General features: G+C 38.3%; 2 protein-coding genes and 1 long non-coding RNA gene across 6 annotated transcripts in view; 1 reads left to right on the plus strand and 2 right to left on the minus strand.

The window, feature by feature from the left end:
* Positions 1–31,178: 31,178 nt before the first annotated feature.
* LOC108504101 lies at positions 31,179–38,690 on the minus strand. Of its 2 annotated transcripts, none has more exons than XR_001876995.1 (5): positions 38,482–38,690; positions 37,730–37,836; positions 36,036–36,151; positions 35,213–35,313; positions 31,179–32,951 (listed from the first exon to the last, which is right to left on the minus strand). It is a non-coding gene; the product is annotated as an uncharacterized LOC108504101 (long non-coding RNA). The 2 variants fall into 2 exon arrangements; XR_001876996.1 differs by having other exon boundaries at positions 37,730–37,875.
* Positions 38,691–92,103: 53,413 nt separating this feature from the next.
* Positions 92,104–216,260, plus strand: EXOC2 (exocyst complex component 2). 3 transcript variants are annotated; one of them, XM_017828762.1, is made up of 29 exons: positions 92,184–92,217; positions 103,106–103,235; positions 105,984–106,139; positions 110,716–110,892; positions 112,305–112,431; positions 121,263–121,376; positions 125,852–125,976; positions 136,078–136,158; positions 139,996–140,141; positions 140,239–140,320; positions 140,824–140,926; positions 143,942–144,060; positions 155,613–155,738; positions 159,253–159,377; positions 162,604–162,672; positions 162,941–163,098; positions 166,230–166,351; positions 169,931–169,992; positions 172,625–172,705; positions 173,632–173,691; positions 174,542–174,603; positions 175,298–175,364; positions 177,450–177,566; positions 180,338–180,479; positions 204,977–205,032; positions 208,129–208,251; positions 210,488–210,549; positions 212,376–212,435; positions 214,663–216,260. In XM_017828762.1, the coding sequence occupies exons 3-29, from the start codon at positions 106,022–106,024 to the stop codon at positions 214,754–214,756; spliced, it is 2,778 nt and encodes a 925-aa protein (XP_017684251.1). In that variant the 5' UTR covers positions 92,184–92,217; positions 103,106–103,235; positions 105,984–106,021; the 3' UTR covers positions 214,757–216,260. The 3 variants fall into 3 exon arrangements, with proteins under 3 accessions (XP_017684250.1, XP_017684251.1, XP_017684252.1); XM_017828761.1 differs by lacking the exon at positions 103,106–103,235 and having other exon boundaries at positions 92,104–92,217; XM_017828763.1 differs by lacking the exons at positions 92,184–92,217; positions 103,106–103,235 and adding an exon at positions 92,865–93,035.
* Positions 216,261–244,540: 28,280 nt separating this feature from the next.
* The window catches only part of IRF4 (interferon regulatory factor 4), a 14,730-nt gene continuing 5,281 nt past the window's right edge, over positions 244,541–253,989 (minus strand). Inside the window, exons 6-9 of the mRNA XM_017828764.1 lie at positions 253,214–253,321; positions 251,523–251,876; positions 247,520–247,632; positions 244,541–245,554 (exon numbers count right to left, since the gene is read on the minus strand). Of these exons, the coding sequence (XP_017684253.1) occupies positions 245,411–245,554; positions 247,520–247,632; positions 251,523–251,876; positions 253,214–253,321 (719 nt within the window). The 3' untranslated portion in view covers positions 244,541–245,410. The remainder of the gene's footprint in view (positions 245,555–247,519; positions 247,633–251,522; positions 251,877–253,213; positions 253,322–253,989) is intronic.

Here is a 253,989-nt window from a genome sequence, read left to right on the forward strand (position 1 = left end):
GTATTCTTCTGTCTGTGTTCATTTTAATAAGAGCTTGCTGCTGCATTCTCAATGAATATTATGCAGATCATTGCTGTGGGAGCTTGGTTCAGCTCTTTAGATGATAAAGTAACCACCCATTCAACGTGTTGTGGAATAATAATCCAGAAGATGGGAGCATGTGCTTACAATTTCTGGTACTAATTCTTGATTACAGCCCTCCTCCTACTGAAAGCACTATAGCTAATATACAGCATTAATTTTTTCATAGGAAATGAGGAATGGGTGCATTTAATGAAAATAAATTAATTTACTGGCTAAGGTTATCTTCCTAATTTAACTGGTGCGAAGTAACCCTGGAAAGTTTGTTACCAGAGGAGCTTTTCCTTATGATATGACTACAGTAGCAAAGTGGCATTTTTATTTGTATCATTTACTTTTTCTCCTGTTTCCTTTCATAAATTAAAAGAAAGCAACTCTCTCAATTTGCAAATAAAGCTGCCTCTGTATCACAAAGGCAATATCACAGTTCTCTTTGTCATTGGTTGTACCCGTTCACAACCCTTGTTGTTACCAGGATGTCAGCTAATCTTGTCATATAACACTGGTCTGAATCAAGAAAAATCATGATGTGGAGATAAAAAGGACTGCAAGGAAGGAGGAAAAGGATATGGTTTCCACAAGCTCTTATTCAATTCTCCTATTTAATTTTAAAATTGTTTTTCCTGAGATTTAAAAAAAAAAAAAAAAGTCAACATTGATTTTTTTTTTCACCCCATTTGGTTTGGTTAAGGTGAGGGGGAAAAAAATAGTTGGAAAGTAAAATTATAAATATTATTTAAAATATAAAGAATTGCGATAAAACAGGCAATGCACATTAATCTATACTGTGGAAGTTACATATGTACACTGTTGTAGGATCTACCCATCTTATACAATTTGTAGAGCTGTGGATGGAGAGGGGGAGCTGCAGGGGAGAGTTCATATGAGAAAGAAAGGAGACAGAAACAATGTCTCATGCCATGATAGTGCATTGCAGCTGTTGTTCTGATCTGAGAGTCAGAAGTGACTCACTTTCATGAGCAATTCTGTATTTTTATGAAATATTTTGAAGAAAAATATTCTTATGTCAAAATATATTTCAAAAACTAAAGAAAATAAAAGTCACTCTTTGAATAGCAAGGAAACTTGCGTCTTCTGGAGTTTAAACAGCTGTGAAGAACCAGGCATACGAGCCACAGCTTAAGAAAGGGAGCAAAACTTCAGTAAAAAGATTGCAGTTGGCCGAAAAAAGATATTCTTCTGATCCTTATATGTGGCATGTCTGTTTGCTTTTTAAGTCCATTTTGGGCTGATGTTGTGAACTGTTGTGGATGAGTGGAATGCATGTGTACTACTTGCTTCCCCAATAGATCTGGTCTGTTGCATTCATAACATCCATCTGTTCGTAGACTCTGTGCCCAGAGGTCCAGTTCCTGCCAGCAAAACCCTCTACTAGAGTGTTCATTTCAAATACACATCAAATACACAAAAATTATTTAAAAGTTAGAAGCATATATACAGAAACTAGTAGTACCTCATCCAGAAGTAGTAAGGAAGTATTAAATAATGAGAAGTCATTATACAGTACATTGGAATGAGGAGTATTTTGAATTTTGCAACATGAACTGCAGTGAATAAGTATGTTTACAAGCTGAATGTGGCTGATATGACATATATGATCATCAGTTTGAATACAATTTGGAACTTTGCCAGTTACACTTTTGATGAAACTCTTGATTCTGATGATGTTCTTATGCTGTACAAATATATCCCCTATGATATGATATAAACTATTCATTGCTATAGCTCACATTCCAAGAACGTGTCTCATATTCCAATAATTACTTTAAATCATCATGAGAGTTCTATGTTTCCTTTGGAAGTTGGTGTTTGAGTAGTAATTTTCTCACATGTAATTAAAAAAATATTCTCCTGAAATATTTTTGTCTGTATGGTGTTAGAATTTCTGAAAAAACTTTGCATTTTCAGTGGGAAAAGTATATTAATCTTCCAATTTAAAAAAAAAAAGAAAACAAGTGACAGAAATGTTTCAATGAAATTATCAGTGAGCAGGGAAAAAAGTGGGTGGTCACCTCCCCCAAAATACCGAACTGATGTGTCTGTAGCAGACGTATACAAGCAGCATGCCACTAGTCACATTCAGGCACCAAATCACTGGTTTTGTACACAGACTTTTCATGTTTCTGGGCTATTTCTCACTTCATCAGTTAACTGTACCCACTACTGTATAATGCTCTGACTTAATATAATGAGGAGTTGTTTCTTTAAGCAAAATTATTAAATATCTGAAAGTATCATTGATCTCTGATGTAGAGAACATCTTCATGTCCTTTGATTCCCAGTGATTTTCTGCTTCTAGTACTTCTGGCATACACATCCGAGGGTTATTTGCCCCTGTAAGGATCCTTTTCTGTTTCATGTGATCTGTTGAGTACACACGCATATGCTCAGCTAATATTAATTCCATAGAATAGGAAAATCACTCTTTGGATGTCTAATAAAGCTGTTCCACCCCGTACCCAATTTCTATATTAAGATATTTTGTAGGGTTGTTGTTCTCTAAGATACTTTGCTGTGTTGCTACTCCAGTTCTTGAAAATCTCTGTCAAGATGCTTTCTCTCTCTCACAAAGGGCAACACCTGGCACCTCACTGGCAACCAACATGAAGTACTATTTTTCTTTCAATATAGTTTCCCATCTCAGTGTTTCCTCTCAACCTCACAGAAGTCTCAACTGTGGTATTTTCATTGTGCACTCCATTTTATTTCTGGGTTTGTTTTTTATTTTGTTTTACTTTATTTCCTGGAGTATTTTAACAAGTTCCTATGAGTTTTCTCTGCTTCAGCCATTGGCATAGCAGAGCACTGCCTTGACAATGTGTCCACAGTCATTTCCTGTTCCAAGTACTGCCATATCTCATATTATATCGCTGTGCATAACTCTTGCCAAGAAAAAAAGAGTCTCAAATTGATTTTTCACAGAAAAACACAGATATATTTATTTGGTTTGCTACTACAAATATTCTTTCCCTAGGTTGTGACCGGGTGAATTCCAGGCCCATTGAGGCCAATGGAAATCTGTCACTTGGCTTCAGTGGAGACAGGATTTCCACCCAAATTTTTGCGTGTTTGGAGAATTAGAACTGACAGTGATTGTTGACAAAAACCCTGGAACAACACAGCACTGTAAAAAAGTAATAATAACAAGATTCCGTCACTTCTGCTACTATCAAATCATGATGTTTTCAGCACTGTGTGAAAGCCATTACAACAACTAAGCCTTATGTTTTTCCTTGGCTTTTTTTTAAATCATTACCTGTTGTTATTTGTGTGATGATAGGATCAGGGAGACCTACCCACAGATAAGAACCTCGGTGTTATATAAAGAGAGAAAGAAAACATAGCCTCCTTCAGGCTTGCCAAATAAGTGCTTAGCAAGAGATGAGGGAACATGGGAAAACACTACAGTTACACTGATCATTATTGTTCATTAGGCTGTGCAACAGTGCCCTGGGAGCCTCTTCTCAGGTTTTTCTAGATGTGATGGCAGAGGAGAGCTTTAGGAGGCATTTTGAAGAATATAGAGAAGCTCTGTACGGCAATGACAGATATTTCTTTCAAAACATGAAGAAAAGAGAAAGATGTGTGAAACACCTAGAAATCTGGTAGGGGAGCCTGGGATTATGAGCTGCTGCCTTTGAGAAGAACAGAGGTGAGGGAAAAGCAAGGCTAGGCAGTGCAGGTAAGCATTTGTGAAGCAGTAAGGGCAGCAACAGCAGGACCAGAGAGGCTGGATGACCTTTCCTCAGGAGAGGAAGCTGTCTCAATTCACCTCTCCTTTCTATTATTGTCCTCAATGTGGCTTCTTAACACATCTCTCTGCTGTTTCTAGTGTTGACTGTATTCACAATCCAAATCACATAAATATCTGGATGCTTTTCTCCCATCATCAGCAAGTACTTTTGGAATTGGATGCAGCCCAGCTGGAAATAAGATGAGGACAGATTTTCTTGAAAGATTTCTCCTACAGACAGCTTTTGCCTGGGTTGGAGACATTTCAAAAGAAGTAATTTTTTATTGTATTTCAGCATTTCTTCATCCAGTTAAAGCCAGGAAGTGCAGGGATAATAATTTTAAAAGAGAAAGAGACTGAAACCTAATTCCTAAACTACAGTAACTGACACAATAGATAGGAATGAGGTAAGTAGATTTTTTTTTGGAAAAGTGTAATGGGTGTTTCAGACAATCTATAACATGAATGAAGACTCAGGCAGGCCACTCCTTTGCAACCCATGGCTCATCTTCATTTAATATACATGGCTCCAAAACAGGTCCCTGCCCCCAAGTATTTTTAAGCTTTAAGGCTGTTTGGAATCTGCATCTGTGTTATATTTACCATATAATGAGAGTATACAGCTCATCTGAAGTCAATTCTAACTAAGAGTACATCAGAATTTGGAGGCACAGAAGTACCCTAGAAGGGCGACACAGGAGAGCATCTTCGTGGTGAAACCAGGGCTCAGAGACTGCCTGAATTTAGATACAGTTATGCTGCCCTCAGCCACCATGCATATAGTCTAGCCTCTGCCTTTACAACTGCTGAGTGGAACCTGTAGTTCAGTGTAGGTGTCTGAAACATGGATTTTAATCTTGGGGCTTGTACCCCTCTCTGTTTGACTGTCATGAGGTAGATGTCTCTTTCTTTTTCATTTCAAGCTCACTTTCTTCACTTGAATTATGGTACTACATGTCTCTGCTCCTTCAGATTTTGACTTCCTGCCACACTTTTTCTAATCCCTTCCTCTATAAGCACTTCGGTAATGAAAACACTTTATTGGACCCTATATTTTTCTGACAGTGGTGGGAATAGGAGATAAATATTGTTCTTGTGTGTGAACTCGGGTAAGTGTTATCGTGTGTGTTCTTTTGACTGCTAAACCGTATTTCCTGCTGGCTTTGTTACCCACAGCAGTATGTAACTTTCCTTCCTTTGACCAATTCAAACTCTTAAAAAAAGGAATCCATTCAGAAAGCAGTTATGGGTTCACAATTTCTAAATTTTCTACTTTCCTTCTTTTTCCTTACCTCATTAGTAGATTCTTTAACTTTATGAGAATAAGCAATTACTTATTTGTGCGATTCCACAGATGCTCAACACACATCTTCAGTTTCCCAATACGAATATTCATGCTCTTTCTGACCACAGCATATTAAGAGTTAAAAAGTGGTGGTTCTGTGCTTCTGCAGCAGCTTGCTTGATATTACCATGGCTAGAACTGGACCAAAAAGAGCTTTTCTGTCCCACAGGTTGGGTTTTAAACCATGGCTTTCGTCCCAGTTGCAATCAGTTGGAAATCTTTCCCTTGGCCTGTGGACTTACTTTTCCACTATAACTAACAGGTAGCTAGGAAGATTTTTTTCAAGCAAAAGTAACTTTGAACTGAAAGTCGTACCTTTATTTAAATACAACAAAATATTTTTTTGCTCTGGAAACATTTTTGTTAATATTTTCTAAATTATAAAATTTATCTAAACTGCTGGTTTCCTGAAAAAAAACAAAGCAACAAACAGACCAACAAATGATTTATCTTTGACAAATCAGTGTTTTCTGACTGGGAAAGCTGTATGAAGAAATTCCCAAGTGGCTACTTTACAAGCCTATCAGTTTAGAATAGTGACACATTAGAGAGCTGTTTAAAAACCTTTAATTTCACTACTCAGTCAGTAGTAATACAGGTTTTATTTAAAGCCTGATCCAAAACTTATTGTAGTCAGCCACTCTGCATTTAGTGGACCTCACACCTGAAAAAAACAGAGTCATTGACAGCTATTAGTAGCTTCATGTGGCATCTCTGTGGAGCTCAATGAACTTTCTCAGTTTTCCAAATGTTGAACCTGAAGCATACAAAAGATGGATAGACTTTCTCAAGGACATGCTGTGTGTCAGTAGTGAGATTCTGAACAGTAACAGCATCTCATCAGTAGACTTAGGCCTTCAGAGTGTAAGACAGAAAATACAGACCAGGACAGTAGTAATTCTCTTAATGTTCTAGGTTTTCATTCATTTATGATTTTTTTTTTTTTTTGGAACATTGAGTGCAAGTTTAGAAGTGCAAATGGATTAAAAATTCCTGTGCAATGTTTACTACTGCTGCAGTTAGTGGGGAACAACGCAGTTGGACAGTAAAGGACAACTTTGGAGGGAGTAGCATGGCCTTAGGGATCACCCACTGCTCTGAAAGCATTTATAAAAGAACTACTTATTCCCATATGCATTTTCAGCTGGCTGTGCCTGATGTTGACAACAGCTTCAGAGTCATAACCCAGACTCAGAGACTCTGTCTGAGTAGCTTAAGCCTTTAAAGCACAGTTCTCAGTACCATAATTTCTTTTCAATGGAGAAATAGCACTTAAAACTCCAGCAACCCAATAGCTGTAACACAAACTAAAGGCTGTTACACTCTCTCTGTGGGGTCACATCCTGAGCAGTTGTTCCAGCAAGAACATATTTTATGGTCTGAATTTTATCTAGACAAGGCTTTTAAAATTAGATTGGCTCCTACCAAATTTAGTTTGTTATCCTAGACTTTCCTTGAAGGCTGAAATGCATATGCCTGCACTATCAGCCTCACTTAAATTTGCCTTACCAACCATATGTTTGGTAGGTGGGAAAAAATAAATACAGTTGTGTTTTTTTCAAAATGCTTATCAGACCATTTCGGGCACAGTAAAGAGTTTACAGTCACTTTGAAGTTAATAAGGTTCCTATCAGTAAAGATATTGATCCCTAATTAACCCTAATTTCAAGCCAATGCCTTAAAATTACAGCTGTCTTCCTTCACTGATAGAACTCCTGATGTCTCAAGCCATCAGTTGTCAGTTATGATTGTATTTTCCTGCCAGAACTTGAACTGAAGACTTCCTTGAAAAATTTAAATGTTGTGCTTTCGGAGATATAAACAGTTCAGGGACATCTTTAATTCTTCCAGTGCTTCAACTTTTTACATTGTCTCTGCTCCATCAGACCAATGAGCCACAAATTTCCCAATATGTATTTTGGTATTCTAAGCAGTATTTTTATGTCTCCTTTGTCTATCAGAGGCAGAACTCAACTGAAGCCTCCCTTGATATGTTACCTCTTTTCACCATAGAAGCTGCCCCCCCTCCCCCAACCCTTATACAAACTCTTGTTATTGTCAGTCTAACACCTCTGTGTTTTTTCCAAGGTTTCCTCAAGGCTCAAATCATGTTCTTCCACTGGTTTACCCATAGTCAAAAAATGCTGCCTCTGTTGAACTTCATGTCTATTGTAGGTCTAGGCAATCTATACTCTTGCATGTTCTGATCTCATTCTTGTGTACTGAAATTAACCCAAATGTAGCTTAAGGAAATCCTGTCCTATGAAGTGCTGTATAGCCCCAGACTTGTTGGGCAGGATCATGGTAAGCACTAGCTGGCATAGTGCCACAAGTTACAGGGGTCATCTCTTCCTGAGTTCCAACTTATATGGCCTTACTGCCTTTTGCCCCCACTCTTTTGTCATCTATCAGTTTTCTCAGGTAGGTCCATGGGGTTCTCTTAGTTGAGTAAATCTGAGCACATTTTCAAGGTCTGTTTATGTGTCTTCCAGTGTTCTGCCCCAGGATACCCATGACCCAGGTTCAGTTGCAGACAGGCATTATTTTTTTTTCTTCTATTTGTATTCTCTGTTCAAGAATTGCTGTCTTCATATTTTTGCAATGTGATTTCACTTCTTGATATTTAGATTAATTGAAGACTCTAAAAACCTACCAGCCACTTCAGAACCCACCATTGTCAGAAAAAGAAGAGATTCTGATTACTTTTTTCCTCTCAGACTCAAACAAGTTTTTATACCTTTTCCTCTTGAGCATAATCTCAGAGAGACTCAGCCCTGGCAGAGCCTCTGGGTGTGCCTTTTTCCTACCAGCAAACTGTCTTCTCTCTTTCATATATGTAGCACTCAAAGTCCTGTGAACATAGGGTGCTTAAATTAGGACATGGAAGAGATGACCCCTTTATTCTCTGTCTGGTTCCATCTGGCTCCTTGTAACAGGATTTTGACAGATGCCTAAAGAGACCCTCTTGGAAAACTAAAGGCACAAAGACAAAAGCCCTGGTAGGAACAGGAATGATTTAAGCGCCACTCACTGGAGGAACGGAAATCAGTCCAACCATTGATGGAGTAGAAGTAATTTGGAGATGTCACAAAAACCCCACAGTGGTGAGCCAGGAAGATGTGCAGTTAGGTAGGATGTATGGTATTTCGGTTATGACGAAGGCATGCTTTAAGAAAATGTATTTAACTGTCTCACTCCCATGACTGCTTCCAGTCTGTGTGGGGGACACTCTGTAAGAAGTATCCTTTGGAATTTACTGCAGAAGCCTAAGCCACAGAAGAACAGGAAGGACTGACTTGTTACAGCCTATGGACAGCCCAGTATTTATGTGACCCAGCACTGTGTTGTCTTTGTTGCATCTTGAGACTCTTAAATCCAATCCACAAAACCCTCACCCTGTAAATCGTGTATCCTGCATAATCCTGAGGCACTGAGGAGGAGAGTTTTTCTTTGCCTCTTTCCACCTCTGCACTTCTGTTGCTGTGGCTGTTTAACAAGAACATGCGAGTTGCTGCTTTGCATCCCTGCTCCTGAATTTTGGACATGGCTGGCTGCAGCCAGGAGTGCATTATGGAAGAGGGGGAAGGCAGACAAGCAAAAGAGGGCAAAAAAGCACCATAACTCGGCCCATTGTGTGTGAAAGGGAGATCTAATACACCTAAAGGGACAACCTCTTTTGAACAACCTCTGGGGTAAGAGCAGCAATATGCTAGCCATCAGATAAGAGATGCAGCAGTCAGATACCTGCTCCTCCACCAGTGTCAGCCTCCCAGAAGTCACATGACATCTCCTACTGGAATTTTTGCACATGTGCCCAAAAGAAACTGAAGATGATATGCACAAACTCTGTTGATTACCACAATTAATATAGCCATGACAGCAAACAAAACCTGCTAACAGGTGGGTTGTATTCACAATCTCCCTGGTTTGGAAGACCAAGAGACTGTGACAATAAGGGCTTGGGGAAAGCAGCTTTAAGGAGTTACTCTTTATGTAACACATCACACAGTTGTTCATTTCTTCACATGCATACACTTCGACATTAACTTCATTGTCATGTGCACACCTGCCTTGCAGGTGTCTTACCCATGTCTAATTTCTAATACCAAAACTGCTCTGGGACTTAGTTCAACACATCACAGTGTAACAGCCCATCATGTCCCTCCTGGGATGGAAAAAGCGAATTGCTACACAAATTCTTCTCTCATTCATTTGCTCTATGCATATTGCAAAAATCCTACCATTTACATCTCCTGGGGCAGATACTTTTATTTTACTTCACTGATGTGTTTCTAAAAGCCCAGTGTTGAGAACACTACGGCAGGGACAATATTCATGAGATTCAGGCATGCCCACTGTCTCCCAGAATTTCATGTTGTTCCAGATCTGGAGAGGAATAGGGTGTGACAAGTAGAAAGGCCAGATCTCAAAAAAATAGTAAGTGACAAAAGCCCAAGAATGAACATTTGGGAAAATGATTCATTGATAAGTGTATAAATGCTCTAGGTTTTATTCCTTAGTTTATATAACTATTTCTACGCCATCTGTTAAGTGGTTTGTAATTGGCCAATAAAAATCAGCAGAATGAATATGTTAACCGCCTGCATGAGTCTGGAATATGGGCAGCTTTGGAACCCGAGTAAGAAGTGGATGTAGGTTTCCGCAGGATGTTACATTTATTGTGCCACCAGCCTTCCTCGCCTGCAGAGCAAAACACAAACTTTCAATCAAGTTAATGAAGAAATGGCATGATTAAAAGCCTGCTTACTTGTTTTTATTTTTTTTGTTTTGTAACTGAACTTCATTCCTGCTTCTCTTTTAATCTGTTAATTTGATCTGTGTTTTGGTGGAGGATGCACCATACGTGCTCTTCTGACTGTAGGCACCTCATAGGCACTCCAGCTAGCACGTGGCAGTCATCTGAATATGATGTTTAAGACTGAGAGCAGAGTGCTGTGGGGCACGAACAAAGCTTTTCCCTGAGGCTGATGCAAGGCCCACCCTTGGCTTCTGCTGGAACGCTGTAATCCTTCTGGAAAGAAGAGCAAAGAAGATCAAAGGCAAAATAGTGCCAAAGAACAAAACTTGAGAAAGATTCCTCACCCTGCCTAATTATCACATCACACTTTGAGTCAATATCCAAGGTGCTGGTGCCAGGTGTGGAAAAGTCAATTAATAACTTTAAACTAAGCCCAGCATCAGACTCCTGATGAGAAGCTGCAAAGAGCTATATACAGGTAATAGACCCACTATTTTCATCCCTTGATGAGCTAGTAGTGAAACATGTATAGTGGAAAATGCCTTTGAGAGACTTTGAGAAACGTGATAAAGTCTAGATAAATTTTAAAAGGTCACTGTTGTTCCTAAAAAGGTAGGGATTGCATTGCAAGAGGACAGGGTAAGTACTGCTCATATCATTCAGGCTGGAGTGCTACACTGCAAGTGCTGCAAGAGGAACAGAAAGGGGTTTGCTTTCTGCTATCCTTGGGTGAACTTTCCAAAGAGAATGTGTTACTTTACCAACACTCCAAAAAGGATTTCAGTTGTATGCAATAGTCTCATGCTGGTATTCAGCTGGGTTCAAAATTTCAGCTCTGAGCCTATGCTAGGGTTGTGTCCACTAAAAGAGGGCACTTTCTTGGCACTGGATGACTGACTCGAAGAGGAAGGCTATGGCTGAGGAAAGGAATGAGGTGTCTTCATTTTGGTGCCTGTCCTTGAAACAAGATGTCTATTGCATCTTTTTATCATGTGAGTAACGTGTTCCACATACCTTGTAATACCTCCTTGCACCACACACCAAGCATTTACCATCAATGGCAGGCTTGGTAGACAAAAAGGTGTTCCTCAGTACCTGATGTGTGGTTTGTGGAAAGCAGAATTTCATGACCCATTTTACCACACATTAAGGACAAAAAAATGCCCAAGTATGTTTTATATATACATTGAGAATAAATATATGGTATTTCTGAAGTTGTTTCTAAGCCACCTTGTTTCAATTTGAGATTTTGCTATAAAATAAACCTTCTTAAAAGCTGCATGTCATTATGTTCTGACTTAAAATTAAAGGAACATTGTAAGTCCTTTTATTTTGCTAATATTCCAAAAATAAACATTTTTACTTATAAAGCTTTTAGGAAAATTCATTCCTGTTTACAGTCCCAGCACATGCACCATGATGGTTCCAATTCTGTCAGCCAAGCAGCTGTCCTGCCATTAACACTCTTTAGCAGCTGTGTTCTTTCTACTACCTGGGGTCCTGTTAAAAAGCGTTTACAGAGTTTCGTGTGGACAGGTGTCCCTGCAAAAGCCGCGCCGCCTGCAAAGGAATGCAATAAGAACAACCTCTCTTCCAGTGCCCTTAGATATTATAGATATTTTATTTCAGTAATAAAAGAGAAAAGCTAATTATTAAGGTGCTCCACCCACCTACCACTTAGATAATTAAAACAGGAAGTTGTAGAAGTTGTACCCTTGCAGAAGTGTCCCCTGGCACATCTGCTTCACTTTGTTTCTACAGCACTTTCAAAAATAAACTAGAAAGGTTATAATGGATGAACTGATCCAGCAATGATATTGTATCTCCCTGGCAGCTGCCTTTTTGTGTAGGCTAATGCAACTGAAGTGTCTTCTTTCGCACTTTAGGTATTTTGAAGACAGACACCACTGAACAGTCAGTCTCAACTATGGAGTCATAAACAGTCCTTTTGTTGGTCAGAGGAGTACATCTAATTCTTTGTCCTATCTAAACACGAAAATATTTTGAGTTACATTAAAATAAATTCAGTTGCAGGACTGCACATGACTATAGTCTTGAGAAAAATAACTCAGGTTATACCTCAGCAGTAACTATGAACTAAATGTCAACATTCATAAATGTATTAGTCAGGCCAGCTCACCAAATTTTCAAATGTGTGGGATTTCCAGAAGCAGCATAAAAAGAAGGTACCTGCCAACATTTCTATTCATGAATTATCTAAGTTAAGTACCTCAACAAGAGTCATCCCAGTTACAGGCACTGCAGAAATGAGCTTGTTTGCTCACAGTCAGTGTGGCTTGCTAGTGTGCTATTTGCAAGTTCTCCTTTGATACTGGGAAATGGAGTTGTGGGGTTTTTTTGTTTGTTACTTAGTATTACTGTAAATCTTGAAAAGCCCACTTACTTCTGCAAGAGTTCATTGAGAGTCTGAAGGACATGACTAAATCTGTGTTGTAACACCTCTGTTAATGCTTAAGTGCATTATGACTTGTATGCTTTGTGGTTGGTGGGTGTCATTGTGAGTGGTCTGGCAGAGGCTGCCAGATATGGGCAAACTGGCAGAAAGCTTTCCAGTCAGGATTGGCTACCTGTACTGAGCTAATAATGTTTTCCAATGTCTGAGATAAGAAACACTCTCTGAGGAAAGGTTTTGACCCTACATGGTCCAAGTGCCTTGTGGAAGTCCTTAGGCTAGGCAGGGATCTCTCATGAATAGGAGGGTGATCCATTATTCCTGACAAACAGGAGGACAGACATGTTGCCAGAGCCTTTCTGTAGAGGTGGGTGTAGGGCATATTGGTGACATGTCTGCACAAAGCATTGACCTGGAGGCACCTGGGTGAGCTCCAAGCCTGCTGATTAAGCCCCCTCTGACCCCAGATGCGGTATGGTTGCACTAGCAGGGCTTGCTCTCAGACTCATCAGCTCTGCTTTGTAGAGCAGTTGTGTGGGAAACAGAAACAGGCCTCTGTCTTGGACCTGAGAGAGGTAAGATCTAGACAAATACAGATGACATTGCTGGAAAAAGTCCCTGGTTTCTGGTCTGTTAGATAAGGGATCAGTAGCAACTTGGTGTTGTCTGGCTAGTCCCCCCCCATATTTTCAACTTTTAGTATTTGAAAAAATCATAATTAACTATATATCTAATTGTCTAGCCCTCTCTGCTGGAAAAAAAAGAAACCAATGGAGAAGGACAACTTTGGCAGTCATCCAGGAATGGGAACTCCCTTCTTATCTGCAGAAGACCATAGGACCACAGAAATCTTGGTTGAAAGCAGCTTCTGGATTTCAGATCTCCACTCTAACTTCACCACCAAAATCCTAAGCTTTACATTATGGTTTAAGAAGATACTATTGTACTTGTGCTGTACAATTTCTTAGCTTCTAGTTTTCTACCTGACAATACCTCTGAGGACTATCCACTTGTCAGGCCTGTCCTATTTCTGTCTGCTTTACAGTTTTTCTGTTTGGCTACCTGTTTTTATGCATCTTCCTAGTACATCTGGAGTTGGTACATAGCAAAGCCAATCTGCTGTTTACTGATGGTGGCTACAACAAATGGAACACAGAAATTCAGGGAGAAAGGCAAATATCCTCACTTCACTTGCTTACTGAGGTATCTGCAATTGGAAAAGGACACATGCTGGCATAGCACGAAGCCCCTTGGGCTAGTTTCTTCTCCTTCAACTTTACTTTCAGGGTTAAAAATTTTCAATTAAAGAAAAATAAACAAAAGTGCCCAGCATTGCTCTCACAGACATGACCAAAGGGGTTTAACCAGTAAAGGAAACAGGGCCGAGAGATTATCTCCAACTTCTTTCCTATTAAAACAATTCGTTTCATATATTGCCACAATGCAGGAACTTTATCTGAACTTCCTTTCAACCTCTATAAACATGTCCTTAAAATAAATGCTGTGAATTAATATTTGAAAAATATAGTCTCTATGTGACATTGGGTAACACTTTTTGAGTGGAAGAAGTAGAACTTGCTTCAAAATGAAGCATTGTATTATCAAATGAAAGAGAACTTAGCTGGAAAATATGCCTAGTGTATAAACCAGCTGTAACCTTAATGTCATTTTTTCTGTCTTTCAGTGAGCTTTGTTGCCTAAAACTGTGGTTTGGAACTAACAGTTTCTCTGGGGCAAAGGCTCCATTGAAATAGTTTGAAAAAGTCTATTCAATAAAACAGGTAAGAAAAACCATGGTTTTTTTGATCCATGGTATACTAAAGTGAACTGTAAAATCTGTTAGGGAGTATCCCCTTTTGACACTCAATCTTATTCTTTGGAAGGCGCAATATTTTTTGAGAGTGACAAAAAAAAAGATGGCTTGAGAGACAAAGTGCCCGTTTTAGGCACCCACGCAAAGGAGTGACAAGAATTGGTGCTGTCATTCAGAAAGGACAGCACTGTTTTGTTAGCGCTGGGATTGTCTGCAGGACAGCTCTGTAGGAGACTGTGAAAGAAGTTAGAGAAGAGAAAGTTTCATACATGCATGACCCCAAAATTAACAAAGCAAAATAAAATTGTGTATCTAGCCATTTTATTGCATTAACATTTAGACCTCTTAAATTTGGATTCTCATTTGGTTTCTGCTACTATAATGTGAGCATGGGTATACCTGCTGCATTAGCTGGAGAAAAATATCCTGTGGAAATGGTAGAAGATTTAAGATTTGGGATCAAGGGAAATACTGGCAGGCTTCAGGCCTTTTCCATGGCTTTTGCTCTCCATCGCACGTCTTACTGCCTGGCTTCCTTTCCTTTCAAAACTGTTTCAGCACACTCCAGGCAGATTTGGCTGCATGGGGGTAAGCAGGGGTTTAATAGATTTTAAAATTGTTGCCTCAAGGTCTGCAGTCCAATTTCTTGTACCATAAATGGGTATCAACAAATCAATGAGGGTGAGAAAGCACTTCGGCACGTTTCAGGTTGGGAACGAGGGGCAGGCCTCCGCCTCTTCCCCCAGCCATGTAGATGTCTGCAGGAAGGCTGTGCTTCTGCACAGTCACTCGTGTTCCCAAGCACTGAGGGCTTTTGGGTGCCCTCACTTGACATGCCATTAGACAGCAAATTGTCAGGAAGTGGAGTAAGAGTCACTGCTCTTAAAAGACGTTCACATTCTCTTAAAAGCCTCACACCAAAGGCTCAGAACAGCAAGGAACAACCCTCAGCGTGTGAAAGTCATCCATGTACAGGGATGTAAGGGTACACATAGAAGGATCAGCAAGATTGGCCAAACCCTGTGCCAATAACAAGTTCATCTTATTTCAAAATGAGGACTAGGTTGGAGGGGGGACCCAACACCTCCCACCCCCCTCCCCCTTCTCTACCTGTGTGTTCTTTTCTTTCCCAAGGGGATTTTATTTCTTACTTCCCCTGGCACGGCTCTGTGGCAGTTTTACTCTGCCAACAGCAGCAGGCAGCAAATGCATTGTACACCTTGAAACAATTTCTTTTGCGAGACACTCTGTGGAACAAATCTGAGCAGCTTAGTTGCTGTCAGTACAAAGGAGCTGGGATCCTGCATACTGCAGGATCTGCCTAAATCCCATTGAGCTATGCAGGAGATGGTTAAATGTCTACTTAGAATTTGGGGGAAAGCTGTGAAAGACACAAGAGAATAAAGTCCTAAGGAGTGGGAATTTGGTGGTGAATTCTGAACTCCTGTGTTTTTGTAGTTAAAAAAAGAAATCACTGGAAAACACTAAGGTAAAAGTTGTTATGGGGTTTTGTTTGGTTGGTTTTTTTTTTGGTTGGTTGGGTTGGGTTTTTTTCTTTTTTCTTTCAATTGTACTCATTTTGAATACATCCAGGTTTAGGAAGGGTAACTTCTGCCCCAGGAAAGCCAGATGTTCAGAGGAATAGTTAGATCTTCAGAATCAGTTAGGAAAGCTCAGATGGCTGCTCTGGATTGTCACCCCTCACTCAAAGGACAATTTAGTTGGTGACAGCAGTCTGGACCAACTACAAGACCTGAATTTTTCTGTGCAATGAAGTTTGCATTTGGACGTGAACAAACATGAAGGAAACAAGTTGAAGTAACTCACAGGTTTTGCCTTTGTTATTGCACAGGGCTTCGGCATGCAGTTACAGTTGGTAGAGAGGAGGAAGAGGCTACGGGCATGATGGAAATCCTACAAATAATAGGAAAACTTACAGGACAAAGGACATGAACTGAAACATGAAAATTCAAATCTAGAATACTTGAATATAAGCTGAGTAGAACAAGGTAGGAGTGATGTCATCTTCAACGGCCACCTAAATGTCTTCCATACAATATTTAAGTGTTAAAAGTGCTGTCAAGATATTCGTCCCAAATTCCCTATAGAAAGAAACTGTGATTATGCAACACCACAGCCTTGCCTTTCAAAAGCATTGAAACAGTGTTGTTACTGTGCTATTACACAGCTGCCTTTTCTGTCTCCCCATCATAACTGATCTCCTAACCTGCCAGTCATTCCCCCTGGAAAATGATGGTACCTTCATGCTGGTGCTTACCTGGAGAAGCTTATTCTAATTTTTTGCTTATCTCCCAGAGTAGGGTGATCAGACATGCCATTTGAAAGATGTATTGGGGTTTCTAAGCCTCATGAAACAGAGCAGAGGTTAACCCAGGCAACCATCAGGCTGTAGTTGAAAATTGGCCTGCCTTCAGAGGATAAAAGAGCAGTGGGAGGGTCTCTTTAGGCAAACACAGCTATCTAGTGAATTGTTAAAAAAAACCTTGATCTTCAGGATGCAGAAAGAAGGAGCTTTCTGATCTTGGAGAAGGCTGGTAAACAGGAGGTTGACAGCCAAACGTTGGTGCCCCCCACATAGAGGGAATGGGGACTGTGTAGTGTGGATGTGTTCCAGTTGGAGGAGAACATTGCTATGAGGAGATGCTCTTGGGTCAGGTGAAGACAGAGGGATTCTTGCAAACCAGATAGGTAAGTCAGCTCCTCAGAGCTGGATTTCAAATAAAACCGGGGCTGGTTCATTATTGTGGGGTGGAACCAGGAATTTCCATGGCTTTGATCAAAATCCTACAAAAGTAATGGTTGTGGAGATGGCTTGCTTTGAAGTTTTGAATTTGAATTTTGAAAGAATCCAGAATGCAAACTAGAATAGGCTGAAATTTGTTTCAATAAAAACATTTTGTGAAAAAAATAAATAAAAAACCAATCTATGAATTCTCATGGAAACATGTTTCAAAGTTGACGGAAAATGTACATCATGTTTGAAATCATCTTGATTAAAAGATGGTAACATTCATAAAATGAAACAGTGATAATATTTTTACTAAAGAGTGGATTGAATTTTATGCAGTATGTTTGCCCTCTTTTTTTAACTTCAGCAGAAAGAATATAATACAGACTCTCTTGTGCCCCTGATAATACAGTGGTGTAAGGAGCAACATTAATAATTTTCTTCCTATTTTCCAACTTGCAAAAATAATGAAAAAGATAAATAAGATCTCATTTATTCCCTGAACCTTCCTTTGGGAAAATCTTTCAACCTTCCATTTTTTAATTCCTTAAAAATTCTTATGAGCAAAAATTCTAACTTGATATTCACCTCTAGTACAAATGAAACAAAAAATCACTTTGTACAAATGCTGGTGATCAGAGACTGCTGACCTCAGCCCTGCTCTGTTCCTTCTAGGGATTACTGTAACTGTGGTTATTGAGGAGGTAGGAGAAATATTTTAGTGGAACTCCAGATGTGGGTTGTGTCTGTGTATGTATGTACATGCAAACATACATATATACATATATATATATATACACATATATATATATACGTACTATATACTAGATATATATGTGTGTGTATATACACATACATATATAAAGTACATGGGTTTGTATTTTTGAGGTTACTGGGAACTCATATCAAGACACTGACATTTGATTGCATCCTGTGAGAAGAATGGTTTATACATAGCTGAAGAACAGAGTCACTATTTAGGCTGTAAAATATTCTGTTTTGCACCACTTTCATCTTGATAGACATTAATGTAACTTTCTTTTGCCAAGCTGAAGATAAACTGTTTGTCTTGCAGTCTCATTCCAAAATAGAGAAATTACTTAAATGCCTCACCCGTAAAAGGAGCAGTATGTGATGAAATGGAATATGCCTGAACTTATATTTAATTTTGCTGACAAATGTCTTTTGAGTGACTGGCTGTTCTTCAGCTTCTTTTCCAGTCCTTTATTTTTACGAGGTTTTTTTAAAAATAGTGATCTTTCCACAAAGTGGTGACACAATGTCATCTCAAGTTTTGAATTGGTCAGAACATGTTTGATGAAATATATTTAAACTAAAATATGCTGCCTCTTGGTCGCCAAAACATTTTGCAGAAGTGCTGGTGTTGATGAATGAGGAGTTTTCTGTATCCCAGGTTGAGGTCTCTGGTTATGTATGTTCTGAAAGCCTGATTGAAAACTTGATCTCTCTAATTCAGAAATAGATGTTTCAACACAATTCCACACCCTTCCATTTGAAAAGTTTTTGTTTTCATTTCAGGACCATATGAAAAAATTGGAAAACCTGCACAGTTTTGGAATGGACTTATTCCACTGTCACCAGCCAGCTCTGCTCGACACCTTCTCTCCCACAAATGACTGAGCCAGATTTCCAGAAAAGGATGTAGGTCTACAGCTGTAGTTTTTTTCCTCAGAAGTCACCTGTCATCTCACTGTAGCTGGAGCTTCCACAGACTTTTATTTTTTCCACTGAGTCAGGCTATGGGCTGTCAGAGCAGACCACAAGCACGCACGTAGAGCTGTGACTTGACTGGTTGGCTCGGGGTTGCTGCTGCAGCCATTCTTGTTGGTTTCAGCAGTGTGGCCACTGCGGGCATATTTTTTAAAAAACAAACAAACAGTTTATAAATCTTTGACTTCACATTCCTGCACAAGGGTAACTTAATTGAAACCCACACCTGGTTGAACAAGCTTAGGCTGTACCAAAGAAAGCCTCTGTGCCTGTTTCATTTGAAACCTATGGAGGGAAGATAGTTCGTTAAGTCTGTGGTTTATAGAAATGTCTCTGATGTGGAGTTAAACTTTTTATGTTTTGAACTCTTGTTTTGTTAAACGAGTGCAATGTTAGTTGTACAGCCTGAATTTTAATGACCTGTTTCTTGATTTAAAAGATGGAGCTACGTCTTCAGTCTTTAAGTCCATGGTTAGAGATTAGGCAGGTAAGTTAAAAGCCTGACTAACTTCCCTATTTAGATTTTGGTTCTTGCAGTATATGCTGAACTTTACAAGTCATGTTTTCACACACTGAACTCTCAGGCCATTTCCCAACATACCTTGACTTTAGAGTAAAACCTGAAATATCTTATCAGAAATATTTTTATTTTGGATTCCCTGGAAGTCCTGGATTTGACCTGCAGAAAAATACTTCTTTTTTCTTTTTTTTCCCCCCATATTAAGGCATCCTTTGAAATTGTGAGTAGTTTTGAAAAGTGTCTCTCCTGTTAGTCAAAATAGTACCAGCAAATGCTATATTCTTTTTTGAAAAGCAGTAGACACTTCTATCAGACTTTTCTTCCACAGAGGACCTTGCGTCGCCATTCTCAAAAATACACAAGGGGTGAATTCTTCAAGAGGTCATAACCTGCCAGCCATATCAGGAATCAAATGTAAATACTGCTTGAGAAAGTGGCCTTTGGAGAATGAAGCATTGGTGCCTGTCTGACAGGCTGTGGGCTCCTGATCCCTCAGACCATTTGTGAAAATGGAACTTAGGGTGACTGAAGCACCATAGGAAAATGAGCTGCAGAATTTGAGAGGTTCCTTTCATAGACCTTTGGAAGGTGCATCCTTGGGGATGGTTTGTGCAAATGGTTTGACAGTGTTAGCTGTAAAATCGAGTTTGGCAAACTGTATGTGCTTTAGCTAGTTTAAACTACCTAACACGCATGCTCCACAGCTGGTGGGCAGGAATCAAAGAGGAACTTATAGGGGATGTCACTGAGATGAATGTGGTACATTAAGGGGAAAACATCCAACTCCACCTTCTCAAAGTAGGAATTTATCATTGTGCCTAACTGTTACAGTGGGTGGTCTCTGTACTACTAATATGATGTAGCTGCTAGAAGGATATTTCCATCCCTCTTAATTTTGTAGTGTTTACTTACCCTTGCTGTGACACTGCTATTGACACTGAAGCTGTAATTATAACCAATAATTCAATAATCCTGATGATATATTGCAACAAATTGACCAACGATTACAAAGGAAATGGTATTGTGGCAGTCACTGGGGACTACCTGGCATAAGACAACTTTAATTAGAGATTACTAATACCTTATCCAACCTCCAGGGTGCAGAGGATGTTGAGTGCTAAATGCTAACATTTCTATGAATTTGCATGATGTTAGGAAATGTCAGTTTGCTAATTGTTCAAATAAAGGAATTTCCTTTTGCAAAAATAGACTAGTTTATGGTACATGGAAGAATCATTTCAGCTGCTGTTACTTTAGCTGAAATCAGCAGCATCCTGAGTTGCCAAGATCAATCAGTTCTGAAAGGAGAAGAGGAAGTGCTTGCAGAAATGCCTGGCTCCTCTACAGGCACTAAGTTGAAATGTCTTCTTCCTGTATTCAGAAAATATTTTAAAATTCAAAATATGTATGTAGCAATTAAAGTTAGTTATCAAAAAAAAACCCCTATGTATGTGAACTGTAGAGGAAAACTACCACTCTCCATTTCAGCCTCTGGAAGAATGATTTTTCTGGTTTTGATAAAATGTGTGGCACGTGTCACTGGTTTTTTTCAATATAATAGTGAGAGACAACATGACAAGCTCTTGAGATTCATAGGATCTTTAAACTGCAAATTAACAAAAGACAGTCTGTATAGTCTGTGCCCAACCTCAAAGTATATATACGTTTGCTTCAGAAAATGTGCAGTTTCCACAAGTGGAAATCACAGTTTGCAACAAACACCACAGGAAAAATCATCAGATCCCTACCTGTCTGTTATGCGAAGGGCTGCCATTCTAGGTATCACTGTGCTTTCTCCACAGCACCCCTGATACACACAATGCCATAATCCCTTTCTTCCTTTTAAATTGCTTTCCCATACACAGCTCTACTGCAAAACCAGCCCCTCTGTAGTGGCTTCAGGGCAGTGGAAGAAATGCATTCAATTACATCCACAAATATAACCAAGAAAAGTTAAAATGGGTTCAACTTCTCTGATACCTTTCTTATCTTACTTGTTTTCTAAGCTTTGGAACAAGAGCCTTGTTTAAACATAAGTTAGCATAACACCCTAATTTTAAATATGGACCTGTAGGCAGCAGTATAACATAAGTGTTAATGCAATAACTTTGACTGCAGACCTTAGCTGAACCCTAGAGCCGTGGTGGTTCTGCAGTACAAATACAGTCACTCGGGGTGATCCTTTGCTTGGATAAAATGCTTCCTTTCAAAAGTAATGATAGTGTTTGAATTAATTAAGTTATAACTGAAGTTTTTCCATGATGCTATCTTAAAACAATAACCTAGCAGTGGTACCCACAGTCTAATCAAAATCAGGCTTTGTGGTTTGAGGTGATACACAAACACTTCTGTAGACCTGAGGTAAAAAATGTGGAGCATTTCTAAAGGAATTAAGAACCTCAAATCACCTTCTAAAGTAATCTTGCTCCTTAGGAACAGCTTTGTCAAAGTCTTTATGCATTGCTCCTTTCAACAGTAGCAAAGGGTAAATGATAAATGGAGAGCTGCAAATCATAGGTACAGATTTCAGCAAGCCTGACGTACCAGTGCACGTCTGCAGCTATTCACACCTATGTACTTTTAGAAACCTGAGCTTAGATACCTCCCTCATTTTTAAAAATGAGAATTAATACCACAAAGCCCAAGCACGATCAGAGAAATGTGAGCCAGAGTACCTTTAGAAAACAATTTTCAAAGGTGTATTTTTCCCTGAGGTTGTAAATAAGCTGCCTGGGAGAGTTTATTGTATGAGATTAGTTACAGAAGTAACTTGATTCTAACAGGCATCTGTGTGTCTGGTTAGCTGGCATGTTGTTTAGAAAAGCAGTAGTTAGGTTCCTAAGCCACTGTTGAAAATTGTCTTTAGAGTTGCCCTGAAGCACCTGTACTCTACCTGGGAAAGGAATGCACAAAGGAACAGAGCTGCTAAAAGCAAATACTTATAACAAAATGGATCTTTTTATGTTAAAAGCAATCGTACTTGTGTAGTGTGCCTTCAAAATGTTAGAAGCATTTCTGTCTGAAGCAGTCCTGTGAAGTGAACAGAAAGCAGAAGAAAAGCTCCTTAAAGGCTCAGTCTCACTTTGAGCTTTCACTGGTAGAAGCTGGTTTTGACCGGTGTCTTGTATAAATTAATTTAATGTCACTTGTGCTGAAAAGACATGTTGTCTCTTCATCTTATTGCTCACATACACTTTTCTTTGTGTACCAGAGAGACAAGAGAGCATCCATTAAATCACAGCATTTAAAAAAAAGAGGCAGAAAGGACTCCCTCCTGCCACCACTCTTCAGCCACAGGAGTTTCTGTAGGTGCTGTCTTGCTTCTCCCCCTCAGCTTCCCAGCACTGTCCTACAGTTCAGACCATCCCTAGCACAACTGGGTTCAGAGGAGATTTAATTATGCTGGTGGAATTGGGAAGAGGGCTTGAGCATGGTTACGGTGTAAGATATAATTGAGAGATTTTTTTTACTGTGTCTGAACCAAGCTTGAGTTAATCCTGAAGGTAATTTGAGATCAAAAGCACAGAGACTGTTTGAAATCTTATCTGAATCAGACTGCCAGATCATTTAAGGCAAATGTTAAGTAAGATCACTTCAATTACCCCAATCAGTCAATCTTGGTAACTGAGATTGCACTATTCAGTTCAGGGCCTGAACTACTACTGTTAGGTTCGGGTACTAAATGGAGTAAATTAACTGGCATGTATTTCTTAATACTGTAGCTGGGCATCTGGTCCATATCTGGACCACACCATGGTACAGCTGTACACTGGGTTGACACTATTGTCTCCAACATCCAAAGGGCTCAGAGTCAGGGTTTGATTTTTGACCCACTGTCAGTTTGGACACAAAAAAAATTCTCAGCTTTCTCAGGGTGTTGCCTTTCTGAATAGACTTATACCATTAGATAGAAAAATACCATAACACTCTGTGATAGTTGAGGGGCAATAGGGGACGATCACTGCAATATGAGATAACTATTAAAAAAGTTTTAACTGAACCTACAGTACGCTCAAGTTCTGGCTGAAATCCTGAAAAATCACCTCATGTAAAAATGTATATGAGGAGATTGGCTTTGTTTCATCTGCAGTGGTTTGTGTTAGGAGGTAGATAGTTCAATATCAGTTTATATGCACAGAATTTTGAAGAGCTTTAACCTAGCACATTTTTTAATGTTTTGGGGTTTGTTTGTTTTCATGATTGGCTTTGGCTTGCGGTTTCCATGGTTTAGAGTTCTGGTTGGGCAACTGGAACTCAAAACTGGAACTGTACAGCCAAGTTTCTGGCCTCTGCTTTCTGGTGCCTGCCCCAAGAAATGTCCCTGGGTACATCTCTACCTCTCTTCCCAGATTTTAAAATGACTATCAAAGTGCTTGTCTGTCTTAAAATACAAGTTGAAGCCTCTGACTAACTACAGAAGTAAAAAGGGCTTTTACTTCTCCCCCTGGTGTTAAGTTGTTTAGGACATGTAACTCTTACGTACATCTTTCTTTTGGTTATTCCCTCTCTTTCTTGGATTAGGAAGAAAGTATAAAGTTGTTTCAGAAAAAAATGTTCATTTCAGAAAAAAAATTTGGTCACTCTGAGTTACGAATTTTCAGCTCTCAAAAATACAAACTCGTGGTTCATCCTAAAACCAGGTATAGGTATCTTCTTTCTCCTTCCTATAAATGCAGCTATTTCTGTCCTTGCAGGGAGGATTATATATGCATTTTAAAAGAGAATGTGGGTCCAGCTCTGAGAGTTTCTTTGTGTGGCTCTGTGGAGGTACCTCAGCCCTTTCTGCAGAGCCTGCTTTTGCAGGAGCCCTAAGCAGGCTGGTGGGTTTATAATGTACCCACTTGGAGGCTCAAAGTAAGGCCACCAGATTCCTCAGGCAGAGTCTGAATGCAGATATAAAGGGCTGAGGCCCCAGTCCACCAATCACCTTGCTTGTAAAAGAGGCTGGAGGAATCAATAACATGTAATTTACAGCATAGGAGTAATAGTGCAATTTTATAGTGGCTTTCAGTTATAGCCTTGAAATTGATTTCTTTACCTTCTGTGTATTAAATATGCATAACACTTGCTGGGAGCAAGCCAAATGATGTGCATTAGATCCCAGGACATCAAACAAGGTCCAGTGTAATGCTGCCACCCATTTTTTTTGGGTGCCTATGGTATATGGTAAAGCTATAAAGCTACATGGCTCAAATATGCTTATTTCTCTTTCCACATATACTTCATAAGTTGACAAGGCATAGCTGTTAATATTATTAGCAAATTGTTATTTATAAAAAAAGAAGGCAGATTCTATGGTAAATATAATAAACACCTGATGGTGATTTGAGAAGAGATTGGTATTTGAAGTCATTGTGATAGGTCAATAACGCTTCTCCTAAAACTGCCTACAAAATCCCCTCCCTCTTCTGCCCCAAGGCCTAAAAAAAAAAAATCTTTCCTTTTCCCTTTGATATCCTGACACTTTTTCTCCGGAGAGCTTTAGTAGGAAACAGTGCTTAAGATTCCAGGGAAAAGTTCTTATCTATTGCCTCAAACTAGAGCTTTTACCTGCTTAAAACCTGTAGTTTGATTGATAACACTTTACAAGATGTGATAAAGACACTTAATGCCATAAGCAATATTCACACACTAATCTTTGCTCAGAGTTACAGGCTCAGTCATTACTCATAGCAGTTTCTATTTTCAACTGCAAGCCAATTTATCGTGGTGTACAAACTTCGCTTAGGACACACAGTCCCAGTATGAATATGACCAAGCACATTCTTGTTTCATGATTAGATCTGTATGAAAATCAGGAGGCAGTGCCTCCAGTTGCTTTATATTGTGAAGTGGCTGTGGACAAACCTGTTGCTGTGACAACATGAGAGAGTGGTTGGGAGTTTTAAGCCCAGGCTCAGCATGAAAAAAAATCTTATTCCTATCTATGAGACTCTTCTCAGATCTGATGTACAGCCTGGTGAGATCCTACACATGTCTGCACACCAACCTTCAGACACTTTTGGGATATGACAGATATTTTAGTAATAGCACAATCCTGTACTTTGTTCTGCAGTTTTCTTAGTTCATAGCCCCAAATTTTGGAATGCCATAGTGGCTCAGAGATCCTGGTTTTTCCCTCATCTAGCTTCTTGTGTGGTTACTGTTTGTTTTCACAAAATGAGTGTATGCTGCTCTGTAGTGTTCTAAATGAGTTCTCCCAGATGCCAGGTAAAATATCAGATATTCAAACTAATAAAAAAAACCAAAGGAAAAAAAAAAGAAAATCAGACAGAAGGATCATCTTAATGTCCTCTGGGGCTGTACAGTCATACCAGTGGGAAAAGAAAATTTCAGCATGGTGGGTCTGGGAGAGAGGGATAGGTCAACCCTATAGGACATCCAGAAGTTGAGTGCTGTTACTTGGACTACTGGTGTTTAAGGACAGTCCTGCCAGATGCAACTTAATAGCATTTTACAACTACCAATCTATGAAACTAGGTAAGGAAGGATCAGTTTCAGGTCCTCTGAGTGTGCCAGGCTTGTCTTTATTTTGATCTCCTTCCAAAGCAGCACTGCTGTCTGTACCTCCATAGTGTCAAATCCCACCCTCAGAAAAATCTTTTCAACCACACTGGGTGTCTGTGGATGGGTTTGCTGATCACTCTGATCAGCTTCTGGGTCAAGTTATTAATGAAACAAGTGTTCCTACTCATTCCAGGTGAAATGGCATGTTCCAGCAGGCTGGAGCTCTGTCCATGGAAGCAGGCAGAGGTCTCCTTCCCATCACTCTTTTGCATCAGTTTCTCCAGTGGGACACAAAGACAGACAATGTTTGTAAAGCTCTTCCTCACCACTCGTTATGTAAGGAAGTGTTTTAAATTTTTTTTTGGTGTGCGATATTTTTAAATAATAACATCAATGATCTTCCTAAATGACAGAAAGCGATGCCTTAAATACCTGTTCAAAAAGCAACTGTATTATGATCTCCTCAGCAGGACAGTTGTGCTTTTTAATTGTTCACTTCCATTGCAGAGAGTTGCTAATTAAAGATGCCATGTAGGCCCACACAGGAAGGAAAGAATTTCACAAAATATCCTGTTTCCCACCCGTCGGATGGGAATAGAGGGGGGGAGAGAGAATGAATCAAAGGATGAGCAGAAGAATATAAAGTTAAAGCTGCAATAGTGACAATAAGGGTTTGTTCTTTTCCACAGGAGCCTGTCCCAAGAAAGGATTCCTGATGGGACATTTCCTGTTCACATTGCTGTCTTTCTCATGAGAATCCACTCTCAGACCCTATCCCTCCTTGTGGACTCTGACACATGATGGCATCCAACTGGACCCTGACTGAGCAAAATAAGGAAAAGTCAATGACATGAGACAGTACTGGTGGTGATGGAGTCTGAGGCATAATCCACAGCCAACACTCGTGTTACAAGAACTGCAACAAGAACAAAAAATACCTATGTGATTGCTTGTGGTACTCCAAATAAAAATAAGGCAACAGATCTCAAGAATGTAAAGACACTTCAAGAGCTTTACTCCATTTTGGTTAATGCATGTTAAATTATACCTATGGGGTCTTGTTCCTATGAAAAGATTTATTGAGAAGTGTTAAGCATATCTCACACTTATCAAGAATGCTTAGGAATAATCAAGATATACTGAATATTCTGTACAGTTGCCCTTGGAAAACTGTTCTGCCAGTGGTGCTTTTGGTTTAAACTCCTACTGCTATCCACCTTGAGTGAAGAACCTTCTATAAGAGGGTTTGAGAAAGGAATATGTGCTAAGTAGATATGGTAAGGATGCTGTCCAGCTGTGTGGTGGCATGCTGTGCCTATGTACTAGGACCTCTTATTGAGAAACTGGAAGCTTTGGAAACCTGAGATCTGCTGAATCCTACCATTACTGATTCACACATTCTGGGCTTTGAAATCTCTGCTTTTAACTTGGTAACTCTCATAGATTTACAGAAACCTATTCAGACAACACTTGACCTTATGGAAAATATTCACGATTACTTTTTTTAAACTGATGGTTAGGCTTTGATAAAAGGAAGGCAAAACCCCCAAACCAAACTTATCAACCAGGTGCCTCACTCCAAGTTTCAGAAGTTCGGTAGACACCAAGACTTGGAAGACATAATTGGGGCATAAAACCATTATGGAAAGCATGTGAGGCAGAAATAAGAGAGAAATTTGATAGGTCTGACATTGTTAATGTTTTACATTAAACACAAAAAGATATCTCCAAAATCTAAGAAAGATAGATTTCCTTACTCAACAGGACTCAATTAGTCCTAGAGAAATAATCTATTAGCCACTGAGAAAATAAAAAAAAAAACAACTTTTTCCCCTCAAGCAAAAGGACCATTTTTTGAAAGTACCTTTTATTCCTGGTAAGATGGCAGAAACTTTAAAGGGAATTGATAAGAGAAGGGCAATGCTATCCTTTAGACTAAGGAGTCTGGTGCTCTTATCCAGTGATGGTGATGTCTGCCTGGCTGTGCGCAGTCACTGAAGTCTGTTAGTGGCGCATCAATAATAAATACAAAGCCAGAGTCCTGTTCTGACAGGGAGCACAGTCTGTGTTGCTCTGGAGAAAGCCTGAGAGACAATCTTGGAATGTTTCTTGTGAAATTAAATGTATGTTTGAATTCCTGCATCTGTTAAACTGATACTTTATTCCTCTACATTTCATGAAGGGGCTTATGTATTACTAATCTTAGTTGATCCTATTATTGGATAATTAATGCAGATGGTGGAAAACTGTGAGAGGCTGGATTTTCAAAAACATCATCACATACTGGGGTTTCCAGTTTTGTCCCTAATGACCTTGTCCAGAAAGCTGTGGCATTCACAGGTGTGAAGACTTGGTCATGCACTTTTACAACAACAAGTGTGCATTTGCTTCTTTTTTAGGCCGCTAGTGGTCCATTTGGAAGAACTTAGTAATGGTTAGAGAATACAAATTTTCTTTGGAATACAAAAATGAAAATAATCAAAGGCAATGTAGAACATAAACTTTTACAATATTCTGTGGATCTGAGGTGATTCAATATACTCATTGCACAAGGCAGCAACACAGTTTAGCTAGTTTAAATACATTTAAATGATCTCTATTGCATCTTAAAGAACAATCACAGGAATACTAACAGTTTGGCTGAAAATCAATTACTGAGCTAGCTCAGTAATTCTTCTTCCAGAATTACTCTCCTACCACCGTTGTTCAGGAATAACAGTAGAAGAGCTGTCCTGTGATAACACTCCTTGGAGACAAACCTGCCAGTGGACAGATGAATATTATCATCGGATAAAACTAAGGGAATATCATACAGTTCCTTATCATATCTGTGAATTGTCCATCAAGATTATCTCAGAATGGAAGAGAAGTTGTGAGAAGTGAGACCAAGCATTACTAACAGGAAGTCCAAGGGATTCTGTGCTTCACAGACACAGCGGAAAAAATTCACACTTATGCTCTTGTATTTGATAATTTTCAGTTCCAAATCCTACTTGGGAAATCTGGTTTAATTTTTGGTAGGGTTTTTTTTTCCCTTTCCTCTTGACCAGTGATTACTTTTTACCTGAAATCACTGTTTATATCATTCAGTAGTTTATCTCCAAGAACACCTGTGTGGAAACTGAAGGCGATAAGGAAATTTTCAATATATCACTGTTTTCTATTAGCAAGGTGTGAGCACATATAGAAGTCGCTATCTGTCTCCTATTTAAGTAAGATAAGGGAATTACAAAATGGGGTGTGTTCTACCAATGGTTAATATGTAAAATTCCACCTGAAGAGATAAACACTAGGAAACTGTAAATTAAATATGGACACAATGTCTCAAAAATGTTCACTAGGGAATTTTATCATGTATTTTTGTTCTAGAGTAAATCTTGTATTATTTTCTTCTTTCTATAAAACTTGTTAATGGCCATAGCACAGTGAGGTATTCAGTTACATCCCCCCTGGGAATTATGTTTGGGCAGCTTCTGGTTTTTATACTGGATTAGCGCTTGCAAGGATGTATGGTAGGATACAAATTTAGAGAGAGTCCTAAGTATAATAGAGTGGTTTTGGCCAAACTTTGAGGGATTGTACTGAGTTAATGTGAGGCTTCATCTTCATAACTTCAGTGCAAGTAGAGTGGAAAGGGGACTTGCCCTTTGAAAATACTCGCTTGAAAACATCCTGAGCTGAGGATGACACAACCAAGGGAAAGGATGGAGTTTTAAATAAAATTCATACTATTTACTTCAGCATATGGTCTCATCTGCATCTTAATTCAGGCAGAGACATCTCTCAATAATCAGATCATAAAAACCTGTCATGTATTTTCAAAACTTTTTCTTTCCCTCACAGATAAAAAGTGCCTAAATAGCACTGAATTCAGTAGTCTAAACTCTTTTGTGCACCTGTGCACTCCCTTCTTATTTCTGAGTTCCCTGATAGAATACCAATGCTACTATGCTTCTCACTTCTTTTAGACTGAGAGCTTCTAAACTACTCTTGCCCTGTGCATATTACTATGATAATGTTAGATTGATCTGCTTCACCCAAACTGATGTATATGGGTGCCTGTAGTCTACCCTTCACACACAGCTGAAAAGTATAGAAACACTGTTGTCTAGCCTGAGGCATTCTCCTACCTCCATATTTAGTATGCAAATATGTAGTCTGGCTTTTCGATCTGTTGAATGCCTAGAGCATCTTACCTCTCTTTGAAGAGTTGGTTTTGCTTATCTTATTTTCTCGAAACTTCTCAAAAATCTGCTTTTCTTCTGCATGCAAGACAAGAATTCTTAATGGCGTGATGCAGCATGCTAGTCCATCCCTAGCTGGGCTAGGAAAACCTTGCCAGTCTTGATCTGCATTAGTCAAGATTTATCACTTTGACTATGCTTCTTGACAGATACTATACAGAAATAGTGTTTCCTGTGACATAAGATAACCAGGGGACTTTTGTCTAGCTCAGAGATCTTGACTGCTTCACTGATCAGCCCTATGCTGAAAAACCCCTGTCATCCTGCTGCTTTTTAGGGTTCTTCTCACAGTTCCCTTTGTGAGTCACTGTCTTCTGGTAGAAAAACACACAAGTCTCCCTGGGTGAGCTTAGCTTTCCCTGCCCATGTCAGGCAGCCTACATTGCTAGCAGCTGGTTTGCTGTATGAAAGGACTTAAGTGTTGCTTCCATTGAACTGAAAAGAGTGGACTTGGCGAGCTCATTGGCTTAATGAGGTCTGCAAACTGTCTTTGAATCCAAGACTCCCATGATGGTAATTGTTAGCACTTTTCAACATGGCAGTCTTTATATGGGGTAAAATTTTCAAAAGTGCTTAAGTGAAGGTCAATAAGACCTAGCTATTAAAATAAATAAATAAATAAACCCCAGACCCATAATTAACAGATGTTTGTGGTCCTGCAATAAGTGAAACTATTTTAACAGCACTTTGGTAGAAACCAAATGCTGAAATAACCCTTTGGTTAAAAGGCAGCATAAATGTGTAGCCTGATTGGAAGGGCTCCCTCACTGAGAATAAGCAGCCCCTGGGTTTAGGGAACAGCTTACTATACAGACAAACCAAAACAGGACCAAAAGGAGGGTGTTTGGAAGAGCTTTCACTTGCAGGGCTGTACCTTAGGGGAGCACCTTGTCTGCAGCAGGATAACCTGCTACTTTGGAGGCATCTGGTTCAGGCAGTGACACCTCACCTCATTTTCCTGTGAGTTGCTCCCATGCCTGGGGCAGCACAAAACAGGCAACATGGAGGAAAACTGCACAGCAGGCAAGCTGCATGTAAAGTCACAGCCTGGTTGTCCCCCTTAAGCTGAGGGATGGTGAGCGGCATCTCCAGGGAAGGGAGATAGCCATTTCAAAGACCTCAGGAAACCAAAAAAATTATCTTTTGCCTACTGGCTACTGAATGAGAAGGGGGAGAACACCCCTTCTTGCTTTAGGAAATCTAGCCTTTTAATTTCCTTTGCTTTTACTATATGTGTCCAAAAACGAAGTGTTTCATTTTAGGGGTCAGAAGGAGCTTTTCAATGCACATAAGGTTTCCTCTTTTTTTGTTTCATGGAAAAAAAAATTAAGAGGAGGAAAGAGAGGAGAGTTCCACCAGTTTAACGCAAGCTTCCAAAAGATTTTGAATTCAGCAATCACAGTGAAAATAAATGCTATTATTCATGCAGCCCTACTCACTTTGCACACAGAAGCAGTGAAATGATACACAACTACAGGTATTTCATTTTAAGCCATTAATTTACAAGTGAAGTAGCAAGATTAAGCATGGGTGTATATTTTGTATTCAGGACCTGGGTTTGTAGGCACATATAATGGGCATAGATGATGGAAACTGAGCATAAATCCCACTTAGATTTGAGTTCTCCCCTCCGATAATGCCAGCAGCTTGTGCAGTATATCTGATTGCTACTTGCTTTAATAGTAATAACTTGGAGTAGGTTGGAATGAAAGCTTTTCATAATAAACCTCAACTCTACTGAGCTGACTAACTTTGACCCGAGTATTAGACTGTTTTCTACTGCAGGCTGCAGAGGTATGGTGTAAAACGAGAGAAGCATTTGCCTCTAGGTTGAGCAAATGAAACCCAATTTGTGCCAACAAGAACTTTAGAGGCTAACTGGCTATCTCATATATCCTTCTATATGTAAATGAAAATCACATGTAAAACATTATTAATAAAACAACTGTCACCTTTGGTTATTTTGAGCCTGGACTCTGCCAAATGCAAATACAATAAAAAATTTTAGAGAGAAAACTGGGTAAGCCAGTCCAAAATCTGGTTTTGGTTTTTTTTAATAGAGATGCCAAGACTGTTTGATCAGCATGGGAGAGCAATTTGTTGACTCACAAGCCTAGCTCTCTCTGATTACTGCTTACATAGCACTTTGGAAAGGTTGGCCAAATACCTTCAAGTCAAGTACCTTGTTATTATGAACATGAGTGCCAGTAACAAAGAAAAAATACCCTATATGTCACTGAATAATAAATCATGGAGGCAAATAAATGGCTTTTCTAAGAAATGCTCTATTTACATTTTGTCACGTGGCATGGCTTTGCTTATGCTCATGGTCATGATAACACTTAAAAGAATTCTTCCTTTTCAGTGCAGCATCTTGGCATCAATCATCTTAGTGCAACTGCATGTTCTGGGATCTGTTTGCAATCAGGCAAATGAAGCAATGAGGGAGATTTAGCGGTAAGACCAATTTTTAGTTTAAGTGATGAAGCTGTATAGGTAAACATAGCTGGCCTTATTCAGCAGTCATAAACTACCTCCCTCACACAAGCCTTTGGCATAATTACTCATGCAGAACAGGTATTCATCCTTTCTAAGCACCACATAAATGAGGCCATGGTAAAGTTATGTAAAGGAAATATGTATCCAATCTGATAAGAAGTCCCTAATAATTGTTGGTATTTTCCATAATATTAGTTTAGGGCTAGAGCCACAAAAAAAGGTTTAGGCATGTAAGCTGCCTCATAGGCATTTGCAGCCAATATTTAGATCCTCAAAACCCCTGTTCAGCTACTGCCTAACCCTGGAGGCGTCTGAAGTCTGCAAGTGCCTATGTTCCTGCCAGTAAAATTCCTGAGGTGCCCAAAGGTCTGCTGCTGGGCATGCCTGGGACTGCCTCTGCTTTCTCTTTCTTCTTTTTTTTTCCCTTCCCTTCCTGAGCTCAGTAGGTAGATACCCAGCTCATGCTTAAGCCCTGATGGCATCCACAAATGACAGCTTTCACAAATGTCCTTTGAGAAGTCTCAGTCGTCCCCCAACTGCAAAAAAAAAACAAAAACAAAAAACCAAGAAAGTAGTGCAGCTGGTGGAAATAAAGATTTAACCTCAGTCTAACCCCTCTGTGGTGGCAGGATACCCAGCATCAGGTCCTTCCTCTGCCAGATAGGGGACATACCCCCTTATTGCTGTACTCCAAGCAGAAGGCAAGGATGGTTATCTAGTCTAGGACATCATGAGGGTTTCCCCCGATATGGCTGATGCTCTTTTGCAGGACATAGACCTGTCTCTCCTAGCTGTGTGAGGGACACCCCTGGAGCTCTGCTCCAGCTGGCAAGTGTCCCTTTGCCCTGTTGTCCAGCCAGTTGTGCTGTTTCCCTGCCCCAGTTAACACCCTGGGGTGCCAGGCACAGTGCCAGCTTCAGCAGGGAGGGCCTGGGAGCACTGCAGCTTTGCTTGCCTCTGGCCTGGTGATCCAGTCATTTGGCAGAAGGCTCAGACTGTGCTTCCATGGACAGCCAAAACAGCATGATGCTTCCCTGCTGCCAAATGTGGAGGCCCTTCTCCCTCACCCCACGGTCACGAGCCCCGCCCTCTGTTATGGCAGTTCTGGCATCACTGCCCTCTGCTGAGGCAGTTCAACTTCCTAAAATGCCAGAAAGATTCCACCACCATCCCCCCCCCCCGACACCCTTGGCAGGTATAGCTTTTTGCAGGTTTAGTGAATTATGTCATCCCATGAAGGGATCCAGCCACCTCCAGAGCTGTCTGGGAGAAAGCATTGTGAGCAGCCCTGCTGGTGGTGATGAGCTGTTACCAGCTCCAGCAAAGACTTTCTTCACACATCCTAGAAAACTAACTAGGAAGCCTAACTCTTTTTCTTTCTTTTTCACAGAAGTTCAGCGGCTGATCTGCAAAATCAGCCTTTGGCCATCTTGCACAGGAGATGACAGTCACACGAAGTGGCTAATGTAGGTACCCTACACCAAAGGAAAGTGCATGCCAACATTAAGCAGCTACTTTCTTGCCTATAAGAATACTTTTTCTAGTGTCTCTTTAAGTGTCTTCAGGTGAATCATATGAAAGCAGGTGTGGAAATGTGCTTCAGAGTAATATGAATCATGTGAATGGGATGGTGGCAGTTACCCCTTCCTGCTTTTCATTCTGTCAAATGAAGATCAAGAATATAATGGATGCCAAATGTAGCAGGTAAGAGACCCAGCAGAAGGAAAGTTAGATAACAAGTCAGAACATAGCTGGGTCTGGGAGGGAGAAGCAAGAATCTATGGCCCTCCTGATGCTTCCTGGATTTAAAACCCTGCTGCTTCATGGTAAGTGGCCACCTCCACTTCTTTAGTTAAAAAAAAGCTAGAGAATCTCACAGAAATTTTATTTGTGTCCTTCCTATTGGGCTTTTAGGTAGGAGAGCTTAGTATGGACCTTAGCTGGCCTGGTCAGGTATAGCTGGACCAGCATTTAACATTCCCAGATGGAGTGCAAATGCCTTGCTGACTTAGGCGTGGAGCTGTGATTTACCTTTCTCAAATTACCAGGACTCTTCGGAGGCAATTTGTTGTGCATAGGTAGGTGGCTGCATAATTTCAAACCTGTTACTGATCCATCTTTTATTCTGGTGAAAAAACAGTAGGAGAAATATTTTCTGTGGCCATCCAGATATGGAAGAATTGTGTACACACACATACTTGCCTGTATGGTTTCCAGTTCTCAGATGTATTCCTTGACTATGGTTGAATTCACATCTTTCCAACAGATAACCTGTGCTACATACTTAATACTGGGCTAGGTTTGGACCAGAGGGTGGCTGATCACCAGAACAAGCTCCCAAGGGAAACGGTCACAGAACCAAGCCTGCCAGAGTTCAAGAAGCATTTGGACAATGCTCTCAGGCACATGGTGTGATTTTTGGGTGTCCTTTGCAGGGCCAGGAGTTGGACTTCCATGATCCTCATGGGTCCCTTCCAACTCAGGATATTCTATGATTCTAAGCAGCTGAGGCAATTGGCTGGCATGGCTGATAAGGTTTAAGTTAGAGAGTAGTGCCAAATGCACATGATGCAAGTTTAAGAAGGACAGGATTTGCACTTCACACCTGCTGGTGGTTCATTTGTTTAATGCTACCTCAACTATGCGATGTGTCTGATTTGGCCTCAAAAATAAATATTTAATTTCTCTGACTTTTCAATCTGTGGTCAATTCACATAAGTATCATGTGTCTTAATAGATCTGCTACAGAATAGAAGAATAATGCACCAAACTCCTTTTCTATCTCATGTATGCTTACCTTAAGATTTTCTGACAATGTTGGGTGCTGTACAGCCTCTTCTATGTATCTGTGAGTTCTTACAGCTTCAAAGACAGTCCTAAACACCTGAGGGGTTCTTCCTGGTGATACAGAATTGTAAAGTGTCATTAACAAGCAGTGTGTTATGTCCAGTGAGAAAACAAGGAAAATGTTTTCCTTCTCCTTCCAACTTCTACCATATGGTGGACTTAAAATGCCTGGGTTGGCTTTGCTTTCTCCATATCTCACCCAATTTCAAGCATGGCATAAACCATGTTTTTTCTCAATCAAAGAATTAACTGCAGGGTAAATAAATAGTGTTGGCAGCTTCTGTGTCTTACAACAGCTTGAATTTGAGACATGTATTATAGGAGGTCTCTGGTGTTCCTGCTTTCTCCCCTGCTCTCAGTTCCGCTACTTGGTCTGTGAGAAAATGTGTTCTCCTGGTAGTGCCACATTAGAAAGGAGGGGTGAGTGTTTCCTGTCTAGTGGAGCTATCATCAAGTTTCAGTCCAAATAAAGCTGAAAGGGTCTGCAGATTGGGAGGCTTTTCTGGTGAGATTTGCTCTGTACATTTGTTTTTATAGTACTATAGTTGCCAATCAAAGAAGCTAGCAAGTCACTGCTTAATCCAATGCAGACTAAACAGCAAGGGGACTGGCTATGGGAATTTGCTTACAAAGAGATTTCCTGTTCTGTTTGGAGGTCAGTCCCAATAAAAATAAGATAGTAGAGGGATTTACTTGGTCCCTCAGCATATAAGTGTAGAAGTGATAATCCCAGATTAGTATGTGAAGAACACGGGCAGGAATCTGCAACGTACCCGCAGAGAGACTTTTTCTCTGTTGCATTAAGGGGGAAAACCTTTCAAACTCACAATCTATGCCTTAGTTTTGTCTTGGTTGTCTTAGTTTTCAGACCATGACAAGGCTGTAGATCCTAGAAAGACAAATCATGTCAGGTTATTCTTTTGCAATCATACTGGCAAGTTTCTCTGGTAGCAACGAGCTAAACTGTTAGCATGTTTTACAACCTCATTTTCTTCTAGTTGTCTTGAATTTTTGTGTAAATGAGGTAGTCACTCAAACAAAAATCCAACCTCTAGGCATAATTTTAGAGATTAGTTAGAATATCAAATTGCTTCATCTGATGCAATCACACTTTTCCAAATGGGAAGAATAGAGAAGGTTTTCATTTGTTTTGCCTTGGGGAACTCCAGAATGTGTTTTATGGAATCACACCACTATATTATTATAATAGAAGCTGATGTCAAGAGTCACAAACATAGGACACTCCTGAGCATCAGTGGCCAGTGCATGAAGAAGCACAATCTGGGAACTTTCTCCATGAGGCAGGGACAGTCTGTTCCTTCCATTATCCTCTGAAGAAGTAGAAATGAAGCTGCTTTTCCAAAGGGGTTTAAATGAACATCCTCTTCCTTCCTATAGTTCATAATACAAGTTCTGCAAGAACAGCTTCAAGGATGGTCAGATTACATAAATCAGTTTTACTTGAAAAGTCCTCTCATTAACCAGTCTCAATTTGCATGCAAGTAAGCTGGTGCACTGGGAGGGGCTGTTGCTATTGAACAGTTAATGAGTGATACAGTTGTTTGGCTTATTACTCACTCACAAGCCTTCTCATTCCCTCTGAGGAAGGGAGCGCAGATGAGCTTTCCCACTGCCCACTCCCAGTTGTGAGTATGCATAGCCCGGGCAGCAACATCATGGGAGAGATCGAAATAAAGGGCTGGACCAAGGGGAGAGCTGCAGTTCTTGGTGAATGGATATGTTAGTACCCAGAGTTACTCCTGGTTAGGAGTTAACATAGAGGAAGGAATTCACTACACTGGTCAGTAAAGTCATAAGGGCCATAATTACAGCCACTGCCCTATCATTTCCCCTTTTACCCTCTCCTTTCATTTAGAACCAAATGTGCCAGCAAGCAATTTTGTATTGCTAGAGTTCAGCTGACCCTACGTCACAGGTGAACCATTCCTTTTAAATGTGCTACAGGCATGAGCATGACTCCTGCTATTCCAGTCTGTTTCTGGCTGCTCTCTGTCCTTTGTGTTATGAAGCCCCATGAATTTTTCTTGTTTTCAGTAGTGTTTGTTTGGCCCTGTTTCTCTGCATATCCCTCTCCTAACAGATTATCTCTATTCATTCTTAACATATATCCTAGAAATTTTCTCCTACCTTTCTGGGTAACTTTTGATTGTGAAGCTAACAGATTCATCCTGACATTTGCCAGGGTTTTGTTCCCTTGTATGTCTATTTGCTTTCAGAAGTATACAGACGCCTGTTTTTATCTCTCATGCATTTCCAGTCTTCACATCCATGTATCAACATGGAAAAGCTAATGAAGTTGAAAATCTATAGTTTAGTTCTTAAGATACAGACTTTTCAACAAATCCAGCTTACTGTGGTAAATGCATTTTTGCCTGTTGGGATACTAAAATTCCTTTCATATTTTGAGATCCTTTCCATATTTTAAGATTCATCTATTTTGACTTACATGGTCTGGAGTTGAGATTGTGAGGATTCTCCTTTTGGGGTGAGGTGTATGGAGTTTATGGCAGATCCTTTCTTTTCCAAATATATGTTTGATTCTTTTTTGCAACCCTGGACAAAATCTTTGTATGTACTTGCATGTACATCCACCTGTCGAGCACATGAGCTATATTTTATTACACTCACTATTTCTGTGAGTCTCTTGGTGTAATGTCAAGTCATGAGATACTTGTGTTGCACTCATCTGCACTTTGTCTTCATAGTGACATTGATGGCAAAGCCAAACAAGCAACAAGAGAAGGCATCCTAGACAATGGGGTCTGTGCTGCATTTCTTTAATTGGTAAATTAAACTTGATATAAAACTTTGCTCATATCAATTATCTTTGCCTGTATACATTGACTTGGTCAGTAACATCTATTTGTTTTACTAAATCTTCCATTTCTTTATTTGGATATGAAATATAGTGCTTCACAGTTCTGGGTGTTAATTGTCTAAATCAATCTCTTCTTATTTGATTAAAACTATAATTGTTCTCATATGAGGAAACCCAAAGTGAGGATGAGTAAGACTATGAAATCTGCAGTATGCTTTCAACAGGTGCCAAACAGTCCAGTTTTAATCAAATACAAAATGCTGTCATGTGGAAAGAGCTGTGATATCAATATTGACTGCTGGTGGCAAATCTAACTGTACTAACTCAGATTTGTTAGTGTTTTCTATTTGAAATTACTGCATTTATGCTTTGTGCACTACCTTTTTGCTGTTAGTTTCTTCAGTGCTTCCTGTGTTGTTCAGTACTCTTTTTTGAAGTTAGAGCTTCAACTTTGCCATATGTCAATTAGGGCAATTTCTCAGTTCCTCTATAAACTTAGATCCTGGAAAGCTGCATCGAATTTCCGTCTGCAGCACAGGTTGGCTAATCTGGTTGGTAGCAATTCTGCTCAGGGAATTCCACGCTCTCTGGTAGATACTGTTGTTTGCCAACGTTTTTCTTCCAATTATGACACAAGGCATCAGCCCCAGTTCCACCAGCCTTCCTAAATTCTGACAGGGATCGAATAAAGGTCTTATACACCTTTGACTTTCTCAGTGACTTTCTGTAGGTGGATACAGAATGTGGATGTGAACTTGTCAATTTGTTGGTTTCATGATAAAAATGTTGCTTTGGGGAACTGTGTTCGCCAGTTACCTTGGCACAACTGATTACCAATTTGCTGTTGATCTGCATATAGTTTCTTTGCTTTGGAAATTATAAGCAATACTGTTTATTTGAAAGACAACCCATTATGACTCCCAAAATATATATTCCTCACTGCTCCTAGCTTGCTCACTAGCCTCCCAAGACAGATTATCTTTCTACATCTCCCTGCCCCCATGAGTCCTGGTGGGGCTTCTAGGGCAGGCTGTGGACTGTCTGAGGATGCTGAGCCTCCACCTAGAACACCCTGAAGCCCAAGAGAAGGTAAAAATCCTGATTTCAACCCAGAGACGTGGCTTGGACCTCCACCTAACCCTGAGCTGAGGAATAGAGGCACCACCACATCCGCTTCTTCCACAGGTGGGGAAGGCAAACACAAAGAGTTTGCGAGGCACCTGCCCCACCCATAAGGGTGAGGGAAGGTTTCTGAGGGGGTATGTGAGGGTCACTCTGGCTCCTAGCAGAGGTCAGTCCTAGTCAATTCTTTGAAGAAAAAGCTGTCAGAGGTGCACAACCCCTCCCCAGGTACAGTGCTGTCTCCCTAAGTGCCATGCACCTTGCTACCCAGCACCAGTGTTCTTTGCTCTAGCCCTCTTTCTTTCCTCCTCTCCTGTATGAAAGTGTGCACATTAAATGGGCTGCCTTTGTTTATTTCACCCTCACTACACAGATGAACTTTGCCTTAAGTAAAATACAGTTCTATGCAAACTAACAATAAAACTGCAACCTCTGTACTCAATTTTTCCCTAAATGGGACAGTCTCTAGGTATTTACAGAATTTATGGTGCTTTATTCCATAAAGAATGTTTTTACTTTCAATGTTTTGTGTGCTTGAAGTAACAAAATATTTCATGTGATATTTGGAAGCAACAGTAGCTATGCAGTCTTTTTTAAAAAAACCTCTTTTGACAATCTCCATAAGCTTTCTAATATATTTACTTTGAAATTATTTTGGATTCACTACGTTTCCTACAAATTAAAGCTGATACAAATCACGTATTGTATTAAGTACTTGATCTTCTCCCCAAAAAATTCAGTTACTTTTTACTCAATGGCCTGTCCAAACAATGAATTAGTTTCTTCACTATCTGTATAACAAATGCCAGCCACAACATTTTTTTCTTTTGAAGTGCTTTCTTAAAAAAAGCTTACATCTCACTCAGAGGAAACTTTTTAAACTAGTAAACATCTGCATGTATCTAGGGAGTTTTTAAAGATTTTATTATTATCACTATTGTAAATTTAGTAATATGCAGAACCAGAAACCTCACTAAAACTCTGAAATTAAGGAAATATTAAAACCAGCACATTCATCTACATGTAATTTTTCATAATTCCCTGAAATACATTATTCTAAAAAGTGTCTAAAATGATGACCATGGCTGCTAAAGAATGTTAGTGAATGCCCATATTAAAAGTTTCATTCTTCTGATCAGAATTTTAGTTACACAGGGAAACGTGCAGAAATAAATGGAACCAAAATTGTTGTTTAAAATATGATCATAGAAAGTCAGACATGTAAATGTGAATTCTCTGGTTATTTTCAGTCTTCCAAAGTGGGAAGACTCAATAATAGCACAATATATGTTTTAAATATTACCCGTTGTCTGAGTATTAAATAAATGTGCCACAGCGTCAGTCTCATAATGCCATAAATAAGATGTCTGTCAACAAAGGAATATTTTGTGATGTATTGTGATGATGATGCAAATGAGAAATAGGAGTTAACGAGGTATGGATGTTATCCCAGAACAAAATAGGATGCTAAAGGGCAACAGATTTTGGAACAGCTATCCTGTGACACACAGTAGTGAAATGACAGTGGGGTTTTTTCTGGTTTAGCTCAAGACAGTTTCAAAAGTTTCCTACTGTATTGTCAGAATATATTCTGACACTTCTCTCTTGATGGACTTTGTATGTGGGTAATCCCTGATCATGCCAAAATGTTCTGAGACCTGCATTATCTTCCACATGGGAAGGGAGAGTGAAAAAATTGTCTCTCAAATTTTAAAAGGGAGCAGTTAAAGGTATATAAAATAACAAGACTTAGAAAGAATTTAAATCTAGTGCTCCTATTTGGTCATTCACAACAGGAGCATTAAAGAACAATTCACAGGCAAGAAAGGCAAGAAGTTTGAACTGCTAGAAGACTCTGCATTGTTCTTATGAATAAAATGCAGAAAATATATTTTGAAAATACAGCCCTAATAGATAATCTTACCATTGAACTGTGAGACAGAGCAGTTAGTATGCTCAGAGCTGGTCACACCACTTAAAAGCAAAATATATGGGTTGGGTAAGTTATGAGTCAGACATTATTTGTTGAGCTGCTTCAATGGTGGAAAAGGGCTTTGGCAACAATGTCTTTGAAGAAAGCCACTTGATCATTATGGATAAACGTGCTGGAGGGAGGGGCTGTTCCACCAGTAGGTAGAACTGGGGAGAAGGGGATGTGTGAGGCTCACCTCAACAGCCCCTCATCAACTGGGGCAGTCTGGGATGGGAAACAGGCTAAAGGACAGCATATCCCACTAGTTGCTGTGTCTGTATGCCTCCACCAGCTTGTAACTCGGCAGGATATGCCCAAACTGCATCAAGGGGCAACACAAGCATTCGTGGTCCCAGAAACCCTCACCAAACATGGCACTGAGACTGCCCAAAGAGGCCAGTCTGGCTCATGACCTAGGTTGTAGGCTGTTAGAAAGTTTCTCTAAGAAATTACAGATCATTGAGGTAGAAAGAGGGAACAGTTCTGCCTGCAGCAGCTTGTTCTGACTTCATAAGTCTTCAGATCCTCTTTCTTCCCACTCAGCAATCAGAATTGAAGAGGTGTGTCTGCATACCCCTAACAGGCTGTATTGTGATGGAATTTCCCAGAAGGTGTATTTTGCAACATTTATGACTTTACTTTTTCCATGGGAGGAGCTCAGGGAGTCCAGAATTTGGAGTCCCAGAAAATTTGAAGGTCTAGCCATTCCAGACAGACAAGAAGGAAGGTAGGCAGGAGGTGCTACCTAGTCCCCATTCAGGAGGAAATTATGTTGTGCCTCTTTTCACCTCCCTTCAGTTTAGGGGGGATAAAACTGTTGAATGATACCTTAGACTTGTCAAAAAAACCCACAAAACAAAACAAAAAAAAATGGACAGAACAAACTGATTTATAAATGACTAGAATAAAAGATATTTCTGAACTAATATAAAAGCTATAATAGTAGCCAAATACATACTTTTTGCCAATTTATTTGCAAACCACAATGAACTGTATCACATCTGTTTTAAAGGTTATATTTTTTCAATATAATAGTTCTTATTCATTTTTAAGCTGAAAAGATATATTATGAATGGAACAAAGGACTACTACCATTATATTTTAACAGCACTAAGTGTAATTCACCTCTGACTTATTTTAAGAAGCTTCTGCCTTTCTATTTCCTTACAGGTGTTATTCATTGTAAGGAATTACACCTAATTTTAGGGAATAACTGTGTATTTAACCACAACATACAGAAATTTTTTGTGAAATTCTTCCTTTGTTTACAGTGGCATAACTCCTACTAACCTCAGTTAATGTGGAAAAAATCAAGACTTATTTTAGAACTCATATCTGGATTTAGCATCTAAGTTTAGTTGGGTGAAAATCCTAACTTTTTTTTATTTTAAGAATTTATTTTGAACCTACTGCTTTTGATTGGAGCTATGAGTTTAAACACCTTTCAAAACTGTGAACCAATGTGATATGCTTTAAGTCATACAGTTAGAATTAACCCTGAGGACAGCCCTGGGTCATTTCCCCATTTTGGTCTCTCCCCACCTGAGCTCTCAAACTTTCTGCCTAAAGTTTAAATACTAATTGCTGACTATGCAGGCATTTTCATGCTAATGAGTTATAACAACAAAGTAAATGGCTTTTTTTTGTGAGACACTACTGGCTCACCTGGTATTCAAAAAAGAAATAAAGTCTGAAAGTAACAAGATAGAGATATATACATATAAAAATAGGATAACAGAAAGTGCACCTTTTCTCCCCCTTCCTCAACAGATAAAAGGCTGCTCCATATATGAACACAAAAGCTGAGAGAATCCTAATTACAGCATTTGTGGAAAGCAAATTACAATCTGTTTAATTTTATCCCTGATAACAAATACCATTTTAATGTTGAAACTGCTAGCACTTCCTTTTTTATCATATTATTCTTTACCTCATGAAACACTCTCACCCCCTTCTCCAATCTCTGTAGGAAGGATTATCACCTGCATTTACAGGTAGAGAAATTGTGACAGAAGCCATGCCAGAGCAGGGCAGGAAAATGCTAGGAAAGTGTCCTAGCTGGGCAGCCCCTATCCTTCTTCTGACCTCAGAGCACATGGCCTCCTTTATACACAACTGGTTGTGTCTTCCTTAGAGATGGGCTGTAATTGTAAAAATTGGCTGAAAAAGCCAAGTTCGCATTCTATAAATGGTTTCTTGACCTTTATCACAACTCACAGTTCTTGTGGGTGTGGTAAAACTCCTTTAATCATTTGGCCTTTGTTTCTGTTGCTAAACAAAATTGATCCAGGGAGTGTGTTTGAGCATCTGTGCTGCCTAACTTTGAGTACATTGCCTGGTTGTTTTGACCTGTGCTGAGTGGTGCTCTCTAAGGCAAGACCTAGTCCTGGCACAGGGAAAGCAGGGAGCAGAAATCAGTTTCAATATGGAATAGAGATAGTACTGGAACAAATTCAGATGCCTCTTGCCAAGACAGACCTTTGAGGTTCAGTAGACTTTGCACTCTCCAACATGTGTGTCCTCATAAAACATTGCATCAGACTCACATAATGAAAATACCATTCTGGTCGGCTTGCACTTTATTTAAGGAATACTGGACTGAAAAAAAACACACTAAAATTGTACCTATGTCTTCAGGCCACCATTGCACAGTGTAAAGGACGAAGGTGGGGTGGTAGAAAGGACCAAGGCTACTGTAGATGTAGTCAGACTGGCCTCCAGGCCAGGAATACTCCCTGGACTTGATTTATTTAGCAGTCTTTACTAGCACTAGAATCCAGAACAAATAAATTTTTCCTACTCTAAAGTTTTACTGTTAATTTACTGTTTGCTAATCCTTATCTGGTTTTTTTTAGACTTTTAAAATCCCTCTGCATCATGCCAGCAGACCTTTGTAGAAATCTGGGGGGAAATGAACCAGAGTTAATGTAAAACAACAATTAACTTCCCTTTCTTTTCAACCATGCAATATAATTTTTGTCAGTTTAATTATTAAATTATTACAATACTTTATTCAATATTAAATAGTTAATATTTTTCAAATATTGAAGTAATAACAGTCAATGTCTTCTGAGCTGGGATGATAAAATATTCAAAGTATTTTTAAATTTTTCTCTCTTTTTTTTTCCTGGCATTGCCAAAGTGTCTTTAAGATCTCAGTTCAAAAATATATTCATACTTCAGGAAAGCCTATAACAATTTCACTCTGTTAACATGTAATTTAGGAATATCAATCTTTTTTCATCATTAAGGTAAAGCAAAGCTGTCATGCCATTGATTTATAGGTTCCAATGAATGCATGTCATCTTACAGAAAACTAGGAGTGTTGCAGATCTGAGGTTTCCTCCTATTACTCAGAATGCATCTTGAGAAAAGCTCTTTCTGTGCTTATGGAATAGCTGCTGTTTCCAAGATCAGAGATGTTCATCTTCACCTTCTACCAAAAAGCAGAATTGCATCCAGCATGTAAATCTACCAGCATCTTAGTCTGGTAGTATATTCATAAATACTGAAAAGCACATGCACAGGCTTGGTACTTATTGAAACCAATGAGTTACTCATGTGCATCTGAGGATAATTGAGATGCTTTTCTGCAAGTTTGTTATTGGGGATTAAACTGTGTCTTCCACTCCACTGCTATATCGGAAATACAGGTTTGAATATTCCATCTTTTCATGCCCCCAACATGTGGTTAATGAAGCTTTAGAGTGAGCTGCAGATAAATGCTGAGGACCTCATAGACCTAGACCCAAAGAAATGTTAAAAGCTGCCTGAACCAGCTGATTCGGGGTATACTTTGAGGTTTGGCATTCTCATGAAGGATGTTTCATGAAAAGAAAGAAACTGGAAAGAAATTGGAGATGTTTGGGAAGCCTAAAATACACTTTAATCTACTGTAGCAATTTATAAGGAAGTAAGTGAAAGTCTGGTTCATACCACCAAAGATTCCAATTCCCCAGAATTCAGTCTTTAAATTCATTTGAAATCATGGGAAGTCAGTTACATTTGAGACAAACCTGTCTGAGCTGAATCTGTGCATAAATCTCAGTTGGTTTTATTACTTCTAGTTGTTTGAGTTTGAAGGATTTTTTAAATTTCTTTTGTAATTTCTATTAACTACTGTTTAAAAAAACCCAAACAAACCCTACACATCAGTTCAAAAAAGCACAACAGAAGATCTTTTTACTCTAAATTGATTCCATGCTGATGTCCTTGATATAGAGGAACATGTTTAAGTCAAGATTGCTAAATTACATTAAGGATTGAAATAACTCTGTAATTCTACAACACAGTTTAACAACTGTGAAATATATGAATCAAAAAGATTTTATTTTTCTGTCAGAAAATGTGCAGGACAATTAATTTCTTTCATGGACAGAGAGCAATTTTGTAATGAGAAGTGAAATGGCAAACTATTTCTCATTTTGTTTTTTTTTTCTTTTAAATATGAACATTAAAGAAGAGCAGGTAGAAAACATCTTGTACATATTCCAAAAAATCTTACCACGTCATCTGGCACAGTAGGTGTGTTCTTTGTTGATGGACTTTTTGAATGGGTCAATACCAAATATTATAAAGGTGGCACGTTGAAAAAAGAAAAGAAAGAGTGTTAAGGCTCTTTACAATCTGTAATTCAGAAGTTCTTTCCTTTGTAGCTTTATTTCAAGACAAACATAAATATTTTTATAACAGTGCAATTACTCACTGCGCAGTCTTACACTCTCTATTTCTACCGCAAGTTATTATATTTCCTACAAGAATTGTGAAGTGAAATCCTAGGGTTGGTGTTTTGCAGGAAAGCACTTCGGCTGATCATAGTGTTGCCTTCTGGCCATGTTTTCAAAGGCTTGAAAAGTTTCAGCTTGACAAATGCAAGCTAGGACATTTCTCTAAGCTGGCCTTTTTGTAAATGGCAAATTTATTTACATGTAGGGAAGGTACTAGGTTAGATTAGGGGCCATTTTCTGATTTCAGTGTTTTCGTCTGCTATGATAGACTTCTACATTAAGCCCAGATGTTATGTAGTAGATTTAATACAAATAAAATAAATGTTTCAACTTGCCCAGTATTGGATTCCTTTAGCTCTGTGCAGATCCCTTGGCATAAAGAGCAAAACCCTTTTTGTGAAACGTGGTCACAATGAATGGGGTTTTCAGAGGGTAAAATTATGTTTAGCTTTATTCTGGTGAGTCTGAAGCCATCAGACTCCCATCAGCTTCAGTGGAAGCAGAATAATTAGGTCAACAGAGAGGGTTTCTGAGGGACTAACCTTAAGGCAGTAGCTGTATTCTGTAACAGGCCTAACCTTTCTATCTTTGGTGAGAACTGGCAGTTCCCTCTCAGCTGCTTATTTTGTGGGATGTTCTGTGGTACTTCAAAACAGAAAGTGCTATACCAAGTCCATTGCTTTGCTTATGTTGTTTTTTAAAAAGAACCTGTGGAATAATGGCTACTTCCCATGTGAACAAAGCTTTTCCTGAAGCCATTGCCCAATTATATGGTTTGTTATACTCCCTGCCCTCATTCATCTTGGTGCCTGCATCGTCCTGTTGTTGTGTGTCTGGACCCCTTGAAAGTGTTTGAAAACAGTAAAAAAAGCAATATTTGTTTGTGTTGCCTTCAAACATAACCCCAGTCAATGGAGGGGATAGGTGAGCACCAAGGCGAGCTGCTTGATTGATATGTATATTCAGTTTCCTATGAAGGAGTGTGGGTTATTAAGCCTGTACTGGAATTCAAACATCATGAGGTTCTAGTGCGAACATCACTCCTGAATAGCAGGAGTGCTATACCCCTATTTAACAGAATTCTTCTTTCCCAGAAAGCAGAGCAAAAGTACATATGCTACCTTCCATCCTCATCAATAAAGTTCTCAAAATCAGGGCTACATCTGAATAAAGCTATTCCTCAGTGTTTGTGTTAGGTTCACTCCTCACAAGTAGGGCAGCTCCTTTCGCTCCCTCAGTAGAGGTTAGCGTTTTGAAAGCTGAAGGCTATTAGGAGTTCTGGTGATATGCAACTGGTCTGTGTGATGTCTACTCGTACAGTACATGGCTACAGAGTGAGCCAACTGCACCTTGCCCAGAATGTTTTCCAAGCGCACATTGTGGAGGCCAAAGCAGTTTTGGGTTAAAAAGAGAAAGCTAATCTACTTTATAGAGCCCATTATACACCATAATTTAAAGCTGCTCTCAATTCAGATTCTAACAATTTGAAAACTTGAGAAACGTCGTGTAGAAACCATCTGAGGGGCTGAAATGCATCAAGGTCTAGAGTCACAACTTGGAAAACTTGTTACCCTTTTTTTTTACAATTCTAATATATTTGAATGTCTCTGAAGGGGACTATTTTAAATTTCTTTTTCTTGCTACTCAAGCTTTCCTTGAAAGTTATGAGTCAGAAGAGTAATTCTGAAGAGTCTGGAAATGTAATCATAAGATCTGGAAGAATAGCCACATAAAACATGTTGCTAGCTTAAATAAGACATGAGACAGAAATTTTCAATGTGCCAGTTTGATAAAAATGTTGAAATAACGAATGGAAACTATTACTGGTTTTTAAACAATAACTATTTTTAATTTTTATTAGAGCGTATGTCTCTCTAGTTGCAGCTAGCAACGAGGATGCATTGAAGGTCTCTACCGGGTCCAAGGCTGCGCAGGTGCTATATGCATCCTATGTGGTAGTCTGTAGTCTAACTTTAGCATTTAAGACATCTGCTTTAAGAAAGCTGTCTAAATATTCATGGCATATATCTTAGTCAGTACTCTAGTGCTATTTACTTGTTTCCTGTTTAAGGTACTAACCTTATCATTGTTAGGGTTATGCTTGTTTTAATTTCAGCTCTCAAATAATAAAGACTCAGGCTACTTGAATTAATACAAAGTCTTCGGTAAAGTTTAAATAAAAACCTGACTTTTTTTCCTACCATCACACAGTCTTTATTTGTCTATTTATTTACTTTTACATAGACCCCTATTTTGTTTAAGTTAATACAAAATCAAATTGTTGCAGGGCAGACAACTTGCTGCCCCATTCTTGTGCTGCAGAACTCCCTGCAGTGGCACATGCAAGCTTGGGTTTTCCATTTTAACAGCAGCTGGGCAGATAACTACATTGTATGGTGTGAACTTTGCTCTGGCTGACTACACCTGAACAGGGCAGAGGCTCTTTTCTTCTATCTCTTCCCTTCTCCACAGCAAATCTGTGCTTGTCAGTTGTTGATATAAGCGGTTGCATGCTGTGCTGTAATGTCCCACGTGTAAAAAAGCATTGGAAATGCCACCACAGCATAGTTCTCTCCTGTTGCTGTTAATAATGCTACTCATCTATTTATCAGTGTTGCAGATAGCTATTCAAAGTGCAAAATCAGAGGAGAAGAGGGCATTTTGCTGTTGTTTAAGTTTGTCTGGGTTCATATGGTTTCAGTGGTCTTTGCAACATCATTCAGGAACTGAGACTGGGACACTACAGTATGGTACTGTGCCCACCTTGGAGACGTGGGCTCCACCTTCTGGGAGCTCAACTTGGGCATCCACCACCAAAGTACTGTGAGATGCACTTGGCATTAGACACATCCAATTCCCAGCAAAGCATATCAGCATGTGGTGAGGCACTTGGGTGAACAGGGAAGGAAAATTAAGATTTTAGATGGGCTTATGGACTTTTTTGAAAAGTTGTTGTTTTCTATATACTTTGTCTGTTCAGTTTGAGCCTGAGAGACTTTTAGAGCTGCTGAGCACTCCTTGCAGAAAAATTCAATAAGAGCAGCAAACACAGAATGCTTTAAAAATCAGACCTTTTCAAGAAAACAGCAAAAAAGAGTTGGTATTTATGGAAGCTTCTGTCTTTAATGTATAAAACAGAAACAGAAACCGGGAATAAGAAATCTAGCAAACTCCACTCCTAGCGTAACAACATAGTATCTCTCATTTCAGTCAGGCACAAAAAAGTACAAGAGGATACAAATTTCCTTGAAGCTGACCTAGGAGAGCAACTGACTTATCACCATATTCAGGAAAAGTGAATTTGAAGGAGCTTCCATGAGCTGAGTCATCCTTTGGACTTAGGGCCTGCTGAGCTCAGGGAAAGTCTTACTGACTCTCACCAGGTCAGATTCTCCTCCTAGTAACGTTAATGGGAGTTTTGCCTTGATGTAACTGGAAGTAGGTTCAGACACAGACTTATCACCTATAGGAGAAATCCCCCCTGCACATATACATCATACTGTAAATACAATATAAATATTAGTGAGTGGTTTAATTTCAGTATATGTTTCCCAGCTCTCAAACAACAGTCTCATAATAAAAAATCTTAATAACAGACATATGTTTTTGTAAATATATAAATAACATGCTTAAGTTATTCTTCACTTGTGTTGTAAGATTTGTCCTTTCTAGCATCCTGACTTTACAAGAATGTTTATCAATTAATTGAAAAGTCCCAAAAGCCTTTTGTCCCCCATATCCCAGTGCTTTCCAGCATTTCAGTGGCAATCATGGGCCCCAGATGTTGAGCTGTACTGGGTATATTTCCCCAACAACAACATCTGGCTGCCTGACAGAGCCTGGCAGAGACTTAACTGACAGCTGTTAAGTCCCTTGGAGTTGCTTCATGCTCCAGTAGCAGCAGCGTGGCTTTCCTGTCTGTCTGAACGACCATGCTCACACGGATGATGCATACCTTTGATCCTCATAATTTAGCTCTTGGTCATTTTCTGGTTGGCTGTAGAACTGCAGATCTCTTATTGGGAATCTTGGGCAGCAATTATAATGCAAGAAACATGCCAGTAACTACATATATGCTGGAGTGTCTCCTCTGTTAGAGACCCATGCATCAGCCCTACTGATGGTGTCTTTAAACACTGCCAAATTCCTTTCCTAACATCCAGATTGTCTAGACAGAGGCACAGCTCCTTACCCCAACCCTGGGTAGCCACAGAGGCAGGGTCTCTTTGTTGGGACGATGGGAAGCAGAGGTCAGTCTGAAACAGGACTTGTCTCAGAACACAGCTAGGAGCATTGACAGCAGCACAGGAAGGGAGGGAAGTAAGGCAGCAGCTTTTTTTGAAAATATACACACACATGTATGTATCTTTATATTTGTGTATGCATGCATTGCTATCATCTAACTGTGCACTTCTCTGGCCTCCTGAAAGCTTCGGGTCAGCTGAGCTGTTGCCTTGAGCAAAAAAGAAAGTGGAACTGGCTGAAATTTTCCACTTCAGACCTCGACTGGATTTTTTTTATCTTTGAAAGTTTCAGAGGTGTGTTTCATCACACAGCAGCTTCTCTTTCCTCACCATCTCCTGTTTGCAACAAGCTGTAATGAGAGGGGAATAGTACAAGGAACAGGAGCAGTTCTGGATGTAGAAGAAAGAGTTAACAGAGCTGAGATCTGAGAGGGAAGGTGTAAGGGAGTTGGAAGCACAGCAACGTGGATAAGAGCCAACGGAGTTCTCCAGTAGAAGAAAAATCTCATAATTTTTGCCAGTAACAACTGACGTGTCTTGTACTGTGTTTGGGAATAGAGGCACATACCAGGCAGCAGATAGGACGTGCTCTACCCTCGCAGTACTGCTGTGACCAAGCAGTTAAAATAAGAAAAACAAACTTTCTTCTTCAACTGTTCAGCTGCCTCTGAACCCTGTTACAAACCCTGTGCACAGCAGCCTTGTTGAAATCTTGCTCTGACACAAGTTTCTACTCTGGCTCCAGTCCTTCAAAATACAAAGTCTGCTTAATTTTATTTGAAAAGTTCCTCAATTTTGAGCAATTTCTTATGCAAACAACGATTCCCAATAAAGTCTTGAAACTTCCCATGAAACATATCCTTCTAAAAGTATTCTGGTCATGTCCCTTGCCTTTGATGGAAATAGGCTATGTCTGTACAAAAAATAGCAGTCTGATTGGGAACATATTTGAGTCAACCCACTTTCTGGTATTAATCGGCACAACTCCACTGAACTGGCTTAGCCTCTTCTAGGAAAATACAACCTAGAACTTGGTTCCTCAACATTGCTACTAGAATCAAAGATTTATAGCAATGCTCCAAGGATATTAGAGAAGTTGAGTAGTGTTTCAAAGTCATGCCTGCTAGAACGTGAGATGCCCACATTTTCTGCAGGAGTCAAGAAACATGGAGGAGTCAAGAACCTTCTTCTGGAAATTTGGAAGAAGGTATTCACTGCCTTTACTTCAATACATGTGTAGCACATAAACATCCACACACATACGTATATGCCACATGGTGAATGGCTGTTGGAAAAAGTCTGAATTTGCAAATATTACAGTGAACTGAATGTAACTTTTATGAGTGACCCACTCTTTAATCTACTTAGTGTTATTAGCTTCATATTTATGCCCAGTCTTGGCAGGTCAGTGCCTGATTCATCTAACCCTATCTTTATTTTGGCAATTGCTACGTTGATAGGATTATGGCTATGAATTTTTTCCAGTCTTCTGCATGTTGAGAAATTCTGGATATGGCAAGGTGTGACTTAAGCTTAGATCACAACCATCGCTCCTGGGGAAGAGGCAGAAACCTTTCTAAAGTACAGCCATTTTATGAGCACTTACAAAGACAGAACTTAATAGTCTGGAGGTCACCTTTTGTTGTCTCCAATAGTGAAGTAAATAGTTCTACAACAACTATATGACTGGTTTTCTAGTTGAGACAGAATAAAGTTATAACTGCATTTTAGATAGATATGATATTACTTCATCCTGTACAAACAAGCTGTATTGTGGAGCAATGTTCTATTCAGAATAAGTAGTCATTATACTGAGAACAGGAAAAAAAGTTAAATGTGGAAAAGTTCATTGTATTGCAAATGTCTTATAATATTTACAGCGCTGTTGTATTTAAAAAGAACAGTTTGTATCACAGCAGGAGGGAATATATAAATGTTCTAAATTATGGTAAAATGAGCAGGTGAATTGTTTTTTCCAAATGCAAGCAATTCTAGAGCTGGTTAGAAAATCAGAAAAAAAATATATTTTTTTGGTTGCACTTGATCTATTTTTTCAATTTGCTTGATTATAACAGGCATTATTTGTATCATTTTATTACTTCTTCTCATAAAAAATTGTCAGGAAAGGAATCCCTCCTCAAAAACGATTATTTATTTAAGGCAAAAAAGTATATGTGGGAGTATGTTTAATAGCTTATATTTTTTTCCCATGAAAAATAAAAAGAGCTGAATATTAATTAAAATAGTCTGATTATTAAGATGCACTACTTATTATTACAGACACTGGCCCTGGTTCAGAAAAGTGTTTAAATACATGCTGGTTTATTTTTTTCAGTCTCAGGGACTTTCCTAGGTTCTAGTGTACATGCATAAGCATTCTTCCCAATTTTAGGTCCTCTCCTTGAATTAATGTTGGCAAGCTCTTGTCTCCATATGCAAAGAAACCCAAGGTTTTAATGCGGTTTCAGTTACCGTACACAATTCCTTATTCTGATTCTGCAACTCCTCACTCATGGAATAAAAGACCGAGATATTTTCCTATTATGCAAAGTTGCACGTTTAACTCACTGTTGTTTTAACCCCCCTGGAAGCTTGAGACTGAAGTCTGTTTCCTTGCTGCTGCAGAAGCTTTTCTTTTCTATTGTGTGTGTGTCCTGGGTTGTTATTGTAGGGTTGTGATCTTGGAGTGTTTGGCTAGCTGTGTTTCTTTTCTAGTTTTAGTTCAGTAAAGCATTTGATCTGAAACAAAGTGAGCTATATGTGAACTGAATTTTAAAAAAGTGCAGATTTGGCACCTGGTACCACTATATCCATAATTTCTGGATAACTTTTTTGACCCACTGTATCCATAGTTTCTGGATAAATTTTTGGAAATAGAGTCACATTCCCCATACCATCAATTTGCTGGCTTTGGTGGGATTGTTTTGCCCAAAGGAGCAGCCTGAAATACCTCTCCCGCGGGAGTACGGAGATTAAAAAGTAAACCTCGCCGTGCTCTCCGTATCAGGTCGCAGTCACGTTGAGCGCAAACTGGATACACTCGACTCATTAACTGCTGCATGAACACGGAGGGAATAAAAAGGACGCGTCAATGCTCCGTGCACGTAGCAGCCCGAGAGACAACCTGTCGGAAACGTTTACCAGATTTTCAGGTGTGAGGGATGGTTCACCCCAGCCGTTCCCGAGCGGGGCAGCCGCACGCCGCCCCTCACCCCGCGCCCAGCCGCCGCTGCTACGGCATGGGGAGGTCTCGGCTGACCCCTGGTGGCTGCCGGGCCGCCCCCCGCCCCTCCTGCCCTCCCCTCACTCCCTGCGTCTGCTCCGGGGATCGAGTTCCGCTTTCCCTCTCCATCCTCTGAAGCAAAATGTTAGATCTCAGGCTCCCCTTTCGCGAAAGCCGACTTAGAATCCTTGCGCAGCTTTTAGTTGTCTTGATGGAATTTTTTTTTTTTTTTTTTTCGGAAGGGACGGTGTTATACTTTACAAGAAGTTTCTACATATGCAAAGAAAAAATATTTACAATTTAAAAGAAACTAGCGTCTCCAGACTGCTGCAGAGAAGGTAGCAACATAATGACATGTCCGGTCTTAAGAATTCCTTTTCCATAAACTCTATCATCACCTGCTTTCAGGTTTTCTGTGAAAAACGAGAGCAAATATGCATATTTTTTTGCCTTTCAGCACACCTAACCTTTTTGACTATACAAAACAAAAGCTTTTCTGATTTCCAACAGGTATTGAGTTTATTTTTGTAAGAACACAAAAGAAACTCTGTCATTGTAAATTTTTCAAAAGAAACTGATTTTTGAGAAGTTGAAATCACTGCAAGTTCCTTGAATCAGACAGACACTTAGTGCCCAGAAAAAGGAGGAGGCAGAGCAGCAGTTAAAGCAAGGAAGAAGAAATAAGAAGAGCGGAAATGTTGAAAGAAGTGAGATTATTAAAACACCTTGATACCAAGATTTATACTATGGATGTATTCTCAGCAATCCTAAAGAAAGGATCTTATTCTGTCTTTTTGGGGGGTGAATGAGGGGAGTTTGGAGGGTTTTTTTCTCATGAGTAAGTCAGGAATGAATGGCATTACTCTGGGTGTTATATAGAGCTGATATTATACAAGTGCTTCCAGATCCAGTCATGCTTTGATACACAGGACTTGAACACATCTTATGTATGTATAACACTTGGTTTTAGTCTCACATACACTAACTTCAGTTAGTGCCATCTGACTTACATGATGTATGTATAAATGAAAGAAAAATTAGGTTTTCATTTGGTTTTGATTTTAATATAGAAAATCTGTAGAACTAAACTGAAGCCAGTGGAATAATGGTGGACTTGCATTTATGTGTCCTGCAAAAAGCATCTCCCCATTTATTATTTTTTTAATTTCCATTCAGGATTGTGAAGATACATACAGTACATGTAAGGAAGCCTTTCTCATTCGAATTAGCAGCACCAATTTGTTATGTCGCAGTCTCCTTCTGCTTTTTAAGGGACTTGGTAAAAAGGAAATCCCACAATCTTGTCACAAATATAAAGATAAGTAATATTCCTACTGGATTCATGATCAAAGACCAGTGCAGTTGTATTCTCACAGTCTCATTTCTCCTTTCAATGTATTCCAAGCTCTTTTCCCTTTTTTTTTTTTTCCATCTGAAAGTGTTGTATATTTTTCATGAGACCTTTCTGACCAATTCCCACTAAATCAGAAGAGTGAACATATCTGGCTATGTTACAGCCTTCTCTTAGTGGGCCATTTGCAAATTTTTTGCATTTTTCATATGAAACTTCCAGCTATGTTAAAACTACAGTGCCAAAGTTACCCAATATCCATGCTGTTTCCACATTGCTACAGTTGCTTGTCTGACAGAGAAGCCATTACAGCAAAGCAGCAATGGGCTGAAGAGTGATCCAGAACCATGCTTTCCCAGCCCATGTAAGCCCAAGTCAGGTTTCCACCCCTTTACTGATGCCCCTGGAAAGCTTAAAGCATATGGTATATGTTCCTGTTCTTGCGTGCTCTCCCATTCCCTGGCCAAGATGCTCTTTGTCTATACCCTGCAAGTACCAATGTCAGGTACAGCGGGATAGTTGACTCTAGAGTGAGACTACCAGCCTTTGAAAGAAGGAGAATCTGGATTGTGTATATATACACCCACAGAGCTCTAAAGCAGTCCAAAAAAAAGCGGCCAAAGCACAAAGCAGAGTTAGGGGTTTTGATGCAGTCGTTTTGCCTTTTCAGTCATTCTTTGTGCCATCTCACCAGCTGTCTTCATATCATGTGCCTCTGCAGTAATGAAGTCAACCTGAAGTGTTACCTAGATGTAATCCAGAATTCGGCCCAAAACTGTTTAAATTACTAAATTAGGAAAGCCTTTATATTGGCTGTTATACTATTATTTTTTTTTTTTACTATTTGTTTAAGAGATGGAGGCAGAGTTTCTGTCCCTGCGAGTTGTGGATCTTCATTGTCTTCTTGTGGTATAATTCGTGCTGAATAAGGATGAAACTGAGACCCTTTGGGTTTACCTCTGCCAGGTCTCCAAGATGGTGGGTTTAAGCTTGGTCCCTGTAAACTGAGTAGGCTCTTATTTCAGACATCACTTGTGGAACACCACACTCACATTGCAGAGATATAAAGAATATCTTTGGGTACTAAAAAGTCTAGTTTTATGGCCTCTTCTTGTCTTTTGAATTTTGAAGAATTATAATCTTGATTTGTGTTGCTATGAATTGATTTTTCTTTATAAGGTGAGCTAAAATCTATGAGTACTGCCTGTCATTAGGCTGTAGACTGAGTGACACAACTGTAAATACACTGCCATTTCACACCTGATGCAGATGAGGCTCTTTACCTTAAACAAGTTCAAAGCTGCATTAGCAGTATAGTTGAGTGGTAGATGATGTGGCTGCACACAAGATGACCTTCAGATCCTTGTTAGATTTTACCAGAAATCAGATCTGATGAAGCTATGGTGTGACGAACAGAACAAAAGATGACACAGTTCTCTCTGCTCTTTGTTTTAACCAAGTCTTCAAATAGCTCAACTGTTTTTTTTTCTTTGCAGCAAAAGTGTTTTGGATCTTTTAAAAAAATCTAATTCAGCCATTATTAGGTGAGAATCCATGTGGTAGAGTATGAAGAAGGTCAGCCTTGGCTGACTGATTACCTCCTGGCCTTAAATTTGTGTGCTGCTAGTGATCCCTGATGGTGTGTTAATGAATAAAGTTAATAGAATTTTTAATAAAAGATATAACCACTGGATCCAAATCCACCACTATTTTAAAATATGAAATAGATACTTACCTTATAAAGCTAGAAAGTGTTTCCTTGGTAGCCATGGCAATTTACAGGTGTTAAATTAGCCACTGCTGCCTAGTTTCCTGATGCAACAGAAATATTTTGAGACTTACCATGAAAAAATTAATAAAGCCCTGCACTGTAAAGAGAATAAAGTTCAAATAAGAATAGAGAGTGCAAAGTTATATCTGTATTCCTATGAAATTTCATAAAATGATATTTTACACTGCGTAATACAACCTGCTGCTTCAAGTGAAATGAGGAACCTTAGTTGGATGTTTTCATTAAATGCAAAGTATTTGTAGATACTGGTGGCAATTAGGTGTTGCAAATGCAGTCATCAGTTTGGAACTGAACATATAAAATAGCATTTTAATAAAAAATACAGTCACCTTGGTACCTGAATCTACCCTTATTGTATTGTATGGCAGACACTCTATGCATTAGACTGCAGTCACAAGTTAACAAGAAGGGAAATTTCAAGGCATAGAATTAGGGAAACAGGGAAGTTTTTCCATTATTGAATGAATGCAATAAAGACAGAGGAAAATTTACAAGGAAAAATTTAATAAAATATTGACTATAAAGGCTACAACATTCTATGTCTGCTCCACAGCTTATATCCAAAACTGTGCGTGTTCAAAAGTCCATGCAAATTGGACTTAATTTACTTTGCTTCTTTTTCCTTCTTCAGGAATATGAAGTGAGCACAATAATTTTCCTTTATTTTATCTATAAATGGTTTCCTGTATAGGAGCTTATTAAAAAGGAGGCAAGGTTAGGCTGTCCAGGATGTTAGAATGATTATGTCTTGGCAGCACCAGAAGAGGCTGAGTCCAAGGACCTGATTGTTTGTTAGCGTCTCGCCAACACCATGGGTTCCCCTAATCAGGCTGAGAAACATATGGACAGTGACAAGTGGACCCTTTTCCAGCTTTATTTTTGTTGTTGCTGCCAACCGACAGGTTTTGGTGTGAAATTAATCTTTGGCTGTGTAGAGAGCAATTGGAATTGCCATACACAACTCTGGCAGGGATCCCCAGTCTTCCGTATAAAAAAAAGTTACTTTCACTGCAAATATTTCTATTGTGAAACAAAAGAAGAAAAAGGAACATTTCTAAGGGAGGCCATGCCTTCTGTCTTTTTTCCCAGGAAGAGCTCCTAAGATGCAGAGGACATAAAGGGCTGCTCTACAGACAGTTTTTAAGAACATAAAGATCCAATCCACAGACACAACAGTTAAATTAGTTTTATATCACATCTCTCAGACCCATAACAAATTTAGCCAGATATAGTTTACTGGTTCCTATGGTATTATTTTCCTATTACATTGCATGACTCTTATCAGCGTGACTTGGACTGGAACTGGTTGTGGAGAACCAAGTCTGCCAGCTCCTATCTGAGCACTGAAACACTCTTCAATGTGCAGCTGTCGTGGAGTCTTGTCTTCAGACACTCTTAGCGGGGAATATGTCAGCACAAATAACCTGTCAATTACACTCCTGTAGACACTTAAACCCCAAATGTCTGTAAACAGCAAATATCTATACACTTCTTGAGCACCTGAGAGAATACATGTAAAGAGCAAAAAGATCCATCCAAATTGTTCCAGAGAGGTCTGGACAATATTCTTATTGAAGATTCACCCTGGCCTACAAATTTTCCCATGATCACAGTTTTCTGGAGAACTGGCATATCGAGGGGACGTGCACCTAGTTCATACCATCACAGGAAGAAACTTGCCAACTCAAGAGGGATAATATGTTAGAGGTGGTGACAGCACTTTGTCTTCCATGGGCAGAGGTTTCAATGTCTTCTTCCACAGTAAGGAAGTTAAAGGAATTTTTTGACCCAAGGGAGATGCTCTGTATGAAGTGTTTTGCACAGTTTTGCTTCTGCAGTTTATAGATGAATGGGGGAACTATGGCAAGGAGAAAGTATATTATTTAAGTGTAGAATGGTCCGACTGCTTCTGAACCTTATCTGCTGCTTCCCTGCATCCTCGTTATCCTACAACACATGGTGGTCCACAGTGAGTTTGCCTGTATCCTCAGCCACTAGACAAAGTGACTTTTATTTACTTTAAAACCTGTGGTGTTGGTGTGCCAGCATTGTCAGTGAGTCAGGCAGTGATTAAACACAGAAGTATTTTTCCCTACATTTATGAAACATAAAGATATTTGTTTTGATTCCATCACTGTCACCTCATTAGGCACCAGGAAAGTTAGGTTATACATTGAATCAGTTTTGCACTTGGTTTTGTTTACTTTTCATAAATTAACATGGTAATTTCACTGTAATAAAATTCTTCGTTTACACAAAGATATCAAAAGGTATCGTCCATTATTCTCCTTAATGTTACAGCTTTAGAATGTGCCATGAAAAGCTCTGTTTATATAGCAGCTGGATGAAGCACTTACCACAGAATGTCACATCCCAGATATGCTCTGCTGCTCTAAACGCCAAATAATGAAGGGGGGGGGAAATAACCTCACACAACCCTCACTCCCCCAAAAAAATCATCTCCTCCATTAAAATGTCTCTCATCTCACTGAAGTACTTATCCTAAACTCTTTCCATTTACATTCCTATTTCTTTACCTGCCTAACAGGTAGAAATGAGGTACACTCCTACAGGCATGAGAAGGCTGAGACCTACTACCTGTAGTGGTCACAAGGGCTGTTCACAGTCATTAGAGCAAGAACCATCCACAGTGAAGGCAGCACAGAATGTGGACAGACTGTGCACTTTTATCATTGCAAATAACTGATTCTTTACCATCAAAGGCATAAAATGCCCTTCAGTCCCACTGTGCCTTAGCAGATTTTGGATTCTGGGTGCCCTTCCCTACTGATCCAAAGTGCTTTTGTTCCCTGAAGAGAAAACGTTTTGTACTGCCTCTAATTTCTGATGCTGCTTGTTTGGCAACATGTTATTTCTTTCTGCTATGTAGATAGTACTGGAATTGCAGGCTATAAACAAAATTATCTAGCTTACTCACTTCCCACATGTGGAAGTGAGGTATTGGGAGGAAAACAAAACTTAGCTTAAGCTTCTGTTTCTTCTTTTCTCTCGCTTTCTTCTTTTAAGACTGTTTATGTTTGCATGACCTGCAGGGCAACTGGAAGTGCACTAGCTGATCTAGCAAGACACAAAACCTCCACGGTTATATGTGCTGTATTTCTGCCTCCTCTGAACTTTTTGGTGAAAAAAGAAAAGCAGTCAGAGAAAGGAAGGGATTTGATGGGTTAAAAAATCACTATTGTGCTTTATATCAGATAACATTCTGGCCTATATTTGCACCAGTGTCAGCTGGTTTCATTGAATGGAGAACACGCAGCAGATGAGATCCAGCCATGCTTCACCACAGTGTACAACAAAAGCACCCACAAGAGATTTTCTTCTGTGTGGTGAGCCCATCATGATTTTTAGTCAAGTGTTCCTTACTGGGTATTAAATGGGACTTTCAACATTGATACTTTAAAAAATAGGAGGCATATTTTAAAAGTACATTTTTGTGGACAGTTCATGATGTCTTTTGAGAAGTTTTCTGAGCATGTATGGAACATATACTGTTAGGAATATGTTAAAAATCTTGCAGCTTTAATTTTTAGGATTAAAGAAATAAGCATTTAGAAATAGGCTAATAATTAAACCTTTCATCTAAACTATACAAAAATCTTGTATCTTTGATGGATGACATGACAGCAAAGAGTAATTTTTATTAAATTTAATATTATCACCCATTCAAGATAATGGGCAGTTCATTAACTGTGTTCTGGAAACCAGCAACTTCTAGAAAGATTTATCACACCGTTTTCAACATGTGGTTTGTAGAGCACTGGATGTACATCAGTTACATGCTGACAGTCTTCTCCCAGCACATGGGATTGTAGTGGCTGTAATGCAGGATGGACCTAATGGTAGATAGAAGGGGGTACAGTAGATGTGGTGGGCTGACCTAACTCCTGCAGAGGAGGTTATCATTGCAACCACTGCAGCCCTGGTCACAGTGCAGGCAAGCACTTGAACTGCAAAAGGGAAGGGTAATAGCCGCAAACACATCCAAGATCTTCAGCCAAGGAAAAACACAGAGCAAGAAGCATTGGGATACTAGGGAGTAACTGTACCCAGGGAAAACTCTCAGCACAGGAAAGGGGTTAGTGGTTTGGCAACATCCCTTTGTGGAAGGAGCCTTCTTACTCCATGGGTCGTGTCCCCAGGCTGGCCAGAGGCACATTAGCAGGTGGCTTGGGCTTTCCTCCTCCACCCAGATGGTCCCTTGATGCTCTCCGACTTCCTGAGAGACTCCTCTTGCCATGAGGGCTTTTTGTTGGACTTGATCCCATATCCACACAGTTTATGAAAAGATTCCTACTCAGGCCAACTGCTTTGGTTTGAGTCATTGCACGGAGGCACTCTTGAATTTCGGGAGTTCAGAGTTGGGTCCTGAGCCTCTGTGTGTGTGTCAAGAGAGGCAAGGAGGACAGTGACAGGCGCGGCAATGCCTGTGAAGGGCCAGAGTTGCTTGAAGTCGTTCTTTACCTTCCCCCTCCTGCATTTTACATATTTTTATGGAAAACACATTTGTAATGTATTCGATTGCATCTATGCAGTGGAGAATTAGATTGGCATGAAGGTAAACAACTGGCAAATTATTCATAACTCAAAATTTCCCCCATGTCTCTTTGTTCCAAAACTTCAGAAATTAGAGACTGCTCACCAGATGTTAAAGAAGAAATTACTAATTTAACTGCTAAACTGCTAAAAGGCTCACTTTGGTAATATTTTCTTGCAGAAAATGTCTGTGTCTTATTAAATGTTTATTGAATACTGTAATTATATTACATTTGCTGTTAAACGATATTGACATTTTTGAATAAGAGGGTTTTTTTGGTGCATGTGTGTTTTTTGGTCTTTTTTTAATCCAGGCAGGATCTATAACATGAACATCTGGTTGCAACCTAATGTGTGGCATTGAAACAAAAAAAACCTCCCCACCCTCAAAGAAAAAAGCATTCTGCCAATGTTTTTCTCCGTGTATTATTTTTTCAAAGTAGCTCCAGCTTTTGTAGCACCAGTTATGATTAAGTACCAGGACTTTCTCACTATCAGCAAATGTTTAAAAGCAAGTAACCAGCAAAGCTTTAGCAAGTTGATGGCTGGTGAAATAAGGATATATTTAGCAATGAAACAGCTGTTTCTTGAGCAATAACCCAGCTGTTTGGCTTTGAGAATACCTGTTAGAGTTATTAATCATATTAAAAAGTAGAAAAAACCCTGTACTGGAATGCATGAAACAGACGTTTTAAAGTCCTTTTTTTCTTTTATAAAAAAGGTGGCTTTGTCACTATAAGGAGTGTAAGGGAAAAAAATTGGGAGTGGAGTTTGGAATATTTTAGAAGTATACAGGTATTCAAATAGATGCACTTAATATTCCTGCCAGCTGCCAATCAAGTTTCTTATCATCATTTAGAGGACTATGCTCTTGTGAAACTCTTGTAAAATGCTTTCTATCATAGTATTTTCCCTATTCATTCCCTCCTCTAACTACTTCTGTCAAATTACTGGGAAGGGTTCAGCTGTGATGTTGGCTAACTCTACCACTCAGCGTACATTTAATTTTTCCCATTTCCTACTGGGTAATGGAAGACAGAAATTTGGCTCCCTTTGGCCTTTGGACCTATCCATAACTCAAAGAATTTCTACTGGAGGCTATAGTAAGAAATACGTATAAAATTCTACCATCTAATGGGAATGTTAAAGACAGACTTTCTTTCATAGGGTTCCCCTGTAATGCAGTAGATTTAATCAAGAGAACCAGTAAGTTACAGTATGCTTGGGCTGAACAGATGTGAGACACAACTCAAGTATTTACATTGAAACTTGTGCTATTCATAAAGGTGTTACTGGCTGGGAACATCTTCAAAAGTAAAAGTTCCCTTCTATGTAGATAGGACCCTGTCCTGGCTGCTGTATATGCATAAAAAGTAATTCTGGTGGCTCCATTGTTATTCCAGGTGGTTCTACACTGCACAGCTGGAACTACTGCAAGAAAGGCCTATGTATGTACAAAGCACATGCTCTTTGGACAGTGCATTAATTCACTACAAAGTGGACAGATACATTTCTTTTGGCTAGGTTTTTGGATTTTCTGACTTAGGATATTTGAGTTTTCTTTTGCTATATGTCTCTTTAAAGAATAAGTAAATAGAATAAAACTCATATATTTTAAACATCTCAGACATGAGCTACTTTTTTCAGCTGGAACTGAATGTAGAAACATTTTTGAAGCAGAATGCGATACTTTGACCTGTTAAAATGGCACATTTTATCTAGAGGAATCTGGATGGGAGAAAAAAGACAATCTTTTTAAATTATACTTTTTTATTTATATCATCACTTTTTATAAAACCACCCATGCGAACAGAAATGTATCTGTCAACAATGAAAATAGCTCAGACTTCCATCAAAGAATTAATTCATGCATTGAAGGCTACATGGACTATCATAGCTAAAATCTGCTCCGATTTATCGTGGTTTACATTTTTTGTATTAATCTGGCTGTTGTACTGCAGAATGACTTGAGGGTCTGGCACCATTTCCTCCCAGACTCATGTGATACGGGATGAATATGCGCACTTTTGGCCTGGGGCTGGATATGTTCCCTTCCTTCACTGGGTATACCTTTCTCCCTGCAATCCTGTGACTTTGCCAGACTTGAGAAGGTTCTGAAAAGGAGGCAATTAATTAGGTGAGCACATCATGAGCCCTTTTATGGCACCCCCAGCACTAACCTGCTAATGGTACCATGACATCCAGAAAATAAATCACTTCAGCAGCTAAGCAAATGATAAAAATGTATTTGGACTCAGTAAATATTACGTCAAGTTATCATATCCACATACGTGCAAACAGCTCACAGAAAAACAAATCAGCACTAATACCAAGATAATTTTACATATCAATGAAATTATTCCTAGCTTGCAAAAGCTATTTTTGTTTTCAGATTCTCCATTTCCCCCAGAACACCACCATGATGTAGCTTGCATATGTATTTTCACTGCAATGGTTTCTTGCAACTCCAATTGAAGACAAAACTTGCATTGCAGGCGACCAAATGCCCACATTAATTTCAGATATGTGGATGGGCGAATATTTAAGCCTGATCCTTAAGTTCCAGATGTCAAAGAGTTGTCATTTATTCTGTAGTGATTTCTACAAACTGTCACCACTTAAAGCTAGCAAAAAAAGACCCAGAGAAAAGGATTCCAAAGAAAAGATAGCATCCAGTGAAGACTGAAGTTTGTCTCAATCGCTCACTGTGTTACTCCAAAAATCCCCTTTCAGGGTCGTATGTTTTCATCTGAAGCTCTGGGCTCCTGTGGCAGAGAAGTGAATGGGGCAGATGAGCTTTCCCAGCAGTTATCAGATGCCCTGGTAGGCTCAGTGTGAGTCTCCTGCTGGCTTCTGGAAAAGGCATCAGCCTCAGAAACAGCAAAATTTGTCTTGAGGTACCACGAATAGCAACAGGCCTGACATATTGGTTGGTTGCAGATTTTTTTCCTCTCTTAAGGGAAAATTAAATGCTGTGTATAATTTACCACTGTATACTGTGTTTCCACAACTCTAAACAGGGCATGGGAAGATAAATGGCTTGGAAAGATGCCATGCCTTTCTCTGCAGGTAAGTGTCCATCAGCACTGATGCTGCACAATGTTTTTCCTGGGTTGATAGTGGAATGTAAAATGTAGTTTGTAAACTGAAATTTGTGATGTTGGGGACTTACTTGGGAGGTTTTGACAGGCACCTAGGATTGAATCATCTTCATAATAAAAATAGCTTCTGAGCTACTGCAAACCTTTGTGGTTTATTCACCAGGGAATTAGACTACTAAGTTCCTAGAGACTTTCATCTCATGCCTTCAGTTGGGCAAAAGAGAGGTGTGAAGGGGCAGGCCTGAAGAACAACCATGCTGACTGGATGCTCAGCGGTGATATGTCAGTTGGTAAGCTGCGAAGCACACCACAAAACATTGGTTTCTATCCTCTGCATTTCGTATAACTGATAGGAACACTGCTGTCTGTGAAAGGTTGAATTGGATTGAAACTGGCCTGGGAGTTATCGGGAAAGAGGGAAGAAGGTCTGACCAGACAGATAGCTCATCCCAGAAGTTTCATTTCTTTAGGATGTATCACTGAAAATACTGCTCTAATTTTGGTGGCATATGGCAAGCACATATGTGTTAGGTATAACTTATACAAATCCATAATTTCTTGATGGATTTTTATCTTGATGGAAAGATCCCATGTAAATTATCTTCATATAAATTGTATTATAATAGTATTATAATATTATCATTATTAAACATTACAACAACTACTGTATTATAATTCTATTTATATCTTATAAGTTATAATTATATTCATAGATACACACATACGTGCACACTATAGATTTTACAGAAAGACAAGCAGAAAACTCTTGCTAATATTATCTATCTAAAAAGGTTTAAAGAAAAAAAAAGGAAAAAAAGAGGTTAATTGCCTAAATGAGAAAAAAAATTGTTGTTTGTTGTTTCTGAGTACTTTCAACTCCCTGGGGCAAATGTAGATGTCCGGATTTTGTGGAGATGATATGGTGTGAACTTTTAAAAAAATTCTTAAGAACTTTTTAACCAGGTTAATTGTTGCTGACCGGTTATCCTATGAGCCGAAGAATTAAGACATTTGCCAGGATGTGAAACAAATCTGACCAGCAGCCTTCCAGAGTTCCTAAAGGAGCCCTTCCCAAGGGCTGTTAACTCTTTCCCATCCACTGTATGGAAAACAACAGGCATATATTTCCATTTCAATGTGTCTGTTTGCTTCTCATGGGATGGGCCCCAGAACCAGAGGGGAGTGTCTGTTCCTATCTCCTGTCCTGAAGCTGGATTCTCTGCAATTGTCTGCAATTGTGACAAACACTAAAAAATGTTAAAAGATATTGTTATAATGAATATTTTCATAATCTGTAAAATGTCATCTTTTCTGAAGGTAGGCATTCCAGAAAATTAGCACTATATTAATCCATGAGAAAATTTTGATATTATTAAGTTCTCTGTAGTTTTAGCCCTTTGTTGTCCATGTATTTCCAGGTTGGCATGTCATTTTGCAGAACTTTAAATATTCGTGCAGTGATTTCTAATGCACAGCATTTGCTACTACCTTCTTTTTCACTGGTACTGGCCCATTGAGAGCACTGTTTCTACTGCCTGCCTGGATTAGTGTCCTTGTGAAATACTTGTGATCGCATCTCTGTTAATCACACTATAATGGGACCAGAATAGTTTCCAAAAGGTGTGCATTTATTTTTAAAAGACTGTACTTTAGCAGCATTTATTAAATCTCTGCATCCTCATCCAAATTCTAACAACATTTTAATAGTGTTCCTATTTATTTATTTATTTCTACAGAGCAAGGATACAAAGTCAGGCTTGAGGACACAAAGCTTTGTTTTATATACAGTTACTAAGTGCAGCTGAATCCAAGGGAAAATATACTAGAAAGTAGAAGGAGCCAACTGTTAGGAGCTTTTTGTGCTTGGATAGTTTTTATTCAGATATGTTATTCTTTTCATGAAGAATTCAAACATGCTTGCTTGAGCAATGCCATCTGCAGGCTTTATAAAGACAGTGATTTTGTTCTTTCAGGTCTCGTCTCTTCAAAGACTTAAATCCACCCTGAATGACACACTTTGAGTTTGGTCTCATTGATTTAAACAGTGCTACCTACCAGTCAAGGTGGAAAGCAGTGAGGTTGCAGTGAAAAGCCGGTTCGCCATCCTTTGCCAACAAGTGCATTACACAAATACGATGTGCCATACAAATGTGCACTGACCACCAAGATGTCTATCTGCCTCCTAACTACCCATTGCTGGTGTAAAAGTCCTGTCAATAGAAGCCTGTCATGCATGACATTCAGAGAAGAGAAAAAAATGAGTCCTGTTTCCTATAGTCTCTGGGGACAGCAATTCCCAAACTTCTTCAGAATCAGGAATCATAAATGGGGACTCCTCTTGGACAGCGCAGATGACAGACGGGTTTCATGCCTCTTTCTCCCAGTAAGCTTGTGCAAGGATTGTAACTTTGTAGTTCAGCTCTTTCCACAGTTTATCTTGATGCAATTGAGGATGTTTCATTCTTTTTACCTGAAGAGTGATTGCATGTTCTAAATCTTGTCTATTTTTTCAACTATTTTAGTTCCAATGAAAGACAATACTTCTCTCCACACATCTGGCCTTGGTTATACCCTTAGACCATCATAGCTAAAACATTACTTATAAAAAATAATGCATCTAAAAATAACATGTCCTTTTAAAAAAAAAAATTATCAAGTGTAAGTGAAATGTCAACATTTTTATAATCTATGAGTACCATGAGCAAAAGCAGGATGTAGAAATGCTGGTGGTCTGATCCCTAATTGATTTAAAAGGCAATAAAGATAGACTGTTTCTTTTAAGACGCTGCAGTCACTTTCTTTTCCTAACTCATAATCTCCACTCTGCTCTACTCAGTACTAATCTCTCATTGCAGTGATAGTTTTGCATGGGTCTAACTCCTTGAAGAAGCCCTTATAAGGCTTTGTATCTCCCAAACAGCTTTCTCTTAGTACCTGCTTGTTTTTGGAAGAGACTTTTTTTCATGTTGTGCAATCAAAACCAATTCCTCCTCTTAGCACTCTCAGCCATTACGTCTGTGAGCTGAAAGGCATGCATGACATATTATTAACTGTGTTAACATTGTAGTCTTAGAAGGAGCAAATGATACACAGTCCTTGAAGTCAACAGAAGAACCACCGGAAGTCTAACGTTTATCCATTTTCAGTTGTTTCATAGGCACTGGGACAGAGGCAAGTTTGCATTTGAAATGAAATGCAGTACACAGAATAGGTATAAACCAGTCATGTAATGACAAAATGTGCATGGAAACAACTCTTCCAGCTACCAAAGCTAGTCATGGAAGAATGTCCTGCTAAAAGTCCACACGTAAGATGTTTGGAATAAGGGTAGCTCTCTCCAGCACTGTAACATTTGCTGGAAAGGCAAAAGCAATTCAGTGTTTCTGGTGCATGGTGGAAGTAACTAGATGTTGGTAGAGCTTTAGGATGTTTCTCTGAGGAACGTGAGAGCTTCCATGAGAGCTGGAAGACAAGAAATTTTTTGAAGGTATTGAAATAAGGTCAGTAAAGAAATGGATCTCTGAAACTGTCTCTGGTTTGGATGCAGCAGGGGTAAACAAAACCTACAAGAGTAAATGAGACGTCTCTTGCTTGGGCTAGGTTTATACTGTAATTGAACGCAGGAAAAATCCCTCACTCTGCACCATTTGCAGCAAATGAATTCAAGCAGGACAGACTTTTGTCCAGGAAGAACTCTCTTGTAACTTTATTACTCCATACCTATATACAGACTCTCTACCAACCCTGGGTCTGAGCTGTCCAGCCAGGCAGATGTTTCTTTATCTCCCCACATACCATACACCCCCATGTGACTGCTTCCAGCCACAGAGAACAATCATGCTTCAAGCGGCTTTCCAGCTTGACCTTGTGATTCTTTTCACACACACACTAATCTTAGCTCTGGCTAGCTCAGGACCACAATATTTTTGCTTTAGTATTTTCTTCTTCTTATCATCCAGGTGGCTGATGTTGTCCATCCAGCCACTCCTACAACTGAAGTACTGACAAATAACGTAAGGATAGAATTTAAAAAAAAAATCTGTCTTTCTTGGTTTAGGAACTTCAGGCATGAACACTAAATCTGACCTAACATTAGCCCTGCCCCTGAAGGTTTAAATCATTCTGTGATTCTAAATATGATCTTTTTACACCAAAGTGTCTTTTGCTGGCGAGTTATAAAAATTTCCGTCATGAGGGATATCTAAATAATGAGGGATTGCTTTTGTTCAGCAGTCTATAGGGTGGTGGCCTGTGGACTGGTTTAATCAAAACTTATTTTGCTATTTTGTTGTGCGTGCTCCCTATTGCAGTGTTTTTTTAAGTCTTGCAACCAAGCCAATTTCTTTCTGCAGCTTTGCATCTCCTTTTTTTCTCTTGTTCCTTTTACTACGTATTGTATATGCATACACAAAATGACCATCCTTTACAATTCTTTATTACTAACATTATCTACACATAGTCAGCTCTTCACCAGTTATGTTCCTTCTTTATAGAAGTCTTTATAGTCATTAGAAAGCTAATGCTAAGCCTCATTTCTTTCTTTCAAGGCTTGGAAGGACATATAAATCATCGCAATGGGAGCTTGTAAAGACAATATTAAGCCAGTATTAGCCTGATGTAAATATTTCCTGACTGAGCTATCAGCCCTCAAACCATTATGCTTACTGCTTATTTTCTAGTATTGCAAAGCTATTTTCACTAAAATATATGGAAAGCTATAGAGTGCCTTTAACCTGATATTGTGATGCCTTCAGGCTCTTACATGGGAGAGTGGTCTCATGGTTACAGCATGGGGCAAGAAGACCTTTCTTCATTCCCCACCCTCAGACAGATTTTCTGCAGGACTTCAAACAAGTCATCAGAGCAGGTGGAGCTGAATGAACAGTGGAAAAAGTTGATTAGAGTTCAGTATGCACAAACCTGCAAGGTCACAACTGAGTGAGGCAAAATTTTCCCTGCCTGGGCCACATACTCTTCTTCCCTTAAAGTATTGGGATATACTTTGTTGCTTCTAAATATTATTTTTAACTATTTCATAGTTATATCACTATAGTAAATGAATGTTTTCTAGATCGCACTGTATAGGGAGCTTTCTATGAACTTCTGTAGATAACTGCATGTGCCTTTTCCTCATCTTCCTACCCCCTCCCTTCTTCTATTCAGGTTATCCAGGAAGCTCTCAAGAATCAAATCAAATTAGTAATTCACCATTGACAAAATGAGCTGTATTGTTATCCGATATTAACATAATTATTCATTGCTATTGCTCACATAAATATTTACATGGTCTTTTTTCTGCAATGCTTTTATAAATCTCCAAATGAGGTTGATTCCTTCTGCTGAGAGATTTAATTGCTCATATGTGTTTTCCATGGGATGATGAAAGCCAGCTAGAATTACTGCTGAGTGAACTACAGCAATCCAGGATTATGATCAATGGAAGTAGTGAATGACCAGTGACTGATGTAAGCAAAACATTACGGAGTATGAAGCACCTATAATTAGAGGGACATGATATTTCAGTTGAACATTGCCATGTCAAACATGGGACAAATACGATACTTGTCTTTTACTCCTGAAAGCTTTTGAGCGAGAAATTAGTTAATTACAAAATGGCGCGTGGTTCTTAACAGCAAGCTAACTCACCCATTGCGTAACTTCAGCAGAACAGGTCTCACGTACATCAGGACTGAATTAAGCAAGTGAGAGCTAAAACATTGGGAAACGTTCCTTTGGAGCTTGAGCTGACCCTGGATACACAAAGTGCTGCCATCCCATTACAAAATTTTAGTCTTTTATTTCATCTTCTCATATCTGCTAGGCTCCTGTCTGAAATACCTCAGGAAACATTACTCTGGGATCAGGTTGCTGCCAGGAAATTCCTTATCTGACTCCTTTAATTTGAATCGATAGCTCATTTTTTTATTTGTTTGCCCCATAGAATATATGGCTCCCAGACTACAGGGTGTTATGTCAGGCTATGTCAGGAGGCAGCTGGAAAGCTTACCTCTAAGGATACTACTTAGAGAGCTGGTGATTGTACTTAAAAGGATGCGACCCATATACAGGAAATCATGGAGATAAAGTAACCCTGTTTTTCTAGTAAAACTCATTTCTAGTGAAATCTAAGAGTTTCTGAGGCATAACTCAAAGCTGAGTGTGGTCAAGAAGAGGTTAAAACAGAACATCATTTCTGGAGGAGAAACCAAGCAGGTCAAAGTAGTTTGCTTTAATTAGAGGAGATGGAAAGTGGACAGAATATTGGTTTTTGAAGGCAAGACATAGGGGGTGCAGATCTTTACCTCCTGTACAAAGAAGTATGTATAATCAGAGTACTGGTGGCATACAGTGGACCTTAGGTGCAACTCAGTCCTCATTTCCTGAGATTCTTTTGACACCACTGAAGTCTATTAAAGACAATCTTCTCTGGCAGTATTTCAAGAGAGAAGGGATATTATGAAATGCAGCAAGAACAGAGAAAAATAAATGATCATCAGTAATGTCCTTTTAACATTGTGTGTGTAGAGGGGGAGCATGAGCATGTGCACACATTTAAGTAATCTGGATTTAAACTGATTTTTAAATTAAATGCTGTCAGACGCACAAAATTAATAGAAAAAAATGTTTCTATTCTGCATTGTCCACATTTGCATAAGCTTGGCTGATAACAACTGTAAGTAAAGAAATATATGTGAAAAACAATGCATATTGTTGCTGCTTCTTTAGGAGAAATAGCTGGTAACCAGTTGTGGTGTTTCATACAGGCTTTGTTACATCTCTTTTTCTTTGCCTCTCTAAAGGGAAATAGATCAGGGCCAACACACTGTATATATTAGCAAGTTAACATACAGGGCTATACTTGCACTTTATTGTAAATGTTTTTGGTACTTCTTCTAAGTCTGTATTTACCTTGGGTATTTTCTTAGTTCACACATGTGAAATAACAGCTGGGACTTGCCAAAATATAGCAGTCAAGTGCTGTACATGTAGTAGCTTTAAAACTAACACAGGTGTCCTAGATCCCTTATGCAGAATAAACAGAAGCACACGATCAAGAGTGTGTCTAACTCCTCTCTTCTGGAAATGACGTGTCTTGAAATACTTGATCTGACCATTGCTCTGGTCTCTCAAGAAGGAAGCATCACATGGGTGAAATGCTTTTGATTTCTACAAACAAGTACACTGTCTTTTTTTTTTTTTTAAATATAAATTAGTATCATTTCTTGACTATATCTATTTCCACCTTTTTTCCTTTTTTTTTCTAAAGGAAAGGCAAGTACATTTAATGAGCTCAGTTCATTCCTGGGTCACACCAGGAGCAGAAGGACAAGACCTCCACTGCTGGAAAGACCACCCAGAGAGCTGGAAGCTGCACTTGCCCAGGAGGGTGGTAAGGCAAGAAGGTCCCAGCAGTTTTCTTCCAGAGCCCAAGCCATGAGCACCAGCAGCCTCACCAGTAGAAGCTCAGGGGCCCTGGCCACGCAGAAGGGGCCTGTTTCTTTTCATTGTGAGTACACCTCATTTCCTTTGTGCTGGCAAGACTGCCTGTGAACAAAACAATACCACTGTGAGCTGCTCAGTTTTTTCATACTGACTTTTTCTTTTGTTTTTGTTTCCATGATTTTCCATTGCACTCCTCTTTCTATATCTGAAAGAGAAATAAAATAGCATATAGCAATGGAAGCTCCTATACACAGAGGAGGAACTTGCCATGGGAGTGCCCAGCTGTAGCTAACTGAGATTGCATAAATATTCAAGAATCTCACTGCTAATGCACAGCAGTAATGAAAATTCAGGACAAAATTCAAGCAATTCTGTTCTCGGATCAGTTTTGGCCACACAAAGATGATATACATAAATGTCATATGCCTGTGAGGACACATCTTCTTGCCTCCATAACTGATTGGAAGTAGATAAACAAGCCTAGGCACATACAATAAAGAATAGCAGCATGTTACTTCTCCCAAAGTGGTACTGCTTTGCAAAGATGACATTCAGAGTAGCATCCAAAGTACTGTAAGTGAAGACATTGACTTGACAAGTTCACTCAAGAGGAAATTGCATTTTGCATAGTAATTCCATTGACCTACACTTTCTCATGAAAGTATGTGATTTATGCTGTCTGTAAGGATAGAAATTAAGCAGTCAGAAAAGAACCATCAATTCTCTGGAATTGGTGTACTCAGTTTAATAACCTGTGAAACTGGACAGAGGCTTCCAATACTAAAAATATAACTAATTTTGACAAATGCATTTGCATTATTAGTTCTAATATACAAGATCCTATGGAAATATCTGGGGCTTTGCTGTCATAAAAGTAAAAGCTACAAATTTATTTCTAATTACACCATGAAAATGTTTTCCATAAAGAGGATAAAAGAATTACCTTCAAAAGAGTTATTTGTGTAAATGTCCAATGCCAAAAGACTTGTTTTCACTGCAGGGCTAATCCAAACTAAACTTCAGATGTCGTCCATACCTACGCTGGGTCTCTGTGCTTGAAAGGCTGTCTGCTTTTTCCAGCAGTATCAGTTGATCTGATGAAAGATATTGCTTCTCCTCAGAGCTTACCTTGCTGTTTTTGTAGATGTCATAAATCTTACCGAGTGTTTCGTCCTGACCTTTATGTAGAGGTAAAAGTGTCTTGGATTCAGAACTAGATTCCTACATACTTTTCTTGTAGATAATGTGATACATTAGGTTTTCCACATTGTGCCTGGCCAGGACAGGATTATCATGGCATTAATTGATTGCAGGAGGATCAAGTAAGTGGATTAGAGCTGCTTCACAACCAGGAAAGTTGATGATCCTGAAGGTAAACTCCCTCACTTGGGGACATGAGATGAAGAAAGAAAGATTTAATGAACTGCTCTGAGAAATACGAAAAGCCAGTTTATGTCCTTGTTTCACAGTATATTACAGTTATCTCTTGGGATAACTATATTTTAATACAATGCCAACTTTCTTTTTAATGTGATCCTTGAAACTTCTTTTAAGGCACCTAAAATGTCAGGGCTTTTTCCTTCATCAATCAAAACATATTTTTTTTTAACCGCAGGATGTTTGTTCAGTAGAGCTCGCTGTTTTTCTTTCATTGATTTTCTTTTTAACATGTAGTTGTTGAAAACTTAATTTTGAGTTTAATCAGCTTTGTTCAAGATGCATTGCTGTTCCAAGTAGAATTTCTGGTATGTTTTCTGCAGTCCAGTGTAAGGGATGTAAGGCATGATGGATGATGTTTGTAATGAAAAGCTGAATGAATACAGGAATTCCCAAAGCTGCTCTCTTGTTCTGAAAAGAGAAATCCATTTCTTTATTACTTCATGATAAGGAATTTACAGCAATGAGGTGTTGGAAAAAAAATTGCATCTGAAAAATAAATTCTTCTTCAGATTTAGTAGTAAGGTGAGTTTTGTGGGTTTTGTCCTTTATATAAAACCTTATGAATATAAAAACATTGAAAATGTTAGGGGAGTGAGTGTGTTCCCATTTTGATTTTATAGTCATTTATTAATCTTTTTATGTAAAATTGGCACTTCTTCCCCTGGAAAATTACGCTCCTATCTGTATTAGTGTTGTTCACCCAATGTTACTGGCAAGTACTGGTTATTCCTACTTTTTGTTCCTGCCTAGGAAGGCCCACAGAGTCCTCTAATGCCTGACAGATTAATTTACTACCTTAGAAAACTGCATATAGTAATCCAAATGCATGGTGCTAAGTTTTCAGCAAGGTAAGAATGTATTATTGCCAACAGTTAATTACCCAAAATTCAGCAATTTGGAGCTTTTCTATTATTCTCAGATGGGAAAAAAAATTACCAGCTTGTCCTACATCAGGGTCCAGGGAAATGTGTTCTATGGGCAGAAGGGTTCTGTGTTGTGACAACAGTATCTTTCAACACCACATCCATTTGCATGATTAATTTAAATACTGCAGTTGTCTGCCCAGTGACTTAATTAGCATGGTATGAAATTAGCATGAAAACTGCAAGTCCCTGCTGTAAAACAACTCAAAAATATGATCTCTTCTGCAAGCCCATTATAATGTAGCCTAAATTCTCAGCCAGTGTGAACCTGCATAGCCCCCCATTCCAGATGTGGCTTTGCACCAACTCAGAATCTTGCCCAAATAACTTTACTTTTCCTCTCCTAATAGTGCTGTACAGTAAAGAAGTGATAACAGCTTTACAAATAGGCAAAACATCAGGTCTCAGAGGTCCTGGAGCAGAACATACAGCCTTACAAAGAGTTCAAAGCTGGAGAAGTCAAAGCACACTCATCCAACAGCATAATCCTGAAACTACAGTGACAAATAAGATAGCTAACTAACAGCTTCATTCTGAATTGCTGAGTGCAGACAGATTTGGCCTCTGTATCTGCAGATTAAGTTGTTAGCTAATATGATTATCTTGCTGATAACACAGAAATCTCCCAGGGAACAAGTTGTGCCTGAGCCACCTCTTAAACCCTGACAGGTTCCCCCGACATACCTCTCTCCTCACATCCACACTTTCCTCCCCCTTTGACTTTCCTGGTGCTCATTGCCTGTGAGGGGCAGGGATACATGAACTTTCCATCATATATGACGGGGTATCATGAAGAGCTAGGAGCTTCCTAGGGGATGGCACTAGTGGCATGCTAGAGGAGCTCCTGACAACTGTCACTGATTTCGGAAGGGTTCAGTATTACTCTCCAAGAAACAGATCTCTAACCCTCATGGCTGTAGAGAAAAATGTTAAATCTGAATTCCCAACAGCTCAGAAAACAAAGGATAAAAGAAAGGAACTCCATTTTTTAAGTCAAAGATCCTTTTATTTTACTTTCTTGATTTCTCTCCAGCTGCAACTGAACCCCAGGGCTGCTGCTCTCTGAGCAAGAGGCAGCAGTTTGGGCCAGCAAGGGAAACTGGAGTGAATTGACCTCTCTTTTCTCTCCTTTTTTCTCTGTGTATCCCACACCTGCAGGCAAGGTACAGAGCAAGAGGCCCTCTGCCACCACATCCAGGGTGTCAGAGCAGAGGACTGGAGGAGGTCATTGTGGAGGTGTGCACACCAGCATGATGGGGATCATATGAATGTGGCTGTAAGGTATCAGCTGTGTGTCTTCAGACATGAGAACATGCTGCTTCCCAGAGGCACTTTTGTCTATGGGTAAGTAACCCCAATGCCCACTTTCAAAAGAGGCTTTCAGACGTACCCCCAAAAAGGAAAAAGGAAGTTTTGAAAGGTGAGATCTGAGGAGAGGAAGTGACTCATGGCGTCAAAGAGAGATGGGCAGGGAGTGACAGCTGGCCAAGGCACCAGAAGTGATCCCCAACTGTGCTGAGTCGTGGGAATGGGGGCAAGGAAGGAGACTAAGGCTGGGGAAGCTGAGTTTCAGGAACAGCTACAGTCCTACACTTGCCTCCTGGGTATAGGATTTTTAATGCATCCCACCACAGCCTGCTCCCAGGCTTACTGGAGTGCCTGGCTGACTATGCGTGTGGTTTGGACGTGAATCCAGATGCTGTCCCACACAGCAGAGCCCTGGCAGGCCCCATGGGGTGCCAGCCACCGTGCGGATAGCGCAGCCCCCTGGCATGGCCACACTGCTTTCCCTATCTGCATGAGCACACCATCACCCACTGCAGCACTCGAGACCTGCTTGCAGCCCTTCCAGCGATGGTCCAAGGGGAGGAAGGGCATCTGCAATTTGGGTGAAGAACAAGAGATTTTTGCCCCCATTTTATATTTTGCAAATAGCTATCTTTTGTGACTTTAAAGCAGTAAGAGCAGACACAGACGGGGTTTTATGTGGTTTCATGAGAGTTGTGACATGAGAGTGATGTTTGGTGGTTGTGCTCTGGTCCTTTGCAGAACTTTGTCAGGGTGGACTTGTATCCAGTGATGGGATACTTTTTTACCTGATGGAGGCATGAGCACTTTTCCTGTGCCCTCTTCTGCACCTTGTAATCTGTTCACGCTCTAGTAGAATGAGTTTTCTCTCCTAATGAGGAAGCTCTAACAGTCACGACTTTATGAACACTAAACGAGGAATTTCCTGGCTTTCAAACAATTTCCCCCCTTAATGATGGTGTTCTAATAATATCCTCTTTTTTTTAATTAACTGATCTCTACTTGATCCCTCATGTGCAGAGTAGTCAAATAATAAACTGGCTGCAATTCTGTGCTGTGTCTCCTAGAAAGGAAGTGAGCCAGAGATAACATGATGTTACCTTTTGTTCCTTTTATTTATTTATTATTTAAATATCTTTAATGAATTATCCTGTGGACCAAGTAAGGTAGATCAGATAGAGTGCTCATTTTGACTGTTGAATTAGACCACTTTTTGTTGAGATCAGTAGTGTTACAGAACTCATAGCTGTAGTTGAGATGTGCACTGCAGGAATATTACCAGTCAAAGTTTTACTGTCTTTTACTTTTTGGCATTGACTGGTCTATTTGTAATGTGTGTGTAAAGAGAACTGCATATTAGTCAAGCACTTCAGGTATCATGAAAACCTGGAAAATAACTATTTCTTCCATTGCTGAGGTCACAGAAGTGGAATTAAAACAAATGGCAAGAGTTTGCTGTAAAAGCTGAAAACATTGCTCTACAATTATATGTTAAAAAGCTGTAGGTAATTATGTTCTGTGTGCACCTCCAGAACCAGAGATGAAGCTTGGTTTGAAAAATGTTGCAATTAAGACCTATGACAATTCATCAAGGAGAAGATGTATACAGTATCATAGAATCATAGAATGGTTTGATTTGGAAGGGACCTCAAAGATCTAGTCTCAACATTGCTTCCATGGACAGGGACACCTTCCACTAGATCAGGTTGCTCAAAGCTGTTTTTTCTTCTATGCCCAGAAAAAAAGGAGTCTGTTGTAGAATCTTTCCTGAGAGTAATAAACGTTAAGAATCAGTTCTTGTGTAGATGAGCAAACGGAGTTCATCCAGTCTTCATTAATTTTACTTGGTTGTTCAAAGAAACACTGGGTTTGTGTGTCAGGTCCTGCTATTGGAACTTTTGTCCGTCTTCCTCTTAGGCTTTTCTGCACACTTTGAGCTTTTCAGTTTTTTCCCATAGCTATTAAACTAGGACTTGCATCCTGAATATATTGATCTGGAAAGGGCAAACGAATTATATGTCATTTGCTTTATCATCATGCCAAACTTCTTGGGCTTTTTCTAGGATCTACTTTTGTTTTAGTTAGACTCTATTGAACCTTTTTGAAGAACCTTCATACAAGGTAACTGTAACAAGAAATCGTGACTTACACTTGACATTTTTAGCCTTCTCTCATAAAAGTGGTCTGGTAAGTCCATACACTTCCTTATTTATTTTGTTTTCTAGCCAAGGTAACACTTAATTAGATCAGTGACCAGCTGATGGAGAGCCAAATCAGTAGCAAGTCATGCAGTATATCAGTCCAGATTTTGGAATGTTTCTCTGTGACAGTCACGCAATCAGTGCTTCATGACACTGTGCTCCTCACTCTTTTATCCAAAGAATCATCTTTTCCCCAGTGATTACCTTAGCCATCAGCACTTATAAAGGAGTAAACACTGGCAACCATGTGAAGCAGCCCATGTTGTAAATAACTTCACTTATGGTCTGTGCACCCAACAGTGTTATGCTGATTCAGAAGCAGAACTCAAAAGTATGTTCCTAAATGATAATGTAATATATGCTCTATGGCTATCTACATCATTTCATCCTCACCACTGATGTGTATATTTTGGCATGCTCAAACTATTATGAGTTGTATTAATAATTGTCAAGACCAAATTTAAAAGACTCTTCCAATATAATTCTATGTGATTCAAGCATCACTATGTAGAACTTTTGCATCTGTGTGGATCTTGGTGAATGAGCAATTAGTGTATTTCTTTGAAACACAAAAGACAGCCTAATTCTTACTCCATTTTCTTCATTGGTGACCCCAACAAGCTTTTTCTTATGTTTATGAGAGGTTTGGGGCTCCCTCTGGTGGTTTTGAAAAACCAGAAAACTTGAACAGAACATAAATCAAAACCACGATAGTTTTGTGCATAAGAATTTATCGTTTGCAGAAGGCTGCATGTCTAATTCCTCTTCTATCTGTTACCGCCCTTATTTTTAATCTGAGCTAGTTCTTTTATAGAAGTCTTTTACTGTGGTGATGTATCTGGAGAGAGGAGAAACACATAGTGATATGTCAGAGTAATGAGGTAGGTTATTCTGCTAAGGGGCTTTGCTTTCATTAACGGTTTCATGAACAAGACCTGCATGTGTCTGTTAGTTTTTCACCTCCTTCTTCTACTAGTTTTTCAGCTCCTGCATTGGCTTTGAAATTAATCCATAGCTATTTACAGTGGGAAAATATTGTTAAATTATTTTATTCCTTGTAGCTACTGTGAGAATTAGGGATAACATAAATGGGGAGTCAAACCCCACTTTTAAACAGTCATTTTCTCAATGTAGTGTTTATACCTGGAGGCTGAAAGTGAAACAAAAAAAATAAAACATTGACCTCAACAACAGGTTTCTCATTCTCCCCAGGCTCACATACATGGATATGCTTTTTGCTGGTGAAAAGCGAACTTGTATAGGAATATTCCACATTAATTCACAGCTAATTACAAACATACAGAACATGCAAGGTGAAAACTGCTTCTGATCATGTTCTGCTTCTGCTGAAGTCAGCACTGGTTTGCAGGCAATCTGACAATGGGCTAGAATTTCAGTGCAGATGTATGCACGGGGACTGAAGCCCAAACTCTGAAGCTGGGATGCTTGGCTGCTGGTTGTGAACCTGCTGCGTGACTGCTGCAGGAGCACTTGGGCAGCCAGGTGACTGTCAGAGCCCAGGAATGTCTCTGGGACAGTCCCCTTACCTTTTACTATGTACATTTTCCCTTCTTTCTGCCAGAGCAATCGTATGATGGTCTGGAGGGGAAAGTAGGAAACTACCTTTGATCTCCAGGAGTCCAGAGGCATTGTAGTTAAATTTCCTATAGTTTTTCCTGTCTTCCTAAGGAGAAAAGCTTTTCTTTCCTCTTTTTTTTCCCAGTGCTAGTAGGGAAGGAAATAAGGAAAGAAGAATTAGAATTGAGAAAGAGTTTTACATGGGCAAAGATGTTGTTTACCTCTGAATCACTGTAAATTTTTGGTTGATTAACTTGATCCTTCTGTCCCTTTTGATTAAAATTCAGGAAAAAGAATCATTTGCATTAAAATAACATGACTTCCACCTTTTTTATTTTGATTGTATTAAGCAGACATTATTGGATAATTTGGTCACTGGCCATAGGAAATTGCCATTTAAGTTAATATTAGAGTCAAATTCTGAGTCAGAAGAAGGCTCCAAATCAGCCTGTGTCATGTAAAAGGGATGAGAAAAATCCTGGTCCCATGTCAAAAATGGCAATGGTCTCATTTGGTTCCATGGAACCAGGATTTTTACCCAAATGACTTAAAGTCTTGTTCAAATTTATGTATATATATATATAATTATATTTCTGAAATCAGCTGGTAGATTTCATCAGGTGACCACTGCTTCTAAAGGTGTTACAGGTCTTATTTATCTATTACAATGAGGAAACATGTGAGGGATTTATTTATTTCTTTTTATTAATAACAACTTCTATTCCCTTTTTATTCCACTTTTATTAATAACAACTATTATTAAGGAATTTGCTGTCCTGAGTGCCAGCAAAGGACTCATTCCTGCAAGGTGCTCAACACTCTGTTTCCCATCCAGCAAGGCACTTAGGCATGTCCTTAATCTTAAACATGGGTCTAATCCCCAGGACTTCACCAAATAGAAGCTAACGACCTCAGTACCCTGCAGATGTGACCCCCAAACCTCCTCTTCATTGGTCTTCTGCAGAGCTTCCATAGTTTTGTTATAGTAATATGGTAAGAATTAAACCAATGGCATTTAAGGTATTGTTTTAAAAATACTGCACAAAGATAATACATGCTATATCATACAGTAGATCAGTTTTCAAACCAGGAAAATGAAGCTTTCTGCAAGCTTGAGCTCCTTTGTTTTTTTGTACGAAGGGGAACACTCTTGCAGCATCTTACGTGGTTTTGATTATAGCATTTGTGATTCTTTAAATATTTATTCTTCAGCAGTTAAGAAACTTGGTGAAGGGGAACTTTATAAACATTTATCATGGATCAAGTGTTCACACGGAAAAGAAATGAGGCACTTTCTTCCTATAGGGAAGAAGTACCTTTTCATAAAATCTGTGGCCTCAGTTCAGCAGAGCACCTTGATCCAGGACAATGATTGAGTATATACCCAGCCTTACAAACCCATTTCTGTAAAGGTTGTCTACACTCCCCAAAATGCCTAAGTGCTGCCGTGAATTGGTGCCATTCCAGTTAGCTGCCCATGGATCACTTTAGCAATATTACATATACCATTCAGCATTCACAGCATGCAGCTCTCCAGAAGACAGATGAGTAAACGCTCCCTTCACCACCTGAAAGATTTGTTTGCTTTGGGGTGATTGGCAGTGGTGTCATGTGAAACACCACTGGGAAAATTCCATTTGATTAAATAATTATCACATATGACCAAAAAATGTACCATTATGTGTGAACACAAATTAAAACTCCCCAAATTCCCTTCACTTCCTTGCTCTATTAATTTCTCTTTTATAGGCAAGTGACACGATTATTGACTTTAAACTAAAAAGGTTCCAGGGGAGGTATGGGTACTCAAAACTTAAAATACTCTGTGCTGATTAAATTTTTTACACAGATTATTTAAAACAGCTTCCCTGAAAAGAAGTGGAAAGTGCATCACTCAATGGACCCCAAGTAGTTTTCAGCAAATTCAATCCCACAGAACCTTTCCTAGGGAGAAGCTGGAACTGAAAGGGGATTGTTTCTGCCTCCTACTGGCCCAGTTTTTCCAGGCCCATCTAGGCACAATTCTCAGTGACTTTAGTGCAATTAGGAGTATTAAAAAGACTTGCAGGATGGCTTCCAGTTCTCCGAACAGTGAGAGACAATGAAAATGGTATGTACCTCATAAATAAATATGATTGACCAGTACAGGCACAGCCTGTGGTTTAAATGGGTACCCGGGGTCAGGGCAGTTGGGCACCACTGGCCGCTTGCTGTGACATGTGATCATGCTTACTCTAGTAGTATTCTAAAAACAGGATGGAAAATATCATGAAAATGTGATTGAAAAAGCAATTCCTGCTGATATTAAAATGATAAACAGAAAAATCAAGGCCCTGCAGATGCTGGTGGAAAACCCATCATCTCTTCCCCACTTCCACTCATGGATGCACACGCTTTTTGTGCTCCTCTCCCAGCTACCCTCTATAAAGACAGCCGAGGTAGTAGGTGAGTCTGGCTTAGGGTCTTCAGCAATGCTGCAGTGCCACCCTCAGCTGACACTTGCAACATCAGTTGGATAGAACAGAATAGGAGGACATTTGTAGGGAAAGGTTGGCTGGTCTTTCTCACTAAGTTTCTTTCCTTAATTAATTTTGTTCCTGTTTTAGGCAAGGATGAAGGTCTGGTACAGCACCTTCTGTCACCAATGGAGCCCCCTTGTGATTTTTAGTTTTTTATTTTCTGAAGTGCTTTGTCCAACTAAGTCTTCAGATATCTTCCAAATACCACTTTGTCTACAAAGGCTTCCCTGTGCTAAGGGAAAAGTGTTTCATTCCTGATACTGTGTGTATCTGCTTGATTGGGCAATATTTCTGTATTCCGGGCAGATTTACTCTGAAAGTGGCATCACTTCACCTTGGTCGGTATCTTTTGCTGGGATTAATCCGAACAAACTTGACCTGTTGAAATGTAATGTTTCTCATACTAGTTTCCCAAACTAGTGAGGCCGTTGCTATTTCAGGTGGCTTAAAAATATGTGCACAGTTTGTACTTTGAATGTTTAATAAGCTTAAAACATGAAATATATAATGCAGTTTGAACTTTCAAGTGTTATTTCATCACCAAAAAAGCAAAGTCTTGAGGCTCAGCAATTGCCTTTGTCAGAATGTAAATTCCAGCATGTAATACCCAGGCTGTATGTTTCAGGAAATCAGTATTAACCTATTAGTATGCAGTTTTCCTTGGAGAAAAGCCATCTTCACACTGAGCCTGTATTCCTGCTTCAAACCTTCCTGTCACTGTTCCGTATCCACGACCCAGCCTAAGGCTGCCTTTGACGGTTCTCCAGCCATTTCCTGCATACTGCACTAGCACTAATTGAAAATTTGGGTGGCCTTGCTTATTTATTTTCCTGGAATGTAGTGGGTTATATTTTCATGGCACTTTCTCAGCAGTGCAACGTTTCAATTTCAAAACCACTGCAATATGAGGAACAGTACCCCCCAAAATTAAAAAAATAACAATAAAAAGCAGCATATCTTTGATTAATTTTTACAGTAGTTCTTTTGTGAAAATATATAATGGAAAAAGAATTCAGTGTTGCTTTTGTCTCTGAAGATCAGAGGCAAGAGAAGCTATTTAAATACATGTACAAGATGATCACATGCAGACACAATGAGGCATGAAACTTTAAATGCACAGATGCCATGGAAATGAAAAGATAATATAAAGTGTATTCTTTGTAAGACTTACAGAGTTCAATAGCTACATAATGTGTGTGGAAGGAAGAGAGAAGCAGCCCCTCCATCACTCTCTAGGAAAATTCCAACTATCTTTGGCTGTGCCATTGGCACTAGTGTTGTGCTTTGCCTCCCTGGATTTCTGCAGGAATGTAATTCGGAAGCAGACAGGGTTAGTATGTCACCATTAGCTCCGTGCTTGGAGGTGCACGTGCTTGGGCATGAGTATCTGTGGTAGATTTCAAGTTTCGATTAAAACATTTCACCAATTCCTTGACAAAATTTCAAACTTACATAATTTTTTTCTCTTCTTGCCTAATTATTTTGGTTTATAGCAATTTTTATTGTGCATGCAAAAATTAAAGGTTGGCACAAACCTGTTTACTTTTTATCTAATACACTAAGTGCAACTATTGAAGTCTTTTGGGAATCATGTTTTGTTCCCCAGAATGAAGGCATAAGGAAGTGTTTAGCAATAAATATACAATTATGATGCTGATCTGTATCTCAGAAATTATTTGGAGGAAAAGTGAACTGAAGATAGATTCTTTTTTACCTACAGGCACACACCTTTAAGATTCCACAACTGTTTGAATTTATAGATGTTTCGGAATGGAGATAAAACTGGATGCTGAAAGGAAAAGAAGTTTTAAAAAGAGAAAATGTCTGCTCCAATTTCTGAGTTTTCAGGATGCCATTTTGGGGTTTTATCTATAACTCTGATATTTGAAGACTTTTTATTGGAGCACCAAACATTTCTTGTAATTGAGTAAAGTAACAAAATAAGCAGTGTGTGGGTTTTTGTTTGGTTGGTTTGTTATGGAGTTTTATTGTGGGGTTTTTTTTGTTGTTTGAGGGTTTTTGTTGTTTGAGGGTTTGGGGGTTTTGTTTGTTTTTGTTGTTGGTTTTGGTTTGTTTTTTTTAACAGAGACATTCTCAAATGAAAATGTCAGCCCTAGCATTCCTCCACATTTCCATTTCCTTCTTTGCAAAGTCTAGATCTCTCCAGTGGGGAAGTTCAGATTTTAACTGGACCTCTCCAACCTGTTCCAAATCCTAGTGAGAAGCTTCACATTTCCCAGTGAGAAGTTAAAAAGTGCCCCATGCTAAGGGTAGAGTAGTGATTGATCAAAGTATCTGACATGTGCATATTGTGCCTTGTTACAATTAACAGTGAATTCTGGTTCAGGACATTATACATTCCCTGAAGTGAAAGGCTGAGAGAATTGGGATTGTTCAGCCTGGAAAAGAGAACACTTCATGGTGACCTAATTTCAGTCTTCCACTACCTGAAGGGAACTTACAGGGGCAAGACTATTTACAAGAGCATGTACTGACAGGACAAGGAGAAATGGGTTCAAATTGAAAGAGACTAGGTGTAGATTAGATATTAGGAAAAAATTTTTTATTGTGAGGGTGGTGAGGTGCTGGAACAGGTTGCCAAGGAAGTTGTGGATGCCCCATATCTGAAAGTGTTCAAGGTCAGGCTGAATGAGGCTTTGAGTAACCTGGTATAGTTGAAGGTGTCCTTGCCCATGTCAGGAGAGTTGGAACTAGATGATTTTCAAGGTCCCCTTCCAAGCCAAACTATTCTATGATTCTATGATTCTATTAGGTGTAATACAAGCGAGTAAATGAGCACTTCCCTTTATACTTATGACTGGTTAATTTTACCTTGTAAATGAGAACAGTAACCAACTGGGAAAGATGGGTTAAAATGGAAGAAGACAGTGCTCCCCCAGCTGTATATCTCTGCCATGAGGGTTTCTCTACCTTGTTGAGGATACAGTCACACCATCAGCTTGCCATTTGGCACAACAGAGACACAGTACAGAATGGGAGGACCCTTGTGGCAGGCACAAGGGGTGCTTTTAAAAGTGGGTTTACTGCACATAGAGGAAATTCTTGTTGTATAATTCCTGGAGCACAAATTTAAAATAAGGCACCTTATGAACTTGCTAGTACATCCTGCCTCTTAAGGAAGGACTGACTACAGCTCCAAGAATAGTATTGTTCCTGTAGGTGCTTTAGCCACTTCTTAAAGGCTTCCAGTGAATGAAATACAGTTGATTTCATAAACAACCTATACCAATATTTTGCTGTCATCAGTGTTAGAGTTCTTCCTAATGCACTTTGCTATAGTGTCTTGTATTCATCATCCTGTCCCTCCCAGATATGGAAAACTGACTCTTAACCACTACTGTGGGACTTTTATCAGGCCTTCAGAAGTGTGTGAATATTGCCCACAAGCTGGATTGGATGTGCAAAACACTATTATTATTATTATTAATAATAATAAAGTAGAAACAGGACAGAATTATAATTATAAATCCACTCAGATATTGACCATATTTTAAAACATGTGTCTCAAAGTAGGTTTTGCAAGTGTGTCTGGTGGTCATTTGGTTCTTTTGAAAAAACAGCCCTGAAATCTGTAATGTGTTTGAGAAATTTTACTGTTATTGCCGGTCATGCTACTGCAATAGGCCAAGTCACGCAAATAAAGTGAGTCGGGGTCTCAGCTATGAGCAGAACAGGACTGGGGACTGTATAAGGCTGAGTCCAACAGGCTACTTAATGTGCATGCCTAATTTTAAGTATTTGAGTTCAGTACTTTTGGTAAAGTGAATAATAGACCTGAAAGTGTTTTCAAGTTAATGGGAACTCATAAGTGCTTTCTTGGATCACAGCCCAGGAGCTCAGCACATTGCAGGGCTAAATACAGATTTAACAGTCTAAATTTAGGCCCCTATGTTTTAAAACACTGACCAACATTCTTCTTAGAAATTTCTGTGGAAATTGCTGTAGTTCTGAAGTCAAGGCCAAACACCTCTTAGAATTCTGCGTCTAAGAATAAATGTCACTAAGAAGCATTAAAGACTAGGACTGTAGTTCATTAAAATCAAATATTGTCATGTGTTTGACAGGTTTCAGATTAAGCTGTATGATCTGGTACCTCTGACTGTACATTTAAGGCATAGATCAAGATTCACATTTTAATGTTATTTGCTTGTCTGGTATATGAAAATAATTTTATCTCTAAAAGGAGCTTCATAATTATATCTAATTGATGTAAAATGCAACCTCTTGCTAACAGCATACAGCTGTGATACTAATTTGAATGTAAATTATCTAAAAAGTTAAGTTTTGAAAGAACAATTATACTTGGGGCCAGGCTGCACAGTGTATCTAACGGATTTTTGCCATTCTCATTCTCTTTTCCCCAGCCCTGTTTTGTAATTTTTCCTGTCTTTTTCACCAGGAGAATTAATTTTCAATAGGAGAATTAGAGATCAGGAGGTTGGGAGGAAGAAGAGAGGAAAGAAGAAAGAGACAGATAGGGAATCCTATGAAGACAGAAAAAAAACCCAACAAACAAGAAGGGATTTAGTAATAGATGGAATCTTTATTTGTAATATTAAACACAAAAATTCCCATATAATTTCCTTTAAAATAAATATGGTTTTGCAGAGACACCAAATTGGGAAAGTGAGGAAAACAACTTGGTTCCATCAAAATGGGTCCAACTGACAACTGAATAATAGTTGATTTTCACTAGGACACATTGGGAAGTGCTGGCTGCTACCAGAGCTGAGATATGGTCACTTCCAGTGGAGGGGAACTGGGGTGCTCAGGCAGCAATGAACTGTTCCACAGGTACAGTTCAATTCAGAACAGGAGATCTGATCTCTGCCCTCTGTCAACATGATTTCAGGAGTCTGAAAAAATATCTGATGGAAAGCTTTTCCCTCCTTATTCCCTAAAGTATTGAAATTAAAGCAGTTGTGCCAGACTTTGTTCTTGCGGAAAAGTGGAACAGAATCTCACGCAGAATTTGAGGGACAAAACCTGTCAAATAATCTTTGAAATGGGGTATTTTTTTTTCCTTTGAGAAAGAAATGTGGAAAAATTTTATGTTGGTTTAGATTTCAACTTCACCCCATCTATTGTTTTAAAATACACACAATGGATAAAGGGTGGTCCCCAGAAGTATTTAAACTGTGGCAACTTACTAGTGACACCGTTGACAGAGCTATGGTATATAACATTCAGTATTTTTAGCTGCACAAAGTAATTTAGTAATTTTTTTCATTGGTGCTGTTTAGAGAAACAATGCCTCTGGGTCAGTAGTGCACAGATTCCTTGGATAGGCCTTGAAAGGGAAGAATTAGGGTGGTGTTAGCCAAGAAAGCAAAGGAGTAAGAGAATTTTGTGTACTGTTGGAAATGGTTTAAAGTGCAAAGACTATATTTTTTGTTTGATGTGGAAAAAGTGACTGTACAAGTTCTGGAAGAAAACTCAAAATACTATGTGAATTAATTGATGTTGTTTCTCTTGAATCATACCAGAAATCATCTGGGGGAAAACACTGATCAGTAAGTTGTTTCTTTCTCTCTCGCCTGTCAGCGAAGATAAATATATTTCACTTCATAATGAAAGTTTCTGGCTTAAACTCCTGGATAATGGTCAAAATGCTGCCAAGGTCAAAGAACTTATTTCTGTACCAATCTATTAAAAAAAGAAATAGAACTGTATGATTTATGTAGGTCAGTTCCTGGATGTTGGTTTGACAACACAGATTCAGGTGATTTCCAATTTAGGAGAACACAGAAAGCAGCTGGTCTTGGGAGCAAAATACAACACAGGAAATCTGCTTGGCAATTGAAATATTTGTATGAATTTTTCATAAAATCTATGGCAACTGCTAGAAGCCAACATCTACAGGAATGTAGAATGGCTACAGGATGGATCAAGAAAATAAGAGGAAGTGGGACCAATGAGGTGAAGAAAAGTTGTGCAGTGATTATAGATTTGTTAGAGCAGACAAGGAAGGGTTGGGCTTCTTGGCTCTGCTCTTGGTTTGACTGCCTTGGAAGGCTACTGATCTCCAGTTAAAAAGTCATGTATCTTCATTTTAGTAAAGCTTTTGGCAATGTTTTTTACAAAGGACCAAAGACAATAGGATCCAGATTGAAAATCCCATGGTGTCAGAAAAGGCAAGGCTGAGGAAGGGTTAGCAAAATGGGGCCACTATTAAATGGAGAGATGTATTGAAAGAGGTTTCTCAAGGGTCTATTCTGTATCTGTTACTTTTTATAAAACATCCCAAGAACAGAATAGAGACTAAGCTTGTTACATTTACAGAGGACATGAAGAAGAGAGGAAATAAAAGTGTGTTAGAGAACGGAATAAGAATTCAGAGGGAATTTGTCAAGCTGGTGATGGGAGTTTTTTAAGAAAAACACAAAAGATGGTATTCAATAGGTGCAATAGACATAGCATTATCAGTTCCCCCGATACAGGAAGGGGAAAAGTAAACAGGATTACAGTTGCATAGAAAAAATGTACAGTGAATCACAGGCTAAGCACAAGTCATTACTGTTAAGCTGTTTTAAAAAGGAAAATGCCATACGAGTGGGGTAGAAACAGGAAAACAGCCTGCAAAATAGGAAAAGCAATTATTTTGCTCTGCTAACACATGGTACTGCTTCAATTTTAGTGCTTTTTTTCAAATGCTTTTCACCTGGATCATGCTTGGCTTGGGGAACTACACTTCCAAAATGACATTAGGTGTCTGCAGAATAGTGCAGTGGAGATCAAGCTTGGTTACCAGTCCAGAAAACATTAAATATCAGGATAGTAAGAGGACTGTTTGGAATAATGAAGAAAAGAAGATACAGGGCCTTTAAATATGGTAAAGACTGCGATATGGAGGAAGCAAAGAGTCTGTTCTCTGGGCCAGCAAAGACAGACCTTTCCCTAATGGACTGAAATTGCAGTAGAGGTTATGTTCAAAGTACACATTAGAAAAAAAGGCCTTTAGTGATAAGGGTAGAGAAACACTGGGAAAGATTGCCTGAGGAGATGGCAAAAGCACCATACTGGGAAGCCTGTAAGAACAAGATTGAAAAAACAATTATGTTACAACAAAAGAGTAGTTGATCCTGTCTTAGAGCAAGGGAAAGTACCAGAAAGGGTGATTTCTTAAGGTCATTTTCAACCTTATGCATCTTAGCTTTTTTTCTGTTCCTTAGATTTCCCTGGTTATAATATTCACCTCACAAATTCAAACAGAAGTAGGGAGAGGTCTGGTTTGGATGTCAAAATGTAAAAAAAAATTAGGCAATAGCTGTAAGCTTGAAGGCATTCACAAAAGAGAACAGTTCTGGCAAGGCAGTTATACAGTGCAGAATCAAAATCAATCCATACAGTTTGTCAAGAGAAGGTGAAGGAGCAAATCTGCTGCATTTTACAAACATCTTCAAAAGGAAGATATTTCTGTTAACAAGAAGCAGGCTTGCAATGGACAGATGCTGCAGCTAGATGAATTTACCTTTTCAAACAACATTTACATTTCTATCAGTTATTTTTTACACGTTAAGGTAGCGTGGTACGTGTTAGGGTAACCACTGAGAAATCTTCAAAAGTGCAGTGATGGACTTGCCATTTCTCCAACTCTTTAAAGTAAAACGAAGATGTCTTTCTAAGAAACAACTACAGAAAGACCTAGGTGTGGGAATGGCTGGAGGAAATTCTACAGCTTTCAATATTCAGGTTAGACAAGATGATCATAATAATCTCTCTGGCTTTTAAATCTGTTTACTCAACTTTGTAGAGAGATGTAATGTTTACAGATCACTGTCAAATCTGCATAAATGGATTAGAAAAAGGCATGAATGAGCAATTACTCTTGTGACCTCTATGAAGTATAACTCTTACTATTTACCAGGTCGTTATATTACAAATTGTCACTTCTTTCCTCAGTTTTAACTGCATAGATTAATCTCTTCAACAGCACCTGGAGTTCCATGGAGTAATGTATTTATATTAGCAGCATTATATATGACAGCAAATATATACTATATATTATGGTATATACATCATAAGTTATATATATGCGACATATATATATATATATATATTATACATATATATATATATTTTAACCACACTAGTTTTCCTCCTTTTGTTCTAAAGAGATATGTGGGGTGGTGTTTCTTTTCTCCAGTGGGGCACATCTGCAGCCAGTCACTGTCAGCTTTGTTCTGGAGTCACTGAAGGGGTAGGTGATGGTCACTACACATCAGCTGGTAAAACCACCCACAGCAGATTCAACAAAGTGCACCACACAGGAAGTTCTTCATTGACAGTATTATGCAGGGCCCCTGCAGATCATAAGATTCCAGGATGCTGGTCTTGGAAATAGGAGGATTTGCCTGTGTGGATGTCTGTGATGAAACTACATATGGCATTTATAAGGTTTCTGTTGTTGCAGAGTTTAGCCTGGTTGTGCTGTTCTGACAGATTCCCCAGGGCCACAATCTGGATAAAAGGCTGCTGAGCAGCCTTTTAGAAACAGCAGTTTAAAACCTCTAAAAGGGGAGACTAGGTGACATTTGCAGAAGCAAAAGGCCTCGCGGCTTTTCCTCGCCTGGAGGAGTTGTGTCTTCTCAAGTTCAGGCTCCCTCTTCTTAATCACCTCTTTAGGGTCTTTGCACTTATGACAGAAGTGAATATGCAGTCAAATCCACAACCAAACTTCAGTCTGGCACTGAAGTTTGTCACTTGAACAGAATCTAAATTCATAGTTGTTTATTACAAAACCTTGTGGTTAGACAGTTCCCTTTGTGGACTCCCACTGCAGTCAATGGACTTTATGGGCACAGGTATCTACTCTCAGATATTCAGAGGGCATTGGGCATGGCTGAGACCCACGTATGTGCTGCACTATGGGGGCCCTTCTGCAGCACTAAAACCTTTCAAAGAGTGGTTTTATTTGGTGCATCCAAATAAAAATTCAAACAAGCTGTCATGGAGAAAAAGCATAATTTTGAAATGGGTGGCAAATAGTTACACTGTGTTTTTAATGTGATGCTAACTTTTCTTGGAGAACTGAGGAGATCATTTTCTGCACTGGATATTAGAAGAAAACTGCAGAGTCACTGGTTACAACTTTGGAGATAATTAGAGAAAAGATAGGTACCGGCTGATTTGTTTTTCCCTAGAAAGATGCTGTGTAATGTTTTAGAAAGCCTAGAGGAAATAGTCAGAAAAGTGTTGTTTATTCATGTGATGAAATGTTACAGACTACTGATTTAACCTGGGTGGGTATAGCATACGAAAAAAGTGAGAAAAATTGTGTTTCTTGGCCTTAATGCTTTTTATAGTGCTTAAGTTCTTTACTGTTTTATGAAAGGTAATTTGTTTTCCCACTACAGTTCTGGTTTGGGTTGGATTTGGCAAAACTGAGGAATGGATTCTTCAGTGTTTTTTTCTTCTCATTGCTTTTCCTCTCCTTCCCAGTAAGATTTTGTCCGAACTTGGCTTTTGCAACTGAATATCAAGCAATACTAGCAAAAAGCGAAAAAGCAGATCTTTTGACCCTTTCCATAAGGAAAAGAACATGTGTTCAGAGGCCCCCCAGACAGACAGCAGGTTTGTTAAGAAACATTTTTACTATTTCACAGGAAAAGGAGGAAGGATTTGCCTTACTGGGCGCTGGCAGCACTGCCCGCTTGCTTGTGCCTGCGCCTTTCTCTGCCACCCACAGCAGTAGCACCCCTAGGCCCTCCCCTCACAGAATCACAGAACATTTAGGGATGGAAGGGACCTTTGGAGATCACCTAGTCCAACCCCCTGCCAAGGCAGGGTCACCTAGAGCAGGTGACACAGGAACATATCCAGGTGGGTTTGGAGTGTCTCTGGAGAGGAAGACACCATGACCTCCCTGGACAGCCCCAGCACAGGGGTGCCCACACTGCTTCTGGGTGCGTTTCTGCCCACAGGGACTGTGCTAGGGGGTGGTTTTATTATCATTTATTGTCGTTCACAGAATCACAGAACATCCTGAGTTGGAAGGGACCCATCCACAAGGATCACCAAAGTCCATCTCTTCACCCTGCTCAGTACATTACCAAGAATCACACCATGTGTTTAAGTGTTGTCCAAATGCTTCTCGAGCTCTGGCAGGTTGGTGCTGTGACCACTTCCCTGGGGAACCTGTTCCAGTGCCCAATCACCTTCTGGAATGAAGAACCATTTTCTAACATCCAACCTAAACCTCCCCTGACACAACTTCAGGCTATTCCCCCGGGGTCCTGTTGTCGCTGTCCCTAGCTGTTGTCAACGCTGTTATTATCGTGCTTTTATTTTTTCCTGTTGCTCCTCATCCACGAAGGGACCAACCCCAGAACTCCCGACGCCTCTAGAACTCCCCGCTCGAGGGCAGGAGGGAAAAACAGAAACAGCACGAGAGAGCGCTGGGGCCGGGGGAGAGGGGGGCGGGATTTCTGAGGGGATGAGGCCTCCAGGGGGCGGGATTTTGGAGGCTTCCAAGGGGGCGGGAGCGGCTTCCCCCGCCTCGATCGCTCCGCGCTCCATCGATGTGCTCTGGCGGCGGCTGGCGGCGCCTGTCGGTGCCGGGCGCAGGTGCCGGACGCGATCGCGACGGCGGCGGGCGGTGAGTGACCGGCCCCGGCCCCGGCCCCCGCCCCGCTCCCCCCGCCCCGCGCTGCGGGGCACCTCCAGATCCTTACCCCCCACCACCACTTCCCCGGGCGGAGGCCTCCCCTTTTCTCTCTCCATTCGGCCTCCCCCTGCCTTCCGCTCCCCGGGCGGGGTCGAACGCCGCGTCCCCGCCCCGGCTCCGGGGGGGGACGGAGCTGTCGGCGGTGGCTCTTGGGGTGCGGGGCCGTCGCTGGTCTCCGGCCATTACCCGGTGGCTTCCCGGCTGCAGCAGCTTTCCCGTGCTCCCTCAACGCCCTGGCAGGAGGCCGGGGACAGTACAGGGCGGGGAAATTCCCGTCACCTGCCACCCCCGCGAGGAGCACACGGTGCCCCGCTGGGTGACGGCGGCTGCCAGAGGTCGGGCCCGGCAGCGGCAGCTCCGTGGGCTTTGCCTCTGTTCCTCATGGCTGCCAGGGCCTGGTGGGAGCTTCTGGGCCCACCCGCTGCTCCGGGACACGGGGCTGGTCTGAGGCTGTCTGAAGTCACAGAATCCATTAGGTTGGAAAAGACCTCAGAGATCATCGAGGCCAACCTCTCCGAGATGGTCGAGTTCACACCAGTGAACCGTGGGTGTGCTGGATGAGGGAGTAGGGGAAACGGGGGGCAGGGAGAGGTGAGGTCTGACCTCTGAAAAGCTGGTTATTTGCGGGACTGATTGGGGTTTAATTTTTTTTTTTTTTTAATTTCGCATTTAGTGGTACTGTCAAGTTTCAGACACAACTCCCCAAAAACGAGTGGGTACTTAGGCGAGTGCAGTAGGAAAGAACCAGGGTAAGAAATATGAAAGGAATCGAAATAACATATACATGTTGAGAGATGGTTGTTTTCATTCAGATCTATCTGGAAGTGTTATACTTTTCTGTGACTTAATTTTTTTTTTTTTACTTCCTTCCCAGTTCTATATTTTTCCCTCATTTGCCTTGCAGTCCAGAAGGGTCCATGAGCTGGATGGCCAAATGTCTTTCCTCCTTGCTTCTATATCCTAATTAGGAACCTGAAAATGATCTCTTAGCAAGGGTAGATATCTGAAATTTGGGATGATCTTGTTTCCAAAAGGGATTTTTTCATTTTCAACATAGTCTTCCTTCTTACACTGTCAGCTTTTCCTCGATTTTTTTGTCCTCCTCTTTTTCTTTATTTCCTGCAGTTTGCTTGCTTGTTGTGGGTTAACAGCTTCTAGCCATAGGCTCAAAAGTTTTGAATCAAAAGCCAGTGAAATGTTAAGCCATTCTAGATCTGACACAACATCAGATTAAATGTAAACTCCAAGTATTCATTATTTAAAGTTTATTTTAAAATTGTAATCTTATTTCAACTTTCCAGGCATTTTGAGCGTTCTTAAAACAAGTAAACAGTCTCTTTTCTCCTTTAGTGATTTCTGCGCATTTCATTACTACAAACTTTGTTTTGTTTTTGCTTTTGCTGAAGTTGTCAAAACAGTTAAAGGCTTGCAAATAAACAAACTTATGGCTTAGGAAAACAGGTCTGTTTTCTTCCTTTACCTTTTGCTGAGCTGAAGAAGGAAAGCTCTGTAATTCTTGCTTCCCTGTTTTGATAGCATCTTATCACAGCTTGCACTGACCCAGCAAGAAGCAGCAAAAGGCATGTCCTGCTGCTGATTTTTTTCCCATGGATAGCTTAGTTTACAGTTTTTGTGATTTATGCCCACTTCTTGGACAACAATGTTTTTTTACTAAGATGGGATTTCTGTTGTCTGAAACATCACTTAAAACAGATGCAGTTATTTTCATCATACTGGTAGGACTTAACTCAGTGAAACTTATTTTAGGTTGTAATGGTAAGAACGTTTTCTCTATGAAAACATAACTTTTTTAGGACGTGTTAGAGGTGAAACTATTCAATTAAAAGCATGTTATCCATCAAACTTATGCTGGATTTTTTTCAAACAAAATCTAAAGTTGTCTTGTGTTTTTATGGCCTTTGTTCAATAAATTACAATATTTTTACAGACTTGATAGTTGTGGGGTTTTTTAATCCTATAAGTGCTTTATCGTATTTTGGAGCTGGATAGCGGTCCAAGGTAATGAATACTTCAAATGAATTCTGAAAAAACCCAACCACGTAAAGTTCTAAATCATGAACATTAAAAAAAAAAAATTAAAAAAATAAGTCTTTAAAGTAAATTATTTTTCACCTTGCCCTTGGAGCAGTGGATATTGTTATGTGAAGAAACTGTTTCATCTTCACTACAAAAGGTATTGTTCACTAAGTGTTTTTGAATCTGCAGTATTCAGATTTTCTTTTTAACTGTAGGATTTCTTGTGAGTACGAGCGAGGGGTTTTTTGCTAGTTGTTGAGAAGATTTGAGGGAAAAAGAGGCATTAAAATGTGTAATCCACCAATTGTTTTCCTGAGATCCTATTAGAAAGAAACTCTATCCACTGATAGTCCTTTCTTTATTATGCTGCTCTTCCCAGAGAAGCTGGACTAAAGCAAAATAAGTAGGTTGACTAAAGAGGCAGAGGCAGTGGCAGTGACCTCTTCTAGTGATGAAAACTTCTAGGTACATTATGTTAAACCGTACTTAATCAATTTCTTTCAATGTACTGGTACATTTAGCTGTAAATTCAGTAAGTCTTACACTGTACTTAAAACAAAACATCAGTTTTGAGTTATTTTAATTCTGTTTATTTTGTGCTTTTCGGCTTTCCTACTTCATTTAAAAAAAAAAACCAGCCAAAACCGAAAAATAATATGAAAAGAAAGAAGTAGTTATCTCAATAGGATGGTGACAGAAGACTGAATATAAACGATGTTGTTAAAAACACGAATTTTGACAGCTGTGGAAAGTCTCCGTAAAATAATCTACAGTTAGAGCTTTGTACTCCAGGACAAAAGCCTCTGAAGCACAGAGGGAGACTACCTGCATGTACTTTAAATACCCGTAGATCACTATTTACTTAAGCAAACAGGCAGAGAAAACTTTGCACAGGAGTAATAAGTAGTACTTCATTTTACAATCATGGACTGAAAAATAGTACTCAGAAGACTGTACGTGTTACAGTGGCTTTATTTTCTATGTGAGTTTTTCAGACAGAGTGAAATCTACTGCTCTACTTAAAAGTAAGCTGAAGGTTCAAAATATGAAAACTGCTAAATTACTATCTTTTAGCAGAAGTCAGATGTTAGCTCTTCAGCTTAACTTTGACCTTCTGTCTTGGACCACCTACATTCTGTAAATCTGGGCTGTGCAACATTGTCTTTCAAATTACTTTTCCCAGGGGAGAAATATGGTGTTTGGTAATGGAGGGAATCTTGTTTGTAAAGGTGCTTGGAGGATGAGGGATGATTAGACAGCACATGTATAGCGGTCATGTCAGATTGATGTTTCATCTTCTGCGCTGAACATAAAAGCAAAGGTCTGTGTATACAGCTTGCAAAGTATGAGTTCAAAAATCTAGCTGATTAAAATTTTTGTAGCTTACCCTGGAAATTATTTTCAGGAATTTCACTCAGCGTTTCAGTTCCAAAGCGGTTGGATTTTTCTCTCTGTCAAAAGTTAGAGGAGAAGGGAAAGGCAGGAGAGAGAACTCATTTTTGTGATCTCCTGGAGGGGGGGGGGGACCCAACAAACCTGAAGCATGCAGTTTTCCCAGAAACTGAGTAATGAGAGAAATGCCTGAAAATAACTATTCATTGTGATCACCATGTTATGGGCATTGCATAGGGAAAGGTAAACTACGTATTTAGTATTTTAAACAACACCAAACCAAACACTTCTCCTCCCTCCTATGGAGAAATTCTTTGGAATGGTACTTTGTATATTGTTTTAGAAGCATTTACTGCTTTTTCTCCAAAAATAAATTGGGCTGTGTAGTCTTTTTTTATCAACAGAGGTTGTTATTCTGCAGAGAGTATGTTCAGCATTTTCATTTGAAAATACTGTGATTGCATCTGGTGATGAGTGTGAAAGCCCGTGTTTCCTTTTTAATTTTGTTTGCTTTGTTTTTAAGGAAAACAAAATTTCTGAGACACCAAGTCCTTAATGGATCTGGTTTTCACTTGACCTTAAGGGAACTGCAGATTCCCAGATTTCTAGTTTAATTCTGAAAGGCGGACCTTAGGCTATATTGTGCAGAAACCAGTGGGGTCTCTGGCAGTGTAAAAGTGTCTTTGGATCAGATTACAATATAAGTCAGGGGGTTTTAGGTATATTTAGACTTGCATTTTTTTTTCTTTGACTTTGTGGATAACTGAAAAGTAATGTACCCTGTATTTTGAAGTTCATAAAAAAGCCTGTATTAATTAAAGATTTAGGCTTATGCTGAGCAAAAATTCATTTTTAAATGCCTGCTTTTGTATTGAGGACAAACTAAATTGATTTTTTTTTTACGTATTCATAAAATGTCTCAATTAAAAAAGCAATTACTTTCAGTTTTATATGTAAGAATTCTGTGAGTCTTGTGACATTTCAAATCTCGCTGTGGTTTTAACAGGTGTACCCTGCTTTTTGCAACTGCACATTGGATATTTGGAAAAAAATTAAGAAGATGTGTATATAGCCAATGAGTTCTCTTATGTTTCCTTTTCATTAGCAGAGAAGGCACAGGAGCTTCTGTTTCTCAAAAGACAGCTTCACTGCTCTAAAAGCACGATAACTCCATACAGGAGAAGGGATTTCAGATGCATGAGTGGAAATGAAGACTTAGAGTATGTAAGGCAACAGCAGGCTTTTGTTAGAAAAATACCTGTGCACACAGTCTGTCAGGGCAAGACTTGAATGTGTGTTTGACCATGTGAATTGAGAAACATTCTGTAGTGTATGGCTTGAGTACTTCTCTGAGCAGAGGCCAGAAAGAGGTGTTTAGGAGAGAAAATGAATAATACAGGAATCTCAGTAACACAAGTACACATCTCATCTTTTAAATACTTTTGAAAAAAAAGGAACTGCCAAAAAAGTCCCATGGCAATGTTAAATTTAGTGTTGCAGTCCTACCTATAAGCACCCAAGTTAAAACTTCAACCATATGAACTGTGTAATTACAGTGGTTATATAGTGTTTTTATAAAGAATATTGTGTGTAGTTATAGGGCTTAGAAAAAAATCTGTGATGTCTTGTTTCTTTTCTCTAGAAAAAAAAATTTTCATCCCTTTGGGATTTATTTAGTTTATTTTTCTGAACTTCTGGATCTTTCTGAATGCATTTGAATAAACATATTTGAAAGTTTTTGATGCTTGAAGTATTGTTTTCAAATTTCTGCCTGTGAATAGCAGAAGATTGAGGGATGATGAGGGTATTAAGATTCTTTACCATTTTCCTATTAACTGTAATGATGTACAGAAAATTATGAATAACTTTAGAACAAAAGAGGAATGAATGGCTTTACTGGAGGACAATAATGATAATGACTTCTGGATGAAGCAAACTTTGCTGAATGTTGGAGGTAGAAGCAGATGTAGGAAGACGTGCATTGTGAGAATTTAGAAAGTAATGGGAGATTTATGACTGTCTGTGATATGGTTTTGTATAAAGCTGAGTTGACTTTTTTTTACATATATGTTTATATACACATGTTTGGGGCTTTTCTTCAAAACATTGCTGGATTATAGTGATGTGTCACGTAATAAATACAGAAGCTTTTACCCAAGGAGATGAATTAATTTCTGGGGATTTGTAATATAATTTATAATGGAAGTAGAGGAAATTTTGGGGAGAAACATCTGTGTTCAGACTTCCTTTAATTATATTTTCTTCTATGCTATTGCCTTTTTCTAGCCAATTCAGTATGACCAAACAGATGTTCAGAAAACTTAAATTGGTTTGACTTGAGTGTTGGTAATGAATAGGTGCTGTAACATTGAATATACCAGCAAAAGTGTTCATTCAAGAACTGGTATAAACCAGCATGTTGACATAATTAATAAATCGGGGGAATAATTTATTTTCACTGTGAAGTTAAGGAACTTTAAAGGTAACTTTTTTGATAATGTATTTGATAAGGTGAAATATTTTTTTGAATTTTTTTCTTGAAGCTTTCCCAAACAAAAACATTTTAATCCAAGTTTATAGGGCTGTTTGGGTTATTGTAGTATTGATGGGTTTGTTTAATAGTGGCACTTGGAGATTGTCATTGTCACTTAGGTAAAAAAATTTTGAACTGAAGTGAAAATGTGATTGTGGTTCTGGGCTGCCCAGACTGTGTATATATTAAATTAAATTTGTGTGCTGGTGAGTTTGATGGAGGAGGTATGTGTGTTCATGGTAGAAGAGCAGGGGGAAGGAAATCTTTTTTTAAAGTAGACTAACTAAAATAGATTTTATAAGTCTTCAAACATTTTATTCAGCTTTTTCTCTTTGAACAGGTGATCTAATTGGCAGATGAAATGATCTTCTGAACTAAAAGAAACAAAGAAACCCCCCCGTTTTAAAAGTCTCTGTTCATCTGTATTATAGGTTATTGTTCCTTTTAATCTATTTTTAGTGGTTTGCTATTTTTACTTCTTGCTGATGAGTTACGAACTCAGTGTTCTGTGTTGGCTCATTAACTTCCTTCAGGTTGTTTACGGTGTATGATACTAATGAACAAAATTTCATTTTAAAATGGAATGTTTGGGGGAAAAAATCAGCGTTTTGATGTCATAGGGGCATTTGTGTGGTTGATTGTTCTTTGTGGGGAATATCTCCCCTCTCCAAATAAATAAATATCTCAAAACTCCTGATGTAAACATAGATCAATATATAGGTATGTTGTACATTGTAACTGACAGGGTGCTGTCGTTTAATATGTACAAGGAACCATGGATTTATGCTAGTCTAGATTTTTTTTTTGACATGTGATAGATAGAAGGTTAATTGATGTTAAATGGATGCTTTGTTAGCCCTTCATCAGCTACTAAACTAGTACAGGAGGAGTGCAAATCATTACTACAAAAGGCCAAGACCAGTATGTTTTCTTAGTGAGGTTTATAGGTCCTTTTTTATCCCTCCCTTCTTTCCCTCCTTCCCAACCACACAAAACATAACCAGCTGTAATGGTAGGAGGAGAGAGCAAGCGGCTTTTCTAAACACACACACGCTCTCGCACTCCGGCCCCCCTCCTTCCCTCCTCGTACCTCAGCAGAGTGACAGCTTCTAGATGTTGCGTGCGAGTGAGTTCAGCTGGTGCTGTGTGGTCTGGGTGTGTGGTCTCCAGCTCAACCGAGAGGCTGCTAACAGGGTGGATGAGAGAGAGCAACACTGTTTACTTTAATTTATTTCGGATGCCGGAACTGTGCCCGGAGTTTCTCCTGAGCCGGGTTCCACCGTGAGCGGTGTCAATCCCTCGCAGCTGCAGCCCAGGCTGAACTCCTCTGCCAGGGCTCTCGCAGCATCTGCCTCAGGTCCAAGCCTTTTAATCCCTTGTGACTCAGAAATGTTAATGGCATCGCTGAGTGCTGTGATTATTTTGCTTTCACTCTGTCAAGATACATCACCACGAAGATGTACCTGGCTGGGTTATGGAAAGCAGGACCTCTGAGATACCGAGGGAATACGCGAGTATGGCTATTGTGAAAGCAAAACTGCTGTGCTCATTGCTTGGCTACCCTAAAACTAAAATCTCTAGTACACACTGTGGCTGGTAGGGAAATTCAGGAGCCCTTTCAAAAAACAAAGGGTATCATATTATGTTATTTAATACTGCAAGTATTTTCTTTTTTCGTCATTTGCCCTTTCTGTCGCAAAACTCGCACATCCTCCCAAATTGAAACGGATTTTTGGCATGTAGCGTTGTCCTGTAAGTTAACATGTTTGTCAGTGTTAATATTGGCTTGAATCAACATGCCGGATATGACAGGGCAAGACAAATGAGCCTTTGTTTTTCCTGTGTGACAGTGAAATTACCCACTTTTTTATGTTTGTTCATCTTTTCATTATAAGTAGCTTAGTGGTGTTTTGAAGAATTTCTTTTCCCCTAAATGTAAGATTCGTGAGCACTTCTTGTTTAAATTGACAAGTCTTTTATTATTTAAATAAACATGCATAGATTCTTAATATCACTTGGAATTTCAGCATTGTTTAGCTTATTCACTTCCCAGTCTTTTCTGGCAGGCTTGCAGGAATGGACCTTATATTATTAATGCAGTGTTGAAGGCTGTGGAAATTCTAGGGCACTGAAGATCTCCAGAGGGGTTAATAAATGTCAGTTATTTTCACAGTGCTGCTTTTTGGATGCTTTTAATTCTTGGTTTATGTAGATTGTCTGTCTGAATTTATGTTGTTGGGAAGATAAAGCACAGAAAAGGTTGCAGTAGTGTTTTTCTTCAGTTTGTAATAGTTTTGAGTACATATAGGAAACATTTTGCATTGTCATCCTTCTTGGGGTCATTTGCCATAGTGTGTTGTTCTCAGGGGACTCTCCAGGTTTTCTAGTGAGAACAAATTATTAGACTTACTTATTAGAAGCACAAGTTTGTGTAGTTTAAGGTGAAAAGTCCATCACCTGTGTACTGGAATCTGAGTATTTATTGCTTGTTTAAAAAGGCATTTCACAGATCTTTCAGTTTGGAAATTATTTAATGCTGTGATGTTAGTGTGATAAGAGGAACTCACCTATTGGTTTCAGATTGGTTTTCTTTTAAAAGTAAACAGCAACACCTGAGGCATACTGTGATTTGCTCTTGGGTGATGCTTTGCTGTTCCTGCCTCAAAATTTTTTTATATTGTATAGTTACATATATGTGACTGAGAACAAATAGTTGCTATGTGAAGACTTGCATGCTTGCTTGTAGCTTAGACTTCCTCAATGATGAGAAATTGGCTTCTACTTCCGTCCCTTCTTGACAGCTTTGATTCCGTTTGCTAGATGACTGTGGCGCTTGCATTGACCTTGAGTCTGCCTTCCTCTGAGAGAATCCTTTAGGTTCAGTGTCTGTGACAAAGTACTACTGAAAACTTAGCTGAATTTCCAGTCACTGGAACCATCTTTGTTTTAGAAGTCAGAAACTCCATTTTAAAACAATTCAACTGCTAATTTTCCCTAGAATTTCCCTGGTGAAATTTGTAAGGTGGCACCATATTGTTACTCACCTTCCAAAGTTCCATGCCTTCATGATGTTTGTAGTTTTTCTTTGGGATTTGAACTTAGAGCCAATGTAATAAGCGTCAATCCTGAATTTTTGTTTTTCATTTATTTAGTATCCTGGTGATCCTTCCAGAATGGTGATGATGATGATGATGATGATCTTCTCTGTTCACCATTGAAAGTTGAATGTGGAAATTTCAAAACTCTTCTTTTAAACCAACTTTAAACTGAAGGCTTACAAAAGTCGAAAAAACCAACTAAACTTGTGCTTTCACTTATGTTGGACCATGTTTCATTGCTTCATTATTTGTTTTTAAAGGGGCTTTTCTTAGGATAAAGAGGGAAGGTGTCTGCTCTTTAGCAAACTTGGAACGCTTACAATTGTCTGGATATTTTTTTTTTACCAAACCTTTGTGAGAGGACAGTTTATTTAAGAAGCTCATGTAAAGACAAAAATTATGTTTATGAAAGGCATTTTTCAAGATGGCCTTGTAGTAGGTGGTCTTTGCGGAGGCTTTCTAACTCTTTGCACATTCGTAGCAAGAATTATGACAGAATAACAGAATAATATGGACAAGATCATGGGAGCAGTCAAACAGATGTCATCCATGTTAAACTGTTGGGGAGATACTGTGAGGAAATGAAGTCTAAAAAAGAAAAGAATGGGGAGGAAAAAACAAGGAAAGAGACCTTGGTGAGGGAGGAAAAAAGAGGGAAAGAGACCTTGGTTAGAGTAGAAGAAGATTGTCCACTGCAAAAAAATGTCTTGTTGACGCTTCTTCAGTGAGCCTGACTCCTCAGAGGAAATAGCTTGTAGAGAAAACTGTCTATGCAATCTCCCCTAGTCAGGAAGAGGGCTGCTTTTTTCTAATATTATTTTATGCATAATATATATTTGTAAAAATAGATTTTATGTTTTAGGACAACATATAGAATTGCAACAAAAGCTTGTAATTACGTGGTTGTGTTGTTTTATGAAATGAAAAAGTAATTGGTGGTTTTTGTTTTTTTTTTAGCTTTGCTTTAAATATTTTTAAACAAATTTAGAAACTTGCTTTTGGGACACAGTAGTAGTACACTGGCTAGGCTTCCCAATAGGCAGTTCAGTCATTTTGGCTATTGACATGTTTGTCATAAGGAGAAGAAATATTCTAAATGAATTGAAGGCTCCCCTGCATTTGTTTGATATTTATAATAATGACATATTCCAAAGATTTCCTTTACTTACTCTTTGAATTAAATGAAAGCAATTGCTGTTTGAAAATAATAATAATAATAATGATAATAATAATAATAGAACATCTCAGCGCTATAGTGCTTTTGTAATGTGTTGAGATTTACTGTGGTATTCTCATTCCAGTGAGGTATTTTAAAGCAATTCTGCAGTAAGCATGGAAATACTTTGGAAGAAATATTAGATCTCGGGAGGCTCAGCATTTTTATTACATTTATTTAGCTCATCATGAAGGGGGATCTATTGCCAATTTCTGAAATCCAGAACAATATGTTGTAATATTACTTTTGAGTTTTGGTATTGAAACAAGCCAATTACCTGTGTGCTTAGGTATTTTGAAAGAGACAATAGCTGCAATGCAAGGGAACTATAACGTTTTGGGAGGAGGGGAGTCAACCAAATAATACCACAGTAACTCCTATTTTACTTGTTTTCCTCTAGGTTTCTTCCTCTGCATATTACTTGAAGTTCCTGGAGATGGCTTTTTTACGTCTCTATTACTGATTATTATTCTACGTAAATCTTTACCAAAAAAATTGCTCAAAAGTAAAATAGATGCTTTATGTTGATCTACTGGTATCTAGACAGATGCTGCTTCCTGCAGAAGGTGATTAGGTGTGCATGTGAGGACACAGCACCACTGTTCCTTTGCTGCTGCTGTGTATCTTCAAGCTCTGCCGAGAATCTGTGAGAAAAGCTCAGAAAACTGCATAGGTAAGATTATGAGGAATAGATGGAGTTCGTTCTCCTCCCTCTTGCTAAAATTAGACACTTTATTCTTCTCTGACATCCTCTTTGCACAGGACTCGAGAAGAAACTTCAAATGCAGAAAGTTCTGAGCTTCTGTGCATGTGCATCTTGTATAGGAATAAACAAGACAGGAGGAATGTTGACAGAAGATGGGGTCTCGAATTTTCACCTGTGGCAAGGAAGTGGATCAATAGTAGTGTAGATGGGCTACTTGGATAAGGCAGCTTGGAGTAGGGAACGGGGAGGTAAAGAAGAGGAATTACCAAGGTGTCTGGATTTGAAAGGAGAATGGAATAGTACTACCCCTCTCCCTCCCTGCTTTAGCTTATGGATAAAAAGTCAGAGGGAGAATCAACAGGATAGGGGCAGGAAGCAGTTTGTCTGCAAGACTAGAACCTGGCCTCAGTTTTGAAGTGAGGCAGAGGCTGTCTCTGTGCGAGGAGGGCAAAAAGCCAGTGCTGGGAAAGAAATAGGAGTAGGGCACAAGCACGGAGCACAGCTTTCTCTTCTGTAGCTGGATAAGACTGTCAGCTGATCTCTTTGTAATCTGCTGATACAGTCCTCTCCTTCAGTGCTGTTCTGCCCACAATGTTATAAACTTCATATGTTGACTACTGGCTTCTCTAGTCCCATGTTGGATTCATGTAAAACGAATTTCCAGTGTTCTACATATACTGTATAACTTAATTCCTTTTTCATCCGTTTCTTGTTTGCAAAAAAACAGAGAAACTGATGCTTTATTAAACACATAGTGTAGTTTGTAATGTTATGAAGGCAACCAGTCAAGAAATATGAGGTTTGCTACTTGAAAATAGAAAACCAAACCAGCCCTACATCATGTATGTTATCATGGGCTCTTACCAGACTTCCTTCGTGTACTGGACCTGGCTGACATACTGCAACTTACTACATTCTTGCTTGTTTCACATGAATTTGCGTATCTTTTTAATTGCACACTTCAAAGGTAGTCTTAAAAGTTCTCTGAAGGTATTAATAGTTCTGTTATGTTCAGAATATCTAGATGCCTTTTCTATATTGATGAATTTGTCTTCAAAAATAGGTTTGAGCATGATAGCACTCTTATTGTAAATATGTGAAACTGAAAAACACAGATCAGATGTAATTATACAATTGAGGTCGTTATTTAGGACCTCAATATTTCAGATCATTGTGCAGTATTCCCTGTATTCAGAGTGCATTTCACACTGACTTCAGGTGTGGCTGTGGATTCTGAAGTTGCATCAGAAAAAAATGTACAGTTTTGTTATAAGTGACCTGCGATGCACCCATGGTATAGACAGACAGAGACAGGATACTGTTCTGGTGGCACTACTTGATTACTTTCACCGTGAGATCCTCCTGCTGATTCCTGCTTTTTCGATTTCCATCTTCATTTTCAGTGTGCATTCCAACTTTGGAATGTGAAGAAAGAAACCAGTCTGTGGGAGCTTCTTTGATTCACACATCAGATCTAGCTAGTAACACTGAAAAATTTGGGGAGGTTGTGTAGAAGCATGGTGTATGCTTTTTTATATGCAGAAGCAGCTGAAACAAATATGTCTTACTCAATTCTAGTACTTGCTGACTGTGGATGCTTGGAAACTGCAACTGTGCTGCAGTTTATTGTTAGGGATGATTTACAGAGTTTCTAGGTTTCATGGAATTGACCGTTTGCAAGTAAAAATAGAAAATACATCTCGATTCAAAATAACGATAAGAGAAACCTTTTGAGACTTGGCTTATATTCCACTTTTTTACCAACCTGAACTTTTAAAATTGTTTAAACTAAAGTGTTCTGTATGTGTAACTGGGGTTTTGGAATACTGATGGTATTTAGTAAGTGTTGTAAAAATGGAGAAGTTAGTGGAAGCTAACATGCTTCAGATTATACTCATCAGCTTCTTATAGCTGCTTTATAGCTGCAGAGCTGCACAAAGGAAGCTGCTAATAAGCTGTAGGAATTTGTGATGAATTGCATGGTAAACTAAATGTAGGCAGAATAACATGTTCCATATTGGTGTTTTTATGACAGAGCCAATTAAACTGGTTTGAGTTGACTCCTAATTTCAGGTGCAAAGGAATAGTCTTCTGGAAATGGTTTTTCAGTGATTTTATGTACATTTTTGTTGACCTGTTGGGATATTACTTGTTTTGTTGGTGATCTGTGCTAGTGTAATGTCTGTAAGTCATGTTTTAATTTTCTCAGTTTATGTAAATGTTGACGTTTTATACAAATAAGTGCTGGGGACTTCTTCACATGGAACTGTCTAGGCCAGTATGTCTAATTTTGATGGAGAAGTTATCCAAATAGTCTATTACTTAGCTTAGCTTAGCAATTCTAATCTTTTTAAGGAATATAATACTTTCAAATAGAGATTTGAGTAGATTCATTTGAATTCTGACATAAGTAATTTGGAGTGTGTATAGAGTTTCATTAAGAATTTTGAAATGTTTCATATTTTTCTGAATATACTTTTTCTTTGTAGTTCAGAACTAGAGCTATATTTAATTTATAAAAAAGGAAATGCAAAGAGGGTGTAGTTATTTCTATTGTTTTATAACTATGTGGCAGAAAAAGGCTTTGAGAGTGGTGTTCCATATTTACATTTATGTTTCTCTACCATTTTAGAGGAAGAGATTGAAAAGTTTTTAATAACTTTTTTTACGTAATATAACTATTGGGTTTTTAATTTATTATTTCTTGCTGAACAGATAAAACCAGCTCAGATTTCAGGAACTGAATAGACATCATGTCTCGAGCACGGCAGCCCCCACTTGTAACTGGCATCTCTCCCAATGAAGGCATCTCATGGACAAAAGTGACAATAAGAGGAGAAAATCTGGGGACTGGGCCTACAGACCTCATAGGTGAGTTGAAAAGAAACCTCCTGATACTGAAGAATGTAACATTTTGGATATGATTAAAGAGAATTTTTTTTGCATGGTAGAATCTGTGTTGGATGGTAGGAGAAATGTCCTTTACACAAATATGTGCTTGAATCCAGAAATTCAAGGGTGCTGCCCAGTGTGTAAGTAATCAGACTTGCTAGATGAACCTTTAACCTGACTCAGCATCCTGTTCTGAGCATGAACACTAAGAGTGAATGCTTATTGGAGTGTACTAGAAGAGGGTGGATGTAATGAGATGGACTTCTGTTACTTTCCCAGGCATTGAGAATCTCTACATGAAAACTTTCCTACCAGAAGTGTTTTCAATATATTGAGAAAGTCACTATAGGGTTGCTATTCCTTGAATTAGTGTAAAGTCAGTTTGTGCATCTGCAACAGATATGACAAAGCAATTCAGTGATTTAGCTACACATTATTTGAAGAACCATTTCCATTGCTGTTTTGATTTTAACATGTTAACTTCATTACTGCAAGAGGGAGCAAGATGTTTTCTCTAATTCTCCTGACCATATAGAGTTTGTTCATTACTGCTCTATTGCCTCATTTCCAGCTGAAACATCTTGGCTTATTTAAATTTTCTGCATGTATCTTTGGCCCTTCTTGTTGCTCTTTGGTGAATCTCTCTTGGTTTCAATACCATCATCTTGGGTACATGATGTGTTCAGGATATAAAGGCACTGTTGCATAACACTGTACTTTCACTTTTGTTTTGTATTTCTTTCATAGGCTTCTGTTTTCCATATAACTTCCACTAAGTATCAAACTAATGTTTTTTGTTGTTCTGCTTACTATAGTTCCATGATTTAATGCTTGAGGGTTAGAAGTCAATTTGAGCCTGTCATCTGTGAATTTAAGGTTTTGCCTATGTGCATCATGTCTTTGTTTATTGAGTTTTAGCTGTTGTATAGCATCTACATTATAGTGCATCCACTCAGTCTCATAAGTTCTATTCCAGGTTTTTTTTGGTAATATCATCAGCAAACTTTATAACCTTTTTATCTTGTAATTTATGAATATAGTGAACATAAGTGATCTCAGCATATATCCTGTGGAAACTTTCCTCAGTCAAAACACACCCTTTACCGTAACCCTGTGTCTGTCTTAATGAGCTGTTTACCCATTTGAACTTCATATCCTATAGCTGCTTAATTTTCATAAGCCTTTCAAGAAGGACTTTGTAAAATCTTCTTGAAATCCAAATTAACTATAACTACTGGAATTTCCCCTATTTCTTTTGTAAGTTATGCATATGTGTACTTTAGTAGTCATGTTAGAGACAATTTGTCTAATTTGTTGTGGAATCATGACTCCTCTAAAGTCCATTGGAATTTTGTTTGGCTTTGCTAGAAAAAATATTTCGTTTCATGACTGTAAATGAAGATTCACAAATTCCATTCATGGCCACCACAATGAGCTTTATGGCCAAGCATAAGCTACTACAGTTTTCCACTTCACTTCAGTTTGCTGTCTCTCAAAAAAGGAAGTAGTATTTTCCTGAGCTGCTAGATGAAGTTGCGGTACACTAATGATTCTTTATTGAGAAATCTTCAAATAACTGATGATGTTTGAGGTGAGTACATTTCTTGTTTATTTGTGTATTTCTTGTGTATTCAGTAACCTCATTGTTGTGATCCTCTAGAAATTATCAGTGCTAGGTTCTTGGAAGGAGGATGTCTCCTGAACAGTATTACAGCTGATCAACTTCTTATATTTCCTGTATTTCCTTCAGAGTAACGATAGGAACACATAGTTGCTAATAATTTTATGCTTTGAGGTAAAAATGGATTGCCTTATTTTTTTCACTAGCTCAATTGTCAGCTTTCTCCAGTAAGTGACTAAGGTCCAAGACATGTAAAGATTTCTTTTAATGGTTAAATGAAGCATGTGAATATTCCCTGTATCTTGAGTGGAAATACTTGCAAAAGTGAGGCTTTGTAGGCATGAGAGTTAAGAGAGTTTGAGTGAGATTTTTATAACGTTTATAAAGTTTGAGATGTGTTAGAGTAAAATGAAAAGCAAGAAACTTTTTTTCTGTATGTAAACAGAGTATCTCATATTAGAAGAACGTGCTTTTTGTTTCATTTAAGAGAATGCCTTCTAGTAATCTCTTTGTGTCTTTGAAACCAAATCAACTTTTTATTTGTGACTCTATAGGTCACGGTACAAAAAATAAAATCCAAGAGATTGCTGTAACATTCGTGTTTTCAAGGTTTAGTTTGTCTTTTAAGACATTTGCAGCTGTGTTTTGCAGGCATTGTAAAATTGTCCATATATAAGCTTAACCAAAATTGGAAAGTGTCAATAAGAGAATTACCTACGCTCGTTTATTGAAAGGCACATGAAAGCTAGAACCCAAGTACGATGTTCTCAAAGGTGTTTGTACCATGCAACAGGTTCAAATTAAGTTTTATTTAAAGGGAAGTTTTTTCTTTTTGGAGAAAGAAATGTCATACCTGTACTATCAAAACTTCTCCCCCAATATCTCTTTATTTGCTCTAGAAATTGTACCATTACTGTATTTAGTATGGTATATAAAATGTTAATAGAGACTTAACTTTCTGTTGCATTTTTTAGGTACAGGCAAATGTTTCCCACCATTTCAGAAGTGTTCGATCTTGTGGTCTTGTTCTCTTGAGAGCTTTTGGAACTTCCAATGAATAGAAAATAATTGATTCAAGGATCTTCTAAACAGCTGATCAAAAATCTGCTGTAGCTTAGTTCTTGATTTACTTAATCTAAGCATGACTTCAGACCTTTGAAATTCTAGGGTGAAAACCTCTTTATGAATGGTTTGGGCAAAGTCTTCTAGTTAGTCTTGTTCCCTACCACAATCTTTTTGCCTTTAGAGAAGATACTAGCATAAAACCAGAAAAGATCTAATAATATAACACAAGGTTCAAACCCATGCATCATAAATATATGGTTTTTTCCTTCCCCTGTGAAAACTAAAACCTGACTGGTTAAAATTTTGCAAATAAACAACCAAAATATTTTTTCATGTTAAGGCTTCTTTTTGTGTATCTGTATCTGATTTTGCACCACTCCCCCCACTTTATTCAGGCATCTTTTAAGTAACAAATCTGCTGTCCTTGCTCAAGTAAAATTAATTTCAGTTGTAATAAGATTCAATGCCTTTTGGGTTTTTATTTTTTGGATTTCACTTTCAAAATAGTTTTTGGCAGTGAATAAGACATTTTTATGTCTGACAACCATGAAAACTGCCAAATTTGTCTGCTGTGTCATGTCAGAGGCTTAAGTTGTGAGGAAAAGTAAGTGTGAAGCTTTGGTACTGAGCCACATATACTGACCCTTTTCTGTCTCTAAGTATTTTTTAAATTGGTCAGAGCTTTCTAGAAATTAAAAACAAAACCCAAGCCAACAGGGAGGAACTGCTGTGCTTGACTAATTTGTACTCCAGTACAGCCAACACTCTAGTACAGCCTTGAGCTTTTGGACATAAGGCAAAATGTTCCTAGGTAGGGGTGTTATTTAAGATGAACTTAATGAAGGTGTTCTCCAAATCAGTACTATAGAAATTAGAATCTTGCTGGTTTTTCAGGACAGCAAAACTCCAGTTAGGAATATGGAAATTGTTTTTCTGGATCTCAGAAAATGATCAATCTGTTTCAGCAAACAGAGTCCTGATCTGACCAGAACCAGTCAGATTGATTGGTTGGATTGACCAGACTGATTTGACATAAAATCTCAGGAAGCCTTGGATCTTATATTAAGGCATACCCTGACTTTTAAGTGTTTAAGAGGTGTTTTTAAACACTAAAACTTGATAAGTTTTAGTATACCACAGTCTCTACCTATGAGAAAAGACTTCCATGTATTTCATAGTTTGTCATTTTTGGTTCTGTTGTGAGAGAGTATAAAAGAGGGAATAGATGAATACTACCCAATTATTCTATCATATAACCAGGGCAGTTTATTCATCAGAATCAGTCTTGCATCATGGATTTTGTACAGAAGAGATTGGGGCAGAATATTTGTCAATACTACTTTGACCAAAGAACTATTCTGTGTCCACAAAAGTACTATTAATAAGTAAGGCTGAAGAAACATTGTTCACTGTGAATATGTTGCAGTGTCTTTTTTTTTTTTTTTTTTTTTTGCAAAGTCATGTATACTGAACTTATGAAACATTTGTTGGAAGCAGTTCTGATGGAAGTTTCACAGAAAAACAATACTGAACCACAGTTCTCTAGTGTCTTGCAAACAGAAAAACTATTGTACTATATGAAGTAAAAGTCACAGTAACCCACAACTGGTAGAAGAGATTGAAATAAGTTCCAAGGAGTGCTGCGTGTGTCTCATGAAGTGTCACTGGGACAAAACACCTGAAGTCACCTAGGGAACATCTGAAAAATTTATTTGTGACACCTTGACTGTAATTGAGTGTAGGGGGCTGGTGAAGAGTCATATATTTATGTAAATACATGAAGCATCATAAATGTATTTGCATTACAGAATTTCAAAAGACACTTCTATTCACAGTAGAGTACTTCTTTTTTTTTTTTCTTTTTCCTAGGTTTAACAATCTGTGGACACAACTGTCTGCTAACTGCTGAATGGATGTCTGCCAGTAAAATTGTGTGTCGAGTTGGACAGGCTAAAAATGACAAGGGAGACATTATTGTTACTACAAAGTCTGGTGGCAAAGGAACTTCAACTGTTTCCTTCAAACTGCTTAAACCTGAGAAAATAGGTATATTTCTTGTTCAAATCCACATCTATTTTCTTTGCTAAACAAATATATGACTGTCTCTTTATATAAAATGTGTGTTTGAAATGGATCCACCTCAGGATGATTTTCTGTTGTCTAGAAAACAGAGTATATCAATAAAATGTCCAAATATATGTAGAGATAAAGTCGCGGTATATGTAAATTAATCCTTTCTCAAAATCCTGATAAAACCCTCAATGACTAAGGAAAAGTAACCCTTCATTTTTCTGCAAGGAGTAGCACTAAACTTCTAAATTTTAAAAAATTTAACGACAGATCCAGTAATTACTCTTAAGTAGTGCACTAGATACATTCAAAATATAAACCAGCTCATGAACTTTACACCTAAATCCTGAGCTGACAGTTAATCATTTAAAGAAAGTTGAGTCATCAGTGCCGTTTCTTATTTGTAATTCAAACCATCCTGCAAGACGGAAAGTCTTAAGTATTTTTCCTGAGATGCTTAACCACTGAAATGGTGTTGCCAAGCAGTCTAGGACCTCTACTTAATCTGAAATCCAGTCTAAATACCCTCTGGATTGGAAATGTTTCTTTCAGGACCCCTCATTGATGAAGTTGGATAGTTATCTTTTCTAAGGCAGGAGTTCCCACAAGAATTATTTTAGGCTTTTTTTCTCAGTAGTTTAATGACAAATAACACATAATTTCTCCCAAGCTGCACTAAGATCTTAATAATAGAAAGGTGAATCAAGTGCAAATGTTACACAGTGAAGCTTTTGGTGATGGGAGAGGAGAATTTATGTTTTAAAAAACAGGTAAGTATGGGGATTGAGTTAATTTCTGGTGTTGAGTATATGATGCGTATGTTAAAGGAGGGCAAGGCCAAGAGTATGGCTGGCTTCATTTTCAGCTGAAGTCCAAGACCTCTTGTGCCTCACCTTTATGCTTTGTCTGTGCTAAGGCTTTGGAAACAAAGTCAGTTCTGTGTCCTTTGAGTCATCTATCTTGACCTGTGGCCAAAGTTCACTTATGTACTCACCTTTTGGATAATGCATGGCACCAAAACCCTAAAGTATGCAAATAAGAAGACTTCCAGGTAAGAGATGGTTTTGAAAGTAGTAAATGACAAGGTTTGAACAGACACCAAAAGACTTGCAGGAATGAAAATACTAATAACTGTGATCAGGAAAATGCTCCTGTGCAGTCTGCAAGAGGATAATGTTTGGTGCTCAGCCATGAATACCTTTTCAGCAGCTGTAATAAAATAATTTAGCATAATTGCATCCAGGTTGTTTTGCCATGTATCTTCCAATATATTACCTAGGCATGCATTTTATATTTATCAGGATTTTTGAAATTAATTCAGTATGTTAGAGGTTGATGGTGCTGGACCGCCCTTGTTGTTTTAAGGATCTGCACTTTGTTTTCTCTAGGTATCTTGGATCAGTCTGCTGTCTGGGTGGATGAAATGAACTATTATGACATGCGCACTGACAGGAACAAAGGGATTCCCCCCTTGTCCCTACGTCCAGCTAATCCTCTTGGTATTGAGATAGACAAGTGAGTACCAAATACCTTTAATCCACTTTTTTAGTGGTTTTCTCTATATGTGCCTTTGCGAATTCCAGAAAAGTTTAATGCTTTACAGGGCAGGGAAAGGTTTAAAAATGCATACATCTATTAGCTGTTGGTATGGTGTTTTGAACTGAAAGGAGTTGTTAGTGCACACAGTATCCTGCTTCATAATCCTCTATTTTGAATCATCAATTAGAGCTGTAGGTAATCTAAAAGACTGATATACTGAACCCCAGTGATGTTTAGATTTTAAGGATTGGTAAATAACCCGAGGCTTCAGATTTATACATTGTAGTTATGGCATACCTACTGTTGCATTTGAGTTTCACGGGGCTTTTAAGGATGTTTAGATTGCTATCTGTTGCTAAAATTGTACTGTAAAATGTGATTTATTATGCTACATCAGCCAGTTTATTTTACTGTAATATTAATACTGTTTTCCAACCCACAGTCTTCTTTACTTTTGTTCTTAAGCATGGTGGAATTTATGTCATTTGTGTTCTAAAATAGAAACTTTATATTGAATGAAAGTGGAATTAGGGGGGGTTAAATGGGACACTCTTAGGGCTCCAAATATGTCTGACTCCTAGAAATAGCATTAGGAATAATATTTCTTTTGATCAAGATACCAGCTCTACCAAAACCACAGGTTATTTTAAAGTAAACTATTACTAAGGTCTCATCTGCAGAATACTCTGTTTGTGGGCGGTAGTGTGTTGAAGAAAATCTGCAGTGTCTGTTGTTACCTTGTTCTGATGGGAAAGCTGCACTTTGCCAAAATCTCAATGTGATTTCCAGTGGACCCATCTTTACCTTCCAACCTCTGGCTATACATTTCTCTTCTAGTTTGAATATGTATTTTTCTTTCTTTTCAAACTACTAACCCACTTTTTTCCAACAAGCTGAAGATTTTGTCTCTTTCTTACTATTTTTCTCTAGCCTCTGATATAACTTAGGTATTTGTTTCATATTCTTCAGTTTTCCAAACTCTGATAAAATATGGACCTTAGGACTGTGGACAATATTCCGACATCTTACTAGAAGATTTCCTGTCACTCCTTAACTCTCCCTGCCTTGTCTGTAAATTAAAAACCCCATAATAATGCTTTTTTACCACAATGCTGCACTGGCAATAAGCAGTGAGTGATTTGTTAGGTGATGCTCTTGAGTTGCTGCTTTTGCTGTTGGTATGGTTGCTCATTGTTCTGTAACAACTCTCTGGAATCCTTTATTCTAGCTTTATCTTCTTGTATTTGACCATATTCTTCTGTTTGTTGCTTCCTTGACAAGTCTGTCTTCTCAGTCCAGATGACAGTCTTTCTTCCTAATGTTTTTACCAAATATTTATAAAAAATTATTGGTGATAAATCTGTTAAATCCTGTTAAAAAGGTGATGTGGGCCTTAGTGAAACTTTACCTACAAATGTTCTCAGATTTGCGTCTCCATGGATTTGTTTAGTTTTTGGGGTTTTTTTTGTAGTTAGTTCCTTAATCCATGTGATGTATTCTATTGCATATAAGTAAGTTTTAATCAATCTTATAGTAGCAAGTCTCCTTTAAAATGATGATATATTAATTTTGTCAGGTTACTTTTTCAATGAAGCACTTAATCTCAAAACTCATATAATATATTCTCAGACATTGTCAGAAGCAGTTGTGACTGGCTGACATGAAAACTAATTTTCTCTACTTTAATCCTATACTCCTCAAACAACATCTTTTTCAATATTTTATCTAGGATTTAAGTCAAGATAACTTGTTCTTTTAATTGGGAGTGACTGGGATTTCAGTGTACAAAAGGTTTGAACTGTGAATTAAGGGAAATAGATAATAAGGGATCTAACAAGTTTTATTAATAATTACAAAACTGCCTCTAGATATATTGTAGGAGTAACGTGTTTGCTCAAAATATGCACTGGAATTCTCTTTTTGTATTCAAATATTGCAAGGATGCAAAGAAAGAACTATGGATATAGACTCATCCTCCTGACTTTTTTTAACATAGTCAAGATATTTTAAACATTATATGTACACACAGTGTGCAGGCCATCATCTTTCAGCCTGCAGGTTTGACAAGTTGTAAGTATACATAATTTCTGTCTGATAATTTCTTCATATTTTCCAAAACTTAATTGCAGTTCTTGTGTCATGCAACTAAAAATCTCAGTTGCTAAATAAAAAAATAATTTAAATCGTAATGCAATGTGAACTTGCTGATTATTAAAGTCACAAATGTATTTGTAAAAGAGTGTTCACAAGCATTTTTTCTCCTGCCTTCCTAGCAGTTGTTCATTCATCTTTTAAAACACAGAACTGATTCAATCAGATAAGGGTTTTTTGGCATTGCTGTAACTTAGTGCCTGTTGTATGTGTGCTATGAGGTATTTATTTCCCACCAAAAGATAGGTATTTAAAATATTTAATCTTTGAATTCTGTTTTTTTAATTTGCAGAATGAGGGAAAAGACTCATACAAAACTTTAGTGTTCTATCCCCATTTTTATGCTCACTTTAAGTGCAATGCAGGGCTGTGCCACCTTTCTCTTCCTGACTATGGTGTTACACAGATGTTGCCAGGACCCTTAAACAACCACAGAATCACAGTTGGAAAAATCTCCAATGTCATGGAGTCCAACCTTTGATTGATCACTGTCTCATCAACTGAACCATTTCACTAAGTTCCGTGTCCAATTGTTTTTTGAACACTTCCAGTGTTCAAGACTTCCACCACCTTCCTAAGCAGTTCATTCCAATGCCTGATCACCCTTTCAGTGAAGAAATTTTTCCCAATGTCCAACCTGAACCTCCCCTGGTGGAGCTTGACACCATTTCCTCTTGTCCTATCCCTAGTTTCCTGGGAAAAGAGGCCAACCTCTGCCTCAGTACAACCTCCTTTCAGGTAGTTGTAGAGAGTGATAAGGTCTCCCCTGAGTCTTTCCTCCAGCTGAACAACCCCAACTGCTTTGTCTGCTTCTCCTATGACTTGCTCTCCAGACCCTTCACCAGCTTCATTGCCCTTCTCTGGACATGCATCTTTGAAAACACATCTCAATGTATTTCTTGTTGTTAGGGGCCCAAAACTGAACACAGTACTTGAGGCGTGGCCTCACCAGTGCCGAGTACAGAGGGACAATCACTTCCCTGATCCTGCTGGCCACACAGTTTCTGATACAGGCCATGATGCCATTGGCCTTCTTGGCCACCTGGGCACTCTGCTGGCTCATGTTCAGCAGCTGTCAACCAACATCTCGAAGTCCTTTTCTGCCAGGCAGCTTTCCACCCGGTCTTCCCAAATCTGTAACATTGCATGGGATAGTTGTGACTCAAGTGCAGGACTTGGCACTTGGCCTTGTTGAACCTCATACTATTGGCCTTGATCCATCAATTCAGCCTGTCCAGATCCTACTGTAGAGCCTTTCTACCCTCCAGCAGATCAACACTCCCACCCAGCTTGGTGTCATCTGCAAACTTACTGAGGGTGCACTCAATCCCCTCATCCAGATAATTGATAAAGATATTAAGCAGGACTGGCCCCAATACTGAGCCTTGGGGAACCCCACTAATGACCATCTGATAACTGGAGGTAACTCCATTTACCACCTCTCTCTGGGCTCAGCCAGCCAGCCAGTTTTTAATTCAGTGAAGACTGCACATATCCAAGTCGAGGGCTGCTAGCTTTTCCAGGAGAGATCTTAAATAAGGAAGGAAGAAAAAGAGTGCACAGTTATCGTCTCAGCCTGAGAAATGTGGAACTTGGTATGAAAATGCAGACCTAAACAGTGATGTGGCAGTACACGGGTTGGTTTTCGTAGTTTAGAGCTGTTGGTAGGTTATGTCCTACCAACATAGGATCGTTCAGAATTTTCAACAATTCTGGGAGCGAGAATATGTGATGCCTGTGTCCTAAAGATAACGGTTGAAATCTGGTGGTGGAAAATTTAGATCTACATAACGTTTATGGATTAATTGCTTGTTCCAATGTACTGCATACTTTCCCCTCTTGCATGACAAGTCCTTGTTTAATCAAGGGTTCCCTGACTCTTCTAACTACTCTGTCAGACTAAGAAAATCCATTTTCTGCAAAACTGTAACAGCAGTCAGATCTGTGGTGGTTAGAAAATTTTTAAATAGTGTTTGTTGTTTTGCGTGTAGCAGAGGTCACTATGGTGGATCCATCTCGTACATGAAAGCAAACGCTGACATGCTAAGTACATTCCACATCTGTATCCACCCACTCAATACAGATGCTTCCCTCTTCCCACGCCAGTTTCCAAAACAGTTCATCTGGGAGAAGGAAACAGATGATCTTACGCTGCCACCTAATGGTAAACATCAGCTTGCTACCATGACATAGGAAAAGACTTTCTGGAGACTGAGATGTTTATTTATTTTTAAAGGGCTTGCGTGGAAGTGCTGTAAAGTTCATCATTGAATGTGATGGGCTTGTGGAAACTTGAACAGAGCGGTGCATGCAGAAAACTTGTGAAAGCTGTAGAAGAGAGTTGCAGTATATATTCCTAGCTTTATGACATTAAAAAGTAAAGTAGCACTTAACTGCTTGTTAAGCTGATGCATCACTTGCAACCACCAGCCTAAAAGCTCTTAGTAGACTTCTCTTACCACATTCTGTCAGTTGTCAAATATGATTACCACTTTCTTTTTATATTTCTAATGAACCTAGTGCTACTAGGTAGGAGTTGCCAGAGCATATCCTTGTCTTGTTGCTATTGGAGAGACCTGTGTTAACACCTTCTGATTTGTTGTGTCTAGTCTACAACAGTGTCCCTTATACTGGTCTTCTTGCACGCATTATTAACACAGTACAGCTGATACAAAGCCAGCTTCTAGGAGTCTGACTGGTACCAGACAGAGGGGGGAGTGTACAGCAGCTCTAGCTGGAGCTTGTTTATGCTGGTCGCTATTCAGAATCTGTTTATTTAAAGTTAGTTTCTCCTTTTGACCTGTCAACTCCTGTGGAACTGAGGTTCAAGTTACCTTTTGGTGGCCGTATTCTGTTTTCGGACCTACCTTTAATCTGCAAATATTGTCACATATGCTGAAAAGCACACTATGAGATTCTGAAATTCTAGAAGTGAAATAATTTGTACAGAAAAATTACAACTTGCTACACTGTGTTCATAGTCAGGCTCTGTTCATTAGTATCCATTGCATCCTCTTGCTCTTACTTGATTGTGACTGCTTGGAGGCTGTGATTTACCCATGGAGATTTCAACTAATCTTAAATCTCTGGAGAATATAAATGATCTCTACGTGCACAAGTTCTGTAAAAGCCAATATATGCTGTGTTTAGTAGGTTTATTGACTGTCAAGCTATACAGAACGTGAAGTTTGGGGTAGTGGAAGAATGGGCTCATGTGGCACAAGTGAATTGTTTGTATGCTATGTGTTTTGAATCCAAAGTAGATGTGCATGACCTTTACATGGAAGCAAGGACCACTACGTTAATGCTATATGACTGCATTAGATGTACACGAAATTGGTTTGAGGGAAGTGGAAGTGTATAGTGGCTTGAAACCAAATGCAGTTTTATTATACTTCTCCTTAATATCACCAGTATGCAAAACCTCATTTTCTTTCATATTTAAAATTGTTGCTGAGGGATGAATAAGACTATTTTAAAATGTTGACTATAGGTCTAATGCGAGATCTGATTCTGTTTTAGATAAAATAGTGTGCCTAGCAGAAAGTACTACTATATAAATCCAATACGTGTACCTTTGCTGAAATTGTAAAGGTAGCAAAGTACTTAGAGTTGTCAAGGATCGCAAACTTCACTCTTTTTTGGAGGTTTTATGGATTCAGTTTGTGGCTCCCAGTTTCTTTTACATGATTACTCTTTAATAATGATGAAGTATCCAGAGTTGCTTCCTGAAGGGATACTTGTATAATGAGCAAATCAACAGAAAAATGATCAATAGTTTAATTGCATGTCAGCATGGTGTAAGCTTTTGTTATTAGTTCATCTTCACCCTGCAATTCTGAAAAGAGTAAAATAGAAATACTTTCTTAAGTCACATATGGGCTTGTTTATGAGTAAACAGTAAGCAAGTTTTCATGAAAACAACTTCCAAAAACTGACTTATTTAATTTACTACTGGAAGTTAATGAAACAAACTTGTGCGTATGTGGAGTCAGCCAGTCTCTTTTTAGATGCATCTGGCCAGACATTCTAGAAATACGGTTGCTTTCAGTTTGAACATTTTAGCGAGCAGTTTGTTGTGCAGACAGCTGTAGCAAGTCATTCCAAGCTCCCCATATCTGTTAGTGGAAAAACTACTGGTAAAATTTATGATAAAAATAAGGATACTATACCATGGAGTATAACGTATTGTTAACATACCTCACACATTCACATTCATGTTTCTACTCTGTTGTGACTATGTCTGAAATATGTCTGCACAGATAAAAGCGTTGTTAATTTATGGTTCTACACAAATGCATCTGCTGGAAGAAAGCTCCTAATAACTTTTCAAGACAGTCAAACATCAAATTGCAAAAATCCCTTCATTAATGTACCATTGCCTTTGGGCAAGATTCATTTGCAGGAATTGATTATGTGTCTAGCTTGGTCTTTCTCAAGATAAATATATATATATATAAATAGGGCGGTTTTTTCCCCTAGGAATTGTGTAGTTCACATCTTATAAATTTGCAATAATAAGTAGCATTTGGTAATGGTATATTTGAATGTGTGTGCTTTTTGTCTTATATCAGTTTCTTTTCGTTTCTGGGAACATACATGGAAGTTCTGAAAAACATGAGCAAAATGCTGCTTCTGTATTGAGTGCATCCACTTTAAGTAGAGCTTGCACAGAATGTCTGAGTCTCTTCTCAGATAATTCAGGTTTATTTTCTTGCTTTTGTTTTTTTAGCATTAAAAACTGTAGTTGTCCGAAAAGATGCTACCATATGTGGATCTAATATAAATACTTTTATGTACAGCTGTACCTTGTATCACATATGAAGTACTATCCTTGAAGGTCATGTGCCTGCTGGGCACTTTTGACTAATTTGAGTGAAAAATAAGATATCTTAAATTTTCTTCAAATGAAGAATAAATTGAAACTTTCTTCTCCTTCTTACATAAATCAGCATTTTCTGCTTACTGTCATTCATGAAATTTAAGGTCATTGGAAATACTCAATCATGCTACTTAAGTTTTTAAGTTTTGTTTTAACATTATCACTTTTTCATTGAACACAGAGAAATGTTGAGACCCTCATTTTTAGTTGCTACATTTGTTTCTCACTCTATTTCCCCTGTATCTCTACTTTTCATATCTGTCATCACTTTTCCTTGCATCTCATTAGATTTATTTTTTTTTTGGTTTTTAAAAAGTGTTGTTTCATGCCCCTGCTGTAATCAGGTGCTACTGATGAAAGACTTCTGTGCTATGTCATTATGTACGTAATTCCTTTGTACCTGCTTGTGCTAATGGCCATTTCGATATGAAAAGAAACTTCCAGAAAACAGCTCTTCCTCTATATAATTGCACTTTTTATTGTGCCTGTCTTTAGATTTGTTTCACTTAATCTGCTGTTTGCTTTTTGTAATAGAAACGATTTTAACTATCTTGAAACATGTTTAGATTACAGAAAAACTTAAACTAATAAATTGCTGCTTTCGTGTCCATATAAATAGCTTTTCATACGTGTTAAATGTAATTCTAATAACTGACTCTGGGTTCCTGCTGCCACCAAGTTTTCTCTCAAATGCAAAGTGTGACAGATTAGCCTTTGCATACAGTATGCTTTGCATAGCAAAGTTCACCTAAATTGCGAGCATCAGAGAGGGATTTTATTGACTTTTGAGTTAAACGTTGTGATCTAAAAATGATGAATAAGAATATTTCAGTTGGAAGGGACATAAGTCCATCTAGTCCAACTGACTGACCAGTTCAGGACTGACCAAAAATAAACTTGTTTGCCACAATTAGTTTCTGAAGATGGGGTGCAGCTGGTGGTAAAGAATAAAGGGGGGAGTGCACCTAGTGATGTATTGCCAGTGCATGGTGGAATGAATATGGCCAAGTGCTGAGTGTGTGTCTGGACTGAGGGGTGAAGATTGTCATGTTCTCATCAAAAACTGCTTTAAATATTTTTATTACATAGTCTTAAAATAACTGGAATACATGTTCCATATGAGTATCGTAGAAACTCTTGCTAGTTTTAAAAATACTGGTGTAGAGAATCTGTTTTCACAAGGAATTGGCTCACATGCTTTTGTTATGCATTTGTAAGACAATAAAAACTAACAAAACATGCTGGCTGTCACTTGGGATATGCCTGTTTTTCTTGTGTTTTGTGTGCTATGAACAGGCAGATCAGTGTATTCTGTTTTGCAAGATAATTATTTTAACTCAGGATTTATTTCAGTGTTTGTGTATAGTGGAGATATGTTCTGTCTCCCTTCATGTTTCTCTGACTTCTGCTGTACAGGGATCAATAGACAATGACGGTGTGAGATCACTTGCAAGCTCTTAACCTGTTGATGTCCTGCCATTTTAAAGTTAAAATAGAAGCATTTTGTACAGAGCACATTTCTGTCGTATGTGTAATGGTAAAATCAAAATGGTAAAATTCATTTTACTTAGATTAGATTTCAGTCTTTCCTGGTCACCCTACATGTGTCTGTAATAGCAGATTTAATTTCATGGTGAAATACAAGTTTATATTTCCATCTTACAGGAAAATGTTTTGGGTTTTATGTTTTTGTTGGGTTTTTTATTTGGGGCTTTTAATTGTAAACTGCTCACAAGACTATGTCTCAGTGAAGAAATGAATATTCATTTTTCAGGGGCAGATTTCCTCAGAAAGATTTGGAGTCACTGTTTCCTGGGATGAGTGCTGATTTCACAAGTGAAAACTTTTCTGCTGCCTGGTACCTGATTGAGAATCACTCAACAACAAGGTTTGTTGCTATCATATAAGTAATTGCTTTAAATGCAGGTCAGTTGATGGTATTTCATTATACAGTATTGTGTCATTGGTGGTTTGCATTTACAGTAATAGACCTGTAGTCACTACTGTCTCTGCTCGCTACAAACTTGAATCAACCGATTTGTTCAATGTGCTTCTGAAAAAAACTTCATTTTGAACACCACCTAATTTGTGGTGGGGTTTTTATCCCCCACACCAGCCCCCCATGTCAGATGTAAGCTAACTTTCTTCAGACAAAAGCCCTTTATGAATCAAGAAGTTAGGCACCTAGCCTAGAGTGGAAACTCCAGGTGTTAAGTCATGACTAGAGGCACCAGGTAAGGGCACTTGAACAGATGACTAAAATTGTTACTAGTATCAATTAGTGTTTAGTTAAAAGGTAACACTTGTGGAAAATGCTAAAGTAATGAGTGTTGGACAAGTGAGTAGGAACTTTGAAGTAAATCCGTTAAAATCTTGACCATTAAATCTTAATTTTTAAATATAGTTCATAATATGTACTTACATGAATGCATTACATAAATATATTTTTGCATATCTAACTGAGTTTGGAAACTTTGATCGGCTGGTGTTTGAACAATACTGGAAGACATTTTTAATAGAGAGGATGAGCCTTTTTTTGTGAGTTTTTTCTTTTTTAGCTGGGTATTCTGATTAGCATTTTAAAAGGAAATACCACTTTTCAAATTTATTTAACATACTTTTTTTCTATCTAATGGTAGATAGACCGTTATCTATCTGGGATGAGGGAGATGTTTGGCTTTAGGAGCTCCAGAAATAACCATTAGTCTACTTGGGAAATAATTGAATTTCCTCTCAAAATGGTGGCACATTGAAGGGCTAGAACAACAGCTAGAGAACATTATTACCTAGTATGCATGTAGTGACAGCATCTTTTGAAATCAAGTAACTAAGAGGAGTGATTAAAAATTTATTCTGTCTGTCAGAATCTGATAACTTCAGGGATCACCAAGTTTTTTAAAAAGCTGAGGGGATAATAAAGTGAGAAAGAACTGAGAGTGAGAACACATTTGATGCAGTTGTTCTTACAAAAATTCTTTACATTTGACACTTGGACTGTTGCCATTTTGTTTCTCATTCATGTGGGCACCAGTGACACTGCCAGGAGAGATGTAGAACAGATCAAGAGTAGTTGCAGAGCCCTGGGGACAAAATGAAGAGCACATGAGCTGTTGAAGGGGAAAGCTTCGGGTAATAGGGGATGCATCCTGTAGATTCACAGATGGCTGTACCACTGGTTTCAAAGGCAGCCTTTTTTTACTGCTGTAGCCAGATCCATGACCAAAGAGCAAAGCCTGCTAGTGAGAAATGGGGTTCATTTGAAAAAGTGGGACAGGAGCATCTTTGCCAGCGGGTTTGCACTTTGGTGGCAAAGACTTCAAATTCAGAATATCAGGGGATGCTGATAACTGCTTGCAGTTAAATGAAAGGGACAGAGTGCTACCTGTGTGGTTCAGTGATGGCATTGAGAGTGCTGTTGGTAGTTACAAAACCAGTTGGAAGCATCTAACCTCAAGTGTCTTTACACACTCACATGCTGCCCAGGAAACACGTATGAGGAGATGGAGCTCCACAGGTGGGATTAGACAAACATATCACTGGAATAAAGTAGGATAGCTCATGTGCCTGGTATTCTATGGTGGATGGGAAGAGGCCACCTGAGAAAGATACCCAGGAAAGAGCATAGGGACTTGACCTTCATGTGAAGGAACAGCTTCAATAAATACATAGTCCCTCTTATGGAGCAGGATGGTTGAGAGTTTGTTCGGGAGGATGGAAGGGGTGACATTACAGTGGGATGAGGAAATGAACAAAAGTTTTCCTTAAGCAACTTGAGGAAGTTTCCAGAGAGCAGACCCTATTTTTTGTAGAAGACTTTAAGGTCCCTGATATTTAGAAGAGGGGAAGCAATCCTAGAGGCTTGTGGAGAGTTCTGGGAATGACTTCTAACTTAGCTGTTAAATGGGCAGTCAGGGGTGCTACTTTCCTAAATCTGATTCTTGAAGGCAAGGCAGGGGATGTGATAACCAGTGACAGCCTTGGCTGTAGCAATTGTGAGGTAGTGAACTACAAGACTCAAAGAGGTGTGAGGAAGGCAACAGCAGAGTACACACCTGGGATTGGACAACAGCCATAAAAAATAGAATCCAGTGTTAGTAACATGCCATTAAATACCAGTTGACTGTCTAATGCAAATCATCTTCTGGGGTGTATCAGCAAGAATGTGTTAGTTAAGATATGGGAGTAATTATTCTGTTTGGCATTATTAAAACTGCAGTTGAAATGGTCTGCTCAGCTATGGCCACTGCTTTAAGAAAGATGTGAGCTGAGCCACAGACCCAAGAGTATATAAATGTTGGTGGCTATACAGCTTGAATGAGTTAGGTGCTTTTAGAAAAGAAAAGAAAAATCTAAGACTTTGTCTAGTATCAGCTTAAGTACTTCATCTTTCTCGCTGAAAAAAAATTTCATCAGTTTGTGTCTTTGCATGTCAACAGTTTCAAGTCATGGTCCCATCGGTCCAGTGGAATAGAAAGTGTTAATTTTTGCTGTTAAATGAAGCAAATGGGTTTTTTGCATATTAATTCAGTTTATATTGATTTATAAAATCCAAGTCTTAGTGTTGAAGGTGCAAAAGGTGTGTGAAACTCAACTGGAATAAATGCTCAAAGGGTACAGTGAATCTAGTCATATTTTGAATCTAATTATAAGTATATTTTTAAACAACGAAGCAGCAAAAATGTTTTGGTTGGTGTTTTTCTCTTCCCACTTCAAAATGCGTAATCTTAAAAATATTCTGGAGTTGTATAAATATCTGTCCTATATAATTTGTGCTGTTTTTCTGGAAACACAGCAATGGTTTAGTTCTTGTCCTCTGTATAACCTCAGGTATTGGGAGTGCTAAATGTGTGGTGCACTGATGTTTTGGTTAGCTTATGTCTGTTTTTTCCTTGAAGAACATTCTTTTTGAGAAATCAATATAACATCTTTTTTATTATGTTTTTTTTTACTCCTGGCAATATCCTGACAAATATAAATGAACTCTTTAGACATATTGTTAGATCATCAGATAACATGGAACAGTGCTTAAGAGGAGAACTGTACATATTTTTGTTAGTTTGAAAGTGCTGCTGGTAAGTACTTTTTGTAAGCTCAAGTAGACCAATCCAGCTATTGAGTAATGTGATTTCTGTCCAGCAGATGGAAACAGGAAATAAGGCATAATATTGTGACATCAACAGTATAAAAAGAAAAATGCTTCTAGGTGCACCAGTGTGCTTTGTCTCCCAGCAGGTGGTGATAGGTTTCTTGCTGCTTGGGCTAAACTTTGGTTTGTTCTCTTAATGGTCTTTTTCTACCAACTCTTTTTAAAATGGGCACAGTATTGGTGGAATTGTCTTTTGTTGTAATTTCCTACTTCATTGTTTCCCTCTCCTCATTGAGGTATAGTGTAGTTTTTTGTTCGATTCTTTTGTATTAGAGAGAGGAGTTTGACCTGCAGGTAGGTGAAAAGACCTTAGGGATGAAAATCGTGTGCTACATTTGTATTTTTGAGCTTGTTCATGATGGTGTTTTTATAGTAAATCCAGTAGTATAACTATTGAGATCACATTCATCATCAAAACAAAAAAAAATCATATGCAAATAATGAAATTTTCTTCACGACATAAGACTTCTCAAATAATTGCAGCTACTTGCAAAAAATGAAAATGTGAAATGAAATGTAAAGTGGTAATAATCGAGAAATATTAGGAAACTAAGATAAAAAGAAAGCTGCCACACGAACAGTGATGATGAGTTGCAATTAATATTCCCCTATGAAGTGTCCTTCAAAAATATTTCAGTAAACTACATGTAAAAACCATACTTTCATAAAGTGGGAATGGGTTTAGCTTTTCTTTATTTCTGCACTGAATTCAATTCATTGAATTGCATTCAATTCTGAACTGTGTGTTCAAACCAACATAAAAATATTGAATGAACCAAAAAAGTGAAAAAGGGTTGTGCACTAAGCTGCAGAGTTAAACAGATGTCGTTATTAAAGAGGCTTCTAACATCTCAGTAGATAATCTAGTGTACTAAATTTAGTGAATTATAGTCACCTATCTAATACAGTACAGACAGTTCATTAAGAGCAATATTGCATGTGTAGAAGAAACTTATTGACTAATTTGTATTATAAAGAGATCTCTTCCATCACAAGTGACAGGAACCCTCCATTTAGGATTGAAACTAAAAAACCAAGATTTGTGGACTAACAATAAACTGTCATTATTTAAAAGCACACTCGTTAGCAATTGCTTCGTCCGTAATAGTTGTTCTGAAAGTTACTGGTTTTATTTTCCAAGTAGTTTGTTCTGTTTATTCATTAGCTGACCTTATTTGTTGTTTGAATGTCATGGAGGTTTTCTTGTTTGTTTTCAGTTTTGATCAGCTCAAAACGGCTGTTGTGAATTTGAAGAAACAAGCCAATAAGAAAAATGAGGGGAGTCTAGCTTATGTGAAAGGAGGTCTCAGCACATTTTTTGAAGCACAAGATGCGCTGTCAGGTAAAGATGCTTTGCACTTACTAAATACAGTACTAAAGGAAAGACTATGTGCATGTATGGTTACATTTCATATTAAGAATATAGTTTTCCTTCATACTCTAGGCTAAAAGTGTTAATGAGCCCAAAATCTGTGTTGTGTTACTGGAACTGGCTAGGTGATTGTTGTGGTATATTTGCAAAAGATGACATCAAATGATTCTTACAGGAATTGAAGGCATTTGATGAAACTGCTTAGACTACAAATGCAGGAAAGAGAATAAATATTAAATTGGAGATAATATAGATAATATATAAGATGACTTGAAAACTGTAGCAACAGGAAAACTAGATTTTATGATGCCTTATCCAATAGTCAGATGGTAATATTTATATGAATATTAAGTTCACTCTTACTTTGGGGAATCAGACAGCCTTTATATTATGCTTGCCATTGGGAAAATGAGGTTATCTTAGTTGCCATTTCAATAATTGCATTTATATTTATCTTATACACACACACACACACTTTTAAAGCATAAAATGTCTCTCTGGTAAGAGCTCATTGTGAGCTTCTGTAGTCCAGTCTAGTTAGGCTGGATAATAAAGCAGCAGTGTCCAGTAAACCATCCCTAATAGGTTTGTCATTTGCCACTATGCTGATTATCTCTCCTTGTCACTGATCCTGTGTTACAGGTATCATGGAGTAAGAAAGCTTATATCTAGGTATAGCCTCAGCCAAGCTATCACTTCGGTTGGCTTTAGGAACACTGCTTTGGAGAAAAAGTAGTGCTGACAGACATCTGTGTTACCTTGTAAGTTTATTTTTTAGATCAGCAAATACTTAGTAGGATTTACAGAAAGCTAAGGCAAACCTTAAATGTGAGGTTTCAGAAAGACTGAACACAACTGTTAAAGTATAGGCTTTTTGCCTTTGAAGACTGATTTTCTGATAAATGAAGAGGTCCGAGAGCAAGTAGAAACTTAAAAAATATTAATAAAATAAAGATAGGGAAAGCAAATTTATTTATTTCATTAACTACTATATTATCAATTTTAAAAAATTGTAATAGTTATATATTGTTTTGCATCTTTTATCTTTATCAGTGTTATTTTTACCTGAAATTGGAATTTATCGGTGCAGTCCTTTAGCTAAATTATGAATTTAAAATTTGGGATGACTCAAGTTGTCCTTGGTGCCACTTTTTGTCTAACTAAAATGGCTTGGTTTTGTCTTCCCCTCGGTGATTCCCCCTTAAGTGCTCAAAAGGAAGCAGACTTGTAGCTTGTGCTGTTATACAGTGAATTAAATTGGTACAACAAATGACTAGTCTTGCTGCTGTTGTAAAAGAAAATTAGAGACTTAAAGTCTTAATCTCTTATAAAATTCAAAACTGTAACACTGGAGTTCAAGTGACTTATCAATACACTACTTAGTTTTTAAATTCTGAAACCAAATTCTTAATGAGCATGGAGTACAGGTCATAACTGCCTTCTGTAACATTTTAATGCACATTTCTCTGTTGAAATTTCATATTAAATGCATGTGCCAAAGTGGTTTTGCTTCTTTTCAGTCAAAAAAACCACCCTTATTGCATATGAATTTCAGCTTGGAATGCAGAACTACTTATTTACCCTTTCTTCCTGCATATGCAAGATATTTTTGAGAGAATGTAGCTGGAAAAATTGCATAACTTTTTAAAGACTTGAACTTGTGGTAGATACAGTCAACTGTTTAGTTGGATGTGGAGAGGCTTCCAGTAGTAGCAAGCAAAAGGGGTGCCTTTGATGCTATCATCCAGCCCTTCTGCCAGATGTCAAAGCTTTCTCCAGAACATTTGATCACTGCAGTTTTCTCAAATGAAAGAGGACAAGCATTAAGCATAAGCATTATTAGCATTGTTCTGGAGAAACAGTTCAGATGCAAATTTTAAAAAAAACTCAACAACAACAAAACCACCAAACTAAAAAACCCAAACAAACAAAACAAATTCTTCAGCATGCAGTTATAAATTCAAGCTTTTTAACAGAAGAACATTAAATTAAAAATCCAGTTATACTGTGGCTAGACAGTGTTTGTGCACATAATGGCGCTTTCCTGCCCTTACACATGTAAGGGTGAATTTGTATGTCTTATTTTCTCCTTTAAAAAGACGCATACAATACAATATTTTTGAAATGCATTTTGACAAAACTATATGAGGAATAGTTGATATTTGAAAGATTGTTTCAGCACAATCTCTTAGAGATGTAGGCATTGTTCTGCAAAATTAAAATTTGAGGCAGAGCATACAACTGTCACAGGTGAAAAGGGAATCAAAGGAAAATCATTATTAAATGTATTTATTCTGCCTTCCAATATGAGTTAAATTTTCTGAGCTCATTTTGGTTTGGATTTTTTTTTCAACTTGCTTCCTTTGGGAAGATTTCTAATATCTAATTTATTTTCTAAAGATATGATTTCAGACTCTCAATTTTCCTCTTCACATATCTTTGAACACATCTTCTAACCCCAATGGTTATGTTTTATAAGCTGCAGATCTGTTCCATTGTTGTTACAGAATGGAGCTATCTATAGGCAGTTATTTCTCCTAGGTTTCCCTAAATTAGTACAGGATGTTACTTTTTGTAGGAGGATCACTTTAGGAGGTATAACACTTGCTTTACCGAGTACTTCATATTCATCTATTTGCACAGGTTTTATACATGCTTTTTTTAACTCATACACATTTAACAAGGTTATTTTCAAATATTGATCTAGGAAACCCTGAATTACTGATTATTGTGCAGCTTTTAGCTGGGACCCAGTCAGATCAGTTTGATCTTAAGCTTGCTATCAGACTGTATTACACATTTAAATGAGTATTAATATTTTCACAAATAAGCAATGGAAACCATAAAAAGCAGTCCTAAGATATTTATTGTATTTTGTGATTTATAAAGTGTTTACTAAGAAAATAGGAGCTCAAATAGGCCAGAACCCTTGCTTGTTTGGTTTAATTTCTGGGAAAATAGAATTGTCTTATCAGATCCTCATGTCTCTCTGCGTGTTAGCTTGGCTGACAGTTTGACAGTGACTCTGTTGCAGAGATGATGTTCAACAGGAAGTTTGTTTCATCAGCTGAAGGGAGCTGTAAACTGAGCTGAGGGGAACAGGGCTCACCTCAACTTGACCCACTTGTCAGCGTCGTGGAGTTCAGCTGATTTATTTCCTGTAATTCTAATTGCAACCTAGAAAGTGGCATTCCTGAAAGGTTGGCTGTTTATATGTTTGTAGTTAAGACGTAATTTATTGTCATGAGCAAGTCATATCCCACACAGAGGTCTTTGGAAAGTTGGCAAATCAGTTTTCTTTGAATGTACTTTTTCAGAAATACTCTTTACTCTTAGGCCGTGGTTTCTTCTCATTTAAGTGAAAGGAAAAAAGTTGGGAAATGACTACTGCAGTCGTTCACTTAGGCCAGTTGTACTGGCAAGTAAAGTTGTCTTTGAAACATGAATATCTTGAACAAGCTTGAGGTTTAGATTTGACTCTCTAGTTTACCATGGCAACAGTTCTTGTGGAACTACAACTGCAAACACATTTTACACGATTTTCAGGAAAAAATCTGTAGGAAAGAAGCACTACTGGCTATTACAGCGCTGTTCCTTTTTTCCTCTTCCCAGTCCTGTTCAGATGTGTGGCCTATGGGAATACCTGTATGATGGGCAACTTGGACTATAGTTGACCTTTTTTCTACTATTTTACTTAATACATAAGCTAGGATAATGTTTAGCTGAAATGATCCTATATCTGGTCGATGCCTGGGCTTTTGATTTGTTTTTGTTTTTTTTCTTCCTGTAGAGTATTTTCACTTCATCCCCTAAGGCTCATTCTAAGATGAGCACATTAATGATCCAGGATCAGATTCAGTCTGAATTAGCCTATGCTGTTGCCATTATGCCTGTTAAATTAATTTTCTCTGAAACTAAAACAAAAGAAATCACCTATTAAATTCTGAGTCAGAGTGGGAAGTTGAGAAGTTGAGAAGCTAAAAACTGAGGCTTGTCTGTCATATAAATGTCCCTTTGCTTCTGACTTTTGAGAAGATTTGTCATGTTTGAATTTAAAGAGAGTATATAGAGCCAATTTTTCATTAGTGATTCTGTTTGCAAACTAGACTGATGTCTAGTTTTGAAGTGGTTTCCTTTTGTCCAGTTAGATGTCGGCAGCACAGCATGGGTATGGTATACCAGGTTTTGCTGTTGTCACGTAGCTGTTTTGTAACAAATCTAATTCACACTTTTGCTTTACTTCACTCTCGTATATATTTTCCCAGATAGTAAGAATTTTTATTAAACATATGGATTTGGGTAAATCAAATTTAAAGATATGATTACTACCTAAATGTTACACAGCTGACTTGAAATATCTAGAATAGCTCTCTGTCCTCTGTGTGGTGTGCGTCTCTTAATGTTGTCTTTCTCATCCCACTTCAAGTGACAGAATATTGTCTTTGCAGGGTAAGACCAGCTACTATAGCTAGTAAATTTAAATATAGCCATTCATAGAGGTTAAGAAAGAACAGGCCCATGGAAACAAGCTTGCAAGGGTAAACTAAGATGCTGCATGTGTCAGCCATGTATCAAAGAGCATATCAGTCACTTCAGAATAGCAGTTCCAATGCATGTGTGTCCCCCGCAGTAGGTGCAAGTTAGATTATTTCTGATTAAGAATTAAGATCATGCCTCCAAGTAGTCTTGAACTATATCTGATGTACTCTCAACTCACTGTCTAGCTTTCTAAGTGGATGTTCCTGTCTGAAGACTTGAGTTAGCTTTGTGCTACACTTACACTTTCTGCTGACCGAGAAGGATAAGCACTATCATTGCTTCATATTTTGTCCTTACATTTATAGGCCTACTCATGTATGCACAATGAAAAAATAGGCATGCTAAATTAAATTAAGTTTGTTTGTTGAAAACTTACATTCTGATCTTGCAGCACTAGATAACAAGGGGGGGGCATTGAAATGAGGAATGTGTTCTGGAAGAGAGATGACCGGCCAAAGGAGTGCCAGTAAAGTGTGTAAATGGTGGTAGGTAGTTTAGTCTTGGGCGAGTGCTTCCTTTTCATGCAAGGCCTATGATCAATTTCTGTAGCAAACCTATTTTTATTTTAATGCAACTCTATAAGAGCAAAAGTTATGGGATCTTGGTTGATAAAAGGCTCAAACTAGCCTTTCATGCAGGTTCTAGCATGACATTGTCTAGAAAGTGGTTTTTGTCTCAAGGAGGAGATGATCTGACTTGAAAACGTGAAACAGCAGGAGTTGTCACAGTCCATAGTGAAAATTTTGTGCCCAGGCTTGTACCTGCTTTTATGCTGACTGCTGATGTATCTTCTTTGAAATCAGTAATCGTTTTAGAGATGAGAGCTAATTACTAGAGGAATTTATCAAAATGGATGCAGTTATGGAAGCTTATAGCTACTATGTAGTTGTCATATTTTATGAAACTGTGTTTTTCAGGTAAGGTAACTTTTTTTTTGCATTGGAAAAATAGTAAAGCATCAAAAAGAAAGAAAATGTTTTGAAATTGAAATTTTCAAATAGCTAGTGCTGCAATTGATTGCAAATGTGCAAAAAGTTACCTATAATTATATTTGAGCCAGACTTAACCTGCAAGCCATAACACCAGCTTAATTGCATGATACGTTGTTCCATTTTGATTTCCATATCACTTTTTAAATGCATGCAACATTTAAAAGCTGCTTTTATTTCTGCCATCAGCTTTCACAGATTCGGGAAGTTAGCACTGTGTCAGTAAAAAGAGAATATAATTTTAAAGTGTTCTGGTAAAGGCATGGGTCCAGTCCCAGAATTTTTAGTGGATCCATAGGCGGAATAATAAACCCTGTTTTCCTGTCTATTTCTGAGACGTTTGCCTAGAAATATCAGACTTGCTTAAATATAAGCCCATGTGAGAACAAATTATCAGGCCTCACAGTGTTGTTAGACTAAAAGTTTTGGTCTCTTATTTTCATAAAACCTCCCCTCCTAGCACCGTGCTTTAATTGCCTTAAATTAGCATCTTAAGTCTGTCCATTTCCTTTGATTTTTGCCACTGTGTTGAGTAAGCAAGCTTGAAGAAGTAAATGCTAGAGAAACAAAACACATAAAGACAATTAAAGACATTTACTTCATTTTTTTGTAATTTTTACTTGGATTAATAATATTTACCAAAACAAAACCAAGTTTGCCATGCCAGTGCAAAAATATCTAGAAATCTCAGAAAACTGGAGGGATGACCAAACCGAACTAAACTTAGCACTACTGACTAGGGGCCATGGGAAAACTTTTTTTTTTTTTTTAGGTTTTGATAGTGTAATGTATTAAGAGCTCTGTTCATGGCATGCTGTCTTTATATATTGCTATGCATTCCTGTTGAATCTATTCAGAGTTTTTACCCTACATAGGGGGGTACTGTCCTCATCAATAACTTTCTTACATCTTGTTCAAATTACAGAAAAATCACTGATCTTTTAATAAAGGAAAACAAAGGCATTTTTGTTCCAAAGGCATTGAGCATGAATCCTGGCAGCATGTTAACATGTGTTCTTCGTTCCTCCATTACTGTGCTTTGGTGCCAGGTTCTTTACAATTACTATATCAGATCTTCAGAAATACTTTGCTGAGTCGGTCTTTCACTTTTTGTATTTTTTTTCCCTCCTGTTTTCTGCATCTGACTAAAAGGATGTGATTTATTTCAGGTGCTTTTTTCTTTAACGACACTTCTTTGGAAATGGATAAGCTTTTCAGATATATCAAATGCCATCTTTTAATCAGAAAATGATGAAAACTTGTTTCTATGTTGCTTTGAGCTGAGTTAGGCTGAGAAAGTTTGGAGAATACCAATACTCTTGGGGCGTATCTCGAAATATGTTTTAAAAATGTCTAGTGAGTAAATCAAGAATGAAATTTGCAAGTCAAAAGCTGCATGAACCTGGTGAGTATGGTTTAATTTGTTAGATTTATGGTTGCCATAAATCTAAAAAAAAAAACCATATCCTTCCTTAGATTCAATAAAATTGTTTTCAACACAAGTAGCAATGAATTAATGGCAGTTAATTTTACTGCAGTGCCTGTATTATGGCTTATTTGCCATATTCTGGTGTATTTAGTCACAGCTTAGAGATTGTGAGCTCTGAACTTAGTCTCTTTACTGTTATTAGTTAGTACCTCACTGCAGCTGTGAAGTTTGAATGCCTTTAAATATTGGGAAACTTGAACATATATTGACAAAGATGATACAAAATGCAGTTAATTTTCTGGCCCTAGACTTAGCCTTTCCTCATTTGTATTTATTGTATGCTTCCCACAGTATTGCTCCTCAAAAATGAGGAACAGATTCTCCTAGGTTTGCAACTGCTCTTCCAACTTGTATAGTTTGTGTCGAGTAATATCCAGGGTAACTGGCAATTCAAGAAAAAACTCCATCCATCCTTTACTTCAAGGCTTCAAAGACCTAAAATTTTCTCCTTGCTCTTCTTACTGCAGCCAGTGATGAGTGGAGGGTACAAAGCTGCATTTGAAGGTAATCATAAGTACTGGATACTGAGGAGAATTAGACTGGCTTTCCACTTGCTCTTGGCCATGTGCCTTTTTTCCCTCTTCCTTTATACTGCAGCGCTGCAATTGGGGCAAGCTTTAGACAAGCTCGCTGATCAGTAAAGAAACGTTCCTTCCTCAGTGAGCTAGTTTTCCACCAAATCATCTCACTACAGCTGCCCTGCAGCTGTGTGATTGCTAGATGGAGCAAAAGGAAGCATGTGGGTGCAGGAGTACAGGGGTTGTCCCAAACGTATCATTCTACTGTTAGATGGTTTTACTACTCTAAGAGGAAAAAAAAACTTAAATGTCTCTAGATTCTTTCCAGCCAGATTAGGTCTACAGATATTTTTCTTGACTCCATACAGTTTTGCTTGTCTAAGCTTCTAACTCAAAGACTTTTTGTCTGGTCCCCATAGAAGGAACATACACGTAGCTTTTTAAAAATCATTTGATGCATACAAAGTAATCGTAGACTTTCTGATAAAACATAACATTTTTTACTCTGAAAAATTAAGACTTTTTTTATAACTCAACTTAGGAATACAATGAATGCACTATTGCTAAATCTGTTTATTATGAGTAAAAATAGCTTCAATACACAAAGTAGCACATTAACATGTAGAAGGAAATATAACAAATTTATTGTGTGTAGACAGAGTAACTTAGGTAAGTCTAGACCTTTACCATTTGTCCTAAATTACAGTTCTTTTTTTTCCCCTCTGATGCCTTTAAGAACAAAAATAATGAGTTGCTCTTGCATTTTTAAGAAAGCAAGACTTCCTGGAAGTTTTTGTGTAGGATCAAGGGATTTAAGGGTCAACTTCAGATGTTTGAGAATAATGTAATTTTCTCTTTTTTTTTTTTTAATCACATACTCCCATTCCTCACCTATTTTTCCCATCCCCCCCAGTGAAAATTCCGCCTTTGATAGAGGCTGGAGAATATCAAGGGCCGTCATGTTTTGGAATAGCCACTTGCTGTAGGACTGAGGCCACAGGGCTGCCTTTACTAAAGGTGGTTTCTGTCCTTGTTCACTTGTTCTTAATTTGCCTCTACATGGCAAGGGCATGTAGGGATGGCACTGTAGGGGAAATCAGTTGGCAGTGGTGTCTATAAGCTTTTTATGTGAAGTTTAGGGTGATATTTGAGAGTAGTTCAAGTACTACCTGGTGGATTGAATTCCAGGTATCTCTTACAGCACATTATCTATAGTCATGGAGTGCATCTTCTAGTGTTGTTTCATCTTAAAAGAATCCAGTTGAGGGGCTCAGGTTGCTCAGCAATGCAAACCAGAGCAAGATAAGCTGGAGCAATTGGGAGACTGGTTTCAAAACTGTATTTGTGTTTTGAACTAAAATATATTATTATTTGCTTCCTTCAAAGCGCTGGATATTGCTCTTTTCAAGGATAGCTTAGCTTCACTCCATCCTACTGAGAACCAGCAGAAAGCAGTAGGAGGTTTTTAAGCCTCAAATTTATCTAAAGCAATAGGAGCTGATGGCTATTTGATAGAGCGAATTTTACAAATGTTAACAGATTAAAAATTTTAAAGAAAAATCATATTTTTAAATAATTGTTTTATATATGCTCCATATATACAAGGATACTACCTAAAAAAACCTCTGGATACTGGTTTGGATCAGTTGTATTGAACAGAGAAGAAGAGGGGAGGAAGGCTGTAAGAGAGGGGAAGTAGAAGAAAGGACTACCTACCCTGCATTCACTGTTCATATTTTCAGAGTAATATAGTATTATCAGGTTGTGCTGATAAATTTCCCCCCTCCTGAAAAAGAAATTATAATAAAAGAACAAATTAATGCTGATACTATGCATTTTCGCATCCATTAGTAATACCACAAAGAAGTAATAATTGGGGATTTTATCATTTTAGGACAGGAGAAAAATAGCGTCTTAAAATACAGCAACTTCCCTTCTGTTTTCATGTTTTTTTGAGCAAGAGTATCAGTGTTTCTGTGTAATGGTTAATGCTCCAAGAAACTCTTAAATTGTGTGTTTTGAGAGTGCCTTTTTATAGATGAAAACAAGTGAAGGGAGCATGTTCTAGCAGATCATTTTGGGATCATCCAAATTCCCCATGACTGTCTTTCTGCCCTTTTAATTGTTGGTCATTTCTTTTTGGTAAGATCAGTGATTTAGAAAGCAAAGTATTTTGTGCTTAAATGATACCTACTTTTCATAATACTAATTTGTATTAGTACTACAAGATAGCTAATTTAGATTATAATAGCTAGTAGATTATTCTGTCCACATGGTTTTGTTTTCCTTAAGCATTACTGTCTTGTTCAAGATGATACAGGAAGTCTATGTCAAAGTAATGGTTAAAATTCTGCAATGTCTGGCTCTTAGCCCTTCATAGTCTCTGCTGCTATGAAGCATGTTTGTATTTTTGCATGTCTAAAAAGAAAAATAACGCTTTATTTTTAATTTTAAAAATGTTTAGAAGTGCTACTTTGACGTAATGTATTCCCACCTATTAAAATGTTCTGCATTTTAACTAGACACTTTATTCCAGCAATCCATCAAAAACTGGAAGCAGATGGAACGGAAAAAGTAGAAGGATCCATGACGCAAAAACTGGAGAATGTACTGAACAGTAAGTTTTGTCCTTCCAGCAGCAACTATTTATGGATTTTGGACTTTCTAACAAGCTTTATTATATTCCTAGGGATATGGTAGAAAGAAAACAGTGCAGCCTCTTGCGCCCTTCCCTGTTTGATACTATGATTTTATGGTGTGATAATACACCTTTTGAAATAAGTAGCAGCTCTTCCCATGACTTTTGTCGGTGTTTGCGATAACAGAATAAATATCAAAGTAAAGACGTGATAAATCATTTAACTTTGGTGGTATCTCAATTTTGAGTGGACAAAGGAAACAGAGGAACTATATGGATAGACAGAACCATAGAAGGATGAGCAGAGCTAAATACCAGGATTGTAAAAAGTTCGAGTAAAAGCAGAAAAAAAACCGAAATATAAGCTGTTTGCAATAACAAGGTCTATTAACAGGATCATTTCCACTTAATGTGTTGGCATTTAGACTATTTGGCATAAGCATTCTTTCTAGAAACCTTGAAAAGCTGTCAGTACTTTCTTTTCTGTTTTTCTGTATTAGCTCTAAGGTTGCATTGAGAGAGATGGCTTGAATTTGCTGCAGTTCGGCATGTGTTTCATCAGATCAAAAAAGTTACTTTTTTTTTTTTTTCATTCTGGGACTTCTGCCAAGATAATTTTACTTTGTTTCATTGTGATTTTTTTCACAGAGGAAGGGATGTTTCCCTTAGTGCTGTATCAATAAGCAGGAATGACATGCAGATAGCTGACTCAGTGTTGGAAAGTCTGAGTGTGTTTTATGAAATCAAGAAAGTGACATGGAAGTTCACTGTTTTTCTTGTCTTGTGTGAAGAAAGCAGTGACTGTATGTGTGTCTGTGTGGGGAGCACAAAGAAAGCAGAGGGTTTTGTGAACAGCTCTAGCTCGTTTCAGTAGAGATTCATTAATGCTCACAATAAAGGTGTAATTTGAACATTGTTATTGCCTCATCTTGTTTTCTGGAATAAAAAAACCAAACCCACCAAAAATTTAAAAAATTACCAAAAAAATGTCACACCACTATATAAAGACTGTAGCGTGTGTCTGTGTGTGCAAGATATTTGGTACATCTACGGTAGAAGTAAGAAGCATGTGCTGAAATTTTCCAGTACAATTCTCAGTGCTCTGTATTTATGCCATGTCATGCACCAAGCACAGATTCCTTGGAGAGCACTTTCCCTCGTACAAAATTGTGTGAAAGATTTTAAATAAAAAAGCAAAAATGTTGGTTCGTGATCTTTTCCTATATACACAAATATAAGACAAATTTACCTACAATGTATAATTACTGTTTCATTCGATAAATGGTGGCTGAACTCCGTATGTAGACAATGCAGACTGTATTTCAAGCTGGATCTGTAGAGGAACTTGTGCCAGACACTTCAGAGTGTTTTTAAGTTTGGCTCTGCTATGAAAAGAATTGGCTGCTTTTCCTCGTGATACTTTGCAAGTCATGATGGGTGGGAGGCAGGGAAGTAGGAATACAAGGATTTAAAAAGAGTAAATAACATTATGCAAAGTAGTTTGGGATCAAAGCTTTGTTTCTTGTCTGACCATTGAAAAGCTTCCATAATCCATGAGTAACAGGGCCTGCTTTCAAACATGACTTCAATTCTTTAGTCAAATTTTACATTTTATGGGCTATAGGTGCATATTTGGGGAGACACTTGGTGTTGTGTGAGCTTGGTTACAAACTCCTAAAAATAAGGATGCTTTCCACAGCATCTGAATGTATGTTAAGAGGGTGCCAAATTATTGAACTGAAATGACATGGGGTAGTAGAAGCACAGTTTGGTGTTATAGGTGGAATTATAAATGTTTGGAGTTTTTGCAAAATTTAATTGCTAAACAAGCTGTTAAATATATGTTATTTAAAACATATGGTGTCCTATAATGAATTTAATGAAGAATTGTACATTAAAGGAGGTCAATCAAATTTCATTATGTGATGTTTTTGTCAGGCTCTGTGACAGACACTGTTGGATAACTAGAGATTTATTTTGAAGTAAAAAATTCATGCACTGTAGATGAATCATTTGTTTTGAAAACATAGTTGGTCAATATAAGACCTGGAACTTTGTCCATGGGTTGTTTAGGTTTAGATTGTTCATCAGTAATCAAGAGATAAAGATTGTTAATGTTGAAAGGATTTGGAGGGATGAGGAGGGAAGAAATTTTACAATATTTTAATTCTAAAAAGATAGCCTTGCATGAAGTATTGAATTTCATTAAGACATTAGTAGGTAATTTGATATATTTCGATCTCTTTGTAAAACAGAAAAAGTACCATTAGGAAAAAAAAAGTAAAATCATTTACCTGAATTAAGGATTTATACAGCAAAGTAATTCATAAAGAGATGAAGATAGAAATCACTGTGCTTTTCCTGCAGTTGTCAATTACCTTTTTAAGAGGTTTGCATTGAATTTAAAAAAAAACCAAACCAACAACTTTTTGAATATAACTTCATTTCTCAGATACAGTACATTGCTTCTGGGTTGTTAAAAGAAAGCACAAGAAACATATGAATTCAGACAAAACAAATGTTAACTTACTGGAAGGATTTACAAAACAAGCATTTTTTATAACCTTGAGAAAAATCATACTTTACCAGTGGTCTGTATTTAAATGTCCAGCTAGCTGTTTTCATTGTGCATTTCTCCTTAATGGATTAAAGTGCATACTGAATAGTATGCAGTAGAAATAGCTGTCCTGACAAAACTTTTTTTACATCAAGGCTTCAAAATTTCAACAAAGTTTAAACATTATTTAGATATAACAATTATTTTACAAAGACTACTTTTAACATGAGCGGGCCACCCACAGTGTTGACTAGAGAAAATGGCATGCAAGCCACCCAGTGAGACTGATGTAATTTTTTTCATCTTTGCTTAAAGTATAGTCACTAGACCAGATAATGTAGAAACTTCTACATGCAACGATCAAAAAGGCTAAAACAGTTCCACTTTTGTTTTTGTTTTTTTTTGGTTAATTAAAAGTAAGTCACAAGTTGAAAAATGCAAATATTCACATGCGATGAAAATCTTCTCTACCATAAATGTAATTTTATTATTCTGGGTTAGAAAATAATCTCCATTAGAAAATGGAATGCTTTTTAGTTTGGATAGAAAAGGTTTTAGGGTTATATTTAATGTATTTATTGAAGGGAATCTGCAGATAGTATAGAGACTTAAATGCATGAAATTGTTGAGCAAGGCTTGATCCTGTGTATAATGAAGCCAGTAAGACTTCTAATGCAATGTGAAGGCAATTCTGTTATAGTGACCAGCTACTTAGACTTTTTTCAGCCATGACACTGTCCTTATCTTAATCGTTGGTACTTTTTAGAGACTCACTTAAATATCAAATATTGCTAATAATTTTTAAGACTTGATTTGAAAACACAGAAAAATTATTTGCAAAACCTGGTCATAGCTTTTAAAGCTATGATAGTTAATATCATAATTGAATTATATTTTTTTAAAAAATAAAACTTTCTAATGCTTTTTCCATATCCTGAGATGCATAATTTGGTTGTAAAATGTGCATCTGGAGCCAAAGCAAACTATAAAATATCTGCAGCAAAAGCTAAGCATTTGAAATAGGAAAGAGTGATTGTTTTTAATTGCACAGGGGTCTTACCACATTAAAATGCTAAGTGGTTCCCTTTGAAATAGTATTTCAGCAGTTGTAAAATGTTAACACAGTTAAACAAAAAAGTATGAAAATCAGCAGTAATTACTCATTTGCTCTAAAAAACTTGAATAACTCATTAAAATGAAGAAAATCTGTTCGTGATTTCAACTGATTACTTACTCTATTGTCATCTTTTTTGAAATAGGAGCCAGTAACACAGCAGATACCTTATTTCAAGAAGTGCTGGGTCGCAAGGACAAAGCTGATTCAACGAGAAACGCGCTTAATGTTCTTCAGCGTTTTAAATTCCTTTTCAATCTTCCCTTAAATATTGAAAGAAATATTCAGAAGGTATAATCCTGTAAAAATAATTTTCTATTTGCTGAAAGGAGTCTGTTGAATTTAGTCTTTTTCTTGACAAATATAAATTCTTGATTTTGTTTTTAAGGGCGATTATGATGTGGTTATTAATGACTATGAAAAAGCCAAGTCCCTCTTTGGAAAGACAGAGGTTCAAGTATTCAAAAAATGTAAGATATGTGCTCTGTTATTTAATGGGTTTGGTGGTTTTTTTTAACTTATAGGCTAAAAAGCACATAGTAGACTAAAGAGCTTTATGTGGATTTGATATGAATTTCTATCCATACAAATTATGGATTTATAGGAACCATTTACGCAGTATTTCTGGCAAGTATTCTGAGTGAGTTGTATATCCCACAACATGAAATCACAGCCAATTTAATTTATTTATTCAGGCTTGGTATTACTGGACATAAAAAATGTACAGTAATTAAAATGTGACTTTGGGTATCTCTCACTGGCATATTGTTGAAAGACTTGAAAGTCTAATTTTCTGGTTTTTGTAGGACTGTCATGTACAAAATTTTCAGATGTGGCTTGTTATTATAAAATGAATTATATTGATTTCCACGTTAACTCCAGAAGTGTCTGATATCCTATGAAAATAATGTAATTTTCAGTTCATAGCCCTGCTGAAGGACACATTGGTTTTGTTTCCGCTCCCTACTCCTAGATTATGCAGAAGTTGAAACCAGAATTGAAGCTTTACGAGAACTTTTGTTGGATAAACTGCTTGAAACTCCATCAACATTGCATGATCAGAAACGTTATATAAGGTAATCATTTGACTGGTGCCTTCATCAGACATATGGTGTTAGATGTGTATTTAAATGTTTCCTAAATATGTTAGTGAGTAGTTTTACTGTGGTTTAAATACTGATTTTAAAGCTGTAAGTAGAGTATTTTGAGATTTTATGATTATATAAACAATGGCAATGGAATGTTACTTTTTTACTGAATGACTGAAAAACAGTTCTTGAATGAGAATAATGAAGCATAATTGAGTTTTGAATTTAATTTTTTTTAAATCTTTAAGGGATGTTTAGATTCTGTTGCTTTCTCTAAAGCATCATATTGCAAGCTATGTTTGAAATGATTACTTGCAGTTTGCATGCCTCAAAATAGATTCCTTATTTATTTTTCTTACACTTTAGCTTGGCTGGTGTTGAAATGGAATCATCCTGAGTCAGATAACAGGGAGATTTTAATCCAGACTGTCATTCGAATTTGGCTCTTTTACTGCTCAAGCTAAATAATGAAGTTACTTAATATTTCATGAACATGAACTGGTTCCCTAGTTTTCATTAACATTTCTAGATTTTCCGTTTTTCACAAAGCTGATATCAAAGTGTCTTGTAGGGATACTGAGACAAGTTGGATGGACCTTCTGCTGGTTGATGTGAATCTTACGGTGCTTGGTGCCAAACTTTAGAGTGCTCTGAAACATCTGATGGCTTTATTTAGAAAGCTTTTGAGGCATGGATGCTGCTAGGGCTCCTAGTGTGTCTTGACAACTTCACTGCTTTTTTCAGTTACCTTAAAAGATGTGGACTAAATGTGCTTTGTGGGAAGCATTTGTAAAATTCTGGCACTTGCACTAGGTCTTCAATGTTTTGTGTGCACACCAGGCCCAGTCACATAGGACCAAGTGCGGTGTTGGTATCTTAGGTCCCTTTATGTTGTGTGAGTTTGAGTACAATGACCTGTGTGCATTATGTAGAGTGCTTCTCATGCTTTTGCATACTTTATAAATATTACCTATTTATTGGAATTGTGTTTTGAGATGAATGGTTAAGCATTTTCTGTCTATGAAGAAGTCACTGCTATTTCCTTTCTCTGTCAGTCTTGAAAAGTATAAAGAGCAACTGCTTTATCTAAGCCATTTTTACCTTTTCTAAGGATTCTTTGAAAGAATCGTAGTTGTACATGTGGCTGATTCTAGTTGGATTTTGTTTGGGTTGTTGTTTTTTTTTTTTGGTTGGTTGGAGGTTTTTTTGTTTCTTGATTGGGTTTGTGGTGCATTTAGTTTTTGGGTTGGTTGCTTTTTAGTTTTTTCCTAGCCCCTTACCTTGAAGTATTGAATCTTTAAAAGCATCCCGGTCTACATTAAAATAGACTGTGTTAATGTAACTACCAAATGTATTCCACATGTAGAACAATATAATGAGGGAGAGCAGGGAGTGAACAAATGTGGAATAATTTAGTTCTAATAAATTGACAGAATCCCAGCCTACAAAATGATTAAATTAGTTTCACTACTCTAGATATGCTAAGGTGGCTATACTAGTGTAAATTTTCTGGAGGCAGGGTGTGAAATAAGTTTTCTTCAGAGCACTTCAGCTAAAAGGAAATTAACAGAATCCTAATTTTAAAATTGTTTGGATAAACCCTGCTTTTTTTGTGATGTTTTTTCTTCCTTGATACATTTGTTTTGTATGTCTCTGAAATCTAAGGCTGAGCAAGACCTGAAATACTGTGATTTTTCTCCCTCAGATATTCAACGTTTATAATTAAGCTTCAGTTCATGTTTTCCTCTCATTGTCTTATTGTATTTACATTGTTAATTATTTTATACAGTCTAGGAATAGTTTACCATAGCACTTAACAGCCAAGTAGATATATTTCTTTCAAGACCAGTGATAATTTTGTTATTTTATTTGGTGCCTAAGAGAAGACCGAAGTCCCTCTTAACATTGACGAAGGACTTGAGCTCATAATCGATAAATGTCACCCGGTCAGAATGGTTAGTTGTGTAATTTTCTCATCCATCCAACCAATCCTACTTTGACAGTTTATTTTTTGTTCAAGCACTGCAGACAGTTGACAAAGACAGAATTTTGCAACACAGTCATAATTAACATTAGGTATTATTGTAGTAATACAGCTTTTGTGAGGGAGTAAAACATTCCCAGCACTGCTTGAGGTAATATATCAGTATACTTCATGTTAAGCTTCTTGAATTTTTTTAATCTGTCCTGCATCTCATTAATGCAGAATATAGTGGAATGCCTTAAATAGTAGAGCAGCTACATCTGTTTTTGAAAGTACTATTTTGAAAGTACTGTTGTTAGATAGTCTTGAATGCTATACATTAACTATATTCCTTCGGTGTTCTCTTTGAAACCACAGCAGCTGACTTCTAATACTCCTCTCTCCCTAAAGACAGATGGTGTTTTGCTTCTGCAAATTAGAAGCTCCAATCCTTTTTGTAATCTCTCCCCCCTCCTCTTTTTTTTCAGACCATGTGCGTACATAAAAACACCAGACCAAAACAAACAAAAAAGCTAACCCAGTAGTTCGGGTTACATTTATTTGTTGCATGCATGTGCTAAAATTAATGACCTGCCAGAAATTAATTCTTTCTGTAATTACTTGTTAAGATTGCATGATGATACAATCAGAACATATACAGTAGGAAGAAAAATACCATATTTTATGTGCTTGAGATGTCATCCCTGGTTCCAAGTGAAATATGAAACACTAAACTGCAACCTTGCAGATAAATAGTTTGGTTTCCCACATACTTTACTCGAGGCACAACTGAAAATGCATATTAATATGATATTAACAATATATGGTTTTGTTTATTTCTATGAGGGTTTTTTTGGTGGAATTTTGCCTCACTAAATGAGGAAGGGAGAATGCAGTGGGTATGAGCACATCTTAACAGCTGTTCTTGAATTTTTAAAATTATGTAGAAAAAAAATATTTCTTAGTATGTCTTAGGTCTATTTTAATGAGGCCTTCAGTGTGTTAAGTCAGAGCTGTGATTTTTGGACTGGGTTTTACAGATATCTTTCTGATCTTCATGCGCCTGGGGACCCGGCTTGGCAGTGCATTGGTGCTCAACATCAGTGGATTCTGCAGCTCATGCACAACTGTAAGGAGAGCTATGTTAAAGAACAAAAAGGCAAGGACCCATTTTTATTTTAAATATATATATATCTATTTGACATTTAGGACTTTGGCATTGCCTTTTATTTGACAAGTACAGATGATATTTGGGTTTTTTCCCATCAATTTTGATAGCTTCCTACAAAGTTGAATGCTGACTTGTATTTTTTCTTTATTCTATTATAAAACCAAAACAGCAGTTGGAGTTTTCTTTTTGTTTGACTTATAACTTCTAAGCTTTTTACATGGGAAAAACATTAAATTTCAATCATTTATCTGTAGTTTACTGTCCTCTTGAAATATTTCTTTGAGGTCACATGAAGTTTGGATTGTTCTCTGAATCTGCCAGTTTCTTTGTCATAAGACATGCTGTTAGTAAATAGATACACAGGAAATTGGGGCACAGTGGAATAATGTGTCATTTCTTGATATGCTGTGAATGATAATATGGTGTTCTCTTGTTCTTTGTGTGCAGTTTCAAAATTCAGGTTAGAGTGTTCGGGCACAGATCTGTGAGCTGGACAAATGGGATATTTAGACAATGTTATGTTAAGACCAATATGAGTACATAGCCATGTCTTTACCAGCATTGCTCCTCAAAGTAGGTATTGCTTTCAGGTATGGCAGCAACTTAGCTACAAGTTAACATTAGCATATATACAAAAGAGAATAGATGTAAGGCTGTTGGCCTGACATATCTGTAATAAAATCTGAAAATTGGATTTTTGAGTTAGAAAATTAGAAGCAGTGCCTTGTTTCTCAAGAAGTCTTACAGAATTTGCTGCTAGTTCTGAAATGAATAGGCATATTGGAATCTGGCGTCCCTCGGCTTATAGGTAACTCCCACATATAGTGTTAGTACATGCATATCCCAAACCAGATAAGGTGTTTTATTCTCAGAAACCGCAAAAATTTTACTGATTTGGAGCTGCAGCAGAAATGTGCTGTAAAATTGCTGCAGGAGGCTTGAACTCCGTCACAGAGGTTGTGACATTAGGTATAGAGTTCACAGGGTGCATCACATATGACAGCAACATCAGTAAGTTTTAGCTTAAAAGTGTGCACAGGCTATCTTTGTTCCATTACACGGTGTGAAGTGCAGTGGAACCAGCTGGAATACCAAATTGTTTTCCTGGCCTCTCAGTCAAAATTCAGAACGTTTGCAGAACCTCCCTGTCTTCTCTCCTCATCAAAACCCTGAGACACCACCACCAGCCTCGCAAGAAACAGTTATCAGGAGCAAAAAAACAGCCATGTTTAATAATTCTAAGTTTTCTCCTCTTGCTTGCAAATTGTTGTATAGGCATCTCTCAGCTTCTTAGCTAGAAAAATAAGGACATGAAGATACTTAGTGCTCGAGACTTTTGTTTTGGTAGTCTATATAATTTTGATATGCAGGCTCCAGTGAATGAGTGGAAAACGTGTGTAAATTCCTAGATTTATCTTGAAAAATCTCAACCTTTTTGGTATTTTTCTTGCAACAAATCTGCTTACCTCAGCCTTACTTTCAAAGGGGCTATTATGTTAGCAGCTTTGTTTGGGTCACAAAAGAGGGAATTTAAAAAACTTGAATGCCCAGTAAATGCATGTATCAATAGTTAGTATTTTATGCATGTATGAAAGAAATGCTAATATGACTTTTATTAAAAAGTTCATCAACTTTCAATAGTTTTCTTCCAGCCTTCTATGTGGTCCTTATTGATTGTAGGTTTTTGTACAGATTTTAAAATTCTCAAGAATCAATCTTAGTTGATTTAACTTCTCACTTAGTACCTAGTAGGACAAAGGAAAGTTGCTAAGCTTGATTTTTCCTTTCCATAGATCTTTAATTTTGGCATACACCACATGGGAGATGGAAAAAAGAAAACTCAGAAAGATTGGTTTTGACTGCCAAGTAGAACAATGCTGATTGTGATCAGAGACATGGAATGTATTTTAATCTACTTTAACAGATGTATACTTCTCAAACAGGAAAAGTGTGGGGGTTTATTCATGGATATCAATTTGGTTATGCAAGACTTTGGGGCATATAATCAATTTCAACAAGTCACAAATGTTATTTATATGTTCATAAATTCATAGGCTCTTTTTAAGAGAAAATATTAATTAATTTTCAAACATTTAATTCCTCCACTTAACACTGGCTTCCTAAAAAGATCTTTTTTTTTTTGTATATCAAGCATTTGAAGGAAGAGGTGAGTCATAAAGCTGATTCTCCAATGAGAAGGGCATTAAATTTTTTTCTAGGCTTCCCTTTTTGACAGGGGTAATGAAAATGGTTTCTAGCAGATGGCAGTCTTCATATTGCATATGCTGGAATAAGCAGACAGCAATTATAGTTCCACCTTGAGCATACCAACTATTTCTGGCTATTCTTACCTTAGTTCTTCTGCCAACTGAATGTATGCATTCAAATTGCCTAAATCAAAACTTTTCAGCGTAGTAAACTTAAACCTCAGTAGCAGATTGTATCCATTTTTGCATTTGTGCACAATTTTTCAGCTTTCAACTGAGCTTGTGCCAAAGCATTTTGCTGCTATTTTATTAGGTTTCAAACAGAAACCTAATGTGCTTTGAGTCACTACACATGAATTTTACTACTTGAAGTGCATTTGGAATTAGACAAGAGTCTCTTGCTTTTTCTTACCTGGATAAGTTGTGGGGTTTGATTTTTTTATTTTTTGAAGACCATTAGGCATTCTGGACAGGATCTTTGTAGCTGATTGTCAAATAGTAAATATTCTCTAAAGAATTTATTTGCTGGCCATGATGTGTTCAGGAAGGAGAGGTTAAGTTTGCGATTATTTTATCGCAATCCTAAGTGAATTCTGAGGAGAATGTACTCCAAATTTAGTCAGTAATGTGATAAGCCAACAGTGTATTCTGTGGGACAGAATTGTTCCAGTTGTCTCCGCATAACTAAAAGGCTGACTCATTCATTAGTCATCACAATTGAGATAATTTAATTTTCTTATACAGAAATAGCATCTTCTCCTATCTTCTGTAAGAGATTTGGTGACATATCATCTCATCCAGGCCAATACTCATGGCAGTCAGGAAAAATCCCCAATACTGACAAGAATTAAATCTAGTTTTCTGTATCCTCTGTGGGATCTTCATCTAATAATTGTCCTCTTATTAATAGCTGCACTTTCAAGGGTGTCCTAGTTGAAGGAGAAGAGTGAGCTAATTTAGATGCTGTTGGAAGGAGCTATCAGAAAATTGTGTATTAGAGATGAATTTAAATAAATGTTTGGTTTGGGTTTATATCTGTTTTTCATCTGAGTGTGTGAATCCTTCGGTCTCAGTAGTACTATAACATGAAAAGTTTTTTAAAAAAACAAACCTATGTGCTTGGATATTACTAGAGATTAATTCCATTTTGTATAAATACTCAGCCGTTGTAATGATGTCCTTAAAGTACGAAGTATCATAGTGCCATAACATAGTACAATCTGTGATGGAACCCGAAAGAAGAAACTGTGGCAAGTTCACAGAGCGGTAATGATCCTGGAGTTCTCTTTCAGAATTTTTTTCAGGGATTAGCAGAAGTCTTGCATGTTTCAAATACTGTCTGTTTTCAGTTAATCCCACTTGTGTTAATACTATTTCCGAAAACTGAAAGGGTATATCAGGCTGTGCCAAGCTTTGTCGAGTAATTTGGCAGTGTGACTTAAAAAGCTGACAACTACCAACAGCAAATTATTCAACTGGATCTTTCCTTTGATTTTAATAGACATTTATTAATCATAATAGATGCGGTAATCTGATCATTAGTTAATTGGCTGCATTTATTTCTGTGACTACAAGTAGGAAGGGGGATTCTCTCAAGTCCTGTGTGTGATGTACTTTACAGCAGTGCTTTGGAGTCTGTTATTTCTCTTGAGGAATAGCTCTGTATGCATGTGAACATACTGTTTCCCCTCAGTCTAAACAACCCTGTTGGTTTGCTGATTAGTCTTGCATTATGTAGGTTAACATTTCGTTATGTGCTAAGATGTGGCTGTTGTTACTCACCCATTGTTGCCTTTAGCCTATCTATTTCTTGCTCCCTGTAGCCATAGCAGACCTTCCTCAATTATGAGGTAAAAAAGTACAGGCAGATGATGTTCATATTATGTGAAACTGCTTGAATCCAAGCCCACGGGTTTTAAGGAGTGAGTGAAAATGCAGATATGACAGCAGATCAAAATTTCTCCTGCTCTGAAGCATGAGTAGCCAAGACAAAGAGACCAAATAGCATAGCCAAAGTCAGTAAAAGCGTGAGGCAGTACAGGGTATACCCAAATCATAAAGCTCCCATGCTCCTCTCCTTATATTAAGCCACTCTCCTGCTTCTCTGGTGGTCAGATTCTTCCATTAAAGGTGCAGCTGTAGATATGGGACCCATGTGCAACTGACTGGAGCTCTAGGTCTGCTGATGTAAATATGTAGGTTTGTTACATTAAATAAAAAACTTAAAAAATTAATCTGCCTTACTCATTGAATAGAAAGTTGTGCTTTTTTATTGTGTTTTATGAAGTTATTTCCTGAAGCATAGATGAATTCCTTTTATGAATCCGGTCACATCCTGCTGGTTTTGTCCCCTGGAAGGACCTGAAGTAGGTAAATAGAGATTGCTGCAGTTACTTAGTATGTAGATATGTTAGAGAGAAGAAGATGCTTGAAACTGAATAGACTGGAAAAAGAGCATTTTTTCAGGCCGTGAATATTAAGTTAACAGAGAAGAGCATATGTTCACTCAAAACAGTACTTATTAAATCTCTAATAAGAGATATTTGAATTATAAACTCAATGTATGCTAGTATTTTATGCCTTGTATTGGCTAAAGTCTGAATTGCTGCTTCTGAACTTTAAACTTATGATTTGTGGGAGTCTAGGGACTTTTAAGTCTGGTACCTGGATACTAAATGGCTTCCTTCAATTAATATTTTACATATTTGTAATTTTTAACTTTATTTTGCAATTCCTCTATCATTAGGACATAATTGTAGTTTTTCACTATGGTTTATGCTTCCCAGACTGACTTGTTTGAGTGCAGGAAACATGCAGAATATAATGACGTAAAATGACATGAAAATAAATGTAAATAAATGAGGTTTAGTTTAAAATTTGCCTGGGGTACTGGGCAGATAGCCAAAATGAGTTAAGCAACGGAATTCTTAATGTGAGTATCAGGGATACAAGCTATGGAAGTTAAGCCTGTTTTCTGTGTGGCCAGTGGTTGTTTGCTTAGACTTTAATAGTGGCTTAGTAGGTTTCATAATCCTTTGAACTAAAATGGATGAGGATTCCCATCCAGTTTTCATCAAACTGGCTGAGAAAGCCTTCATTTCCTAACAGGTTGTTGCAAACTTTAGGTCACACTTTTACAAATTCATATTAAAACAACTTTTGCCAATACCTTTGATGGTAATTCTTTCAGTGACCTAAATCTGTGAGGTAGGTACCATGTAACGGTGTTGCAAATAAGCTACCTGTTAATACCCATTAGAAATTAAAACTGTAAATGAAAAGACTGATATGGTTGTGGTGTGATCTTTTTGCTGCCTTTTGGGTTGCAAAATATTCATCCTATTAAAGTTCCCAAAACGAAGCCAGCTTTCCAAACGGGAATATGCTAGTTCAGTCACTGTGAATTTTATTTGCTTTTTAGTTCTTATTGCTGGAAAAAAGTATTATTTTTGCAGAGCTGAGTATGATGCACAGCTTTCCAGATATTGTAAAAAACTATGCAGGGTTTTTCTGTGCCAGAGTAGCAGCAGCTGTACGTAGTGTGAAGGAGATAAATGTACGCTTAAACCATGTTGCTCTTTCTTCTGTGCCACACTGAGATTCTATTCACCTTGCAATGAATGATCCATCTTTGTTAGATCAGACAGGCCAGCAAGGCTTGTGTCAAAAGGGCCTTTTCAATTTGTTATCCTAGCAGCTGGTTCTCTTCCATTGCCTTTGCTTACTGTACATCTGGAAGAAGAATTCTTGCAGCTGGGAGCCATTTCATGTCTAAACCACATCCCCTGTCCATAGCAGAAATACCCTTTTGACAGCAGATGTCAAGCAAACCCTTAATGGGTTATTAATTAAAAAAAAAAAAAAAAGAGAGAGAATAAAAATTGATCAATGCAAAAATTAACAGTGGAATCATTTTCCTCTTTTACCACCCGCATTTGTAACTTCAGTGCTATTTAGAAATTTTAGTAGAAGCTGGCTTGTTCAGTAGTGCAGGGGGCATTCTTATTTTATATATTATTTTAAATAATACTTAAGTATTATAAAGACAGTAAATACTGTGATTAAAAAGCAGCACAGGTAGCTTACAATCAAAATTTAAAAGATTAGTATTACTGAACATAAACTGAAACTCTTCTTATCTTCTGAAGGTAAAGTGAAGCTCTTCAGTGGCCAGAATTTTACTTTTATGTCCACTCTAGGCTTTTAAGTCCTTATTTGGGCAATTAAGTTGAAGTGAGTTGTTTTGAAAGGTGCTGATGATTTTAATGTCCGCTGGAGCTAGTGCTAGTAAAATGACATAATTTTTATTTATGTGCTAAACTTGAAGTATTTGGCTCTTGCTTCAGTATTTTTTGGCCTGAAGGACAGACAGTAAGACTTATCCTTAGGCTGTTAAATACTTAGAACACCACTAGGATGGATATGCCCAATTACCCTTTTCGTGGTAAACTGGAAAACAGTTTCATTGTAAATATGTTTTCTATAATGAAGACTAGCCTTAAGATTTAAAAAAAAGCATCAATTTTTAAATGTATTCCAAAAACATATTTTGTGTGCATCAATTTTAATCTTCTGCACTCATGTCTTTTTTTTTTAGAAAAACAACCCATTTTCTTTTTGATCTCTTAGAAGTGTGAAATCCCTATAAAATGTAATGTTAGAAAGAAAAAGTACTCAAGAAAAAGAATAAAATGCAGTCATTCATCTGTTGAGCAGGTTAATTTTTCAGTAATTTCTCCTGCTTGCCTAATTTCTTGCCTAGACAAATTGAAATGCTCAACGTGGTGTCCTTGAAAGGAATCTTATCCTGGTTGTGTCGGTGCAGGCTCCAGGCACTGTGTGTTTGGTCAGCAAGCAACAGTGGGTGGTCAGGCTGCAGCACAGGACAAGGGCCCGCTGTGCACAGGAAAAAATGTTCAAAGGTGTTTAAGGCTGGTAAGGAAGTCTGCCGCCCTTCAGAGAGTCCGGAGGCTATAGATCAGCCTTCCCTCACTATTGTAGCCTGTGAGAAAATTCACTGTAAGATACATAATGGATGAGAAAATACAGTAACTGTATTCACCTGGTTGCACATCTGTAGGGTCTTTTTTGTTTTTCGTTTGATATTGCTCATATATATGGTGTATATGAGCAAGTCTGTGTAATGACAAATGTTTGACTTACCGTGGAAAATCTCACTGAAAAATCATTTAGCCTAAGGTTGGTCACTTGTTAACAAATTTTCTTTGTCACTTCAGAAAGTACTGGCACTATATTATCCCCTGATCACTAGCAGCTTTTGTAAAAAGCTTTACTGAATGTCACATAATTATGCACTGGAGTGGCAGAATTACAGAGTGGCTGAGGTGGGTTACAGAAGGGATTCAAGAGGCGTGTGACTCCCACGGGAAAAACCTCCACCTGCCAGACTGCAAGGGGAAAAAAACCAGGCAGAGTTGTGGAGCGTCAGATATTGCAGAACAATTTTTATTCTCAGTTTAGTAATAGTTAAGCAATATGAAAATGAAGCAGCTTTTAAAAGTTTATATCATTGACTGGTTTGCGTATCATGGAAAAATTTATTTTAGGCAAATTTTATGTTAGTCATCTTTTTAATGGAGGTTGTGACAGCTGCATGCAAAGAGCATGCAGGTAACATTCCAGAAAATGGTGTCAAGGTTTGTACATGAGCTATAGGTACTGTAGGAACAGTAGAACCCTCTAGTAACTCCAGTACTGATAAGCCTGCAATTAGGAGTCAGCACAGGTGACTTTTGATTTATAGAAAACGAAAACACAAATTAGATAAATAACATCAGAAAGAACTGTGCTTTTTTTGTGTTCTCTAGATCCTTATTTTGGTGAGATCTTACTGCGCTAGAACAGAAGAGACGTGAACAAAACTGCTGAAATATTTTTATTTCACCCAGTGTCTGAATGTGCACATTCAAAATACCTGTACAAAAAGTTGAAAACTAGTACTTTTTTCAAAAAAAAATAAAAAATTAAGGCAGTTTTAAGCTCCTTAAAACTTTGTATTTGATATTCTTGTGAATGTACAGTTTTAAATGTAATAAGGCATTAATTATACTTATGGTTTGTGATGACTGTTTGGTAGAAGAAGAAAATGTAGTACATTTATTTTTCCTGTGTTTCCTTGGTTAAATATATACTTGGCACTGGAGTCACTGACATATACACTCCATGTAGATGCTGTATTTTGGAAAAAATTACTTTTGTAACTTCAAAGATGCAGTGTATTATTTAAAAGTAGAGTTCTACCAGGAATACATCGTTCATGCTGTTTATACTTCTTAAAACCTTTTAGCACAGTAAAAAGTTAATTTCTTGAAACTGTAGATTGTTGCTGTCCTATATTCAGGATCTAGGAATGTAAAAATAGTACACAAATCACATAGTGAATGGGCAGTAAATTACTATTTGGTTAGTTTATTTAGGTTTATAAATATTATTGTCTACAGTCCCTACTACTGTTAATTCATTGTATTACATTATGCTGCTAAATTTAAGCTGCTGGCTCCAGAGAGGGAACAAGTTGGGATAGAAGAAAAATTGTTTGTAAGTTAACTCTCACTTTTTTTACAAGATTTATGCATTGATGTGCAGTCTTTAAGCGCTATCTTCTGGTAGGGTGAAAGCAAGATCAGCTTCGCTAATGTAGTCCAGATGTTTATTAGTCCTGAGGGTATAAGAGCTGTTGTAGTTCCCTGCTGCTGTGTTGTACTTGCTTGTAATGCTAGACAACCAATTAAGAAATTAGTTCATGTTAAACTTTCTTTTCCTGGTACGCCTGCAAACTGATGATGTGGTTTTTCTGGTGGAACAAGAAAAGTGTTCTTTACATGTTTTCTGTTACTGGTGAATACATAAACCATTTGGGCTGCATGGGGTTAGGGTATCAGCAGCAATACAGAATTTTCAAGTTTTCACATACCTTGAGCAAATGGTTTTAATTGAACTAATTCATATTAAGATGTTTTGGTAAGTGTGTCTGTTTTTCTTAATTCTGAGGTTTAATTGGCACTGTCATTTTTAGAGACCATCTGTTTACAAGACATTCCTCATATTAACAAGATGTCTGAAAGCTGAGAACTTAAATTCTATGCAGAGATATTAAGGGGGGAATTTTTTTGTTGTAATTTTTGTGAAAATAACATTGCTTTACTCTTTATTTGTTTTTGTTGTTGTTTGTTTGGGTTTTTTTATAATGTATGTTTTAAATAGCAATGCCTGTGACAATTCTGACTTGGTCTTCTTGGCATACTTTCTCCCCCCCACCCCCCAAATAAAATGCGGATATGTTGAATCTCAGTCAAATGCTCTTGGAAGCCCATGAACTATGAGAGACACTGAATTTCTGAGGGTCTTCTACAATTTTCTTTTTATTCTGTGTAGGATTTCTATAAGATATTGAATGTGTGGGTTTTTTACTCTGGAAAGGAATCAAGTTGGTTTGGTTTCACTTCATTCTGTAAGGTTGCTAGATTGTTTTCATGGGTGTCAATTACTGCAAAACTTTAGTTTTTTAATTTCTCATTAGTTTGTATTTTTAGTTCTTTTAAAAGGAAAAGTCTTTCCACAAATTCTTGTTAAAACTCACTGTAGATCTCATCTGTGATGACAGTGGAAAATACACTTGAATCACTGTAGTGGATTCTGTGTTCTGAAAACTCATCAGTTTTAAAGATGTCATAAATATGAGTTGTGTTTAATAAGTGGTGCAGGAGTTAGAGTCATTAGAATCATAACACAGCCTAAAGATAAAAAGGATGGGTTCACCAAGTCAGTTAATTGTGTCAATCACAGTTGTGAACAATGTAGCAAATTGGATCTATTTACTTAGGTGTCTTATAGTATGAACAGTAATAAAAAGAATGGAGGAACCGACAGTTATCTTGGTAATGACAATGCCACGGAGAAAGGCCACAGGACATTTCTTTAAAAGCCTTTGTAGGAGGAAGAACTTCTTTCAAAATGAACTAAAACCCAATACTGTCACCTATTGGAAGTTTGTGATAAGTTTCACAATACTCAGTATTGCTCTTTAAGACCCAGCTGTTGAAGTAAAATGACTAGGTATATCTTTTCTGCCATGCTAGTCTGACACCGGCATAAATTTAAAATAAATGTGCTTTGAGACCTTTTTACTTTGTGTTACTCTTGGATCTGAGTATTGCAGTGTTACAGCTGGTGCTCTTCCTCTGTGGCCTTCCTATTATTTTAAATGAATGTAGGTATCTCTGGAAAAGATCAACAATATAAACTCAAATGCTCAGATTCTCACTACAAAATTTAGTGTGAATTTTCAGAGTGGTTTCATCTCAATATAAGAGAGGATTTTTTTGCCATGAGAACAATCAATCACTGAAGTAACCTCCCCAGGGACATTTTAGAGTTCCCATCACTGGAGGTTTTCAAGATGAAATTGCACAGGATAATCTCACCTTGGCTCCCTTTCCCATGAAAGGTTAGACCAGATGATCTTCTGAGATTATTTACAGCCTGGACTGTTGTATAATTCTGTGAATTGTGATCAATTTAAATTTAGTTGTTACAGCTCAGTTGGGCAATGCTGAAATAATTTTTGATGGTTAATTTCAGAAATGTATCTATTGTGAGAAATGCATAAAGGAGCATTATTCTTATGTGGTTGTTTTTCAAAATGCATGTCAGACTCCAAGTATCCACCTCCATCATATTAAATCATTGCTTAGGGCTTGCAAGTAGTGACCTACATATGGAGAGGCACCCAAAGAAAAAAAAATTGTTAGATACACTGGAAAATATTTTATGGGTTTGTAGATAAGTAAGGGGTGCTTTACAGACACATGCAAACATACAGTGCCATTAGTTCATCTGCTTCATGATGGATGGATTCTTTATACTTGAACTCCGTAGAGGTCAAACAGCTAAATAAGAGTTGAACACTCTGCCTTTAACTGCTTCAGCTGGACACACAAGAAACTTTTGCTGCTGAAAAGTGTATTTAGAACATACACCAGAAAAAAAGCATGGGCTGTGTCACTAAATGCATAAATACATATTTATCCATAACTTTCATCAGCTAATTAAAAACAGATAAACATACAGACCAAAGAATGGTATTTTCCACATGGTGTTTTTGGTTTTGGCTTTGCTACAGGAATCAGTAGTGGTATTATTGAACTGTGTTAATATATGTGAACAGTCTAAATAAGCCAAGATTAAGAATGTTTTTGTAAGATAACTTTTGCATCAGTAAATTAAATTAGAATTCCACATGCAGCATGCAATTTCATGTCAACTAATATGCAAAATTATTCTAACTTCTGGGGTTTTTTTCCCTATCTCTAGGCAATTCATTGCTCCACAGCCCCATGTTAGACCTGGAAAGTGATGTCCGTGCACCACCAATTGGCCATCTCAGTCAAACTGCTTCACTGAAAAGGGGCAGCAGCTTTCAGTCTGGCCGTGATGATGGTAGGCATCTGTTTTATTTGAAAAATCAAAGTTGCAACCCCCAGTGTCCAGTGTATGGTGTAGCCAAAAAAACCACAAAAAAAACCAGAAACCCTGTATGTTTGTTTTAGTTTGTTACCAAATACAAGTCTTTCTTCTCGTATGTTACTGTTGCTTACTAAAGGGGTCCTCTGTGTTTTTTGCAAGCAAAGAGCAATTCATAGTCAAAATTTGCTTCTTGAAATGTAGTTATAATAAGTCTTTCTTCTACAAAACCAGAATTATTTTTTTTTGTATGCATAGCCACCTATTGCCTACTACCTTTTGCTGGTTTTATACCTTTTGCATGTTTGCTAAGATGGTTCTCCTTGCATTTGCACCTTATGAGACTTCACATATCTGGCTCTCAAATTATCCAGACCCAAAAAGGGAAACAAAGTGTGTGACTAAGCTTGAGCAATCTGTCTGTCCACAACCATCTGAGTCCTTATGTGTCTTAAGTGTCCTCAACACCCTTTCCAAACAACTTCATCTCAGGAGTCTTTCAATGGTGACATCACAGGAGACAGAAAACATGTTTTTCACAGAATAGATAATTTCTTACTGAAGTACTGTTTTACAGAAAGCAAGTTTTTATGAAGAAATTTCAGGGTTTGGTCTGCTTTGATGTTACTCCTCTCCCCGTTCTGTCAACTTCCTTGAAAAAACATCTATGAATATGGTTGTGGGAGTTCCTTCCAAAAAGAGGAATGAAGGGAAAGGAATCTTTCAAGAATGTAGAATGAAGAATAATAAGAATTCTACATTCTTGTGCTGCCATGCAATACAAGACAATTATATTGTCACAGTTTGTGGTTGAATGATTGTCTTTCAAAAAGTGAATTACACAGACTCTTCAAGGAAAATATATTTGTATACTGAGTAATTACACTACTGTCTTACTGTTACCCTTGTCATTTCTCATCCCAAAGCCTCAAATGAAGTTGATTAACAAGTCTTACAAAGCAAAACAGTAAATTATTGGTTGTTTTTGAATACCGTCCACTAACAATATGCGTACCACGCTTAATGTAGCAAGCAAATCCAAAATCCTATTTATTTTTAACTTGTTTGAATTCTCTTGCAAGAGCAGAGACTTGTATGGCAGGAAATTCCGCTTCAATCAGTTCCCTTTGCTTTTAGAGTATTAGTTATGGATCTGTTATCTCTTACAAACTGGTAAAGGTAAGTTTTCAGCAAGTTTTGTGTATTCTGTAGCCACCAGTTAAAACCAAGATTCAAAGGAAAACTGTAAGGATTGGAGCACTATAATAATTCACCCCAAAGACCCTACAGTTAGAATGAGTTACCTCCAAGTTGAGTTCCTTGGTGCTTAGGTGCACATGACTGTTGCATGCGAAGGAGCAGTTGGAAGCTCTGCCATCCTTGCTCTTCTCTGAGTGCAGAGACAAAGAAAACCAATCAATACCTATGCAAGAGCTGCCGTTCCAAATGTGCCATGATGTGCTCTGTTTTTGGGTCACTTGTGGATCTTTTTTTTTTTTTAGTAGATTTGAGGAATGGCATCTCTGGACTGTTTTGGTATGTTTGGGTTTTTTTGTCCAATGTGTTTGACAGTGATTGTCCAAGAGATTGTTAGAAGAAATTACTATGAATTCAAAACTGCAGCATGGATGTAACATTCAGCTCTTGCTTGAGCATATGTTCATGAAAATTTGTAAACAACAGACAATAGCTCTAGTTTCATCTTTAGGTTGTTATAGCAGAGATTATAATAGAATAAATGGAATAAAAGTAAATTTTTGCTTTAATATAGATTGGAGCTTTCTCTAGCAGCAAAGTAAAAAATCCTGAATTTCCAGCCAGAACCTTTTGATGTGATTGATGTACAATAGCTTATCCTAGGAAGTATCTGCTTTCTATAGGCTTGGGACTAAGCCTGAAGTGTGCTTCCTGGAGGAGAAAAGAATTTCAAAGATGCAATAAATCTTGCCACTATGTTTCCAGTTACAATCAGACATCCCTGGTTCCTTGGGTTGGCTTTTGGCAAAGGTGAAATGGTTTCTTGAAGGAATAGAAATTTTTTGGTTAGAACTTGGGATTTGTAGACATTACAGAACCTCTGCTGCTATAGGAGTGTTGGCACAGCTTCCTGACATAGTCACAGCTTATGTTAATAATAGTATTTCTTGCACTGGGTCTAGACTAGTTCTCTGATGGTCATAAACCAAGCTGGTGAAAGTATCTCATCTGTGTCCACACTACAAGCTCTTCTAGTTGAGCTTTGAAGTGTTCATGCTTCCTAAACAGATGCATCTCAATCAGCACAGTTGCACTTGAGTTATGTCAGAGCCTCTTTCCAAATTTTGGGCTTTCATTGTGATATTATTTTCAAATGCTAATCCAGATTGCCTTAATTTTTTGGCCATGAGAAAAAGTAATATTTTGGGTAGTGCAGACATTTATTTCTCCACTGAAAAAACAGACCAGTATTTGACCTGCATCTTGACAAATGGATGCTGCTGAAGGCATGATCTACTTCAAGGAGCTTCAAGATTGTCTACCAATACAATAAAATAGTGAGGCTCTAGTGAAGCCTGCTAGTTATGTAATGTGGAGCTATTTTTGCCTAACTGGTGAATTCCTGTTCTCTGTAGGCAGTATTCTCCAGCAAAGTAAATACAAAAAGTGCTATTTCATGCAACATTTTTCTGCACTTCCACAGAGTTATGTAGGATAATACCACATTTTTAAATTTATCATTTGTAGAAGACCTGAGTTTATACACAAAAAAGCCTCACACCAATAAACATGGCATTTTAAAGTGTTTTTATTTTGTTTTGTGGGGGTTTGGGCTGTTTGTTTTGGGGTTTTTTTTCAAAAATCTGTGATTTCTTTCTCCAGGTGTTCTAAAGTAGATTCTAATTCTTGAGGTGAAATACAAGTCTCTTATCACTGTTATGCTGATAGCCTATTTTGTTAAACAGTTATAATCACAGATAGTTATAGAAGAATGTTTCACAAAGTTTGCTTTATTTTTTTATGTATGTGTATATTAGTGCTTTTCTTCTGCCCCTGTTCAGCTTTCTCTTTACCCTCTTTCCCCCCACAATCTCCATTTGCCCCATTGGAAAATAAAGTGGGAAAAGTTACCTGTTGCCAACATTTCATTTGAAACTTTTCTAATATCTTGATTGCTTTCATGTAACCTTACTTTTTGGAATGGTTTGAAGGCAAAAGACTGAATGGATTGCTAGGTCGATTGCCTTAGACACCCCTGCAAAGAACCCATTCTGTATATACTGTCATAGTGCTAAAATGTTGTAAGCATGTGAGAAGAGACGAAAGGGCTTGTATGTGTACAAATTTTGTACACATATATGCACTAGGCTTTAATTTTTTTCCTTTCTATCTGAAAAGTTTTATATATATTCTATAGTCACACGTAATACAAAGCAGCAGCAAGCTAAAAACACATTGTTATTATTTGTAAAATTTTTAATGTTGCTTTTTACATCTCCTCTCCCCTTTTTAGCTTGGCGATACAAAGCTCCTCAGCAAGTTATATTTGTTGAGAAGTTGACAAAACTCGTTGTAAGTCAGCTGCCCAACTTCTGGAAGCTCTGGATTTCTTACGTGAATGGAAGTTTATTCAGTGAGGTATGGATTCTTCTATATAAATGAGTTTTAAGTAACAAAGGTCTGTAATAATTATGTTTGAATTATTATATTTCACTGGAAGAAGACATTTTAATAAGAGGTTTTTCTTTTTATTTTTAAAAGAATGTAGGCATACAGTGGAATTACTACAAATTCTGACGGTGGGGGTTGTATGAGTGTGTCTTCGTGTTTGTCTGTGTTCTAGTTGCTGGACTCTATATCTCTGTACTGTCACCTCTTACTCATAGCTGGCCCTTCATTGGTGATCTGAAGAAATAGCACATTGCATGAAAGACAGAGATTCGTAAAAGACAGAGTCATACAGAAAAATATTGTTTCCTTTCTTTGGAAAAGGAGTACTCATTTCTTGAGTTTTAAGTGTTTGGAAGTGAGGGTAGCTTGGAGACCAGGGTTGCAAAATGACCAAGGCCCAGAGTAGTATTCACAGACACACTAGAGAGAGTCCAGTTTGGAAGTGCAGTCAGCTGCCATCACCTGTGCTTCTAGTCCTTCTTGCTCTGGTTATCTGGTTGTTCTAAATCACGTAAATATAATCTTGATAATCCAAGAAGCAGGGGAAAAACAAAAGTAATGATTCATGACACATGCCATTTTTATATACACACTATTTCAGTTCTTAAATCATTGTGCATACAGTATTCTACTACAAACAGAACTGCAGCCATAATATCTACTATTCTTTGCAGCTTTAGTAGAAAATGAAACAAAAGCCTTGGAAAAAGGACATGGAAGCTTATATTCTCATTTTCCATTTCTTTAACTAAAGAATTAACGTATCAAGCATTCGTTCTATTTAATGCCACTATTTATAGCCCTTTATATGAACACGTTTTACAGTGCGTTATAGCTCCAGTGAAATCGATTCTATTTGTGATCCTCATTTTACATGATAAAAGAAAGATACAGCATTTACACCTAATGTTCAGTGAAGGAAGTAGAATCAAGAATAAACCTTAGTACTGTTGACTTTCACAAAAATAATTTCGTAAGGGAAGTGACAACCTTTGTATTTGACAGACAATTGAAAACCGAACTTTACAAATTCACCTGTTAAGTTCCTGTGATTTTTTTTTTTCTGTGTACAGTGAAAAATAAAGCAATTTCTAGAAAAACAGACTTGAACTGTAAACAAGGTTGAGAAATTCTGCTTATGAAAATGACTACAAGTGGAAAATGTAGTGATCTTATGTCATGCCTGAACAAAACATTGTTTCAATGTACTAAAAAAACCAAGAGAGGTAGTTTTCCTGTTCTTAGGGCCAAATTCTGAGCTGCTGAGAAATGAATATCCATACATTTGATTTCTTCTGCTCCCGTGGTCCTTACAGAAGCCCCACAAGTTCTTGGGGAGAGAGAAGGGATCGTATCCTTCATTCCTCCTTTGTGTTCTGCGTGCCACAGTCAATTAAGGATGAGTGAGACAAGGGGGTGGCATAAGCTAGGAGACTTCTAGAACACCTAATACTATCTGTGATCACCTTGCATTCAAGACTGAAAATTTGTATGTTTTTCTATCAGGAATAGTAGATTTTAGTTGTCCATGAAGAAATTTCTTTTACTACATTGCTTGCTATTTATTCAGGAAGCGAGGTGATTGCTACTTTTTTTTTTTAAGAAGCATCCTGTGAAAAATGGCATAGAGGGTTATTTCAGTTAGCTTATTCAAGTCTTCAAGACATTTTAAAAATACAGGAAAAATCTCCATATATCAATTTCAAGATGTATCTTCTCTTGTTCAGTTTGGAGGGTTTTTTGGGGGGGAATTGTTCTTTTTACTTTTGAAAAGTTAAAAATGACTTAAAATATTGTCAGTTAAAAATTTATGTGGTATTTCAACAGTTTGAAAAGTTGAGTTCTTTGAATCACTCTTAGATGAAATCACATATGTGAGGAGTAACCGTTGATCTTACCACAAGATAGTTTTGGTCTGTCTGTGCAGGAAAGGTTTAAGATTGGTCTTCAGCAAAACCACTAAGGAAAAAAAAAGATATCAAAGATCTATGAATTGTTCTGTTAAATCCAGCTGTAAAAGACTGTGAATTTTAAGTTGCTATCTGAGGTTTCAAGGAATACAGCTTATTTTCTTTTTAAAGCTTTAGATGAAAGAATTGGGAATTATATGCAGCAATAACTTGAATGTTGTTCTCCTTGTCTGAAACCATATAGTTCAGAGCTTAAAAGTACAATATTTTTCATAGCTATGTATTTTCCAAAACTGTTAAACAGTTTTATTTTTCTCTAATTTTTGTTCACTTCAAATTATTTATTTTACCTTAAAAATCTTAAGTACTTTAATTTAGAGGGATTTTGAAAAATACAGCATTTCAAATTAATTACTTGAAAGTAAGCTGATTCTCTTTGAGAACACTCTTGTCATGTTGTTGCACTTCTTGTCCAGTAGATGTTGCTGTACAAGCATAAACCAGGAGATTTTCTAACTAAAATTCCACAGTATCTGCACTTAACCTGGTATTTGAAATAACTTTGTCAGTGTAATTTACTGTGTGCTCAGTAGATTCCACAGAAGGCTAGAACTACAAACAGGAAGACTACTAGTCAAAGCATGTTTTGTTTCAAGTGTAACTTTCATGCAAAGTGTGCTCAGATTCTTCTGTTTTCAGAGGACTGACAGTGAAGATGTCACTTATTTTGCAGGGACTCTTTTACAAGTAATTGAATTATTTAAAGAGAATTTTCCACAAAATACTGTTCCTAAAACCAAACAAACCCCCCCTCAACCCTCTCCCTCACATCCTGCAATTCCAAATTGCCCTCATTCCAAAAATTATCTCGTACTTGACATTGATGTCTTTCTCTGGTCAGCTTCCATGCTGAAAAAATAGAGGTTTTTTTTATATAAACCTAATGCACAATTGTACTATACATGTTTTAGTTCTCTCTAGCACTGTGGTGAAAAAATTTTGACCTCAAGAAGTTTGTATTTAGCTATTCTTATGCTTGTCTCTGACTTTGTCTTAAGTACACATTGTTCCTTAGAGTTAAACATTAGCTTTCTGACCTACAGTAAGTAGAGTTTATTGAGATATATGTAGTCTTTGCTTATTGAAATGCCATGAGTTAGTTTTTATAATTGCATCATAAACTCATCAGTTTTCACTTCTTCACTTCGAAACCCCCTTTTTCAGAATTATTTTAACAGTGGTTATAAGAGACTTACACTTTTCAATTTTCTCATTTTCACAAGACTGCTGAAAAATCTGGCCAAATGGAGAGATCAAAGAAAAACGCTAGGCAAAGACAAAATGATTTCAAGGTAAGTAGTTGGGGGAGATGTGGCAGGGAGAGCCTTACTTTCCTTCAGTTGTCCTTCATAGCAAGGTACTTTAGTGTCACCACCTTGAAAATCAGATTTCTTTAATCATTTGTGTGCCTTTATGCCTCCTTCTCCTTTACCCTCTACCATGTGTAACCACCTGTAAATCATGCGTTCATAGCTCTTATGTATAGCCAGTACATGTCTGCTTAAGCATATTGGTAGAGCTTTTTCCTTGATTTTTTTTCTTTCCCATCTTCTGATGCAGAAAATGATTCAGGAAGTGATGCACTCTCTGGTAAAACTTATCCGTGGAGCCTTGCTTCCATTCAGCCTCAGAGAAGGAGAATTAAGACAGTATGGTGGCTGGGAGATGAAATCTGAACTTTCTGGCCAGTGGCTAACGCATGTCATCCAAACTGTAAGGTAAATGAATCGGTGGACCTACAAAAACATGCTATTCCTGGAATACGTGTGTTTTGAGACAAAATGTTTTGTTCGTTGCGTTAAATACCCTGAGTTGTGAGAATGTTAACATTTTCAAAAATAGGTTTGCAAAAAAATTTCTTATGGCAAATTTAGGATTCTGTGTACAAGTGTAATTACTGATGTCTTGTGATCATACCAGGGTTGTGGGTTTGATCCGCGTATGGGCCATTCACTTAAGAGTTGGACTGAATGATCTTGGAGAGTCCATTCCAACTCAGAATAATCTGTGACATCTTCTATGATATAGCCTTATTACATAACAGTATATTCATTTTTTCCCCTTAGCATCTGGTGAAAAAGTTGGAGTAAAATATTTGCCTGGCACAGCATAGACCCTCAATGAATGAAACGGGATTTGATTCTTTAGGGTAGAAAGCAATTATTTGCTTCATTTGCTACATCTTCCCATCTTTGCAAAAATGGGTGAAAATATCATGCTTCTGACTACTGTATCATTCTTAGATCATAATTTACCATTACAGTTGTTTGATGGAAGGTGATATTCCTGCTTATAATGTCATTCTGCTTATCATTATATTTGTTTATAAAATTAGTAATATGCATCTCATTAATTAGAAATATCGCACTAATATGCAGAATTTGCTTCCATTTGTCTAAGGGGGCTACAAGAACTGTCATTATCTTTTGTAAACTTGAGTAATATCTGCATATGATACTGTACTTTTTATGTAGAGTTTTCAAAGCAGGTAACAAGCAAAGCACAGATGAAGAAAGGGGTATAACCACTTATAGATATACTTAGGGCAGATGGACCTAGCAGTGATATATACTTGTTGTTAAGTCTGTTTAACACTTTCTCAAAATCTGTTGTCACATTATCTGTACTGTACCTATTTAGAAAAAAAATTCCATGTGAAATTTGTTATTCTGGCTAAATTTTATGGAAAGCTTCTGATTTAACAAGGAACTGACTTGATATTTGATGAAAAGATATAAAGGGCAGTGTTGCCCCTTTATGAGAAGCAATGCAGTTTCACTCGAATTATAAAATTCTAGAATTTAGCACTTGCACATCTGTAATATTGGCTTGGAAATGTAACCAACAGATTCTCTAAAGGTTAGTTGTGCTTCTGCCATCTGAGATAAGATCCAGGCTGAGGTTATAGGGTATATTAAGGCTCTCTTTCAGAGAATCTCCTTTTGCTTTCCGGGCACTGCCCTGGTAATGAACAACTGAACTGAGAGCTGGGGAAATCCTCTTCTCCCTCCCACTCTTTTCCCCACCTCATGTTCTTACCGATGCCTGTGATGGCACTTTAGTAAAGTGAACTAGACTTTACTGCAAAGCAATCAAAAGTAGAGAAGAAAAGGGGGCAGTCTGGAGAAGAGAAATTGAATATACCGTTATAGGGTGATGACCAGGTCAGAAGTTTATGCAAGTGTTGCAAGTACTTTTATTTTCAAGCCCCCACGCTTTGACAGTCTGATAAATTCTTGTGACTCGCACCAGTGATGAAGGTGGGCTGTTCCCAAGAAAAATCTACACAATGCATAAAACCTCTGTTTGTTGCAAAGTTATGTAATAGTTTGTCTTTTTTTCATGGTTTGTAACTTAAAGTCATGATGAAGCACATAATAGAATTTTACTCTTTTCTGTCATCTCACAAATGATTTACTGTTTTCTGCTTGTATTTAAGAATGATAAAACTCACAATGTTATATAACAAGGAGTTGTCATTATATCTGTGTTATCTTTATTTTTTTGGTCATATGTATGTATCACACAGCTTAAAGTGGGGTGGTAGCACAGTCTTTCTCTTGTACCCTATTCTGTCTTAACCCAGTATAAACAGGTTCCAGATCACATGAACTATGTGATCAAGTGAGCCATTGTTGGCAACACTTTTGCCTTACTATAAAAATATAAAAGGTATGTGTGTGTTAGGGTGAATTATATGAGGAAAAAGATGATCTTAGGCATATGACAGCTGTGTGCTCCTTAAGAAATGGAATCAACTCTAAAGTACAGGACTTCTGTTCAGTCTAAAGTAGCTTGAATTTCTCACAGATGGATCTTTACATTCTGTGTATCCTGGCTGGCTGAGATAGTACAGACGTTTTAATCTGCTAATTCAGTAGTTGTGCTGAGTGGAGAGCAGTCTGATTAATATTGGGGTTTTGATGGTTTATGCCCAACACCAGGAGTATGGAACTGGAGCCTACAGGTGGATGGTTGGAAATGTTCCACTTGTTTGCTTGTGCTTTCGTATTCCTCCTCTTTGGCACTTTCTATTACCTGTGCTTTGCTTGGTGTTAGGGGTAGGGCAAACAACGTCTGCCTTTGAATTGGCCTTGCTCAAATATCCAGGAGTTGGATAAAAGTGCTTAACCTCACTTTGTGCCCCTAACTGAGTCTTAGCACAACTTCAGCCTTTTATTAGAAAGCTGAAATGCTATTTCTTGCAAGCAGCTGCTATGTTGCTATTTCTAAAAGGAAAAAACAGAAAATAATGTCTCCATTCTCACCTATAGTAGCAGATGATTTGTGCCTGGTCAGAGCTGGAAGCAAAACAGTGAATGAATTCACTCTGCACATGATGTAATAGCTATATTTTGGCTCCTTAAATGTCTATACTCTTAGCGATCTGATGCATAGCCATAGCACCATTTATGACAGCTTAATCACTTCTACTTTTGCCATGCAGGTAAAAAATATCTCAAAAACCATGTTGTGGTTCTTGGGTTTGATCTAGGCATTAACCTAAAAACAGCAAAAAAAAGCTACTTCTGCTCCAAAAGGATTATTCTTGGATCATAGGACAAGAGATGGATGCAGAAAGGGAGGCGGTGAAACAAGAAGAGAGTAGAAGTTGGCCTGTTGCTGTGATGACATTATTGTAATGCTAGAGAAAATTAAATCTTCATTTGCAGTCGTTTGAATTAAGTAAAAAATTGATCTTCTCAGAATGGTGTAATTAGTTTTCAAAGATACACTGAGGATGGAGCTATTATATTTACATACACAGAAAATCTCTAAAAAATTTAATGTAGTTATATCAGCTTTAAAAACCCTGCAGATTTATACTTCTATTTTTATTTGCTTTCAGGCTTAGTTCTGAGAGTCTTACTGCACTCGAGATACCCAATGATATGCTTCAGATCATCCAAGATCTTATTTTGGACCTTCGTGTACGTTGCATTATAGTGACCTTACAACACACAGCGGAAGGTAATACAAGGCTACAAGTCTCTTTGCTTACTGTCATTCTTTTTTGTCTTTGATTAGCCCAAATCACGTTCTGAAAAATAACCGTGTTTGTTACATGTATTGTAGTGGCAGTGGACTCCTCTGAGTTCTGTAATATCTCACAAGAGTTACTCAAATATTTCATTTTTCTGTCAGAAATAGAAGTCTTTTCCTCTCTTGGTCTGATGAATAGAGTAGGTTAGACTTGTATCCTTTGGGTTGAGACAGTTCTACAGTGCAAGTGATTTATCTCATAATGCAGTTTTTCCATATTGGAAATATAATTTATTTTTTTCCAGTTTTTTTATAACGTGAAGAATTAAATGAGCAGTGATCCACTCTCAAGGACAAAAAAAAACCCAATCCACAGCCCTTTATGAAGTATTTTAGTTGTGTGTTTTCCAACGCTTTTTACTAACATTGTAGTCCCCAGGGCTTCCTGCTGTGTACACAATTTTGCCATAAATGTCTGGATAGTGAAGGCCAGTAACGCATTCTCTAAATCTCATGTGACTCTATGCCATCAGAGACCATTCATCTTGCCATCTTGTATTCAACTCTGAAACTTAAATTTGGATTAAATAAATCTTTCAGAAATAAATGTCTCTCTTAAAATAAGGACAGATTGATCTACTGATTCACTTAGTGGGGTTTTGGTTGTTTTTTTTCCAAAAGACTAATTACTCTCAATGCTAAGAAATTTGGATTTTTTTTAATCTTACAATTTAATCACTTTTTAATCTTTAACATATGATGATTTTGTAGGCTGACATGATGCAAAGAGTTTTACTCAAGGCTTAAATGTGCCAAGCATAGGTGGCTATATTAAGCAAATTTTTAAACTTGTGGTGGCAAGAAATCATTAGGCCTCTGTAGTTTATTTGATATAGTATTGATATGAATTGTATTCTTGGCTCTTAATTGTCTTGTTAAACCCTATTTCACTATTAACATTATTTTTCTCTATTAATATTAAGCTAGCTAGCCAAACAAGTACATACGTTGTCTTACCTCCGTAAAACTGTTTGAAAAGTATTACCACTGTTTCAGATTTCACTTAAACGATGAGAAAGTCTGTTTTGCCTATTTTTTTCTTAGCACAATTGAAGTCAGTTGTTTGTTTTTTTGTCATAGAGGGTGAAAAAGATTTTTTTTTTTTAGTTGTGATATGAGGATGGTCTTATTCCGCTGTCTGTGAATTGAGTGTGATTCCTCAGATGTCCTACTGTTTCAAAGGAAGGAAGTATCTAGCTATGAACCAATTTGCTGAGAGTTCTGAGCTTACCAAATCTTTGAACTATCTATGTAGCTTCTCCAGCACAGTCCAGAGAACTCCAATATGTGATAAATGATGGAAAAAGTCTGCTGTCTTACTAGTTTTGCCTGCTTGTTGCATCATGGCAGTAGCCCAGCTCTTGGTTTGGATGCAGAGTTTCTGTTCTGTTATGTTCTGACTCCTGGCCACACACATTCTGTGTAGGAAAAAATCTTGTGGTAGTCTGTACCTTAGATTTTTATAAAAGCACATTAACAAGTCTATATGTGAATGATTCTCTGTTTGATCTGAACATCTTTATTCACACTTGTCTGTCTTGAATCAAAAGAAATGGATCTCTGAAGTTGGCAGTGTGTTTTATTGGCTGGATATCCATAACAGCAGCCTTCCTTGACTGCAGCTTCCATCCCCTATCAGTAAAGCTTATGTATTGGCTATAGCATCAAACAGGAGAAAAGATGCCTGCATGTATTATGACTCTCATTCTATACCGCTGCACTGCACGCTTTGTCCATGGACCCTTTTTTTTTTTTGTTCTTTGCCAACTAAAGCAAAATTTTAACTGCTAAATGTATTTAGATAATGGAGGCTTTTTTCTGCATGCAACCAGGTTAATTTGGCCCTCGGAAAAACTATTATTAGGGAATGACTGAAAGAACAAGTAATGGGTATTTTCAGTGTTCTCATGGAGCTATGTAAATGTATCTCAGACATAGCTATATCTGCAATACATAAGTCAAAAAAGCTCCTCCTGGACTTGAATTTTGCCTCTCTAATATCTCCAAAACATGAGATGCATAAGGTGCTGATATCAAGGTCAATCTCGTCTCTCTCTGCATGTTGTAAGTTGATAAAGGCATCCACATGTAGTTACAATTCAGATGTAGTTAAAATATTCAATAGAGCACTTCAGCCCATGCACAGGGTTTTTTTGTCTTAGGATAAACACCATGTATACATGCTGGCCCTGAGAGGCAGTCTGTATTCTTTCCGTCCCATATGTGATCACTGGTCTTAAAGGTCATGAAAGACAAATTATGTGAATGCCAGAGTAGACAGGGGGTTTACATGAATGTATTTGACTGGAATTTGGTGAGCAGTGAAATATGAGAAAGAAATTTGGGGGAGGTTATATTTGTATTAGCTAAGAAGAGAATGCAAAAGTGAGCAACCAAAGAAACATGTAAAGGCTGACCAGTACAATCTAAACCCTTACTAGAATATCAGTTGAATTAAGAGGTTTACTAAGTAGGAAAATGAACAGAGTAATTATTCTGCACAACCTCTTAATGCTTTTTATCCTTACTGAGCCTATACCTCCATGAGATACAGAACTGCAGAGTATGACACTATGACCAAGCTTCTTAAGTTAGCTGATTAAACCACGCAGATAGTGAAAATACCTTTCAGTGTGAATTAGTTATCCTCTTTTCTTGTATTTTAAGGAGAGATGGTAATTCACTGAAATTTTTGCTCATTTAAAAGGGAGTTTGATAATGTACAGACAGTTATGATGAGCAGTTTGTGTGTGGGAAAACTTTATGTCAAAGCCCCACAAACTGCACACAGTTCATCTTTGTTCTGTTTACAGTGCATAATGCACGTGTCCATGTAACAGTTGTGTTTATAGCCCATGAGCTTTGGATTCACATCCCTACTTAGCTCCTGTTAGCTTTAGTAAGCCAATAGAAGTTGACACCTTCTGAGTAGTGGAAGAGTGCTATTTGCATACACTTTCATGTATTTTTTAAGAAAGTCTTGTATCATGGATCCTTGACCCTGAGTGGGGACCTTGTGCCTCTTTTATAGTTCTGAATATGAATTATATGCTGTCCTTTCCGTCTTTGCTAAAAGGCTAGGCAGTTGTTCTTTCATTTTTAATTAAGAGTTGGAATATAATAGACTAGAGACTTGGGTTCGTAAATGCAGTATTTTATGTTATGATTAAAAATTTACAAAATAAAAACAAACTCAAAGCCTTCACAGTATTGCTTTAATTTTAAGCTTTCCAGTAAACAATGTGCTGCATGTAACTCTTGCCATGTATCATAGATGTGTTTCTCTGTGTGGTGTCACCAGCATACCATGTATGAGTTCCATTCTGAGTCATTTGAGAGTGTTGAAAGCTTTGAAGCTTTTAGTGCTATTTGCTCGTATGCCTAGTCATTGCAGTCCCAATGTCTGTGGTTTATCTTTTCAAGTTCAAGGAGTTTTTAATAATAAAAATGAATACCTTCTCTTCTCACCCCCCCACCTCCCCTTTCCCCTCTTACTCTGTCTTACAGATATAAAGAGATTAGCTGAAAAGGAAGACTGGGTTGTTGACAATGAAGGTTTGACATCGTTGGTGGGTATACTTGGTGTCTGGTAGGCACTTTGCTGGATTTTTTTTTTATGTGTAACAAAACTGGTTTCTATATTGTCCAAAAATCAAGTAACTTTGGACTTTTTCTGTATGTGTGCATACTGGTGTCTACAGTTTTATAAAAATATGAAAATATAACAAGATAATTTTTAAAAAATTGTATGAATGGTTACAATGTCTTTACAGCAATCTTAACAGGTGTCATCACAAACAGAAATTTATTTGTTGCTCTTTTTTCCAAACTTTTTGTTTATACTTTTTATGTGTAGCAACTCTTTATGTGAAGTAACTTTAAGTAGATCTACTAGACAGCACTATTTTTGAAGGTGCAAAACAAAAAAAACCCCATCATAAATAAAAGGTTTGCAAATTTGTGCTGTATATTAAGAGAAAAATATAAATAAGAATTTGACATCCAGATACATACCATGGCTTTCTGCCTTAAATAGGGTTATTTAAATGTGTCAGTGTAATTACTTCTGACCTCTAGCATGCTTTTGCTGAGATAAACAATAATAACTTCCATTGTTAAGCATCTTATTTTAGGGATGGTTTACTAAAGTAAAAAGTCATATTTGAGGTCACAAGTTCAGTTCACATTAAAATGCTTCATAACTTACTAGGCACATTACCATGGAATTGGTCTGTAGCTAAATAAATAGGTCACTTATATGTTATAATGAGAAATTGAACTGAAAAGCAACTAATTTAGGAGATTGCCTACATGCAAACAACCAATGACTTGAAACCAAATTCAGATAAATTAGTGAGATACTTTCTGGAAATAAACAGTAATGAGTAATGCCTAAAACACAGCAAGCACGTTGTAGGTGTGACTTAAAAACAATCTGCGAAAGCAGAAAAGGCCTGTGGGAGGGAGAGTTGCTTTGTGTATATTATCTAAGAGAATGCTCCACAGACTTTTTTAGTTCTTCTTATTTGCTTCTATAAATACGTGTTAGAAGTTGAGTAGGAGGGCAATAAGCAGTCACAATATACATATTGTAGGAAGGAGTGTTGTTGGGCAATTGTAGTACTATAACCAGATTTACAGCTTCTGATCTCGATTTCAGTTGCCGCGGACTTGGGCAAGTCCCTTAACTTTTCTGTTTTTCACTATATTCATCTATAAAATGGAGGCAGGGGAAAGGGTCTTCCACAAAAGTGTTGTTTCCTTATGCTCGTGCTGTATCCTAACTTATCTTTATTAAGAAACTGCTTAAGTCCTTTTTGTGTTTAGAAATCGCCTATTAATTCCTTGTATACTGCACTGCCTAGATACCTTTTGAGGTCTTGGCTGAGACATGCCTGAGATTTTAGTGGTGGAAGTTGACTGTGTTTTTTCATAGAAAGGTTATTCGTCTACTAGAGTTCATTGTGGTAATATTATAGCAAAAACTAGCAAAAATTAAGCATTATGAAAAAGGGCTAGCCAGTCTCTTTAGGGACATCTTAGGCTGGAGAGTGAAATTGTGTTTTAAGTTTGCAGGAAATACGGGTTGATAACCACTTTAACATTTATATTCCAGGTAAAAGATACAGTGAAACACAGAACTAGCCTTTCTTAGCTTCATAATATCCAAAGTAGCAAGTATCTGAAAAGCTTTCCTCTCCTGAGGTGTGATGTTTTATTGTGTGGAAGCAAAAACCCAAAAGCAGCACTTTACTGCTGGCCTTTTTCTTTTAAGGAATCGAAAAATAATAAATATAGATTTTCTTACTGGCTTTTTTCATGATTGTAATTTTGCCATGCGGGCATCAGTTTCACAATCCACCTCCACCATTTACAGAAATAAAAGTTATTCCTAAGCCAGTTGGTGACATGCCATAAACTATCTACTGAATGAAAAGCAAGTTTATGTGGCTTATAAACTTTTTTGTTCACTTTTACCCAAATCCACTAGGATGATGTCTTTCTTTTCTGGAGCAGTGTCTGCTTCATGTTGCCTTGCACAACAGCCTCATGCCCAATACCAGCAGCTTTAAAAAAATAAAGTGTGAGTTACCAGGGAAGAGAGAAAGACAAGGAAAAAATGACTAATGACTCTCCTGTGAACTTGTTTGCACTTTCAGAATGATATTGATATATGTATCAAGATACTTACGCTTGAGGTTTGGAATCCTGAAGGTAAAAGAAGCCCCCCAAACCAGTGGGGGTTTTGTCTTTCATGTGAAAGCGATTTCAGTCCGATTTTCTTAGAAACCTTTTGCAGGAATAGAATGCAGAAATATCTGATATCCTAGGTGAAATTCTATCCCAACTTGGATCAATGAGGACAGGAGGAAGTGTGTCACAGGTATCTGTAATGCTGCCACAAACAGCTATGAAAATCTTTCATGACCCTTTTGTAAGAGGCTGTTTGGTGTAAAAGTCTCTCATTCATATAAAAAAATGTACATTCATCTATGGTAATAATTCTGTAGATAACTTATGTACAAAAGTGCATTAGTACAAAAGGATCCTCTGGCAATATACAAATTGTGATCCTCCCCCCCCCCCATTTGGGATAAGTTGGAAATAAAAAGCTTACTGTATACTTTGGAAGTTTTTATATATTTGTGTGGTATATACTTAAGATGCTTGTCTAAAAGTAACAACTCATTTGACTTTCAGCCATCCCAGTTTGAACAGTGCATTATTCATTCCTTGCAATCTCTTAAAACTGTGCTGGACTGCAAACCTGGAGAGGCCAGTGTAAGTTTTGATTTATGCTTTTATTTTGTTCTTGTTCTGAAACCAATTAATTTACATAAAAGGAACTTTCAGAGAATGATCCAGGGGTAAAACTTTCCTCTTTATTTTTTTTCCATGTGCACCCTCTTCACTTCTGCCAGATTTTAGAATTCTGCTTGCTTCCTTAGTTAGAGCTAATTTGTGTGCAGGGCAGGTTGAACCTGTATTTAAATCTTTAAAGTTGTTCTTTTGAAAAATAAATGCTACTCATGTGAGTTTCAGATAGCAGTAGATGTTACTTTACATCTGAAAAAAAAAAAAAGGAAGGGAGAGGCCATTCCTAAGAGTTACTTTTCACTCAGTGTTCCATCCAAACTATTTGCAGAACTTGAACTCAACTTTCCGTCCCCATCCACTCAGTACTTTGAAGCCCTGGTTTATTGTGATACTGATGTTTTCTTTCAGGTTTCAACATTCTAAGGGAGTTTTAACACTTTTCCAAACTCCCTTGGGCCCCTCTGTATAGATATGGTTTCTCTCTCCTCCATTATTTTAATCTTTATGGCCAGCTTGTCTCATTTCTTAATGAAGATTTTTCAGAAGGATCTGCAGTGAATTCACTTGCGTGACGAATCCTTCTTTATTAGGATGCAAAGATCTTTGAATATCCTGGGAGTTTTTGCTGCATCCTGGAGCTTTTTGCTCTGTTAGCCAACAATGATACGTATCACATGTACTAGGACTTCCTTCCTTTTGGTGTGTTATCTCCTCATGCTTATCAAACTATTTATTGGGACTTGTATTTTCTCTCCCATTTTTAGGATGGGAAAACACTGTGTCTCAGCAGCCATTCCTCTAATTGTGTCATCTCTTTAGGGATGGATTGCTCAGGCCTTCCTTGAGAATAAGGAAGCTGTTCTGCTGAAATAATATGCTTGCATCCTCAGGTTTTCCAGCAGCAGAAGACACAGGAGGATGTGTGCCAGCTAAGCATTGGGATCATGCAGGTAACTGGAGCGCTTTGAAGTATGAAATAGTGAACACAAGTCACCATCCAAAATGTGTGCTTTGTACCTTGCCTACCTCCCAGAAGCTAGCTTGAGTTGATGACTGTATTATTCCACTGGTACACTCTGGGATACTGAGAAATATTGACTTTAAAAGTATGTAGAGCTTACTAGCTAAATCTGATGAAGCCAAATCCTCAGAGGATAAGAGACATATTCAAGTATTTTGCTGATTGTGATTGTTCAAGATTTTACTACTGACAATTGACACTTACTGAGCTGATGCCATCTAACATCTATATACTGCAGTAAAAAGAGCAATGCCGATTTTCATCAGCTGACGATGTAGCTTTTAATTTTTCTATCAGAAACCAATATTCTTTGTAACAAAATCCAGGTTTTTTTTAAAGCTATTTAAATGTCATTCTTTGGATTTTTATAGTCTCCTCAAATAAGAAATCATAAGCCAAAGCAAAAAATGAATTTTAGTGAGGCTTCTGCAATTTTCCCTTGGGATCCAGTGTTCAGATTGAGCACATGACAACTATTACCAGTGCTTCCTTTGCAAATCAGCAGATTATCACTGTATCATTTTAGACATGCACGATGAAAATGACTTATCAGTATTAAAAATTCCTGTGTTTTGCTACAAGTAAACTATGATACCTACAAAGTAGAAAATATGCATTCAAAAGTTATAACTGAAATTTTACTGTGTTTATGTAAGGTTTAAGACAAAGAAAGGTGATGATGATTGTTCTGCTTCTATTGACTGTAGTAAAAATGAATTTAAGATTATTTTTTTTTCAGTTTTGGCAGAAAATGTAGATCTTCCTTTATTGTTTCCTAGGTCTTTATAGACTGTTTGGAACAACTGAGCACCAAACCTGATGGTGACATAGATACATCACAGTAAGTAAAAAGAAATAAGATTTAGGTGTAGTATTCTAAAATTGTGGGTGCAAGTCTTACATTTCAGTGGGGCTGTGGCTTTATTCCTTCTTTATTTCATATTTCTTGTGAATACTTTTGCCTTTGAATAGTAATGCTTTGAAATAAGAGCATATACTTTTTATGCCTAACAGTTGCGTGACATCATGTAGTAAATATTGTAGAAGAAAATTAATATGATATTACCTATACAATGTTATTCAGTGACACACAAAACAAGTCAGAGTAGCCTGAGTTTCCAAGAGCTAAAAGCTTTCATTTGTGAAAAGCCAGAGACTTGGCAAATATTGCAATATGCATTAGGAAATGGCAAATTAACTCTGGTTTTAATGCAATTTATTTTTTCTTCCTATATGAATGATTGTCGGATGGATAGGTGTAAAAACAAAACAGAATCTGTGGCAAAACAGAAATTATAGAAAGAAAAGTAAAATGCTTTAAGAAGGAAACATCTGTAGCTAGAATAGCACTGTCAGTCCACCAAGCTCCTGCAAGGCTTTGTGGGCATCTTGGAAAAACTGAACAACATGGGCTGCTCTGTTGTCTGTGTGAGGGGCTTTGAAACAAGATTCCATTTCGTTCATGTTCGTTTAAATCCACCATGTATCAAATAGTCAAAAGCACTTACTACTCACTTTTTAAACATTATTCCTAGTCTTTCAGTTGATGTTTCATCTCCAGATTTGTTTGGAAGCGTTCATGAAGACTCAAGTCTTACTTCAGTAAGTTTGGCTTCTGTTTCTAAAAGCTGATGTGAAAATATTTTTCAAAGTTACAGGAATGTGGTTCTTTTTTATCATTGCAATATCGTAAGAATTGTTTATATTGTTTTCCTTTTTTAGAGAGAACAATTTTGTATTCTAGAGGCGTTTCCTAGATACATAAGCATGAGAAAATATAAGGATATAGGGCTTAAATATAAGGCTTTTATTAAAAGCACTGTTTTTTGTGGTATCTTAGTATACTGTCTTAAGGTAACTAATGAAGATGATTTCTGAAAGCAGGTCCTCCTCAGAAACTAAAACGGCATCACAGAAATCAGTGAAAAAAGCACTGGTGTTATGTCAGCTGAAGATCTGACATTTGATTTTTTTACCTTGTTTTAAATTAGAACCAGTCTGATTATTAGTTACTTTTTAAAACCCATTAAGATACAGAAAATCAGTAATGTAGTTTTCCCCAGAAAATTTACTTGAAGTATTGATTATTTGTTTGACTTGTTTGGTTTTGGTTTTTTAGGAAGTTGGAAAAAAGGTTTTTTATATTCTTGACACTTTGGTCAATGTACTTTCTTCTAGTTCAGCAGCTTATAAAAAAAAATGTAGTTTTTTACCTGCAAATACTACTGCTTTACCTGCAAAAACTACTGCTTGAGGTAATGAGAACCTCTTGTGAAGTTAATATTCCTTAGTACAGGTTTTAAATGTTGTCAGAAGCCCAGCTTTACCTCATTTACAAGAGCAGTAAGCATTTCTGCTGCAATAAAAGAATCACAGATTGCCAAATTGGGGCAAGTTTCTGTATTGCAGATGTTAATAATTATTACAAATTAGAATATCTAGAAATTATTAAAAATTTTTAGATATTCTCTATATCATTATTGCAACACTTAACTTTGTCAACAATTAATGTAAAAATCTAACTTTTTGGGACTGGAACTTTCTGCCATGTGTCATAGGTATGAACATTTAAATAAAAAAGAAGAAATCAACAATTTCAGACAATGTTTGGCTTCCATGGTATCATTATTTTTTTTTTATAGAAATCACAGAACATTTTGTCTTTCTGGAATGAAAACAGAGAAAGTAAATGATCAGAGTAAGATTGGTCACTGTATTTTTTAAATTCTCATTTTTTTAACAATCTGTATACTAACCGATTATAACTTAAAGGAGTGGGCAACTGCACATCTCAAAACTAGTCATCATATTACCAAAATACAGAACTGTCAGGAGTTCTGGGTATGAAAACAAATACCATTTTTAATCATATCAGTGCTGTTATTATGACTTCATTGTCAAATAATTTTGTTTTCAGAATATTTTCTTGGTTGACTTTTAACTTCCATTTGAGGTAGAAAAATGTTTTACCAATGGAAGAAGGAGAAGGGAAGAGGGAATACCCAATCTATTTAAATAGTGGTTCTGTCTTGTTTAGTTCTTTGGAAACTACACCTTGTTACATCAAGGTCAGGGAAAGGCAACTGTGGTACCTCAACTCCAGAATGTATTTGTTTCCCTCGTAATCAAAAAAAATCATTGAAGAACAGAGAGAAGTTATAACCACGTAGAATTTTTTCAAAGGACTGAAATTGTATTTTATTTGTCTGAACCTTCTAGTATTTTAGAGTGGGTGTGCATTCGTTCAGTACCTGTTTTGCTTCCCTTGCTTTAGCCAGCTTTGTGTAAAAGTGAAGATGATATTCAGTTGATTTTAGGATGGTCATAATTGTTACCATATTTCTTGAAACATAGTAAAATCCAGAAACAGCTTCCTGGAAGGCTGTCCAAACCCAATTTTCGTTAAGTCTTAACTGCGATTCTCTATTAGTCACAACTATTCCAATGAATGCTCCGGATCCTATAAGAAAAAGCATGAATACCTGACCTCAGTCATCATACCTGATACTCACTCAGTTCTCAGTGGTTTATTGACAAAAGTGTTTGTAAACGCCACCTTATTTAGGAGCATATTTATCATGCACAGAGAGCCAATAAAATACTCTCTATATGTTTACAGTATTGCTTATACTGATATTTCTTTTTTCTAATTATTATACTTTTTCTTCTCTTAAAACAAATTTTTAGGAACAGAGGGTTTTAATTGCACTCAGTAACTGCCGTTACCTGGAACGTCATACCTTCCTAAATATAGCTGAACATTTTGAGAAACACGGCTTTCAAGGTGTTGATAAAATAACTCAAGTAAGTGAGAGCACCGGAATAATCACCAGATTTCTGTTTGGTTTACTTTCTGTGCAAAGTAGATGCAAGTATCAAATAGCCAAAAGGACTCTTAGGTGAGCCTTCCACAAATGAGGAGGACTCCAAGCATCAGTGGGACACAACAACAAGCGTATGGCTGTATGTGTTCATACAAGGCTTAAATAGCTGGTATAGAAAATGTGACCTCTTCCTCAGGACTTGTGTGTTCAATGGCAAAGCTTATCAGATTTCTTAGTAAAGCTGTTTAATGTCACTGTGTTCTCTCAATGCAGAGAGTAAAAGATTGTTATCTCAGAAATACTCTTGATAAATTATTTCATCTGGCAATATGCGTTACTGATAGCTGTTGTTCATAAACTAGTTCATGGGTTTTTTGTTGTGTTGGGGGGGGTTGTTGTTTTTTCTTTTTCAAAGAACGAAAATGTCAAAGTGGGTGGCAGTAGCTGTCTCATTTTCCTGCCTTTTTGTAAAGATTAATCATTTCTTATGAGAAATGTTGTGACTTAATCCTTAGGACCATAAAGCTAGTTTATTTCCAGAAATATTAGTTGATGGGAAGTAAAATGTTATCTTTTCCAGTACAGAGTACAATATTTCACTCAAACTGATTGTTCTACTATGTAGTACGTCCTTAGTCCCATAATGCCTGAATGTTGTTTGAATTTCTATGGCTGAAGTAATTTTGAATAGCATTTAAATGGGATTGCTAAGGTTTGTATGTTTAGTACAATATAGAAAATTACTCTGGATATTGCCATTTTTTGCTACTGGGAGTTGAGCTAAGTACAGTTAGTGTTGTCTTTATAAGCAACTAAGACATCTGTCATGTATGTATTCAACACCCTGCCTTGTACAGCCACGTCAAAGTAATGCCACTAAAAGTTTGGTAGGTTTATAAATTACCAAATTCGAATGTTAAAGTGGCAAATTGATTTAAAATCTGCGTTAACCCTTTGAAAGCGCTGACTAGTGCAATACTGCATATATGGGACACATCAATTGGTAATGCTAGCTGGGAGGATTTGGATAATTAGATAGTCATCTTAAGAGGGAAATTTTTGAGCCCTTCATTAATTTTAAAAGGATAGAAGCTCACAGATGTTTAGAGGAGTGGGTTGATTGTTTCGGTTTTTTGTTCTGTCACCTAAACTTCTGTACGTTTTTAAATTTATTTAAATGTTAGATAAAAAGAAATGTAATAAAAAATTGGCAATTTTTTTTTAAACAGAATTAGTTTTTATCTGAGAAGACTGAAATAAAACTATACTTTTAAATTCTCTCAGCTTTATAAATTGAATTTTAAAGTGAATTTTGTAGTGTATTTTGGTATAAGACTGTCTGTTCTTTGGTTGGGCATTTTTTAAAGTTGCCTTTGTTAGTAGGGAAATCATTACTATCTAATATTCTGAAAATACAGAAATTATAAAATGTTAGCTAAGAACATTTCCTTACATTCTGCATGGTTATTTCCAATTTTTATTTAGTGTTCTAAACACAAAATTATATAAAACAGCCAAACTTTACACTCTGCTTTAGCACTTGCTATTGTGGCACATACTTATGGTATTCACCTGTAATTATATTTTATTTCTACATAACTCTTGTAAGTACTTTTCTGTGGGGATTCTTTAACTCAACTTTTTATCATCAATTTAGTCAATTAGAAGGGAATGATAAGGTGTTGATATTCCTCTTTTCTTTCTTGTCTGAATTCCCAATCTGATCTAGAGACATGCCTTCTTCCTTGTGTTTAAACCCCTTTACTTCTGGAAATTATAATTTATATGTATTTTATTTGTGTGTGCTTTTTCCACTAATTGTTGAGGAAAAAGAAAACTAGTTTAAAAGCTTTACTTTGATATTGCTTAAGCTCTTCTTATAAAGGTAAATACATTTAAGTCGAAGTCACATGATATTTTCATCTTAATTTTCATTTTCATTTCATTTTATTTTCATTTAATATCCATTTAACATCCATAGAATTGCTGTAGAAGCTAAAATTACAGGGGGTACCTATGCTTAATATGAAGTCTTGTATAATATTTAAAGTTGTTCAGTTACAAGGAACAAGCTATGCATATCCCTTTAGCTTTCAGTGTGGCTAAGTTGTGTGAATCACAAAAAAAAAGCACGGAGAGCTGTTAAAGAGAAAAATTCTGCAAATGTTGGTGAGCTGCAGCTTATGCTTCTGCTCCAGAGATGCATTCAAGTAGAGAGGGAAAGTCGGTATGTTCAGTTTTAGAAGGCAGAGGCTCCTAAATAAATCATGTATTTTTTGAATACAGAGTGGATAGTGAGAAATTGTAAAATTACAATTGATAGATATAAAGTATCATACAAAAGTCTTCATGTGTCATGATGGAGATTATTATGGGCATATTTTAAAGCACAGACAAAATTCAGTTGTTCACTTTGCAAGGTAAAGACCTCCTGACATGCAGGGGGAAGAAATCATGCCAGTAGAGAATTAGCAAATGATCTGCCTGCTTCCTTAGACTTTTCACAAAAATGTCTGTTGCTGAGTACAATCCGAAAAAAAATTAATCTAGGTAGGATGGACAGATAATATAGAAGTTCTTAGGCTTTTATATATGTAATTATGAATTGAAATGTCAGTAATTGCTACTTTTTACTGAAAATTAAAGAAGCCATGAGGAAATTTTTTGGAGATGTGATTTAATTCTTGTAGTTAATGACTATTTATTATGTTCTTTCTCTTTCTTTTTTATCTTTTTTTTTTTCATTTTTAGGTTAGTATGGAGTCCTTGAAAGAGCTGGATCAAAGACTGTTTGAAATGTACATTGAATTCAAGGCAGATCCAATAGTAGGGTCATTAGAACCTGGCATTTATGCAGGATATTTTGATTGGAAAGATTGTCTTGTTCCAACAGGTAAATATCTGCTTATTAAACTATGAAATTATTTTAACAGTGATTGATAGGAGCTAAAATATACTATACAATTAAAAACTTTTTTCTAATCTGTGTTTTTAACTTTTGACAAGTTTTCATTATAAGTTCTTTCTCACAGACTTTACTTAATTCTTAAAGCATTTTTCAAATACCCGCAAATTATTAAAGCTGCTTTCATTATTGATAATCTCTTTAATACTTGTTTTTTGTGATTATTTTGCTTCATTGCTTATATATAATAGAAAAAAATTATAAAAGTCATCTTTGCGATTTTCTTATAAAATTCACTGAGGTAGTTTGGGATTTTTTTCCAACAGAATCTGACTACATTGGTAATAGATGTAATTACCGTTCTGAAATAAAAAAAAATATGAGAAAATGCATATTGTAATAGTAGTTCAGCAAAGAATGTTAAACCATCGAAGGGCAGGCACTGTATTTAAAATTACTGAGATGTTAGTCATTATCTAGGTGCTTTAAGAGCTTCTCTTTTAAGGAAGCGTAATATAAATTAGTCTTTTTTCACAGTGGTGCATACTGTGCACACTTAGGTCCTTTGAATATGTAATTTGTCATATCTAAATCACTTATCACATTAATGCGTGGTTAATACCAAGTAGAAATTAGTTGCAGTGACATAGAACATGGCATTTTGAAGGTGAACTTCTCTTAATCAATTTGCACTTTCTTGTTTTGATTTTTTGATGGAGTTATGTGTGGCAGGCTTAGTAGAAATTCTGTGGTACTTAAAAGTTGGACTCTCAGGTAATTATAAGAAGCACACTGGTAACCTGCGAATCAAGAGCTGCAGTGCTTGCTTGCTTAAAAGCACAAGGATCTTAGGGTTTATTACTTTAGAGAAAAGTGTCTCTTCTATCTCATTACTACTTTTATGCTCAGAATATGTGCTGTATATTCTGTGCTGTATATATATATACATATGTGCTTGTATTTCTGCAACATATAGCAGAAATAACTGAGATATTAATCTTGCACATTCAAATTTGTATCTGAATAATACATAACTTCTCATCATACTTGAAGTATGTTTTCGCTTGGCATGTTTGGATTCCCACCAGCTAACCAAGACAAAAAAAGTTGTGTCAGCTTTTTATATGCTCCTTTCTTGATCTAGCACATTGCGATCTACTTATGAGGTTCACGTTGCCTTTAAGATTATTCTGTAGTATTTTTTTCTTTAAAGGTAATATTAAATTTCTAATAGAGGTGGGTCTTAGCCTGCTTGTGGTCCTATTTATTGTTGCTTTTACATACCTCCTCTCCAACTTTTTGACAAAAATCAAAGTGAAGACGATGTATATCAGAGACTCCTTTAGGATTACATATCACAGTGTTGGCCAATTTGAAGTAGTAGAAAAGTTGTCTGGGTTTTTTTTTCGTTAATCCCCAAGCTAGACACATTAAAAAGGAACATTATAGTCACTTCTGTGCTTTGCCATCTTGATGAACTACCTTTCTTATTAATAACTTCTGACAAATGTACGCTGTTGACTATTGGTATAAAAAAGTGTCATGGTTTAACATCATCCAGCAACTAAGAACCACACAGCTGCTCACTCACTTCTCCCCTGCCCTGGGGGGATGGGAGAGAAAATCAGAAGAGTAAAAGTAAAAAAACTTGTGTGTTGAGATAAGAAGAGTTTAATAACTGCAATAAAATAATAATAATAAATTTTAATGATAAGGAAAGTAACAAAAAGATAAATAAACCCCAAGGGAAAAAAAAAAAAAAACAAGGAAAAAAACAAGTGATCCAAATGAAAAACAGTCACTCACCACCACCTGACCAATGTGCAGCCTGTTCCAAGCAGCAGCCCTGGGCCAGCTTTCCCCCTAGTTTATATACTGAGCATGACATCGTGTGGCATCATATAGTTGGAATATCCCTTTGGCCAGTCAGGGGCAGCTGCCCAGCTGTGTTCCTTCCCAGATTCTTATGAAGCCCCAGCCCACTCATTGGCAGGGCAGCATAAGAAGCTGAAAAATCCTTGACTTAGTGTAAGCAGTGTGTTATTAACATCATTCTCATACTAAATATAGCAATATACCAGCTACTAGGAAGAAAATTAACTCTGGACTATTAGGAAGATAATGCTTTTGGGTAGATGGAATTGTTCATGGGGATAATATATGGACTGGACGAGCGAGGTAAAAACATAACTTGGGGTAGGATTTAGAAATAAAATTACATAGAATTAATCCATTTTTATTCAGAAATGTAAATTAATTGCAAGGTATTATTCAAACAACAGACAGACTTGAATTGCAAATAAAAGGACAGAGAGGTCTGATACTAGGTAAGTGAGCGTACCAGAAGCTGCCGTGTAATTGAAGAAATTCCCTCAGTTTTGCCCTTTTGTCCGCTAAGGATAACAGCCTATTAATACTACTGCTCACTTTCTTTGCACAGCTTACAGAAGTTATGTATGCATTACTATATAGCTAAAGTAACACTACAGGTAATGCTACAAGCTATGTATAGGCAAGTCCACTGAGTAACATTTAGGCAATAGCCTAAATGTTTTGCCTTGCCAGTGCTATCAACGTTGTTTCTTTTTTTAGAATCAGGGCTATAAAAGTCATAAATTTCCTCTACAGAAATTACCTGTATTTATTGCCAGTTCTGTTCTTGAGCCGAGTAGACCCCTGCAGTAAGAGAATTTTCTGGTTTCCATTCTCATTGTTTTCTTGCTTTCTTTTCCATATCAGTAAAAGATTATGTACAAACTAAAACTACACAATCATGTATAATTCAATCTTTTAATAATAACATTTTTTTCTCACATGAGTACATTTGACTTGCTTCATGAAATGTCAGCTCTTTCAGAGATACGACTGGGTTTTGTATTAAGTGGAATTGGTACAGGCAAAAATCTACCCTTTAGCTTTTAAAAATCTGAGAAGTGAGTGAAGTGTAAACTAGGAGGGGAAAAAAGGTGGAGGCAAGTTTCTGTCCACAGTGTTTGCTATGTCATGTTAATACTTCTCTTAAGTATTTTTGTCTTTAAAATGCCTTCTTTGACTCCTGTCAGTTTGAACATTCAGGGTTAGTTTGACTAGCTAAAGTCTTGTAAGGTATAGAATATTCAGAAAAATCTTGACACTCTATTTATTATGGGCATCTTTACAGGCATCTGTCCGTAAGTACTGAAGACAACACTTCCTTGCTTCATAAAATTCATGGGGAAAATTGACAAATGAGAACCGTATTAAACAAACAGTTCAGAAGGAGAATTTAGAATTAAGAAGCTTTCCTTTTGAACAAGTTTTGAAAAATACATGATATTCAAGTCTCATACCGTGTCAGTGTGGAAGAAGCATATGCCTTGCTCACGTAGGCAATTGTCCTGCAATTATCAGTGATTTCCTTATACATATGCTTTTTGTTACAGTTTTAAACATAAAAAAGGATAAATGGTTTGCAAGGGACAAAGTTTCATTTAGCCTATGTGCTAAAACTTTTATTGTTTAATTTTCCAACATGCATGTTCTTTTCAATATGAAAGTTCTGAATATCAGAAAGAACTTATGCACAAAGTAATTTTACATTTGGCCCTTTATTTTGATCTGAGGTGTGACTGCTGGAGTTAGAAGGCAGTTTTATTAACTTAATTAGATTTATTGTTAATAAATAACTCATTTAAATTTTCATTTTAATTTCAATGTAGACTTCAGAGTCTTTACAATAAAGACTTCAGTTTTAACATACAGCAACAATGAAATGTAGTTTGGTTCTTTTTTGTTGTTTGAAACATTGTTCTAATTTATTCTACAGTATTAACAAAATTAAAAGAGGTGAAAGGAACAATAGGAAACAATAGTGTTAATCAGTTGCCACATATGGCTTTGGATTATTTTTTGTGTATACTGATCAATCTGATAGTTCAGTGTACAAGTTGGGATTTTTTGTTCCTGTTCATTCTCCTCTTTTTTGGTAGTAAGTTGTGTTTTGTTGTGGGTTTTTTAATTCTATTTTAGAATGCGTGTGTTACATCTTAGTCTCCTGACAAAATTAGGCTTTGTGATCTTTTCTGAATTGCAAGCCTACAGTCTTTTGGACAGTGAATGAGGTGGTTGTGTTACTCTGAAAATGGATAGAAAAGATTTCTGTGTATTGAAGTTTGTGCTATACAAGCAGAAGTAGTTGCATGTGAGCATTCAGTCTTATATATATTATATATATACAGATTATTGATGTGAGCTTTTGCATGCAAATGTCAAATTACTCTTCATAATGGGGCAAGTTTTATTATATTTAGTACATAAATTTGAGACTGTAGTAAGTGTGGATTTGTTTACCATGCAAAAAGTTGATGTTCATTTATTTTTCTGAGGAATTCAGATATGGTGATCTCTCTTCATAACTTACTTTTAAATGCTGGCTGCTGTTTAGTCTGATCAGCATTCACAGCATACAGCATGTATGTTTTGTGTTTCACTAGTGTTGGCAGATATGGGGAGGTTGTAGTACTTAAAATTTCACATTTCTTTGAAAGTTTTAGGTCATTTCACACTTTCAGCTGAAAGTTGATTGTTTGTGGGTTTTAGATATTCATTCCATACTTGGCATAAATTGAATGTAGTAGAGTTAAATCTGAATTTCTTCTTCTTTGGCATGTTAAGGGAGCATCGTTTGAAACATTTCAAATGTATCAAATGCTGCTACTACCATAAAGGATTAAGTGCGTAAGATCTGCTAAATCAGGTTTGTTACACTTGTCACATCTCTTATCTGTTATTTGTCTAATTTAAAAATCTAGTAAAAAACTTCTAATGGCAATAGCCTTATGAAAAGGTACTCAGCAGTTAAAAATGAAATATTAAAAGGCATATTTAATTTGTAGTTATGCAGCGACATACTTGTCAACCCTAACTTTTCTTCTTTTGTTTAATGTGGGGCACCAGCACCCTGCTTACATGAAAGATGACAAGTACATTTACATCTTAAAAACGTTTGGATATAGTACAAATCTCTTTCATTTTATTCCTTTTTTTTTTTTTTTAGAAATAGGCAAATACTTTTTGACTGAAATGTGCAAAACAGTTTTGTTTGAAATCTCTGTAACCCTTTAGATTTCTGCTAACAGTTCAAATGGATGGCTTCAAAATTATCTTACTAGAGGTAGACGATTTGGAACTCAGTCCACCAACTATTGATGTACTGTGTTTAGGAATTGTCTGTCTTTTTATGCCAAATTCTGGTGTTTTGGTACAGGAAAATAATGTGCATGTATGTGAACAGGAAGAAAACAATGATATATTGCATATGATGTTAAAGGAAAAACAGTGTTCTGCACTGGCAAATGAATTTGGTAAAGGACTTGTCAGTGTGGGGGTTTTATTACAAAATGCCAGAAGTATTCTTATACACAGAACTCTTTAAATACTCCAGTTAAAATACATTGTTTTTCATTCAAGCTAACTGCAATTGCAACATACATTAGTAAATAGATAATTTGTCATTCTAGTAAGGAAATATTAACTATATAACAATAATATTTTTGTTAGGATGAACTGAATTCAACATCCTTAAATGACCTGTTCAATCAGCAAGTAAAAAGCCATGTGTTACATGACTGCAGTTCTTGCATTTGGTTTTCTTCACAGTAGAATCATACAAAAATTTCAAAGTGAGGGGCCATCATATAGTAGCCTTTCAGTTAATTTTGTAAAAAAATTAGTTTGCTGCTTGAAATATAAGCAAAAATTTCACTGCAGGTTTCAAAATACCTTCATTTGTGTAATTTCATTTTAACCTCAGATTTTTCTTCAATTTCACTTTCAGACATTCAGGTTTTATTACATTTCTCACTTCTGAAAACATTGAGTTGTTGTATATTGGTGTCTTAATTATAAGTTTTAAGGATCATTCTAGCTGGTGAAATGGACTGGACATCATACCGTCTCTGTCCTTGGAAAAAGTTACAACAAATGTGAAGAGGAGAAGGAACTGGCCCTCCAGCTTCCTGTAGTTTCTGCCGCCAGGTTATCTTTAATTTCTGACTATTACAGAAATCCCAGTAGAAACCGTCCCAGAGAGACATTGCATTTTGCAGTTCCTACCTGCCACATATTGAGTTGCATTTGAATGTAGACTTTATTAGAAATTTTCTTGAGCTTCTCCACACTTCTTGCATGCAAGATTTTCTGCTGCTAATTTTGATTCTAGTTTTTGTTGGCTGATCTCAGAGGACTCTAGACTTCAGATGTGCAAGCATGCACTAGGAGTTCATCTGCAACTTAATTTTTTTATTGCTTATGATTCCTCTTGCTTTGCACATGTCTACCTTCACCCACAGTTCTGTTTTATAGCGTTTTCTGCTATTAAGCCTACTAGTAGTTGTTTACTAGACTGCCATCCATCTCTCTCCCAGCTTCTCTTTGGCTTTACCTGTCAAACTTCTTCCTGTGATAGCTTGTGGCATTTCTGTCTATGCTTTGCTAAAGACTATTAAGCTCCATGAATTAAGCTTCAGAAACATTTTATCTTCAGTATTTTTTCACTAAAAGTTGGAAAACCTGCATCCTTCTCCAACTACAAAATTAAGCAGTCAGCAAATTTGAAAATTGCCTGTTAAAGCAGTGGGGCCTCTACTGGTCTAGTGGTTAGGGTGCAGGACTCTCACCACTGCGACCCGGGTTCGATTCCCAGCCCCCCGGGCAGATGGAGCTCGTTAGCCCTGTGAGGCAATCCATCTAAGAGAAGGTCACTCTAAACAAACCTACATCCTGGGGACCTCACTGCCACTGTCCAAGTTTGCTTGGCCCTGGCGGATGAACCTCAGGATTAAAGGGTGGGCTCAGTTCAGCGCACGCTGTGTCTCACCTAAAAAAAAAAAAAATCCACTGCGCAGGCTCAAAGGGTTAATGACCTTTCCCAAATCTTCGCTCGCGAAGACTGGCCATTAATTAAAAAAATTTTAAAAAGGAAAATAATCTGAAAAGTTTTAAGACCTAAAACAGACTTCATTTATGTTGCTCAAGGGATGGAAACAACATGAGTACAAAAGCCTTGTATCTCTGAAGTCTTGCTGTGTTTTGTTGGTCAGACTGCATCCTAGTCTTGTTGTAGCTTGAGAATTGTCTACTCATGTACATTTTCTAACTGATGGTTAGAAAATACCTAATTTCTAATACCTAATCATCTCTAATACCTAAAGGAGATGATAATTATTGCAACTTCAGAGAATTTACTTATCAGCAATGTCTGACAACTGAGAAGTCTCTTCTGTTGTCTAGCCAGTTGTAGGAAGTTGGGTCATATTGTCTCCAGTTTGGCATTTCAAAGGCCAGTTTGTTCTTTACCTGGGATACTTGTCATCAGTTCAGCATTTTCTAATTCATGCAGTGTTAGTTCATGGTCTGTCTGGGTAGACGTGTTCATGTCAACAACCTTTTTTTTTTAGTTTGGTTTTGTTTTTTTTACAAGGAGACCTGAATTTTTTTTAACTCCTCAAGCACACTCTTTGAGAAACACTTAAGATCTTTTAATATTATTTAGTATTTTTATGACTGCCTTTGATAATAGGATCTGATTTCTGCATTACTCAAAACAGAAAATTAACTGGGGATTGGAATCAATGATAATGCATAGAGGAGAAAGGGTAAGCATTGTTTTTTCCCCTCTTACAGCACCCCTTATTACAAGCATGAATGAGGGTATATACACACAAATTTTGTACTGCCTCAAATTCCTTCAATTAAACACATGTAGTAATAAGTTGTGTCATCAAATACCCAGTGCTTGTTGGCATAGTGAATGCTTTCATGTTTACTTTGCATTTGATAGGTACAAATGGCATCTTAATGTTTCTTGTCTGGTTTACTCATTATTTTGGGTGCCCCAATGTTATGGAATGATGCAGGAAAGAGTTTTGGATCACTGGCCTGTTGGGTTTGCAGCTTGGGTAAGGGAGTAGAAATGAATGGATGGAAGTGCGGGAGAGGAAGAACTCAGTGGGATTGGTTCAGATGGGTTTGAAAGCCAGAACTGAAGACTGGTGGTAACATCATAGGCCAAAAAGCTTGAAACGCTGAGTCAATAGTCATTATTACTACTATTTGCTTTATTTGATTACTAATTGTATTATAAGCCAAAATAAATTAAAACCTCGGTTGTGAATGAGGTGTTTGAGTAGGCTTAGTTTCAGACTGCTCCTTCAATTGTTACCCTTAGAAACAAGATTTTTACTATCTCGATAATCCTCAAGGTAGTTTCTGCGACAATCTTTAACAAACTGAGGTGTAATGAAACAAGTGGAGTAGGGAAAGTAAGTCATATGAAAAGTAAAATTACCTGTAGTCCCAAACTTGTATCAGGTCTATTCCGAAGTCCTTTGGCCTTTTTGCTTGCATTTATTCTCCTCTTACAAAGATTTGTTTTCACAGGTGTGCTAATTGTAAATGCTTTTCTATTTGTCTCAGAATATTGAGTTAGTAGTGGTATCTGCTAAAAGATCTTGAGACTGCTCTCTTCTTGTACTCAGAAGTGTTTTAAAGTCCCTTTGGCCATCTTTAGCCAGTTTCCACAGGCATTCTGCTTGCACTGCTGTTGAGTGGCTGTCAATAAGTGTATGGATCTTGGCTTTCTGTATTGATGGAACTAATTTTTTACTATGCAGCATTTTTCTGCTGACAGATTAAGTGTGTTTTCAGGATTATCTCTTTTTTATTTTATATTTGAATGCGTATGCTCTCCTGGAACAGTTGCATTTTTAGTACTGTTTTGGCTAATGCATACAATTGCATTTCCTTTTTTGAGGTTGTCAGTGCTGCAAACAAGATCCCATGGAAAGCAAGGCATCCATTTTAAAAGTTGATTTCAAAGCAAACTGATATGCTGTAGAAACCGTGGAACTTTATACTGGGCAAGAGTTTATTAGCTCATACTGGGGTCATCATCACAGTTTCTGAAGACAGTTGTGCATGGGAGCACTGTGAGGTCAAGAAGCATTTACAGATCATAATTAATATTTGGGAAACTTTGTTGTTGGTACCTATTCATAGGTAAATGTGGCTCTCTTTTAAGGTTGATCTGTAGTAGACGTTTGTCTGCTGCTGTTTAATGTAGCTAAATTATAATCCTCTAGCTCAAATTATAAAGGGTCAGAGATTTGTGTGTGATATTTAGATGGGCAGTCCCAAATTAAAATCATGCTATTGGTCTGAACAAACTCGCCTCTATCAAAATTACCAGACTTTTCTGTGCATGGAGCTGCCTGTATGTTTCCTATAATTCACACTGTTGTGCTTAGAGAATGGTTTTGTCTTATTAACCTTGAGCATATAGGTACTGGTTGGAAACAATCCATAACAGTGAGTGTTCTCACCTTAAAAAGGCTCTTAATGTCTTGTGGTGGAGATACTTCAAGGGCCATACAAAATACAACATTATAGTACCTCCTGTGCAGATGCAAAGAATCATCTTAAAACATCTGGAATTTGCCCCAGACAACTCAACAAGGGAGATCCAAAAGCCTCGGTGCCCTTATTAAACCCACTGGTCAGTTCACATTCTTGATTGTGGTTTAAAGTGTTGCGTAAGAGATTTATGGTCGAGCATAAAACAATACTGATTTCAAGATGAAAGAGGAGTAGTAAAAACTATTTATTTTCTTAACCCCGAATGTATGCTGTCGCTTCTAACATTTTAAAAACATCAATGAAAATGCAGTCTTCAAGATGTACCTTGCCACAGGACTGACAGCGGAATCCTACTAGCTGAGTGGGAAAATAGCTGTCTCCTTAGTACTTCAGTAACACTGGACAGACCCGGGGGGGGGGGGTTAAGTTAAAAATTTTAGTGTAACAAAAAGCCTCAGCTTTCTATACAAAATTCAGCCTGGAGCGTATTTTCTCCGTAGCCAAGTTATCAAGCCCTTGAACTCTTACTTTTTAAGTGGGAAAATACAATCAATTTCTAACAGTACAGCAGATTCATTGTAATAAAAAGCATTTCATTAGCTTAAAATTTCTTTAGCAATTTAAATTTAATGAAACACTTAAACTTATTGATGTGTGGATGAAATTATAGTGTTGGACTTGTTCGGCAGTTGAAGTAATTAAAAATTATTAAAAACCTTTACTTTGAACTGTGAAAAATCTTAAGCTTTCCAGTTATTGTTGGTCACTCCTGAGTCAAGATAGATTCCAAATGTTCATTTGGGCTAAACAGTTTTTAAGGATCTATTGTTCAGGTCATGCAAAGACATTCTTGATTTTAAATCCATGCCCTTTTCAAAATGCTGTAGGGATTGAGTGAAGCTTGGAAGTGAAAAATGATGAAATAGTAGCACTGGAAGTCAGTGCAAGTTCTCACCTTCACTCTAATAAATAGAATTAATATGTGGTCTCACTGAATACCATATGTGTCTTGCAAAAATTTTCTCTCATTTTTTCCTAGGAGAGTAAAAGTAAGGTGTGGGGGGGCGTTGTTGTGCTTTGGTTGTTGGGTTTTGGTTGGGTGGGTTTTATGTTGGATTTTTGGATTGTTTTCTTTTGTACTGCAGTAACATGTCTAAAAGTTGCTGTTACTTGGTTCCAACTCACTAGGTATTTAAACAGATAAATAAAATTATACATGAAATTGAATTTATGGCATTTTTTTCCATAAATTTAAGGTATACTCTTGATATGCTAATCTACATGCATTTAACTGCAGTAGATGTTACAGTTTTAGATACATACATTGGTAGAAATAAGGACTGTCTGAAAGTCAAAATGATGACTGCCTCTTCAAGGTCATTCCAAGTTGCCAAGTCTACAGAAGAAAAATATAAACAATAACTAGATTTTACTGTATAATTCAAATTTGAGAATTTGATGAAATGAAGCAGAGAACAACGTCCTACTATGTCTTCCAAAGAATCTGCTGGATCTGAAACCAAGGTCCCTTTCTGTGGTCAGCTTTTTCCCATGACTCGATAGTTCCACTGTACCTACAAAATACTGCTACTTGTTAGTATTTGCTTGTAAGTTACTACCCTGGCTTTGATTTGGTTGCCAATTTGCTGAATTTAATTACTAAGGACAAATAAAAATCCCATATACACAAATGGTGCACAAAGCAATTTGGAAGAAAACGTGTAAAAATATTAAAAACCAGTTCTGTTGTTTCTTTCAGTGTGCTGGCTGCTTGCATTTTTTCAAGTTAGAAACATTCACAGATCTTTGCAGAATCAGGTTCCAAAAGTATTGGGCTTTTTATATTATGCGTGTGCTACATGCTCGTTGTCATTCTATATTCATATAAGCCAGTAGAAATAGCAACTTTAAACCATTTATGCTACTAACAAAACTATACTGTAAAAACCATAACAATCTTGTATCTTAATGCTGCTCGTAATCTTTTTCTCAAAACACTACTTTTGAATTTTCTTACTTAAAAAAAAAAATGTAAAAGGTCCATACTCTGCTTCCTCTTGTCATGTTTGCCTTTTACTTACCCAAGTATATCTGTCTTAAGTCACTGTAATAAGTGCATGATATGTTTCATTGGTGACTGAGATTTTTCCCATAGCTTGAAGGTTAGAGAGACACAGACCAAAACTGGACACTAAAATTATTAGTGTCTGTAGTGTTCCAAGTACTTTATTTGTGAAATTAGTCTCTTTTGGATAGGTTGACTTCAGTTTTCTCTTTTCTTATAAAAATAATATTTGAGTGACAACCGAAGTAAATTCATAAACATAGTATATCTCTAAGCCCATTCTTCGTGTATGAAATTGCTGTCATTTTGCATTTGACAGGCTATTATTACAGTACCAGTGACTTCAGGAATTATGAGAAGAACATACAGTTTCCTGAGTGAGTCTGTGTTTTGAAAGGTTTTAATAATTTTAGGTTTTATAAAATCCTGAAAGGACACCTTCAGGGTGCCTTAAAAATGATGTGTTTGAAAGAAATAAATTAATATTCTTGCAGACCATGCTTGGTTTGTGTTAATGAAAGGAAATACTTCTTGAGATTTTTGGATTCAGCTGTTCTCAGTTTTGATAGAGATGTTGATTTTTAGTATACCTTACAATTAAAAAAGTTACTTGCTTTTCCCATCGAATCGGTCATCCTGTATCTTTATGATGCATATAGCTACGCTCTTTTATCTGTGAAACACACCTTTTTAAACTGACATTTCTTGCCATTACATAAATCCTCTTGTATGGGGATATCTGGGGGGAATATGACAGTCTGTGTTGCTGACTTTGATCTCCACTGACACCACTGGACGTGTGACCACACTTCTGTCTGGGAGTGGCAAAGACAACCAAATATGATGAGTTATCACACTCAGGCTTTTGGAAGCCTATGTCAAAGTTGTCAAGGGTTACAACTGGTTTCTTTTTTCTTAAGAGGCTCACTGGTGAAGAATTTGGAAATAAATAACAAACAGGTTACAGTACTGGAAACAAGATGAGTACCAGGCTTCAGAAGGATGTTGGTACTAGTTTTATAAGATGATGATGATGCTCTTCAGTTGTCCACCACCCACCAGCTGGTCTGTTGCACAGTTTCTCAATTTTTCTCAAAAAACTGAAAAAAAAAATTGAGAGCTTTTAAACAGCAGAGCAGTTTCTTGGTCAGCATGGTCTCATTTAATGAGAAAACTGTTGATGCATGTGGCTTTTTGAAAATATGTCCAATATGCATCAAATATTTATATAAAGTAAGTATATTACACTAAGTAGTGTGTTTCCTCTTACATACAATATTGTGTCTTGCCTTCGTGTTTCTCTTACTCGCAGACTTTAAGAACTTAAGAATGTTCTGTGCCCAGAAAAGAGCTGTTAAGTTCCCATTCTGCCACGTTTCCTGGATGCATACTGAAGGATCACTGTATTGTATTACAAACTGCTAAAATTGGTGAGAACCTGGTCATACGAGGGACATGAGCCCTGTTTTCATCACCTTACATGTCGACTATTAACAGTTTCTGCTTTTTCAAAAGAAAATCCTTCAGCATTAAAATTATTCTTGTAGTGGAAATCTAATGATAATAGAACTTACGTACATAATGCTGTGACTATTATGTGCTGAAAATTAAGGAGGCAGAGGGAGGGAATTTGTTAAAAATTTTTCTTGTGGGGAACGAAGCAGCATCCTACAGCTAATGGATTGGTGGTAGAAAAAGTTTGGGTAATACTGAGTCATCCTTAGATGTATTAATTTTCATGTCAGGAAGGAGGGTTTGTTACATCGAAGAGTCTCACGCATAAATTTCTTTCTTCAGAACCTATTTTTTTCCACTCAGGAAGAAAAATGGGTTTGGTTTGGATGTTATATTGGGTTAAATGGCTTTTCTTATGCAATTTTTTTTTCATCTATCTCAAACCACCTACTTCAATATCTGATAGTTGTAATTAATTTATATGCTTGGGTTTCCCCTTGAGTCAAACTTACAGCCACTTTAATTCAACCAAAGCTGAAGTAGAAACGGTAGGATACTTTTAAGTGATACTAAATCTGTAGGGCAGTACACTGTTGGCTGTGAAGTGTTTGTATTCTTGTTCTGTCACAAGGCTGAGTTTATGGGTTACAAGCACACATCGGTGGGCCAGCTGCATGTAGAATACTGTGTAATGGCTGTAACTCTGCCAGACAATGTTGTTAGTGCTTAAATGACAACAATAAAAAGACAAGTTTCTGTGGGTCCTGTGTCTCAAATACTGGGCTCAGTTAAGGGTCATTGATGCATTTGTTTCCAATTGATGATTTGGTGAGATGCTTAGATGAAGTGGCTGTAAGCTCTGAAGTATGTACTTTTTTTTATGTTAATGTATTAGGGATTTGGGGTTAAATGGTTTTCAGGTTCTTATGTTTGTTTTTCTTTCATAATTTACCTTTCTTGTTACCAAATCAATGGGTTGAAATTTGGCTGATTCTGCAATAATATGAGTAATTTGAGAGTCTTTATGGTTCAATTCTAAGGATGGTATGCAGCATCCTTTGCTCTCATGACCTTCAGGTCCGGATTGGTAAAATGCCCTTTATGCTTTGTTACTGTGTTTGATGGAAGAAATGGAAGTAAATCCATCTCTTAACGACCCCCCAAACTGAGAACATGTGTACATATCAGACTGGCCTTCAGCTGCCTGCACCTCTTTTAAGTATTTGATGCTAGCAAACGTCTCTCCTTCCCAAGTGAAGCACTGTTGAGCTTCACATTTCCTGTTGTAGTCTTTTGCCATTACAGACTTTGCTCCTTTTCTTCTTGATAATAAAGCAAATTGTATTCTATCCAGGAAGCAGTGGGGTTTAGTGTTGTGTGTGTTAAGGAACAGAAAGCAGCAATATTGCATAGACCTGTTCAACTGTCCATCAGATCATTCTGTGGTTTGAATGGAGAAGCAGAAAGTTCAGAACAGCCTCAGCAGCTTCTATTTTAAAGATATCTGAGTTTGGCCTATGCAAAAAGGCACAGAACTAGTATTATTTGCTTGTTATTTTCCTCTTGTATATTGAAGTTCGTGCATAGACAAAGGTATTAATCACAGTACTGGCAGTCTTTAGAGATGTTGCTTCTCCAAGGCAGCTGAAATACAGGAACTTTCAGGTTCTTTGAACATCGTGACATAATTTCTATTGCTTGAATTAAAATAGCTCAAAAACTTAAGGCTTGAAAGCCTTCATTTTTGATATTTTTAAAAGGTAGCTTTGGGGCTACTCATGTAAGGTTCTTCAAATGACATTCACTGTGTTAGATCAACATAGTGTCATGGCTGAAAATAAATGCAAGGCAACTAATTCAAAGATGTAGTGCTCTGGCCTTCAGATCTCAAAATATTTAGGAAGGTTCTGGTTCTCAACAATCAGCCTCTGTCCTGCCTTGTTTCAGAACTGTGCTTTGTAAAAGCACTTTCCCACACTGATTGCCAGTAAGTTTGTTAAATTTCAATTATTGATAGGTATTTTTTAGGTTACTATTAGTTCCTGGGATGACTTCTCAGATTCCTAAGGCACTGTATATTTATAATTACCGTGAGCTATGCAGATAAGAATTTCAAGAAAACATTCATCTGATTCACAGTTTAATTAGTATGGAGCTAGTAAGAACAATAGATTTATCAAAACGTTTTCAGTTTTACCGAGAAAGACCTGCTAATGAACTATTTATAGCACACTTATATCTATTTTTATCTGTAGTCTAAGGACTGACTTAGGACAAATGGGTTAAAAAACAGGAAATGTGGTTAAATAAGTGGGTAATCTCTCCAGCGAGTTTCCAGTTTGCCTACACGTTCACATTTTCTTCTTAATGTACTTTCAAAACAACATTAAGTACAGTACCTTGAAATCCATCTCCATTTAAAGGAGGAATGTTTCCAGCAATAGCAGGAAGTGGCCAAGTGAGAAATTTTACATTCTTGGTTAAATTCAAATGAGGTTCTGGAGTCCCTATTTTTAAGTGGGTTTTTCCACTTTAATAACAATGGAGCAGTTGTATGACATTTAAGCTGGCTCAGGTGTATCATATGGATCCATAACAATCTGTGAATGCTGTAATTGTGTCTTTTGTTCTAGACTGGTTTTAAATAATTACTTTCCTCCAACTTTCCCCTTTCTTGCACATAGGACTGTATTTATTTGTTAATATGCCATGCACATATTTTTAAAAATATGTAATATAATCGTGTATGAATGTTGTAAAAATAGCGTTATTAATCAGATTGCATAAATCTTACTTTGAAGGAAGGAATTTACTGAACGTGATAATGGCCATTTAATTTTCTCAAAGGTGGTGTCTGTATTTCCTTGGGTAAAACAGAATCAATAAGTAAATGAAAGCCATTATTTGCACTTCTTATTATTTGCTTTTTGACAGCTACTCATTATTAGCTTTTTTTAAATCTATTTCAAAATTATTTGTGAGTCAAAATGAGGAGGGAATATAATAAATAAATAAAGTCACTTAAGTGGTAGTAAAGGTTGTTACCTGGTGGAGCATCTCTATTTTTAGAGCTACTGCCAGATATAAGGGTTCTACTTTTAGCATCCTACAAACAGTTTTCAAAAAATGTTTTTATCCAGGGCAAACAACAAAGCATGACAACAAATACATTTTTAGTAATTAGGAAGAAACAAACAGGCTTGTCTAGCTGTTTCTAATTTAGAAAACAGGCCACTGGTAGTACTGTTATCTGAAGCTGATTTCCTATCAACTGTCTTTGAAGGGAGAAACCTGTGTGCTGTTGTAAAGAGTAGAGGTGAGCTGCTTTGTTATGTCCATGGGGAAATTCCAAATCACATCTCTACTTTTTTTTATATATATTTTTTAACATCTACGGGGTGTCATGTTAGATGATATCACTGTGTGGGTGGGGACGCTTCAGTAAAATATGACATACCCATGTACTAGTGCTGTAGTTCATGAAAGGCTCATGTCTGCAAACAAGTTAGGTTTCTGTCTGTTCCACAGTTAGAGGACTATCTTGAAAGTTATAGGCTTCTTGGCAATTAAAAGACTACTTTTCTAAATCAGGTACTGTTTTTACTATACTAATTGCAAATAGTAGCTAGCTTTTAAAATCATTTTCCAGAAACATTAAATAATTTAGGGCATTTTCTAATGTGGTAAATACAGTTTGTTGTTTTGGAAACATACAAAATTAAACAGACTGTCAGTCACATTAAACTTTCCCTGATTATAAATGTTGAATTTCTGAATAGTTTTGGGGGCCAACACCTTTATTCAAATACATTTAATGTAGCCTCAGGCATGCTGTTGGTCCTCGTGGTTAGCAGGCATCACCCTTTTTCATGTCATCCTGGATGCTTAATTCTAAATCCAAATTGTATATTTTTTGTCAAATCCAAGTTAAGTGCTTTGAAAAAATCAAGTAATAAGTTTATTTAAAATAGCTTCACAATATCAACATAATTGAAACTGATTTCTGCTATACACAGTTCACAGTTCAGTAGCCAAGTCTCTGAAATGTTTTGTATGTGAAGAACATTATATGTCATGTTTATTTGGAATGCTGCATCCTAAAAATAAAAATATTGTGGTGTTCATTTGAATTTTCACTTTTAGTCTGTGCTGCCTCTAGTTCATTTCTTGGGATAAGGTAGTTGGTAGAGCTTGGAGGTGTCAGGCAGTCACCCATAAGTACAGGAAACCTAGAGCTATTCTGTAGATTTCTTAAATTAAAATTTTTGTGCCAAGATGTGTCTGTACAGATAACGTTTTTTTCAATTCTTCTAGTAGCTTCTGCATGGAGACAGTGCTGACTGCTCTGATGACCTGATGTGACCTCAGTGTTTTACTCTGTAGTATCTCTTCCCCCTCCTACCCATTCTGCCTTACCTGTTTATATTTTTAGTTTTCAGAAAGAGATTACTTGATTTTAGACTGAAGTTAGCGTTCAGGTAAGATTGAAAAGTGAAATTCTGTGGTGTGTGTTGGGCAGCTTGGTTTGTCAGGAGGCGTCCATCTAAGCTTGAAATTCCTGAGTAGACTGCACAGGGCAGGACAGTGCTCACTTGGTGTGTTGTAGAGCACAGTCTGCCTTTTCAAGAGCTGCAAACATACAAATAGTCATCTGCCATCCCACAAGGTATCCTGCAAGGCTGTGGTACTGCTTTGGTAACCGGATTTGCAAGGAGGAAAAAAATATTGTGAACCATAAGGAGGAAAAAAAATGTTTTGACCACACTGGAAATTGTGCTGGGATACTTGTAGTTAAATCAGGTATTAAATACTGCTATTGCAGCTGCAGTGCAGCCAGAACCTAGAGGAAACTTAACAGTTAAAATCAGACTGTTTAAAGGAGTTACATGGCTTTGTGGATACCATTCATTAGTTTCTTTTTTAATGTGCACTACACAGCACTGATTAACGACTTGCAGTAGTTATGTGCAGCTTTTTTTTTCCAGCAGTTTCATATAGCAGATTAAAAACTTACAGAAGAGCTGCAGGAACTTAACTGACACAGTTCAGAACACTTTTTATGTGACTTGCTGTAATGTTTGGTATGATATATCTGAAGCTTGGAGATTAGCATTTCCAGTATTGATTCAGTTAAATGTTACAATAGGGTGTAATGTAACTGTAAAAAATATATATAAAAAAATTTTAAAAACCAGTGCCTTCCTTAGAAAAGAGCAGATTAAATACTTTTTTCCCATTTGTCCTCCTCTAAATTTGCTATCAACATAGCAAATGAAATGTCCAGGAGCAGTATTCTGCAGCTGGGTATGAAAAATACTAATATCTTTGAATCACCAAGTCCTGTTTGCTATTATTTTTTCAGGGAAGTTTTTATTAAAAAATAATCAGGAAAAAAAAGATGTTTCAGACTGCTTGACTGTTACTGGCATAACCCACCAAACAGAACAATAAATTGTAAAAAATATCTCATGCAATTGGATGCGTTTTAAAATTCAAAATTTCAGACTCCCAGGCATCAGTTTTCCTAGTTCTACCAAGTCATGTTCAAGCCTCAAGGCCAACAAATTTAGTACTCTCTTTTCAGAACGACTAAGGAACGTTGGTACCACCAGCAGCAGTTGCTTGCCCAGTTAAGCACTGACCCCCTACAGAAGCCAGAATGCTCTCTGTTGTTCCCTAAATTGGTGGCTCTGTGCCTACTCAACATTCATTTCTGTTTCAGTCCCTCAGAGGTTAGGTTTCTAATAAGTCAGTCAACTCAGTCTTGAAACAGGACTGGTAGCTTGGTCAATATATTAAGAACCATTCAGCGGCCTTTGCTTTATTTAAAAAAAAATTGAGTGACGGCTGTCGAACTGTAAAACTTCTTGTGGATGGCTTTTTGCTCCTCCAGACAAGAGCAGTAGCTTTTAATAGTCTTATCTGATTTTTATTTGACTGAATTTGCCTCAGAACTTTTTTCTTTTCTTTTGACCCTTCATAGCCTCTCATCCTCATTTCTGGCTTACCACCGGGAAGCAGAGGTACCTGCTGACATCACCTGCTTTTTCTAAACAGTTATGTGCATTTGTCTTCCCCTCCTCCCTTTTGCACAGCATGTAAGCTGAAGGACTTGTTCAGTGAGAGACAGCAGCAAGGTTACCTTTCCAGTTGTATGTCTCAAATGAGGTTCCAGTCTCACAAGAGTTAAAGTGCATCAAGCCAGGGCTGCCTGGGTTGAAGTTTCCTGTGTGTTTCAGTTGTCCTACCTGAACTTCAGCTCATTCTTTGAACTCTCGTGTCTGCAGAAAGCTTAAAAATGTTTGAATTTCATATCATCTCTCTATCAAGTTACTGTAGAAGGACTGGGAACATTCGAAGACCTGTGTTAGCTAATGGCACAGAAAAAGCAGCCCGATGAGTTCAGTTTTACTGTGTGTGCAACCTTTGCTCTATTTGTGCATGCAACTTTTTGTAGCCTGTCTGTGTTTTAGAATTACACATGTGGGATTGGAGTTCCTGCTCTTGCATGCTTATTCAGTCACTTTGGAAGTTTCATAGTATAACACTGTCATATAAGTACTTGGGGGAAACATATCTCTGAGAACTATAAGTGGGACAGCTGGTAGTACTACACTATCTGAAGATCTCGTGAATGACTCCTGTATTGGCAAGCTAAAAGTTTGATTTCTGTTACTCCTCGGAACCACAAATCTTTTTTCCCTTCTGCTTTTCCCATAGTTCACAACAGTCGTCCCTGCTACAGCTTTACACTGTTGCTAAAATTGCATGTAAATGTAGACTATCTGACACATTTCACTTGTAAAAAAAAAAAATAAAATTAATAGGTGATGTAAACTGGAGATTATTGGACAATTTAGTTAGGTGTTTCTCCAGTAAAAAGTACAGTGGAGTGTCCAAAATTGGAAGATGTTATTTTAAAGCTTCTATCAGCCATTGTGATAGTTGATGGCTGAAATTGTCCTTCATTTTTGTGTCTTAAGTCTTCCCATCCATTTTTCTTTAGAGCGGTACTGGGGCTTTGTTAGTGACAGCTAGAATTCCAGCAAGTCAGTCTTTGGTATGCAGAATAGAGTGGGAGTGGAACGCATTTATGCTATAACAGAATAACAACATTTTCCTCAGAGAAATTGCATGGGCTTGTTGAGACTTTCTTTAACACATTTCTGTCAGAAGCTATGGAAAGGCATTGTATTTGTGCTTCAATATGCTAAATAAGAGGTATTTTAGACTTAAGAATGTTATGTTTCACTTGATTAGCCTAATAGTTGCAACCTACAGTTATATGGTGCATTAGCTTTCAGTGCCATATAATAGGACTGGCAGCATGGAGTCCCAAAAACTGTAGTTGCGTGGGCTGCTGAACAGTTGTAGAGAAAGATGCACAAAAATTCTATTCTAGACAGAATTTTTTCATTTTGAAATGAATTTCACAACAAATTCACAGTTGGATGCCACTGCTTGTATTTCCAGTGAATTATACTCCAGAAGAGTAATACTTTGCTTCAATAAAGCCTGCCACAAACAGTGCAGTGATATAAATCAGAAATTGGATATTTTTTAATTGTAATTTTTCAAAATATAGTACAGTTATTAACTATGCCTGCAGGTCCTGACACTCAGATATGTTTGGCTTTGTCTCCACATCCAAAAATTAAAATCCTTCACAAATAAGACAAAAAGAAGGGCTGGGGTGAAATACCCTTTTTACTTATGTTCTATTCATGGTAGAAAACTGACTCCCTGCAGCAATGGTTGTCACAAAACCACATATTTCATAGCATAGTTAGAACAAACCTGTTACACAGTGACCTATGATTTCCAGTCTAAATTTACTGATGGTCAGTTCATTTATATCTTCCATTCTTTCTTGTGCTGTATTGTTCTTCGGCTTAGACAGTGCTCCATTCTTTCCCTGTCTAGTTCCATTAACTGGCATTTTTGGAGTGCACTTGCATCTTCTTTCCGTCTTTGGTTTGTTTTGCTTACCAAGACAAGGTCTTTCAGGTTAGTACATGCTGCGACTAAGGCAGCTACAGTTTCATACACATGGACTGTCTCTAAGCTGCTTAGCTTTGCACAATTTGTGCTGAATTATCTGCTCTTAAATCGCAAAACCTGTTTAAGAAACTGAGGAAATATGCATGCTGGTGATGAGCCCCCTGATCGTACAGTCATGGTGTGACTGAATCTGCTATGAAAGGTCAGGAACACCTAATTAGTACTACTGGGATTGCAAGAAATAATCTCCTTTAAGGTCTCAGTTCACCCATTTGTCCTTGTGTGCAGTGCAAGGATGGAAGATAAAATATGTCTGCTTATGCCCTTTCACTGAGGTTTAAGTTAATAATGTTATCATACAGCTGGGATAAGCTAGCAATATGCAATACTAACCTGCTCTCACTTTGTTTTCACCATAGGTTCTATCTCAATTCCATTTAGTCTGAGCTCATTCATTCTGAGCTCTTCAGTTAGAAAACATAAGTAACCATTTCATCTTAGCTGTGCACCATCAGGCAATGGTGTTCAACCACTGCAGCCAATGTTGCTGACATTAGTATTTCATGCTTTCAGAAGTTGACGGGCCTTGGTTACGGCAACTTAGTGACTAACTCTTTAAGAAGTATGTTGTGGAAGGTTTCCCCAGACATAGCTGACAGGCAACTTTTAACACAGTCAAACATTGTTTAATTTAGGTTCTCATAGCAGCAGACAGAATTAGCAGCTCCTATCCTGAGCCAAGTTGCATGAATGCACGAGAAGAGGCACGCTACCTTGGGATTTTAGGTGGGATGGGTGGGAAATGAGCATTCTTCCTCAGAACCACATCACCCTCTTACACAACCCACCCACTTCGGTCTTTTTCCATTCCAGCTTTTCACTCACCTCCTTGATAACACTTCTTCCCAGCTCAGTCTGCTGGCTGCCTCTCTGACATAGCAGGCCGCTCTCTGTATTTCCCTTATGGCTCCCCAGCATAGCAGGGTTTGAGTGAGATGCCTTATCGGAAAACAGTCAGTTGGGACAAAGAGATTCTGCTTAGTTCACAAATGAAATTGTGATTGACTAAGGAAGATGCCATGGCAGTGCTCAGGGATTCGTAGAGAAGGGACACCATCAAAATCTAAATCTTGTGTGGCATTTGTGCAAAAGTAAAATCACTGTTTCCACATGAAAGATCCTACTGTCACAACATGAGGCTGGTAGGCAGCCAAAAGCTGAATACCGCATAGGTTTGCAGACCAAAAGCAACACTTTGCACACTGAGGTTAACTGAAAACCAGCTCCCGAATTCACCCTCTACCTCTTGATGTGATTTGCATACCACCGTTTGGTGTCTGGTCAAGTTGTATTTGCTTCTGGAATGTGATACAAATTTTGCCCTCTGTGACATGAAGCCTGCAGAGGATTTAAACTGGGGCAGAGTGAAGTAAAATAAGGATAACAGTAGAAAAGGAAAAAAGGAGTGTTGCATTTCCACATATACCTGTGATCTTTTGGTGTGATTCAAGTATTGGTGTGTAACATTCTTGCTTTGTTTTGCAAGGTTACAGGGCAGAAAAAAAAAGTCCATTTCATAAAAATTCTGGTATTGCTTTATTCCTCCCTCACTTTCTTGCAGTAAAAAGATAAAAAGAAACTTTAAGTTTTCAACCTGGTATACTTGTTGCTGGGTTAATTTAAATGGAAAAAAAAAATGATTGCGATTTTTCAAGGAAAAGAATAAAGATAGCGAGAAAAAGCACTAGAGATGTTTTGGAACGGATGGGGAAAGGCCTGAATTTTTCGTTACCTTTTTTGTTTGTTTGCACCTCTTCCAGAGTGAAAGTAGAACATTTATTCTAAAAAGGTCTTAATTCTTTTGTGTGTTCAGAGACCAAACTGCTTTTAGTGAGAGCAGTAAAGTTGTCTTTGACGTTTGCCTCTTCACTATGAGCTTTTGAAACAGACACTGCCTTGATACACAGGCCTGGGTGCAGAGCTCAGCTACGCCCTGACTGCACGTTGAAACAAGAACCACTGTTCAACATTTCTCCCTCCACGTTCCCCCAAGCACCGTTGCTTCCAGATCCACAATGCCCTCCGGGAAGTACCATCCAGCCTAGCTCCCAGGCTGCATCACACTGCATGTCAGAGATGCAAGTAATGAAAGTGTTTGTACCTCATGCAAGAGGGTCCTGTTGTCCTTGTGTCCTACTCTTATAAAATGTTTGTCTGTAATTGTCTAAGTAAGAAAGAAAAAGCATCACCTTTTTAGATCTTGAGGCAAGTTGTAGGACCAATGGTTAAAAAAATGAGCATGACTGAGGTGGCAGTTGTGAAACAATACTCTGTTCTCCCACAGAATAACTCATTTTGACCATCTCTGGTAACTCCTTTTAAGCTGTTTTTCATAGCAGGATTAAGTTGCTGCATCGGTGTTATCTGAGGAAAGGTGGAGCAAGTATGATGAACTGATTAAAGGTTCACTTTGTAATTTTTATAGCAGCAGACTTAATCACACTGTGATCTCTGAGCTGTGTGGTCTCAACAGTCTATGTCCATGATTCTGATATTTTACTGCCGATTGAATATATTGAAGGGAGTGATGGAGTCATTGCACTTTCTCTGATTCATGCTAGAGTAATCCAAATCAGAAGTTGAGGTCATGTGGATCACTGTCCCTTTCTCATTGCTTTGTTTGCACTTCCAGCATTTATACGTACTTTAATGAGTTTAATACTTTCTAATTTTCCTTTACCTGCAAAGTGAAGTAGCCAGAAAAACAAATGAGGCAACTTCAGACTTTTTCCTACTCTAGAACTTAGACAACTGGAGTACAGGTCTGGAAAGTTACTCCAGAATTACAGCAGCATAGAGCGATTAAGAGCCTGTCCTAACTAAAGCACACCCTGCTAGAGGTTGTTCTGTTTGGAATTTACTTTTCAGTATAAATTGACAAGCATTTCCTATGCTTGGCAAATAAAATGCTTATTTGACTTCTCCACACTCCCCAAAAGGAAATTTCTACTAAGGCATGACATATCCTATAAACTGCCATGAGTAATATCTTCTGAACCACTTTCAGAGAAACAAGAGTCTTTGCTATTTCTGTCTATAATCATAATTTACAGATAGAGAAGGTGATAAAGTAGTGAGATCTTACTGAAGACTGTTATACAAACAAAATCTCTTTTCTGTTCTTTAGAATTTACTAATCTGTCACATGGTATGTGTATTCTAGCAACACATAAAACAAATAAAAACAAAAAAAAAGACATATTTTTTAATAATGCTAGATTTTTATTAAATTGCAATTTCGGTGAACTTCAGTTGCCAGAGAAGAATACTGAAACAGGAACCTACTGGTTTTTTTAACCTTTTGCTGTAAGGAAATGTGCCTTTCTCCATTTGATTTGAAAAAGGAAATAGACTGGTGGTGTGGCTATGGAACTTTCTCTTTCTGCCTCTGATTGCAAAAGTGGTAGTAAAAAAATGAAAATAAAAAGTACAGTATTGAACAGTAGAATGTTATGGTGTTGTTGAGACAACAGAATGAAAGTAATCAATTCTTTTGTTTATTTTGTTTCAGGTGTCAGAAACTATTTGAAAGAAGCATTAGTGAATATCATTGCTGTGCATGCAGAGGTGAGGAAAAACTTCAGATTGTTTCATGTTTACATTAATTTGATTTCAGCATACTTTTCATGGTAAATGCTGACTTTCACCAGGGTTTTTCACCCTTCTATTGGAGTGTCTTCATTATAGGTATAAGTGTTTTGGATTAGGTTTAGCTAAACAATGCAACTGCTAACTTTTTTACGAGCAGGAGGAGATGAGCAGTTCCTGTTTATCCTCGCTAACACTCCATTACACCTTTTTGTTTCCATTACCTGATAAAGAGGAAAGCCAAATTCTAGAGCTAATTCTTCCCTTTTCATGCAGATAATATATAGATATATAGATAGTTATGATGCTCACTTTCTCTGATTAACTTTATTTTCCACAACATATGTGAATGAACTTACATTTCACCTTGAAACGTTCAACACATGCCACTTAGAGTGAAAAGCCAATATATGTCGGTCTTGTACATATGATAAAAACAAGAAACCTAAAACCAGAAAGTTTTATAGTGTCTGTACAACTCAAATAGTGTTTGAAATACTTAGGTAGGTAACGGCTTAGGATAGGGAGTGCATATTAAAATATTATTTTTAACATAATAAGCTTGGAGGAACTGCAGTTATTTAGCCTTTTGTGATAATATGCAGGTATTTTCTATGGTCCTTTAAATTAGAGCCTGTGTTTTACATACTCCTTCCTTCTAATCATCAAGAGTGTTACCAGACTACTGTTGCTCCTGGTAAAAGCATTGGTAGTAATATCACTCTTGCCTTTTAAAAGGTATAGCTGCTCTACCTTTTCTGTGTGATTAAAATCTGATGAGATTCACTTGAGGCTTTTGCTTATTTTATTTCTTCCTAAATTACAAGGATTTAAATAAATTAAAATATTTTCAGAAACTTCAAATATGACTTACAGTATTTTTGATACAATTTCGTTGTTAAATATAGCAGAAGCACTTTCACAGAAGTATCTCTGCTTTTACAAAATGCTTCCAAATGAAGGAATAAGCAACACCAAAAACATATTTCAACATGACACTCATTTTTGATGCTGTTTTTCAATGTAGTGGAAATTAATTAAAATGAAAATTAGAGGTTTTGTTTAAAAAAATTCAAAGGCATTAGTGATTTATTGAGCTAATCTTGTAAACGTGCATACTTGTTAAAATGCTGCAGCAGAAAAGTGCACTGCCTTGCTCTCTTCATTGAGACTGATAGTGATTCTGGCCCAAATAGAATTGCTTCATAGATTTCTAGATGTGAAATATTACAGAAATACGAAAACATGTGTCAAGATGAAACTCCCATTTCCACTGGTGAAAATCTGTAAGCTGGGTCAGGTTTAAGTTTAGTTAGCAAGGCTACAAGTTTCTGTAGTTTGAAACAGCAAAAATTAACCATCAGATGAACAGTGCGGATGGACTGAAGCGGAAAGAAAATTGTTTCTCTACTTTTGAATTTAAATTTAGCTGAAATCAAAATAAAGGCTCCTTAGTACAAATTTGTGATGATTCACCTGTGCTGAGAATTATTTTTCCTGGATTCTGTAAAGTAACTTCAAGAGTGCTCATTGCAGATGTAAATATTATCTTCTCAGTAGAATTTTGGGCACATTCCTGGTAAGTTTGTGTTGAATTGCTCAGCAATGTTTGGTGCTGAATAAGATAACCCCCTTCCAGATCATTACTGGTTGGTTTTTTTCTTACTGTACAGCTAAGTATGGCACTTATGTAACTGTTTTGATCCAAAAAAGTGAAAACAGCATGTGTGTTGGAACTAGCACTGGTAACAGCTGATAGGTGACGTATATTTGGTCTTTGTACTTGGCCTATGGTACAGACCTGCCTTTTGGAATAGACAGCCTTATGGGATCCAATCCCTGATACATTATCTAATCCCTAAAAACTGCGTAGGAATCTTGCTTTCTTTTTTTTTTTCCCCCATTAATTTATTTTTACACACCTGTATTAATATCTTCTGTCAATTACATTTCCTTGTCAGACATGAGATCTAAACTTTGCATAAAGCAAAGGTATTTTAGTAACAAAATCATTCCACTGCTTAATTCTTTTGACCACTTTAAAGCAAAAATCAGGAAAGCATTTCAAAACTTCATGCAGTTCATTTTCCTTCTTGCACTCATCTTCAGCTCCTTGTGTCATCTCCTCTCCCAGCCCTGTGAAGTTTTAGTGCAGTTTTGTCATCACCTTTTAGATTTGATGGAAATTTAGTGTGTCTAACTTATAATCTCACTTCCTCCTATATTCCAGCCCCTTGGCCTGCATTTTCCCCAATTCTGTGCAGAAAAATCATACTGTTTTTTTTTCATTCACCAACAATTTCTCGCTTCCTTAAAGTTCCCTTAAAGAAAGAATGGTTTCTTCATGCTTTCCATCAGACGTAGATTTAATATTTACTTCTGTGTTGCAGTTGCTATTCTGAACCTTAAGTGGAGGCTCCAAGTACCACTTAAAAAAGTTGTACAAATAAGCAGTTAAAAAGATGGTCTTGATCTGTGGGAAAACCAGTAAGGTATAACATTTTTGTCAGGGATCCAATAAATGGTGGCAGTGGCAGAATCTAGATAAAATCCATTGACACCATCATACTCTTAAAGCCTTTAAAATGCTTTTGTCTTCTGCAGAGCATGAAGACATTTGAGAGACATTGTCAAAAATAAAGGAGTCTAGAAGAAAGAGCAAAATATATGGGTAAAAGTGGCTGAATGTGTAATTGTGTCAGCCAGTCACACAGCCTTGAATTAAAGGTGCTATTTACAAGACAGCAGTCTATGTACAACCATCCTGACTACCTGCATCCATCAGCCAAAAGCACGTATTTTGAAGTCTAGCCGCTTTTTGGCATTGCAAGAAGGTAGTTGTTATCACATATCACAGAGCTAACTTTGCTATTAACAGAAGGGATTAGTCAAAGTACAGGGCAAGAATCAGACGACATCCTTCATATTCTAGTTGCTTTTGAATTTTTTTTGTCCATTGATAAAAGTGGAGGTGCCCTTTCAGTCAAAGTGTTTAATGTTTATTATTGAAATGTTACTACAGAAAATATTTCTGTTAATGTATTGTGCTCACAATTCTTCTTTCTTAATAATTAGGTGTTTACCATTTCCAAAGACTTAGTTCCTCGAGTAATGTCAAGGGTTGTAGAAGCAGTTTCTGAGGAACTGAGCCGACTGATGCAGTGTGTTTCATCCTTCAGCAAAAATGGAGCTTTACAGGTACCTGAATACTTTGTACTGTCAAACATCTGAATCTAGAAAACTNCAGAGGTATAATCTGTGTATTTGTTTGATTTATTGTAGCATTGAAAGCAAGGAGATAAAAAGGATTAGTATACAACCTCTTTCAGATTTATGGATAAATACCCTTTGGGATACTGGTTCTTGTGTTTGATTTTATTTCAGTGTTGTCTTTGTGTCAGACAGCACAAAAGGCTTACCTGTATCCTATGAGATAAAAAGCATCATAATGATATCTGTTTGAAATGTCATTAAATACTGTCTTTGGCCTGACATAAAAAAATTACTTTAAAAGAAAAAATAATTTTGTGATATTTTGAGGTTTAAAAATCTTGAAAATATGTAGTAGGATTTTGTGAGTCTTTGCAGAACTAGTCACTTGTCTGTTACACTATTTCTATATTAGTAGTAGCATGGGTAGAACTGATTCTCTTACTCTGCTTTCTTCATTTACTGCTGGATTGGTAGATGTACTTGCTATTGGATAGGTTTTAAAGAACCCTAAGGAAAAACTCTTTGAGAAAAGTCTCTTTGAGTCAATGATTGCTATGACTGTAACAGAAGAAGAGCAAACTCCCTGTTTTCATTGCACATGGCAGCATTCTTGCATTATGATGGGAAAATAATTATTCAGTTGCAGACCTCATTTTCCAATTGCTGGTAGTAATGGCACTGGACAGAGAATTAATGTAGTAAGATCACAGCCAAATAAGATTGACTCCCTATTTAAAACCAAATCAGTGAATAGCAACAAAGATACCCATATATCCCTTCTGTTTGACTAAACAACCCACTGTATGGACTTGTTGCCTAAACCCATAATTGAAAGGATTTTCTCTCCTTACTGTAAATTGGTCACTCATGGTCATTTTCTGTTCCTCTAAACATAGAAAATCCTATCTGGCAGGCAGCAGCAGTGTGAGAGTGATCTGAACCTCATCAGGCTGATGAAAAAATACTTATTCAGGTCTCACTCTGTACTCCCACATCCCACGGCCAACAGTTTTGCAGGGTTCACCCTTCCACCAGATTTATTTAGGCTGTGGTACTTGAGAATGTGGCACTTCCCTGTGGTACTGCTGTCTCCTAAAATGTAGAAAAGACTCCAGAATCTTATGTGTAGGAAAGCCTAAAAATCTTGAGCTTGGAGCAGTATACAAAAAGAGGTGAAATATTCTGTGGTGAGAAAAGCACTTCTTATGAGTATAAAATTGGTGGGTGGCTATGTCGTATTTTGTTCTGGCTCTAAAAAAGCATAAATCTTAGCTGGCTTCCTACTTAGGGGAGAGATGAGGGAAATACCTAAAAGCCAAAGCCTTTCATTAGAACTGGAATTAGATGTCTGTGTTGCGTTTTTGAAAGTTTTGTTTTGGCAGATTAACATCATATTAGTTGTGTCTAAGTGCAGATCAGTTACTGTAATGTCTAACTGGATTAAACTTTATGATGAACAAGAACAGAATGTGAATTTTGATGAAGTTCACTTTATATTTTTAATGAAATTGCTTAATGATCATTTGCAGAATGTTTCTACTTCATTTAAAAGTTGTGATGATAATGATTGTTTTTCAAAGACTAAAGGATATATGAAATTTGTTTAATATTGGAGTTTGTTCTCCACCATCAATACCTAGACACAGTAACAGTGCAGGGGTAAAATCCTCAAGCTTTTGTGCACACCAGGTGACAGACGAGAAACAGAGTACAATCATTCTACTTCCTCATCTGGTGGAAAAAAATAAATTCAACAGAAGAACCAAGAATAAAATGTGTATTGACAGGTTTTTGTACTCTTGTGTTTCCTTCCTCCCTGGCCAAGCAGTTCTGTGAGAAGTTAAGCTCACAGTATTTAATTACCACCAAAAAAAAAAATTAAGGTTGCATCCTTCTATCTTTCTATCACAGTACAGAAAAGACGGAACGGAACTGAAGATTTATTGCTGTTACTGGGAGACAAACCAGTGTTTTTAGACTGCTACGTAGTGACCATGCAAACAGTTTGACTTGAATCAAAAGTATGACATTGTTTCTTTATAGCAGTCTCCTGACATAGCAGTGTGGCAACGAAAAGTACAGGAAATAACCTGTTAAAAGCCAAGGCTGCTTGCAACTCCAGCATGCAATAGTATTTGCCTCTCAAAAATGTGGGATACTGGTATACACTTGATGAAAGGACATTATGTCATCTTTTGAATATTTGTATTTCTCTCTTTAGGCGAAACTTGAAATCTGTGCATTGAGAGATACCGTGGCCATATACCTAACACCTGAAAGCAAGTAAGATGTGCTGTAATGTCTTTTTCTCCAACATAATTGAATCCTTGGTAAACATGCAAAAACACATAATTTAAGAATTTTGCTTCAAATAGAACATGTGATCTAGGCAAATATATGAAAAACAGATGACTAGCAAGGTTTTATCAGTTCAAAGAAAATATTAGATTTTTGTTGGTTTTTACTTGAATTTTTAGACAGTATGTGCCACTCAAAAAAGAAAAAGTAAAACTTCTTAACAGCAGTACAGCTGCTGAAGATAATTATGCTAAAGCAAGACAGAAGCAGATGTCGCTGAGTTTTATCCATTATTTCACAGCAATCTCATAAACCATACAACAAATAACCTGCTAGATACATCAGAGAGGTTACAGAACCAGACACTGGCAGATACCCCTTATAGGGATATGGAGAATTAGGGCTCTCCATGGGCTTATATAATACCCTACTCCTTCTCCACACACCTAATCAGGGAAAGGAAATTCAACTTCAAACTGTCTCTTAGAATCAAAGCCTTCAAAAGGATTTCGACCTATTTATCATATCTCATTGAGGGGCAAGACCAAAGATGAATAGTGTGGGACATTAATATAAAGGGAGAATGAAAAGCATGAGCGGCATCAGTGACTGATGCAGTCAAGACATGTAAAAACAGGCTATGATAGCTGTCAGAAGTTTTGATTGATCGAAATTTCTGGGTGATTATGTTGGGAATTGGATATGGACAGATCCACTCATTATTTTATTTACCTACACTTCTTTTAGGATTAGCATTATATGTCTCTGCAGATGGAAATTTGGTCATCTTACCTAATCAACAGTTTGTAGGAGACATTGCAGGGCTTGAGGGCCTAAGGTGTCTTCCCAGTGTCACAGATAGTGTCCTATGGTGTCACTGCATTCCATTTCAAAATACTTCCCTATCCTGAGTGTCTGGTAGTGGTGAAGGCCTCTGGAAGAAAACTGCTTGGCACTGGCTCAGATTGGATAAAATGAAAATTATGTTGTCTCTAATCATCATGGGGCAAAGCACAGTGAACCATGAAAGCTGGAGCTTCATTGAGACCTTTATATTCCTGGACTTGTCACTAGTAGTAGTTGCCACAAGTCACCATACTAATCTTTGCTGACAAGATTGTACCTGTGTGCAGGTCCTGCATCATTCCCTGCACTCCTATTCCACATCTGTTTCCCAGAGAGAAGTGGGAACCCCATATTTGGAGTTACTCAAAATTTGACTGGAAAATGCCCCACAGAAACCTACTCTAACCTTGAAATTGGCCCTACTTTAAGAGCAGAGTTGGACCTGAAGATCTCCAGATGTTCCTTCCTTCCAACCTAAATTATTCTATATAATCTACATTACCTCAATGCAAACCTACTGTAATTCTCTTTGTGGGCACCCTTCTGTAAGGGAGAATGCCATGACCTCTCTACTGATCACAGAAAGCCAAAATCAATGTTTTATCTGTTCTTCATGCACTTGATGGCCACTTAGTTTGAGGCAGAGGGCAGGCTGGCAACTATCTGTTAATTCTTTAAGAGCCCAGGATGTGAAGCACAGTCTTAAACCAGCTACTGGTTTAACATTTCCTGTTGATGTATGGTGTACATCACATTAGGAATGTAAAGAGACCTGCTTGAATGCATGCTACTTTATGTTCAGTTTGCACATGCATATTAGGTCTCAGGTAAATATTTTGTCAATTTACTGAAAAAAAAAAAAAGAAGGGATGAAATACAGCATCTCTTCATAGGATTTATAGGGAGAAACTGTGAATGCTGAAACTCGTACCGGTGGAATCTGAGTATTTTTGTTTTCCTTGCAGATCAAGCTTTAAGCAAGCTTTGGAAGCCTTGCCTCAGCTCTCAAGTGGGACTGACAGAAAGTGAGTACAATCACACCTTCTTGTCTCCTTTTCAGTCACTGGAGCCATTGCTCTTTACTCTTATAAGACAACTTTGTTATAAGAGGGTTAACTTTCACTGTATTTGACCCTCTGAATTACAGAGCAGAAGCCTCTTTGGACAGAGTTAAGAATAAGCTAAGTCCTTGTTTATGGCCTGTTAAATTACACAGAAGAGCCAATGGCTTTGTGACCTATCCTACTTGCCCATCCTAGTCTTATCAGTTCAATGTAGCTTTGTATTTGTCTTGTAATTTCAGTCTATTTTAGCCTTTCTTGTTAATCTTATAGTTTCTGTGAGGTCCATTGTATTGTCTTACTGAATTTAGCAGCAATAAAAAAATGGCCAAGAACAAAGTCCAGGCCTTTGCCAGCTGATACATGGGGAACTCTCAAAACTGACCTGTTTCATTTTAAAAACAAATAAGGGCCTCTGATTCTTTCTTAACATCAGGAGGAGGAATTTTGGGTTCTTCCTTCTCCACCATGACCATCTCTGACAACCAAGCTGCTTTGCTGCATCCAACCTAGCATTTGGTAGTCTGTTTTACAAGCATAGCTGAAAAAATAGTATGGTAAAACTAGGACATATTTGTAATGAGTATAGTAGTGTAAGTATAGATGGTTTGAATTTGAGGTTGGTTTTGCTGTACCTTCCTGCACCAAATCAGTTTTCACTTAACAGTCAGAATTTAGAATATTTTGTAGAAATATAAAGAGACGGTTTGTGCAGCCCATGGTCTGTGGGCTGTGCCTTCTTCCAGATGTCCTCTGACTGTTTATTCAAACCTACTCTTTGCTAGCCACAACAAGTCTCAAGATATCTCTCTTTCTTACTTGGCTCTTGTGCTTTGTTGAAGTTAGAAATCAGTTTTGAGTAGGGAGAGTTCTTTCAACCCAGACTTTCCGAAACACCTGTAGAATTATTTTTCTCATTTAGTCACAAGCATCTGAGCTTCATGAGACAAATGAGAATCAAGAACTGCACCATTTTTACATCTGCCTCAGAGTTCTGAGCCCTAGACAGTGCAAAACTTGTTCTGTTTCCCAGGTCATTACATGACAATTGTCATTGTTCTAGGCAGCTCATTGTAATCTACATGTATTTGTGTAAAATAACACATTTGTGCACTGATTGAGAGCTGTTCATGTCTGTTCACTCGCAGTCATTATTATGATGCTAAATGATGAATGTGGACATTGTCATTTTCCAGAGGACCTGCTGAGGAAGGAGATACTGATTTTGTGGTTTAAATTGTTGTTCCTGGGCTAGCTTAGGTTTTTTTAACACACAGTGTAATTTTTTTCTGTTACTGACTGTTCAATAATCACAGCTCAGGTGATACATGTTTGCCCTATATAGCTTGTTTTTGAAATAGGGCAGAAAGTTCAGAGATCACATTATTCCATAGAATACAGAGAAAATAAAACACACAGCCAGAACTGTAAAACATCTTAATGCATCTCCATTCTTACCGTAAATATTTTCTACAACAGACCAAACAATACCATTACTCCTACACCTCTAGTTTGTGGATTATAATAAATATTATCTACTGCATCGAGTAACTTCTTGACAGCTCTGTAGATGTAAATGAACCATTGTTATTCTCCAAAATGAACTTGTACATAGTTTATCAGTAAGGGACAAAAACACATGGTTGCCAGTGAATTAATGTTTCTCCTAGAATATCCATCCTACCATCTCTGATCTTTCAGCCATGATTTTTGAGAGAAATCTACAAAATACCTTCTAAAGAAAAGGTTTAGAACTGAAATTCAGAATTCAGCTGCACAAGAAAAGCCAGAGCCTTGATAAGGGATATTGGATGGTAAATAACCTGGCAGTTTCTGGATTTTCCTTACAAAAGTATCTTATGACACTCTCTAATAGTCCATTTGCCAGTGTGTTTTACAAATATGTTTCTCTGAAGATGATGATCTTCATCTGGAAGAAAAGCCATATAAAGGGCAATTTTATCATCTGGATAAAATCTCTGTGTCTAAGTCCTCCTCTGGCCACAGATGACCCTGACACGCTTGGTATACTTCTAAGTATCTATACTCTTCAGATATTTTAACAGATCCAATTTTAAGCCTTTTATTTAAGCAGACATTGTATTTGAAATCACAGAGAGAATAGCCAAAACTTTTGGTAATTGTTCTCTTTACAGAATCTCCCAAAGCTGTAACTATTTTCCTTTTATAGATTACTAGAAGAGTTACTAAACAAGTTCAAAAGCAGCATGCACTTGCAGCTGACCTGTTTTCAAGCTTCATCATCAGCCTTGATGAAAACATAGACAACACAATGCAGACAAATGTGCTTAAACGTCACTCATTTTTTTTCTGCTCTACTTCAATTCCTTTGAAGACTCCGAAGAAAACAAAACCAGTTTCACTGAAAAATCAATTGAGGTACAACTCTTTCAGTAATGGTATGGAGTGTCCTGCTGAGTGAAACTTTTGTTCATTTGTACTTCAATTAAATGGTTTTCTGTCTACTGTATTTCATTCTGTAGAGGGAATTAAGTTGGTTTTGTTTACATATATTTGTTCATGAAGAAATATTCATTGGTGTTCTGCAGTCTCAGTTTCATTTGTTAAAAATACCTTGAAATGTATTTTTAGCAAATGCCACCTTAAACTTGAGTATTACTCATGTTGTTCAGTGTATCAATCTGTTAATTTCTAGATGTAGACTAATACTGAAGTGACTGGAATGCTCAACTTCTATAAAGTGTTGAGAAGTATTTAATAAGCGTTGCCCCATAGAGCTGACTAATAACTGTCCAGATACCATATTAAGTACACTGCTTCTTTTGCATTTAAAAGGGTTCGCTTTTCTGTTTTTCTGTTATCATCTATGGTTTTTAGTGTTTGTAAGTCTGATTTCTTGGGGGACTTCTATTTTCTTGCTTCTTTGCTAGTTAAACATGTCACTGCCTCTTATGTTTGTTTCTCCCTTCTACTGAAATATTGATGATAACCTTCACATTTGAAGTAAGCTCTACTTTCCTTGGCAATTAACAGAAAAGCGCTCCGAGTCTATACAATTAGTAGAAAAAATGTTCAAGTAAAATATTCTTTGGTATTAAGGAGTAGAATAGTTAATAGCCTTTCACATAGTAAGGTGGATCATAAGATGTCATTTGTTTTGCTTCTTCCTTCTTACTCTTCTTGTTTTTCCTTGTTCTTACAGGCTTACTACCACTGTCTCTCTGCTGTTAGTCATTCCTCTTTTCTTCTTTTACCACCAGTTACCAAATTTGTATGGAGGAAAATAGGGATTCAGGAGAAAATAATTTTTTTGCCATTGTTTTGGGGGGTAACAAGTAGGGTTAATTTTATAACTGAAATCATGGCTTGGAAGTAAATAATGCAGTAATAATATATTCTTTCAGTATTTACAGTCATTTTGAGTAAGATGTTTCAGAAGCAGTGCATAGTTTTCAAACGATTTTTTAATGTCAGCTGTTTTCTTTTGTCAGTTCAATTGTTGCCATTCAATTACATGCTTTAGAAATACAGCATACAGTTCCTGTAATATGAGATATTGGAGAAAGTTTGATGTACATGTAGTTACTCCTTAAAAAACCTTTGTAAGAGCATGTTGAATGGGAGTTAGAAGCTTCATTATATGTCATTATCATTTAGCACCTGGAGCAATGTTGTTTTGTTAAATGTTGTCCATTCTAAGCTGGTTATAGTCTCAGTTGCTGTATTAACTGAAATAGTCATCGAGTTAGCTCATTCTGTAAAAGATTTCACTTCAGAATAATAAAATATTAAGAAATACGGTCATAAGCTCTTCTTTAATTCCTCGCTTACCAAGACAGGTGATGTCTTTGAAATTTGCCAGTCTACAATTTCTACATTCATATCAGACGTTCTAAATATTGAAAACATATTCTGTCATCTGTACTGAACTAACATATATTCAGGCATCTCGTCATGGTAATATCATTCTCTTACTCATCTTTTATGACAACAGCTTGTTCTTGTCTTTAAAACCTGAAATCAAACTTTTGTTCCATTGCCTCTCTGAAGTAACTTATTCTTCAGAACATCTCATTGACAGCAAACAAGAATAATGTGTAAGTGATCAAAATATTCCTTGAATTCCACCTGATATGAAATAAATGTTCACAGTCAAGTCAGAGCACCGTATTTCAATAAATTCACTTGGTGGATTAAGGAAGTCAATGAACATCATGCTGCAACAGGATGGATTGGAATCCCTCTGTGTGGACGGAGAGTTGGGACTGCTGAGACTTTGTAACCAGCAGGCTGCAGTTCCTCTGAAAAGAAGATTACAAAAATCAAGAAGTGGTCAGTGTGGGTTTTGCAAAAAAAAAAAAAAAGCCTGTTAAAAGGTACAATTAGGTTTAAAAAATGTTATCGAAAGTGGAAAAAGATGGGGAGACCACATGAAAATATAGTCAGTTACAGCTTGTAGAGAAGAGAGGCAGCAAGGAAATCAAAGTAACAGAAGTGAAAGGCTACGACATTTAAAGCAAGGTAAATGCTGAAAACAGTACAAGAGAAAATTAATTATTACATGACCTTTGAACCTCTAGAAAAATCTAAAATCAATACAAATTGGAAAAAATATTGTCATTAAAATAAAAACCTAGAGCTTTATTTCTCATATAAGAGAAGAATTAAGGAAGTAGTAAGGCTGTGAAACATATCTTACTAAAAGCAGATAAAGACTTATGGGAAAATTTAACAATAATATGCTGTGTTCAGATGTTCAGCCACTGGAGATGTTGAGACATTCTCCTATTACTGTATTTTGACATTTATTTTGAATAGTCATGAGTAGTTCAAGAGGTAGGCAAAGAGGAAATAAAAACCAAATGCTGCATCAATGTAATTGGGGAACAACACTGAAAAAATATTTAAATCCCCCAAGAAAGTAACAGGAAAAAATGGGGAAAAATCATTATTTATCCGTGCGTTAATGAAATATATCAACAATGAAACAATGAAGCATGAAGACATCCTGCTCCTTCTCACTAACAGAATGTTTTTTCAATTGATATTCTTTAGAAAATGTGTATGAAATGTGCTCAGTGTGTCACTGTCAAAGTTAAACACCTTCCTATAGCTTTTTAAAAGCCAATAGCAGGATTATGGTTCTTTTTATATTATTAAACTATGTTTCATACCTGTGATGAATTTCAAGGATAAGAACAGACACGAGATGACTTGAGGATCGAGCAAGTTGTATTCTGTGTGCTAATCCCCTTGCATCTTCCTCTAGTTGCATGAAAAGAACCAGGCCTCTGACCAGTTTAGTTTCAGTGTATGGCAGCAGAGAGGAAAATAAGAAATCCATGCTGGAGAGTTTTGCTTTGCAGGGGCACTTTTGGCTGCACGATAATGTGTGACTGGTGCCATAGGTCCAGTCTCTCAACATTTGCCAAAGCTATTGCGTCTCCCTGAAGAGAATATTTTATTTTGAAGGTGAGATTTATTTTTGTTTTCTACCCAGGCAGATTTTTGCCATCCAGAACTAAGGAAACACTTCTGAAGTAACAGCATGTTTCCGTGCTCTATTGGTAAGCAGTGAGATGCAGATAGAATAGGACCCTAAAAACTAGCTGTAATACTGTACAGAGCATGAGGCTGGAAAAAAAAAAAGAAGGTAAACATAATTATAGCTTATTCTGGTTCTATTTTAGTTAAAAATATTCTTATATATGTTCAAAAAAAAACAAAGAAACCAAGAATAAGAATTGATTGTTGATATAAAGGAAGGTGTAATGGCAAATAATGTTTAAAAAAAATCACAACAGAAGAATTTCATGGAGCTCTTTGACTGCTGAGCCTACTAAAAGACATGCAGAAAGTCCCTTACTTGCAAAAGCCTAACACTTAGCTGTGCAAAGCCCTAGGAAATGTATCATAAAGTTATTCACACATTCAACTCCTTTTTAAAATTGAATGTACCAAAATTCAACTCCTTCTTAACATTGAATGTACTGATAAGACATTCTCTGTTTCTAATCCAAGAGAAGGTAGAAGATAGCAGTTTCCTAGATACAATTTTTGCCTTGTGAAGAAGAAAACATCAAGAATCTTTTGCCATGGTTACACACAATCTTAAGAGACAGTGCTACACACGGGATTTATGCTTTCAAACCTGCTGCCAGATCGTATTTAAGTCCGCTCCAGCCAACATTGTTGGACATGTCGAGCTAAAATACTCTTGAAACACTGTGTTTTTCCTGAGGATATTAAATAGTATGATATTGATTGTACCAGTGGATGCAAATACTGATCTTTGTGTCCAAGCAGGTGTCTGGACTCATAGCAATGAGGGGGTTTACATGTTCTACGCACCATAAACGTAACTGCTATTTTGTTTTTTCATTCAATAACATCTATAAAAGTTAGAAGGAAAAGATCCTTAACCTTATCAGAACATGTTGAAACTGAAAATTGGGTGCAGTGCTACTGCTGAAGCCAGAGGTTCAGCATTCATATCTGGATCTTCAACACTGTCAAGCTTTGGCTCTCTGGATCAAATTAATCAGGTACATCTTATCTAGGGACAGAAAGAGGGACCCCTGAGGGTATATAGCATCTGCAATCTGTTTGTGGTTGTTAGGAATTGCATGGCACTTAAAATTTTAGCATCAGTCAGGAGTTACTAATAGAGTCTGAGTACTGTCAAAACAGGCAACAGCATATGCATTATTTAACTACTAAGACACAAATATGATTTGAATTAGTTAGATTCCAGTAGGCTGAAATATTTGGGAATTTGTTAAATTCGATGATAGACTTCAAATAGAACTTTGGCCTTTTGGCATTTCTGGTCTAACCTTCTAACTGTAGGAGTTCTGGGTGACTACCCTCATCTGAAAATAAAAATAATTGTAACTTGTAAATTCATTTAAAAGATTTTTAGGAGAGAATCTGATGTGTTTACAGTTCAAGGATGAAAAAATAAATAACAAAAAATCCTGCTTGAACTTTATCCTTAGTTATATTCCAGCCTGTCTGTATAGTGATAAAGTGATGGTTCAATTTACCTGCTATGTCCTCATTAGCAGTTCTTCTGTTCTTCTGTGTCAAATGTTACTATGAAGTGTGCATACATTAGGTTGGTTGTAGTTAGGACTGCTTCTCCAGTGTTAACACAGGTCACTGTTTCTTTCAGCATTCTTAAAGCCATGAAAAAAGCTGGATGGTTAATTATAGGCAAAATTAATTTTGCACAAGCTGTGTTACATGTTAAGGGTATTTTGGCTTCATGTGGTTGACAGCCTGTTTTCTGACTTTGCATCACTTACTAGAGTTTTTTTGGCATGAAATCAAAGGGAAAACTGGGAGTAACAGGGAACACAGTTTCATAAGGGAACACAACAGCCATTTCTGTCTTCACCTTTTTAAAGTTCTGTTTTTATATAATGCTGACAAGGGTTAAAGAGGAGATTTGGGCAATTCAGCTCCATTTCTCTTGTGCTGTTTGAGCTACAGAGCTCTAAACGTTTGTCTTTAATAAAGGTATTAAGAGAGCATGTCCAAAATGGTTTATTTATTTCAGAACAAGGTGTTTATCATGTAAATGATATACTCCTTTCAGTATTACTGGACAACCTAAGGGGGCTTTCCTTCGGAGAGTCATCAATTAAATCTTGAAGTCCTTCAAAATAATGCATCTTGATGAGTAACTTAAATGACAGAGTTTGCAACATTTATCGCTGCATGGAACAGCAAAGGAAGTGCTGCTTTTGGAGTAGCAGCACTAACAGATCTGCTGTGGGAATTTGGGGGGATCAAATGGTAGGACTGGGGGGGCTTCTGTATTGCACCTAATTACTTCTAGTCTGAACATCCAAGAAGACATCTGTGTTCCTTTTCTCTCATACCCTCACTATTTAAAAGTTTGTAGTAGGTTTTATACAACTCCTGCAAGCAACCCTCCTTGAGACCAAGACCAAGTAAAGGAAGCTTTCAGCCAAATTCCTTTTGAATTGGAACATTTAAACAACTTGAGGGAAAAGGAGTAAGACAATGGAAAGTTGAATCCAGCCTTATTTGTAACAGATGCTATTAACACATGCTTAGTTTTATAAGCCTATTCTGGCACCCTTTTGCCTCTTTCTTCTGAAATAACTTTAATAGTAAAAGTTCATTGCCAGTCCCAAGCAAAAGCACACAAATAAAATGGGCTGATAGTCTCAATATAGCTCATGAAAAATGCATTAAATACAAGGTAAGTATTCAGAATTATCTTTTCCTTCATTCCTGAAATGGGTTTGGGGCTGCAGGTAGAGGAAAGGAGAACTTTGCTTTATGCTTCTGGGCCTTGATGACATCTGTGTGGTGAAATTACTGCAGTTCTGGTGTGACTGCAGATAACCAAGGGGCTTGGTGTAGACTAAACCTGAAGCCCAGTATACCTAGTTATTTCTAAATATACATTGATATAGAAACAACCACAAGAGTCTTCATTTTGTTGGCAGGGGGTTTCATGCTGCAGTACTAATGCAGCAAAATTTTTGTGGCCACAGATTCTGCTTCAACCAAGTGGAGCACATGCCTCGCTTTTCTTGGTTCATAAGCAGATTTTTTAGCACAGAATGTCAAATCAGATAATTTATAAAGTAAAATTAGCAAAATGAGACAGTCTTTCTCACTGCTCATTACTCATTTTTTCTGATAAATTTCACTCATTTAACTAGATTGTACTTCTGCTCACAGAGGGGCTTCCCGTTCCAGCTTATCTTTTTAGATATTCAGTAGATAATTAAAATTCAAAATGTTAACAGTACTGCTTATTTTTAGAACCTGACATAAATATGGGTAGACATAGGTTTAAAAATAAATGAAGAGAGACTAGAGAGCTCTGAACCATTGGGGTTAAAAATGTTGGTAGACACCTGTTGTAACTCTCTTTACTACAGCATGTGCAGGAAAGGGAATCTCCATCACTGTCTCCTCAGACATCTCCATCCACCCATGCTGGGGAGCAGAAGGTGACACCTTGGTGCAGAAGGTGAGATGATTCTTTGTAATAATTGCAAATGCTACAAAGCTGAATAAAACAAACCCCAGCAAAATTTTCTGTCTCACAAGGATAAAATCTATTCTACATTTTGAAATTTCTAAAATCAGCAGCACAACTGGGCTAGTTCTGGTACCATCTCTGAGGAAGACATTTCTCACAGGCACGTCTTACCTTTGTGCTGCAGCATTGCCCAGGTTGACCTTTGTGGACTATTATTTAAGTGTTGAGTCACATGGGAAAACTGATTTCTAGCTCCTGTAGTCAGTGACAGCTTTACAAACCCAGGTGGTTCATGGATTAGCTCATGAGCAAAATATACAGTTTTTCTTATGGTCCCTTATATGTGAATGTTGAATCACTTTATAAACGTTGATAAACTCTGCTCCCTTGGAACCCTGTGTGCCCGCACAATACGTTCTCTGTGTATGTGGTTTTCTCTGCCTGAGAGTACTCATTACACAGACACATATGAATTCTGTAAATCCATACTTTGGTCCAGCCTTCTGAATGTAATTGGGGACCCATTACATAGCACATCAGAACTTGTGTATGTACTTTTCCAGTACAAATCCCATCATTTTATACATCCAGCTTCTCAAGCAGATTTTTACATTTAGGATGGGATGTAGGCAAAAAGCAGCAGTTGAAGAGCAGCTGTGCCACATGGCATCTCCTTGCCTGTGCCTGCAGTTCCTCAACGTGGTGGACACATGCCTGGTTCCCATAGTGTTGGCGGGGGGAGGTGGGGCTGTGCCTTCCTGATGCTACCCATAGTTGAGTGCTGATGAGGAGCTACAGGCTCCCACCTGAAACATAACTGCAGCCCTAGAGCTGAACAACTCTGGTGCCCTCCTACAAGCCAGGGTCTCCACATAGATGCCACAGTGTGGGTCTTCAAGACAAAACTGTGGTAGAGTATATATGCAGGAAGAAGACCTCTAGTTTTGTGTCCTCTCTTGCCTTTCGCAGCTGTATCATAGCTTCTCTGCTGTAGGTTGTGCTACGGAGGGAGTCCCAATTCCCATGGTTTAAGCTGTGCAGGAAGGAATTGGTGGGCAAGAAGCTCCAGCAGTGTGCACTTGCAGACCAGAAAGCCAGCTGCACCTTGGGCTTCATCGAAAGCAGCATGGCCAGCAGGTTGAGGGAGATGATTCTACCCCTCTGCTGTGCTCTCATGTGACCCCACCTAGAGTACTGTGTCCAGCTCTGGAGTCCACAACATACGAAATGTGGGAGCAAATTCAGAGGAGGGCCACAAGGATGATCAGAGGGCTCCTCTGAGAGCACCTCTCCTTTGAAGACAGAGTGAGAGTTGGTGTTGTTCAGCCTGGAGAAGAAAAGACTCCAGGAAGATCCTATAGCACCTTCCAGCACCTAAAGGGCGCCTGCAAGAGAGCTGGAGAGGGACTTTTTACCAAGGGCATGTATTGACAGGACAAGGGGAAATGGCTCTAAACTAAAAGAAGGTAGGTTTAGATGAGATATTGGGAAGAAATTCTTTGCTGTGAGGGTGGTGAGACACTGAAACAGGTTACTCAGAAAGGTTTTAGATGTTTCATTCCTGGAAGTGTTCAAGGCCAGGTTGGATGGGGCTTTGACCAATCTGGTCTAGTGGAAGGTGTCCCTGCCCATGGCATCGGGGTTGGAACTCGATGATCTTTAAGGTCCAAACCATTCTATGATTTTATGAATGAGTCTATGAATTTAAGATTTCTTTGATCAGAATAAAGGAGCAGAGTGGTGTTTCATTGCCTAAAGTGAGAACTGAGGACAGGTAAAGACTGACATTTCAGTTTTGAAGACGGATGAAGTGTTGTGGCTAAGGACTGTTTAAAGACAAGCTTGTGTCTTCTTGTGACTTCTCCTAACAACTCGTGTAGATGCTTCTTCATGCAGCTTATATGCTTTTGAGACACCTTGCTAAGGTGCTTTTCTTACAATGTTCAGAATGGATTCTGCTGCAGGACTGAGGCATTGCAAAGCTGGAAACAACACTTCAACTCATGGCTCTGAGTAGTGTGAGACTGCTGTATCACCACCCTGGCACAGCTTTCCACCTTTGCCTTGAATTGATCATCAGGTGCATCAGATCACTGAGCAAATGGTTATGAAACACAAAAGCTGGCACAAGGAAGAGGGTAAGGGCAAGGAACATGTGGTCTAGAGCTGGATGGGTCAAGAGGAGCCCTGCTTGTGGTGAGACAAAGTGTCCAAGGCTCCCCTCCTGACATGAGATCAGCCTTGGTGCCTCCCTTATGATCATATGCATTAATGCAAGAGCAGAGACATGAACCTGAAAATCTTTCTTGAGCAAAGTCATGGTATGTCTGGTTGGCTCATACGTGGCAAGCCATGCTTGATATTACAGTGAAGGCAGCATTGCTCTCACTCAACTGCCACGCTCACATGCAATCCATGAGCATACTGAAAACTCAATTTATAAATCAAGCATAGCTTCTAGTAGCACTCTGAGCCTTTGATCTCTGATTCCTAATGCATTTAGCAGGAATGAACACCAGAACATGTGAAAACCAACAGACACCGCCCATCAGCTTTGACAGTCCCAAAATCATATGCCTGGCATTAGCTATAGCAGAGTTGTCCCATCAGGTATGCCACTATCTCCCCAGGAGACACAGAGCAAGAATGTGGCTCACCCCCAGCAGCCAGTGAGTCAGTGCCCGTAGCAGGGTTGGAAGTGAGATACTCAAAGCCCTGGGCCTCTGCTCTACCCAGCAGACCGCACCCTCCAAGGTTTCCTGCCTGCGGTGAATTGTGTCAAGTTTTATCTGCAAGACGGGTTTAAAAGGAAAAAAAGAAAGAAAGGAAAAAAAAAAGCCCCCAAAAACAAGCAAACAAACAAACAAACAAAAAAGACCAACCCAGTACTCATGAATGAAAAACTACCCAGTCTGCAAAAGCTTTCTCAGCCTTTTGAGGAGCAGCATGTCACTTAAATAACCAAAGAAATACTGTGGGTTTCCTCTATGTCTTATGACCTTAAGTTTGACTAGCTAGCTTTTACCAATGATAGCGAGTGATAAACACTCACAGACAAAAAGGGTTCCGCCTTTCTGGGGAGCCTTTTTATCAGGTTGACCACTTTGGGTTGAACAACTCACAGATTTTGGTCTAAGCTTGACAGCTCCATTGTGCTACAGAAATGAGGGGCTGGTCAAACACACACACCCTGCCCCCCATATATGCCTGTATTTAAGAAAAGCAAAACTAATACAATACTAGGGCTGTAATAATCAGTCTTGTACATGGTATGGTCACCATGACTGACCACATGGTGGTAAACAGTCATCTATAAATAGATGTTTGAGGCTTGCTGGGAGGTGTTATCAGTATTCATAATACCACATTCTCTTTAACAGAGTGCTTTTCCCATCAGACGGGTCCAAGATGAAGTGTATTTGCAAGATCAGTCTGGTTGCTTTACCAATGTTGTTCTTTTTTTTTTCTTTCAACTTATACAAATATGAGTGAATCTCACTAAATGACTCCCCTTTGAAAGTGGCCAATGGCCAATTTGCCATTGAGCATCCTTCCTGTGCTTTTATCATGCTGCAGAGAGCAGGGAGGAAAACAAAGACACACTGGACTGGTGGAGCATCACCTGAAGTGACTTGCCACACCACAAAATGTTGGGCTTTTTGGAATAATGCCCCCGGTTTATTTCTTTCTGTTCTTCATCTTGCTTTTTTTGGTGTTTTTTTTCCCACTTCCCATATCTGCATTTTGTTTGGGTTTTAATCTACTCAGTTCACCATGTTCCACTGAAACCCAGTTGCTGTCGTTTTGTCAGACTTTTGGGACTGGTTGGTCCTTTTGGGTTTTGTGCTTCATGTGTTTTACTTGCTGTTTTATTAGGAAGGGGTTTTTTATGTATTTGATTTATTGGAGGGGAGCATTATTGAGGAGAATTTTGCAATGACAAAATTTATTTTTTTTTTAAATTTTCACTTTTCACCAATACATTATTTCAATCTTAACTTCAGTGTAAGAAAGGTTTTCTGTCTGGAAAAACGGAATCTGTTTTACACAATCTGTTATATGACATTTGAAATTGTGCCATTTTGACCCTGGGAAAGAAGAGGATGTGTGGTGATTACAACACTAGCCGGAGATAGATGGGGGTGAACAAAGACTCAGTCTCCTTCAGACCTGTCCCTTAGTAGATCTACCCCTGCTCACAGACACAAACACGGGTCCTTTTGCTTTTATGTTTGTCTCACAAGTCAAAAACTCAAGCTAGGACTGCTCTAAAAAAGCATGATGCCTGCCTGAGAGTGAGGAGGAGTAAGTGCTCCAGCTTTATGGGACATCGTCTGTCCTTTCTGCCTAACTGGTGAAATATTCCACTTCAGCCTCCCTGCAGCTCCTACAATCTGCCCAAAATTGCATCAAGATGGTTTTTCCTCAGCTCTACTGCCGTGCTTTTCCCATCAGCCTTATAGACAAGGGGTAAGGGGTTAACTTACCAGGTTTTTAATTTTTCTGAGCTATTGCCTCAGCAATGCTTTGTGGCAGTGAGTCCGCAGGTTAACATTAGAGAGAGTGAAGAGCTACAAGTTTTTCCTTCTGTGCTTGTGTGCCATTTACACTATTATCCTAACTATTACGCAAAGGACTGCATGCAACAGTTTATGATATACAGTTGCATTGCTTTTTCCTCAGGAGGGAGAGTTTTGGTGCTCACTGTATTATTGAGGACCTCTAAGCACACTGAGGTGCTGCCATTCCCATGTCGGAACCTTCCCTCATAAGTATTGGCTGTTCCTAGGTACGGTCACAGCGGCCTTGGTCCGCGGTCTGCAGTACATGCTCAATGTCTCCTCATGCTGTCACTTGCCCATGGGGGCTGTGCTGGTCAGGCTGCATTTCTGGAGACACTTGTGCTTTCTCATTCGAGGGAATGGGACTCCTTACTGTTTCTCACCCTTCCCAGTGGCAGTCCAGGCAGCAGCAATTAAGGGGAAAAGAGGGACTAGTGCACAAAGGTAGGTCATTAAAGAGAAAGAGAGAGCATAAAGACCTGGAGGAAAGTCACAGAGATGAGTCAGAAAGCATAAGGAAGGACGAGTTAGGCAGCTGCCCTCACGGCTTGTGCAGGTTACTGCTAACACCTGGTTAGCAGTCCAGGGACACCTTTTCCCTGCCACTTTGGGGAAACAGGATGCTTTGGTGCCCAAGTGGGGTGGGTGATGCTGTCCAGGCAGCCAAGTCTTTCCCTGGGATGTCATCAAAAGGGTGCACTGGCTGGGATTATATCCCCGTGGTATGACACAGAGGCGACCCTCCTGCAGCCTGTGCCTCCCCAGGTGTCCTACAGGCCCCAAGGAGAAGCAAAGGTACATGGGGTTTAATTCTGAATGTGAAGGCAGGCAACAAAGAGAGTGACAAGCCTTTTTGTGGGGCTACCCAAAATCTCCTCAGTTGCCCCACTGAACTCTGCCTGGCCAAGATGACCAGGACAGTATGGTTGCTTGTCACCCCCCAGCAAGTTCAGAAGTAAGGATGAAAGGCTCACAAACACATTTCATGGAAGCCAACTCAGAATAGAAGGTAGCCCTTAATTTCAGGAAACCTCATTTTTCATTTGTAAAACACTTTCATTCAGAAAAAAAGGAGGTGAGGGGAGAAGAAAAGCAGAGTGCTGCTTCTTCCCAACCATAGCAATTACACCTGCACAGCAGCTTTCAGTCTTTGAAAAATGTAAAAATGGGGCACAAGAAAATCCAGCAGTTGCCTCATGCTTCCTAATTATGGTTGCTTGTAATGGTAGGCAAAAATATCCCAGGTTGGAGTCTGCTGCAGTATGTTTTCTCTGCCTGGAAATTTTAAGTGGTTGCTGATCATTTAGCTGGAAGAAAATATGCTCTTTACCCCCACTTCCATGCTTCAAGAAGCTCAGTGACCTTTTCCTCATGTCCTCAGGCTTTGGAGAAATGACTTGAAATGTGGCAGGATTTTGGCTGGTGTGTCAGGAATGTGCCACTTGCCTGTGGAAAACCTCCATCCAAATTTTGCCAAGTTATAAGCCTCTGAAGAGATAAATCATCTTGCTCACAAGCATTCACTAAAGCTGGACAGCTAAAAAAAGTCCTCCCTAGCTTTTATTCCAGACTCAAGTCTCCCTGGGAGTCCCTTGAGGTCTGCACCTGAGCTCCCCTGCATGAAACTTAAGTGTTGCAGCTCTGGGGAGGATGGGTCTTGGGTTCTCATCCAGGAGGAAGGTCCCACCACTGCAAGCCCAGATGGTGCTGGCGGCATCAGCCTGAGCTACTGCTGCCAGAGCAGAAGGAGCTGGAGGAGAGAGCAGACATGGCTTGGGATGAGATGAGGGATGAAGGATGGAGGGAGAAATTTTGCCTTAGAGCTGGTTGTGATTGGAAAGGGAAGCAGTGAAGGAGCAAGGGCCTGGAGCACGTCAGGACATACTGGATGAGGACTAATCAGAAGTATGGCAACTTGGAGTACTTCTAGGAGCCGTAGCAGCAGGCTGCAGCCAAAAAGGGTCCAATAAAATGGAACTCCGTCTCTTTGCATAAGTTTGCTCTCCCTTCCCTTTCTGTCTCCTCAGGCTAAGGGAACTACATACTCAGGCACACAAACACTGCACAGACAAGTCAAATGCTGATATTCTTTAACTTTGGCCTATGTGGCCTTCATAATTTTCTCCTCTGTGTCAATAGTACTGTAAGTGAACTGCAAAATAAGAATAAAACCCGAAGCAAATAAGCAATCTGAAACTTCTGTGATAAAGAGACTTCCTATGAAAGTTCAAGGCAAGGCATTTTCATCAACAGGCTTTGTAAATAACTGGGCTTGTAAATGATGAGTGGTTTTGTAAATAAAATGTTGACTTCCTGACAAGCCAAATACCTACCACTTTAGACAGAACCACAGTGGGGACCAGCATCTCTGAATCACAGGCCAAGAGGCCTCTCTAAATTCTGAGACCTATGCCAAAACCATCCCTTATCTCTACTCTTTTTTCCAAGCCTGCTAGAGAAACACTTTCATTCTTCAACTCCTTTAGCCTCCTTTTGCACCCACAGAGGTACCTACCTCAGTGAGATAAGATGATGAGTAATCACTCTTGTCCAGAATTCTGGCATTTTTCTTCTTAATTTGGATAATGGATGCAATTGCTCATGAAAATAGCTTATTGGGGTTTGGGGTTGATTGATTTTACTTTTGATAGGTCTGTTTTCATCACCTGGTCTTCTCCGTGGGCTCATCTCTCCAAGGCATGGTGGAGAAACCTCCCTCTTAAGGTGGTGAAGGGATGCAAGGGAGCTTACATCAGTTCCCAGCTTAGCTGCCAGTTTTCCCTCATGATCCTTAGCAAGTCCATTCAAAAGCAACTTTTGAGGTAACCATCAGCCTACACCTGCCTCTCACTGCTGCCACACAACCACCAGGCACCATCCCAGCATCATTCCAGCCAGCACCTTGGAATCCATGGGAAAGTCACAGGTAAATTGACACCACAAGCTCCCCACCAACACATCTCTATGTTGAGACCTCAACTGTCAATGCAGAGCTGGAAAAGCATCCTGCTGGACCTGCCTGCAGCTATTTGTGTGCCTGATTCTTCATTTTTCAGATGCCTGTGAGTGTAGACAGTCAAGGAGCAGCATTAAGGCCAGTTCCTGGAAATGTTCCCTTCACCACCAGCTAGGACAGCACTACCCCGGCAAGGACAATATCTGAGACTGTGCATTCACAATGGGGAGTTATGGGGCCTTCCTGGGGCTGGGCACCTGGAGGGCTGATTACAGCAGCCCTAAGTACCTGGGAAGATGCACGTCTGGTGCTTAAGACTGCAAAGAGGTCCATGGCGTGGTTTCCAGGTCTCCTAGGCATATGAATCCATTCAAAAAATGCTGTCCATGTGCTAAGTTTTTTATTTTTTTTACTTACCAAAACCTTCTTATTTTTATTATCAACCCTTTCATTGTATAGTTTTTTTCAAAGGCTGGGGTAGAGGAGGGATCTAGTTAGTAATGCTTCCATTCTCCTGCCACTTGCCCCATTGATTTAGACAGGAAGCTTCTGAGGACAAGTAATGTCCCTTATTAGATGCTACTGCAGCTGACAACCTCATTTTGGTTTGGTGTCTAGGCAGTAAAGCAGAGGAGAGCATTAGTAAAAATTGAGCACCCAAATGCCTGAAAATTCTTGTTTGATGGTCACAGGAGCTGCAATCAGAGTTTTTCAAGGGTTTGTGTTGGGTTTGGGTTTTTTTGAGCCTGTTTTGTTTTTGATTCCAGCATGAAGATGACCTGATTTGTGTGTGTCTGTCTGCATATGTGTACCCTGCTTCTATTAATCAAAGCAGGAAACTTCAGACAGGATGTACTGCTTTTTCAGAAGTTGCTCTGTTACTGCTGGAAAAAAGAAAGATCAGGTCTATTGTTTAAAGTGACCAGTATGAAAAGATGTCCCTTGCTTTTAAATTCCCTAATTCTGAGTAGGGCAGACTCAGTGTTTAAAAAGAGACATTTCTATTTATCTCTTCTTATAACCATGTGAGCCAAAGACATGTCTATGTGAATCTTTTCTAGGAAAATACCTCAGACTGCTTCAGTGATCTCTCTTCTGCTGTTATGAATCTCTGCTTATGTTGCCATAGCTTTGTAAAAATGCCAAGAGAGAAAGAAACTGGCCCCCCATTTATGTGTTTTCTGAATTGCTGTCATAAACAGAGGCCTTGATTCATCAGTTTGGGAATCCTTGAAGTAAAAGCAGGACCAACTTACATCATCATGTCATATGCTGGGAAAGGGCAACAGGAATGCTGCAGCTCCTTGAGACATTAGGTTGATGGGTCAGGGGATCTTCTGAGTTTCAGACAAACTGAAAGCAGCCTATTGCCACCTCCAGCATCAAGGTGCCTGAAGGTAAGGTCAAACCACTATTGCTCTCTTTCCTTCCCTTTGAGCACAGGTTTCGAGGTAACATGCTTCTTGGAGACGGCATTGGGCACTTCCCTTCAAAAGACTGGAGGAATAATGCAAGTGTTCTGCACTGTCCTGCATTGCAGGGAAACAAACCACTTAGTTTTGCAGCTTGGCTATGTTTCTTTAAAAATAAATGAGGAAAAAAATAAAAGAAAGAAGAAAAACAGCAACAGGAAGGAAAACACTAAAGAAAATGCTCTTGGTCTATCCCTGGGGAAAAAGAAGAGCCCCAGTTTCATTTAAGGTGACATTAGCCCCACACAGCCCCTAACAGCTATCTGGTGGATGACGTCTGCTCCCTGACACAACCCCTGCAGAGGGAACTCCCACATCCAACAGCAAACCAGCAGCTCCAGCTTGGCCAGCAGCACTCAGTTGTCCCTGCACTCCCCCCCCCACACACGCTTCTGAGCTGCGATTCATACAGTAACTGCTAAAGTAAAATCAGGAGAAATGGGTACTATATATAAAAGAGCTGGAGTAAAGGCAAGTGGCACCTCAATTCTGCTTCTGAGTAAGTCTTCTGTTTTTAGAAGAAGCCAAGCACTGCACACACAGCCCCTGAGCCGACTCAGCCCTGCTGTGCAGACCAACCCTGGCCTCCTGCAGGGCTGATAGGAGCCCCAGCTTGCAAGGCACAAGTTTTCCTCCAGCCCCTGCCTCATCGCCCAGAAACACACTGCAGCTTAATCACGCAGGACCAACCCTTGCTCCTGGGGAGGCATACCCTCTGCTGGGCTTCCCTCTGGACACCTACAAGGCACAGCCCTGGAGAACCAGGCAGCAGGGATACTGCCAGTGGACCAAGAGCCAAACCTCAAAATCTGCTCTTGGCAGGGATAAAGGGGTGTCCTCTGCACCAGTGAGCCTCTTCTCCATTGAGTTAAAGCCTGCCTTGCTCGGCCCCGGCTGCCACCTCGAGGGACAGAGGTGTCTGGGCATCACAATGTCTCTGCTGACTCAACTGCACCTGTGCCTGGCACAGGTGTCCACACCAGAGCAGGCAGGTGACTGGGGAGACTGGACTGGGCCAGGACCCACCCTCAATTTCAAATTTCCGTACTGGTGCGATGTACTTTTGAATGGTGTCTCTTCAATTTTATTTTATTTTTTTTAATTTTGTTTTATTTTTTCTTGTTTGTTGGAGGCTATTTTCCCCAAGAAAAATCTTAATGAAATTTTGCTTTCCTCCCATCCCTCACTGAATTAAAAAAAAAAAAACACAAACAAACAAACAAAAGCCCAAACCCCAAATGTCACAAAACCCACTGCTTCTTCTGCAAAACGGAATTTTTATTGTCCAGCAGCCCCAGCTTATTGACAGACGGAGGCAAAGCAGACAGACCTGTGACGGCAGTAGGGAAAGAAAAAAGCAAACAAGAATGAAAAAACACAAACATTCCCACTCGGGATGCAGCTCAATTCCCAAGGTGCTGTTGCGGTGAGCATGGCTCGGGCTGCAGAGCCGTGAGGTGAGTGTGGGGCCAAGGACTTACGCATCACTCAGGACAACAGTTTTCCACATTCCGTTGGGCCAGAGAGGGGTTTAACACGGGGTAGGGCCATGCAAATCCCAGGGAGCTTGTTTTCCTGTTTGTCAAAGCCAACCAGCACAGGCAGTAACAAGGTAGCTGCTGAAAAAAATGAACACTAGGAAGCCACCTTGCCTGCCTCCTCAGCCAGTGCTGCTGAATTAGAAGGAGGCAGAAGCAGTGAGAATAAAAGAGCAGTGAAGCTGGAGGGAAAGCAGAGCGGGAGGTAACCCCATTCAAAATGGGTAAGAGAAAACAACAAATTAAAAAAAAAATCACTAGTGTGAAGTTCCTGATGCCAACCACAGAACAAAGGAAACTGCCCTTTTATGTAAGTAAATGTGGTCAAGTAAATGCTGTCTCTGTGGCTGCCTAACAAGAGCTATAAGGGTTTTATCTAGAGGTGAAGCATCCTGGTCCCTCCCAGCAGTGCCCAGCTCATGCAATCCCCGTTACTGAGCAGCAGGAGCTGACCTTCCCAGGCTCAAATGGAAATGGAAACCATTTCAGACAACCAAAACATTGAATACCATCAGCTGTGGGCATGGTTTGAGAACACGGGACTTCAGAGCCCTGGAAGAGCTGGAGCTATCCAGTACAGCCATGTGCATCACATGGCCATGCTCTTGTTAACTTTGCTTTGGGAACATCCTTGGGTTATGATGTTGGGGGCGGGGGATGGGTAATATCCTCAATAGATTTGGACACTCATTTAGTGGTATTAAGGCATCTCTAATCTCACAGGAGACTCTCTTCCTCTCCTCTCACTGTTTTCCCAGGGATGTCCCTGTGGCTGGTGCTAGAGAATGTTGAAGGACACACAGGCTTTGTCTTCCCAGACACCCAGCATGGCCAGGATGGTTGTGCTCTACATTATGCCAGCAAGTGTATGCTAGTGCTTTATGCATTGTCATGTGCTATAGTGATACCAGTTCTTGACTGCATTCATTATATTCACCCTGCCACCTTATCCTAGTCCTTGTAGTGTGGCACCATGAAGAGCTCCCAGCTGGACCTCTTGGTTCATGGCGCTCTGTGATAGAGAAATGCCCACTCACTGTGCTAAAGAGCCGGTAGTCTAATTTGACCTGAGACAAGACAAAAAAAATCACCAAAACCAGCATGGGAAGATCAGGATGGGCAGAGGGGAAGCCAGAGGTACTGCCAGTTCAAGCCTGAGCTTTCCCAGATTTACACCACTCTGTACATATTTGAAATGACAGAGGTGAGTCCAGAGCATATCCCCTCTGTTTAAATTGCCAAAATACATTAGCTGGTGTTGGAGGGGACAAATCTACATATTTATTTTATTTTTGCTGTTATGAATTTGAGGAGAAGTAAGACCTATTAGAAGGCTGAGCCTGACCTACACCCAGGAGTTTGGTACCGGTCAGGGGTGGCAGATTTCAGACTAGAATGAGAGCCGTAAGTAGGAGTACAGTGCTGCAAAGGAATCCCTGCTCCAGTGCGAGAGGTGTCACATACTTTTCAGTTTGTGCCTTATCGAATACAGCCAAATTTTTGTGCTGAGAAGCACCTGCCTCCTCCTCTGCACATATGTACTCAGCTCTCTGCAGATTCAGCCCCAACTGCCCTATGTGCTGCTTCCCAGAGCCCCAAGGGATGAGGGACCTGCTACCCACTATTTTCTGTACCCTTGCTGCTGCAGGTAGTGATGAGGAAGGCTCACCCTCCTCTCCATTGCCTCTTGCTGTCACATAACCCCATGCATCAGCCAACCATGCTCTTGCCAAACCAAAGGTACCAGCCAGGATTCCTCCAGGCTTATGAAGGAGGCGGCCAGCGCTTCCAGAAGAGAATCTTGCCAGGAATCCAAAACACATCTGTGATGGGCAAGAGCTGCCATCCCTGCTTACTGCCACCCTCCCACAAGGGGTGGGTAGAGCCCAGGAACTGGCCCTCTCTGGGCTGCACCTTAGATCTGTCTCTCTCTCAAGATGCTGACTGAAAGATTACACCAGTGAAAGGTTGGAATTAATTACTTATTGGCAATTTTGTTTTAAAATGAATTTCAATAAAGAAGTATTTTCTCTTTATGCAAAGTCATCTTTCAGAAGGGAATTAACATTCTATAACCTGTCCCATAGGATGAAGCACCCAAAACAAGTACAGGTGGCCTTTTTATGAGGGAATAATGAGGGAAAGATGAACACAGGCAGAGAAAGAGGAAGGTGCTATTAGACACTTCTGGGTTACCATGCCTACTACAGCCATCAGACAGAATCTGATTCACTTCTGGAAACAACTCTGGTCCAACACCGCAGCCAGACTGCTGAGCCCATGGCCGCAACGTGGGCCTACAACTGGTGCAAGTATGAAGTGAATCAGCCACGCCATGGGCAGACTTTTTCTAGGTACAAGACTCCAGCTGACAGCAGGCGGTGGGAGTCCGACTGCCACAGAGAGAGAGAGCGAAAGCAGCTCAGCACTCCCAGCAGACAAACCACCATCTCCAGCCTGCTTGATGCAAAGTGATATTTTTTTTTCTGTTTCACCCGCAGTGACTTTGAGTACCTGCCACTCACACAAAAGGGCGCTTTGCAGGCAAGCTCAGGGTGCTGCCTGTGTGTCGCGGCAATTCAAAATCGTTCCCATGGAGGCCCCTCATCTATTCTTGTAAAGGAACGAATTCAAGTAAATTCTGACTCTATATTCCCACCTTTGCTTGACAAACAGAACAGGGAAATGCCATTAACACGCAAGCCTTCCTCAAACCACCTTGTTTTTGCTAGTCACTCACTGCCAGTCACAATGGAAACAACACCACTTCCTCCCACATGCTGTCAGTGCCTAGACTGCAGCTATTCGCTTTTAATTGAATTAGGCAGCCCATTGCTTTTTTGTTATCCTATACAAAGCAGCCATGTTCTGCAAACACCTTGCCGGAGTGACTAAATCAGACAGTGAGATAATTATTTCCACCGCATCAGTTACTTCGGTTCTGAATTGGCCATCAAAACACAGGCAGATGTCCTCAGCAGTTAGGTAACATCACAGAACCACTCCCAAATTACTGAAGTCATCTCTGGTTTTTAAAAAACCAGACTTTACTGTTCGGAGTGACATCTCAGCCCAAAAAGTCAGTGGAATCAATTTCGGACCTCTATCCCAGCCCTGCCCTACTCCAGCTTGTTAGGCTGTGTTTCACCAACACCTCAGTTTCCACTCAAATGATACTTATTCTGTTGTTGTAACTGCTGTCATTAACACAATTGAATACAGCTCACAATATTCCTTAGAGAGAAAAGAAAACCTTTGCTTTAATCATCGGCATAAGAAGTGATAAATGGCACATTTGCTTTGTGTACTTATCTTAAAACTCACCTGCTTCCAGTACATTTAAAAGCAAATCTAAATGACTTCTCACAAATAAGTACAGGATTGTTTCAGGGGTGGATGGATGGCCTTGGGAAGTCCTTACTCTGGACCTACCCTAGACCTTTATCTGCTCCTTATCAAACCTCACCAGATGTTTCCCACACACACTGGGGACAGGTTAACTGCCCGCTTGCCAGGCAGAAGACCTTGCCCCATGTTTGTACAGGACCCAAAACACAGGGGCTGTGAGCTTGAAGAGGTTTTACAGGCATTGCCATCAGCATGAATCCTTCTCATCAGGTAGATGATTTTTGCCTGGTACATTTAACCTCTCCCCTCCACCCATGGGATAGAGGAGAGGAGCAGTGGTTCCCCCAGACCAGCTCCAGAATGACTGCAAGGGGCTCACAGGAAGATGGAGACACCGGATGTGCACTGCATGCTCCTGGAAAGGGAAGGACCATTTCTACTGGACTGTCTGGTCCAGAGTAATCCCATGCATTCTGGGCAGCTGTGCTTCCCTGCATCCATGCAGCTCACAGCAATGCCTTCTGCTTGGAGCATGGTCATGGTATTGCCAATCAAAAGAGCTGGACTTTGCAGAAAAGAAGTGTTGACTAGCAATGGCAGCTGGTACTTTTGCATCGTTGGCAACAAAATTAATGGTTAATTGAACAATTCACTACTTTAAATCACCCTTCTTGGTCCATTAAACCCTTGGCAGTCATGACAAGATTCCCTGGTGGACTGCACAGGAATTGCTGTCTTTGTTCCAAAAGTAATACTCTTCACTTTCTACCTCCAAACATGAAGCTGGAGATGGCTGGGCCAGAGCAGGAGCATGTGGGCGTCTGTGGGGAGATGCTTACCTGAAGCCAAGGAAGCTTTGCTTGACTTTGTTGAGGAACTGAGGAAATATTCAACATCCCACTTTCACTAAGGCTTCACCGCATCAGGACCACTTGTTAACTTTCACACCTCTTAAAACATTCTTCAGGCTATGCTCTGCTCCTTATCTGATCTCTGGCCTCTCAGTTCCTTCTCTATGGTCACCTTCGTCTCTCCCCCAGCATCATCTTCTTGTCTCTCCACCCGGCCTTGCCGTGACCTTGGCTGTATCATTGGCTGTGGCTTTGCTGCTTTTTTCAGCCTTCCCTTGTCTCTCTGCACAAAGTTCCTTCAGGACCACTCCAACAGCTTTGAGTCTCTTGATTTTCTCTGTAGCACTGAGTTCATTCTGGCTCACTCTATTCCAGCTCATGAAGTGCTTTTTCCCATTCTCTAAGTATGGATGAAAACCTCCTGGCAAGGCCCTCCAATAACCCTTTCCTCCAGCTCCTCTAGACCTAGACACACACGCAACATTGATTCCTCTAAACACAACTAGGTCCTTACTTCTGACCATCACCATCCTCCATTCTCTTCCTCTTTCCTGACCTCCTTTACTCCTGCTTGCCAAAGCACCAGTGGCTGCAACATCCCTCTTGCTGTGCCTTCTGCTCCTTTTCTCCCTCCAAGCTCTTCTTCAAGCATTCTCCCCTATTCCAAGCACAACTCCCTACATTGTATTCCTCAAACCCTTCCTCGCCCTTCACTTAGCAGCCCCACTATCACCTTCCTTCATGGCCAATGCTCCACTGCTGCCCCTTGGGGAGCTCTTTCACCGCCTTTCACTCCCTGTTCCCTCCCCCACCCTCCCCTGGGATGGTTGCCAGGTGTGCTCCTGGCCCATTCCCTTGTGGTATCCCTCTCTCAACTCTCACAGAGTTCTTCCAGACCCTATCACAAGTCCTATTCCCCCAACCCCATAACTGACTTTCCCTGTGCAGCCACAAGCATCAGCTCATACCTGTCCACCTCTTTTTCCAGTCAATTTTAACTTCTCTTCCTTTTTTTTTTTTTTAGGGTGTGTGGGGGAGAGCTGCCTTTATGCGTTATTTTTTTTATTTTTTTTCATGCCTTTCCTGCTCCCCAAGTCTGCACGTGCTGCCTTATTTCTGAGAAATAGCTGACTTCTCCTCCTGGTCAAAACCCACTTCTCCACCCCAGACCCTAACCCTTCCCTTGTGAAAGGCAAAGCTAATTCACCTTAGTAACACGTACTAAATGGCCCCAATGATCACCAGCTATACCTGGCAATTGAACTGTCCTCAACCTACTGTCCTCCTCCACACCTGCTCCTTGCATCCACTGGGATCCGTGCCTGCAGCCACCCTCCTCCACCTCTTCCCTCCAAAGATGGAGAGCTTTCCAGGGGAAGACACAGTTTGACTGGAATGATAAAGAGCAGTGCTGATAATCCTTGCATCCATCCAGACTAATTTCAGTACTAGCCCATCCACAGGGGTGTGCCAGAGGGGCTGGAAGGAGAGGCTGCACATGAGCACTCACGTTCCCCTGCCCAAAGGCTGGCAGCCAGGGGAAGGGGTTGTTGGTGCCAAGAGCTACAGACTTCATCCTGGGAACATCAAGCATGTGGAAGGAGGAAAAATGGGCTTATTGAGCCCTTGGAGCGTGTGGCTTGTTTTCCATAAGACCTTGCAGGTAAGATGGAGTTTTGGAGCAGCAGAATTAGCTGGCCATGTCCTACAATGCAGTCTCTGGGGTTTAATTAGGTACAAGACATCGATGGACACTCCTGCCCAGGAGGAGTCTAAAAAATTAAGTGCCTAATATGTGTTGAGAGCCTGCAGCATATGCAGATTTGCACTTGATCTTTCTGCATCTCCTCTCCCCCACCCAATATTTTCATAAAACTTCTAGTGAATCATTAGCATCTCACTCACATGGGAATGGACCTTGACAGTTGTGTAAAACATCATTAAAGAGAAGTGAGGGTGGCTTGCTAGCTGCACACACACACTCTGTATGCAAAACCTTCATACATTAGTTAATGGTTCTGGCTTTGTTACAAATTTTTCAAAGGAAAAAGTAATCAACCTTCATAATAAAAAAATGAAGCCGTGTCAAATAACCTTGCCAAATAAAACCACCTAGCAGGCTGCAGGATGGTAAGCAGTATGGTAAATCACGCTTCAACTTCCTGCATTAATCTTCTCTGTATGTCCCTGAGTGCTGAAGCACCCCCCACTACTGCCTTCCAGAAATGAACTCACTCATTTCCAGAAAACGCCACACTGTCCCCTCCCTGTGGCAGAGACCCCAGATGCCAGGGGTGCCTTTGGCTTTTCTATGGGCACAGGTGCCCCCACGGCACAGGTCTAGACCACGAGACACGGGTCAGATCCCTGGAGAATGGCAGCACATGGATATGCGTGCTGGGGAGCCAGGACAGGCTGGTCGTGTTTGGCAGCTGTGTCACCTCTGTAGTGGATGGTGGAGGTTCGGCAGGGTCTCTCAGCAGACGCCAACCTATCACAGCTCCAGGCCGATCTCAAACTTCCTTTTTGTGGTTTATGTCGCCTCGATTTATTCATTTCCTTGTAAATTACAGATAGACATCGATGCTTGCTATATTTAGACAGTGTCTGTAACTGTGTGGGGATTGTAGGTAAGCCATTTTATTTGTAAAGTGATGGTTTTAAAGGAAAGTGAGACTTCAGAGTCACCCTTCAGTCTGGGGCTGTCTGCAGGTACGGGTGACCTGCATCCACACCCAGTGACAACAGGCAAACTCACTCCCCAGCCCACGGTCCCTGGGACACAGACAGCTCCCAGCTCTTCCACCTTCCTGCCACCACCACCAAAAAGGCTTGTCTGGCTCTCTCCCAGCAGCTGCACAAAGTTCAACAACCATGCAGACTAATTAGTTTAAATAATAAAATTTTTAATATGGTGCAATTAAAACTTCCAGGATTCAGTTATATCAAGGGTGGGAGAAGCTCTGGAAGAAAAAGTTGTATTTGGTTTAAAAAGAAAAAAAAAAAGAATTTGCACTCTTCCCATACAAACATCTGTCATTTATTTCACCATTTCCTTTTGGAAAGTCCATGTCTGGCAATGGTACATAGGATGGTCATCCATGTTAAAAACCACACAGCAGCCACTTCTCTGGATGAAGGGTCACCAAACAGTTTGGGAAAAGATGAGGTAAAGGGTGAGGACAGCAAGAACTCTTCAGACCCAGTCTGGGTTTTTTAGCTGTGTTGTGAAAACCCCCTTGCTCTAAACAGCTCTGACCTTTCCGATTTCTTGGAGATTGACGTCTCTACAGTAGATACATGATGAGGTCATTCACCCTGTTTTCAAAGTCTTCCTCTCTCACTACTCCTTGCATGGGTTTTTAGTGTGGGAGGGGACAGTCATGAAGAGGGCTAAACCTCTTGATCATGTGTGAAAAAAGGAAATGAAAATGAGCTATTGGAGATGAAACAAGACCTGACCCATAACTTCAGTTTCCGAGGATATAAAAGTCATGAAACCCAGAAGTTTGAAAGGAAAAAAGTAGGACATCTAGCTCGAAAAGCAATTTTATATGAGGTTAGATGCTCTGTGCTAGAAATTGGAAATCCTCAGCCTTTGTTTTTATGAGAGAATTATGAATGGCTGTGACAGGAGTGTGAGAAACAATTGATTCAATCACCTCTTTGAGAAAAAGTATGTGGTGGCTCAGACTGAGAGAAGCTGCACACCAGCTTCCTATGGGAAAGCCTAGCATAAATGATTGCCATGATTATATTTTGCTGGGCAGTTCATGGTTTTGAGGGTGAGAATCACAACTGGCAAGATGCAAGGACATCCTACTCACAATTATAGGAATTATGGTGTTGTCTAGAGACTGACCTTCGAAGGTCATGCCCCATCATGCTTGACACTGTGTAAATAGTAAGAGGCACTATCTGCCTTTAGATCTTGTGGTCAATGTAGAGGAAAACTGAGAGAGGACCCAAGAGAGAGCCAAAAGGTGGCTAGACCAACAACAAGGTATTTAGCAATGCACATTACTAGGTAGGTGTAACCACCAGGAAAAAAGGAAATTTCTTCATGGCCATGTGCCAAGGCCAGTGCTTATATTATCTCAGGAAGAGAAGACATAAGACTATATGAGATAAACAGTCCCTGATATATGAGTAGGACCTACCCATGAACAGAGACAGGCTAACGTATTTTGAAGACAAACAGCAGAAGTGCTTGAACCTGAAAGTGTCTGACGACTGCCTGTGATGTGCTGGCCATCCCCAGCTGAGAGAGAGAACTGAAGAAATCAGGGCTTCCCTCTAGCTGCGTGATCCAGATTTAAACATCGGCTTTTTACAAAGAAAGTTAGAAGGAGAAAGATGAACAACACGATGAGGATGCAATGAAATATGCTTCATGCACATGGTGATGTACACATTGCACTAGCACTGATAGAGCTGAAAGAGCTTGGAAAGCATATTTCAGGGAAGATGCAAGTATCTGCTCTAACCTCACCAGGTTCATGTGGACATTCACCGAACTTCGTCTGGTAGTTTTGTTAATACTACACAGACATCATTTCTGCTTGGCCAGGAAAGGGATTAAAAGCTGAGATGAGCAGACAAGACAACCAGAGTCTGTAAGTTTTTGGATTTCAGACATTTCTAGAGCAAGAATTCAGAAGCTGGTCTTCAAGCCAAAACAGAGTGAGCCCAAGGGTCAAAGATGAAAACACTTCCCAGGTATATGGAGGGCACACATTAGCTGTAGTTTATGAAGTCACCTGAATCTGTCTGTTCTCTTAGCTTAAAAGACAATTTTTTTTTCATAATTCATGATCTGTCTTTTGAGGGGAGCAGGAAACGATAGCTGAAGCCTGGGAGACTGATTTGAGAGTGGTGCCCAGCACACAGTCCCAGGTTTGGCCTCGGCTGGCAGCACTGTAAACTGGAGTGGCAGAGGCTGCCAGCTGCCTGCAGAGACATGCATGGCAGCCATGCTGTGTGGAAACAATAAAAATGCATTTGCAAAACGAAGTCCTGTGTTTCATTGCCACTGTTTACCAGGGCATGAAGCTACTCCTGTCTAAGAGCTGAAAACCTGGGCTAGGCTCTACCCATTCTTGACAATTGGTTTTTTGTGGAACATCACCCTATGCAGAGCCACTCAGACATCAGCTTTCCAGTCAGTTTGCCAGTGCCAACTGCAAAAACAAATCCAAGCACAGAACCAAGGCGTTTGGCCTCTTTTTCAGTTTCCACTTGAGCACAGGCAAATGCTTTTTCCTCTTGCCAATTGCCAAAAGGGCAATGACAACCCATCCAATCAGCGTGTTCATAAGTTATTCAATGTCTATAGTTCAAAGAGCCTTATTCTGAGACACCTAAGTTAGCTCGTCCTTGACTGTCATTTCAGCACAGTCAAGGCACTGAGCATTCTGCAGACATTTGGTCAGTTAGTTCCTAGAGCTCAGCAGTGGTTGTGGGTTGCAGTGGATGTAACCACTCTGTTGAGATGCAAACAGTATGTTCTTACCTGACTACACACTTGAAAGTTAAGTGCTTGAATGAGCTACACACCAGCTACCTCCTATCTATCCTGAGTCACAGGGACCTGTCAACTTCTCTTCAGAGCAGACCAAACTCACAAGCACTCAATTACAAATAAATAACTCTTAGCCTCCTACTAGTCAGATCAGAGTTCAGATAAAAACCACTGTGGCAATCTTTAACATCTTGCCATCCAGGTTCATCTAAATTTGAGATACAGTTTAGCCTGGGAAAAGAGATATGATGTTTTCAAACTACTGGGCTTTATTGGTGAGTACTCTTTCTCTTTCTCTCTGCCCTCCCCTCCCCCTTATCCCTTCTGTACAAGTATACACAGACAGTGATCTAAGAGTTTGCAAGAGAAAATGCTTTACATTTTCCTGAAAGCCCTCTGCTGAAGGTGGTGTTTCCCCGCCTCCATGCTGCTGACAAATGCTGATGTAAACACCGTGCATATGCCTGTCTAAAAGGCCACAGGGTTTTTCACGTGAATCCTGTGTTTTTTCCACAAACCCCATTACGTTGTATTTCAGCTTAAAATATAACTCCTTGTTTCTGATTAACCCACAAGGCTTATACAGTCTACAGCAGCAGGAAGAACTACTCAGCAGAACCAAATTTTGAATATAGGTGCTTCTCTGGCATATAAAAAACCCTTTCAACAAACAATTGTAACTATGGCCGTATTAAAATCAGAAAAACCAATACTGACACAAATATCGTTTGAAAAAAAAAAACCAAACTGTTATGCCTTTGGTGTTGACAGGAGTAAAACATGTCATTTACAATGCCACCGAAATCATAACAGGAAGGAAGTAGACCTCAGAAACTATAAACAGAATTTAACAGAGGTAGGAAGTACTTCAAATGCTTTCACATAGTGACTGTAAAAAAGATACTAAACAGAGAAAATGTTTCCAGGTTTTCTTCTTGTTTGCTTTTTCTTTCCTCCCCACTTTAGGTATCTGTAGTTATTTTGAACAGCAAGAAATGGTGACAAAAGTAAATGCAGCTTTAAAGTCCCCACGTGCAAAATAATTTATGGTACAAATCAACAGCTTGATTTTCCTTCCACTCTTCCCTCGGCACCATCCCTCCAAGAGAAATATCTCAATCTCTTTGCTCAGTTAAAATAAGCCTTTCACCTGCATCTCTCTGCGTTCAAACTATGCAAGTTGTGTTTGGCCAGAACTTAGATGGTGCTCTTCTCCTTCCCTCTTCACAGCTACTGGCTTAAAATTATGCTACTTCAAGGAAAATAGTTAAAAGCTCATTCCAAAGCAAAAAATAATAATGCGCCTTGATAGTCAATAGGGGTCTCCACAAAAAGAGAAAATGGCCCCCACCCTCCATTTTCACACACTTCACAAATCTCATAACTGTATTTCACACCCTGCTTGCTCTGTAAGTTCCTGCACACAAGGACCCCTCTCAGGACACTGATTTCCAGTAAAGAGCAGCTTCCTGGTGAATTCTCTCCTGTTCAAAACTTTACCATTTTAGTTCACTGTATCATCCTCCTTTTCACCCTTTCCTACCCTTACTCACTTGAAAGCACTCCGGAAATTATAGCAACCAGCAACAACCACCTCCAGCTGCCAGTCCAGCAAATAGCAGTCAGACGTCCCTACATGCTGGGCTGGGCAGGGGGGCACCAGTTTGGTCCCCAGCCCCAGAGGTCCTGGAGGGGCAGGGGCAGAACATTCAGGTACGTGGCAGCCCTGGCTAGAGGGCTCTGCTGCATTGTCCATGGGCCTAGAGACCAACAGCCGAAGGGTAACCTACCTATTTTCCCTTTTTTTACTACCTGTGGCTAATATCGCAGACATTTCTGTAAGCAAAAATACTTACCTTTTGACCTTTCTCTGCACTTTTGGCTTAGAACAGAGTTCCCCATAGACAGCCAGCAGCGCTGCCCAGGTTCGTAGTGCAGAACCACGCACGTTATATCTGTCCCACTACTGAAAACAACACATACAAATCGAGTTGGTAGGGAAATAGAACTTTATTCTAAGACATGAGCTGAAGCAATGAGCATATGAAGCAATGACCACTAGAAAAAAATTGAAAAAAACACATCAAATATTTGTATTGTACCAGTTAAATTTGAACACAAAAGTCCCTTTCTGTAAAATGTATGCACAGGACAAAAGCATATGCGAAGCTCTGAAGGTCTCCTAGAGCATTGCTTTTGATGTCTAATAAAGAGGTCTCCCCTATGGAAATCCTTAAGCCAGGAAAAAACCCTTCAAGTAACAAAGTTGAAATGATCTGTTGATTCTGCTTGGCACTGTGGAGAAGGAGGGGGATAATATATCCCAGAAGAGTATGCATCTTTAAGATGTATAAATTCAATGTCCCTAGAACACAAGTCTGCTGCCAGATCAAGTACCATTTTTTCTTCCTCATTTAGGAAGTCAAGTGAAGTATGTCTGTTAAGCATAAGGGGATCACGTTCTGGATTTAAAGCTGCAAAGATTACACGGTCTGCTCGCCAATAAGGAAATGTCATTGACACACATACCCAACAGATCTCTTCTCTTTGTCTTTATAATGGCATCCTATCACTAAAGGCTGAAAATTGCATCAAATTCTACAAATGCTGAAGTAAGTGTTTCCTTGACTGTCTTAATACAGGAGGCCAAATGCTGCTCTCCTTGAGCTCTCCCTTCACAGTCATTTCAGTACCACTGGAAAAAAGCTGCAAGTGCACACAAAGAGCAGAGGTGGCTCTGTGTAAGTCAGAGGCAGTGGTTATTTTAACCTGGCTCATGCATGTGACATCAAAAAGGGGTAGCTGGACCATTTCTGTGCTATTTGCAAGGTCTGCCAACTTCATTTTAATGCATATATACATAAATATACATATGTATAATGCATAGTAGCTTTCAATTATAAGAAAAATGTAATTTATTCTTAAACCTGCTCTTTGGGACTCTAGTATTTTAGTGGTTAATCCACTAAATTCACAGGTAATATGAGTTGAACGGTCACTTTTCTTAACACAGTACCATAAATGCATCACCTCAGAAATTGTTATCATGGAGGCCAATCCAAGAAAAACAATGGCAACAAAAAAATTCATTGTCAGGACAAATGTCAGTCAGGCATTAAAAAAATATGTCTCTGAAGAATTGCATTGTTTTCAAAAAATACACTGAAATATTCTATACAAGAATATAGGCATCACACTTACGAATCTAAATTTATAACCACTAACATGTATTAGCTATTCTCAATAAACACCTACATTTACTACCCATCTACAGTAGGTACAGTTTCAAATTGGGAACACCACAAATTTATGTACTTTCCCTGAGATCAGTAATCCAAAATAAATAGCCCTGTAAAGGTAACAGTGTAAACTCTGGATTGAAGTCTTCGGTAAGTATCAATCCACAAAATCCAAGAAGAACATTAAGCAAACGTAAACAGCAATCATTTTGTCAGTTTTGAATTATTCTCAGCAACAGTGGAACTCTATGTGAGACGTAGCATCCAAATGTCGAAGACACGTCATTTTTATTGTACAATATAGTTGTCCTAGTTCACTTTCCTATCACTGAACCCCTGAACATATCCAGCTGTGATGTGGATCTCCAAATCGTGACCCAGATCTGCTCCTCCACTCTGCACAATCTTTACAGTGCCTTTAAAGACACTCTTTCTGAGGATCTTATTCTTGAATAGAGGAATGGCGAATAGATCTGTGATAATCCTCTGGACTAGTCACAAGTTCTGGTAAATCATAGCCTCTCAGCAGATGTCCACTGTTTTGTTGAGCAAAGTAATACAGCTGCCTGGCAAACATTGGTTCAACCTTAAGAACAGACAAAATGTTAATCAGACATGTGACAAAACCTCATGCTCCTCATCTTGATTATTTACGGTAGTTTTAAGTTGAAAACAAGGCCGGACAAAACAGTTCTGCTTACCAGAATGGGAAAACTATTTCAGTGGTCTCACTAATCTCTATTTTAAGATAGGTCTTGCCTAGCCTAGCCCAGCTCTGCTGCCGAGTGCCTTACTACCTGCACACACTTCCTTACCTCCACAGCCTTCATTTAGATGGGCATGTACCAGTGACACAGATGATGCATAAAAAATTGCAGTCCCTTAGCCAGCCCCAGGGTGTGAGTGGTGCCCACAAGACACACATGTCCATGGCCCCCTGAGGTGTTTAAATACATATGCAATATGTCAAAAGTCTTGTCTGCATTGGAAAGTACTTTGAGGACTTAACTTGAAACGCTGGAGCCCTCAGGTAGCCTGAGATACATGGTCAAATGACTGTTTGAAATTAGACTTCAACCTAACACCAAGATTTCTCTTGTTTCTCTTCATTCAAGCTCTGATGAGGAATCTGCTCAACCATCAAGTGGGATTTGTATGATTTAACACTGCCTTCACTTGTGTCTCTTCAGAAATCACCATTCCCCCTCAGGGCTTTGGGCTCTGACTGCAAATACTTAAGCTGTACACTGAGAACTAATACCTGAAGCTCTCCTTACTCTCAGGGGGCAGACAGGCTGGATGACACTTCTCCACAACCCTCTTCTGCTGGTCAGCCAGTCCTTCCACATTAAGAATGGGCACCATTTGGAAAGAAAACTATGCCATAGGGGAGATGGAAAGTCAGCAGGGCAGGTGAGCTAGACAGCTCCCATGACATATTTGGTGGGATGGTGGAGCCCCATGAGCCCACAGGCCAGGACAGTCTAAGAGGTTGAGCAGGCTGAGCAATTGGTAAGGGGGAAGCAGAGTTCTAGAAAGAGCAGGAGACAGAGGCTCATAGAGAAGATGCCAGGACAGGAGATGGCTAAGAGGGTTGGTGAGAGGAAGGAGGGGTGGAAAGCTGGAAAGCCAAAATAGGAATGGAAAAGAGTTTAGGGAGAATCAGGGAGGGAGCAGCTATCTCTAACCAGCCATTGCACAGGTCAGGATGGAATTTGTGAGCTTCCCAACTTCTACCCCAGAGAACTGCTAGGCAGCAGTGTGGCACCATGAAAGCCATGCAGCTAAGGGAAGGCCACAGCTTATGATAAAAGTCTGACTATTGAAGGGGCTACTACATTGTCCCCCTTCTGCTGCTACTGAAGAGGCTTTCGAAAAAATTAAGAGAGACACTGGTTTTCTCCCCAAGGATGCAATAAGATAAGCCTTGCCACTACTGTGTGCATTATCACCTCTCTTGTGGTTTTATGGGCCGATACAGCCAATTCAGAAAGTACCTGGTCTCAGTCTCCGTCATCACCCTCTCTCAGAGAGCATCCCGAAACACTAGCTTTGAGTGTGTGTGAACTGTGGTCAGTCAGCCCATGAGCTTGCCAGCTACCTGAACCTTGAAGCTGCACAGGCTGCATCTCATTAAGGGCTGAGGTCCCTGAGATGCAGACTGGGATTCTGGAGCACCTTCAGGTGCAGTGGATGAAAAAGCACCACGTCCTGCACTGGCCAGGCAGTGCACCGAGCTGCGCAACTGGTCTGGTGATGACAACACAGCCCATCAGTTCCAGGGTGCATTTCAGCTTTAGGTATTGATGGGATTTGCAACAGATCACAAATGACACACTCTACAGAGAGGGAAAATGAGGTGTTCTGCCCTACTGAGGGCTACTGGTCAGTCCTTGGCAGATCTGGGGATTAAACCTTGCTGTGGATGGTGCCAGATTTTCAAGAATTTATTACCTCCCTCAAAACATACATGAGGTTCAAAAGCCTGACTGGCAGAATCATATCCTTGAAGAAGTATGTTTCTTTTAGGTAAGGCAGAAATCCTACTTACATGGGCTGTAATTAGTTTCCTCTGCCTCTGTGGATCTGGAAATTCCTCCCCAAAGCAAAGAGCGACCTGGTATCTCGGCAGTGGACGTCCATGGTGAGCAAAGGCTTGTAGCTCTGGAAAGAGAGAAAGTACTGTGTTGTGGAATAATCATGGAAGGCAGGCAAGCACCATTCAGCTGCTCGTTCACTCCTGCCCCAGGCATGGGGGAGAAAAACAGAACGGCAAAAGTAAAAAAAATTGTGCCTTGAGATAAAGACAGTTTAATGGGTAAAAAGAAGAATAAGAAAAAAAAGACAAAACAAAGAAAAATGGGTGATGGAAAAAGCAGTTGCTCACAACCAGCAGACCAATGCTCAGCCATTCCCCAAGCAACAACAACCTCTGGCAAATTCCCCCATGCCCTGTTTTACTGCAGAAAACAAGGTGATATGGTATGGAATATCCTTCAACTTGGGTCAGCTATCCCGGCTGTGACCCTTCCCAGACTCTTGTCCACTCCAGACTGTGTGCTGTGACGGCAGAGTGAGAAATAGAGAAAACCTTGACATTGCACTTGCGCTGTTCAACACTAGCTACAACATCCCTGTGCTATCAGCACTGTTTTGGTCACAAATCCAACCCATAACACCGCATGGACCTCTATGAAGAAACCAATATAAGCTTGTAAGACAGGCTTTGTGAATGACCCTTGGAACACAACGGGAAAAGATAAAGTAACTTCAGGGGAGGACGAGAGAGGTCAGGAAAACAACAAGAAGTAAAAAGAAGACTGATTTTAGAGACTTTCCCACAGATCAGGGGGATCTAGTTACAACACCGTAATTTTTCTGTTTTTTTGGTCTCACAATTAATTTCATATGCACAAACCTTCCAGTTAGTACTTCTATTGGACCTCAACAGCAGAACCCCTGGAGCAGTAGCTGGGAATCATTCAAGTAGACACCCAACAGCAGGACTGAAACCAATGGCTTAGTAGAGCCAGAGACTCAAAGTACTGCCAGGCATGAAATTCAGGCACAGCTAGACAGTCACAGAGCCACTGCCACCACTGTGTCTACTGGAGGACACGGAGGTAACAAAAGGTAACAACTGTATTTAAGCCATGTACCGAGCCAGCAAAAGAGCCTGTGTCTTCTTGATCCTCCACTCTCTTCAGTAACTCATAACCTTGTGCAAAGGGAAATGGTCAAATTATATTATTATTCCAATAGTCAGTGACCCCTATGAAAGACAGTGGGGGAGGCCTTTATAAGGTACTTGCACTCAGAAGAAAATCACCAATGTTGTGGACCAAACATTGTGTTTTAGACGCTGCATTTCCATCCACTAAAGAGAAAATTCCATCTAAAGTAATATCCTTGCTAAACTCTGTGTTAAATGCTGTACTTCTAGATAGCTGACTGGTAAAGATTTCGTTTTAATTTATAACCCTCATCATGCTTTATGGGAAAAGTTGAAATTAATATTAAACCAAATGTATTATAAAGAAGCACCCTCCCTGCTACAGAGGGAAGGGAGAGTCTTTGAACTTAACATGACAAACGCATCTTTTCCCAAAATACACCCCTGCCATTTCTACTTTAATTGTGAGCTTTTCAGGACAAGGGTGTGAATTCAGTGGCTACCATAATAGCACCCCAACCATGGCTTGGACTCCTGGTGTTATTAGTAGGGTCAGTTATACGAGTAAAACAATGGACAGCTCACTTGAAACATGGAATAAAGCATAGTTTTCCCCAAAGTCTCCCCAAAAGTCCTATGAAAGTCCCCCAAAGTGCTATGAACTTTTTGGGGGTATGCCAAGAGAGAAGAGCTATTTTCCCTGGGACCCTGCTTCCCTCTGTACTGCCACAGGACAGAGAACGAAGATCCACCCAAGGCCAGTCCAACCACACTGCTAATAGGGAATTTCTTTCACCTTCCTGTTTCCTGTTTCACTTGGCCTCAGCAACTCTCCAAATCCTGAATACCTGTGGGAGTGACCACAGCATGGACCTGGAGAAGAAAGCCCTTTCTTTCCCACCACCAGGATAATCATGGCTTGAGGTCATCTCCACACTTCTCTAAAATTCTCCACTCACTCACTCTGTCTCCCTTTCCAGGCCCAAGTGCATCCTCCAACACCAAAGGGCTCCCCATGTGACTCCCCAAACCTTTCCTATCTCCTGATATTTCAGCTCCATCCGCCTCTCCTTCTGCCAAGCCAACCCTTCTCTGGCTGCCACCCTCACACTCCAAGTTCTCTTCCTCTGTCCTCCTACTCTCCAAGCAGCCCAATTTCTGAATCTATGATGCATTTATCTCTGTCCCCAGAGATCATTCCCCTGGTTTCTCATTTTAGCTTTCTCAGCAGTAGAGGCTTCTCAACTCAGCTCCAGTGCAGCTTGCATCATGGGGTCCAGCTCCTCAATGGTTTCCTAACAGCTGCAGTCCATAGCAGTTCTGCATCTGTCCCTTTCTCTGCTGTTCAAGATTCTCTCTTCTGGCAGAGATCTCCTGCCTCTCTTCTCAAGGGAAATCCAGCTTCCTAAGGTGGGGGAATCCCTAAGCTTACTTGCAGTCTGGGACCTCAGCACATTCAATTAACATGCAGATGTGATACACCCATGGCAAGTCACTTACAAACCCATCCGAGCATCATCGCATGCAAAAACTCACTTTGCACACACCACAGACTGTAACTTCAACCACACGCTTGGGTTTGCACAGCCACTGGTGCATAAGTAATTTAGGAGGGGTGAAAAATAACTATTGTTTGAGCTTCTCTCTGGGGTTAGGTGTCTAAAAAGAGATGTCCTGTCAACCGTTTGGAAGAACCCAGAGTACATCTAAAAAACCACCTGAAGAAAAGGGAAAGGGATTTCCAAAACCATCATCGGGGCAGAATTATACATCTTTAAATTAGCATGTGATTGAAGCCCAAGCCAATACCCTGACCTCAAATTCCCCTTTCTAACTGTCAATTCTCACATTCATATAAGATTTCTCTCTTTAAATGCATTTTCTCTTGATGGTTTTTCTAGGACCATGCATCAACTCTGGAATATAAAGTATGCTAAAGTTGCTAGTTTAGGTTTAGTTTGTTGTGTTTTTTTTTTTAATTTTGCAAGGCATTATTCCCCTTAGAGTGTCATGCCGGTGCTGATGCTCCGTTCTAGTAAGGAAACACACCAAATCACAGGCACACAATTCACCTCTAAGTGATGCCAGAAATGTCAAAAAAGGGCCAATGTGTATTCCTACTGCCTAAGCTGTCCTCTGGGACAATTACCATCTCCCACCAGTTTCTCTGGGTGGACAGCTCTCCTCTCTAACTGCTCAGGTGTGCTGGGAAGCAGAGTTGAGGCTTTGCCCCTTTGTGGACTAGAAGGAAAAGGCACTGTCCTAAAGCATACCCTTCCCCCCTCTGTACTGCCCTGTTCAAAACCAGACATTTCCACAGAGCTCTGGCAAGGTAATGCATCTCCTTGCTCAGTATATTAGGCAATCCCAAAATTTCAGAGCTTCTGAAATCCTTTTTACCTCCAAGATATCTTTTAAACACTGGCACAGACTGAAAAGAAGGCTTTCTACTGAAATTTGTATGCCCTGAGCAAGACCTCGCTCCGAGTCAAGTTGAGAGCAGTGCAAGTGCAGATTACAGACCTATCCAGGACTTAGACTAGCAGATCCAAGATCAGGATCCACTTGGCTATGTCACTCAATCTAAGGAAAGACTATTTTGTTAGGTTCCTCCTTATGCTTCTTATAGAAATGTGGGAATTAGGTGTCACCAGCTGAGCATCAGTTCACTCCTGCTGGTCTGTTCAGGGGCACTGAATGTGCACACAGTGCAGAAATTAACAAGACTATTCAGAATTCAACCCCCCCTTGACTGCACTTGCCCAGAAGAATTAAGGGGTAATTCATAAGGTAGCATGAAAAGAGCACTCCCGTAAAGCTGATGTGAACAGCGACCAGGTGACATCTCCAGAAACAATATCAAAGCCATAGTGGGAATTACCTGCTAAAAACTGCTGAGTATCAAAGAGCTTGCATGTTTGGTCCCGCTCCAGCTTGTTGGGTCGGTCACTGCAGAGTGCCAGAGGCCCATCCCAGTAGATCCTGCTTTGGCAAAGTCTCTTAGCGTAGAGGCCATCAGGTGCCATCCACAGTATTACTCCTCGTTCCAGGTGGTTCAGTAGTTTTTCTATGTTCTTCCTCTGGCCATTATCCTCTGGATAAGGGAAGATAACTTGGTCCAGGCTGCTGACCTCATAACTTTGGTCATGGGATATCCTACAACCTTCAGGACTAGAAGTTGTCACCTCCTTTACCAGTATTTCACGGTAATATAAGCAGATGTGGAGTCGGCAGTCTACAAGGAGAAACAAACAAACAAACAAACAAACAAGAATTACTGAGGTACATTAGGATGGATGTTTTATGCTTCAGATCTGTACTAAGGCCCAGAGACAAGTTTGCATGAGATTTCTGAGCCTGGTGGTCAGCACCACCCAGAAGTTCACATTAACAAAAAAAAAATATAAAGAATATAAATACTGAAACTTGTTGTGCATGATAGCATTAATGCTCTCTCGTATTAAAAGGGCTACTGACATGTGGGAATTTGGTAGGAACTAAAATCCCACAAACTTCACATTTCCGTTTAAAAGGAAAAAACTGCACACAAAAAGTTGATGTTTGTCACATTTTCCAAGTTCACAATTAAACCCACCAGCTCAGTACACTTCCTCAGATTTAATAAGGAAGTAGCTATATTTCCTCCCAGATTTTGCATAAAAGAGGCTTCTGCACAGGGGACCTGCAAACTTGCACTCAGCTGCCTGAAGAGACTGCTGGCTCCAGCTCCAGCAGGGCTGTACCCAAAATCCCCAGCCTTACTTTCAAATGCCCATTTGTTCAACTTGGCTGACTCCTAAGAATTCACATAGCACTGAATATATATATATATATATATACATATATACATATATACATATATATATATATAAACATATATATATATATATATACACGTGTGTGTGTGTGTACAATGTATTTTATATATACACACAAACACACACATATATATATACATTCAGGTGAACAATCCTGCTCAAGAAACCTGCCAAGCACCACATTACAGGTTTATCCATTATTCCCACACCTTTTTCCCAGAGTTATTATCCCAGTTCCCCAGCATCTGGACATCTGCAAATCTGGCTGAAAATACTTCCCTTTTATTTCCTGAATATCTTTTTTTTCCACCTGCAATAATGAAGCAGAACAAAGCCAGATGGCAACAGCAGGAGCACAATCAAGTACCCATTTTTGTAACACAAATTTTTGTGGGGGCTCCTCTCAGATGAAAAACTGAGTCTTAAGTCACTGACCCCCCAAAATTTCCAAACGCCCCTGGGAAGGCCTGATTTGGTGTCTCACCAAAGCAACCCAGCATTAATATTGTGAGCCAGTGAAGCGCTTCCATTAATTTGAACAACCTCTACCCCTTGGAGCTGGGGTTAGAGGTGCTTAAGTACCCTGGAAAACAGAGGCTTATCACCATACACCAAATTCATCAATTAAAGAAGTTTCTTTCTTTTTTTTTCCTTCTTTTTTCCTTTCATCAGAAAGGAGAGATGGTTCCTAGACAAGTCAAGCTGAAAGTCGCTTGTCAAGTTCCCCAGGAAGCCTGGGGGTTACAGACCTTACCTGACAGGGCGAGGGCTTCACCAGACCTTATGCTTGGCTCAATCGGGATGCCAGGAGTCTGGGACTCAGGAGGAGCACAAGCATAAAAGGTTCCTGTCACCTGACAACCTGTTTTCACAAACAAAAGTCAGTGACAGTGGCCTAAATCCTGAAAGAAAAGCTAGGGCAGAGGTCACAGCAATGCAAAAGTGAGTTTTTCTGGGCCCCAACAGGAACTCTCTCTCCTTCCCCTTCTTCTGAAAAAGGTCCTATTTCCCAATTTTTCCAGGTATGCCAACTCTACCAATCACTCCAGATGTTACTTGGACTGTGTTTGTATTTGGGTCTGCATGAAATATTCCCTTAGCATTTCAGCATTGCCTCTAGTCCTTTTCCTTACCTAACATGTTATTCTATTAGAGAAATAGTTTATATTGTTAACTAGACTACAGTGCTCTTAAAAGTCACCTGTATAAAACAATCCATTTTGTATAAGGAATTTTACTAGGGATGGGTATAACAATAAAGCTGGGATTAACACTGTTTAAATGTAGATAAAGAAAAACGTGCAGCAGAAGATTATTGGGGTTTTATTACCAGGACTCCCATCAGATGTTCTAATAGATGCCTTTCTGTAAGTGCATTATAACATGGGCAAGTGATGTTTTTCCTTGTTTCATTATGTCAATAAAAGTCTCTGGAGGATGATGCAAGTGAATTGCAGACAAGTGCCCTTGTCTATCTTTCCCAGTGGCAGAACCCAGCACCATCAGGAGCTGAAGCGATTTGGATAAGAA

Source organism: Lepidothrix coronata, unplaced genomic scaffold (genome assembly GCF_001604755.1).
Source record: "Lepidothrix coronata isolate B3197 unplaced genomic scaffold, Lepidothrix_coronata-1.0 Scaffold152, whole genome shotgun sequence".
In the NCBI taxonomy this organism is placed as follows: Eukaryota; Metazoa; Chordata; class Aves; order Passeriformes; family Pipridae; genus Lepidothrix; species Lepidothrix coronata.

What these genes read in the sequence shown, in the direction of transcription:
- EXOC2 (XM_017828761.1), top strand. Translation starts at nt 106,022, where the DNA reads ATGTCTCGAGCACGGCAGCCCCCACTTGTAACTGGCATCTCTCCCAAT. An exon ending in AGCACAAGATGCGCTGTCAG is followed by an intron (nt 125,977 to 136,077) that starts GTAAAGATGCTT and finishes ACTTTATTCCAG; the next exon opens with CAATCCATCAAAAACTGGAA. An exon ending in AAGACTCAAGTCTTACTTCA is followed by an intron (nt 175,365 to 177,449) that starts GTAAGTTTGGCT and finishes ACAAATTTTTAG; the next exon opens with GAACAGAGGGTTTTAATTGC.